The 288,358-nt window shown below is 40.6% G+C and overlaps 1 protein-coding gene and 3 long non-coding RNA genes across 17 annotated transcripts; 1 reads left to right on the top strand and 3 right to left on the bottom strand.

Moving 5' to 3' along the window:
- Positions 1-49,231: 49,231 nt before the first annotated feature.
- On the bottom strand, positions 49,232-93,879 carry LOC140704917 (uncharacterized). The gene is made up of 2 exons (XR_013542155.1): positions 93,498-93,879; positions 49,232-66,928 (listed from the first exon to the last, which is right to left on the bottom strand). It is a non-coding gene; the product is annotated as an uncharacterized LOC140704917 (long non-coding RNA).
- Positions 93,880-95,904: 2,025 nt separating this feature from the next.
- PJA2 (praja ring finger ubiquitin ligase 2) lies at positions 95,905-159,157 on the bottom strand. Of its 13 annotated transcripts, XM_020779990.3 has the most exons (12): positions 158,903-158,961; positions 144,784-144,900; positions 144,406-144,477; positions 139,534-139,734; positions 136,407-137,454; positions 130,869-131,054; positions 118,607-118,792; positions 117,529-117,640; positions 107,993-108,034; positions 99,949-100,069; positions 99,643-99,764; positions 95,905-96,576 (listed from the first exon to the last, which is right to left on the bottom strand). In XM_020779990.3, the coding sequence occupies exons 4-12, from the start codon at positions 139,730-139,732 to the stop codon at positions 96,454-96,456; spliced, it is 2,139 nt and encodes a 712-aa protein (XP_020635649.3). In that variant the 5' UTR covers positions 139,733-139,734; positions 144,406-144,477; positions 144,784-144,900; positions 158,903-158,961; the 3' UTR covers positions 95,905-96,453. The 13 variants fall into 13 exon arrangements, 12 of the variants coding, with proteins under 12 accessions (XP_020635649.3, XP_072848578.2, XP_078242379.1 ...); XM_072992477.2 differs by lacking the exon at positions 144,406-144,477 and having other exon boundaries at positions 158,903-159,042; XM_078386253.1 differs by lacking the exon at positions 107,993-108,034.
- Positions 159,158-163,896: 4,739 nt separating this feature from the next.
- LOC110072060 (uncharacterized) lies at positions 163,897-168,257 on the bottom strand. The gene is made up of 2 exons (XR_002299335.3): positions 168,188-168,257; positions 163,897-165,673 (listed from the first exon to the last, which is right to left on the bottom strand). It is a non-coding gene; the product is annotated as an uncharacterized LOC110072060 (long non-coding RNA).
- Positions 168,258-172,922: 4,665 nt separating this feature from the next.
- On the top strand, positions 172,923-250,888 carry LOC140704916 (uncharacterized). 2 transcript variants are annotated; one of them, XR_012084409.2, is made up of 5 exons: positions 172,923-181,308; positions 186,603-186,694; positions 236,283-236,346; positions 245,267-245,429; positions 250,505-250,888. It is a non-coding gene; the product is annotated as an uncharacterized LOC140704916 (long non-coding RNA). The 2 variants fall into 2 exon arrangements; XR_013542153.1 differs by lacking the exon at positions 250,505-250,888 and having other exon boundaries at positions 245,267-246,996.
- Positions 250,889-288,358: the final 37,470 nt, after the last annotated feature.

The following is a 288,358-nucleotide window of genomic DNA, read 5'->3' as shown; positions in this document are numbered from 1 at the left end:
AGCAAGCATTGTATATACGGTTTTCAGTATCCATGTGGATATATATCATGGTAAAGGGAAAAAAACATAAAAAGTATTTATTTATTTATTTATTTATTTATTTATTTATTTATTTATTTATTTATTTATTTATTTATTTATTTACAAACTTTTTTAGCCGCACCATTGCCAGTGACTTCTTTTCACATTATTTACCAGAACTGGCCACTAGGGGGCACCAGAGGCCGTGCTATGTATTCTTCACTAACAAGTATTCATAGCACAGTCTCTGATTTCCTCTAGTGGCTGGTTCTGGTAATGTGAAAATAGTTTTTCTGGGTTTTTTGTTTGTTTGTTTTAATATTTTCAGGCCATAGATAAGTGAAACCATGAATACTGATCCTGCAGATACGGGGGTCCTACAGTATTTCCAAATGTACATGGGGAGGGGAGCTGCTTATCTACTGTCACTACCACCATGCCACACAATTATATCGGAAAGAGGGCACTGTGGAGAAAGCAAAATGGTGGACTTGCTGCCAAATACAGTTGGTGTACCTAGTGTCACACACACACAGAGAGAGACAAACTGTTGAGGGAGAAAAAAGCCAATCACCTGGACAAATTTTCTGAGATTCTCTACTCAGTTTCTTTAGTCACAAAGACATGGAGATTTTCAAGAAGCCATTTGTAATGCAAAGAGAAATTTTTTGTTTTGTTTTTTGGTAGAAACATGAAAGGAAAAATCATGGAAACCTAAAACGTTATTTCGCAGCTATATTCCCAACAGTTTCATCCAAATACTCTGCAAACACCATTCTTCTCCAAAGCGTGTCCATGCAAGGAGGTCAAGTTTGGAGTTTCCCGTATCAAATAGATCCCCCCAAAATATATGCATATTCAAAATATAGAAAGATCTCATGTTTGACCAGCTCACTAGCTCTTGCTTTGTGAAGTTTATAGCCCAATTAAAAGCTCTGCTTGTAAGAAATTTTCTTGTCAGAGTACTATAGTTTCTGGGATTATACATTCCATTCCTAGCTCTTTTAAATCTTTGAGACTTTTAGTTTACAATGGTTTCTTTCAGCTTGAAGTCTTACTCTGACTCTAATGCTTGCTGTCAGTTTTACCAATTATATAAAATCCGAGGGATTTTCAGGTATAGAAGTTGTTGCTTATGTATATATTTGATGAACTATATATATAGTTTTTAGAAAATAAAAGCAGAGATAGATAAAACAATGGAGAAGAATATTAGGAGACAAATTTCAACTCCTGCTTCTGTAATCAATTGGAGTGGTGATTGTGAAACTCAGGAGTGTGTTTACCCATCACAATGGATGAAATGTAAAGTATGCAAACCATAATGTTTTCATTTGTTAATAATGCTGTTTGAAGATTTTGTTCATGTAAAAGAGAAGGATGCAGGACAAAACAAAAAAGAGAGCTTTCTTACCTTCCTTTGCTGATATGCACAGTACAGTATATCTAATCAGTAGATTAGAGACAGGAAGCTTTTTTCTTTCAAACTTCAGTTCCCAGGATTTGTTAGCATTCATCATACTGCAAGAACTACTAGCAGTTCTCCTAAAATGTAGAGGGCCAAAGACTCTTCACCCTCACTGTTTCTAAAATTCACCAACCTATATGAAACACTGAGTAATAGAAATGTAGATGTGGAAGAAACCACTAGGACCATTGAGGCAAAACCCTTGCCAAGGTGGGAAATCCACAACTAAAGCATCACTGAGAGATGGACCTCTGTTTTAAAAACGTCCATAAAAGGGAGTTTACCACCGTCCAAGGCAGTCCATTCTACTGTTGAACAATTCTTCATATTGCTTAAGTGAAATCTGCATACTTTGAATCAATAACTTCATAGCCTTCCCTCTCAAGCAACAGAAAAAAAAGGCTTACTCCATCTTCCATGGGACAGCTCTCAAGCATTTGAAGATGGCTATCATGTTGGCTCTCAGTCTTCTCTTCTCTTTAGGCCAAACATACCCCGCTCCCACAGCTTTGTTTCTCCTTCTACCATCCTAGTTGCCGCCTTTTGGACACGTTTCCAACTTGTCAATATTATTCTTAAATTATGGTGCCCAGAACTGGACATAGTATTCCAGGTGAGGTTCGAGCAAAGGAGATTAGAGTGATACTATTACTTCCGTTGATCTTTCCGAAGGCATGGCCGTATTAGTCTCTGCAAGTATGTCAGACAAGAAACAAAACAAAACTTGGTGGACTTGAGGCTCAAAAACTCACATTAAAATATAGCAGTCTACAAAGTGTCACATGTTTTTGTCTCTGTTTTGTTTTGATTTTTAACTAATATTCCCTTGATCTTGACACTGTGCTTCTGTTGATGCAATCAAGTATTGCAATTCATTCATTCATTCATTCATTCATTCATTCATTCATTTTGCTACATCACACTGTGGACTCAAATGGGAAGAGCTGTGAATTCCTGCTGCTTAATTTGATCCACATCTCACATGAAATGCTGCCAGAGAAGTGAGCATTACTGAATATGTGTGAGATATATTTATCTTATTGAAAAATTAACGTGTGAGCAGGCCAAAAGTTTCATCCTTTCTGATTTTCACATCAGTTGTTCCACATCTTGTGAACATCCTAATTTATTTATTTATTTATTTATTTATTTATTTATTTATTTATTTATTTATTTATTTATTTATTTATTTATTTATTTATTTATTTATCCTGCCCATCTAGACCAAGGGTCTACTCTGGCAGTGTATCTCAGGCAGTATATTAGTAAGATTTTATGTACAGCAATGAGGTTACAAAAAAGAGAATTATAACTGGGGGAAAAATCAACCTCAAACTTACTGGAGCAGTCTGAAGCAGAAACAATAGCAAAACCAACAGTATCATTGGCAAGTCTGTACAGATGGCTGATGACATCTTAAACAAAACTGCTCTCTGTTTCCTCAGTAACAATTACAGCACATAGAATCCAGGAAATGGAAGAAGTGTTGTAAAGAAATCACTGTCTCAAAAATCATTGTCTGAATTATGACTAAGAGTCAGTTCATCCATTGCCAATCCTATGTCATTGATAGTTTCTTACCTATAGAACTCTCTTCCCTCAGATATTTGCGAGATTTCAGTTTAAGAAACAAAGAACGACATAATAATTTTCCCAAGCTTTCTTTAACTTAAAAAGATTTCAGTGTCTTTCTTCCCCCATTATTTTTCTTCTTCCTATTTCTTCCTCTCTCTCTTTTAGAATGTAAGACTGGAAGCAGGATTTTACCACTCTTAGTTATTTGTTAAATGTTGTACTGTACCTTCTTTTTTTTAGCAACTGAAGAAGCAATACATATTTATATGTTAGCACAACACCAGTCTGTCCCCAACTGTCTCAAGTGAAGGGCTGATACAACACGTTAAAACTGACATTTGTAAACTGGCAATATGGCCTGAGCTCATCAGTGTGAGCCAGTGTGGTGTAACCATTTCTGACCTGGGACTTGGGAGACCTGGATATAAATTCAAATTGGTCATCCATTTTATTAGGACCTATTTGGACTGTCACACTCTTTCTCCCAGACCACATCACAGGATTGTTGTCAGAATAAGGAGATGAGTGGGATATAAATGTAATTCATGAGAACAAAAAGAATTTCTTATGTCAGTACCACATTTTCTAGGTTCCTTTTCCTGACACTTAATATGGAGTTAAATTTGGATTGGTAGACATTTTGTTGGCACCAGTGTACTGTATCATTGTCTACCAACAGAATCCATTTCTGATTTACCAACTGGGTAAGTTTCTGATAAGAAAGATTTTTAAAAAAACAGGCTGGATCCAGACATTTTGACAGAGCTCCTGGGTTATAATGGATAAGGTTGCAGAGCACAGGGGGCAACGTTCTATTTCAACCCTGCTTTCTCTAAAAGTCAGGAGCATAACAGTCAAATCTATCAGGAGGTTATTGCTAATTAGCCCTCAAGACAGTAGGAAGGAAATGATAATAAAATATAGAAATGTCAGTAGTTGGTAACGGTGCAAACGTAAAAGCCTCTTACAACATGTGTTGTGATGCTTGGTATAAATCTAGTGTTTTGAAACTTACCTACATGTGCATGATCGTGAGCAACACCAAAACCTTCATAAGCTCCAAAGAGTTTCCTCCCCCTGTTGACTTCACCTGCCCACCTTTTGGAGCTATGAAAAATAAATTTCTTCATCGCCAACAGTGCATTTATATAATTCCTCTGTGGTCATTACATATAGCTTCTTAGTGATCAACTGCAATCCTCTTTCACCCTCATTTCAAATAACCACTGCTTTTTGCCTGTAATATGATGTCATTTTTTAAAAACAACTTGCTGTTCTTCTATGACATCCAAAATCTGCTGCTTGAGGGCTGCCACCTTGTCTTGCCACTAACAATGAGGCTCTGGTTCTCTTCACTGAAGCTAGTTACCCTGCTAAAGGTAAAGGTAAAGGTTCCCCTTGACAATTTTTGTCCAGTCGTGTTCGACTCTAGGGGGCAGTGCTCATCCCCGTTTCCAAGCCATAGAGCCAGCGTTTGTCCGAAGACAATCTTCTGTGGTCACATGGCCAGTGCGACTTAGACACGGAACGCTGTTACCTTCCCACCGAAATGCTCCCTATTTATCTACTTGCATTTACATGCCTTTGAACCGCTAGGTTGGCGGGAGCTGGGACAAGCGATGGGTGCTCACTCCATCGTGTGGATTCGATCTTAGGACTGCTTAGTCTTCTGACCCTGTAGCACAGGCTTCTGCAGTTTAACCTGCAGCACCACCACGTCCCAGTTACCCTGCTAGGCAGAAGAATACTGACCAAATACAGGGCATTTTTAGAAAGAGCAACCCAAGGCATTTCTCAACCCAAGGAATGTCATAGTTGCCACTTGTCAGAAGTTAGCTAGACTGATGGTTGACTTTTATTTCAATATTGGTAATAGAAAAGTACAGTGGTGCCTCGCAAGACAAATTTAATTCATTCCGTGGTTAATGTCTTGCGAAAAATTTGTCTTGTGAAATGTTTTTTTCCCTTAGGAATGCATTGAAATCTAATTAATGTGTTCCTATGGGCAAAAAAAGTGAGAACAAAGTCAAATTTGATTTACAAAGGGTTCATTAAGTGCCCTTTAAAGCCATACATATTGTGCAGATGATTTAAAAAATTTCAATCAAAAAACTTTTAACTTGTTAAACATCATAGAAAAACATTTAAAAATCAGCAAACATGAGGCCGGAACAAAAAACGGAACACATTCATCTTGCGAAGCACGGCCATAGGAACATTCGTCTTGAGAGTCATCAACCCCATCGCCAAAACCATTCATCTTGCGAGTTTTTTGTCCCGCAAGGCATTCGTTTTGCGAGGCACCACTGTATCAACAATAATTGAAGGCAATATTTTAGCTTGGGGGGAGCAGGAAAATGCTGTGTGGTACAGACATCTCTGTCCTCCATTGCCTTACCAGCATTCCTTACCCACCTCCACTATCTGGCATGAGAGGCCACTTCCTCAATCTGCCCGAGAGGAGGATTGGCCTTGTCAACTTCCTGCAGCTGAAAGCATTTTATTAAAACATTAATTACAAGTAGCATCTTTGATTAGCACCCTGGTTTGTCATCTTTCAGTATTGACCTTCTTGGATGAGCAGCAATTAGAAAAGGCATTTGTGATGCAGCCAAGGCGGGACCTTCATGCAGCTGACAACAAAACGAGGTATTTAAATAGAATGAAGAAGGAAAGCCCCTCTATCAACTGATTGGAGGATTTAATCTGTGAGCTCTGCTGAAAAAAATGGTAAGAAACCAAGTTACAAATCACTTGCCATGTTGTAGGTCACCTTACTAACACCAGAAGAATTATATCACTGTTTGTGGATTGTCTGCTAAGAAAAATTGGAGTGATTGTGATAAACCTTCTCAGTAAAAAATAGCCCTGTGTATTCTCTAGCTAATTAGCTGAAAATGTTCTTTTGGAACTAGGTCATTGTGAAGAACCTTAGCTAGAAAATCAGTCTAGGAGAGGCTCAGGAATTATTTGAAGTAATTTATTATTAAAACTTGACTGGGCAAATGACTTGTCCTTTACAGCCTTCTATTTGTATTATCAAAGTCAGGGCATCTATACAGGGCCTGTATTGAGGACCACACATTCCTTGTTCCCAGTTCCAAAGTCTAGAGGAATTGTTACTTTTAGAATTTACGCTCAAAAATAATGCACTGAATAGTACTATAGTAAATAAGACAAGACAGTATGGAAGACATAAATACAGTATTCCTTATGAAGTAGATGACTCAAGAGGAAAGAACAATAGAAAATACATTTGTGGAAGAAATTGTTTTGGCATGATGGCAGTTCATCCATGCCTAATTCATTTAGTTTCAAAATAATTTGCACAGTCTTCAGAACCCCCACAGGCCTAAATTTTCATTATTTTCCTTAGGAAAATAATGAAAATTTCCTTAGGGGCTGAGTTCTCTAGCTAGGTAGGAAGTAGATGCTTGTAGAAGAGGAAACTGCCTCAGCTTAAAGCCCAGACTAGATGTGACATTAGGTAAGAAATGTGAAGAATATTTGTGAATGTCTTCTCTCTTGTTGAGGTGGTCTGTGTGAACACAGAGAGCTCAGTGGGCAATTTCCAAGGTCCTCAAAAATTCATATGTGTGGAATAAGAGAGGGACAATAAACACTATTTGTTGTAGTAGTCTAGGTACGCTTCCCTTTGTGAAGATAAGCAGACTACAAAACAAGCAGAAAATGTCAGGCTGGTGCTCACAAAGATCTAAACCACACATACGATGCTTCTATTTTTAAGCATACATACAACAGGGCACAAGTTGTCACAAGCTTATTTTTTTTCCGCATTTCCAAAACTGTTCAAAAAAAGAATTTTGCAGTTTTTCTTTGAGACCACCACCAAAAACGAATCCTCAGTGTCTCATGCTGACAAGAAGATATTTCACATTTTTTGTATTTAGCACATTAAATACATATTTGCACTGGTCCCAATAAAGGTTTTCTTTCAATAAAAATAGCAGGTTCAAGAACTTAATTTGGTTGAACTATAAGCATTAAAAAAAGAAGAAGAATGGATGTATTTTAGGTAGCAGCACCATCTGTTCTTCTGAACTCCATAAAAATGCCAACCCTTTTTTTAATGCTTGGTTAAGTTATAAAACTGACCTTTCGCACTTTAGATTTGCACCACTCTGTATGTTTACAAGGGTGAAAGGAAAAGCCAATACACATATTTAACCCTTCTGAATTTTTCCTTTGTCTGATTCCCACTCACTGCTAAAAGCTGAATTACTGAACAGTCACAGCATGAAAGATATGGTTTCCTTGTCCTCAGATTTAGCTGTCAGGAATTAAACTACACATCAAAATCAGACTAAAGATCAGGTTTGTTGAGTCCTCGAGAGAAAGGTAATGTTATGTTCCTTTATTGAATCCAGAATTGGAAAAGTGCATTTAAAATAAATAAGCTTTCATTTTGATTGGTAACATTAGCACTCCTTGTGTGATAACATTATTGGATCAGTTCATGAAAGCCTTAGAAAAAATTATGCATGCACGCACACACCCTTTAAATAAATGACCAGTGAAAAAGGCTGCCAGAAGCTATGAAGTCGTGGAAGGCCAGAGGAATAGCTTGTGTTTTGGAATGTCTGCGTTCGTTTAGTCGTTTAGTCGTGTCCGACTCTTCGTGACCCCATGGACCAGAGCACGCCAGGCCCTCCTATCTTCCACTGCCTCCCGGAATGTCTGCAGATGGCACTAAAATGACAATTACTCAATCTAAAGAAACACAACAGGTGCCATAGTTCTGAAATTACATTTGTATTTATTGCAGCCTATTAAAAAGATGGATACATTGTTTCGTTTCATTTTTCCCTAAGGCACAAGTCTTTAGAAATGGAGGATTTACATATAATTGTTTCAGCTCAGATCCAAGATCATTGAGAGGATCCAGTTCAGAGCATGGCGTTTGCAATATCTTTCCATGAGATAAGGAAGGGAAACTGATGAGGGAGAATGTTCCTAGTGTCTTTTCCATTCACCCAATTAAAGCAAGGGAGAAAATGGGAAGTTTCAGGAATAGGGTGTCTCTCAAATATCAAACCAGAACATGAACTGCATTGTGGAAAATGTTTCACTTGGGCAAAGCATGCTGTCCTTTAACCACCCCTCAAGAAGATGTGGGCATGCTACAAGAGGAAAACATGTTGCTGTTGCTGAGGCAACCAGGCATTATTATGTTCACTCTTGGGAGCTGAAAACACAACGTAAGTAATTCAGTGTGATAAGACAATCTTCAGAGTCAGAAGTACATCTATGCTGCCTCTTCTATGCTGGAACATGTTATCTGGATGCGCATGTGGGTAAACATGCATTGAAATAGATGTCCATCCGCCCTATTTTGTCATGTATGAGTACAGGCAACCACACTTGACTCAAATTGACAGTTACAGTCATGGTCCCTTGGTGGGACAGTTAAACATTCAGAGAGTATCGGTCTATCTGCCAGCAAATATTCCCTCTTCCTCTTTCTCCAGCTCAGATTGGGAAATATTAGTGGGTCCTCAATGATGTAACCACATGATCAAATGTGATTAGTCACATGGCTCTTGACTGACATTGTGAGCATTGCCGCATGAAGAAAGTCTTTTAAAGTAAAACAAATTGTATCCAAGCAAAATGTGGGGAAACAATGACTTTAAACAGAAGCAGAAGAAAATAGGGTGGTTCTCTTCATGCCCACGTCAGCTTCACAACAAAATTGTGAGGTCAATCAAACAGTGTGTGACTGGCCCAAGGTCACCCCATGTGAACTTCATGAATGAGTGGGGATTTGCACTCAGATCTCTCAAGTGCTGGCTGAATACTCTGCAACCACTACACCAATCACTAGCTATGCTGCCTGAGGAATTCTGGAACTTGTGGTCAAAAAGAGTAACTTTCCTAAGCTCTGATACTACTTTTGAGATCAAAGGCCTTTGAATACCAATGACTGGCATGAGCTTCCAGTTTTAACTTTCCAATAGATATCTGATTCTCCATCAATGAGAAACTGAATGTCGGACTGGATGGATGCTCACCTGATCCTTCAGGGATTCCCCTGTGTTCTTATCATTTCTTTGCCACTGTTCTGCATGAGACAGAGGAGGCATACCACCTCTATTCTCCTTAAACCAAGTCTGTGTACCATCTCTTTCTCAGTGATCATGCCTGAAAAAGTAAAATTCTGTGAGAAAATAATGCTATTAGAAACACTTGGGCTTCTCTGAAGTGGCTGTCACTCAGAGTTTCCTTTCCTCTGAGTGCTGCAAAAGCTGGAATTTGAGATAGAAGAACCTTTTGATAGTCTTGAACAATCAGTTTGAATTGTAATTTGTACAAGTCAAGGTGTTTCATTTCCACTTTTACCTTAAAAGAAATAGATTTGGCAGCCTTGCCAGGATAGAAAATAAGTTCCATTGAACTTATGTCTATGCCCCTGTCCCTTGGATCCAGTTGGATTCACTCTTCATAAAGCTATTTAGATGAGATTCCTGGAACAACAAATGCCTTCTGACAAGCATCCCATATAAGACGCGAGCCAATTACTGGGTTTCCTGAACTGCCATTGCTGTGTGGAATGATACCGAGAACTCAACCACATCCGTCAGCTTATTATTCCGACAGTCATAAGGATATTACGTGAAATCCCTGAAGGTAAGTAGATCTCATAAAACCCAGGCTGACAGAGACTCTGAAGTGCTAATTTGTTCTCTCCCACTCGCTCCCTGCCTGAATTAAGCCAAAGGTCCAAATACAGAGACTCCAGGTTATTGTTAAGCTGGCCAGAAAGCCGCTGCTTTGTCCTGGTTTAGAAAGATAGAAAAACTTGAAAGCAATGTCCCAGATGCTTTTCTAGCTCGCAGGCTGCGGATGACAGGCGAAGAAGTGCCGGGAAATGCACATACGTTGTTTACATGTGACATTCACTCAAGTAGAGATTACAAGAGCTGGTATTGGAGCTCCTCTAATTGCAAGATCAGTTAATCCTTGTACCTCAATGCTTTGGATGAAGTGAGAGGGAAATCTAGCTACTGCCCTATATTAAAAGCAGTGGGATTTTTTTTATTTTATTTCATTTTAAAGAAGTCCCGTGGAACCAGCAACATCAATGCTAGCCAAGACATTTTTGCCCTCGTGTAACTAAATAGTGTTTTGCCTCGAGATGACGTCCACATGAATACAAGATAACATTGGCGTATATTTTACTTGTGTTCAATGTTACAGAGAACTCTGTAATAATACAGCTATTGGTAATCACGACCAACCCAATTTTAGAAATGCCTTTATAAAACATATTCATGGGATTACAGAATCACAGAACAGTGGAGCTGGAAAAGTCATTGAGCCCAACGCCCTGTTCAGTGCAGGAATCCAAATCAAAGTATATCTGATAGATAGTTGTCTTTCTCTTGAGTGCCTCCTGTGTCAGTTCCATTGCTGAACTACCCTAACAATTGGGAAGTTTTTTCTGATATTTCCTGATATTAAATGCTCACTCATTTAAGCTGTGCATGTTTTGCTTTGTAACCCCATTTTTATCCATCCCCCGTAGGAAGAGAGAGAAGGCTAGCCTTTTCTCTCTTCCTATGGCCTTCCCATTTTGCCTATGGGCCCGCCAATCAGCTGGCTGGCTAGTAGGCAGCCAGCCAGCCCCACAGCCACCCACTCCCACAGCCTATCCCCACCCCCTTTCTCTCCCTACCTTAGCCATTGCCACCATCTGGCCCTGCCGTTATCCATCGCTGCCCACTGCTGTAGCCTCCGCAGCCACGACCTGCAGTAAGTGACACTGGCTGCCCTTTGTAAAGATGGTGGCTGCAGCTTCATTTAGGGTCGGGAAGCTGCATCTGCCATCTTTGCAAAGGGCAGCCAGTGTCCCTTACTGCAGGCCATAGTGGCAGAGGCCAGCTATTCTTTTTGGGGGACGGCAGCAGTGTGGTGTGGGTGAGGTGGGGTGGCAGCTTTTTTTAGGGTTTATTTTAGACAGCCTATGGCTGACTAACTCCCCCCCACACACACGAATCAACAAATAAATTTATGCTTTGTTAGTTCATGGGGGGGAGCTTTGTCAACTTTGATGGGGACGAATCGCCAAAATGGCGATTCGTCCCCATCTCTAGTGTTCTGTCATAGGCTCCATGAAACCTGTCTTGTCGCTATACAATTCCTCGATCATTTAAAAAAAAAAACTCCCAAGATGTTATGTGTTATCATGCTACTTTGATTGCTTGGAGCCACAAAGCAATCAAAATGCCTAAAATAAATGGCAGTGAACACAAGCGGGTACCTTATAAACCATCTTGACTGTCAATATGGTGTTGTCAACATTCAAGCTGCCCTTTGCTGTGTAAAGTTTGGTATCCTTTTCCCTGCTGGCAGCACAAACACTATATTGTGCAGCAATATCAGGCTATTTTCTGGTACTTTGGATTTTAGATACAGAAGAACAATATCCCACACTCATAAACTGCAGTTTTTTTTGGAGAACTGAATATATTCTAGGCACATTGTATTGTACTTAATTTTTAAGGCTGCAATACCACCATGTGATTAGTGGGAAGAAACTTTGTTGAGGTTTGATTTTGGGCAAACATACGATAAGGATGTGTAACAAACAAGATTATCTCAATGCACGTTTGAATTAGTGTGTCTGAAGTGCTTAAACATTACCATTTATATTACTGTCTGTCCAAGCTGAAAGAAAACAATGGATTAAATAAACTTGCTCCCACTAGTTGGCTTTTTCCACCATGTTAAATCCAGGTTCTTATGGACAGGATCTAGTGATGGACTTCTGCTAGTGGAATGGCACAATCTAACAGCACTTGAAGGGGATGAACTCCCCGCCCCCAATTCTCCGAAATGAACTCTATGGAGAGTAAAATTCTCTAGGTTCTTTCCCCCTTTTTTCAGTGGTACCAAGGGCTGCCAGGTGGGGGGGGGAGAGAAATTGCCAGCACAACACAGGATTTAGCCTGATGTCATTACCACCTTTATGGCAGGGGCAGACATTTGGCAGCATAAAGTTTCCCCCTATCACAATCCCTCAGTGCTCCTCTTGTTCTTTGTTTGTTTCATACATCTGTCGAACTCACAAAAGGCTTGCCAAAAATACAAAGCCATATCTTTGCACTTTGTTACTGAAAAGAAATTCCCTTTCCCTTCTGCATGTCGCTCTTTAATAGAGCTCTGTTTTCCTCTGTTTTTGCTACCTAGAAGCCAGATGTACACAAAAGAAAACACTCCCATGTAACATCTGGCTCATCCACTGCAATTCCCTGCAAGATGCAGTCAGTACACAGAGGATTATATTGAGACTTGTCAGAATGCTAGAAAGTATAATGAGGCACTCCTAATGAAGTTGTGCTGTTGTGCTGGATATACTTATTCTGAATTTCCCTTCTCATGAAATCTATACATACCTTGATCTTTTTTTTTCTCCTGTCATGCTCATTTCATGTCTCTTTCCAAAATATTGCCATCCACAAAAAAGCTCCAAGACACAGTATCCAGTGAAGCTGATCTAAGATGTTTATAGTACAATATCTCTTAGCTGTGCACAAAATTATTTCAATCATTCACCTAGTGAGCTATGAGAAGACAATGCAGAACTTGAATGAATCTGCACTGCATAGTTATAGTGGTTTGGTGCCATTTTAATGGCCATGATTCCATCCTGCAGAATTTGGTGGTTTGTATTTTGAACAATTTTTTGTAGAAGTTTAAGGAAGTGCATTAAATTTCTATAGCCAGGAATCCTCAGTACCTCAGCATGCTACAGATCCCAGTATAGGGTGGAGTCACAGCATTTAAAAAGATACCAAACTGCTATACATTTGCTATTGATTTGGGATGTCAGCTGTCTTCATAATCTGTAACCCTGCTTAGGTGTTTATCCTGAAACATGTAGGTCTCAAAAGAGGCAGGATCAGGGGCATATACAGAAGCCCTGCCCCCCCCCCCAACTGAACATGCATATACAGAAGTTTCCCTGATTGGCAGGCCTTCCCCCTGAGGTTATCATCACAGAATTTCTGTCAAGTTCAGAAAGACTTCTCGAGGGGTGGGAAGACTGCCTGCATCCTTACGTCTCTACCTGCCCTTTGAGTGCTAGATGCTTTCCGGCTGAACAAATGGAATAGTGGTTATGAATCAGCTATGATCCCTTATAATATTTACTGCTGTCCTTTGAGCCTTATTCTGTTAGTCTGTATGATTCTGATAGACCACTGCGAGGGTACTACGTATGTTAAAGCAAGTGCTGCATGCTGTAGAACTTGTCTTTTCTTTTTTGCTCATTTAAAAATCTGGTACTGTGCTAGTTTCGTGGTCTGGTAGTTTAGATTCATTCCCACTGCTGTTGCTATTTTATGACAACATCAAACTCCTGTTGGCAGGCCTCTTCTCCACTCCAGGCATTTAAGCATCAGCTGGACTCCTGCATCTTCCATGATTTTTAATGACTTGCATGCCCCATGTACAGGAAAACCAAGGAGGATTATCAGAGCCAAAGACAAATGGTTTAAAGCAAGGCAGGAGACCAGCCATATCTCTCCAAATGGCAAAGAGAATAAAAAAATATACCTGACTGTGATTGCTCCTCAGTGGGGCATCACGACAATAACAAGAGCAGAGCAGTATCTCATAGATAAGGAGCCAAGAGGGAAAGAGTGCATGCTGACAGCATTTGCCTCAAGGCACCAAGTCTTTGCCTGCCACAGGTCAGGAAGCCACACTACAGCACACACAGCTTTCTGGCCTAAAGGATAATGGCTCAACAGTAGGCTTCCTGTGGCTCAGGGACTTAAACTGATGCTAGTGCTGGTCTCCCCACCTCGTTCCTAAATTGTAAAAGGTATTATGTTTCCAAACAGCACGAAGCAGCTGAGCTCTGTTGCCTGCAGGCGGAGGCAAAGAAAGACAGATGTCATCATGTTACATCCCAAGGAACGTATTAAGACAACTTCAGATGCTATCCCTTTTATTTGTCTTTTTTTAAAGCTGAGCAGCTGAAGATGGGCTTGAGGAAAACCTGAGCCGCTGCATTTTCATCCCTCTGCCTGAAGAGGCAGGTGGATAATACTCCAGGTGTGTACAGTATGAGATTTCTGTTCACTCATACGAATGACAGACACACACAGTGTGTTTTCTTTTCCTCAGTGTGAAAAGGGGATGATGTATATATATAAAAGATGCTGGCATGTAGGGTTTTGAGAAAGCCAGATATCAGACTGTGCAATCTTTTAAAGCCTTGTTCAACTGCTAGTCCAAGTATTTCTTTCTCCCCCTACACACACACATCAAAGTGAGTTACTGACTTTAGCAATACCAATTTTGGGGAAGGGGGGAGTTGTTGTACACAGAATCCCAATTTTCTTCCCTACCAGATTTTTTTTTTAAAAAAAAAACTGTCCTGCACACCAGCAGGATTCCACAGTCTGGCACCCTTCTGCGCCCTAGGCAGTCACTACAGTTGCCACTAAGTCTTAGCAGCATCCTTGGTGCTAAATGGAAAGGGTTCAAAGATCACATAACCCCTCCCCCCCATTACAGCTTCACTGGCTATCACTCCATTTCCAGGCACAATTCAAAGTGCTGGTTTGAAACTACAAAGCCCTGAACAGCTTGGCTCCAGCCTATCTCAAGGACTATATCTCCCTTTATGAGCCTACTCAGGTAAAGATCACCAGGGGAGGCCTTTCTTTCAGTCTCATCATCCTCACGGGGGCATTGGGTGGGGATACAGAAGAGGGCCTTCTCTGTCGCTGCTCCCAGACTCTGTAACTCTCTCCCACAAGAGGCCAGGCTGGCCCCATCTTTGCTGACCTTCTGCAAGCAGGTGAAGATATTTCTCTTCACGCAGGCTTTCCCTGAGTGACTGGCTGTCTGAGAGGGATTTTAAAACGGTTGTTTGCATTTTGGGGGGGATTTGGCCTGGGTCCTTTTTAAAAAGAAAACAACAACAATCGGGTGCCGTCATGTGAGTTCTGACTTATGGCGACCCTTTTCAGGGTTTTCCAGATAGAGGATACAGTGGGGTCTTGACTTAAGAACGGCTTGAGTTAAGAACATTTTGACTTAAGAACCGCTCTCATAGGAAAATATTGACTTGACTTAAGTACTTAGATTTGAGTTAAGAACTGAAAAAAAAACACATGGGAGGCAGGGAAAGTGCAAAATTTGATCTTTCAGTTAACTGTTGGCCAGTGAAAAGGGTGCCTGTCTGCTTCCTCACTCCTCCCAGTGTTTAGAGAGTGGATTGGGAGACAGTCTTCGGACTGCCTGGTACTGCCTGGACTGTATTTTCCCTGCCTTCCCTGAACCTTTCTTGACCTAAGAAAAAAAGAAACAAAATATCCCCCTCTAGTGGTCGAAGGCGGAATAGCAGCTTCCCATTAGTTTCTATGGACGGAAAAGAGCAGATACGGATCAAATGGTTTTCAATGCATTCCTATGGGAAATGCAGATTTGACTTCAGAACATTTTGACTTGAGAACCACCTTCCAATACGGATTAAGTTCTCAAGTCAAGACCCCACTGTACTCAGAAGTGGTTTCCTGTTCCCTTCTTCTGGGGCCGCTCAGGGACTTGGCCTGCTTGCCCCAAGGCCATACAGGCTGGCTCTTCTTCCAGGAGGCACAGCGGAGAACTGGACTTCTGACCACTGGCTCTGCAACTGGACACCTAAGCCAGTGAGCTATCTAGCATTTTTAGGAGAAAAGCAGGGTTAAAATGTTTCAAATAAAGGGCAGTACAGCTGCCGAATTGCAGCAATAAGTACAGGAAAAGGAGGGAGCATTCTGGCCTCCCAATCTGGATTTGCGTGTCTCTTGTCCTATGGAATGTCCAGTTAAAGTGAGAGGATTCCTTTCTGTACAACAGTGCTCAGCAACATCCCCTTAAAACTTAATCAGTGTGGCATACAAGGGGGAAAACACTAAGCAAAGCAAAAACCTAAGGTGTGTTTTACCAATGCAGAAACTCAACGGCAAAATTCCTGTTGCTTAATGTAGTACATCACACCAGAGTAGGCCCACTAAATGCAATGAGGATTTAGTGAGTTAACTTCTCCGTACATTCTATTGATTCAAATTGGCCTGCTCTAAATGTGACTTATTTTAGCGTAAAACAAAAAAAGACAGCAGTGTGGATATGCAGGAGAGGCCTATCAGGCCACTTGCAGACTGACTTTAAATAAAAGTCAGTCTGCAAGCTTTTGTGGGTCAAGTCCACTTGTTCAGGCCATGTGCTGATATTGCAGAAGAAATTATAAATGAGAGTCCCAAAAAATTCAGGGCAGACGTCTGCTAGGTATACTTTTTAAGATGAGTCCAGACTTTGGCGGCAAACCATATTTGAGGGGCAGGGTTAGGGTTTCAAATGTTGTACCTGGTGACGTTGCCTTGGAATTTTTCACCAACTTCTTCAATGAACTACCAAAACATTATGCATACATCCTGTCCTCCCCCACCACATACCCCTGTTGCTTTCCATTGTGAAATCAAGGTTCCCATTTGGCTGGGATGGGTGGGGGAAAGGCAATACAGAAATGTAGCAGCTTTCATAGAAATACTGAGATCAGACTTTTGCATTTATATTATTTTAGCATGGTAAGTCACAGTTAGAGCAAGCCCATTTGAATGGAATCTGTAGGCTCATTGAATCAATCCCCATTGATTCAATGAGCCTACAGAAACAATATCACAGTTTTCATCAACTCATCTGAAGACCCACATGAAATAAGTTAGTTTTTAATACTGAAATTATATTTTAATCTTTTGTATTTTGTTTTTAACCCAGCATTTTGGAGAATGTACATATTTGTTTTTGTACTTTTTAATCTGCTAGCATTGTATCTGTTCAGCTGGCACCATGTTTGTGTATATATTATTATTTGTATTTATGTTTTAAATTGGTGGAAGTTGGATGACCAAAGTGGTAAAAACAAAAAATAAAAGCAAGCACAGTATGATGATTCAATGAGCCTACTCTAGTGCGATTTACTACAATAAGCTACAGGCCTTTGGCCATCAACAGGTAGAGAGGAAGAGAGGCCCAGGTAATTCTGTTTTTGTCATCATCTTCCTCCCTAATAACAGTAACCACACTTGAGCGCTGCAGTGCCAAAATGAATTTTTTTACCTTGGCCCGGCAGCATCCTCACTCCTTTGCCGTATTGCCATTTTTGCAAACCCTGAAGCTAGGAATACTGCTGTTACATCTGACCAGGTGGCAAACTTTGGGCTGGCCTTGATGTAGCATGGTGCCTTACCCTTAGGCCATGGCATCTGATAACGTGAAGCCTGCTCCCATGTCCTCTGACGTACAAGAATGGAGATGGCAGAACATGGCAGGTGGGGAAGATGAAACTGAATCAATACAGCAGGAGAGGTATGGAAGGCAGCCATTGACATCAGAAATCCCTGTAGCTAAATTGCCTATCCAGAGAGGATGCCTGGAACACATGAGCTGGCTATTCGTTCCTGCTTTTCTTTTTCTGTGTGTTTGTAATTGGCCACCTGAAGAACACATCTCCTGCTAATTTTACAAATAGAAAACTTTAACAACAACAAAAACACATGACCAGGGAAGACAAGACAGGAAAAAAAGAAAAGAAAAACAAAGAGTTCTGCCACCAATTCTTTTTGTTCCATTGTGCATTTATGGAGATAATGTTTCACGTCATTAGTACTGAAAATGGGACAGACTACACAGAACAGACACAGAATAAATATATGTACATATATAGTTTAGGATGAACTCATAAACATGTTAACTTGGGAGTAAGCCCCACCAAATGTAACAAGACTTGCTGTCAAATATGTACAGGATCACTCAAATATATTATATATTAATATATATTAAAAAGGAATGGGGGTTGTAACATTCATGATAGATTCACCAACATGAAAGTACTAATGGTTGTTGTGGGTTTTTCGGGTTCTTTGACCGTGTTCTGAAGGAACTCTGTCCATGCTCTGTTCCTACTCCAGTCCTCTGAAGATGCCGGCCACAGAGACTGGCGAAATGTCAGGAAGAACAACCTTCAGAACATGGCCAAAGAACCCGAAAAACCCACAACAACCATCAGATCCCGGCTGTGAAAGCCTTCAAGAATACAATGAAAGTACTAAACTCCACTCCAAAAAGTACATTACGTTCCAGGCATCAAATGAAGAATCTTACAAAATCAAATATGAATTTTTCAGAACTTAAGCTGTCCAGCCAAATCATTTTGTTATGCCATAATGAGAATTTAACACACACTGTTTTTATGTGTGATCGATGGCTCAATAGTCCACAGTGGTTCTCAAATCAATAATTATTTTAAACAATTTGAGAAGTTCTCATAACTGATTTAGTGAGCCATTTTACCAACTTAAATGCAGGCATACAAATCAAAGTATATCTGACAGAGAGTCTTAATTTTTTCTTGAATGCCTCAAGCATTGCAGCACTCACCACCTCCTGATGTAATTAGTCACATTGCTGTACTGTTCTAAGAGTTAAGAAGTTTTTCTGATATTGAACTGAACCCCACTTCCTGTAACTTGAGCCCATTGTTGTGTGTCTTCTGGAATGATTGAGAACATATCCTGCCCTTCTTCTGTATTATCTTCCCTCAGTCTTCTTTTCTCAAGGCTAAGCATGCCCAGTTCTTTCATTATTTCCACACAGGGCTTGATTTTCAGTATTCTGATCATCCTTGTTGCTCTCCTCTAAACTTGCTCCAGTTTGTCAGCATCCTTAAGTGTGGTAGACACAATATTGAAGATGAGGCCTAATCAGTAACAGATAGAGAGGAACTAGTACTTCACAGGATTTGGAGACTATACTTCTATTAATGCAACTTAAAATAGCATTTGCCTTTTCTTGAAGCTGTATTACACTTTCCCCCCAGTGCAAAGAGGACTGAGCCAAGCCTACTGGAGTCAACTAGCCCTGGTGTTGGACTGTTCACAAAATACAGTAGTCGGTTTTTCATTCCACCACTCAAGTTTCAATAAACCCTATTGTTTTTGTACAAGCTGGTGTGGGCTCTATAGATCTGGGGACAGAGAAGTGTCCACCTGCTGACCAGGGAAGAGTCAGTGAGATTCACAATTATGTACTAGGACAATCAAATGTTGTAGCAATTTTTTCCGGTATGATCCAAAGCTGGTCACCATCCACACAGTCAAAGGCTTTGCTGTAATCTATAAAGTGCAGGTGGATTTCCCTCTGAAATGATCTGGCACATTCCTAAAGCCAACATATATGTGCAATATGATCTGTTGTGCCTTTTTGTTTTCTGTATCTCAGCCTGAACATTTGATATTTCTAACTCCACATATAGGTAAAAAAAACAACAACATCCAAAATGCAGTTGCATAAAGTTGTCCCATGCAAGTCTTATGATGTCATCAGCCAGAGCTTTTTGGGAAGGCAATTCACAGCAGTCCCAAATTAAACGTTTTTAATTCCTCCCTTATCCCCAGGTTCTCAGCCTCCCTGTGGATCCCTTTCATCATGTGGAAGCCTTTGGGGGCCACAGGACAGGGGACCGTCTCTAATGTCTAACAATCTCTAGAGGTGATCCCCACTCAGAGGATGGGTGGGGACAATTTTCAATCATTAAAGACTCCTCCCCTGTCCCAAAGCTCCCTAGGCAGCCTCCAGATCGTGGATGGACATGGGGGATGGAATCAGAAACTTTATGCAACTGGATTTTGGCCACTGTTGTAAATTCTTCGGCATCACTTCCCATGAGTATGTAACCCATGTTTTACTGCTTTTCATTTGCCAGCAGTGCTTGCTGTCTTCTGTTCTCTGATTCTGCAACAATTTATTAACACCTAGCTTTTCAGATTAGAATGTGTGAGAAAATCCCAATGTGCCTTTGAAAGGCAAGTTCTATTTCTACAGAGAAAGCTTGTTCTTAAATAGCTTATACAGGTTTCAACAACTTTTTTTCCTGAGATAATTCTTTCATTCTTTCTTTTCTGTTATAAGCCCTTTAATGTTCCCTTTTCCCCAGGATGTATGATTGCCATATCACTGGGTACAAGACTGATCTTGTCATGCTGATCTTCCAAGGAAATGTTAGGTTTGAAAACAGCATAATGTTGTTTATACAATAGTGACATTCAGTATGCGGTCATCAGACAATTATTTATATTGCTTCTTTTATGACTGTGAGATTATTTTCCAGGGAAGGCCAATTTGTGTTTTATAGTATTACATTTGCAAGTCTTATTCTTTTGCTGTGCTTGAAAACTGATGATTCACTACAAAAAGTCAAATAGAAAAACAACCAGACGTTGATGTGACCTGCTCTTAAAATTAAATCAAGACACAGTAGTTTTGCTGCGGATGTGTAAATGCTGGTGTGTGTGTGTGTGTGTGTGTGTGTGTGTGTGTGTGTGTGTGTGTGTGTGGGAGGGAGGGAGGGAGGGAGGGAGGGGGAGGGAGAGAGAATCACTGTAATTGGGAAGCCAAGAACAATCAGGATTTCTTTGAGGAAGTGTAAATTAATGAGAAGGAAGTTCACTGGCTAAAGATATCTAGAAGTATAACCTACCCTATTTTAGCTTTGTTCTGGAATAAAAATACTTTTCTAAAGTGGAGGGGGGGGAAGTTTCTCAGTCAAGAGGTATTATCCACCTGTCTTGGCAAAGCTGCCTAGTTAAATGCCTTTAGAACCAGGTCTCAATTTAAACAAATAATTAAAAAGGAAAATTGGTATATAAAGCTCACTGGACAATCCCAGGCATATCAGGGAGAGGGATTAACTTAAGCCTGCTTCCTGCTCATTTTCTACATAGATATAACTTTTTCAAATGGCAAAGCATTCACTCATGTGAACTCATTCACAAATCTGCAGTATGAAGTGGTTCCTCCCAGGCAAATTAGAAAATAGGACAGTGTTTGTGAGTGGACTTCATCTAAGACAGGAAAGTGGGAAGGTGTGTCTGCTGTCTCCCCTTTTCGAAATTTCCAGCTAGGAGGTTCTGTCTGTTACCGCAGACAACACTTCTTTATGACTCTTTGGCTCTAGGCTGCCAGCTGAAGGCCTGGCACCAGCTGTTATGTGTCAAGGTTTAGCCCTGGGTCCTTTGGTTGCTCTGCTCCATCTGACAGTGGCATCTGGTGCCCATTAGAAACAATAGAATAGATTCAGAACTTGAGCATATCTAATTATTGGTTAACGTCATAACAATGTAACAGGAGAATAATTGTTTTCCATTTCAAAAGTTACACAAATATTTGCAAATTTGCTTTTTAGCATAATAAGTAATTATTACATTACTTTTGAAATTAGTTTTAAGAGCTACTTTAAGGCACTTTGACATGAGTTTTTCAATTTGTATGCCATCCTCTGTCTTTTGTGAGAAGGGAAGTATTGTTTTGTGTCTTTTGTATTTTAATATTTTAAAGGTGCAATGTGAGAACTGGCCACTAGATGGAACTAGAGATTATTTCCCTGTATTTTTCTGGCCTGCAAGAAGATAGTAATAGAGTGCAACACAATGAGTTACTTTTGCAAAGTGAGCAACAATAGCAGCAAAGTGGATACCTCTAAGTAATGTGTAAGATGATAAGTTCCTTAAGAGCATTCCAAGCACTGGTCAGTAGTTTGAGCTTGAGGAGTTGCAGGAGGCAGAACCATGTATACCTCCCAGATGTCAGACTAGAAGATTCCTTTGAGTCTACATTTCTCTGCCTTACAGGAGGAGCTCATGATATGAAAAAGAAAATCCATAGCCATTTAGGGTTGTCATGTATTGGTTTATGTGGTTTAAATCTTGTATTGAAGATGGGATATGTAGTTGCGAACAATGTAAAATGGATTCCATATTGGTTCTCTGTATAAATGATTTTGCATGCTGTCAGTGTATTTTCCAGAAGGCTGTGGGAATGTTTTCCTTTAGGCCGGGATGAGGCATTCCAAGATAAGAAGACCAGACACTTGTTGTGGCGTGGAAGGAGATAGACTAAGAAAAACAACACCTGTTTCCCAGGAGAAGAGAAGGAGGGATTGTTTTCAGGACATCATGCAGTGATTGGATTACAGCTTGATAGATGGAGGAGAAGGGTGATTCCAGCGAAGCTTGAAAAAGGAACTTTTACTATGTGCAGAGATTCTTTTCCTTGTTCTACAATTTTGGAACTACTTTTCCATCATAGTTTTTCTAGGTCTGTTTGCCGGCTGCTCAGTGCAGGTAAAAGACTGAGGAAGATGTAGGGAGACTAGGAAGGAAGGGGGGCTTTTTGCCTTATGCCTACCCTAAGAGAGCTTTTAGAGATTTTTAGTGCTTTTGTAATTAAAGAGAATTATTGCCTCATTTCTATTTTGTAACAAGCTTTGGAAATGGTAATATGCTTTGCTTTTGCATCAAACTGACTTTATTCTGTAAATCTATATTTTTTTCAATAAAATAATAATTATAAAATCTTTTGGTCTCTGGAACAGTGTAGCTGTCTTAGCAATACCCTGAGGGGGAAGCAAGGCCACATTAAGCTACTGAGTCCTATTTATTGGGCAACGTAGATCTAAGGACTACAAAGCTCATGTATAATTTTTTTCTTGATTTTATCTAAGGTTGAACAAGTATTCTTTTTAGGGCAGACTTGTAAGAGGAAGTTTGTGGCAGGACTTGGCTGAGGTCACCCAGGACTCAACCCAGCTGTATGAGGGTGCACATACTTCTAATTATTCTCTGTCCGATCGGTCAAGCATTCCTTTAGAGGAGGCTGATCGTGACAAGGGTTACTTTGGAAAACACAGGTTTCAGGATGGAGGAAACTACACACTAAAAGACTCTTTTGAGTATACAGTAGCAATCCACACCACACTTTTGAGACTCCATTTTTATGCTCTGGTAGCACTCAGTTATATAGGAAAAAGAAGCTGAAACAAGTGCATGAATTGACAAACCAAAGGATTTGAGGCTGCGGGTTGGCAGAGATTTAAGAGACTGGCAGAAACCTTAGAAGCAAATTGTAAAAGACCAAAAGCCAAGAACCAAACGCAGAAAGATTTTGAAGCAGAGGGAAGTAACAGCAAATACCCCAAAGGGAGATTAAAAGAAGAATTATTTCACCAGGAACATATTGAAAGATTGATGTCCAGACACTGCTGCTTCCCTTCCAGAGCATCTAAGCTAGCTGATACTTCTAGCTTTTGGCTTCAGTGATACCTACACAGAAACACACACAATTCACACAGATTTTATTTGCAAAGCTTGTGACTGTATCGTCAAATGCCATGGGATTTGCTCTGCTTATACAACGGGTGAGCTCAAAGTAATTTTTACTGATCACATGAAGCAAAGGTTGATTTGAATTGTTCCGACCCCTTTTGCTCCCAAAGTGGCTTTTTTTCCCTCTGCCACTGGAGGGCTTCTCATTTCCCAAGCTGGAATGATTTGAAGAGGCCATTTCGCATTTGATTAGTTGTGCTACGTTCTTGTAAAAAGGGGAGGGGATGATGTTTTTGTAACGTAAGCAGTTTGGGCATGAAGTTCAGGACTGGGGAAATAGTCTGAACATCTTCCAATTTTTTTTCCTTCAAAATTTCTTACATTTATGAGATTTGCACTAGATCATTCTATCACTTTATCTCTGTGCCACGTTATTACTATTTCATGTGTTTAAACCTAATAAAAGCTTTGACAGAGGCAAGATCAAAGGAAGGAAGGAAGGAAGGAAGGAAGGAAGGAAGGAAGGAAGGAAGGAAGGAAGGAAGGAAGGAAGGAAGGAAGGAAGGAAGGAAGGAAGGAAGGAAGGAAGGAAGGAACATGGACTGGAATGCAGATTGCATTGCATCCAGTATGAACAGTGAATTCCTGAAGCAATCCCGCAGCCCCTGTGTGGACACTTGCTGTGATTTCAAACAAAATTCAGGGTGCAAATCAGATCACAGTAAAGCCAAATTGCTCCAAATATGGCTTTCCAGTGTAGTTGCACTCTAAGTTACCACAGAGAAGGACCAAGAGAAGCTGGTCTCCACTGAAAAAAGAGAGATCTCTGTTTTTCAAATCCAATGTGTGCCCTGCTAGAGGAAACCAATAGCCATCCAATAATTTGGCAGTCCTCTTTCCTCTTGGCTGTGGAAGTTCTGATCATTTCTTCACTTAAACATTCAGTTTCCTAAAAGGCAGCAGCTGGTGTGTGTGTGTGTGTGTGTGTGTGTGTGTGTGTGTGTGTGTGTGTGTGTGTGTGTGTGTGTGTGTGTGTGTGTGTGTGTGTGTGTGTGTGTGTGTGTGTGTGTATTAATTTTACCTATGGATAGCATCTAGGCAGTTCAGTACTGTATATCCATTGACCTCCCAGCTGCCTGAGGTATGGTGGTGGCTCATACCAATAACCCAAGACAGAGCAAGAAACAAATGAGGGGAATGTGATTAGAATGTATTGGATCAGTATTCCAAATTCTTTTCAATTTATGCCATGTTTTCATCAACAGAAAAATCCCATGCTTCCTCAATTCGAAACTTGAAAGATTACAGATTTGTCCATAAATTCAGAAAAAAGTGGGTGCACCCATCCACCAAAATTAACCACAATTTGCTCCATAACGCTGTTTTTCTATAGTAGAAAACCTCTAGAACATTCTCAAAAGGATTTAAAAAATCCAGACTTCAGTTCTTTTGTTTGGATGAAATTATTGTTTGGATGATGAGCAGTTGATGAGAGGAAGAAAAGATGATTGGGGCAGGACGTAATGAAAAATATATAGGAAGGAGACAAGGAGAAAACGCGCCACAGGAGACAAGAGAAATGAGAAAACCCACCTCCTTAATTCCCCAAGGCAGGATAAATCAACACATAAAATGCAAAGTAGTGTAAACAAATAAACTAAAACTTAAAACAAGAGTATTTTAACATACTTAAGTGAATCAAGATATGTAATTTTAAGTGTGCTTCATGTAGATTGCTAACTACCCTTGGTTCCTTTAAGGCAGGGGTCTCAAACATGCAGCCCGGGGGCCATTTGTGTCCCGCCAGATGATAATTTGTGGCCCCCGCCTTGCCTACCGCGCCCACGTGTCCTCTGTTGTCAAGAGTCAAAAAAGCCTCACCTCCCTCACCAGCTCTCTCCCAAGACAGCGCCTCTTGCACCCTCCATCCGTCAGCCTGCCAGCCAGCCTGGCTGCCTGTCTGCTGGCTGGCAGGCTGCAGTTCTGGATGGAGGGTGCAAGAGGTGCTGTCTTGGGGGGGAGCTGGCGAGCAAGGCACGCTGCCGGCCCTTTTCCACGAGTACCCGAGCCGTCACCAAGCAATGCCTGAGAGCGGAGTTCACTCCCGGCCCGTACTCGAAGAACACCTCCAAGCCACCAACAGCAGCTGCCGCCGCCTCTTCCAGGGAAGCGGCTCTCTGGCTCTCTTTCTCTCTCAGCACCCCCAGTGCCAGCCCGGCCAGAAGCCACCTCAGAGCCCGGCGGTGCTTCCTCCTCCTCCTCCTCCTGCTTCAGCCACCTCGGCTCTGGAGGCTGCCTGGGCTTGCTTCGCAAAGTTTGCACTCCTGTTGTGGTGGGGGTAGCTGCTGCTGCTTAGTGCACCTTTTTTGAGGGGGGCCTTCAGAGTAAGGTTGCTGGACCTCTCTGTGTGTGTGTGTGCGCGCACCTGTGGGGGGGGCACCTCGTTCTGTTTAATTTTGCAGGTACCGGTGGGGGCTTTTCTCCTTTGGCAAGGCGATTCTGTGAGGGTTTTTTTTTTTAAAAAAATTATGTCATGCCCTCCCCCCCCCGCTAGGCAGTCGCCAGCACTCCCTCCCTTCTCCGCTTCTTCCTCCTCCTGCTGCTGCTGGTGGTGGTAGTGAAGAAGGAGCTGGAGGAGGTTGTGGCCCGCGACAAGGGCTCGCGCGCCCCTCCTCCTCCTCATCCTCAGAGCACCAGCCGGGCTAAGGAAACTGCTGGGCGGCTTCCTCAGGTTCTTGCTCCGCTTGGCAGAAAATCTGATGCGGCCCAGCCTCACCCAGATTCTGCCTCAAGCAGCCCCCAGAAAAATTGAGTTTGAGAGCCCTGCTTTAAGGAAAGCTGGGATACAAATGAATCACAACAAACCAAATAAATAAATAAATGCATTTCTATTCCTACATGTAGGAAACTCCTGATTGTCATTTCCTGAAGTAACCCTCCTTGTATCATATTGCTGAGATGTCAGTGAGATCTAATAGACCTCAGCATTTTTGTCAAGGCTCATGGCTTTGTACCAGTTCAAATGTGGGCTTGCCTCTCGTTTGTCATGTAACATCTTCATGAACTGGAACAGCTCACAAATACTGCAAAGATCAATCTCTGCATTCTGACCAGCATCTGACAGCAATTCCTTCTTCTTTCCTAAGGAGTTGAAGCAGCCTGTCTGGTGGACTGGTCTCACCAACAACCAGACAGAAATCAACTAAAAATCTGCAGCTGTTCTTTTTTCCTCAATTCGAACAGTGTCTGTATTTTTCTAATAAAAATGTAAATTTTGACTCATTTGGGGGCAGAAAACATCAAAGCTGTCAAATTAAATCGTTGTGTATTAATTATGCATTATTGAAGATTATTTCACAATTCAATACCATCCCTGTACTCTTCAAAAAAAAAGGATAAGAGCAATGTAATGTAATTTTTCTTAATAATAAGGAAGTCAGAAGCTTTCTTAAACTATAATCAAGACCAAGATACTTGAGAAACTGTGTTCTAAACATTGCTGGGATTATTTTGAGGGGCTGGCAGTCCGGAGTGTGTTCTCAGACAGTTTGTTAGTGTGGTATGTTCTGCGTCTTTTGTCACATGACATTCAAGGGGAGATGGACTTTGTGTGGGGAGAAAGTCTGGGAAAATGAGGAAAATCGGAGAAGCAGAGGTTGAGAAAAGGGTTGTAGAAGGAGAGCAGAGTCTAAGGATATGATCAGCCACTGGTTACTGCACACATCTGATCACATCAGAAAAAGATCACTTTGCAGTGAGTGATCTCTTTAAAGTGACTTCTTTGTCTGTCTGTCTGTCTGTCTGTCTGTCTGTCTGTCTGTCTGTCTGTCTGTCTGTCTGTCTGTCTGTCTGTCTGGGAATCACTTCAGATCAGCCACAAAATATACTAGCCTTATAGCTGGATGAAAAAGGTCCAGCTTGAATGTGTGGCTGATGGGGGACACATTGCACTGGACTGCTCCACAAGTGGTCCAAATTGTGATCTGCTTGCTCCTGTGATCACACCCTGAGAGGCACTATTTGAGAGGGGGTATTGCTGCACCTCGTACTCTCTAGGCAACTGACTTCTGCCCCCCTCCCAGAGGTAGAACGATCCTATGGCTCTGCTTGCATGTGGATGGTTATCTGTCTCCCTGTCTCTATCTGTGTACAAGCAAAAAAAGAGAAAACAAGCTGCTCCCATTTTGTGCTTAACATTGCCCAGCATTGGTTCTCTGCTTTCTGTCCCAGCAACCACAGTAGACATTTGCTGCCACTGCTGTTGAAAGTGGGTGAAGCTCCAATGAAGTGCCACGTTTTAAATTCCCTGATTCCCTTCCAGCTCTAATATTTTTAATATCACCTAGCTTAGTGCAGAATCCTGCATAGCCCAAAAGCCTGAGATGCTGGACAAGTTGCATGATACAATTTTCAGAACTGCCTTCTAGAATGTTGATTTGCTCTTCCAGCACACGGCCAATTTTACTACATTGAAGTGGATCAGTAAGATTTATTGATTTTTAAAAAAGATTATTATTGTGAATCTACAGGACAGCTGAGGTGAAAAGGAGAGGCAATTAAGATTAACATCCTTTCAGGGAAGGGGGGCAATTTGAACTAAAGCTTCCTGAGGTAGCATGTATCTGAAGATTTGCAAGAGGAGGCAATACTGATATCATGCTATGTTATCAGACTCCATTTTCAAATACTCCCCCCCTTTGTGTCTTTTGAGTTATTGTGGAGAAAATGGGAAAGATGATAATATTAGTAGTGTCACAATGAGATGCCGGGCAAACATAATAAAATGGCAAATCTTCTCTAAAGAGCTTTTCCCCAGCTGTTTATCAGACTCCGGTGTGATTATTCTGATATTGCAAAATGAATGGTAGTGGTGGGGTATCACAGTTGCCTTCCATGTGACCCGCCTGTGCTCACAGATGTTCCAGGGGTGATGTGGGAAGAGATCCAGGAGAGTTTACTGGATAGAGTGAGGGACCAGGCCTCAGGAGAACTGGGTTCAAATCCTTGCTTGACCACAAAAACCAGTTGGATGTGGCACAATGGCACTTCACAAAACAGAGGAGTGTGGGAAGAGGTTGTGGGGACACAAGCAGCATCCACATTGTCTCTGAAAATGTAGCTGTTCAGAACCCTGAAGCCAGCAATGCTCTGCCATACCTTCACTGTGAGGGACAACTTAATGTGTTTGTTCAAAGTTTTGCCGAGTAAAATGGAAAAACTGAGGGAGCTGAGCAGCTGAAGCAGACTGGCTGTCTTAGTCATTTAAAGAAGAGGACAAATTCAGTAAATAACATTTCATTTGGGAGCAAACCAGACTTCTTTAGGCCTCAAAAGGATTGCAAACTGTATTGCTGGCTTTCAAGATCATATAGTTTTCCTCAGAGCTTAGAAAAATCTACTTTTGGGAATACAGCTCCCAAAATCTCACAGCAACTCAGATAACTTTTCCACATTCTAGGTTTTACCTGCCATGGCAGTTGTATGTACAGTGGGGTCTCTACTTAAGAACATCCCTACTTAAGAACAATTCTACTTAAGAACAGCTCCGTTTGCTAAATTTTGCTTCTACTTGAGAACAGAAATCCTAGATAAGAACAGGAAAAAAAACCCTTTCCTGCTCTTTTTTTAACCTTAGGTCATCTTAGGTTAAAAAAAGTTCTCCCCCTAGTGGTAGAGTATGTATTAACCAGCTTTGCATTAGTTCCTATGGGAACTAATGCTTCAATGTACAAACACACCTCTACATAACAAAAAAACAGCCAGAACGGATTAATTGGTTTTCAGTCCATTGCTTCAAAATTAGCTTCGTCAGAAGTGCTTTTAACCCTGTTCCCTGACCTAAGAAAAAAAGAAAAATATCCCCCTCTAGTGGCAGAAGGCGGAATAGCAGCTTCCCATTAGTTTCTATGGACGGAAAAGAGCAGATACGGATTAAATGGTTTTCAATGCATTCCTATGGGAAATGCAGATTCTACATAAGAACTTTTCCACTTGAGAACCACCTTCCAATACGGATTAAGTTCTTAAGTAGAGACCCCACTGTAGAGCTCTACAGGAACTGGTCACATAATTTCCCCTTGAGCTTGGAAAAGCTACTTTTTTTTGGACCAGAACTTCCTGAATTCTCCAGTCGGAATAATTGCTAATCAGACTAAACTGGGAGATTTCAGAATCTGTGACCCAAAAAATAACTTTCTGAAACGCTGGTTTTGCCCACTCCACCACAGATTTCTACCAGAACTGGACTCTTCATCATATATGGTTCTAGCTGCCATAGAAGTCAGCACATATGAGTGTTCCCCCACATATGTCCAGATTTAATGTGTGGATGTTACAAAGAACGTGTGTTACTCTTGGAATGGCACTAGTGATGTGGCCCCGCTGCCTTCTTTATATAGGTAGACCTCCCTTATGCAAGATATAGGCAGAGAGTTCTGTTCATTCTAGGTCACACATACACTTCAGACAAACTTCACCAAGAGTTATGCAAACACCAGATGATTTTTACTGTTATGACATTCCATTCAAATATTCTGTAAGCAGGGTAAGCTAGTTCTGCAGAAAGCAGAATTAACCTACTTTGGAGACCTGCTGAAGTCTCCCATTTTAAAAGATACTACAGCAACATTTAGAGAGTTGCTTCTTAACACTCTTCCATTTCAGGATATGATGGTGTTTACGGTTCATTACATATTTCATATCATAAAAAAGGCGGTGTGAAATGTAAGCGAGAAAGGCACTTTATCTATTCTCCCAGGAAATTGTGGTGTTCTGTTAGTCTTCTGGGAGAAAAGTAGCTGAAACCAAACAATTTGCATTTTCTGACATGTAACTTGTATTAGGAAGAGGAAAAAAGATCTTGTTGTAGACTCTGCTGTGTCTCCTGACAGTTTATTTGTTTGACTGAGAAATCACAGTGTTTCCTGTCACTGTTCTATGCACTACATTAAAATAAAGCATTGATCAAATTACCAAATGGGATGCTGTGCAATAGAAGTGATGTAGTATGAAAAGAATTAGGCTTGCATTTTCCAAAAACAGAATTATTCCAATAGCATTAGATTCTAGCTACGTTACAGAGAGAGTGAATCACTTTTGCTTTGAACATTCCTAAAACTTGTTTTGTCAGCAAATGCATTCCAGAAACATCTTCTCTGTGTCCCTTTGAAGGAAGAATCTGTTCATGAACTGGGTCTCCACACTGCTCTCTGGATGTTCTATACCTGTACAATTAACTAATGAATCCACAATTCTGTTAGTCAATTCACAACATGTTGAACTTTCTGCATCAAAAAAGCAAATTGAGAAGCTTGTGGAGCAGCCAGAGGTTTCCAGTCACTGCCTGACCACACTGGCCAGTTACCCACAATTTGCAATGGATTAAGCACATATAAATTTGAATGGAAACCCAGTGACTACACAATGTAATGCTCAATGTGGAGAAGCCGTGAAATTATCTTTTTCAATGGAGAATCATCTTTTTGAGTTTGGCCAGCAGGGGTGGTTTAAATATGTTCTGAGGTGTAAATTGACAATTAGTATCTTGTCAAAGGCAGCTATTGGTTTTGTTACAGGCCAAGCCTGTTACCCAAAATGTTAGCTCCAGCAAAAGGTCAGACAAGACGCAGCCAGCTGAACCAAAGTCCAATTTTATTGAATATACAATACAGAGTTAGCTGGGACTTCTCTTAAAGGCAGAGAACACCTCAAAAATACAGTGTAAAGGAACTTTATACCATAACAAACAAAGAGTCATAACCTTCAGAACATGGCCAAAGAGCCCGAAAAACCCACAACAGTCATAAAGTTCTACAAACTCATTGGCTAAAATCTACTTACAGTTTGGATCCTGCATATAATTGGATATAAACATGTGGCAAACAAACTAATTGGTCCCCTATAGATGTTTGGGGTATCCCTACCTCACCTTGATTACCTTCCTTTAGTATGCACCACACTGTCTGGAAGAAAGTACATCCCAACTTCCTTATCTTATTGATATGTTTGTGTTACCAAGCAGAGCCCAGATATATGGCCTTCAGCCTCTGGTTTCCTGCTGAGTTTTATGTTTGGGCAATCTGTGTTCGGCCTCTGAGCAAAATTCCTAAACCAGGCCATCGGCTAGTTGAAAGATGAGGGGTGGAAGGTATGAAATATAGGCATTTGACTTAATACAAAGGTCAAGAGAGAAGTAATGCTGGAAGGAACATAATATGTAGAACAAGATTTTCTACTCCAAGACCAGGAATACAACTACTTTCGGTCATATCCAGGTATCAATGTGCAAATACAGTGGTGCCTCGCACAACGGTCGCTCCGTAGAGCGACGAATCCGCGCAACAATGCCGTATTTGCGATCTCAAAACGGCACCTAGATAGGGGAAAATTCACAAAGCGAAGGTCGGTAAGCGGTTCACTTACCGACCTTCGCTTTGCGACCCACCGATCAGCTGTTCCGCGGCTTCAAAATGGCAGCCGGAACAGCCGAAATGGCCGGGCACAGCATTTTCGCGCCCTTGGTAAGCAAGGGGAGGGCGCGAAAACGCTGCCGGAACAGCCGAAATGGCTGCGCGCAGTGTTTTCACGCCCTCCCCTCGCTTACCAAGGGCGCGAAAACGCTGCGCCCGGCCATTTCGGCTGTTCCGGCGGCCATTCTGGACCCACCGGACAGCTGATCGCAGCGTTTTCGCGCCCTCGTTCAGCGAGGGGAGGGCGCGAAAATGGCTGCCGGCCATCCCAGAACATCCCACAACGGTGAGTATTCGGCCAAATTGGAACGCATTAAACCATGTTTAATGCATTCCGATGGCTTTTTACTTTCCGTTGAGCGATGTTTCACACAGCGAGGGTTAATCCGGAACGGATTAACCTCGCTGTGCGAGGCACCACTGGTACAGCTCTCTTCCTCTGCCCCTGCTGATTCCTACAAATTGTTTGATGTCTGGATGGCTACAGTGATTTCACCCATGGAAATCTGATTTGAAAAAATGTAGATCACAGTGGATCCAGGTGTACTTTTCCCATTGTGTAGTCACACTCTGATTGTTCAAACCAAAATAGGGTGCTTCCTGGCTTTGGGTGCTAAATCAGATAGCTGGTGCACATACTTGAGTGTCCTTTGAAATGTGGCAGTCAATAACTGCCCTTGAGCTGTGACATCAATGCAGTAGGAACACATCAAGGGATTCCCTTGGCCTCTCACCTGACCTGTACCCTAGATGGTGAAGAGAAGAAGAAATACAGTTATTTCTAAGGTAAGTAATTTCCCTCTGTTTGAATTCTTAAGTCATAAAGGAATTTAAGATTCCTGTCCATCATTCACATCTTATCAAACCTTAATGAAGAAGCAAGTCAGACTCAATTGTCTGGGTGTTTTTATAATTAATTTCTTCAGGCATACAAATTTACATATGTTGCTTAAACTGCTGAGTGAATTATACTGGAAATTTCTTTTCAATTTTTAATCAGTCATTTTTAGCCTGTTTCTTTTTCATCCGATCTGAATCATTCTGAGTGATATCATGTCTTTTTTTTTCTTGAATTTTAATGCTGAGACTGCTCAATTCTGCTTGGTATCTCGATAGACCAGTAAGATATTTTAAAAATTTATTTTTAATGTTCATTTTTGAAGAGGGGTGGCACAGGCTTTCAAAACCCTTTATAAAAATGGGCATAATCAGAAAGAATAATCCTCTTGTGAAGGCAAGAAATGAAATATGTGAAATCATGTAGAAATGGGTGGAATCATAAAAGAATATTTTGTGTATTTGGCCACATGGTATGTTTTGTGAATTGTTTGTATATTTAAAACTGTATTTTGTATGTTTTAGCCATGGATATGTTGCGTGGGCTGGTCACCTGACCGTAATAAATAAATTCATGTCTTTCATAAAAGAATATGCAAAAATGTGTAAGAATATATTAATTCCTATACATTCCTATGAAGCCTCAGAAATTAATACTAGGAAAATATCACCTGCTACTTGGTCATTTCTATAGAACAGTGGTCCCCAACGTTTTTCGGACCGGGGACCGGTTGGGGCATGCAGGCTCTGTGTGTGGACCGGTTGGGGGGGGCGGGGTCACCCCCGCCCTCACAGGTGGGCTGTCATGCTTGGAGGTGGGCATGTTGTGCTTGCAAAGGGGCGTGTCAAGATTGTGTGCAAGCATGACACGCCCCTCGTGCACGTGCATGACACGCCTACCTCTTGGGCGAACCCAGCCTTGAGTGGAGGGGAGGCACCTTTGACATGGTAGCCCGCACGATCCTGGAGGACCTCGAGCTGACAGGCAGTGCGCCTGAGCCAGGCCTTCCAGGACAAGGGCTTCCGAACCCTTTTTGCTGAGTACGCCGCCGAGGTGGCAGCCCTGGAGCGGCAGTGGGATGTCAAGGCCTGCTTCCTCCTCCTGGCTTCTGGCTGGGTGGGTGGCCAGCCCGTCACAGAAGTGTCTGCGGGGGCTTACCAGAAAAGGTGTCATGTCCTTCAGTCACACTGACTCTACTGTGGCAAAGAGATGGGGCAAGGAGAACAAACCATTTTTCCACTCCTGGCTCTATCTCCTTTGTTGCTCTCTTTGACTGAGCTCTTTCTTTCCCTCCTCCTCCCTTGCAGAGATGGCAGCAAAAAAAGTAATCACACAAGACTCAAGGAAAGGAGACAGCTCACTTCCCCTGGCAGCCCCCAGAGCACTCTGACAAGCCTCATCTGGCATGTATGAAAAGGCTATCTGGGAGCAACTGGGAAGGAAAGGAGAACACCTTTTTCCTTCAGTAAAGACCAGGTTCTAGGAAAACAAGATGCAAATGCTTCCCCATGAACCTTGTCATCCTTGAGACCTGGAATCCAGAAGAACCACAACCCCTGCCAGGAACGGTCCATTACTGTGGCAGGCAGATATTTCAACCCTTCCCTTGCAGCCCTGTTCCATGTATGTTTCTGCAGAAGACAGGTCTTTCTTGAACAACACTTGTTCTTAGGCAAGTGTGCCTGAACTCCTTGCCTTCCTTGCAACTGACGGCAGCTCAGCTCCTTGCGGCTGGGGGCCAGGCAGTATGGCAGGGAACAGCGACTGCTGCCAGGCACACTCAGGCCACCCCACCTGCTGGTAGGCACAGAGGTTGAGCCGTCGCTGGTTGCAGGGAAGGTGAGGAATCAAGGCTAGTGACCGCCGCTGCCTCCACCGGATCTCAATTCGCCCTTCTGCAAGCGCGACACGCCCCCTGGGTGGGCGAGTGGGGGGGTGGAGATCCATGCCCGCGGCCCAGTTCTGGCTAGCCCACGGACCGGCAGCGGGCCGCGGACCGGGGGTTGATGACCCCTGCTATAGAAGATTTCATGTACTGAATGAAAATTATTCAAAGTAGATGGTCTTGCAGTCTCTTTGAGCTGTTGTATGACTCTGCTAGTGAAATGATAGCTGTCTCAATATGATATGACTACACAGTAAGAAAGATACACTTGACTCCACTGTGTTCCCCTTTTTTTCATATCAGGTTTTCATGAGTGAAATCACTGTAACTTTCCATACTTCAAACAATTTGCAGGAATCAGCAGGGGCAGGTGCAGAGGGCTCTTTTCCCAGCAGAAACTGCTTTTAACAAAGTGCAAATTAACAATTGCCACCTCTTTTATTTATTTATTTATTTATTTACTTTTCCTGAAGTGACCTAGCAATATGGTAGTCCTGTGCTGCTGTGGAAGCCTTTTTAAAAAACAATGAACACAGTTGTTTGCAGACAACAGGTGCTCATTTGAGGGGAACTGCGTATTTTTAAGCCATCCCTGCTAACTGAACAAAAAGAAAAACAATTCCCACTAAAAAGAGACATTTTTACAATGGGTTTCCGTACACAGAACTTTACATTGTATAGTCTCCAGGTTTTAATTCAAATTCAGCTGTGCCTGATCTATTACAAAGTGCAGGGTAAATGTCCAAGTAGTTGCCCCCTGAGTCTGTTTATGACAACTGCGTCTTGACTTGTGTTTTCTCAAAGTAGGTCTTTTAGCAACTAAGAGGGCTACTTAATTGGTGACGCTCACTCTTTTGACACACCTAGGATAAGATTGCTCTGACATTGCCAAAAAAACCTCATTTAACCCTGGTTTTGAATGGTTCTATGTCATGGTGAAAAATACCCTAAGGCCCTACCTTTGGTTTGAATACTTGCTGACACATTTCAGGAAAATGTTTTTATTTCCAGACTCATTTTGAGTATGCCTCAGAAAGCTGTAGAATGAAAAGCTATTGTCTGCTGGAGAAAGAGCTGTCCTCGGAAGCCAGGCCCACTTCTTCTGTGGATTGTTTGTCGATTGCCAACCTCAACTTCCCATTGCTAAAGGAAAAGTATTGGAAGGCTTATCAGATACAATGTCAATTGGAAGGGGTGAGAGAAAGCTCTGTGCTTTGCCTTGTTTTGGTTTATTACCAAAGTGTTTTGTATCTCATTTGTGTATAGTGCAACTAAAATGTTACTGCCATGTCAAGCTCTGCACACTGCTTTTATATTGTGTGTGTTTTAGCACAACAGACTGCAATCTCACCTGCTAAGGCTCACAGTCCCTAGGGATGATTTTCAAAGCTTCTAAAAGACAAATCACAGAACAGTTAACTCTGATTGTTTTATATATATAAATAAAACACTCAGAGTTAACTGTTCTGTGATTTGTCTTTTAGAAGCTTTGAAGATCATCATATATCAGACACAGATCAGTTCCTATATATGGCTCAGCTTTCTCTAGCAAAATGCATACAAAACAAGAGGAATTTGCTTGTTAGATTGACTGGAAATATTTCTGGGAAGCTCACAAGTGGGACACAATGTTAAAACCATCTAAAACCGTCTGGTGGTGGTTTTGGTTGTTGATACTTGGTAATCATCAGTGGCATCGTGGAGAGCCATCCGTTTTAATTACCAAGCAGCAATCTTGTTTCTTTCTCCCCCTCCCCGTCCCGTAAAAATAGTGATCAGAATGTTGCCACACTGTACTTGCATACATGCTGATGGATCAGGCACCCTAGTATTTTGCTTCCTTCGTAAAAGGTTACATTATGGAAAAATGGACACGACTTGTTTGTAAACTCAGCTTGTTCTTGATCAGGAATTACTGCTATTGCTACTGAAATGTATTTATTCATTTATTCAAGTCACTCTGAAACATTCTTGTACCTGCTGGAAAGGCTTGAACACTTGCTTGAAAACTTGTAAATGAATATCCATTAGTACAGCTCCTGGTTGCCCGCAAGTGTTCCCCCCTCCCCTTCCCCCACCTCCTATTAGCAAGCATTAGAATTGCGACCACCTCTAGCTGTTACTGTTATACTGCCTTCGCTCCAATGAAGAGCGCTTGGTTTCTCTGCTTCACAATGAATGTCCTCAGCTCTTGGTTGACATTGATCCTAGACAATGGTAGAATAGTAAAAGAGCCTACCTTCCTGCATTTCCATCACACACACTGACATATGTCTCAAGTGTTAAATGGAAACTTCTTTTAGCCCAAACCATTTGCTACAGCAGTTCAGGAACTTGCTTCGTCCCACAACTCAATCACTTGTTTCCTCACTACTCTTTTAAAATTGCCTTTGTCAGCTTATCCTACGATGTGGATGATCTTGCCATTAATCAGAACCAATGATCTGTTGAAATGAAAGATTGGCTTGCTAGCCTGCTAAACAGAACATATTCAGCTGCAAAGATACCCTCAATCATCCCACGGCAATCTGGAATGACTAACAGCGCCTCGGTTTCAGGCGCCGTTTATCTTCAGACATAGAACCAATGAACTGATCACAGGGACCATGCTGATTGGGACACCAAAAAAATGTTAAATTGCCTCTCATGCTATTTTAAGTTTGCTTCCAGGAACAGCTTGAAAGCAGCCAGTGCAATCCTACCGGTTCAAAGCAGGTCATAAAAACTCACCTTACCCACAGATGTTCCCATCACTTGGCCATTCTGTTTTTCCACAGGGCATCTGTCCCAGGTATGTGTATAACCAAAAGAGGAAAAGTTGTGTTCTGTTTTGTTTTGTTTTGGCTACTGGCTATGGTGTCCAGAAGCTGTAATCCAAAAAGTATTTCTCCCAGCTCTATGCTACAAACAGAATTAGTGGTTGCAGAACCAGTGTTTCCAGGATTGGTGCACCAATCAGTCCTTCTTATTTTGTTGGGGTGTGCTGTTAGAATATTAGTTAACCCTCACGTATCCACATACAATTAAATAAAAAAATCTTCTGTTGAGTGAGATGTGGGATTTTTTTTGCCCCAGGAGAATTCTAATATACTGAGGGTTAGCAGCAGGATTTATGCTGAGGTTACGGATGCAATAAGTGGAAGAACACAATATGTTTCCTGACTTTACTAAGAATTTCTGTGGCTCTTCCACTTCTGCATAGAACCAGCCTAGTGATTTCAGCTTCTCTGCATTATGATTTATCCCTAAACAAGTTAAGATAATTTGTCCTAATACATTACATTGGCCTGGGCCAGAAATTTACCTCAGTCAGCAAAAAGCAACAGATTTCCAGGGCATTCTTCATCCCAGATTTTTTCCCTCCCTGTTATTAAAAAAATTAATCCCCCTCCAGCGCAAATTGATGAAACTCTGGGACATAGCTAAAGTGACAATGCCATAGAAACTGCTGTCTGTAGGTATAGTTCCAAATGGATTTTGCAATAAAACATGGTGGATTAAATTGTACCATGTTGTTTTGTGATCATTAGAGGTGTATAAAATGCCAACTCATACTAATCAAGACATTGTTTTATTTTTCCACATAGCATTTGCTGAAGATGTTATTTCCCTTCCACTTACCTTAACAACACATATACACGAACAAGATCTTCTACCTTTGCCACAAGTTGGATGTTTAAACGCTTCCCAAAACCTTTCCCCATGAACCTCACCCTGAACAATCTCCTCCAGAAGAGGAGATTGTTCTACCTCTAGCAGATGTTATTGAAGATGGGGTTGTTATTCATTTCTCCCTGTTTGTCATACTCTAAAGGAGCACTTCTCTACCCGCTGCCCTCCAGATGTATTAGACTACAGCACCAATCATATCCAAACAGGTAGGAGCTATAATCCAGCAAACATGGAGGGCTCCAGATGGGATGGAAGGCTATTAGATATCATGCATTTGAGAACATCCAATGTGAAAATTACTATTCAGATATAGTTCTTGGATGATCAGTGCATTGACTCCATCTTTCTGTCAATCACTCCCAAGGCTGGCTCACTATCTTTAAGAAATGTGAAACCAATTAACCACCCTTTAATCACATGCTTTTTCCCTTGCAATGTGCTGAAATGTCTTTGATCAAACTCTGCATCAACTGCATAAGTTTTCTTCCCCCCCCCCCAAAGCATACAATCATTTTAATTCACGTTTTACTGTATTTGATCAAAAGTCCTGCCAGCTGTAGTTATATTGTTTCCTTTTAAACAACTGGAGGAATAAATTTTAACAAGATGTGTCATCTTTGTGAAATTAAGTTCAGGCTGACAAACGTTTACAGGATGTGAAAAACTGTACATGAGTTGCAAACATTCAGTTCATCACTTCCGGTAAGTGTGGTGAATCCCCAAACAATTTGCTTAAGGATTTCAGGGAGTTATTAGTTATATAGCTTTAGGGTTAGAAATTCATTGCATGCTCATCATAGCTGAGAAGAACAAGGAAGGTTAGGAAAGATAGGGAGTGATTTATAGATGAAACACAAAGCCAAGCAGTATTCATTGCAATCATCTTGTGGTAACCTTCTCTCAGCCCTCCCCGCCTCCACAAGCCATCAAGAGAAATACTGACTAGGAATGTGTGAGCTGGGAAGCAGCACCTGAATGGAGCACTTGAATCAGTTTTACTCTCTTGCGAAAATAACATGAAATGACTGAGGTAAAAGAATGTAGCTTTATTTGAAGAGAAGACGGGAAAGTTTTCCAGAGAAGCAACAATAGTATGAGATATTCCTTACTTCATGTCTGCTGTCAAGTAAAGAGCTAATAGTGAAGTGTAAACTAGTAAAATGGACTATGACATGGCAAACCCTTACAAGTAACATTTATCTGTGAAGAAAAGCAACCACTGCTCAATAAGATTGCACTGTATAGAAAGGCAGGTGACGCTGAGATTAGGACCTTAACCTGGCATTCCATTGTGACACTTTCCAATTGAGCCAGGCGAAGTCTGTTGTATAAGGGCAAGATAACAACATGAATTACAGTGGAAACTTTTCTAGCTCAGCGCGTGTAGGCCAGGCGGTTCTGTCGAATTAGGTCTTAAACTATACCATCTATTATTTGAAAATTCCTTTAAAATCAATGTTATGTCCATTTGGAAGAGATGGCGCTGAAAGCGGATGCTTCTTCCCCTCTCCATCCAGTGCTAACCCATCCTTCTTTTATCCCAAACTAGCTGAGTTTTGGGCATGAGTGGAGAATTGAGTTTATGCAATCTAAGGCCTAAACTGGGCCTGCATCTGAGAAGGGTGCAATGTTAACGGAGCAGCTTCAGAGGATTAAAATGTCTTGGTTTTCCACACAGCAAACACTATGTATCATTTTCTCTTTAGCAATTTAAAACCAAATGTTTAAACTCCTTTCTTACTTTAACCGTACTTTGAAGCAAGAGAAGGAACAAGTGGTATCTCCTGAAAACTATGCAAGCATTTAATAGGAATCCAGCATTGCAATCTGGAGTGTCTAAGGTAGTTGTAGGACAATGGCCTAGGAATTACCATAACAACCAGGCAAAGGCTTGGAGTTTGGAGGTCTCCTTAACTCTGAATTAATTTTTGCTAAATGGATGAAAATAGATTGAAGCTGATTCATAGATAGTAGTGCCTTTCTGCATTCAAACTGCGGTCCTTTCATGTGTTACTGGAGAGATTGCAATTTAGCTGGTTCATGTTAGCACATGTGGTGAGAGTGTGGTGTGAAACATGTTAGGATTGGATCTTTGATACCTGCAGAAGACAACTGAACGAAACAACCTGTGCTTAGTCTGTTATTATCCTTCTTCACTGCTTGAAACACAGAATGGTTGCACAAAAGATCACTTACATTTTCACTACTAGCTATGAGAATGGAAATTGCAGAGGGATGTGAGGTGAGGGGAGAAAAGAGACAGGGATGAGCAGCTGCTGGGCCAAGTCTGCCATTTTACATTCATGGATGAGCTTACTAGCCAGGTCTGTCACCTGGAAAGTACAGCAGCAAGACATTTTCACAAGAACTGGTACGAATATCTTTTTCCTATTTTAATGAGTAATCTTATACCCCTGACATCACTGCATACAGCACTATGGAGAGGCATGCTGCATATGGTTGAACTGTCTTCTGCTACTGCTTTTCAAATTTGTGTTTTAAAAATAATAAATTAATCAATCCTTTGAAGAAAGATGAGGAAGGATATATATATATTTGGGAAGACGAATATATATATTGGAACCATATACATACAGTGGTTCCAATGGGCCCTAAATTTACCGTTCAGCGAAGTTTCCTCCATAGCGGCAGCCATTTTTGCGCACTCGCATTTGTGCGCCGCCATTTTGGGCGTCCAGCGGCCATTTTAGAACCGCCGAACAGCTGATCCGCGGGCATCGCAAAGCGAAGATCGGTAAGAAAAATGCTTACCGATTGTCGCTATGCGAGTTTTGCCCATTGGAACGATCGGTATGCCTCCGCATTAGCGATCCTGAAAAGGGGATCGCTATGCGGATTCGTCGTTGTATGGTGCACTCGTTAAGCGAGGCACCACTCTCTCTCTCTCTCTCTGTGTGTGTGTGTGTGTATTTATTTATTTATTTATTTATAAAGCTAATTAGTCTCTTTTTTCATAGTTTTTCATTGGTTCAAGTTCAACTTTGTGATCAGGAAGACCACGTAAGCAACTATATAAAATTAAGACTAATTAGCTTTTCCTTGCCAAAGTAAATACTGAGACAATGGGAAAATGCCCATGAAAACGTAGGACTATTGTTCATAACTTGTACAGCATGAGTTAAGTCCCTTTATCTCATTCAGCATCACAACTGTGAAGTGTTATTGTTGATTCCATTTTTGCTCACCCAAGACCGTTCAATAATGACCAATTGTCATCAGCACAAACGTGCAAAACCAACAATGTTCTTGAGAAGCACATGTATCCTGACTACTTGTATGTAAGCTTTTCTGTGTCTCATACTAGGACATGGGGTTATCCACTGGAGCAGAATGGTGTTAAGATTCAGGAGAAATAAACAAGTAAACTGCAACATGATGTAGTGACAGCCACCAACTTGGATGGATGTACAAGAGGATGACATGAATTCACAGAGCTACACATGATGGCTGTGTATCACTTCAAGTCTTGATAAACGGCTGGCTCTATGTAGCCAGTTCCTTAGGTATGTGAGCTGGATGGTACACTTACACTTTTGCTCTATTGGTGGGCTTCCCACAGACAAATTTGTTAACCCTCAGTGTGAACAGAATGCTGGACTAGAGAAGCCTTGTTTCTTATCTAGCATGACTCTTTGGTATTAGGTTCAAGTAACAGCATGTACATAATACTGGAGTATGATTACTGCTTATTGCCAGGAATTTCTCCGAAGTGGACCACTCGTAACTCCTAGAGGTTCTCAGTCATTTAGAAACTAAAAAATCTGGATGTTTACATAAAGATCTTTTTAATCCTGAAACACCATGATGAGTCAGTCATTTTAGTTATGCACAACCCTAGGGGACCCACCGAGAAAACCTATAATATAGGCATTGTGCAGCATTGTTTTTGTTGCCATGTGCTGTCAAGTTAGAATGGATTTATGACAACCCTAATAGGGTTTTCAAGATAATTGAGATATTTAAGGAGTGTTAAAAAGGTTATACTTTAGATCCATCTTTGGCTCGTTCTCGTGTTAATGCAAATGTGATTGCAATGTTAATGCATTTAATCTAATGTGTTATTTCCAAGCTCATCTCTAATCACTAACACAATCCTAACTCTGGTTCTCAGTACATTAGAATTCTCATTGAGGTCAGAAAAAGCATACCCTATGACTCACTCAAGGCAAGTCTCTCCTTCCCCATTTTATCATAGAGCATAATGGTTAGGCAACCCATTGCAATGCAGTCTTGTGCAGAACATAAGCGCATGTCTCCAAAGCCTTAGAGAGCAGTGGGCTAAAATACTGAGAAAGCCATGGTGATGTACAAATTTATTCAGCAAGTCAAGCAAACAAGGAATTCTGATTTTTAAAAATAAGATATCATGGCATTGTGTCCCCCACCCCCAAGTCCCAATGTGGAAGCCCTTCAAACCTTCTGATCAACGTCTGGTCAAGTATAGCTGCCTAGAGTTTATTCTCATTTATTACACTATTTATATCCTGTCTTATACCCAAAGATCATAGGGTGGGCTACAGGCAGTAAAATTGTTAAAGTTTTGCATAAATAATTTCCTGTCGGAAGTTGAGCAGTGAATAGATTTTCTGAAAAATATTTATATCAGGAAGTTGAGCAGATTTTGCTCATTTCTTATGCAGCATATTGTGAGTTGAGAGTGTTCATAACAGTATGAATTGTGTTCTGAAGAGCTGATCAAGAAGCCGACAGGAAGGTACTCCCAACAGGAAGGAAGGGCGGCAGCAGCCAGGCTAGTGGTGCTTTTTTATTATTTTTATTCTGCTTTTTTGCCTTAGATACTTTGGTAGGGATGTGAAGAATGATCACCACATTGCTTATCTCAAGAAGGAGAGGAAGGCATAGATTTTTTTAAAAATTATTGTCAAGATATTTGTAACTTAAGTGCAATGTCTTTGCAGCAGTTAGTAAATCTATTATTTGTTCCCTTTGAGAAGCAAAGCACACATAGAGGGTAAACACAGAAGAACTGATGTATTTTTAAAAGATGCAAACAACCTATTTGATGCTTCTGCAAAATCCAAAAAAGTAGCAGCAACTGAATATTTGACTAACATACACAAATTGCATAGACTATTCAATCTGCATAATATGTTCAATGTATGGGAGAATGGTTCCATTAATATATCTATAAATCTTGTTTTCTTTCTCTTTGACAAGCAAAGCACAGTATAAGCAAATAAGGACTAAAAATTAAAATTCAAGTAAACAACCCAGGTAATGCTGCTGATACTTAAGAATCTTCACAAGGCTGCAGCAATGCATTACCAATAATTTGTACAAATGACACAATTTGCAATAAAATTGCCAGTTTTATATCACGAGAAAATATCTCCCCTCTTGCAGGGCGAGGAGAAAAAACAACGCTATTGTTTGCTGGATGAGAGGAACAAGGGCTTACACCTTTAAGCATATACATCCCCAAATTTTGCTTGATGTTTTACAAGGCACTTGAAAAAATTTAGTACATTACTTTTTTAGGCAGAAAATCAGAATTGATTGGAACAAAAAGGCAGGTCATCTCTCTTTCGTACTCTAGCTGGAAAATCTTCCAGGAGTGAGGATGATGCAATTGTAATGTTTAATGCATTACATCTAATATGTTATTTCCAAGCTGAAATGGATGGCTCCTGACCCTGCAAGAAGGCAAAATGGAATAGGAATAAGAAGTTTACTGATTGTTCATTACATTCGAGGATAGAGAATAGACTGGCAGTCATTGCGGAACAGCCCTGCGTGTAGCTCTTCCCAATAACAAAAGGAAGCAAAAGCACTGCCTTTCCATTAGAAAGTGGGAAAAATTAAAGCTTGATAATAAGTAGTTTACACATGAAATAAACAGCTACTTAGAAAAAGGGGGAAGAAGATGCTGACTCTTTCCCCAAAACACACACACACACACACACACACACACACACACACACACACACACACACACACACACACACACACACACACACACACACACACACACACACACACACACACACACACACACCTGGTTCAGGTTAGTTATATGAGTGCTATAACTTCTAGCACCAATAGTCCAGAGGCAGGTTTATTTTTACTGAAAAAAATGTAATGGGAGAAAAGAATTAATTTCTCCTTCTAGATTGCTCTTCTCATCCATTTGACAAAGTCTGAGGACAGCTTGTGTTAGTTATAGTTTGTCCATTCAAAACTCGCATCTGGTAGCCAACCCTAATTGTTAGGTTAGTTGGCACAGCAGCATATCTAGGTCAGGCATTTTAGTGTGTGGAAGCAATACGTGGTGCCAGTTGCTCCTCCTTCTGCCCTAGACACACAACTCGAGTCCCCATCCCTGGTGTCAGTTTACAAAAACAGCTGTGTAAAGGTCAAGTTAAGAGAAAATTTAGTATGAACACTGGGAATCATATGTCTGGCATATTTGTATTCGCGAAGGCTTTCATGGCCAGGATCTAATGGTTGTTGTGGGTTTTTCGGGCTCTTTGGCCGTGTTCTGAAGGTTGTTCTTCCTAACATATTGCCAGTCTCTGTGGCTGGCATCTTCAGAGGACAGCACTCTGTGCTCTGGTGTAGTTTGCTTGGGAGTGGAGTATTTATGGCTGCGAGATAGGCTTTTGTCCTTTTCAGGAGATGTATGATTAGTGTGTTTTGTTGTGGGTGTATTGTTGTGAAAAGGACCAGAGATTATCTGTCACTGTGATTGATGGGTGTAAGACAATAAAAGGAACACTATATTATATGTGGTGGGGTTGTAAAGGAAATTTTGGAAAGAAATAGAAAAAAGAATCACCATAGATTTAAAAATATAAATGGAGATGAAACCTGAAAGTTATTTGTTCAATATGGTAAAGTTAAACTCAAGACAAGAGAAATTTTTTTATATACATATTAGGTGCAGACAGAATTCAAGTGGCAAAACAATGGAAAGACAAGGAGGAACCTTCGGTGTAAGATTGTTTAATTAAATTGCAGGAACTAATATTAATGGACAAACTAGCAGACTCATTGAAAGGGAAGAGTAGAATGGAGCACGAATCACAATGGGGGAAAGTAAAGAATTATCTTAAAGAGAAATGGAAGAAAGATTCCAAACCTGTACCAGGTGCCTTAGGCTTAAATTAGAAACAGACCTGTTCTCAACAGAAGTAAAAATAAAATAAAGCAGATTGTTAATATGAATATAAAATAGGAATTAAGAAAGGCATTATTAAGATTGCGAAGAAAATAAATGTCTAGTGGAAAATAAGGAAGTAAAAATGTTAAAGACTTACTGTTTTGTGGAAGAGATAATAGAAAGTTATTTTGGTTATGTGCTAATATTGTGATAATTATTTACTTATTTTTATATTTTCTTTTTAAAATGCAATAAAGATTAAACGTTTTTAAAAAAACACTTTCCTTGTTGCATTACCTCCTACCACAAGTCAAGCAACTCCTTTGTGATTCCTGTTGGTAAGGCTGTAAAGGTCTGGGAGGGAGGTCTGGCCATCTCTAATACATGTTGTTATTGGGCAACTTGGAGGATTTGTGTGTGTGTGTGTGTGTGTGTGTGTGTGTGTGTGTGTGTGTGTGTGTGTGTACGCACACCATCAAATCAATTTTGACTTGCAGTGACCCTCTCCAGGGTTTTCTAGGTAGAGAGTACCCATAAATGGTTTACCACTCCTTTCTTCTAGAGGCACTTCTGGAATTGTGCAGCTTGTCCAAGGCCACACAGTCTGGCTTTTCTCCCAGGATGCCCAGTGGGGAACGAAATTCCCTACCTCTGGCTTCGCCTCCAGATACCTAAACCACTGAGCTATCCAGCCAGCTGGATAGTTGTGTGCAATTATAAAAATCCAGAAGAAGATTGGCCATAGCTACAACTGAGAGCACAAGAAAAATATTTATAGATTTTATTGTTTTGGAATAGAGTTGTTGTTTTTAACTGCACAGACAAACCTTTATCACAAAAACACATTTAAACCTTGGAGCCAGTGGAGAGGGACCTTACAGCAATCCCCATCCCCATGAATCCCATTTTTAAATCATCCCCTTTTCTGAGATAAGAACAGGCACGAGTTAGGAAATGGAGAGACAAAAGCCGATTCCAACTCATAGACCTATTTGTAGGCGGAGCCCTAAAGCACTAGTGCAATTTTAAACACCATTTTAATCCCTCGTGGTTTCAATTTTTAGATAATCATCTTTTTGCACTTCTGCTTCAGGTTATAAAACACATCACAGCTCTTTAATGCCAGTGCAACAACTAATGGACACAATCAAATGGGAAGGACTTGAAAAATCTATGAATTTGTGATTAACTCCATGTACAGAAAGAGGCTTAGGCCCTGGAGAGTTTTGAAACGATGGTTTGAGAAATCATGTTAGCAAAGAAATGTGGAAAGGGATTTATTTATTTAATACATGGATATTTAAATCAGGCTTAACACAAGGAAGCACTGTTTTAAAGCAATATACCAGTGATTCTGGGGACGTGGTGGCGCTGCGGGCTAAACCGCAGAAGCCTGTGCTTGCAGGGTCAGAAGACCAAGCAGTCATAAGATCGAATCCATGTGACGGAGTGAGCTCCTGTCGCTTGTCCCAGCTCCCGCCAACCTAGCGGTTCGAAAGCATGCAAATGCAAGTAGATAAATAGGGACCACTTCGGTGGGAAGGTAACAGCGTTCCGTGTCTAAGTCGCACTGGCCATGTGACCACGGAAGATTGTCTTCGGACAAACGCTGGCTCTGTGGCTTGGAAACAGGGATGAGCACCGCCCCCTAGAGTTGAACACGACTGGACAAAAATTGTCAAGGGGAACCTTTACCTTTACCTTTACCAGTGATTCTAATAATTAACAATTATGTACCATCAAGTTGATTTTAACTGATGGTGACCCTTTTCAGGTTTTTTTTGGGGGGTGCAAATAGTGGTAGAGCATTCCCTTCTTTCGGGGGGGGGGTACTCTGGGACTTGGGAGCTTGCCCAGGCTACACTGGCTGGCTCTTTTCCCAGTGGGGAATCAAACATTTAGCTCCATAGCCAGGTATTCAACTTACTCAGCTATCCAGCCAACACTCATATAAGTCTCTAAAATTAAACTATATAAATGAAAACTTGGGACCCAAATATTGGAGGCAACACTGTGTTGCTAGCTTGTACCTTTAGATGCAATGGTAGTGTCCCAAAGATCTAGGTCAGTGGTTCTCAACTTCCACTGCCAGCTGTGCTGCCCAGGATTTCTGGGAGTTACAGTCCAAGAACAGTTGGGTTACCGAAGGGTGGGAACCCCTGTTCTAGGTTTTTGGAAACGGGTGTTTTGGGGGAAATAGAATTGATAGCTGGTCTAATTGTTGAGTTACCTCTTACACTGGGTTTGTCTCTTTATAGAAAACATATTGACTGAAATCCTGTTGATAGATGTAAGAAAACGTGGAACTTTCAGTTTGTTGCTAGCCAGAAAATGAAGAATACCCACCCCGATTCTTGGGCGAATGCAGACATTCTGGCTCGGTGTGTTTGTGTGTACCCTGAGAATCACAAAGGAGAATCACAAATGTTCTTACACTAAGCAACAGGATTTTAGCCAATGAATTCCTTTGTCACAAAGATTGTATGTGTTTTCTGTGCTGGCAACATAGTTAACAACTTTGTTAGCCATAGCAAATAAACCGAAAGAGGCTGGGGAACTGTTGTTAAATTTATGGGTAAAAAAGTTTTGGTCTCTAGCATTAATAGAGGAGCTAACAGCTGCTACTCACAAAATTAGTACAAATGGCTACTATGGAAGACTGGTGTTGGTTTATACACACACACACACACACACACACACACACACACACACACACACACATCCAGCTCGAGGAGACTTAGCTGGTTGTTCAGCTATAGGATCACAGTGAAGCATTTTTCCATAGGATGACACATGAGCAAATAACAATGTATACCATGTTTTATATTTATCCAGTACTGTATTGCAATTGATGTACAGTACATTGTTATTTGCTCTCGTGTCAACCTATGGAAAAATGCTTCACTGTGGTCCTATAGCTGAACAACCAGTTAAGTCTCCTCAAGTTGGATGTATTCCTTTGGTATGTTTGTTCTTTTAATTTTTGTTAAGAATAAAATATCAATTAAAAAGATAAGCATGTGAGTAAACTTTCTAAATAGATTCACACTACAGTACACCTTTTTTTTAGAGACACAGAGAGAAAGCATGGCATCTAAAATCATATTTTAAACCAGTTACAGCTTTTGTTTTTCTCTTCAATTAAAGTAGTGTAAGCATTTATCAAAATTAGGATTAGCTGCCCTTTCTTTTTCAAGTGCAAGACAAACCAAATTTGCTAAGCCACAAGAAGTCTGTATGACTGATTGATGAGCATTAGAACCAAAAATGCTAGCCTGCCAATTTACAGGGTTGCCGTTAAGTCAGAAGTCACTCAATGGCACATATATTGGGTATGACCACATCAATCACATACATAAATCACATACTGTAATTTAATTATGGCAAATCAAAATTAATTTATTCATGCTGCAGTTTGTCAGAAAAGCAGACAAGTAAGCTGTAATTGTATAATATACTTAATCTGCATATCCAGATCAGGTAAAGTGTCATACACAGTGAATAGTACAAAAATGAGGAAAAATTAACATTTTTCTGATATATGGGTTGTGCTATGAAATGGTAATAGACACGTTCATTAATACCATTAGGTATTTGTAGGAAAATTTATGAGTTTTCTAATGGTAGTTTTAAAATTTAAAGTCAGATACTTGATTCACATGCCATAGCTTAATTTAGAAATGTTAGAAAAATGTGGCTTCAGCCATCATAAAAAGCTTATGCGACCAATTATCTTGTCTCTCTTAGACATCTCTTCCAGCAAGGATGACCCAGAACCTCCAAACCTGGGTGTGGTGTGGTGAGGAAATGCTGGATCCTGTTGATCCTTGTTTCCAAGGGGTCAGGTAAAGGTAAAGGTTCTCCTTGATGTTTAGTCCAGCCATGTCTGACTCTAGGGTGCAGTGCTCATCCTTGTTTCCAAGCCATAGAGCCAGCATTCGTCTGAAGACAGTTTCCGTGGTCACGTGGCCAGCGCGACTAGACACGGAATGCCGTTACCTTCCCACCGAGGTGGTACCTATTTATCTATCTACATTTACATGCTTTCGAACTGCTAGGTTGGCAGGGACTGGAACAAGCGACGGGAGCTCACTCCATTGCATGGATTCGATCTTACGACTGCTGGTCTTCTGACTCTGCAGCATAGAGGCTTCTGTGGTTTAACCCGCAGCGCCACCACATGAGGCTAAATCCCTGGAATAAGATGGCTCTGTGCCTGAATCAGAGAGGGAAGTTGGACCACTGCACAGTCTAAGAGAACAGTGTAGGATGAGAACAAAGCATGAATCCAACTTGAAGCTCCCAGACAAGATGCTTGGCTGCAGGAAGAAATTCTGAAGATGTCCTCTTACTAGTAATAAGTGTCCTCCCCAAGAAAGTTCCTCCCAAAAACGACCTGGGACCAAATTATGCAGCTGCTTCTTTCCATGGTGATCAAATGCCTGCTCCAAGCTCAGTTGTCTGGAATTTGGATATTTGTTGGAAACAGCATCTCTTCTTCTTCCAATCTCAGCCTGCTGGGCAGCCTGCCTCCGGCTGCTGACGCCTTGTTATTTAAGACTTTTTAACCTCCTTGGCTATACAGTGGTATCTCGCTAGACAGTTACCCCGCATGACAGTTTTTTCGCTAGACATTGACTTTTTGCTATCGCTATCGCAAATTCCTATGGGGGAATTTTGCTGGACAATGTTTGGTCCCTGCTTCGCAAACCAATTTTCGCTAGGCAATGATTTTGACAGCTCCCTCCGTGCTCGCAAAATGGGTGTTTTCAGGACCTAAGCTTCGCAAGACAGCGATTTAAACAGCTGATCGCCGGTTCGCAAAGCGGCTTTCCTATGGCCAATCTTCGCTAGACAATGATGATTCTTCCCCATTGGAACGCATTAAACAGGTTTCAATGCATTCCAATGGGGAAATGCTTTTCGCTAGACAATGATTTCGCTAAACAGCGATTTCAGTGGAACGGATTATCATCGTCTAGTGAAGCACCACTGTACTTCTGGGTCTCTCTCTCTGTCTTCTAATACAGCTGGTTTAGCTTGGCCCTTGGGCTTTGCCTTTAGGTCTCTGGTAGGATACTCTTTGGTAGACCTCTGCATTACCTTTGCCCTGATTCTGGACTTTCCGGGGTGTGTTTTTTTGTGTTTCAGTCTGCCAAGGCCTTGCCCTGGGAGCCAGCTTACTTGGGAACAAGACACCAATCAAAATTCACTATCAAATGAAAACATTGTCCACAGACATACATATTTCAAAGATTCGGATTAAGTTTTGCCATCTTGCTTGCTACCTATTTTTAGGGGTGACCCAAGGACAATCCTTGGGCTGTAGTCTTCCCCTGGTCCAGGTTGCATTATTTTAGGACCACTTAAGTTATTAGAGTGATTGTGATGAATCTATCTTCAGTTATTAGAACTCTTGTATGAGCAGACTTCAGTGACATTTCAGGATGAAGTTTTTGTTGCACACACTCCTTACTTTATTTGCTGAATTTTTCAGAGGGCTGCAGTCTGAAACTGTTCCTGTTAAAGCTGTCAGTCCTTATGTGGATGCCAACTATATCTGTCATTGTCACAAATTGAAAAGACAATACTGTAATTGGAATCTAATTGAAAAAGTATATTGTTATAACTGTATTGACATAAATGGGCATAAATTTCAGCTGTGAATTACTAAGAAGCAAGAGAATTAACACACCAGTAATAAAGACAATGGCAGTGACAATCGAGCTAGCCTTTTTTTAGTACTTTGAAGAAAATGGCAAGGATAAACCACCACTGAACTTTTCTTACCTTGAAAACTCTATGATGAGACCGTCCAAAATGAAACAAGAGATAGTGCTGAAAAATGAGACTTCAAAGTCAGAAAGCACTCGATCAGCTACTGGGGAAGAGTGAAGAATGAATAGTGCCGTTTCTAATTATGCAACCAGATTCAATTTTTTTAAAAAACTTATGGTTTATAAATTTGAGATATTGATCTTCTGTATTCATGATTCAGAATACCAGGAAATGGGCAGATATTGCTGCATAATATCGTGCCCGAGTTGCCAGCAGGATAAAGGATTCAAAGCTTTACATAGCAAAGGCAGACTGAATGTTGACAACACCAAGGGCAGCTGTCCAGATGGTCTACAGGATACTCTCTTGTACCCTTTTTTCATCAACTAACCACTTCTCTCCCAAACAAAAGCAATTGTCAGGGCTGTTTTTCAACAAATTCACTAGATATCTATTGCTTCTGGCAATGCAGACACAATATCGTGCCATGATATCAGGCCATTTTCTGGCATTTTGAATCATGGATACAGAAGCATACTATGTCACATACATAAACCAGAGGTATTTTGAAGAATTGAATTTCCTTACCTTTTAACACAGATGTTTAAATATACATACACTACACACAAATTCCAACAGCAACTTCCTTCATGTAGAATTACCTGGCGCTAGAGGATCCCTGAAGATGACCACATGGTTGCTGGAGGAGGGCAGAAGCAAGACTATAGACATCTAACTATATGCTTAATGACAAGCATAGGGAAAGGAATCATGAGATGCTCAACAGAAAGTACAGGGTGTTCAAGCAATGAAAGGCAGTGTACTTGTTTTAAATCTATGTTACGTTCTTTTGCTAATGTTATTCAGTTTTAAGCCGTATGTCTCACCAGCAGAAATATAGCATTTAAGCTATATTTTCTGTCTGTCTGTCTGTCTGTCTGTCTGTCTGTCTGTCTGTCTGTCTGTCTGTCTGTCTGTCTGTCTGTCTGTCTGATAATAAAAAAGATGTTTTTATTATTGAGAACTAATTGTATCTCACTCAATTTGCTAAGTTCTCATACTTTGGGCAGGATGAATACATTATTTATGCTTCTTATATCTCCCACAGCAAGAGAACATGTGGGCTGTAGTTGTACCAAATCATCTTTTCTCAAATGCCATAAAAGTGCCTCCAAATTCCCTCAGCTCAGGAAGAAACTGTGATGTGCTTATAGAAGAAGCCACCCTCTTCACCTTGACATTTTCCTGCTAGGAAACATCTTCAATTTTTTTTTTACTCCTTTCTAGTGTTCAGATAGTGGGAAAGGTAGGAGATAAGTGCATCACTACTAGGCCAACACATACACACCATCACCTAATCTCACAGTTTGAACTTTCTCTCAAACTTTATCTACTGATCATCAAGGAAATACCTATAAGATCTCTACATATGATCCTTTAAAGTATGCTGTCCTTCCTGTATCTCAGAAAATATTATTTTCGTAGATGACATCTTCTCAAATCCCTGAGTGGCCACGGTGGCTGGGAGATTCTGGAAACAGTAATGCAAAAAGGTACTGTTCCAAGCTCTGTTCTGTATGAGAATCATATGGTCCTTTTAGTTGTTGATTTTGCTCATGGCTCAAGCTGACAGTAAACTTTATTTTTAAAATTATTTTAGTGATGTGTGTGTGCAAAAAAACCCTCAATTTATTTCTTCAATTTAATTTATTCACAGGTGCCTCTTTTGTAAACATATGTAATGCACATACCTAACACACATACATAATTCTATTTTTGTAGTGACACAGCACATATTCTCTAGTCTAATCATGCTTTTAAAGAATTTTCCACTTCCTCGGCCCCTCCATGGAGCTGAGGAAGTATTTAATTCATCAGTAGAGTGGCCTGCTTCCTAAGCCACTTCACAATATTGGTAAATTGACAGCAGGCTGCTGTGGGCCAGATAGGGGAACCTGAAGTCGATCTCCCATTGAACCCTATTTAGCCCAAACTGGCCCAGCCCTCATGTAGACAAGCCCTCATTCTTCTACTAATTTATTGGTAGGAGCCTCCAGTTGGACAGATAATGAAATCAAGGAATAATTTTTTTTCAATGTTGGTTTCTTCATTGTCAACATCAAAGTTACACAATTGTTCTGTAGACATGATTTTTGTCTTCTTTGGTAGTCTCCTCTTTAATTACCTTTTTCTTTTTAAGTTGTTGCTACTTTCTATCAGTAATATGGCATCATTTGTATATATTAGATTGTTGATGTTTCTTCCAACAAGTTTGAGTCCATTTTCATCTGAACTTAACCCAACTTTATGATGTGTTCTACATACACCTTCACTTAAAAGAAACCATTCTGTTCCTCCATATTCCATTCTAACATTAGTTTCTTGCCTAGAGTATAGATTATGATCAACTCAATCAACTCTTGAGATACATCATAAGAACCCATAGCTTTTCATGTTTCACACAAAGGTTTTGCAGTAATCAATAAAGCACAGAGAGTTTTTCTGAAAAATCTTTGGTCAGGCTTTCCATTATAACCCCAGTTGCTTGTACATGTTGTGTCACTATTGTAGCCATGCTATTTATTTGAGTTCACTGTTTCCAGATTTATGAAACTAACACTGGCCAATGTCAGACAAAAGACCAAGGAACACCTTTCAAACTAAAGGCAAAATTGTCCTCTAGAAAGGCAATAATGCCCTCTTAATGTGACTATAACGTGTCACTAATAAGAGGCTTTTATTGTGTTCCAAGAAGGGAATTTCTCCTGTAGATCACAAGATTTTCCTTGGTCTTGTCTCCAACAGTAGTCTCAGAAATCTTGGACCTTTATTAAGGCATAGCATGCCATGATGTTAGTAATTGATTATAATTTTTGTTTCTACTAGTCACTTTTAATTAAGCAAGAAAGGTAAAAGCAATGCCCAGTGCTTGTATTTTTTAGTTGTAGGTTTCATTGCCAAATACTTTAATCTGATGCAGAAAACAAGAGCAAATAAAATAATGGTTATGCACAGGGTGACAAAGCTTTATCTTGTCATAATGCCACTGTCCTTCCACACTGGGGCCACTGTACTCTGCTATATGTGGAAGAATGTGTATCTGCTACAGGATATGTCCATCTTGAAGGGCAACACTTTCTCTTCAGAGGTTTATTGTAGCTGTTCTTGGCATTATCACAGAGAGACTCACAGACATAATGGAAATCAATTGCAACAATGTTAAGCATTCTTCTAAGCCACTACTGAGTTAAAAGTAGTTTGTCATAATGTCCCACAGATTATGGATGTTGCTGAAGCAAATGTCCAAGACAGAACATTTCCTCCTTTCTCCTTCTGTTATGTGGTTTGGGAATTTCAGAATATACTCTCTGGTGTGCAAGTATATACGGAGGAATGTTTTCTTAATGCCATCTGCTACAGGGAGTTTCTTTCCCAACAATAATATCAGACAAGTTACTTGCTATTTTGTTTCATTTTTGGCCTACTTAGAAAAACTTTGAGAGCCTGAGGCAAGGCAGATGTACTTAGAAGTAAGTATTACCAAGATGACCGGAAGTTACTCTGAAAGAAGTACAGCCAAATCCTTAGAAGTAAGTTTTGCTGAACTGAATAAGATGGCCTAGCGTTAAGCATATTAGTCAAGGATATTTAATTTTGTCATTCAACCTTAAACAGGTTAGAACTCCAGGCTCATAATACGATCCAATGTAGGTTTACTCAAGTAAGTCCTACTCTGTTCAGTGGGACCTACCTTTCCTGGAAGTCTACAAGCATTCCTGGAGGGAAAAGTGTGCAGGATTGGCTCCTATCATTGGAGTTTTTTGCAACCTCACATGCTGCCTTTAGTAGGTTTGGCCGGGAGGCACTTTCCTGGGCTGCAGTGACTGTCAATCTATCCAGCACTAACCAATCCCTGCCTCTGGATTCACAGAGAGCCCTGCTTCTCTGCTCAGTGCTTTATCCCTCTCTAGAGCCTGTTGAACTCTGTTGTTGTCTGTCTGCTGTTTGGTCTATTCACAACTGTAAGTAAAGAAAAACATTTTTATCCTTTCTTCTACTAATAACTCAGAGTTAATTATTGAGACAGAAAATGCCAGTTGAAGAGAGAAAGGGGTGGACTATTCTGGGGAACTTGAAACTATTCTGCTCTGTGAATCTCTGCACTTTTGCTGCACAGTTAGAGGAATTTAATTACAATTGAAAACTCTGCAACACCAGTATGCACACTCATAGTGAGCTGGGCAAGGATGGTGAGTGTGCCTTGTAAGAGAACAACCAGCCTGTACAATCTTGGGCAAGGTACATAGTCTCAGAGTACCTAGAAAACACTGGGGAGGATTGCCATTAGAATCAGCTTGACAGCACACAATCTATTGCTCTCATGAGCCCCACCAAAACTGTAATTAAACAGGACTGCAGCCATGTTGTAGAGTCTTTTGTATATACCATTTACTAAGGGCTAGATCACACTCAGCATAGTGATTCCTGTTTCTGGTCTAGGGTAGGGTTGTAACATTTCAACACTGAGAAACTACAGACCTGTCAAAAATATACCCTTCCCAAGTCCTGTGGATCATGGTTTAGCCTGGGATGAACAGAGTTTGGAAAGTCACCTTTTTGGACTACAGATCCCAGAACCTCACAGCCAACTGCCTGGGGGATCCTGGGAGTTGCAGTCCAAAAAAGTGACATTTCTAAGATCTAGAAGCAAGTCCAGGAATCAAATACTCATCTCTCTGAAAATACATGGCAAGTGAAGAAATTATACCTGTGCCAAACTCAAAAGAAGGTGTGATGGAGAATGTTCCCTATCAAAGGCGTTACTCCTGAAATGTGTTGGCAAAGACATGCAAAGAAACGAGTATTGTAGGCCTGACAGAGGCATTGCTTGAAAATGCCGACCCCCTACTTGGTATCATTTAGGTGACAGATGGGCTTCTTGTATAACCAGCAAGAATTTGGCCTCCATATTCCCCTTCTCGTATCAAATTACTTTTGCTTATTCCCCCCCAGTTTCAAGAAGCAGCTGCTCAGTGGTTGGGGCTGAAAAGCTTACTGGGTGGAACAAGCAAGCCAACATTTCTCTGGGACACAGTCCTGGCAACTGAATGTTTAAAGTGCAAGCAAGCAAGGCCACTTCCAGTATATCCCCGAGCATTTGGTTTGACGGATGTGCACGGATTACAGTGATGTGGCCTGTAGCCATTGTACACTATCCAATGCAGGCCTTCGAATGCCGATGCCTGCTGCTTGCCTGCTGCTTAGCTCCATTTGGCTGGAGGCTGGGGTTGGTTTCACAGTGCACTTGGCATTGGCCTCCAACGACAGCATCAGTGTGTGGAAGATTGCAGGAAAGATTTGCTCATCCAAGAGCTGTAATATGCAGTACATAAACCTGATGCTTGGCACCTTCTTTGCATTTTTTGTTGCTTTGTACAAAAACACCCAGTTGTGTTTTGCTACCTCCTGACAGGTTTGTTGCAGAGAAAGTGTGGATTGGCTCTAGCTCATATGCAGGCCCAGAAAATTTATTCAGGATTCAGTTTCACAGAGTTGTCAGACATGTCACCTGAATCACAAAACACCACTGCCTGCCAAAAGTTGACAAATTCCAATTCCACTTGGAAGCTTTGTCTGAGGTTGGTTTTGCATTACACCGAAGACACTGAGCCCACTTATCAGAATGATTTAGGAGCATGCAGGAGGAGAAGCAGCCGCTGCCACCGCTGCCAAATATGTAGGAAGTGCCAAACCTTGTTTTGGGGAGTTGAGAATGCCTTCTTTGCATGCACATGATCCCTGGTTGAACCTCCAGTTAAAAGGATAATCTGTTCTGGCAGGATCCGTGTTTGACGCTGTGGTCAGACACAGCCAGGAGAAGGAGCCAATGCTTGGTCAGGTGGTACAGCGATTCTCAGCATTTTGTATCTTGTGGTTTTCTGCCATCATATCATTTTCAGCAAATGGCAACCTTATGAATTATTACCTCCAAGAGGTCATTCTGTTAATCAATCCATCTCATGTTCAATCTCCCTTTTCTGTCATCCACTTTTTCTAGCACTGTTATCTTTTGCACAAAGTCTTGTCTTCTCATGTTGGCATAATGTGAAAGACACCAGTTTCTTAAAATAACTGCCAGATGAACAAACCTTATCTGTGTCAAATTCTAGGGAATATGCATATAATATCTAAAGTACAACATTCTCAGTTGAGTCATTTTTGCTTCTAATGAGAGTTCAAGGTTAATTTGATCTAAATCCCATTTCTTTGTCTTTCTGGCAGTGCACAGTCATCTGTAAAGCTCTCCTCCAACACTATATTTTAAATGCATCATTTTCTTCTTTGCTCAGCTTTCATACCTGTACATAGTGACTGCAAATACCATAGCATGATCTTGGCCTTCATGCACAGGAACACATCCTTACCCAGGAAGAGATTTTCTAACTGTTTCATAACTGCCCTCTGTCCTCTTCTTGGCTGCAATCCTCATTTTGATTCATAATGGAATCAAAGGAACAGGAAATCTTTAACCATCTCAATTGCTTCATTAACTTTAAAATGACACAACTTTAGTCCATAATCATTATTTTTGTCTCATTGTTCAGTAGCAATTCTGGTTTTGTCCTTTCTTCCTGTGCTCCAGCAATAACTCTATCAAAGAGCTGACAGGATTTTCTCCACCTTGAAAGAATCAAAGAAAGCTCACATTTTCGAAGAGATGCTTATGGTTTATAGTTATTCAGTTATTAGATTTTTCATTTATGGTAAACTGGTAGACAAGGAAAACTGGAGATCAGGAGAAACAAGGAGTTTCTGAAGTTGTTACTACGGTAGCATGTCAAATGGTCACATAGATTGATAACTCCAGGTTACTTTCTCTCCCCCCCCCTTTTTTTTCTTTTTCTTTTTTACATCCTGGGTTATTAATGTTTCTATTGGTTCTCTTTATTTATGTCCTTGTGGACTGGATTGGGTAATTGTATTTTAACTTTTATTAGTGTAGTGCTTAGGCACTAGATGGGTGGGATATAAATGTAACAAGCAAATCAATCAATCAATCAATCAATCAATCAATCAATCAATCAATCAATCAATCAATCAATCATTGTGTGTAGAATTGGAAGGAAATGGCATAAGACAATTGTAGAGTGTTTAGAAGGACATAGGAATTGAAGAATAGTAGAAGCTGTTATGAGAACATAGCATCCCAACCAAGACTACTTCTGTGCCCCTCCAGTGGTATATACAGCACTATACAAGAACCATTAAGCTAAAGCAATGGGCTGAGTCAGGGTAATATAGATAGAATAGTACAATAACAGTTCTAAAAGATTTTTGAATTAGAGTAATAAAGGGGGACCGGTGGCCCTCCAAATGTTATTGGATTATATTGCAATTGACTAACCATGCTGGATGGGGCTGATGGGAGTTCAACTCCAAAAAACACACAACACAAACACCACACACCCAAGACAGTGCCCACCGATTATTTCAGTAATGTTCACTGTTACTATGCAAGGTAGGTCACTATAAATCTCCATCACCAACAGAGACTAGATCTTGCGTAAGGCAATCCAGTGATTTAACAGCCGAACTGAGATGTAGACTGAAGACGTCTGGTTCATTGCTTATGCTCTTAACCTGTGTCCTGTATCGGTTCATTATTCCTCGCCCAGAGCCAGGAATGATAATTGAACGGTGTGCAAGGCTTTCTCTGCAAATTGAGGGAAACATGCTGCATACTGCAGAGATTAAAGGAGACCTACAAGCTACAGGGCAGGTAATTTTAACAGGCCACAGAGCCATTTTTCTGATCCTGGTGGCCTCTGCAGGCCCCCTCAGACCATGAACGTGCAAAACGAAAGAAAAGAGAAGAAATTAGGAGGCTTCCAGGAAGAAGGGGGGGGGCACAGAAACAGTTCCATGGCTGCACTTCTCCCAAAGGAAAGGAAAGTTGCAGTAAAAGGAAGAGTGGAAAGAGAGATATGGGGAGCTGAGTAAGATGAAATGGGAATGAAAGCTCTGTGAACAGTCTCATAGGTTTGTTCTTGTTTGTTCTTTCTTGTCTGAGCACAGCAGATGCTAGGTCATAGACAGGTGTATGTTATACATAAAGTGATACTGGAACTGTTTAAATGTGAAAGAGCTCTTTGATTCTGACCCAAATCATTGCTGAAAGGGACGTCAAAAGCTGTGAAGATCAAATCGTTTAGGTCTGTCTTGCAACAACTGTAATTTGTTGATACAAATTTGTTTGGTGAATTTCTTGGGTGATGTTGAACCAGTCCCACCACTGTGATTTCTGTGCCCCCTTTCTCCATTTTTTGATGTTTCCCTTACAATTGCATCAAACTAGTTTAACAAATTAGCACGTATCAACAGCACTTATTCTACCAAGCTTGACAAGAGAACATGTTTTAAGTGTGCATACCATCTGTTTCTACTGCTTTCCCGTCTTAATGTTGTCATTCCACTGTTCCTTCATACTCTGTTTCCATGCATGACTGGCTGCACATTGTACATTAACTGACAACAATATGAGCAGATGCTTCAGCTTCACTTGCACGTATAAAATTCCAGCAGATCTTATTCACTTATTTCAAAATAGAGAATTTTGTTGAACTATCATTATAGGATTACAGATAGCTTAAACAGTCATGTTTTGACTTAAAAGCTCTTGTGTCATCTGGCATGAACGTTGCTAAAAAATTAAGGGATTCTTTCGCACTGATCATAACACAGAGATAAAAACAACTCTGTGAGCAATGTAATAACAATAGCTGTGAGGAAAAAATGTGTCAAAAAAGTAATCTGAATTGGACTGTTATCACAACTCCTCTAAGCAAAGGTGTTGAATGTGCAACTATTTAAGAAGGGAAAAGAGAGAGGAAAAACAGCATATAATAATCAGATAAAAGACACAAATTAATGTCCAAGGGCAGGGGTGGACAATTAATTTCTATAGGGGGAGCCACATGAAAAATCTGAACTGTGTTCGGGGGCCGAACCAACTTTACTTAAAAATAAAATGAAACAGTGATATTATGATTGCTTTTATTTTAAACTTGTTAATCTTCACAAATACTAAAAAGTTTTTTGTGAGATATCTTAAAGATAAGCAACTGATCAACTATAGACAAAAAGCTATAAATGGTTTTGATGTTCAAAACTGTCCACGGGCCGGACAGGAGCAACTCATGGGCTGTATGTGGCCCTCAGGCTGCACTTTGCCCAGGTCTGTCCTGGGGGAAAGATGGAAAATACGTGACTCTCCAGATGTTCTTGGATTCCAGTTCTCATCAGTCCCAACCAGTACAGCCAGTAGTCAGGGATGATGGCAATGCTAGTCCAGCATAATCTTGGAGGAGACAATTTGCTTGTCCTTGTCCTAGAAAATCATTCATACATGCAATGGATACCAATCCAGTCATGCTTAGATAAGCCCTATTGAAATCAATGGGACTTAAGTTAGTAATTGATTTTCATGGTGGATATATCACTAAGGCTGGATCCAACCAAATAAGATTTGAAGTGGAATAGGAAAATCTGGGCATGTGGTTTTCCTTTCAAGCTATAAACTGGAAAGTTCAGAGTATCTCTGGCCAGAATCCAGCTGGAGAGTTATGCCACTGTATATTGCAATTTGCTTTGAAATTGGCACAGATGAATTTTAAGTATTTTCCAATGTATTAGCAAACTAACTAGCAGCAAATTGCTACTGCGATTATGCCACTGCATTTACACTGGCATAATTCTCCAGTTGGATTCTAGCCATACACAATATAAAGTCAACATGAAACAGTCCATCCTTTTTTCCCTTCCTATACGGACTCCTCCCCACCTAAATTAAATTGTATGGCAACATAAATTGCAGCCACAAAAGAGACTGCAAATCAAGCCAATGCAATGTAGTTGCACCCTTAGCTTCTGCTTATATCCTTCATCACTCACCAACTCAGGCAATTGGAGCATAAGACATACAAGCAAGAACTTGCTAACCTGCTAGAATTGGCACTTACAGTGATGTAACTAACCACTAAGATTCTGGCCAGAACATTTTTAATGGAAAAGTAGTGTATACCTCCAAATATTATTACTGTTGCTATCAGACTTTGGAAACATTGTCGTTTCGGACGTTTTTGGACTAAGCTCCCAGAATCTCCCGGCCAGGTGCATAAAGGCTGTTCCCATGCAGGCTGGAGGATCCTGGGAGTTGCAGTCCAAAATGTAAAGTTTGCTGATAATGGCTGCAATTATATTAGTACTACCAATTATCTGAATAAATAAGATGGCAGGAGGAAATGGTGAGTTGCATTTAATGAAGAGAAATCAAACAAAAGCTACCAGAGTCAATGGCATTCCAGTAATTAATGCCCAGTATATATTCAGGTTACAGAGAGCTGCCCTCCTCAAATGTTACTGAATTGGTTAAATTAATGCTTCTGTCCTCTTGCTCTCAACAGACAAGCTTGCATAATCAGTACAGGCTTAAGGTTTGGGTTTCCTGACATGGAGAAAAATCAAATAACTAACATATCCTGACACTATCATAACGTTAGAGAGCTGTTCCTGCTTTGCTCAGAAAACTTATCCAGTGAGTTGCATATATGCCCGAATGGACCTTATCTAGATTGCTGAACCATCAGCATTTGATTACAGACTAAGGCTAAGGCAGGATGATGGATGGACTCCTACCCATTATATACCTAACTGTGTTTCTCAAGATTTATGGTAAACACACCTACTTAGCATAATAGTTGTGTACCTTAAATGTGTGCCTATTTATCTTTGTCACATCCCTCCAAGACGGGTATGTGCTGCTGCTGCATTTTATCAATAATGGGGCTAAATCACAGAAACCCTTGGGACAAGGAAAGTTTTAAATATCTTGTGTAAGACTTGTGCAATTCAAGGAGGTTATACCGGTCATCAGAGATGACAGCAGTCACAAGGTAATTTTAGCTAGATACACATGCTTACTCTTAGACAAGCGCCATTGGTTTTAAATATGGGGCAATATGTGCAGTAGCTTCACTGTCATTATTATTACAGTGCCAAAAGGCTGTCACTTCCAAAGCTTGGAAGATGTTCCTTTTCTAAAACTGTCAGAAACCTCTAACCAGTATGGCTGGCAGCCATGTTGGCTTGAGGACTCTGGGAGATGTCCAAAAAAAAGACACGTCCAAGCTCTGGTCACTTCAGTGATCGTTTATTTGCACATTGCTATGTTTATCTCAGTTTCCTGAGCAGTGTCAAGTTCAAGGGGTGAAGCATTTTAAAAGGAAAATCACAGCAAGCTTATTTCTATTTTGGAGTCCTTGAGTGTAATAGAAATATACAGGCTGAGCAAAGATGAAGCACCCCAACAGAAAGCCAAATCCTCCTAGACCTACCCAAACTTATCCCTTTTCATTTTTGTACCTTAATGGGCTTCATAATGAGACTTGTGTTGTCCCACTGCCTGCATCATTCATCTATGTTTAAGCGGGTCTAGATGATTATCTTCTTTCAGTCATAATTCTCACATTTTTTTCCTTTAAAAAAGCTTGATAAAGGAAAATACAGCAGCAAAAATGATCAAGAAATGGCAACATTTCCCCTAAAAGAAAAAGTTACAAAACTGAGGGTTGTAAAGGAAGACATGAAAGCACTGTGTAAAATTACAGCGTGTTGTGTGGAAAAACCAGATGGGGAGCTTCCTGTTTCATAAAACTAGGACGTGGGGTCATCCTCTGAAGCTGAACTGTGGCAGATTCAAAACAGATGAAAGGAACCATTTCTTCATATTTAAACCATAGAATTCACTGTCACAGGATGTAGGAGTGGCTGCTAATAGGGGAAACTTTAAAGGAGGTCTGAATAAATCCATGGAGGATAAGGCCATCCATGGCTTCTGGTTAGGATGGCCAAATATCATCTCCTTTGTCAGATGTGGTATGTCTCTGTATATCAATTGCTGGAGAATATGAGAAAGAAGGTAAAGTTGCAATCATGTTCTTCTGTGAGGCTCCTCATACATAACTGGTTGGCTATGTGAAAACTGAACATTGAATAAAATAAGCCTTTGATCTAATTTGGTTTGGCTCCTCTTATCTTCCTATATTAGCTGCACAACATTTTTGACATGTAATATTAGGAGACTGCATCCGAGAAATGAGAAGATTGAGATTAGGAAGGACAGCGATAAAGAAACTAGAAAAGATCCTCAAATGCAAGGATGTACGCTGGAGACAAAGACCAAGATCATTCATGCTATGGCATTCCTACCATGTACGGATGTGAAAGCTGGACAGCGAGGAAAGCTAAGAGGAAAAGCCAAGTACAGTAATTTGGAAATCGGAAATTGGTGTTGGGAGCATGATATCTCAAAGACTGCAAGAAAGACAGCAAAGTGAGGGCTAGATCAAACAAAGCCTGAACATTCTCTAAAAACTAAAATGACTAGGCTGAGCCTTTTGTATTTTGGACAAGAGGAAAGCCAATATGGCTTTGAGTTTGCAAGATCAGAACAATGGCATAACCTTTTTGGAAGGCACGAATTCATAGTGTTGCCAAGAACCGTAAGTGACTTAACTGCATAGTAGGAGTATTCTTACTGGAAGCACCTCAGTTTCTTTCACCTTCTAATTGTAGTATTTACTGATCTTTTTATACAGACACAGATTGTCCTTCTACCCATCAGATTCACAGACATGGGCAGACATACTGCTGTATCTGGATCTACTAGAACAGGGAAGGTGTGACCAAGGGGAACACACAGTTTAGTTCCAAGATTCAGCTCCTGGACTCCCAACTCATACAAATACTGAAAAAGAATATAAACAAACAAAATGGAGTCCTGAGATACAGCAAAGAGAAGGTTCTGTAGGGTTTACAGGAAATCACCCACTGTTATCTTCTGGAACGTTTTCAGCAGGTACATTTCGGACCACCCAGAAACAATTTCTTAAACACTTGTCGAATCTTATACCAGGTGGTGGTCATCAGGAAGGGAGATGATCTGAAAAATTCATAGCCGGTGGCATTTCTTGTTGGTTTTGTAGAATTGAGTGTTTTCTATGGCTGTTCATGAGGTAAGTATCCTAGTTAGATATGCCTAAAGACAACAGGCTTGAAGTCTTACCACGATCTAATAAGGAGTTATGAAAAATGTAAGGAGAAACAGCCGTTGAATCAACATGAAGAGTTAGGTTATTGAGCAGGGGCCTGACAACAACAGTTTTTCGTCAGTTTTTTTGCATAAGAATAATTGCTGCTTGAAGGAACATAATAAATAGGTTAATGCCAAATGTAATTGTATAACATTTATTAAATGGTGGAGTTTTAAAAATTAAATTATGCTAATATGAGGAACACTGAACAATACCCTTTTAGAAAATGATTTCTTATAATCATTTAGTTCATTGCATTCAGTGGATGTTTTGCTTGAATGAACTCCCAACTCATTCTATTTTAGTTTTTCAAATATTGGCTAGTTGCCACTGCACCATTTTTAGTAGGCTTGCCAGCATTTTCTACTATATTAGAGTTTCTGTAATGGTGACAGTATTTGGAGAGAAATATCTTTAACAGAATGTGCTAGAGGATATACAGTATAAATTACTAATTATGGAAAATGCTAAAATCTGAATGCACTTGTATGAGACACAGTGTGTAAATATTCACACTCTTTCATGCCCAAACTCAGACCTGTTTTCTCAGTTAGCAAATTTATGAAATGATTTTTAAGACTTAAAATCTTCAACATTATGGCACACAGAAAGAACTTGTGATTTAAAAAAAGAGTTTGCAGTCTCATTTACATCCTAAGTTGGGGAATTTTGGCTTCTGTGGAGATATTTTTAGACATATTTATTTGAGTCTTTTTGAAAACTGGACTACTGCTTTCTTTCTTTCTCAAATGTTTTGAATTAACACTAGTATGTTCTCTACATTAATTTATTTTTATAGAACCAAAACTAAGGTTACTCCTACCTGCATTAGAACTATTGAAATGATGAGTTAACTATGAATAAAAACAGGGTTCAGAATCACCTGAAGTTCCTGATGTTGTATATAAGAAAATTCTTATAACTATATAGATGATTTAAACGTATTGAGTAAAATGTTATATGAAGGTATCATTGTTGCAACCAGTGTATTGTCACCCTTTTATTGGTTTCAACAATCCCTGGAGAAGATCACAGAACAGCTTGCCCAAAAGGTGTTGATCTTTTTTTAAAAAGTGATTTAAAACATTCTTCCCCTGCATCCTGAGGCAAGGGGTCTGTTCTTCTGATTGGGTCACCATGCCCCCTGCGTTTTACTTCAGAAGTGCAAAACCAAGAAGTGCATGCTATTCTTCCCAGGGCTTCCTGTTGACATATAAAAAGGTCTGTGGAGCAGGATTTTCCATTATGGATCACTGAAATGGAAAGACATGTACCTGTGTCTATGTTTATGTGTGCATGCATCCACCAACTGGCCCTGTGTGACTGAAAAAGCAGCTGGAGCTGTTATATGCCTCAGGATGTGGGGCATGCTTATATAAATGGAAAATTCAGGTGTTCCAATGGAGCATTCTTATAAATATGCAGTTCCATACAACTGCGCAGTAGGATGGATAATAAACAAAAATAGTTCTGAAGGAACTTCTTTTAAGAAGGGCTGTTCTCTTTGTGAGTCTACCTATCCACATTTCCTCTGCTGGATTTTAAACGGGGCTATGTTCACATTGGTTCTTCAAGCAGAGAGAAGTACCAAGGGCTATGACTTACTTCGGTTTAACTGGAAGTTGAGTCATGGGTACTGGGCTTCTTTCTTATTACCATATTTTTCCATGTATATGACCCGCCAATGTATAAGATGATGCCCAATTTTGACCCTTGCTGGAGATAGAGGAGCGGTCAATGGGCAGCCCCAAGAGGTGGCTGGGCATGGCTGCTCCTTCGCCTTTGCCTCTACCTCTCCCGGCTGCCCATTGACTGCTGCTGCACCTCCAGATCGCTTCCTCCAGTGCCACTCACGGGCTCCCTTCAGGCAGGGGACAAGGCGGCGACATGAGCTGCAGGTGAGCCCCAGCAGTGGCACTGGAGAAGGCGATTGTACAGTGATGGAAGCAGGAGGAGGAGGAGGAGGAGGAGGCGGAAGAGCAGTTAGTAGGAGACCCCTGATATCTGTCCCCAGAAAAATCAGGACCACACAAACCAGGAAGACCACTGTTAACAGCTGTCAATGGGCGGAGAAGGACTACAGAGGTACGATTTTCACTCCCTCCCTTGTCCTTTGTCCATCTAATGTGCCTATTCAGACCAGGGGGAAGTGAAACCAACATGGAGGATCTATCAGGGGTCTCCTACCAACTCTCCTCAGATGGAAGAAGCTACTTCACGAGTAGCAAAACATTTCAACCTAATAAGAAAGAAGTCCAGTTGCCATGACTCACCTTCCAGATAACCTCACCTGGATGACTGACAATCTTTAGAGATATACCTGGGTTTAATTTTCTTGGGAAGAAGGTCACTGGAGGCACATTACAGTTCTGTAGCATTTGTGTTTATTTACAGACATGCATGCAGGCTGAGCATAAGGAGAGGAACATCTTAAATGACTCATTGGCCACATCAGACAAAGTCCTGTGTTTTCACAAGAGATCTCTGGAGAGGTGTGTGTATATTATGTGCCATCAAGTTTCATCCGAGGGTCTCCCTAACAGGTTTGGAAGATACTTCGGGTGTGAATTTACCATTGTTGGCCCCCAGCAAGTTTCCATGACTAAGCGGAGATTCAAACCCATGAGTCTGAATCCATGTCCATGGGTCTCCCAGGGAAAGGCCACTTCCTCAATAGTTGATAGCGTACACTGTTAACAGCAATATCTGTTACTTTCTCTTTCTCCAATTCAAACTGCAGTCTTGTTAGCAGTCCTGTCCGTGAGAAAAATAACAAATCTCTGTTAGGGCAATACTTTATAAAACCAAAACAGAGGTCACCAAACAGTCTTTGAGTGTTTATGTTCTGGAGAGTTCAAAAGCCTGGACATAATTTTGTGATCTCCGACTTGACCTAATGAAGGTATTGCCTTAGTATGGATTTTGAAAGGGCAGTTTTTCCTTTGTCTCATTCACAGTCATCTAGAGCAGGGGTCATCAACCCCCGGTCCGCGGCCCGGTGCCGGTCCGTGGGCTAGCCAGAACTGGGCCGCGGGCATGGATCTCCACCCCCCCACTCGCCCACCCAGGGGGCGTGTCGCGCTTGCAGAAGGGCGAATTGAGATCTGGTGGAGGCAGCGGCGGTCACTAGCCTTGATTCCTCACCTTCCCTGCAACCAGCGATGGCTCAACCTCTGCGCCTACCAGCAGGTGGGGTGGCCTGAGTGTGCCTGGCAGCAGTCGCTGTTCCCTGCCATACTGCCTGGCCCCCAGCCGCAAGGAGCTGAGCTGCCGTCAGTTGCAGGGAAGGCAAGGAGTTCAGGCACACTTGCCTAAGAACAAGTGTTGTTCAAGAAAGACCTGTCTTCTGCAGAAACATACATGGAACAGGGCTGCAAGGGAAGGGTTGAAATATCTGCCTGCCACAGTAATGGACTGTGCCTGGCAGGGGTTGTGGTTCTTCTGGATTCCAGGTCTCAAGGATGACAAGGTTCATGGGGAAGCATTTGCATCTTGTTTTCCTAGAACCTGGTCTTTACTGAAGGAAAAAGGTGTTCTCCTTTCCTTCCCAGTTGCTCCCAGATAGCCTTTTCATACATGCCAGATGAGGCTTGTCAGAGTGCTCTGGGGGCTGCCAGGGGAAGTGAGCTGTCTCCTTTCCTTGAGTCTTGTGTGATTACTTTTTTTGCTGCCATTTCTGCAAGGGAGGAGGAGGGAAAGAAAGAGCTCAGTCAAAGAGAGCAACAAAGGAGATAGAGCCAGGAATGGAGAAATGGTTTGTTCTCCTTGCCCCATCTCTTTGCCACAGTAGAGTCAGTGTGACTGAAGGACATGACACCTTTTCTGGTAAGCCCCCGCAGACACTTCTGTGATGGGCTGGCCACCCACCCAGCCAGAAGCCAGGAGGAGAAAGCAGGCCTTGACATCCCACTGCCGCTCCAGGGCTGCCACCTCGGCGGAGTACTCAGCAAAAAGGGTTCGGAAGCCCTTGTCCTGGAAGGCCTGGCTCAGGTGCACTGCCTGTCAGCTCGAGGTCCTCCAGGATCGTGCGGGCTACCATGTCAAAGGTGCCTCCCCTCCACTCAAGGCTGGGTTCGCCCAAGAGGTAGGCGTGTCATGCACGTGCACGAGGGGCGTGTCATGCTTGCACACAATCTTGACACGCCCCTCTGCAAGCACAACATGCCCACCTCCAAGCATGACAGCCCACCTGTGAGGGCGGGGGTGACCCCGCCCCCCCAACCGGTCCACACACAGAGCCTGCATGCCCCAACCGGTCCCCGGTCCGAAAAACGTTGGGGACCACTGATCTAGAGTGCACATTTCCCCAGCATATGAACTGAGGGTGGGAAAAAAGAGCCATGCTTTTTGCCAGAAATTTCTCTCACCTTCCAGAGGAGTCTCTAGCCGCTTTTTAGTTACTGGATCCTTTCTCTTTTGCTTCCCTAATGAATATAATCACTAATGTAGTTGCAATGGTGTACAAGGAGAAAAAAACAAATTTCAAATTCCACTGCTGGGCAATACCTTTATTGGGACCAGCCACAGTTCCACAACAGCATATGCACTGTACAGTTCGACAGAACACTGCATCAATCTGTGTGGCAACAATCACCACATTAAATAAATAACTAGACAATTCCAGGAATGAGAGTGGAGCAGGGAAGTAACAATTTGCCTAGATATTTCAGTCACTACATTGGCAGTAATACCCAGTTCCATCAGATGCTGAATGCAAGTCTGATGAGTCTTCGGTAGGTGACAACATCTCCTATAATGAAAAGGAAATTATGGTTCTCTCTCTCTGAAAATACAAGGCTGGTTGCTGTATGGAGGCAGATTTCTGAGCTGTAACGATCTTTATATTCTCAGAGATATACTGTATTTATTGTTTCCTTGTCAACAAATACTGGTCAACTTTGCCTGAAGGGGGAAAAATATTCAACAATGCTTCTAGATCCTCACCCATCTACCCCCACCCTTAATTCTCTTCCTTCTACATTTCTAACCTTAGAACAATAGCATCTAGACAGTGCAATGGAGCCACTGAGTTGTAGGAACCATGACTCCAACAGCCATACCCCTTCCTTGTTCCTCCAGAGCTTAGTGGCAATCTTGACAGTAGCTGGGTGAGAAAACAATTAGCCTAGGAATAGTATACAGTATTTTTGCAAGCTCCCCTATCAAAATGTAAAGTATTTGAGAGTGGCTTTCTCTTGAATGAGTAATTAAAAGCCATTAACTGTAAGACCTCCTCTTGTTCTCCTTCCAGATTGCTTCTCTGCCTACATCTTTGGACTGTCCTTATTGGGGTGTTGCCCATCTGGTGATTTCAACACCAGATGGGCAACATCGAAATCAAATTGACTATATTCTCTGCAGCCAAAGATGGAGAAGCTCTATACAGTCAGCAAAAACAAGACCTGGAGCTGATTGTGGCTCTGATCATCAGCTTCTCATAGCAAAATTCAAGCTTAAACTGAAGAGAGTAGGAAAAACCACTGGGCCACTCAGGTATAATCTAAACCAAATCCCTTACAAATACACAGTAGAAGTGAAGAACAGATTTAAGGAACTAGATTTGGTGGACAGAGTGCCTGAAGAACTTTGGATAGAGGCTCGTAACATTGTACAGGAGGCAGCAACAAAAACCATCCCAAAGAAAAGGAAATGCAAGAAAGCAAAGTGGCTGTCCAACGAGGCCTTACAAATAGCAGAAAAGAGAAGGGAAACAAAATGCAGGGGAGATAGGGAAAGTTACAGAAAATTGAATGCAGACTTCCAAAGAACAGCAAGGAGAGACAAGAGGGCCTTCTTAAATGAACAATGTAAAGAAATAGAGGAAAATAACAGAAAAGGAAAGACCAGAGATCTGTTCAGGAAAATTGGAGATATTAGAGGAAAATTTTGTGCAAAGATGGACATGATAAAAGACAAAAATGGAAGGGACCTCACAGAAGCAGAAGACATCAAGAAGAGGTGGCAAGAATACACAGAGGAATTATATTAGAAAGTTTTGGATATCCCGGACAACCTAGACAATATAGTTGCTGACCTAGAGCCAGACATCCTGGAGAGTGAGGTCAAGTGGGCCTTAGAAAGCCTGGCTAACAACAAGGCCAGTGGAGGTGATGGCATTCCAGTTGAACTATTTAAAATCTTAAAGGATGATGCTGTTAAGGTGCTACATTCAATATGCCAACAAGTTTGGAAAACTCAACAGTGGCCAGAGGACTGGAAAAGATCAGTCTACATCCCAATCCCAAAGAAGGGCAGTGCCAAAGAATGCTCCAACTACCGGACAATTGCACTCATCTCACACGCCAGCAAGGTTATGCTCAAAATCATACAAGGTAGGCTTCAGCAGTATGTGGACCGAGAACTTCCAGAAGTACAAGTGGGATTCCGAAGGGGCAGAGGAACTCGAGACCAAATTGCCAACATGCGCTGGATTATGGAGAAAGCCAGAGAGTTCCAGAAAAACATCTACTTCTGCTTCATTGACTATGCAAAAGCCTTTGACTGTGTGGACCACAGCAAACTATGGCAAGTCCTAAAGAAATGGGCGTGCCTGACCACCTTATCTGTCTTTTGAGAAACCTATATGTGGGACAGGAAGCAACAGTTAGAACTGGATATGGAACAACTGACTGGTTCAAAATTGGGAAAGGAGTACGACAAGGCTGTATACTGTCACCCTGCTTATTTAACTTATATGCAGAATACATCATGCGGAAGGCTGGACTGGAGGAATCCCAAGCTGGAATTAAGATTGCAGGAAGAAATATCAACAACCTCCGATATGCAGATGATACCACTCTGATGGCGGAAAGTGAGGAGGAACTAAAGAACCTTGTAATGAGGGTGAAAGACGAGAGTGCAAAAAATGGTCTGAAACTCAACATCAAAAAAACTAAGATCATGGCCACTGGTCCCATCACCTCCTGGGAAATAGAAGGGGAAGATATGGAGGCAGTGACAGATTTTTCTTTCTTGGGCTCCATGATCACTGCAGATGGAGACAGCAGCCCCGAAATTAAAAGACGCCTGCTTCTTGGGAGGAAAGCAATGACAAACCTTGACAGCATCTTAAAAAGCAGAGACATCACCTTGCCAACAAAAGTCCGAATAGTCAAAGCTATGGTTTTTCCTGTAGTGTTGTATGGAAGTGAGAGCTGGACCATAAAGAAAGCTGACCGCCGAAGAATTGATGTTTTTGAATTGTGGAGTCTCTTGAGAGTTCCCTGGACTGCAAAGAGAACAAACCTATCAATTCTAAAGGAAATCAACCCCGAGTGCTCATTGGAAGGACAGATCCTGAAGCTGAGGCTCCAGTACTTTGGCCATCTCATGAGAAGAGAAGACTCCTTGGAAAAGACTTTGATGTTGGGAAAGTGTGAAGGCAAGAGGAGAAGGGGACGACCGAGGATGAGATGGTTGGACAGTGTCATCGAAGCAACCAACATGAATTTGACACAACTCCGGGAGGCGGTGGAGGATAGGAGGGCCTGGCGTGCTCTGGTCCATGGGGTCATGAAGAGTCGGACACGACTAAATGACTGAACAAATATTGGGGTGTTGAAGTTACTCCTTATTGGGTGAAAATAATCTCATATATTTATTAATTGTACTGTGGTGCTTCTGGCATGAACCACGAAAGATTGGGGGATTGGCTATGAGGACAGTCACAATCTGCACCTACAATTCCACATTTATCATTGTGTCACTGTCTTTGAAGGGAATGTATTGAATCAGGTGCCTAGGGACTATTTGGTTCAGCCCAATGGGTGGTTGAAATCTTAGGAAGGGACTGTGATTCAGGTTTGAGTTAGAAAGAGTGGAATTGCTGGAGGGGCAGAAGCCACTGTTCCCACCTTGGTCGATGTAGCAGAATTTCAAGATGTCTGTGCAGGAAGGGCACTGGAAAGGTGAAGCCATGTAATGATATTATGAATTTGTATTTGCATTTTATTTTAGGATTTCAGAGACTGTATATTTGGAGCCAGTTCTTTTATGTTGTGGATGTCCCATCTGAATTCATAAATATCTGGGATTTTCTTTTCATTTCACTTCAGTGACACATGAATTCTTCTTTAGTTCTTCAAACAACTCCTGCTCTGTTACTGGTGAAAAGAACTTGAGGTGTTCAAGTTGTAGTAGCCAGTTTTGTTATACCACTATTGTTGTTTTGTTATAAAAGTATATACAAACATTTTTGTAAAGCTTGTGTTTTCAATAATTGTTTATGACGGTCCGTCCAATGGCTTTCAATGGAGAAAACAAGAAATCACCAAAAATTAAGGACGCCTCAGAACAACACCAAATTAAATTTGCATAGGTTTCAGGAGGTGGGCTAACGATAGCAAGCATTTAAAACACTTTTCAAACAGTTTAAGGCACTTTTACAGGAGCGAAAAGGGACATCGTTGTGCGAAAATTCCCCATAGGAAACATCGTTGTGTGAGGCGGCAAACTTTTCATGAAAAGCCATCGTTGTGTGAATTCATCGTTGTGTGAGGCACTCGTTGTGCGAGGCACCACTGTAGATAGATAGATAGATAGATAGATAGATAGATAGATAGATAGATAGATAGATAGATAGATAGATAGATAGATAGATAGATAGATAGATAGATAGATAGATAGATAGATAGATAGATAGATAGATAGATAGATAGATAGATAGATAGCACGAACCAGAGAGTGTTACATCTCCATCAGCCAATATTTCTGTACAACTTCATGATAAATATGAGCACAGAAAATAAAATTGTGCAAATATGATCTAATTCCACCATGGAAGAGAGGTCAGAAAAAATATTGTTTCAAAATTCTGAATGTTAACTGAGTTTTCTGATAATGAGCATTTGTCAATGGTGAGGCTGGAACATCTTCAGGCTTTCTTTCAGAATCAAGGTCAGGAAGAGGCGCTTTTCCTTAATGAGAGCCGCCACCAGCCTCTAATAAAGATGACAAAAATGAAAGAACTATCTTCAGGCAGAATGACAGTTTGATAGAAATATGTACTGCATATTCTCATATTAAAACTGTACTATTTGCCACTTTCCTATATGTCTCTGGGCATTGCTGTGGGAGTGTATCCATGTACTGTCAAGAGTTCTTGGCATATTTTCGAAATTCTAATTGGTTGAATATTGATGCTGAATTGGAAGGTAGGAGCAAAATGTCACACAACATTCTCTTGGTGTGCCGGGGTGTCCTGAAATGGTAGAACGCATTGTGTGTGTGTGTATGTGTGTGTGTGTGTGTGTGTGTGTGTCTGTGTCTGTGTCTGTGTCTGTCTGTCTGTGTGTGTGTGATTTTCTCCCCCTTCCTCTGATATTCCCTTACTCACTTATCAAGTTTGCCATAGCAGCTGACTATTTTTGCTTTTTTTATTCCTGTGCTCATCTTCTCTCATCTCTTCCATCTTCTAGCAAAGCCTCTGATGCCAGCAAAGTGGGGAGGGAGAGATGTTGTTAACACCCAAACTCTTCCTTGATCCTAGAATCTCCTTTTCTTCTTCTGAAACTTCTCAGCCACCACTAAATCCAATGAACCAATTCTCACCTCCCTTCCACCCAGAATGAGTTATAAAGAATGCTGAATCTGCTTTCTGGAGTGAAAGTGAAGTAGTACCACCCGAAAGTGCTTAGACCAAAAGGGCCATGAATATTGCTCCCATTTTATTTTCCAATATGTTTAATCCAGAGACTAACTAGTAGTTGTTTCTCCTATATACAAAAAACAGAAACAGAGGATAGGTACGTTTGTAAGGGGGAAAATATCCAAACTCTATAGTTTAGTAGTACAGTGGTGCCTCGCAAGACGAATGCCTCGCAGGACAAAAAACTCGCAAGACGAATGGAGTAGCCCTCATAGTCAACAAAAGAGTGGGAAAAGCTGTACTGGGATACAATCTGAAAAATGATAGAATGATTTCAGTATGAATTACATCACAGTAATCCAAGTTTATGTACCAAACGCTCATGCTGGGACTGGAATGCTAAAGTAAGGAATCAAGAGATAAAAGAAACAACAGGAAGGTTTGGCCTTGGAGTTCAAAAGGAAGCAGGACAAAGTTTAATAGAGTTTTGTCAAGAGAACAAGCTGGTCATCACAAATACTCTTTTCCAACAACACAAGAGGCGACTCTACACATGGACATCACCAGATGGGCAATATCGAAATCAGATTGATTATGTTCTCTGCAGCTAAAGATGGAGGAGCTCTATACAGTCAGAAAAAACAAGACCTGGAGCTGATTGTGGCTCTGATTATCAGCTTCTTATAGCAAAGCTCAAGCTTAAACTGAGGAAAATAGGAAAAACCACTGGGCTACTCAGGTATAATCTAAACCAAATCTCTTCTGAATACAGAGTGGAAGTGAAGAACAGATTTATGGAATTAGATTTGGTGGACAGAGTGCCTGAAGAACTATGGATGGAGGCTTGCAACATTGTACAGGAGGAGTAACAAAAACTATCCCAAAGAAAAGGAAGTGCAAGAAAGCAAAGTGGCTGTCCAACGAGGTCTTACAAATAGCACAGAAGAGAAGGGAAACAAAATGCAAGGGAGATAGGGAAAGTTATAGAAAATTGAATGCAGACTTCCAAAGAATAGTAAGGAGAGACAAGAGAGCCTTCTTAAATGAACAGTGCAAAGAAATAGAGAAAAATAATAGAAAGGGAAAAACCAGAGATCTGGTCAAGAAAATTGGATATATTAAAGGAGCATTTTGTGCAAAGATGGACATGAGAAAGGACAAAAATGGAAGGGACCTAACAGAAGAAGAAGACATCAAGAAGAGGTGGCAAGAATACACAGAGGAATTATATCAGAAAGATTTGGATGTCCCAGAGAACCCAGATAGTGTGGTTGCTGACCTGGAGCCAGACATCCTGGAGAGTGAAGTCAAGTGGGCCTTAGAAAGCATGACTAACAACAAGGCCAGTGGAGGTGATGGCATTCCAGTGGAACTATTTAAAATCTTAAGAGATGAAGCTGTTAAGGTGCTACTCTCATTATGCCAGCAAGTTTGGAAAACTCAGCAGTGGTCAGAGGATTGGAAAAGATCAGTCTACATCCCAATCCCAAAGAAGGGCAGTGCCAAAGAATGCTCCAGCTACCATACAATTGCACTAATCTCACACGCTAGCCAGGTTATGCTCAAAATCCTCCAAGGTAGGCTTCAGCAGTATGCGAACCGAGAACTCCCAGAAGTCCAAGGTGGATTTCGAAGGGGGAGAAGAACTAGAGACCAAATTGCTAACATGCACTGGATTGTGGAGAAAGCCAGAGAGTTCCAGAAAAACATCTCCTTCTGCTTCATTGACTACGGAAAAGCCTTTGACTGTGTGAACCACAGCAAACTATGGCAAGTTCTTAAAGAAATGGGAGTGCCTGACCACCTTATCTATCTCCTGAGAAATCTATATGTGGGACAGGAAGCAACAGTTATAACTGGATATGGAACAGCTGACTGGTTCAAAATTGGGAGAGGAGTACGACAAGGTTGTATATTGTCTCCCTGCTTATTTAACTTATATGTAGAATACATCATGCGAAAGGCTGGACTGGATGAATCCCAAGCTGGAATTAAGATTGCTGAAAGAAATATCAGCAACCTCAAATATGCAGATGATACCACTCTGAGAAGGAAAACTCCAATTTCAAACCTCCACTGCCTTGTGGCTATATCCACTCATGGAAAAGGCTTCAGGAGTTAACCTCGAGGCAAAATCCGGAGCTGGAGTCCCGAAGGCAGCATGTGTCATGCTGCCAACTTCTGCGACGTTGCTGCAACCAGTTGTATTGGCTCTTGCCTTTCCATTGGACCATTTCAGCAATGTGGAGAGGGGGGATCTGCTGCTTGGGTAACAGCTTATCCTCCATATTACTTTACCTGGGCTTCATGCTCTGGAGAGGACACTCCTCGATTCAGAGCATGTTACCATAGTCTCTCGAGACTGAAGGATGCCTATGACCACTCTGATGGCAGAAAGTAAGGAGGAATTAAAGAACCTCTTAATGAGGGTGAAAGGGGAAAGCACAAAAAATGGTCTGAAGCTCAACATCAAAAAAGCTAAGATCATTGCCACTGGTCCTGACATCTCCTGGCAAATGGAAGGGGAAGATCTGGAGAGAGTGACAGATTTTTCTTTCTTGGTCTCCAGGATCACTGCAGATGGTGACAGCAGTCACAAAGTTAAAAGACACCTGCTTCTTGGGAGGAAAGTGATGACAAACCTTGACAGCATCTTAAAAAGCAGAGACATCACCTTGCCGACAAAGTTCCGCATCGACAAAGCTATGGTTTTTCCAGTAGCGATGCATGGAAGTGAGAGCTGGACCATAAAGAATGCTGACCACTGAAGAATTGATGTTTTTGAATTGTGGTGCTGGAGGAGACTCTTGTGAGTCCCCTGGACTGCAAGGAGAACAAGCCTATCCATTCTTAAGGAAATCAACCCTGAGTGCTCACTGGAAGGACAGATCCTGAAGCTGAGGTTCCAGGCTTGGTATAAACTCATACCAATAGGCCTGTCTCCATTCATGATCTGAGTCTGACAAGAAGATGGCATCCCTCGAGCCTTTCTTGTTATTTTCACTAGAAGAGAACAGATTGAAGGGCCTTTTGTCTGTATCTCAGTTTGGAGAAAAAGGGCTGACAGGCATACAGTGGGCCCTCTACTTACGGAATTAATCCATATTGGCACGGGGGCTGCAAGTCGAAAAGTCTGTAGGTCGAATCTCCATTGACCTACAATGCATTGAAAACCGATTAATCCCATAACTGGCAGTTTTTATTCTATTTTTGTTCCATTTTGGTTTTTTTCTGGTCTGTAAGTCGATTCTCCGGCTGCAAGTCGAATCTAAATTTTGCGGCCAGTGAAGTCTGTAACTCGAAAAGTCTGTAAGTCGAGCCGTCTGTAAGTCGAGGGTCCACTGTACATCTCATGAGAAAACTCACTGGAAAGGACCCTAATATTGGGAAAGTGTGACGGCAAGAGGAGAAGGGGACGACAGAGGACGAGATGGTTGGACACTATCATTGAAGCTACCAACATGAATTTGACCCAACTCCGGGAGGCAGTGGAAGACAGGCAGGCCTGGTGTGCTCTGGTCCATGGGGTCATGAAGAGTCGGACACAACTTAATGCCTAAACAACAACAACAGTTACTGGCAGTCAAAGACCAAAATATATGCTACTGGTAGCTCACCATTAGAAGAGGGAATTTCTTGCAGACAGAAAAGCACTGTTGTCTGAATATCAGGAAGAGTGCTGAAGAGACTAAGAAGCCTGTCATCTTTTGTGATGCTACCTTAATTACTGTTCTTTAGAAACCAAGTGATTAGGGGCACGATTTTGGCTGAGACTGGAACAGTTAAGTCAGGATTGATAAAAATCATTACATTTCACCCTACTTTCTCTGTAGAATTCAACTACAGTGGTGCCTCACCTGACAAATATAATCCGTTCCAGCAAAATTGCTGTAGAATGAAATCCTCGTCAAGCAAAATGAAAAAGCCCATTGCAATGCATTGAAATACCTCAGCATCCAGCGAAGAGCCTCCATAGGACAGCCATTTTCCGGTGCCTGTCTTGCGAAGAAGCCTTCCTAAACACAGCAGGAAGCCATTTTAAACAGCGGGTGGCCGTCCTGAAACCCAACGACCAGCTGTTTTCTGATTGTCGTAAAGCGAAAAATCAGTTCCTGAAGCAGGGAACCGATCATCGTAAAGCGCATTTTCTCTATCTAAACATTGTTTTGAGATTGCAAAAGCGATTGCAAAAAACACATTGTTAAGCTATTTCCTCATCTAACAAGGTACTTGTCAAGCGGGGTACCACTGTACTGTTTAGGGTGCCATCCACTAAAGGGGTAAAGTGAGTAGTCTTGCATTTTCATGACTGTCCTAATTTCTGCCTCACCTGGGTACATAAGAGACATTAAAAACAACCTGAAACAGTATTGGCTTTCTGTCCTACAGCATCACAGGACTGATGTCTGTTGAGTTTCTTATCACCAGAGCAACTCTTCCCCCCCCCCCCCTCTTGGAACCATCCCTTCTCATTTGTGGCATTTACAGTCCTACAAATGACATCCAACTAATGCTGAACAGCCTTGGCTACAATGACTGTTTAATTGTAGGTTTAGAAACCACCATGTTTTGAAATGAATTGATGTTTCCAATCAGGATGTTAATCAATTTAAGTTGTTGAGTTAATTAACTGTCTCGCTTTTAACTGATTAACAGATACACAACAGAAGTGGCAAAGGCAGGTGAAAGAACAAAGTCAGCTTGACATTAGAATTCTACAGGAAATATTTGCTGCTTGTTCTGTATTTCACAGGACAACCTCTATTTTTTCACCCATTTCTCCTGAATCTGAAGAATCTCAGTCCAATTTGTCCGCAGTGCCACAAGAGTAAAGTTCAGGCCTGTCAGTGAAGAAACAAACTTTGCCTCTAGTTTTTGCTGGGAGGCTAGCAGGTTTGGGAAGGTAGAGTTGGACCTAGCTGTGAAGCCCATATACTGTACTCTTTACAAGGATGATCACATTGTCTCCACTACTACCACCACCACAATCACTGGCCTGTTTCAACCAGCAGCTAGTGGTCCAAGGAGCAAACCTCCTGACTTCATCATTTCAGGGTGAGTCCCCATCCCGTCTGTGGGATGCCCCCGCCTTTTATCTACCTCTCAGAGAGAAAGAGGAAGAATGTGTGGTGTTAATACATGGGCCAGCAGCCTAGCCCACATGGTTTCTCCCTGTTTATGCTAAGGCTTGGTATAAACTCATACCAATAGGCCTGTCTCCATTCATGATCTGAGTCTGACAAGAAGATGGCATCCCTCGAGCCTTTCTTGTTATTTTCACTAGAAAAGAACAGATTGAAGGGTCTTTTGTCTGTATCTCAGTTTGGAGAAAAAGGGCTGACAGGCATACAAAGTTTATGTAGACTGCAAGTATATTTTGAGATCAGGAGCTGTGCATGTGTGTGATGAGAGGACAAATGAGAAAAAGGGGGGAGGGGTGGCCCTTGACTTCCTCTAAGGAGAAGTTGGGTTGGGATCAATACAGATTGCCTGTTATGACTGCCTTGGCCAAAATGACCATTAGTTTTCTCAGATGGTAGGTGCTGGGGAAGGGAGAGCAGTAACAACAAGCTGTTAGACGGCAGGATACGTCAGGTATTGCACTGGCCCTTCAGCTCCTCAACTAGCCTGTTGCCATCATGGAGGGTGCTGCCTGGTTACCATTCCTGAAAGGAGATTAAATAGCCAGTCTCTTTGGCTTCTTTCTGTGGAAGGGTGGGGGCAGGCCAGCACTTTATTTCTTGATATAATTTCATGTTTTCTATTTGAGCAGGTACAGTGGTGCCTCGCATAACGAGCGCACCGTTTAATGACGAATCCGCATAGCGATCTATTTTTTAGATCGCTAATGCGATCGCATTGCAATGTTTTAATGGGCAAAACATCGCATTGTGATGATCGGTAAGCGTTTCGCTTACCGATCTTCGCATTGTGATGTTTTCTAAACAGCTGATCAGCGGTTCCAAAATGGCCGCCGGGTGCCCAAAATGGCCACCACAACCATTTTCACGTGGTTTCCTCACTTACAGAGGGCGCGAAAATGGCGGCGCTATGGAGGATCTTCGCTGAACGGTGAGTTTGGGCCCCATAGGAACGCATTAAATGAAGTTTAATGCATTCCTATGGGTTTTTCCGTTCCGTTTAGCGATGTTTCCACATAGCGACGATTAATCCGGAATGGATTAACGTCGCTATGCGGGGCACCACTGTAATAAATGAAATAGGTGCCGAATGAATTACTCTAACCATAAAGCTCTCTGTTGCATACTGCTCAAAGTGGTTAATATAAGCGTGTGGGGGGGGGGGGAAACGCTTCTTTCCAAAGTTGCTAAGCTGTTGGCTGATTCTTCAGTGCAGAGAAAACTCTGCTGGATGATTTTATAGCTGTTTCTGAGAGGAGGAGCTACTAGCCATTCTTCCTCTTTCTCACAGTTATAGAGAGCTAACTTCAAAGCCTTTCTTTGGCCAATCTGATTGTCATCATGTAAGCATTGTCCTATCTGAACTCTGTCAACTATCTGTGAGCGTGTAAGGTTAATAAAGGAGAGTCCTCATAGGGGTGTGGAAGGACTTCTAGTCGCCCACCAGGAGCACTGCTGGCAAACATCCTTGCATGTGTGTCGCTGGCTTCTCTAACTTCTCTCTCTAACACTATTTGCTATCATCCGGTGATCACCTAGCCTATCAACCTTCTTATTTCGTGACCCTACATAAGTGTCTAGGTCTGTTGAAGGCCAGAACACGGAAAACTGCTTGAAGTTCCTGAGTTGTTGTTTTTTTTATCTTGAACATGCTCACCACCTCAGTTCAACAGATAGCATAAAGTGAGACAGCAGTTATAAGAAGCTCAGCTCTTCCAGAACCAGAACTACCTCTGTAGGGCAGAAACCCTAAATAGCTCTGCAGCCAAGCAAGAAGTCAAAATTGAATTATCTCTCCAACCCACAGTCCCAATAAAAACAGATATTTTGGGGGAAGATTTTGTTTTTATTGGAGGACTAGGAGGAAAGCTAGCTTTAAAAAAGAAAGTGAAACGTTAAAGCAAAGGTCTAAACCAGATTACCACCAGAAGGAAAAATAATGACAACCTAGTCCAAGCTAATACTTAAAATGCAGCAATATTAAAATAGCAATAAGCGCAATTCTTGAGATGTCTAGACCACACAGACTCTACACTTAACAGCTTAGATACTTTAACTTTTAGTAAGAGTATGAGGCCGTCTGAATAGCTCAGTAAATTAGGTATTTGGCTATGGAGTCAGACGGCGGGGCCCCTTTGTGCCACCGGTGAGTACAGGCAATCTGTGTGGCCTTGGGCAAGCTGCAAAGTCCCAGGATGCCCCCAGCAGAAGGGAATATTAAACCACTTCTGGGTACTTTCCTCATGGAAAACCCTGAAAAGAGTTGTCATAAGACAGAATTGACTTGATAACATGCATTGTTTAATACTGATGGTGCTCCTCAGTCACTCCAAACCCCGTTCACAAAGAACCTTCTGGAACACAGGTGAACACAGGTGAAATTGCACTTCTCCAGTAGAAAGGCAGATAGAATTAATTAGCAATTAAGTTGTCAGTAGAATGACCTTGTACAGCACACCACAGGATAACACAGGTACTCGTCTCATGGGAACAGTATCCCACCAGATTGCATAGCCACCCTCTAGAAACAGCTGGGCCTCAGACAGGTAGATACTGGCAAATTTAGCCACCTCTGTTACCATGCTGGTTAGAATCTTGGCTTTCTCCTTCTTGCTATTTGTGGTTTTTCCAGAGGCATCTGGTTTCTTCCTATTGGAGACAACACTGCTAAACCATGTTGGACTTTTAATCTGATCTGGCATGTGAACAGTTCTTAAATCAATGTTTTACAAACAGACAATGTGATCAAATCAGCAGTACAGAGAATAAGTTCATAGAAGGGATTAATAACTTTGCAACTTTGAGGAACTTGGAACAGCCCCTGGCTCCCCAGTAGTGACACAGACTAAGGATAGAGTTAAACCCCCTCTGGAGCCTATGATAACAATAAACAAAAGGACACTCAGTTCAAACTGACAGTGCCTGTGAACCATCCTCAGTTGTGCTTGATAGCTGAGGCCCCCCTAGATGAAACCCAGAGAAACTTTCCTGATATTACTAAGATAAATTGACAAACCCTACAGCATAATGATACCATAGCTAGAATCTGTCCCACACAGCCCGATAGCTATCCATGGGATAAATGGTAGATCTTGAATGCAACACATGATCAGCTTAAAGTTATCTCATGGAACATAGCAGGGTGGATCTTGAAGCAAAATGATCCCAAATTTCTGGAACATCTGAAGGCTCATGATATAATTTTTATTCAAGAAACATGGTTCACCAAGCTAATCAAACTAAATGGATATGCTGTACATGATATGCCTACTGAGACCACCAAAAGGAAACGCAAACCTAAAGCAGGTTTAGCAATATTGATACCTACTACTCTCCAGGCATCTGTCAACTGCCTCCCCACTTGTGGGAAAATAGCAATGGCCGGGCATGTAGTCTTTGGGCCTAAGACCTTTTTGTTGGTCAGTGTTTATATCCTACCCTTCTCATCTCAGAAAAGCATAAAACAAGCTTGGGAATACCTGGAAAATAATGTAATAGGACTGGAATGCAAACTCCCTAGAGCCCAGCTACTCATAATGGGGGAATTTAATCCAAGATTAGGCTCAACTAACAGCGCACTCTTTTCTTCTAGATTATGGGGGGCAGTTGAAAATGAAATCTTTGCCCCTAGCTTCCATAGAATGTCCAAAAATACTAAGGTGAATTATGTTGGCATCTGTATGATCCAAATGGTGACTCGCCTTAGTCTTATAATATTAAATGGGAACCCCCGCTATGACAAACGCCCTGAATTTACCTATGTATTGGGACATGGAAGCAGTGCTGTGGATTTTGTGCTAATCTCCCACACTTTATCTAGAGAGGTACTGGATTAATAAAATTCACCTTGCACTTTAAGTTGCAGATTTTGCTCACATGTCCTGATTTTTTTTTATTAATAGAAATAGTCTGCTCTTGCAATGAAACTTACCTTTACTTTTATAGAGATCATCTCCACATTAACAGGTCACACTTGACTACTGTTCTTCATTTTATAAGACAAAATGCTCATGCATGGATTTTCTCTCTTTTACTCAGCAGCTCTTCCAATTTCAGAATTGTCAGGCACCTGCCAGCTATTAGATATCATTAATGAGTGTAGTCACTGAAAGACACTATGAACCCTATTGATTCTCTTTGAACAAAGTGCTTGTAACCTTACACATAAACATGTAACCTTAAACAAATCGAAACAAGAAACCTACGCTAGGCATAATTTTCACATAGGGACAGGCATTCCAATTCAGAAATATTTGGAATTCAGCAAATAATGCTTAAGTTGGATACTTTCACTGGTGGTTCCTGCTGACGTCTCCACTGTTCGGGGTTTAATCAGTATGTCTGTTACAGACCTATTGGTATGAGTCATTTCCTCATACCGAGGCACGGCTGGCTGTTGGTGTGCACTCTTTTCGTTTGGCTCAATCTCTGGGCAGGTGTCAGAGGACACAAGGAAATCCTTTAAAAATGCTTTGCCTGTTTGAGGGTTTTTTTTAAAGGGGAAACAATGACGGTATAGTATTCATACTGACTGTACTGGGGTCCCAGATATCTAAAGCAAAAAAGCAAAGCGGGCTGCTTATATACCGCCCCATAGCGCTTAAAGCACTACACATTGTGTCGTCCCCCCCCCCCGAACTGGGTACTCATTTTACCGACCTCGGAAGAACAGAAGGCTGAGTCAACCTTGAGCCGGCTGCCTGGGATTGAACCCCGCGCCATGAGCACAGTTTTGGCTGCAGTATAATAGTTTAACCACTGCGCCACGAGGCTCCTATCTGGAAATATCTGGCAATTCCAAGTTTAAAAAATTTTGAAATTGTAATCTGAGCAGCTGTAATTTCAAGTTCTGAATCTGAATTCTGAATCGGCATTTGGCACTAGTCCCTAATTTTCAGTTATGGACTCAAACAGTATTTCAGAGATCTCAAGAAGGATTTTGCTGAAAGTTTTTAAAAAAGGCAAAGTCTGGACTTCAGTAGGTTGCTGAAGATTTGCAGCAAAAACACTTGCTCCTTTCTTCAAGCATGCAGAGATCCATAGATAAACCACGCGAGGTCTATATGCCTGTTCCAGCTACTGAAAGCGAGCAGTATGATTCACTTCTCTGATTGTGATCCAGATGACGTACATTCCTCATCAGACCCATCATTATCATCAATTTGGCTGTCATTTTTCTTGGTACACTTAAAGCAGCAAGGAAAACTAACTGTGCATCATATCACTGCAGAAAACCTCACTTGGAGCCCCTTTATCTCATCATGTTCCATCTGCCCCTTGTTTGTCATGACGTGAGTCTGTGGGTGTTCCCCCAATATCCTAGCCATCTGCTTCTGCCTGGGTTGTTCTCATAGCCACTTCCAGTCCATATGTGTGCCTCATCTCCTGGCTGCTGTTGGTGTGCTGTTACACTGGCTTCATATTACAATATCCAAATATAGGACAACAAGACAGGACTACCACCACCTGCCCTACAGCCATCCCATGCTGGATTCCAAATTTGGAAGTAGTGACAGTAGCAGGGAACAAAGGGATAAGTGGAGCTCACTGTGAATGTAGCACCACTGATGACGATGGCACAATGTTGTAAGTTTACCATATTAAATGCCTCCTTCATGTAACTTATCCTGCTTTCCCCTCTCCCTTTAAAGAATTCAATCTGTCTGGATGAATGCAAGGCATCTCCCTTCCCCTCTATGGAAAGGGAACACACTGCAAAGGATAGAATGCCCCTGCCCACCTGATCAAGCCATCCCCAATTTATTCGTGAAGGCTTTCACGGCCAGGGTCTAATGGTTGTTGTGGGTTTATCGGGCTCTTTGGCCGTGTTCTGAAGGTTGTTCTTGCCGACGTGTCGCCAGTCTCTGTGGCCGGCATCTTCAGAGGACAGCAACCTGTACTCTGGTGTAGTTGGCTTGGGAGTGCCATCCCCAATTCCCCTCTCCTATCCTCAATATTCTTTACATGGGAAAACCAAAGAGTGAGCCAAGAAGATAAGAGGGGTTGCATGGGCAACAAACTCTGGTATATGATTCCTGGCTTATTCTGTAATATCCAGCTATTGATTCCTCAGGCTTATGACTTCTAGCTCTTCATTTCTGGCTCCCACCGGACAGCCACCAGTGGCTTAGCGCTGGCAAGGAGGAATCTCTACACATGTACCGTATGTGCTGGCATAAAAGACTGGGCATATAAGACCCCAACATTTCCACTCAAAATATAGAGTTTGTTAGATAATCGCCGTATAAGACTACCCTCCCTCTGCCTTTTACCCCCTCCCCCCATAGTGAGGCGTGCCGTGGATTGGGGCCCATGCGACAGTAGGGCTTACCTGAGGTGGGGGGAGAAAAGGTCTTAAAGGATGTGGATAGGTGGCGGCAGGGCGGACCGACAGGGTGAGCCCACTTTTCATAAGATCCTTCACCCTTAGTCACAGCGTTCGCGGGCCGGCCTACCCACTTCCGGCCTTCTTCTCTCGGCGGGTGCAGGGGGGATTCCCAAAGATGGTAGCCAGAGGCCCCGGCAGCCTTGCCTTTCCCATCTGCACTGGGGAGTCCCTGGCCGAGAGCAGGGGGAGTTCCATGCCTGTGCGGGCTGCCTGTAGGGGGCGCGTGGATATACCTGCTCTGGGCTGTTAGGGTTTTCATCAGTTTGGGTGGGGGAAGCCCCTGGATACCCAGCATATAAAATGACCCCCCCCAGTTGGAGGCATGTTTTTCAGGGCAAAAAAGTCATCTTATATGCCGGCAAATACGGGTAAATAAATTTCTGTTGCAAATATATATAAAATATGCCATGAAATAATGTTACTTTCCAAGGGACATGAAGGAGAGGAACCTCAGCTGTACACATATTTTAATATAAGCTTCATTGGGGTGCTTCTGATGCCACTGGAAATTGGATTGAAAACAAAGCAATTTTTTTTTTTAAAATAATGATTTCAAGTTGATATTGTCATGTACAGTGGGGTCTTGACTTGAGAACTTAATCCGTATTGGAAGGTGGTTCTCAAGTCAAAAAGTCTGTAAGTCAAGTCTCCATTGACCTACAGTGCATTGAAAACCGATTAATCCCGTAACAGGCCGTTTTTGTTCCATTTTGGTTTTTTTCTGCTCTGTAAGTCAAATCTCAGTCTGCAAGTCAAACCTAAATTTTGCGGCCAGAGAAGTCTGTAACTCAAAAAGTCTGTAAGTCAAGCCGTCTGTAAGTCAAGGGTCCACTGTACAGTACTTAGATTCGTGCGATCTGCTGATTTAAAATGTTTACCTAATGATGTACTGCAGAAGGCAGAACATACCAAAGACAAGTTTCATAACTGAAAGGGCTTGTATAGTATTAAGGGTCCCATTTACTTATTAGAAGATATTAAAAAAGTAATCCCTCATCCCAAATAAAAATTTAAATACACATCTGTTGGGCAGTTTATTCTTGAATATATCCAACTTGAGGGTTTTGAACATAAACTTCGCCCCTACTTAAATGCTGTTCCCATTTCCCCCCCCCCTTAACCAGAAAAAATATTATTTTCTGGTAAGGTGGCTGAAATATATATCTTAAATAGTCAATTTGACTCTTCTAAATTAATTTTAACTGAATTTGATATTTGCTCATCAGTGAGGAGAAAGAAATAGAGAAATCTAATTCATGATTTTATTTACATTCCTCTTTCTCCCTAAAGGCAGCATAAGAGGCTCCCTTGCTTCTTATTTTATCCTCACAACAACAAACTTGTAAGGTAGACCAGGCTGAGAGAAAGAAGGACTGGCCACTCAATGAGTTTCATAGCTCAGTGGGCATGTGAACCTGCATCTCTGAAGCCTCTGTTCAACTCCATGCCAATCCATTCATCACACTGGCTCTTCTGCTCACCACCCAGTGGGTTGATACCTGTCACTGAAGCAGAGCCATAAGTTGTAATATTGGCACTTGGGGCAAACAGCTCAAAATGCCCCCTCCATCATCTTTGTAATTCCTTATGTGAAAATAATTCAAGATAGTACAATAACAATACAAAATGCGATAGTACACCTGGATACCTCCACTTCCACTTAACCTGTTTTCCCAAAAATAAGACCTAACCTCAAAATAAGCTCTAGTATGATTTTTCAGGATGCTCGTAATATAAGCCCTACCCCAAAAATAAGCCCGTTAAGTGAAATCTCGCCCTCCACCATTGTGCAGCAACCAGAAGATGACATGACTGTAGATTATTGTACATGAAAAAAATCCCCTGAAAATAACCTCTAATGTGCTTTTTGGAGCAAAAATTAATATAAGGCCCTATCTTATTTTTGGAGAAACATGGTACTCTGGAGGTCTGGGGGAAAAAAAAATCAGAAATTGGGGAGGGTCACAATGGGGGTACCTCACCGATGCATAGTGCTTTGCTTCCTCCTATAGTTGATGGGCATCAGGCAACTTGTGCTACGCTGTTGCCCACCCTTCCTTAAGCTTTACCAGCTGTATGCAGGGCAAGGCAGCTACCATGGTCTCTTGAATTTGGCACCCTGGGGCAAAGCTTCGGTTGCCCTGCAGAAGACTCCAATCATATCTTTCAACAGCTCCCAATACTGGAATATTTGAGAAGCCATGAATTGACAGCTGGAACTATCTCGAACATTTCTTATAAATTCATTAATAGAGGAATAAAGAGCTTATCCCACAAAAATCTGAGGCATAAGTCCTTGAACACAATGTAAGAATGGTTACAATTCCACACAGGATTCCTTATTGACAGTTCTTCTCAATTTTAGGCTCTTACACTAACACACCCATTTGAAACTGAGTGGTGTAAGATCCTGAAATTGGCAAGAGGTCCCTTGCACAGCTGATTAACTCAACCTTTTGAAAGGGATGATCAGTCTACCAGCCTGCAATTGAGAAGAGCAGTAAAAAGACAGTGATTCCGCCCAGGAAATATTTCTGGCACAAACAGCAAACTTTTACAGGAAACTGGCTGGGGCCAGAGGGAGCAATTGTTCAGCATTTCTCCCAGCTTGTTGCTCCAGGAAATCTCTGATTTCCATGGGGGTCCCAGAGAGAATCCCCACTGATGTGAAATGCCTAAAATAGCAGGAATTAAAATGAAATTGCTAGGTATTCATTACAGTCCTCTTTCAAAGACTCAACTACTGACACACATCGTAAGAGCTATACATACACTTCTCTCTGCTTTCTGTTCTTTTATTATCTTAGAACTAGCAGAGCTGGAAGGGACCCTATGGATCATAGAGTTCAGCCCCTGTCAGGGAGGCCCAGTGAGGAATCGAACTCCCAACCTCTGGCTCTGCAGTCAAGTACCCGAACCACTGCGAGCTATCCAGCAGTGCTTTTTTCTAAAACCTGTTTGTAGTGTTCCCCTTTATTATGTCAATGGTTCATGTTTGTTATGTTAATTGTTCATGCATATTCATGTGATAAGAGGCAGAGCCTGAAATGGAGGGAGGAAGTTAGTCAGAGAGTCAAGAGTGAGAGAGTGGAGATATAGTGTGTGGTATTTGGGAGATCTGAGGGGTTATTAGAGTGAAAAGTGAATAAGATCTGTAATGACAAATAGAAGGTTGAGATTGATGATAATAGAAGTTACCTATGATTAATATTCAGAGATCTGTAATCAATAAAACCGTTTTATTTAAAAGACAGTGAAATTTGAACCTGAATCTTCATCTTCCTGAAGTAATGGTGATTTAGTGATCACCTGGTGGCAGCAGTGTGAAAGAGGGGATTGTTTGCCTTCGAGTGCTCTGAGTCTTGACGGTCAAGCAAGAGGCACGAGGGTGAACACCACACTGCTTTTTAAACTATAACAGGACCTTCTTCTTATCCCATGACAGTTATTACATCTGCTCAGGAGGTTTTACTCTAGAATTTTTATCAAAAGGTCTCTGACATTGCAAGTGATCAAAGTCTACTGGATCACCTCATCCATATGCTTACTAGTATTTGCAAAGAAATGAAAACAACAACAACAGTAAGACATGACTTATGCTTATATTTGTTCAGCAGGACTTGTCTTTCTGTATGCTCAACAATGTTACCTTTAGTATAATCTCCCACCAATTTACATGGAACTGACATGGAGTTAACTGATCTGTAAGGTGCAAGGCGCCGGTGAGTGCTTCCTCTTCTCAGTGCTCTATACCAGTGGTTCTTAACCTTGGGTTATTCAGGTGTTTTTGAACTACAATTCCCAGAAACCCCAGCCAGCACAGCTGGTGGTGAAGGCTTCTGGGAGTTGCAGTCCAAAAACACCTGAGTAACCCAAGGTTAAGAACCACTGCTCTATACCACTGGTTCTTAACCTTGGGTTACTCAGGAGTTTTGGACTGCAACTCCCAGAAGCCTTCACCACCAACTGTGCTGGCTGGGGTTTCTGGGATTTGCAGTTCAAAAACATCCGAGTAACAAAGGTTAAGAACCACTGCTCTATACAACATGTGCTGAAGTTAGTTTTTTTAATGCTGTTTTCCAGCCCATATCAACAATGAGCCTGTGTGCTGGTTGGCACAGCTGCTGCCTAAGATAGCACTGTTCAGATTCTAACAATGATAAGGGTGTTGGTTGGTTGGTTGGTTGGTTTTTAAAGGAAATAATTATGCTTCCTACATGGTGTATCAAAAAGATGCAGTGCTTTTAAAAATGAGTTCATTTTATCTGGTTGGATGTTCACAAGGAAGAGGTCAGAAGAATTACAAATGTCATATGTTGGCATTCACCTACATGCTTGGCCAGGTATCTCAAATGACTCATTTGTTGTATCATTTGGGGCAGCTGGAAACACTCCAAGGGCAGGTTTTCTAATCCAAAAACATTTAAGAATTTGACTGAAGACATTCTAATAGGCAAACTGTTAATAAGAATACATGAGTCTGAAACTATTACCAAGCAAGAGATCTATTTTAAGAAGCCAGCTCCTTCTAAAAACATTTCTTTTGTGCCAGCTGCTAAGAGAGGGAGACAGAGGGGAAGAGGCAGCAAAGCTCAGAGCTGAGGGTAGAAACAGACGGCAGGGAAACAAGAAACCCAGAACAACTGTTTAAGAGCTCTACTCTTGACATTCTTATTTGATAATTAGCAAAGTTTTTAAAAAACTACTCATTACAGAGAAAGAAATCAAGGCGCAATTTCTACACATACTTGCCTGTGACTGGATCATTTTGAACTCAATGGGACTTGATTTTGCCCAGACTTCAGATTGCACTGGTACACAAATGTGTAACTCAGATCAGCTTGAAAAAATGCATACTGCAAATCCCATACAGACGGAGTAAGACCAAATATAGTAAGGCCTTTTCATTGGCAGCCTAATGCTATTAACAGACTTTTTTGTTTAGTCGTTTAGTCATGTCCGACTCTTCGTGACCCCATGGACCAGAGCACGCCAGGCCCTCCTGTCTTCCGCTGCCTCCTGGAGTTGGGTCAAATTCATGTTGGTAGCTTCGGTGACACTGTCCAACCATCTCATCCCAATTCCCAGATGGAGGACATGGGTTTTCAGCTTCACCCCTGCTTTCCTGTCCTAGCAAAAACATGTCTGTTTGGAAGAAGAGCCAAATGGATAGGACAGGTGTGTATGCGTGCATGCATAGCCTGTCCCTCTTTGTTTGAAGACCTGTATTGCGAAATCCAGTCCACAGCTGCCTCAGCGGTGACTTTAAAACAACTTCCTGCCTCATCTAAGATGAACGTGCCTTGTGAAACTCATCTTACCAAGAACTTTATTACATTTAAGAGGAACCTCCTAGCAAATCCCATCTTGCCACAAACGTTTGGACTTTTGGTACTTGCTTTGAAGAAGTGTGATTTACTCACAAAAGCACACAGTCTATGATTTTTTATTTTTTTATTAGTGGCCTATAAAGGCATCTCCTATTCTTGCATTCGTGTTTTGTGGCCACACGGCACCTCCCTTTTATTTCAATGAGACTAGATAAGGGCAAACATGGATTAAAATGGAGTAGGTTATGGATTTTTTTAAACTGGTATGGGTTCCTGAGTTTTATTAAGCCATTATAATAATTCTGGAATCTTCATAATGATGGAATCATTTTAAATAGTGACAGTATCTTGACAAAGCATACAGCAAATACAGATTTCCTCATACTTTGACACTCTACTTATCAACTATGTGCAGTACTAGATGACATTTTACTTGGACCCAAATAAGGTAACCTACTGTGGATTTAGATTTTTAACCACACCATGATTTTTACATACAGTGGTAACTCACTAAACAATGACCCTGCTAAACGACAAATCCACATAATGATGACTTTTTGCAATCGCTATAGCGATTTGCAAAAGTCATTCCTATGGGGGATTTTCGCTGGATGTCGATTAGGTCCATGCTTCGCGAACCTCTTGTTTGCAAGATGATTTTTCGGTTCCGCAAAATGGCTGCCCTGTTTTCCGGACCCATGCTTTGCAGGGCAGCCATTTTTACAGCTGATCGGCGCTCGCAAAATGGCTTCCCTATGGGCGATCTTCGCTGGACGACGAGGTATTTTCCCCATTGGAACGCATTAAACCGGGTTTCAATGCATTCCAATGGGGAAAGGGTTTTCGCATGACGATGATTTTGCTAAACAGCGATTTTCACAGGATGGATTATCGTCATCATGCGGGGCACCACTGTACCTTCAGTGGTACAGAAGCACTGTCACATTTTCCTTTTCAAAAAGTTGGTGAGACATTTGTGTTTGTTCCTGTTACATGGTATGTTTAATTTAGCTCCTCTTATCCCTTCCCCAGAAATATACCAAATTCTTTATGTACACAAAAAGTACTTCATGCATCTAAGGGGTCAACCATTTTTTGCTTCTAAGATGTAGCTTCTTCATTGATGGGTGCTCATGAGGACATCATAAGGGAGCATATATCCAAACAGTTTAAGAAGAAGATATTGAGCTTGATCCTGTATTTTAGTCCATAGTTGTTTTTGTTGTTTCTACATTCACATAGTGGTGGCAGTTGTGATAGAGAACATAAATACCTTCAGGATCACAAGTGATTAACAGATCGGCTCCATATGTCCTGAGGTAGTGGTTTCAGTCACCAAGGCCATCAGGGGGAGTGCCTTCTCAGAGACAGACCTTCAGTTTGGTGCTATGGTTCCTCCCTCTTTCGGCAGAAAAAGTTACAATAGGAGGATTTATGGGCCTCCCCTAAACCCCTGTCGTGGAAGTCAGTAAGGGGAAATCTTCCTCTTACATTCCAAGCATGGTTTGACAAATGACCCAGGTCATAAACCCTCAGGAACAAGTCATGTTCACAAAAATCTGTGTTTAATAGAAAAAGAAAATAACTCGTAAATATGTAAGAAAACACTGGCCTAAAAGGAATTTTGAAACCCTAACAGAATTTTTTTCCTAATAAGCTCAATCAGGTTCTATTAGAGAAGAAGGTTGCTTCGTGTAACATTTGAATGGCCATCTATTCATTCACACAACCCACCTTCCTTCGCCCTTTGGCACCTGCCCCTTTGTCTTCTGATGCTGGTAAATGAAACAGATCTGAGAGAAACACTCAATGGAGCATGTGCTGGGGGAGAGGGGGGAGGTTCTTGAAGGTTCCCAAAGAGGTGACTCTGTAGAGGTGAATGCCCATTAATGAATGCAAGGTGGAGAACTTTCCTCCCTTGGATTTCTATTCACTTAACCTACAAGTTCCAACACCAGGAGAAAGGTGGCACAGAATTGCAATAAATAAAACTTAGATCTGAGACCGTATTTATACCTGCCATGGATGAAAACATATGCACATCTTTCATTTCATATTGCTTGTTTTTTTTTCCACAGAACTATTGTCCATTGTGAGCTTGCTAACTTTTCCATTCTTTATTTTCAATACGGCCCCTCCATTCCTGTTCAAAAGAATTTGCTCTCATATACAGTATACATGTACGGTAATGTAACTCTAGGTGTTGAACCCTTGCTTCTCCAAGAAGCCCTATGAATTATGTATTTTATGAACAAGCAATTAAATTGATTGTAGGAAATTATTTTTCCCCATGTGCAGTCATTACTTTTTTTCTGGCAAATTTAAATATCTTTGTAGCCCAAAGTAGTGGTTCCTAATCTTGAGTACCCAGATATTTTTGAAGTTGTGCTGGCCTGGGTTTCTGGGAGTTGTAGTCCAATAGCATTTGGGGACCTAAGATTGGGAAACACTAGCCTGAGAGACCCCTGATGTTTGTGGCCACCAATACCATCAACTCTCTTCTTAACATGTTGTGGGGGGGGAGGTATTCTGCCTATGCTTGATGGGGTCACACTCCCCACAAAAACTATGTCCATTGTTTGGGGGTGCTTCTAGACCAGATCTGACTTTTTTCATCTTTGGCAGATTGCACAGTCGCAGCCCTTTCTGGTCAGGAACTCCCTAATCACACTGATCCATGCATTGGTAATTTCTAGGATCAATTATTGCAGTGTTTTCTACATGGAGTCGTCTTTGAAGGCAACTCAGAAGCTTCAACATGTACAAAACACAGTGGCTAGGTTAGTATTGGGTGCAAGAAAGGATGATCACCTCTCTTCGATCCTGGCTAGCCTACATTGGCTGCCTGTTTGCTTCTGGGTGAAATTCAAAACGTTACCTGTTGGAGCATCTCTCCTTAAGATTGTCTACCCAGGCAACTTGGTCTATCCAGGCTCCGTGTTTCTGGGTGGTCAACCCTAGAGAGGCCCAGAAAACTACCATCAGGAACTGAGATTTCTCCGTGGTGGCCACAATGCTATGGAATGCATTGCCTGTTGATCTTCGCCAGGTTCCTCCCTTCTGACTTTCAAGAAATAGGTGAAAGCTGAGCTTTTCAAAGAGACCTTTGGTAACATCAATCAATCAATCAGTCAATCAATCAATTAATCATGGTGGGTTTTTTTTAGCAAGCTGCTTGTTTGTGTGTTTTCTCTAAAGAAAATTAACCAAATAGTATAATGCAATAAGAGAATTAATTATTACTATAAACAATATTATCTTAGAACTGCAGAGCTGGGAGGGGTCCTTTGGATCATCGAGTCCAACCCCAGTCAAGGAGGCACACTGAGAATTGAACTCCCAACCTACCTAAACCACTGAGCTATCCAGAAAGTTATTAACATGTGTTAATTGGTGACTTCTTGGCATAGTTTATAGAAGCCATCATTACCGTTATACTAGATTTTGTTGTAACAGATATTAGGGTTGCCTTGGTTGCTTTGTGTATTATCCACAGGCAAAAAAACAAGGTGTAAGAAGCCTTCCTGTGGGATTCATGGACTGTGTGTTCACCACAGGAAATAGGATCCACCTTCTCTCTCACCAGGTTCTCGTGTTGAACCCAGTCTTGTGTTTTACTTCCTTTCAACTATGACCACAGCTATTACATCTCATCCCTAAATTACAAATAATTATACAGCAAAAATTTATTTTGCGTCACACTGGGAGTTGCTTCCAACAGATGTGTACAGAAGCACAGTAAAGCCTTCAAGTGACTAATCTCAGTCAGCATCCTTCCATGTGAAGAGAAGAGAATTAAACAGAACTGTCTCTTATACATGCATATTCTTCAGTGCAGAAGGAACACTACCCGCACAGCTAAAGGTTTTGACTACATTGATAGGATACAAAGTTGTACAATGGAAATTGACTGCAAAAATGTTTCAATAGTATGCACATTTCTCCCCAAAACTGATGGCAATAATCAAGATGGTATAAGATCAGATGTTTCATCTGAGCTGATGCTTTGGCAAGAAAGGCATGTAATACTGACAACAGATATTAATGACCCATTGCACCATTGTGTGTTTCTGTACATCAGCAAGGAAAAATATTCCACTTGGTCAAATGAAGTTGCCAGCAGAAAAAAAAATGGATGCTTTTCTTTATCACTCTTTATGAAGTCTGAATCTGAATATTTTTACTTGGTCTTGTAGAAAAAAATGCCTTATGAAAATTTGAGAATATAATTTCCTTTAGGTCTACCAAATGGCTAGGTTATGCTTTCAGTGATCTAGGAGGTTACAAGAGTGGGAGGGAAGGAGTAGCAATGCAAAAATGCAATGGGAGTTTTATTAATTAGTCCTTTACTCCTTTCAAACAAAGCCCAGCTGTTCTTTTCCTTCTATTCTGGAAATTGTGAGCTGATTGATTGCTCTATGAGTAAACCCCGCTTTTCCCACTCCCACCCCTACAATTCTTGATGATGCTAAAGCCTTGCTGAAAAAAAATCTGATCTCCCTGGACAACTGAAGAATAAGCTCTGATATCTTTTTTTTAAAAAAAGCGGGGGGGGGGGGAAGGAAGTAGCCATTAACAGATTCTTCCTTGTAAGGCCTCACCCTAGCATGTGTTACAGTACACTGAATACACACTAGGTAAAACCTCCAAAACACATATTTCTTGCAGCTTTATGATAAAATTGGAAGCCTACACATAATACTTTTTATTTCATTGTTAGACACCCAGATATTTTTTAACCTGGAGTACTGTGTTTTCTTACTTACCTTTGCACAGTGTATATGAGAAAAGAGTTAATGAGCAGGTAGGTTTAGATTAAGCAGAAAACTCTAATGCATATGCAGTTATCATAAAAAAAATTAAAAGGCAGATTAAATCTTTGATGATACTTCACTGTTGAGATACTTCACTGTGATCAAACTTTGTGTCTTACTGACACAGCAGCTGATTTCCCCCATAATATTCCAGAACCTTTGCATACAGCACAACCCCTTTTGTAACCTTCCACCCTGTTGCAATTTTCACCCAAAGCGTCCCCTTTTAAATTCCCATACTTGACACTCTGCTAAAAGTCCCCTTACTGCTTTTATTTTTGGATAAAAATACTTGGCTCCAGCAGGGCTTCTACAGTTGTTCCTCCTTCAACTCTTACAATAGGTATCAGATTACAGTAACAGCCTGGAGTATGCTTGTGAACTACTGTATATAAAGTAATCCAGTAAAATTGTACAATATAGCAATTATGAATCCATACACACAGAAGTTATTATGAAATCACAGGGGGATTGTTTGATTATGCTGTTTATTTCCAGTGAAACCAAAGTATACTTAGTGCTGTGATCACAGAACATCTTCACATTTGATGCAAATATGAAAGAGTTATGTACAAAGTAATTAAGTGGCACTATTTTTAAACAAAAGGAAACAACCCAAGCCTGAAATATTATAGAATGTAAAACAGGTTATATGCATATCTTTTGTAAGCTCCAACTGCACTGCAGTTGCATTAAACGGAACACAAGTGCCACATTAATAATCATTCCCCAGACAGAATTAATAGAAGAATTAGATACTAGTTAACATCAGCATATTTTACTGCAGAAAACTAGTGCACTCTTTTACACCTTTCAGCTTGATAACTGGAAACCTAAACCATTTAGAAAGCTGATACATTCTCTCTCTAAACTAATATATAGCTTAAAGTGTTTTTTTAATATATATATATATATTTATATTTATATATACTTACATATGAACCAATTTCACATTGTAATTGAACAGGAGAAATTTACAGTAAAATTAGATAGGTGAGATTCTCTTTCCAGGTGTTCATTTTATTGCGTCCCCGAAGTACTGTGGACTGAAGGAGTAGAATCTTGATCAGGCAAGACTGTGGGATTGCCAGCCTCTGGAAGCCCAGATGCAAGCACGTGACGGCATACGGGACACGTTCCTGACTAAATGAGAGGAAAAGGACACCGATTAATTACAATGTAGGTGAGTAGCTTAAGAATTCCAAAAGGTAGTCCTCAAACAAATTGAGATGGAAGGCTGGCGTGTAGGGGAACAAGTCAGCTAAAAAGCCAATTATGTTAACACAGATCACAATCCTCATGTTGCCAACTTCAAAGTGGTCAACTTCAGAGGGATTTCTCTAGTATAAGCAAATTGGAGATTATCTTGTGGAAAGTATTAGAACATCAACCTTAATCACACGCAATGGCAAAACATGCTATTGAAGATTTTAAGGTCTCTGTCAAGTAGAGTTTAAGTTTCACAGAAAACACATACTGTGTGAAGTGGCAAGCATTTCAGAAAGCTACTTCCAAGTAGTTCTTCAGAAAAAAATTAATCTGCATGCAGCATGTCACTCATTCTCCCTCTCCCTATTATCTCCCTCCTTGTTGCCCAAAAAGTGTTTTCTGGAATTCTCAAGTATAAAAAAGGTCATTGGCCACAGATACATTATAAAATCCAAATGCAAAAATGGGCAATATCTTTACAGACCACTAAAGAATCATCACACAATAAATGAGTTTTCGTGGATTAAACACTTCATAATCCACAAAAGCTTGTTTATTGTGTGATGATTTTTTTAGTGGTCTATAAAGGTAGCACCTATTTTTGCATTTGGATTTTATTTTTTTTAGGACCACACGACTGTCCTTTACTTCAATTGAAATATATTCTAATAATTTTTTCTAGCGTGAAGGACCTAACACATTACAAAAACAGTCTGTCAATCCTATGCTTCATTGAAATAACACTGTGTAGCACAGTCTTCAAATACAGTAGGACCCCCAAATTTGCAGGATCAGTATCCATGGTTTCAGTTATCCACAGTTTACTACAGCCCTATATACAACATACAAGGAAGCGGGTCTTGTGGCTTCTGTCCTCCCTCCTTGTGGCCTTTGTCCCATCACCTTCTATGTCATATACAGGGGTATTATGCATAGTTTCAGGCATTCACATCAGATCATGGAAATTGATTCCCTATGGATATCAGAGTCCTACTGTAATCCTAAATCCTTTATACTATGCATAACCAGGGTTGTCCTATATGCTTCCTATAAGGGCATTCACATACTTGAGCCACACAGACTGTTTTATGAAAGCAACAACTCAGTGGTGGGGGTTTGTTAATTATTCATAATCATCTGACTCATGTCTGACAAATGAGAGCTCCATATATACATTTGAGAAAATGTAGAGTAACATTAAGGCTGTACCTCTGACACAGCACACTTAGTTTGTGTCTGTTCTTTGCTGATGCCATGTCAATTTAGGTGGTTGAGAGCTCATCTTTAACAAGTTAATTCAAGGAATGAGCTTGGCTCAAACAGGTGTGGAATGCAGTCTAGGGGAAGTAGGGCTTCATGACTTTCAGACATTGAGTTCTACTGTTTCTCTCTAAGTATGTTTTCCAAAGATTATGGAACACATAGGTTCACTTTATTACTTCTTTCCAAAATAAATTTGTTTAGCTTTAATGGTTGGCATCTCATAGGTCTTCAAACATGTAATCCTGCTTCTTAGCCACAACTTTTAACTCTTCCCTTAAAACAAGAAATGGACCAAAATGTTGTAGAAGATTTAATGGAACTGCAATTTAAAAATATGTTTTCCATCTTTTAATAAAAACATTCTTTCAGAAGCACAGATTGCCTTCTTCACAGAACAGTCTTATTGCTCCTTGACTTTTCTGATTCAATGTTGTAATTACAGAAATCACAACAATGCTAATCAGGATATTTAAATACATGGCACTGCATGCTTTTGGTCATGTGGATTTCTGCCAACCACAAATGTGTCCAGCTGATCGGCAGCCAGAGGTTGGGCGTTTGATTCCCCACCGTGTCACCTATGAATAGAGCCAACCAGTGTGGCCTTGGACAAATTACACAATCCCAAGGTACCCCCATAAGAAAGGAATGGTAAATCACTTCTAAGTATTCCCTACCTGGAAAATCCTGAAAAGGGTGGCCATAAGTCAGAATTGACTTGATAGCACATGATGATGATGATCGATGCATCAGATGAGACACTAGTCTTAAACAGTATATTAGTGTTGTACTCATTAAATGCCTTCAATGAGCTCAGTGTGCTGCTCATGTATTCTTTACTTCTGTTGCTCTGAAAGCGTTATTGTCCTTACTGAAATTCTTTGATTAGACTGTCACCACTAACTCCTATTTATTTGTTGTTAAAATGTGGATGTGTGGATTGGAAGTGTTAAGTGATAAGTGTTAAGTTTGGATTTTCGACGGATTTTATTATGTTTGTTTTACTGTTGTGTTTTTATTATGTATGTAAGCCACCCCGAGTAGACTTTATTTAGCGGGGCAGGGTAAAAGTTTAATAAAAGTAAAGTTAAGCAAAGTTGTAAAGTTGTAGTTAGTACCACTGCTCCCAGTAACATAAAAATTAACAAAGATTTTATTTTGTTCATCAAAGAATTGTTAAATGAGATACTACTGAATTAAGTTCTAGTGGTGATTCCAATGACTGATGCAGAAGAATGGGATGCTACAATTACTACTGTAATTAAATAAATAAGAAAATTGGATGGGAGACCACACAGAGCCCTATGCAGAAGGGGAGGTGGAGGAGAATAAAATACTTCTAAAGAGTACATTAAATATATTTGAACAAAGAATCAAACAATACTAGAATCACAGATCAGTTGCCAAAATTCAGTCAATGAATCTGTGCCAAATACTTGAACACCACACTGGATACAAAACTAGAAAAGTAGCAAATCAACAATAGGGTTTGAGGGACCATGTTTCACTCTTCCTGGTCATTGACTGTAATAAATAAATATACAGATAGATATGTTTCACATGGTTTAAAAAAGTGAATCCATCTGCAGCTGAATAGAAGTACAACTGAGGGCACCTGGAACCATGCCGACTTTCAACATTGATTGTGTCAATGTTACACAGAAACAAGCAAACAAGGAGTAATAATCTTGAGTTTTAAAGGAATACTGTATACTAAATTCCAAAAATAGTGCATACCTTTTGTAACCATAGTGTTATACAAGGCTTATGAAAATAATGGTGACATGGAAGCTCTGTTACAATTTCTTCCTTGATGTACTCACTGCAACAGATAGCACAGCACTGTTCCTGACCTACAGCTTAGGAAAAAAAAGAGAAATAACAGTATGTAATTCTAAAAGGAAGAAAATCCTAAGATATTGAGATGTAATTAGTAATACTAACCTTTCAAAAATAACACTTTTGGAATGGACACTAAATGTTAACTGCAGATCTATCTTCATAGTATATTAATGTTAAATTTGAACAGAATGTATTATTTACCCTTATCATTGTGATCTTCTGTTATAATTATCTGTGGCAGACAGTCTATGCTTTCTTTACTAGCTGGTGGATGAGCCTGCTCAACATCAATTGCAAGAGATTCCAGATGTGCCAGAGCAGTCTAAAAGATGCAAAATAGAGAGCTTCTATTACTTACAAGACAGTTATTGTTTATTTAGATTTCATTCAAAACAGTTGTCTGAAGTTCAGTCACTGCAGAAAAATACGGATACACAGACTGATTGTTTCTATCTTTTTGCTGAAATAAACAAAGGCTAGATTAATATGAATAATATTTATGGAGAACTGGCTGTAAATATTAATTCAAATCTGAAGTTCAATTACTGTATACATATGACCATCACAGACCCATGTTAATTAAGGAATAAAGTGTCTAGAACGCCTGCAATTATTTTTTGTAACAGGGAAGACAGCAGCCCAGTTTTGAATATGAAGCACTGACATGGATTAACACCTTCTTTGAATAACTCACTGCCGTTAACTGAAGCTGAACAGTAGAACAATGGTCTGAACAAGCTAGCACAGCCAAAGTACTGTCCATAAGCAATGGAACACTTCTAAAAGCTTTTTGCACCAACACATATACCCCTTCATGTTTCCCCCCATTTTAAGAATCAACCAAAGCTTCCTTTGTCACAACTTTATCTTCCTACTCTTCGAATGCATGACCTTCCTGCTCAGGAGATAAGCAGATCAGAGTTCACGATAACCTCAAAGATAAGGGTAAACTGGATGTGATAGTTCATTAGGCTTTACTACTGAGCAGGAGTGGGCAAAGTGTGGCCTATGGGCTACTTGGGGTCCAACCACCATTTTTGAGGTCTCCAAGTCCCAATCTGTTGCTCCTATTAGGAAAAATTAATCTTCTACTCCTGGAAGCCTCCAGAAACAACATTAGTGTGGTAAAAGGAGTCATAGCCCCCATCTCTGATCCCCAAACAAAATCAGAAATCAATCTCCATCTGCTTCTGTTTTGCCATTTTAGCACGTTTTGGGCTGGGTGTTGCAGCCTATGTGCATAATGGCTGCTTGTAAAAGTCCTACGGATGCTTCAAGATTATTACACCTGATATGGAACCTACACCTGGTGCCAAATTTCCCATTACACATTGTATGAACACTTCCATGTCTATTACTGGCATGACTGCAAGGCCAACTAACACAGAGATGCTGTTTATGGGAGACAACTTAGTTTCACATGATAGTTTCATCTGGGGCAACTGGAATTTAAATGAGTCATAAATGGCTGTTGTGGTTTGAAACAGGAATATTGTACTATATGGTGCTGCTGCTTCAAGCACACAGAGTACAGTTGAGACTAAAAGATAATTTAGAATTTATTATGCAAGTCCTTTGACCAAACTGGACATTGTGTAGGAACCATTTCCATTCAGCTAGTGAAAAAGAAAACCCTTCTTCCTTTGTAGCAATAAGGTCCATTCATTCCTAAAGCATTCAAGAGACAGAATAGCTGAATAGCAGTTTCTAAAAATGCAAAAAGAGCAAGCAAATTCTTTGTCCTTCCTCAGAAATAAAACTAAAGCATAGGGCTGATCAGGTGACTGATCTGTGTGGCCCACTCAAAAGCTAGCCGCTGGCCCTGCTTGCTCCAAAGGTATGGGAAGCTGTCCTTTGCTATCAGAGTACAATGCGCCACCAAAGACTTCACTTGCAGATCCTACTGAATTTGGTGTAAAGATAACTTTCCATAAAGCATAAGGACATAGGACAAATTTGCCCTGTTTCAACTGCTCAGGTTATTACATGTGCTCAGACTAGATACATATTTTCCATTAAGTTTTGATTAGACATGGGGACGACTCACCATTTTGGCAAGTCATCCTGCTTTGTGAGTCGTCAGAAGTTGACAACTCACAAAGCACAAAGTTGCCACCATGAACTGACGAATAACGAATTTACTGTTGATTTGTGGGGGGTTACTTAAAAAAACCCCACACACCTGCCCCCGAGGCCACCATCACCCTCCACTGCCTTAAGGGAATCCAGGCTCCCCTTTGCAAAGATGACAGCTGCAGCTTCCCTACCCCTAAATGAAGCCGCAGCCGCAATCTTTGCAAAGGGCAGCCAGTCTCCCTTTCTACAGGCCGTGGCTGGGAAAGCATGATGGAGACCTCAGCAGCAGCAGCAACAACGATTATGGTAAGGGGGTGTTGGTAGGGGTGGGGGTGCTAAGGTAGGGAGAGGAAGGGGTGGGGGAGTAGACTGTGGGGGTGGCTGCCTGCCTATCAGCCCACTGATCAGCTGATTGGTGGGCTGGTGGTCAGAGGATGGAAAAGTCATAGGATGGCTTTTTTTTCTTTGTATGGGGGACGAATAAAAATGGGGAAATATTCATCCCTTCGTATTTGTGGGGGTCTCTGGGACCCACGAATATGAAGGGACAAATATTTTAATGAATCAGCGATTTTAGACGAATATTGCGATTTGATTTTTTATTTGTCCCCATGTCTAAGTTTTGATTTATCAGATGTAATCTTATTCAGTGGGAACAGATTGCCAAGATTGTTAAGCAGATGCCAGATTTCACCTTCAGAGATGATTAGAATATGATGTGAAAGGGTTCATAGATTTGTTTCACTTTCCTGGGAAGATTCTGAGATGACATACCATACATCATTTGCAAAGTGTTATCATTAAAAAACACACAGCTCACAATGGGATTATCTATGTATTATGTTAATGAAGTGAAAATTTAGTTTATTAAACTTGTTTCTTCTATTGCATATCTTTGTAAATGTGAAGCTTTGGAAATAATCTGGAAGGAAGTATATATATTCATTTAGCAAATAATATCAAGCCACACACTATATTATACAGCAGCTCCACGGGCTGCTGATCCATTTCTGAGTTGTTGTTGGTTCTAACCTATAAAGCCCTAAATTGGCTTCAGCCAAGCTGTCTCAAGGACTGCATCTTCCTTTATGATCCTGCTTGAGTACTGAGATCATCAGGAGAGGCCTTTCAGTCCTACCACCTTCACAAGTGCAAGGCAAAGCAAAGCAACCTTTATTGGCATAAAACAGTTAAAACATACAATCCGATAATAAATTAAAGTAGTAGGAGAAGTTAGGTTAGTTTTTTTGAGGTTTGAAGAGTGAGCACCTTAGCGAGGAGACAGCCTTCTCTGTCACTGCTCCCCAGACTTTGGAACCTCCTCCCACAGCAGGCTAGGCTGGCCCCATCTGAAAACAGGCAAAGACTTTTCTCTTTAGGCAGGCTTTTCCTGAGTGCTGCCCGAGTGGGGTTTCCAAATGGATTGTTGTACCTTACACATTTAAAGGTACAACAAAGCTTTGAATGTGTTTCAGTGTTGCTTTTGTTTTTAGTGTGGTATTTGTTTAGTCCTTCTTAGCATTTGTATACTCACTGTTGTTTAATTGGATATTGTCTTTTAATGATGTAAGCCGCCTTGGGCCCTTTAAGGCGGGGTAAAAATATATATTTGAGAGAGAGGGAAAGAAAGAGAGAGAGAGAGAGAGATAGGATTTCAAATGCTAAAAATGCACATTAATCCTCACAACAACTGGGCAAGGCAGGCCAGTATCTTCTAAATATAGACAAAGTACTGAGGCTGACAGAATACTGAGTTGCTAAATCTATAAGCTGAGCTGGGATTTTAAGAAGGAACGTCCCAGCTCCAGCTTATTGCTTATACCCTTAGCTACTAAACTACAGCAGCACCCTGCAGCATAAAAGTCTCAGATATAAACCTCCAATATTTAATCTGTGCCACACAGGAATTCTGATGATCTGTTCCTGGGAGGGCTGAAAACAACTGTGGCAACAGAATTTTCTTTCTGCTTCGACAAACAGCTCTGTTTGCTTAAGTGAGGTGTAGCAGAAATCTTATCCTAAGAAGCTTCTTTTATGAAGCACTAAACACTCTTCTTGACAAAAGTGTTTCCTTTTAATATATTGGGAATCACACAGATTTCTGAAGCTGCCGTGTTTCCCCCCCCCCCATTTTCTCTGCTCTTACTTCACCTTCTCTAATCATGTTAGTGAAAGAGAAGTATCACCATGCTTGGCACAGCAGTATGTAGAATGATGACTGTGTGCGTGCTGCTCAAGTGTAGAGCAAATGCAAAATCCAATGATGAGACACTTGTGTTCTAGAGTGTGCAAAAAAACAACACAACAACAAGCAATAATAATCCTTCTGTAACCAAACTCACTGGACAATATGAATGCTGCATAGAGGGATTTATTCTCAACAGCAAACCCATATTCTGCTTGAAAGTGCAAACCTGTGAAAAAATTCACTTAACGCACCGCAAATAATCAAAGTCATTCCCCAGATAAGGCAAAGCCTTTTAAGGAGAAAGGCGAGGTAAAAATATTTTAAATAATTACATAAAATAGTTTACGGACTAGGATGAGGAGCACTTCATTCTGCCTGTTTTGGATTGAGGAGGCATCCCCTCACAACCCCACTACCCCATTAGAAGCTGCCTCAACCTAAAAAAAAAATCTCTTTATATTCACACCATCTATGCAATAACATTTTAGCTAGAAGAACCAGGCTCAAACATTGTTTTACTTGATTCCATTATTTAGTGGCTTCATTGCACAAAATCCCTAGCCAGTAGCTTCCATTTATTTCAAAGAAGGTACATACATCTAGTGAGATACTAAGACCTACAGTCTCTAATCCTCCCCCCCCCCGGACTCGCAAGAGAAATTCCCCTTCCTTTTCACTAGTGAACTGAGAAAAAGACTACAAGAATTTGGATGTTTGCAATGTCAACATTACAGCAAACAGTAAGAACTACACAGCCAGCTGTTTGAGATGTCACATTTGTTAACAAACCTGGGATGCTGGGAAAACACAGACAAATAAATCTAACAGAGTTAAGCCTGACAACTTGACCAAGATTAATTTTCTAAACATATTTGGAATAAAGTTATACCATCCTGAACTAACAGAAGAAATGAAACCAGCATGCTAAGAATTCAACTGACTTGTACTACAAATTGCCTCCTGTCTGTTTTGCAGTTGCAAAGTGAGATAATTCCATCATTTAAAGCATGCCACAGGAACACTTAGCACAGACATGTATATACTTTCTCTCAAATCTGAAATTTCAGCATTGCGATTCAATAGTATAAAAATATCACTGCTCTTAAAATTACAAGAGAAGCAAACTTTCAACAGTGTCATTCTCAATCAAAATGGAGTCACGTTTATTTTGTTTCCTCAAAATGTTTATTTCATATTAATAAACAATGAAATATATTTCCCCTCGAGATGAGGGTATTCGTATACGAATACGAATATCCCCGCACAGCTGGACTTAATGAGGGTCTGGCCCCTGGGGCGGGACGATCCACTCATGGGTCCGGTGGGGGCCTCGCTCATTCTTCCAATCACTCCCAGAGCACTATTCTCTTCCCGCTCATCTAACCAGTCCTGGCAAGGGAAGGGAGGATGAGTCTCCCTGCACAGCTGCTCAGTGGCCAGCTGGATGGGAACAGAGCAGTGCTCTGGGAGTGATTGGGAGGATGACCGAGGCCGCCATCAGCAGATGTGTGAGTGGACGGTCCGGCCCCCTCATTAAGTCCAGCTATGTGGGGATATTCATATACAAATACCCCCACCTCTAATTTCCCCACATGAACACTCTGCAATAAAAACAGACTTAAAATGGTGAGTCACAACTGAAGTTTCTACAAGTTGAAACTGAACACTGCAGATGAGCGGGATAGTCACTAAACCAAGCCTGATACAACCATTGTCTAACAAAGGGCTTAAAATACCATACTCAGAAATTACTATCAGGTTTCTGCTATGCTATTCAGCTGCAAATGTTATCAAAGCCAGTGCCATCCATTTCCCCATGTATTCTTTCAATTTATAAAATTCAAAAAACTCCTTAGCTAAGCTTCCATGTAACAACAGTGAACATACAAAGGAACTACACCCTCCCCTCATCCTGCAAGAAGACATGCCAAGAAGCAGTGGGGAAGATCCAGAAATGTTTAAGGGAAAACATCGTTTCAACATGATCTTAAAACATTATGTCTGATTAGATTAAGAAGATCATTTACAAAATAATTTTCTCTTTCAGAATGATGAGTGAAATATTTTTTAAAGCAATGTTTTTAAACTATGGCCTGAGTTGAGCATCATGTTTGATAACATGCAAACACTAGGCTTCCTTCCCACTGCAATGCTTCACAGTCCCTCAACTAGTGCTCTGGACAGTTTCCTAGCCTTCCAAGGCAGGTGCACGGAAGGCTGCAGTGGGAAGGGAAGATTATAGGTATGTCACTATATGTTGGAACTAGAAACAAAAATCTGTTATGCTGAAACAATGTTTACATAACATATCTTGTCTGCACTTAGAACACTTCACACTGCTGAAAAGTCTCATAAGATTATATGTCTGAGATACCCATATTTGTTTCCACTCCTAAATTATATAGGGTTGATTTTTTTAAAAAAAAACACACAACTTTGGTGTTTTCCTCAGCTAACAGGCCTCTTCTGCAACTATGCCTTAAAATATTTAATATTCTTACAACAGGAAACCAGAACAAGATTTGCCCACATATAGGTGTGATATAGTCTTCTCCTTTTTTCCCCAGGTCATTGAAAAATCCTTCCCTACTCCATGCTTTCAGATATTTTAGCTTTCTAACTGAAATTTAAATTTAAAGCAATCATGTGAAATGGAATAGAAATAATGGTAAATTTTACCTATCTGTCTGTCTGTCTGTCTGTCTGTCTGTCTGTCTGTCTGTCTGTCTGTCTGTCTATTTATCTATCTAATATGCCGCCCACACTACCCAAAGGTCTCTGGACAGCTTACAGCCATCTATAAACAGTAAAAAGATAAAATAATTAAAATATAATTAAAAATAAATTGCTCTAAAAATTGCCATCAGGACCCACAGTTGATATTATTTCAATTAAAAACCTTCTGGAACAGCAAGGTTTTGACCTGGTGCTGAAACGTCATCAACGTTGGCACCAGACGAATCTCTCTCAGGATGGCAATCCATAGTCTGGGTGCAGCTGCCGAAAAGACCCTTTGTCTACAAGCCATCCCTCTTACCTCCTTGTTGTAACTCTCCAGTTACAACAGCTTCACTGGCTACCAATTTCTGGGCCCAATTCAAAATGCTGGTATGACCTATGAAGCTTGCTTGGGTCCAGGCTATCTGAAGGGCCATATATCTCCATATGAGCCTTCTCTGTTTTAATGATCTTTACAGGCTACCCCTCTCTTAGTCCCAATAGCTTTTTCAGCATATTACACTTAACTGTTAGAGCAGTACGACAATGGAACCAATTACCTCGGGAGGTGGTGAGTGCTCCAAAGCTAAAGTCATTCAAGAGAAAATAGGACAACCATCTCTCAGATCTGCTTTGATTTGGATTCCTGCATTGAGAAGGGCCTGCCCCCGCCACCCCACCCCACCCCTGCGGCAAAACACCACTTTCAGAAGATTCCGCGGGTGCTTTTGCACTGCCTTTTTACCTGCTGAGCAAGCCCGGGGGAGTGTCTGAGACCCAGCGCCAATCAGCTGAGAGGCGGGGAGGGAGCAGAGAAGAGCATAAAATGGCTGCTACCAAGGCACTGTGAGGAGCCGGGGTCACTTATCAGTACCTGGTAAGTGACTTTGTTTGAATTTTTTCCCCATAGGAACACTTTAATTAAATTTCAATGCATTCCTATGGGAAATTTGGTTTCAACTTACGAACAGACTTCCAGAATGGATTAAGTTCATAAGTTGAGGGTTGACTGTATATGCATTGCTGATAAGCACCAAGTACATCAACACTTTAAACTGTGATATAGTCTGAAAATTTGAAAACTTAAATTTACATATAAAGCTCCCTTATATTTTAATACTCCTGAAGATGTCACAACATTTGCACAAAAACACTCATTTAATAATAATGATGATAATAAATTAAATTAAAATGCTGTCAACCTTCCATATTAACTATATTATCTACATAACTGGAATGTAGACAATCAGAAATTGCAGGTACCTGGAGACGCTGATAAGTCATTTCCATGAACATGCTTGTTACCTGAATTTGAAAAGATTCAGGTTAATGAAAGGAAGAGTACAGTTTTTTAAAATATTTGTACCCCATTGTAAATTACCTTAATTCTCCTTTGTGAAATTTTAGAGCATTTTAAATATGACTAAAAACATCTGAGCCAATAACTCATCTCCCCTCCCCCCCCAAAAAAAATTAAATAAAAACTTTCATTTAGATGAAGACAGGTTTTTTTGTCTGTTTATAATTTATTAGAAAATAATTTTTTAAATGTGAAACATATTGAGGGCATACAATATCCACCAATAACATTATTATAACCAGGAGATTAATGTAACAGACTGAAAACATGGAGAAAGAGAATGGGAAATCTGTTTGGTTTGTAACCTGAAATACAATTTTTCAGACTTCACTTATTGTGGCTTAATAATATTCCTGAATATCATTTTCTAAAAGTGTTCTGTTTGCAAGTATATGGTTGTACTGAGGGCTATGTTTAGTTTTGGTCTGGTTTAGTTTAGTTTTGAAAAACTAAAGATAACTAAGGTAAGTACTGTATGTTGAATAACAGACAGACATACTGTGTAGACTCAGAGGTTTTCTTTGCTGTTTTCCAATCTACAGACAAATTACTGTTTTCTCCATGCACCAATGGCATTGAGCATACAGTCCTCATTTTCTTACAACTATGCAAGGAGGTATTCACTATTCCATTGTGTGTACATAACCCTTGTTTTCATCAGAGTGACCTCTGATTTGTGTAAGAGTGAGTTGAAAATAGCTGAAACAGTTGCAACATAGCTGTTGGACTCTGCAACTGCTAAAAGATTCTGCCCAGTAAAAACTAGAAAAACGCTTCAAAATCAGCTTTTTTCAATATCATTAAAGTGAGGCATGATGCCAAGCTTTTCCTTGGTAACCGATACCAAAAGCCAGCCACTTTTCTTCTGACGACTTGTGTATGTATTCATTCTTCCACTTCTCGAGTTTTGCTGATCAAATTTCAACACTAGGATGACCACACACTTCTAATTCCTGATTTATGACATAAAACACTTGTTTATATTTAACATGCTCTAAAGTTCACAGTTGTTTTTGCTGCAATAACAAACATGGTTATTCCTTTGGAGACTAGGTCATTTAATAATTTCATAGAGGCAATGAGCACTAATTCTAATTCATACATTGACTGATGTATGATAATATATAAAAGTTACTTTGTTGATAAAGTATGTTGACATAAAAGATGTTTTAGCTATAATGTTGAACACTTTCATTAATCCTCTCATTTTGACACCAAATGACTAAGCATGTATGCATGTTATTTAAAATGTTTACCTTAAAAAGCATTTAGTTCATAGGGATCACAATAACTATGTTCACAAAAAAAAATTAACTGAAGCAGTGTAACTACTGACTACTGCATTTTGCCCCTTGACAACAATCTCTTGTAACTACGGATTTCAAGAATACTCAGTATTTTCAAAGTCACAGTATGTTGACAGTGCTGAATCTCCTTCTCTCGTAGTAAAGAACTCAGGAAACACAACACTCTTCTAAGAAAAGAACTATCAGAATTATCTTGGCTCTCTTTAAATACAAGATTTGAAATATGGTGGAAAATGTAAGGCCACTTTAATCTGAGTAAATATTCAAGAGTCCTTGACAAAAGGACACAATAGCTTCTTTTAAATGTAACTCAGACAGAGATTTCATTTACTAACAAGCAACCAGCTGATGTAGTTTGGAAAACACTGAAATATTACACTAAGAGCAAACGAATTTTCCCTCTCCCCACCCAGCATTTCTAGAATATTAGCAAACAATTAAGCTTTTGTTTTACATCAGGCAATGAAATGTATTCAATATATTGTTGAAGACTGTATTATCTAAATTTTTGTTTTTGAGCAAAGACGTCTGGCATTGTTTGACAAATGACAAAATCTTTTTTTTAAATGAAGCCCAAAGAAGCAGACGTTTGAACAAGCTGATAAAAATTGTTCAGTGGCCTCACACTTGTAGCCAAGTGTCAGGAGCTATCACCATAGCTGACTGGCTGCTACCACTCCTGCAGATAGCCTTATTGCCACAGTTGCTAGCAGAGCTGACCAGGGCACCAGACTCAAGTACCTGAAGCTGCAGTGCCACTTAACTATGCTGGCCTTGCACCGATGCATGTGGGGGGGGGGACATAAAGATGTGAGACATGAGGTAATTCCAGCCGTGTAGGGGACTTCACTCCAGCCTGTGTTATGTCTGCAGAGATACGGACCGTGGGGTTGCTTGTAACTGCTCCCTGCTTAAAAAATAAAAGGGGTGCTGATCCTGTGCAAAACCAGTATTCAATTGTAGCCAAGCATTAAAGTATTCCCCCCCCCCCAGATGCAATGCATCACCAATAAATATTTTGATTTGATGCAGGCCAAGTTAGCATTGAAACATTTTTGTAATCTGTTGAAGTCAAGCTGTCCCCTTGAAGTATACTTCAAGAAGTATTTGCAGTTCTCTATTATTTTTTAAAGTTCTTTGTTACGCGTAGAACAATGTAGTTTCTCCTTATCTTGCACTATGTTTGAACAAAGACAGCTCACACAACTTTATAAACAACATGGACTTATTTTCTAGCCATCATAAGACATCCTAGGAAAAATTCCAGTTTTTTGTTGAGAGTTCAAAGTCCTTTTCTCTCTCTGACTTTAGCCACACCAAAGTTCACTGTATCTGTGGTCTTTCAGTGCGAGCACAGAAATCTAACTCTTTACCTGAATATTCACCACTGCTCACTCCAAAAGCCAAGGATAGGTTGAAAAACAAATTATTAGAATCCCCTAAAATTCAATAAAATTGAATGAAATCATTTTTTTAAAGTCTAGAAATCTGAATCTCTGTTAGCTAAACCACAGTTCACAAAACCAACCCAAATACAAAGTGCTCATTCTTCCAAATAATGTTCACACACTGGCCAGTTTCAGTGGCCTAAAATGTTCTTTGGCCCTCCATAATATCATCCTACATACAACCTTATGCTCCTTGCTTTTACTTCTGCAGCTGGCAAAATTATCCAAATTTAAAAAACAAAATTTTTCAGACACAAAAATTAGAACCTAGTATGAACTGAAACCTAACATGCAGCATGTGTTTAGACCACAAAATGTTGACTTTGTCATACAGTTCGTAAAGCTCATGCAGTTTTGCTAATGATTGGCTCAAGTTATGAAAACAGAGTGCAAAAGCAACTATGACTGGTGTTAAGTATCACATATAATCCCAGAGCACGTAGGCCAGGAAACAGAAAAAATATATATAAAAGTTAGTGTTATATAAATTATTGCTTGCTTCCCATACCACTCAAGGGGTTCTGGCTTGCATATATCTGAGATATTTCCCTACTGATAATGGAAGGAATCTACGAAACTATAATGTTCACAAGTGTTACATTTTACAGGTGTCTAGAAAAAAATTTTTTTTTACTTAAATAGAACTGAGCTGGTTTTAAATATAACAGAAATTTTAGGTATCCTTGTTCATCAAAATAGTAGGATTAATTAATAGCACTATGTACAATGACTATTTTATGTACACCACACCTCGATAAACTACTGATGATCAAATGCTCTGTTCATTTTTACACTTTCAAAATGGATCTTTAATAAACCACATCACACCTCAAAACATAGCCACTGAGCTAAACGTATCCATATTCAGAAAATTAGACTCTCTTTAAAATAGTGAAATACGACATTAAATTAAGAAGAGGAAGAACTGTTATATTCACATAGGAACAGTAAATTTCAAATGTTGATGCCAAGCACTGTGTCTATATGCTTTGATGTCAAATGCATGGAAGGATGAGCCACATTGCCAATACCCGTCTCAAAGTCTATCAACCCTGTCCCTCCCCCTTAAAGTAGGGAAGATGGGGATTTATGTATGACATGATACTAAAATCCAAAGGTTCTCTGAATGAATTAAAAGTATGGTGAAACTGAGAGAGAAATCTCTCTGGTTACCACGCTGCAATGTTCAGCATAAGATGACAGAAAACCTTTGTCATTCTACATGTTCCAAAGAAGGGTTGTAACATTATTTTCCACATATATATTGTTGCAGTAATATATCCACAGCTACCTGCAGTCATACTAAACCAAACAAACAATCCAAGAAAACAACAAAAATTATTCACAACCAGTACCAGCTCTAGACTCTTCTCTGCAAAAATTAACAGAAATACAGTGGTGCCTTGAGTTATGACCATAATCTGTTCCAGAAGACGGACGTAACTCAAAATGGTCGTAAGTCAAAGCACCATTTCCCATTGAAATGCATTGGAACGTCATTAATCCATTCCAGAAGAGGAAAAAAAAAACCCTCCCAAATAAAATAAAAATAAAAAACTGCAAGCCCCAAAGGAAAATGCTAAGGCTGCAATAACAAACAAACAAACAAACAAATGAAGGTGCAAGCCTCAAAGGCATGGGGGCTTAAAAAAACACCACCAAAAATATACAACAGAGCAAGCCCCGAAAGTGCTGGGGCTTTTTAAAAAAACAAACCGACCAAAAATAAACAATGGAGCAAGTCCATTTGGAAGGCACTGGGGCTGCACAAATAAATAAATAAATAAATAAATAAATAAATAAATAAATAAATAAATAAATAAATAAATAAATAAAAAACAGAGCAAGCCCTAAAGGCGCTGGGGCTTAAAAACAAAACAAAACCAAAAATAAACAATGGAGCAAGCTCCATTGGAAGACACTGGGGCTGCAACCCCCCCCACCAAAAACACCAAAAACAAAACAACAACACAGCACAGAAACATAACCCCCCCAACCCAAACCCACCCAGAACAGGCACTTTTTAAAAAGCAGGAAGCAGCATCTTACCTTACCAGGCAGTCCCAAGTCTCCCTGCAAACAAACACACTCTCACTCAGAAGCAGAAGCCAAGCAGTCCCAAGCCTTCTCCGATCGCACACTCTCGAACTGCAGGGGTGAAAGAGCTACAAAGAAGCAGCCTCTTTGCCACCAACAGTTAGCTATTTGAATTTCCCACCTTTCCTCCCTGCCTTTTAGTGTTCATAACTGGAAGCTCCGGCCACAAGTTGAAGCAAAATGTTGCCGACAGAGCTGCTCGTAACTTGAAATGTTCATAAGTCAGGACATTTGTAAGTCGAGGCACCATTGTAACAATGTTTTCACCATCCATATGAAACAAACAGTGATGTGGAAAAGCCCTGTCTCAGAAATTCAGCCACTGCATTTCCAATGGCAGAAGTATCTGAAACAAAGTCTCAGAAGAGGAACCGATTTGTCATGCTGGTTTACATGGAAAAAAGCATTTTTTGAGATATTCCAGACTCAAGACTGTTTTAGGCTTCAACGGTCACAAACCAGCACCTTATAACAATCATGAAAACAATCTGGCAGGAAGTGAGTAACAGTAGTGTGAGAAAATACAACTCAGTGATAGCTGCATTCTGAAACAATTGAAGCTTTCGCACTGATTTCACCTGAAGCCCCAGGTAAAGTATGAGTCTGGTTTCTCCATAAAGGAAACTCAGGTGATTAACTTTGCTGCATCTCCATGTCCCATCTAAAATGTATTGGCATAATGTCTGAGAGGCAGGTACAATAAAAGAGTTGCTTCTCTCAGTACCAGTGGGAACCAACACTACCTATATTCCATTGCACTCTTCTCTCCTATTGAGTTACAAGATCATGTGTTGACTGTTTTAAACTGTTTTAATAACCATGTGACTTCACCTCCCTCTCCACAAAGAAACCCTTGGTCCCCTCACACTTGCATTCATACAGATGTTGAGTTCAGTATCATCAATGCCATGTTTGAACAGAATCCTTGCTGGCTCTCCTTTTCTCATACTTTAATTATTTAATTATTTGATTTATTTATTTATTTGACTTGTATCCCACCCATCTGGTCTATACGACCACTCTACATGGCTTCCAATATAACATAGAAACAATAAAATAACACAAGAATATTACATAAGTCATCCAATAGCAAATTACAATACAAAAATAGAGTAAGAAATATATAAAGAATAAAAAGAAAACTCAAGTATTGACTGGAGGGAAGGCCTGAATATATATCCATGTTTTCAATTGGCTTTTAAAGGTACCCAGCGTGGCGGCCGTGCGAAATTCCGGAGGGAGGTTGTTCCAGAGGCAAGAAGCCACTGCCGAGAAGGCCCGATTTAGTGTCTTTTCCTTCCGGGCCTCTCTCGGCATCAGGCTCCTCAGCCTCACCTCCTGACTCGCACGGGTGATCCGGGTAGACCTTGGTGGGAGCAGGCGTCCTAAACCATTTAGGGCAGGCTTGTCCAACCTGTGGCCCGAGGGCCGCATGCGGCCCAGGTCAGCTCATAATGCGGCCCAGTGCAATTTTTTATTTTAAAAAAATTCCAAAGTTTCAAGTTACACTGCTGGCGCTTGCAGTCGGAATGCAGCCGGGGCACATCACAACTGTAGTGGGCGGAGAGGGAAGGAAGGAAGGAGCAGGAGGGAAGGGGAGAGGGTGGCTGCGTGACTGTATTGCGCCATTCCCGTCAATAGGTGGACCCCCTCCCGGCCCCATAAAGCCACCAGAGTCAAAGCTGGCAGCCTCTGCTGTCTGAGATTGCAGCTGCCGGTAAGCGCGCTTGGAGCGGGGCTGTGGAGGACGGCTAGGGCTGCCCCCCCATGCAGCCCAAACCAAATGTATGTGCGGCCCAAACCAAATTTTAATCTTCTAATATGGCCCAGGGAAGATGAAAGGTTGGACACCCCTGATTTAGGGCCTTATAAGTAAGCATTAAAACTTTGAAGATGCGGAAACGAATGGGCAGCCAGTGCAGCACGGCCAAAATAGAAGAAATATGCTGGTATTTTCTCACTCCACTAAGGAGTCTGGTCACCGCATTCTGTACCACCTGAAGTTTCCACATCAGCCTCAAAGGCAACCCCACGTAGAGCACGTTACAGTGGTCTAATCTTGAAATTACGAGCACATGCACCAAGGCAGTGAGCGCCCCCGTTTCAAGATAGGGTTGCAGACGCTCGATCCACCAAAGATGGAAAAAGGCAGTACGGACTACCGATGCCACCTGCATTTTCCATGGTGAGTGTTGGGTCCAGATGTACCCCCAAGCTGTGGACCACACTCTTCGTGGCCAGGGTCACCTCCCCAAACGTGAGAGAGTCACCCAAGCTGCCAACCACTGGGCCACCCACCCTCAGAACTTCTGTCTTTTCCGGATTCAGCCTCAGCCCATTTTCCTGCATCCATTGCAGTACGGTCCCCAGGCAGTGCTGAAGGGACAGGACAGCATCACCTGCAGTTGGTGAAAAGGAGGTCTAGAGCTGGGTGTCATCAGCATATTGATGACACAATGCCCCACACCCCGATGACCCCACCCAACGGCCTCATATAGATGTTAAACAGCATTGGGGAGATAATCGACCCTTGTAGAACCCCGCAGTCTCCCCAAGCGGCACTCTCTGGGGGCGGTCCTCCAAGAAGGAATGGAGCCAGGCGAGCGCCAAGCCACCAATTCCCACCTCAGAGAGCCTCACCAGGAGGATACCGTGTTCGACGGTATTGAAGGCCGCCGAGATGTCGAGGAGGACCAACAGAGATATTTTACCCCTGTCAACCTCCCTCAACAGGTCATCGTACAGGGCGACCAATGCCGTCTCTGTACCGTGGTGCAGCCTGAAGCCCGACTGAAACGGATCCAGGGCATCTGTTTCATCCAAGTGGGCCTGAAACTGGTCAGCCACCACCCTCTAAACCACTTTGTTCATGAAAGAAACATTGGTGATGGGCCTATAATTGCCAATTTTGTCCACAGCCATATTAAGTTTCTTTCTTATGGGCCTAATGAGTGTCTCCTTGAGGGCAGAAGGAAACCTGCCCTCAAGGAAAGACCAATTTATCATAGCAGTGGCCCATTCTGTTGTTATCGGCCTGGCTGCTTTGATTAGCCAGGCTGGGCAAGGGTGAAGGGAGGAGGTGGTGGCCCGACAGCGATCAAGCACCTTGTCCACAGTATCAGGCGTCAAAGGCTGAAAGGAATCGAAAGTTACCGGGCAAGAGCTCCCGGCGGACGGCCTCCACTTCAGATGTTAAAAAAGCTGCAAATTAGTCCGGTGAAAAACTAGAGGGAGGCCTGTCACCCGGACCAATTCCGGATAGGTCATGCACTATACGGAATAACTCCACCTGCTGATTTGAAGCTTCGCTTATCCGGTTAGCGAAGTATGTTCGACAAGCAGCCTTTACCTTAGTCAGGTAAAGGTTAGTTGCGACCCTGACAGCTATCCAATTACAGTGGTGCCTTGCATAGCGAGGTTAATCCATTCTGGATTAACCGTCGCTATGGCGAAACATCGCTGTACGGAATAGAAAAACCCATTTGAATGCATTAAACTTCGTTTAATGCGTTCCAATAGGCCCCAAACTCACCGTTCAGCGAAGTAGCTCCATAGTGCAGGCATGTTCGCGCCTCGGTAAGCGAGGGCAGGGTGCGAAAATGGTTGCGCCGGCCATTTTGGAGCTGCCAATCAGCTGGCCAAAAATGGGGCTGGCGCTCAGGCAGGAGGGCGGGCGAAGGCTCCCCCACCCTCCTCCTGAGCGCGCACCAGCTTTTTCGGCCGGCTGACCGGCTGGCGCTTGGCCAGGAGGGTGGGGGAAGCGATCGCAAAATCTGCATCGGTATGCGGATTCATCGTTAAACGGGGCACTCGTTATACGAGTTACCACTGTATAATCCGTTGGGTTCTTCCTCCACCTACACTCTAGCCTTCTCCTAAATCGCTTCATTGCTTTTAGTATGACAGTATGACACCAAGTCCTCTCGATGCACACCTACATCTTATGGGTCAGATGGATAGATCACTTTCAAATCACTCATTACGAAAAGGAGCAACTCTATTCTTTCCCATGGTGTGTGGTCCAGGATTTTTTTCCTGACAATAGGGCAACTGGCTGGATATGAACTCTTTCAAGAGGGGTTGTGGAAGGGGATATATATGTCAGCTGCCACCCTCCTAACTACAAGGCTATATGTGGCTTGACAGGATGACTTCTACTGGTTCTAGCTGGAAGCCTATCTGTTAGAATACAGGACATACAGCATTTTTATGAAGGTACCTCCTAGTGCTTGGGGGGCAGGTAAGTGGGAAGTCATCAGTTTACAATTTGTTGATTGAGGATGGCGGCTTGGTTTCCAAGGAGTTGTAGGAGTATCATCACCATAACTGAACTAGCTTTTCCATAGTGGCTGTGCTTCTGATCCCAACAACAGCTTTGATATAATAGTTATCCAGCAAACCAAGATCACAGGAAAGCCTTTCCATAATACACACTAAACTCCATTTTTTTGGATGCAGAAAAATGAAAAATGCTAACACGACTAATTCACAGGTAGTTAATGATGACCTAATATAAATATGTTTTTATCATGTTTTACTTCAGTTCACTTAATCTTAAAACAGAAACTTACTGAAGTACTGCATTACCTCCATTGCCTGTGCCAATCGTTCTTCCAGTGCCACATATGTAAGGAACTGTGGATCCACATAAGAAATGGCTTGAGCCACACCTAGGCCATCACCAAATTCATCAAGAAGCCTAAAAGGGAAAACATTATTAATGTTCCTATCTCAACTGAATCCATGTTGGTTTACTATACAGTATTGCATACAATTACCTCCCCCAGTTCTTAGAATTTCGAAATACATATTTTATACATATTGGAAGACATATGCAATCAAATAACCTGAGAAGTTATATTCTCAATATGTTATCACAAACAGACAACATTTGACTCCATAGGTCTATAAGTGTTAACACTTGCACTGGGATTAGTAAGTTAAAGGATAGTTTTTCTGCCAGCCTCCAATATCAATTTTTAAGAGGGGTTTTAGACTGTTCCATATTAATAGTAGTGATATATGGCAATAGAAACTGAAGATACGCAATCATGTAGAAAGCAAACAAAAAAGTTAGAAATACCTGCTACTTCCAAAGCAAGAATTACAATGTTTAAGACTTCTAAACGGGTCAGAAAGTGGTAAACTAAACATTTCCCCTTTCCTCAGCTGGCCTTGTAAGCAAGTTCCATTTTTTCACATTAAATGAAAACAAGAATGGATTAACCCCAAATTTGATTCTATATGTTAACAATTCTTCCTTCTTAGCATATAAATAGCATATAAGTTTGGTAAAATGAGAAAGCTCACTTTGCTGTATATTCTTTCCCCTCCTTACTTATGACACTCTACTGAAAATTCTGATACATTTTAAATGGGGCATCACAAAGAGGGAGGAAACACCCATTCCAGATTGCAGTACAGTGACTGGACAGCAGCATCACTTAATATTAAGCCTACTTTGGGAATTAGAACTGTGGGTCTCTAAACCATTGACCAATGAGATATGACTGCCATACTGATGATTCACCATACCATTCCTTCAACTGTTTATTTAATTTTAAAAATCAGATGAGAGCAAAATACAACTCAAATCAGCACTGGCAGATAGCCAATAACAAGTGACCTGGGGTCAAATGACAAATCCAGAGACAGTCCCACATACCTCCATTCCACATCTAAGTCTTCACTCATACTGGAATCATCTTCTAGGTTGTTGTTTCCATCCAACATGAAAATACTAGGATGCACAAAATGGCTCACTTGATCCGTTTCTTCATCACTGCTACTTCCAATATCTTCATGATATTGCAACCAAGGAATTTCACCATCCTCCAGACAGGTCTGTTCCCTTTATAGAAAAAAAATTGAAAGCTATACAAAATGAAAGTAAAATTGTATATGAACAATCATACACAGAGTGATCTTCATCTGCGCCCAGTATCCGTATTATGTGTAGGAACCAACAGACACAACAATTCAGCATTAACAGCTGAAATGCTGTGTAAGTTACACACTGCTTTCTGTAAGTTCAAGTATGCAGACATTAGAATTGTTATGAGACAACATTGGCATAAACTGCTAAGTGTTCAGAGCCTACTCAGGAGATGGTGGGCCTTCCTTTGCTGGAAACATTTAAGGAGAAGTTGGACAGACATCTCTTAGAAATGCTGTAGCTGCATCCTGCATTGAGATGGGGCTTTAAAAAGATCGCCTCCAAGGTCACTACTAATTCGATGGTTCATTTAGAGTCTCTGCTAATCTAGTATTCAGATTGGGTTTCAGAAGTAGGAGACAGTGATGAATTCACACAAACAGTAATAAATCTGAGGTCATGCACCTCTCTTACTTGCACTGAATGAGTGTGGAAGGATGCAGGTAAAAAATGACCTGCTCTTTACAGAGCACTTTCATTCCTTCTGCAGGGAGAAAGTCACAAATTGTGGGCTTACAAGAATCTGACACTTTGTTTTCCCATCATCTCCTTTAACATAAAAAAAAACTACTCAAGCTGCTTCTGCTAGTTTGGGTACTTCTTTTCTTGATGTAAAGGCTAAATAAAAATAGTCTGTAAACCTTTAAATTAGATTAACTCTAGCTCAATTAGTTGCAATTGGAATTTCTTTCGCTTACTGATCACAGTCTGCTATCATTAAACAGAAGTCAACAACATCAAATGATTTGTAAGTCTTTCACATTTTAGCATCATGGCAGGAATACATAATAATTTAAAGATAGGTGCTGTTTACAAGCAGTTGGTGCTATGCATTCAAAAATAAACAAAACTCTTATCTAAGTCACTTGGTAGGAGTCACAATTTCTTATAAGTATAGCTGTGCAATACAGAAAAAGATCATTTGAATGTAAGTAAAACAATTTCCTCTTCAACTGCTTTCTAGTGTAGGTGGACAAAATTAAGGCTTTAACTACATTTTGCTTTCAATTTAACAAAGATTTAGAATGAATCACACAATAAACGCAACCTCTCTAGGCAATTCCTGCTGCTCCAATATCGATCATGGAACTGACTTGACATAAAATAATAAAGTCATTACAGTCCCCACTGATACAAAGTCTAATACTGTGAAATGGTTTGTGCACAAACATAATACTATCTGAAAAACTGGGTTACAGTTCATCAAAACTTATGTCCAAGAAAACTTCCAAGTCTTCAAGGTACTGCAAAATACTGTTCCTTTGCTACATGTGGTGAACTGATACTACTCTTTCAAAAGTGTGAAGATTTTGTCAGAGTACCAGTGCTTCTGAGGTAAAATCAAACAATCTGATTAGAAAGAAAAAATATACCAAAATTTTAAGATGCTCAATTTGCCATTGTGTATAGCAGCTGTTAACTTATTGGAACACTGAAGAGTGGCAATCCTAAAAAAATCTTTACTGTGGCTATAAAAGCAGTTTGAGGCTTTCAGATACCTTACACAGCAAAGCTGCAGACTTTTCAGATATTTAAATACACACGAGAACACACCTGCAAAAATTACCGTATTTTTCGCTCCATAAGACGCACCTGACCTTAGGACGCCCTAATTTTTAGAGGAGGAAAACAGGGAAAAATATTCTGAACCAAATAGTGTAATAAAATATTTAATAAACTATAACAGAATAACAATTGAACCATGTAAAGTGAACAGCAGTCAACAGTGGCATTAAGAACCATTACCACTGTCATTAATAAATGGAGAGACTTAAAGGTTTGTGTACTCTAGTTTTCTTGAAACCCCAAGAACTCACCATCACCTAGAGTCAGAATTTAGGAAGCTCATTTGCTCACAATCACTGACATCACTTTCTTCGCTGTCTTCATATAAGATATCGTCCTCACTTCCATCTAAGGCATTGCTAATGCCACATTTTTTGAATGACTGTACAACGATCTCCTCCTTCACTGAATCCCATGATGTTTTCACCCATTCACAAACTTGAGTGATGGTGGGCCTCTTCATTCGTCCAGTAGGTGTCAGATCATGATTACCAGCAGTCATCCATTTGTTCCACTCTTCTCTCATTAAGACCTTAAATGGCTTGTTGATGGAAACATCAAGAGGTTGCAACTGGCTGGTAAGACCTCCAGGAATTACAGCTAGATGAGTCTTCACTTCTTTGAAACACTTTTTTATTGGTTCGCTAATATGTGCTCTAAAATGGTCAAGCACTAATAAGGCAGGTTTTTTCAGAAGTCCTCCAGGACGTTTGGATCACACCTTTTCAACCCATATTCTCATTCCATGCCTCGTGGCGCAGTGGTTAAAACGCTGTACTGCAGCTAAAACTGTGCTCACGACCTGGGGTTCAAATCCCAGGTAGCCGGCTCAAGGTTGACTCAGCCTTCCATCCTTCCGAGGTCGGTAAAATGAGTACCCAGCTTGCTGGGGGGGCAATGTGTAGCCTGTATAATTAAAATTGTAAACCGCCCGGAGAGTGCTTGTAGCGCTATGGGGCAGTATATAAGTCCAATAAATAAATAATAAATAAATATTTTCATCCATCCATCCTTTCTCATGTACATGTATAACAACTCCTTGCGGAATCACTTCTTTTGGAAATGTTTTCCTTTTGCAAATCAACATGGGTGGCAATTTGGTGCCATCGGCACAGCAGGATAATACAGTTGTGTAATGGCTCTTCTCATGCCATGAAGTTTTCACAGTGATGGTTTTGGCACCCTTCAGATCTACAGTCCTATTAAATGGCACATCAAAGGTTAGCGGGACTTCGTCCATATTCCCAATCTGGCCAGTTTCAAAGCCATTTTTCTTCCTAGCATCAATAACAAATTTATGAAAGGATAGAATTTTAGATTCATATTATTTTGGCATTTTTTGTGCAATTCTAGTTTTGGTCCGCATAGTAAGACCACATCGCCTCATAAATCTGTAGCACCATGATGGTGATCCTGTAAAATCCTGAATGCCTTTCTCTATAGAAATGTGTTTTCCTTCAAATATGATAATTTCTGTTGAGAGAGAAACCATTATTCCGCTGATGTATGATCCATTCTTTCATGTCCACCTTCAACTCTGGCCACTTTGCAGCATGTCCACGGAAAGTGTGCTTACTTTTTGCAGCTGATCCTCCTGTTTCCTCCACTCTCTAATCATTTTTTCAGATGGAGGAGGCCCAAAATGTCTCTCTGCTGCTCTGTATCCATGCTCCTTAGCATATTTTACTACCTCTGGTTTAAAAGGAATTTTATATGCTAACCTTTTCTGCTTTATCATCCTTGCACTGGTAGAATGAGTTCCCATAATCTGCAAGAAAAAATGTGCCACTTATTCATCACCACTTCTACTGCCTGCTTCCTTTTACAAATATAATCTCAAAGCAGCACAGAATCATAGAATAATGGAATTGGAAGGGGCCTCTAAGGCCATCAATTCCAACCCCTGGCTCAATGCAGGAATCCAAATCAGAGCAGATCTGATAGATGGTTGTCCAATTTTAGAGACTACAATAGGATAAAATACAGTAGCTGGGAATCACAATGAAGAGATAAAATCTATCAGCAATATTGTGGTGGTGCATTGAACCTTCTGACAGCCCAAAAAGGCAGACACTTATTGACAGAATAACCTGATGGTTCTTGTAGTCACCATGACTAGCAGTAATGGGTTTTCATAAAGCTACTGGATTTAAGTAACCATTTGAGACCAATCAGCCTTACCCTCCTACATTTTGGGGAAATAGGTATTTCTTGCCTAGTTGGCAGTGAACTCAAAGGGAACATGGATGCATGAGGGGGTCAGGCAATATCACTGCCCTTGGTAATTGAAATGGTGGGACATTCCAACTCATGATCTCTGTGGCAGGTGATTTTTTTTATTACCACCTCTCCCCAGAATCCCTTGGGCCCCAAAACCTTTGGGACCAGGAGTTATGCACACAACTGGCTAAGAACTGCCAACACGATGGAGATGGCAGTGGCTGGGAGACACAGCTGGATCTTGCTACTGTCTACTTTCTTCCTTGGTCTGAATGTGGCATCACAGCAAAAGTGGGGTGGCGACAAGCAGCAGGGATGGCAGTGGGGCTTCTTGCACCAAGGCTGGCAGAACAACAGTGATTAAGAAAAACCAATAAAAACAGGGAGAGCGACACCATGCAGCTTTTGTTAACACAAAAAGACTACTAAAATTTCTGTTTGCAGTTGTGTGTGTGTGTAAGTGTGAAATGAGTAACATCTCCTTGCTATTTATGAAATGTTGGGTTCTTAAACCAATTTTCAAGATTTCAAAGCTTTACTTGGACATACTCAGATCTGTGATTCAGATCTGCCCTCTGCAATTCAAATTGGCATAGGAAAGACAAGATTTATTAAATTTGTATTACTGAAAGGAAAGGGGAAAGCCTCTAAGCAACAATCAATACAATTTTGGAGAAGAGGTTGGTAATACATAAAATAATTACTTTAAAAGTTCCCATGGGTATGGGGGTGCACTGGGTTTTAGATTGTTAGTCAGTATTTTGTATTGTTTTGTATTGATGTATTTGTTTTGGAAAATAATTTAAAAATTTTAAAAAGGAAAGAACATGAAGGTTTTAACTGTTCTAACTTTTATTTATTTTTTTATAAGAAGAAAACTACTTAGTGTTTTGTTGTTTTCAAGTATTTATGTGCCTTTATTCTATGTTTCCATAATAGGTAGGGTAAAATTCCAGAGAGCGAGAGGGTACTTTTACATCCACTTATACAATTATACTAGAATAGAAAGATAAAAAAAAGAACAACGTAACATTAATATCATGAATTAGAATTACTATTCTCCCCATTCACTGATTGGACCTTCACATTCTTCTTTTATTCATACTTTCCAGTCCATATTTTTGAGTCCAGCTACAGTATTCCAAATTTTTGCATTCTTTTTAAGATGAATGTGTTTCTGCTTTCTTCCAATATTTCCCATATTATATTTTAGCTACAGTAATTATATGTATTATCAAATGTTTCATTTCTTTATCTACAATCTCAGGCATAATACTCAATAAGCACAATTCCAGTTTAAATGATATCTCCCAAAATACATTTTTTCCACATCTCCTATTCTAATCTCCAATAATTTTCTACTTCCCTACCTGTCCACCCAATATGGTTCAAAGTACCCTCCTGTATTTTACATTTCCAAAACTTATTAAACACATTTCACATATTTTAGACACATTCTCTTGTCGCTATTTCATTCTGGGGTTTTTCATTAAATGGTTCTTGATTTTCATACTATAAGTCCTGAAGGCACATAATGTCCAATTTTAAATTCTGTATTTGTTGGCAAATTCTTTTATGTCTTTGGGTTGAGTTTAAACCATTTACATTAGCTAAAACATTCTGAGTTGTTGCGCTTTTTTATTTCTAATAGATTTTGAAATAGATGCTTATTTGATCCATCTTTATTATTAAAATGTTCTTTCCTCTTCTTAGGTTCTCTTGTTTCCATGGTGGACTTTCCTTTGGCACTTCCCATCTTATCTTCTATCTCAAATTCTGAACTTCCTTCTGAATTTGGTCCTGATGGTCTACTTGATTGCTCCTCTTTCTGTTACTAATTTGTCTTTTTCTCTTCTTTCCAAACCTGCCTGCCATTCCCTCCCCCCCCCCCCCCCGGTTTCATAAAGTCTTCTGCCTTCATTGCTGAGTTAACAGAATATCTCTGCGACTGGAATTGGAAAGAGACACCTTCAGGTATCAACCGCTTATACGTAATTAAGTTTGTTCTTAGGAGATATGTCAACTCCGCGTATTGTCTCCTTTTCTGTCTTATTTGCCATGGGATATGTTTCAAAATCTTAATATCTTTCTCTTTTATAGTGGATTCTTTATCTTGCACATTTCTTAGAACTTTTTCTTGAAATACCATTCTCGTGAATTTTACATTTATTTATTAGATTTCTACCCTGCCAACCTAGACAGTGTCTACTCGGGGCGGCTTACAAATTATCATAAATATAATGAAATATCATAAAAACATCATGAATATTAAACAATTGAATAAATAATATAGTGTATTCAAGATGGGGAATGATAGAAAACAAGAAGATAGAATTCAAGAATTGACAGAAAGGAAGGCTTGCCTAAAGAGCCAAGTCTTTAAATGGCTCTTAAAAAGACCCAGCGAGGGTGTCAGGCAAATCTCTGTTGGAAGGCTGTTCCATAGTTGAGGGGCCACTGCCGAGAAGGCCCGGTTTCTTGTTCTTTCTTTCCAGACCTCTCTCGGCGTTAGGCCCCTCAACCATCCCTCCTGGCTGTGCTGAGTAATTCGGGTAGATCTAGGTGGGAGAAGGCAATCTGCCAAATATCAAGGTCCCAAACCGTTTAGGGCTTTATACGTCATCATTAGCACTTTTTAAAAATTAATATTTTATTTTATTTATCTAAGAATAGGGTAGGGAATACAAAAGGTAAAAGGGAGTGGAAGGAAAAGGAAAGGGTTAGGGGATAGGAGAACACAAAATATACAATAATCTAATCTAGTCATAGTACAATAACAAATCCACTTTCAGCTTTTTTGTAATTTGCTTGCCCTCCAGCTATCCATTTACAGGTTTATTTTAGTATAAATCTATGTTACTTCAACACTATCTGAGAACCATGGCCATTTGTATAATAAATCCTGTCCTTCCTTTTGAATTGGGCAATTATTCATCACATCTAAAAAAATCATAATATCCATTTATTCATTTATTCATTTATTCATTTATTTATTTATTCATTCATTCATTCATTCATTCATTCATTCATTCATTCCATTTATACCCCGCCTATCCCATACTTTCTCAATAGGCTCCTCTTCTTTCAGTGACCCTGCCTTCTTCCAATTTTTGAAAGAGGAGAATGAATCCAAAACAACAATCCAATTTTCAGTATCACATTTTCTGACTAATAACTGAATAAATCACTGGATAACTCTTTACCCCATGTTACTTGGCATCTTACTCAATAAGGGCTGTTCCGAAGTTAATACAGTTTCACTTAACTGTTGACCTCTCTTTCATCTGGTTTTCTATCTGATTAAAATATTCATTTATTTGCTGAAATCCTGCTATTATTATCTTCTGCATGTTAATCTGCGATGCCTTGTCTGTTTTCGTGCTATTTTCCCCAAATTTTGAGCCATTTCAATTTTTCCAATGAGTAGGGTTTATATAAATAATACTATATCCTTCACAAACGAAACCCACAATCAAAACTTCTCCTACGTTCTTCCTCCCGTCCATAGTCCATACACAGATGTTATCATATATAAATCAACTTTTAGCCCAGAAATTTAAAATACAACCGTGGCGAAATTATCCTTTTTTCTTCAAAAAGCCAACAAAGTTCTATTGTCAGAGTCCCACACAGTCAAGCCAAAAAAGTCCAAACTACACCATGATCACAAGATTTCAGTCTCTCCAATAGATCTCCTTATAATCCGACTAAGATTCTTTCCATTAGTCCAAAGAATCCATAAAGAAAAATTCCAGTCCTGGTTTTCTTGGCTCCTCAGTCCAGTCGGTCAGGTCTCGATGTTTTGTTTCTTCCTCAGTCTGTTCTCATGCTTCTAAAAAAAGAGAGTCATTCCTTCTTCTCCAAAAACAGGATAAACTTCTATTTTCAGAGTCCCAAGCTGGACCACAAAGTTTCAGTCTCATAAATCCTGTCCATCGGTATTACCCTCTGGGATTTTTTCAGAAACAAACAAGTTTTCCATCACTGTCTCTCTTTTGACCTTGAACCAGCCTGCTGTTTAAGAGTCAGAAGCAGACTGGTAAGCAAAAGCTCGCCACTCCTTTCCCTCTTTCGGCCAAATATTTTCACTCTGGTTTTTTTTTCAGCTCTAGGGAAAAAGATCCAGACTAAACAGCATTCACAAAATTTCAGTCCCTTAATGCCTGTCGAGTAGTATTTTCTCTGGGATTTTTTCCAGAAACGCAAAATGTTTCTGTCTCACTGTCTCTCTGTTTGACCTTGAGCCAGCCTGCTGTTTAAGAGTCCGTTTAGCTTTGAAGAAGCAGGCTGGCAAGCACGACTCGCCGCTCTTTCTCTTCTTTCAGTCAGGTATTTTCACTCTAGTTTCTTTTTCATCTTAAAGAGGTTATTCATAAATCAAAGGCATACTTTGTTATTGTATATTTTCAGCCGTATTTTTGTCCTCTCCTCAAGGAATGGGGGTGGAGTTACTCACAGCTATTCTGCCAAAAAATGGCTCCCGTCTCCAATCTGTGCTCGGGTGAATTTTCAGAGGGAAGAAAAATCTGGTTGCTGCCCAATCTTCTTCCTTCTGGTGCTCACCAACTGCTTCAGAGAGACCTCTCCTGGTCTCCCATTCGATCTCCTCATTTCTAGAGAGACCCCAGACCGGGCGGTTCCAGCTTTTTCTGGGAGCTGTTCCCAGCAGCTGCTGGCTCCACCTCCCACGTTTGGTGGCGATCTCCTATACATCATCATTTATACTTTGAAGTCAATGTTGAAGCGAATGGACAGTCAATGCAAGGCAGCCAGAGTGGTAGAGATATGCTGGTGTTTTCTCATTCCACTAAGTAGTCTGGCTACCGCGTTCTGCACCATTTGAATCTTCTGCATCAATCTCAAAGGTAGCCCCACGTAGTGATCTAATCTTGAGATTACGAGTGTGTGGACGAGAGTGATGAATTTCTCTGGCGAGTTTGTTATTACTGGTATTTGCCGTATTAATTCTTTGTGCTGTATCTATATTTTGCTGTACTTCTATTTGCATCTCCATAAGCGGAGCTAAAATCTTAGTTTCCAATTGCACTCTATCTTCATCTTTTTGTTCTGGAATATTCTGGAATCTAAGTATGAGGTTGGCTCCCCCCATTTGTAATTTTAGCAGGTTGATTTCATCTTGGTTTCTTTCATGTTGTATCACTACCAGCTCTGCATTCATAGTCTTCATTTTTTCTGGGTTTTTAAAAGGCTTTTTCTATTTTAGCTATTTCTTTTTTATTTCTTTTTTATTTTCTATAATTTAGTGTTTAATATCAGTCATTTGAGTCCCTAAATCTTTTGATTGGTTCAGATAGCTGAGCCATTCTTCCTTGTGCCTTCTGTAATCCTGTGGATAACGTACAGTGGTGCCCCGCATAGCGACGATAATCCGTTCCAAAAAAATCATCGCTATACGGATTTGTCGCTATGTGGGGCAAAAAAGCCCACAGGAACACAATGAAACCCCTTCAATGTGTTCCTATGGGCAAAAAACTTACCATTCTGCGGAAATCCTCGATGCGGCTGCCATTTTCGCTGCCCGGTATGCGAGGAAAGGGCGCAAAAACACTGCGGGTGGCCATTTTTTTCTGGCGGCCATTTTGGAACTGCCGATCAGCTGTTTTTAAAACAGCGAAGCGATGTTTTCCCATTTAAAACATTGTTATGCAATCACTTTTGCAATCGCAAAAACTCAATCGCTATGCAGATTCGTCGTTAAACGAATCGCTTGTTATGCAGGGCACCACTGTATTTTGTATGCTTTGTTGTCAATCCTTAAGTGTCTCTTGCCCCAATAATTTCAGACTTTGTTCCTGCGCAGGTGAGCCTCTTGGATTTTTTTCTTTTCCTCCTTTCGCTGCCATATTTCCAAGGTTTTTTTTAAGATGCTGTTTGGGTCTTTTCCCATCAGGTGTCACAGTTGCCTTTCTTTTCTTTCATACAACACTGTTTACATAGCCCATCCAAAATGTAGATTAGTGCTTCTCTCTCCTTTAGATGTTAAGGAGAGAGGCACAGCCTGCCAGTCAAAACAATGAGTGTTTAAAATAACAGACAGTGCCTTGAGGCAAATAACATTAGCAGTTCAATCTTTCTCTCCAGCCTCAGTAATTAGGGGTAGGTAACCAGGGAGTAGAGTTTTGTCTTCTTTAAAACACTTTCTTTCATTTAATGTGCTTCTCCTTCCCTCCCCCTCCAATCAAAGCTACTCCAGACTACAGGAGGGAGGATCACCTTCACCACGGTGCCAAAGGAAACACAAAGGTGCATCTGATCTAGTGATGTTATGCAATCTAAGACTCTTCCTAAATTCCAAAGTTCAAAAGTTCTATTCTCTGATTCTAGTTTCATCCATCAGCATTGTAATCAGACAGTTTATGATTAGACTGTCCCGTGGAAGCGAGTCTTTGCCTTTGATTAAAACAGTTCATTCACTGAATAACTTCCTCCCCTCCTCCCTCTTTCTCCTTCTCTTTCTTCTCCTGATTAAGGCTAAAGGATGGGGGGTAGGCTTGCTTCTACCATGGCTCAAAGAATTATAGGATCTAATCCGTTTTCACTGACTTGTTAAGCCCATCTTTCCTCTGTATCATTGTTTTTAGGTCCATAAAAGTTTCTTTATATAAAACACATATCTTGACTTGCTTAGAGTCCTGGACAGAATATTTTCCAAAATCCTCCTCTCTCTGAAAGGGGTGTTCCCAGCTCTTTGCCCAACATGGTTTCCTGCTTGGTCCATGCACTCAGATAAGACTTTGGGGGGGGGGGGACCAGCTTCTTTCAACTTCTCTCCCCTTTCTGTTGCCTCTGCTGCTTCAGATGCCACTTTTCTTAGTGGACCGTCCTTTTACTCCCTACATTGGGGCCCTCGAAACTGAGGTGTCCTGTTCAGTTTCAGGAGCTCTCCCGAAACCCAACCAGTCTTGCCACAACAAAATCCCGCCTCCCACAGACCTTCCTATTTCCATCATTGTTGGCTTTCTTCATTTTGCAAACAAGTTTTAAAAGATGCCAATCTGATTTAAGTGATAGTTTGCTAAATGTTGAGCAAAATGAGAACACACTGATGTTTAATTCAATCCAATGGCTATACCAAAGGTAGGGAGTAAAAAGTTTGCAGCTTATCCCATAGCACTTAAAACACTCTCTGGGTGGTTTACAGTTATGCAGGCTACATATTCCCCCCCCCCCGGCAATCCGGGTACTCAATTTACCAACCTCGGAAGGATGGAAGGATGAGTCAACCTTGAGCTGGTTACCTAAGAGTACATTTCTGAGTACTCTCAGAAATGCAGACCATTTTCTTCTTCTTGGAAGCGTCTTGGGGCTCAGCAGCATGCCCCAAGAAATACAGCCTGGCACTTCTCCTTAGACACACAGTGGAAAACTGAACTCACAGCCTCCAAGATTATATTATTTCAGAATTTAAACAGAGGAAATGTATATTTGAATGGTACCCTCAGGACCAAAAGAGAGAGTGCTGCTTTCTCCATGATATGCATATTGTCTAAAGACTCACCTGCTTAAGAAAATAAGTTGACTGCTTGCTATCTCAGCATTTACCACAGTATTCAAATTATAAAAGGAGCATAAGGCGGGATGGCACATTATCCTGAAATGTCACCACTTTGATTATAAAGCTCAACTTACATCTACACTTGTGAGCTATTAAGGCACAGAACAAGAACAGGGTCTTTGTGTGTGCAATAGTAAACTTTTGTGCACACACCCAGTACCTTGAGGTGGAGACAGCATTGTGTACTCTCACAAAAGTTACAGCTGTGTTTCAGTAAACTAGACACATGCATATAAGGACAAATGGGATCTCCAAAGCCAGATTCACACACACTAGTTAAACTATTAAAGATACACCAGCAGATTTCAAAACATACAAGGGACCTGTTTGAGTCTGTAGCAATAAGAGGAAGTCCTCATTAAACAGCAATAACATGTAGAAGATTCATAACAGCATTAGATCGGATTCACTTTGCATGACTGTGCAAATAACCTAGAGCAGAGTAAGCTGATGCTGCAGCTTTTCATGGGAAGGGAGAACATAATGCTTTAATGCTCTAAATCCTGTATCAAATATCAATGTTGGAAGACAATGAACTTATTTGTACTTTTCCTGTATCCCAACCAAACAAAAGCTGAATTTACCATTTCTATCAAACAGTAGTTTCTTGTGTGAAACAGGAAAACATACCCTGCTTGGAAATTAAACTCATTAGGTTCTTCTTCCACGCCACTACTGTCACTCTGTACTTCAGGCTCTGGTTCCTCTTTTCCCGGAAGAGTCTCCCAGCTCTCATCGCTGGAGGACTGATCTTTCACGGTCACATCAAAATAGGAGGGAAGATATGCAGACCATTCTCCATCACTGCATTCAGAGCTGTAATTTGAGAGATATTATATTTACAATGTTGATGTATTTTTAACCTAAGTTAACAAGTTAGCTATGATTCGGCCAAATTATATACATTTCAGTTTTCACAACTGTAACAGAAAAGATTTAAGCATGTGCTTAACCTTTCAACTATACCTAATGGTATGTGAACATGCTTACAACTGGATGAATTTTGTAGAAAGTGCCAACTGCTTCTCTTTGCGTAACAGCAGAAAATAATTCCTCACTATGTAACTGAAAACACTGCCACTTCTCTTCCCAAAAATAATCACATTTTCACACTGGAGAGGGGAAGCCAATCTTCTCCTACCTCCAGGCTAGACTATGACAATGTACCCTACATGAGATACCTTTTAACAACAGTCTAGAAATTTCTCTGGGACAAAATAATGGCACTCAGACTTTGCTGGGCATTCACAGGTGCAAAAGGACAGTTTGCTTACCATAACTAGTTTTTCACGTGGTCATCTGTGAATTCGCACACGTCAATACTTCTGTGCATGTGCAGAAACTCTTAGGAATATTTTAGATCTTTACTCTACCCCTCAGCTAATATAGTGCTCCACCCAACAGTTTCTCCTCAGTTCCCTCTATCCAACACCACAGCATAAATGGAAGTAGCGTAACAGACAGAGGAGTGGTTGGGTCGGTTGTGTGAATTTACAGATGACCACTCGAAGCTTTGATATGAGATTTTCATTGTGAATGTAGAGCAAAATCCTGTTGTACAGTAAGAACTTAAGAGTACCATTCTAGAATGGGCACAAGCCCGTTTGTGCCGGTTTGTAAAGGCAGCAGCACAGGTGCTGTTGCTGCTCCCTTTCCCAGCCTCCTCTGGCTCAAACAGCCACTCATCAGGCCCAGTGTGATAGCTTCCTGCACCTCCTCAACTGATCTTCCAGTCTCAGCAACAACTCAGGCTTCTTTGTCCCACCATCTTGGCTGACCTCCCACTCAGAGGGGAGTGGGGCAGAGAAGTCTGTGCTCTTGCTTGTGATGAAGATTAGCAGAGGAGGTGGAAAAAAAACAAGCACACAGGGCCTGGTGAGTGGCTGTTTGAGCCATAGGAGGCTGGGAAGGGGAGCAGCAGTACCTGTGCTGCCGCTTCTACGAACTGAGATGAACTGCGACAAATTGGATTCTGCCCATCTCTACACAATTCTAATTCCAGAGTTAGTTTGCTTGAGATGTTTAGAAGAAGAAAGATATGCTCTGTCCTGCTCAGGAACTAATTTCCTCTTGCTGGTGGAAGATTCTGTTGGTGAACAATTCTGGAACGGCATTTTTTAGAGGCAGGGCATAAGTGGATTAGAATAAAGAGGCCCTGAAGCCCCACCATTTCCAATGGCCTGATCCTTCAGCCCCTATTTTAACCCAGCCTGTCATAATGAAGAAGAGAAGGGGGGAAAATCCATGTCTTCTTTCCAGGCCAGCAGAAATGGGGAAAGCTTGGAATGCAGCAGTTAATCTGGAGTTCTGAATCTCTCTGATCTCACTTTGGATTTCTCTACCCATGGCAGTCATAACTGCAACTGGCCAACTTGATCTGGATCCCAGTGGAAAAACAACAAGCTGTTTTCAAGTTTTATGGGAATGTTCTACTTAACAATAACAAAACAAATTGGAGAGATGAGAATGTATAGAGTAGCAAGCAGCTAAAGCAAGAGTAATTTAATTGTACTTTATTCACTTGAAACTTGGGAATTTATTATATTTGTTGGTATGTAATATGCATCCTTTAAACTTCCAACAGCTGACCTTCCTATGAGGGAGGGTGAGAGTAGGAAAAAAAACAGATACTTGGATGACCAGCATCATGGCTGGTACTAGGCTTGTCAGGTCCCCCAATAGCCATCACCAGTAAAAGCAACTCCCTCATGTGGCAGTGACTCCCATTGGTATACAAATACGGCAATACACATATTGGTTCACTTCCTCCCTTACAAATACCTAATTTTCAGATGTGCAATGATTGACATAGTCTTTATTTTATTTGTTTAGACTTCTTTAAGCCAAGTATGAAAATCTTAAAATAGTCAAGCTACGTCCTTCTGACCAAGTTAAATGTAGATGACTTATCTTTAGCCTTATGTTCATGATGTTTTGTTCCAAAGAATTTAAACCAAGAAATTATACGCTGCATGCCAACAGGTGTTCTGGCATTGTACTGTATTTAGTTGTTCCAACAGCACAGAAGATAAATATGATGAAATACTTCCATCTGTTCCGTATTCCCACTTATAAAGTAGCACATGCTCATGACATTAAAGTAGCTAAATTAAAACAAAAAGAACTCAGAAGAATGAGCAAAGAGGGAGTTAGTGAGTTAGTGGTCTGATGGAGCAGACATGAAAACAAGCTACTGTTGAACATGATTTTTGTTCAGAGACATCAAGGTGATTTGGACATCCAAATCTCCTGCTGTAAGGATCCAGACACAAAAGTGTTTTCTATATATATAGCAGCCTGTCTAAGCACTATAAGGTCTCAAGATTGTTCACAATGATGATCTTCTCCATCATTCTTCTAGTGATGCCATCCCTGTTCCCCTTGTCTCAGGTACTGAACAATTAGTAAACAGGGCACTACAAGTAAAATTCAAGCACAATTCAATTACCTTGTTAGGACACTGCTGGTTTAGTTAAGTCAACCCGAAATGTTTTCAAATTTGAATCTATCATAGAAACTATTTTTTTCTCAAATAGTTGAACAAATTCACTTACAGTACAAAGTAAATTTAGCATGGCAGGAATACATATACATGCCTTTTACAAGAAGAGAGAGACCCCACATGAAAATTTCACATATGCTTTGCATTCAAGGCTAGGCTGTAAATATTTCTAGTATTATAACATTATGAACTTATGAGACAATTCTTTCATTAGACTATTAGAAAAACACAGAGACTATGCAGTATGTGACAAATATCCAGCTGCTCTTCTAAATATAACATAAACTTTTTTGCAGGAGTACAAATCAAGATTTCTAAACTAGTTTCAGACCTTTCTTTATTTGGAGGTGTGAAAATAAGCTAATATTCAGTTTCGTCTTTCATAATGGGAAATAAAAATTCTTACTTATTCACAAATCCTGGTCCCTGTAATTTCAATTGTTTGTCAGTGATGGTAGGAAACTAATTGGAAAAGTAGGGAAAAGGTCTGGGACAACATATCTCAAAGCAAACACTCCCTTCCCTTTCTTGTTGAGGCTAGGTCAAATTGAGGAGAAAATTTAGTAGAAATTTGTGTTTTTGAGCAGGAAACACTAGAGAACAGCTCTTTGTCTATTGCTATGTGGTCATGCATTTGGCAAAGGAGGAAAAGAGGAGGGCTGATGTCTTCCACTTTTCTGAAAACGCACTGTTTACCTGGAAAATGTTATAAACATTTAATATTAAATGTGTATTTTAAAAAGGGTCTTGTCTATATTTTAGCTTTCAGAAGTATCAAATTAGAAGTTGGAAAAATAAAAGCGATTTTCACATCCCAATTCCAATTTTAAATCCAACACTCCCTTGCAATACTGTGCTTATGTACCCAGAAAGGAAAAAAATGTGCCAAAAACGTTAAAGGGCAAAGGCCAATCTGAATGTTGTGGACACTAACATAAACAGTCAAGATAATCTATTGAATCCCTTCTTGAGCTCACTACTATACAGAAAAAGACACTAATTTAATATAACTTTGTGCTATCAAATCAATTCTGTCTTATGGTGACCCTTTTCAGGGTTGTCTAGGTGGAAAGTATTCAGACTTTTTTTTCATTGTGTTCTTCTAAGGGTACCCTAAGAACATGCAGCTTGCCCAAGGCCACACAGACTGATTCTTCTGGGATGCCCAGTGGGGAAATGAATTCCCAACCTCTGCCTCCACAGCCAGAAACTGAAGTCACTGAGATAACCAAGGGAAAATACCAGAACCTGATTTTTTTTTAAACAGTGTTCACCCAAATGCAATGAAAATGTCAGGACTGTTTTTCAACTACTCTAGATATTTATTGTTCAGGACACTTACAGAATGCTATATTGACTCTTCAAACAATATCAGAAGTATATTCCTGTGCACCTCTAAATATGGATCACTATGACTTAATTCCTTTATGCCAAATGGAAATAATACCTTAAGGCAAAGGTTCCCCTTGACATTTAGTCCAGTCATGTCCGACTCTAGGGGGCGGTGCTCATCCCTGTTTCCAAGCTGCAGAGCCAGTGTTTGTCCAAAGACAGTTTCCGTGGTCATGTGGCCAGCACAACTAGACACAGAACACTGTTACCTTCCCACCGTGGTGGTACCTATTTCTCTACTCGCATTTTTACATTCTTTCGAACTGCTAGGTTGGCAGGAGGTGGGACAAGTGACAGGAGCTCACTCCGTCACGTGGATTCGATCTTATGACTGCTGATCTTCCAACCTTGCAGCACAGAGGATTCTGCGGTTTAACCCACAGCACCACCACATCCCTATAATACCTTATCAAGTTGTTAAAGGTTCCTGAGATATTCAGGCAACATTAACAATAAAGAATATATACTGAAGGGGAAAATGCAACTTAATTATGCTGTTGCATTGATTAAAAACAACAGATTATGATATTATGGATGATTAACAACACAACTCATTCTTACTAAGGGACAAGCAGTAAATCTTATTAACACGTAAGTAATAAATGAAGACATATGGCTGAAGTGTGAGTCAACTCAGCAGGACTTTGCTTAGACAAGAGAGTTTTTTAAGCTCCTCCTCTCTTTAAACTCCCCTGCCCACCCACATTCCAAAAAGACACTCCTGAAGGTTGATGGACTGCTGGATAACTAGGAACAGTCACCGGTGACTAGACAAGGATACAAGGAACTCAGTGGACTTGAGCAAGTGGAAGCAATTTGGTGATTTTAAAAGGCATCTCTGGATCCATGCAACATTGCTGTAATAGCTAACATAGTCTGTTCTTCAGCAGCGGAAACAACATTCTGGAAATATATGTATTTTCCCTCCAGGGATGTGAAACTTGGTTTTCCCCATCCTTGCACAGCCAACTAAGAATATTATTTCCCTATACAGAAATAACCACTGGGGTGTGGGTAGGTGTGTGTGCAGACAAATGTATACAGCAGTGTAATTATAATAACGAAGCAAGATGAGTTTTTCTTTCTGTCACTACTAAATGGATCAGGTAGCTATCGTAGGGTTTGCTGTGGCAGTCACTGGGTGTCAAACTGACATCTGGGAGGAGATTAGTATTTTAATAAGACATGGACTTTGATTCTGTTATAGACTTTACTTACACGTGCTAATTGCCAGTGTTATTCAAATATGTAGAAGACTTAAATTTAACTCTCACCTGCCTTCATCTTCATCTTTGATAGAGCTAGGAAGATTTCTGCCACATTCTTCAAATTCATCCCAGAAAGCACTATCATCTACTTTCTTCTTGTCTCGAAGAGTTAGATTCTGTTTCCATATATCATTTTGTATTTTTTTCTGTGTTCCCTCATAGTCTCTTGGGTCAAAAAACATACTAGAATTCTTTTTTTCTTTGCTGTGTTTCAAGACACATTCTGCACCGTTTTGCTGGACATCCACATTCTCACTCCACCTTCTAGCACTGGCTCTTTCTTCCTCTTCATTGGTAAGAGACTGCTTCCTATCCAACTGGCTCATGGGATTTTGCTTTCTAACTTTGGGTCTTACCACCAGTTCAGATGAATTCTCTTGGTCTCCCTTTGTAATGGTAGCACTCAGTGCATTACGAACTTGTGTCCGAACCGTAGGATCAACTCTATTTTTTTCCTGTTCCTTGTCACAACTGGTACTAAAATTATTTTCTAGTAAAGATTCTTCTTCTCCAGATGGTTTCAGAAGAGTTGTATTTTGGTAAGCAATATCTGATTCTATGCTAGAATGTCTCCTGAAAGGCACTCGTCTTACATCTTCAAAACTTCTGCTCAAAACACTATGATTGAAATTGGACAGATGTGACTGCAAATCACTGAGGGAGTCTACGCCTTTCTCCAACTCAGAAAGCATACTATCCAGTGTCTCCTGAAATATCCCCGCTTCTTCTTTAGCTAATGAAATACTATTTTGGTCACCCTCTTCCTCTCCATCACTGCTGTCTGGCTCGTAAGAGTCAATGTTTACAAAAGCAATTCCATTCTGGTCATTAAGGCTGTTGTGCTCTCCAGAATACTCTGCACAGCCATTAGAATTTACGCTATTACCCGCAGTTTGACTATCTCCCAAATAGTAGCATGCTGAAGAAAAAGTAGAAGTATCTGTGTTGATTGCATGGCTCACTTCCGTTGGATTAAAAGGGTCTTCTGATCCCACATTCTTAAACAATGGTACATCCGCCAAAGCAGAACATACTTGGGGAAGAGGACTGGAACCTTCATATAAAAATATAAAGAAAGCATACATGTTGGAATGATCAGATGAATTATAAAGTTATTTATCAACACATACACATGGTAAAACTGGCATTTCCTGATGTTCAACTGATCTGTGGCTATATATCATTAAAATATTTCCAATATTTTCACAGCACACACACACAACATTCTGATGAACATTTTGTGAATGTTCATGAACAGAGATGAAATGAATTATTTAAACAATACTGAAACAGTGTTCCAATAATAAGTGAATTCCAAGAAGCACTTCTTTCTATGGCAGAACAAATGTTTTATGAATGCCCATGACCAGAACTGAAATGAATAAATTAGGCAGGACAGAAATAATATTTAGCAGAACTGTATGTCAGTACTATAGAAATTTTAAACAATTACTTTCTAGGACAGAAGCATCTTGTAGTTTATGAGGGGTCCTACTGTACTTTAGATTTCAAAACACTACGGAGATGTAATTGCTGATGCAGCATGTATGAAACACTCAGGTATTAATACAGAAAACTTGATCAGACTGCAGGATTATTACATAATACCTCTGAATCACCATGCAGTATAAATATCCCTGCACTAGAAATCTTTTTTACCACCTAGATAGTGGTGGGTAGAATGTGGTCCACAAGTCTTATTGAGACCCCGCAAAATCAAAAAAGCAAAGTGTGCTGCTTACACACCACCCCTACAGTGCTTAACACACTCTCTGGGTGGTTTAGAATATAATTGTACAGGCTACACGCTGCCCCCCACAACCGAGCTGGGTACTCAATTTACCAACCTCAGAAGGATGGAAGGCTGAGTCAACCTTGAGCTGGCTGGGATCTAATGCAGGTTGCAAGCAGAGTTTTTGACCACAGTATTGCAGTTTAACCACTGCGCTACTGCAGCTCTCCCAAAGGTCTCTAAAATGGAGAGTTGTCTGCCCAGAAAGCTCAAGGGGGCTGTGATTGTCCGTAGAAAGACTAACCCTTCTTCCTTAGACCTTCTTAATACTTTTTTTTCCTTTCGAAAAACAGAAGCAATTGTCCAGTGACCTTTGATTTTGAAAAAGAGCAAATCCAGCCTTCAGAGGTCTGGGAATGGTGGGCAGTACTTCTGATTTAATTCCTCTTAGCACTCTGAAAAGATGAATTCAATATTTTTCATGAGTAGCATCTATTATTAAACAAAATCAAGTAAAATTAATCATACATATTTTATGATAAAATAGCGTTAATTAACTGATACTTCACTTACTGGTTCCATTCAGCTTTGGAATTCCATTCCTTTGCCTCTATCAAATTCTCTTTTACTTTCAGAAAGAATTATGGGAAGGTGATGGGAGGAAGGGATTCTGCTGCCTTTAATATGCCTTGATGGCACTGTTATACTTTGCTTCTGCTGGCTATTATTTTAGTGTTACAGGTTTTTAAAATGATTTTATTGTGATTTATATTTTACATGTTATGGGCCACCCATAACAAGATCTGTTTAATAGGATGTAACTTTATTACATGAACATTTGGCATTCTTTACTATACTGCCAATACGAAAGTGTTACTGATGGACTTTAGAATAATAAGATTTTTACATTTATTTGGTTATACATTTCTTAAAATATTTTAAATTAACTAAAGTTTAAGGGGGAAATATACAGGAATATTGACACATACTCAACTAGAAAGAACAAACGGCATAATGGTAATGAGTCTGAAAGATGACTGAGCCATGACAACTGGACAGAACAAATACAAAGATGGAAAGAACAATTAGCAATTAACACATGGTTAACACTACAAAACAGGGTAGATAACTGCCTTAAAGACTATGAAAAAAATGAAACCTATTTATTTCCATGCACGTATAACAAAACAAAAATTCCACTACTGACCTGGTTCTATGGACCCCACCACCACCCATGCCCTTATTAAGAGTGTATTATGAAAAGTTTAGGATAAACCTTTGAGCACAGCCAAATAATTTTATTCTCCTATTGAACTAAATCATACTAGTGCATTCTTATTATTTCAAATGCTTTCCCAAATAAAAAAAATTAATTTCAGTTTGCAGTAATAAGTCACGCACACAAAGAATTTTCTTTTTGAACATCATCCAGTTCTAATCCTTCACAGTCTGCATCATGTTGGTTTGAATTTCTCTCTTGATTAGTCAGAGATGGTCTAAAATTGACATAGGCATGCCTTCTTCCATATCTTCTGCCTGTAATAGTTTGATGCCCTCCTGCCGGCTTTGGCCATGTGGGCTTTCCAGCTTCCTGCCCCATTGCTGAAAGAGAAAGAGATCAGTCTAAACACATTAGAAAAGAAAAAAAATATTTTAAATTTTGGTTTTTAAAATGCTAAGGTGCAGGAAGGTATAAATTATGTTTATGTAAATAAATAAAACAATGGTGCTTATAATGCCAACAAAACCAATATAGACATCTACATACAGTATATACTATGCTTTTCAAAGTACTAAATAAACAAAGAAACAAGCATGCCCAGCTACAATTACTTCCATTTATATCCATAAATATGTTTCTAAAATACTTGTAAGTAAATTTTTTTAAAGATAAAAATCTCTATGTAGGATTGTTGCATCTTAATGAGGAATTACTATGACCTGGTTTCTAACTGGATTTCAGTGAAATATTCGTGGATGGGAAGTATTCAGTGCAACTGTTTTTCCAGTGCAGCACTAAATAAAAAGGTAAAAAGGGGAGGAGAACCACCCAGAGTAGACTTTAGGTCTAGATGGGCGGGGTAGAAGTCCCCTCCAAAAAAGATACCACCTAGCATATTTCCCCCTCTAATATTTGTGCCACTACTAAAACACTGAACGTACCCACAGTGCTCTCAAGACATTTCACACTTAATATCAGTCGGGGAATTCATCCATCCCAGCATTATCCCATTCCCCCTGTCCCACTTCCAGTCTTCGTATCTTTTTCCAGAGGGCAGCTTGGGGCAAGCTAAGAAACCAGGCTACAGGACATCCTGACAGGGAATGAGGGAGAGCAGAAGGAATTGTGTGGTTTTTTAAAGGTTGTGTGTATGAATGCATGCACGTGTGAATGTTCCTGAAAGAAGCTGGAGGGAAGTAGTCCTGAAAGGAAAAGAAATCAATGATTAGAGCAAGTGAATCTTAGAAACTAGGAGTGTAAAATGATTGTAAGAGACAGAAAAAGCTCTACTGATTCAAAAAGAATCAGTCTAAGACCCACCATTGCCTTGCACAAGTCACTTCTCTTTCACCACTCTCAATCTATCTTTCTGTAAAAACTGTTTGGCAACTCTTTATATCCACTACAGACAACGTTGTGGAAAAAGATACCCATCAAAATTCCAAATGGTCCCTGAAGTTGAGAGTCCCTGGTTTAAAATCTGATCATTTACAAATTACTGTAGCATTATCTTTGTGGAGCTGGCATGCTATTCAAAATGAATCAATGGTCCTGACTCTAAAACACCATCAATTAACTATACCAGGTAAAACATAGTTGAAGTAAATAGGCAAGAACAAGGTACAGTACATTCAACCAAGAGCAGACACTACAAAGCTTTTGTTTCTATGCTTATGTACGTGAAAAGTCATGTGAAAACGAAAGTACACCCTCTTTGAATCCTATGGTTTTACATATCAGGATATAATAAAAATCATCTGGTCCTTAGCAGATCTCAAATCTACAACCTCAGATGAACAACAATACATGACATATTACACCGTGTCATGATTTATTTTACAAAAACAAAGCCAAAATGGAGAAGTCATGTGTGAAAAACTAAGTACCAGATGATTTTTTGTCCTGATTTGTAAAACAATAGAATCCAAAGCGTGCAATTTCTTTTTCACATGAGATGGATGGATGGATGATTTTATACTCAATGATTCTCCCAAATCTGTGACTATAGACAGATCACAAGAGTGACTAAAATGGATAAACAAAAACAATAAGTTATAATTTTAAGAAAATTTAGGGAAATTATTATTAAAACACAATGGAATTACAAAATAAATTTAAAATTATCAATTTAAAAGAGTGTATCAGCTTCCCATTAAAAACTTCTAAAGCAAGATGTGAGCCAAGGCAAGCTCGTGGGGGAGAGCACTGCCATTTAGACAAGCTTGGCCCAAGTTTTGTACAGCTGTATAAGTCCTAAGCAATACTCTGAATTGTGGCCAGAAACAGATCAGCAGCCAATGAAGTTATCATTACAAAGGAGCTATGTGCTCTCTGTAACTGGCCCTGGCCAACAGTCTGGCCGCCAATCAAGCTCCCCTCTTACCTTATGCTCCCTTATGGGCAACATGATTACAAATTGCTACACTCTCTGCATCTAAGCAACAGAGACAAACAAGGAGGAACAATCCAAAGGAGGACTCCACAGCCAAGTGTTGCAAACTAGGCAAGCAACATTCACAATCATGTTCACATTCATATAACAAAGAGGCAAAGTTGTTGCCTCTTTGTTATATGACAACAGGGGACTGAAGAACTGCAGGACCAAGTTACATAAACTTAATATTGCAAGCGATATTTTATAAAATTCTGTAGTGCCCTATATCCTAGTCCGCATGCATCTTTCCTATGTTCCTTCCACAAGGGAGGGGTGCATCAAAACAGATTATTAACCTTCACTCTCTCTTACCAAGAGGAGGCAGGCAGTCTTATGAATATCTTATCAGCTAAGACTGGACATGATAACTGGGATGCTTATTTGCACGAAAAGCCAATGAATCCAATATTCTGTTTATAAGGGACACTGGCCTGATGTCACCGAAAGCTGACAAACAGGGCTTTCACTATCCTATTTCAGTCCCAGGTATTGAAAGTATAGTAGATTTAAAGACCTCAATGAGCTATCGTTGTTAATAGCTGGTGAAAACATTATCCTTTATGAATTCATTTAAATCAGAGGCAGGTAATCTGGTACCCTCTAGATATTTCAGACCAATCCCCATAATCCCCATGCAGCATGACTAATAATCAGGGATTACAGTGGTTACAAGTCAACCCAAAGCCTCAGGAGTATAGCAGGTTGCACATTTCTAACCTAAAAATTTTAAGCTAGTTACCCTTATCATAAAGCAGTGGATGCCACAAATTAAAGCTGCATAGCAGAAAATAAAAGGTCTGTTTTTGGACTGCAAAATATATATTTGTTGGACTGTGTACAACACATTTGCTTTACATGTTTATATTTTTATTTGTTAAGCCCCCAAAATGCAATTACTATTTTTCAAAAATCTTAAAATTTGATCCTGCCTGCAGCTTTATGGTCTTCTGTGCATTCTTACAGTGTTCTGGTTCTAATGTGGGGCTGTTTTTCCTTTTGCTTTTATCTATATCCACTAGACTATGCTGTGCGAAGAGTTTTCCCTTGTGATCGGTATGCAAGATCTACCATCTGTCACTCTCAGTCTTGGAACAGCTGCTTAAAAAGAAAGGAAGAGGAACAAACATTCAGGAGGAAAGTAGTAGTCATACAAAGTTTACCTCGACTCGGGTCCGTTGCCTGGCCAGTAAAATTTCTGTAAATATTCTGGCAATGTGCATCTTTAATTAAAGCATGAACAGAAAAAAAAAAGTGTTCCACCTCATATGTTAGCCTTTACAGGCAGTATTATCATTTGAACTTTTGCAGCCATGGTATAAGAGAATAAAAAGTCGGACTAAATGTGTGGATAATCAGTGTAGTGTAGTGACGGGCTGGGACTCAGGAGACATGGGTTCAAATCTACAATGAGCCATGGAAACTCACTAGGGGCGTGAAAATTGTTAAAAAAAACACTCCTTAAACATCTCACTTACATTTAAAGCCCTATTATGGTTGCTATTAAGTCAGTTCCAACTTGAGGGCACATAACAAAACTTTAATCTTTTGGCTAGCTTTGCTACTGCATTAATAAAATAGATTGGCAAATAACCCAAAACAGGAATGAATGTAGGCTCACACCTGGAAGAAAAACTGACTAACTGCCAGGCAGCATAAAGGGGAGAATCTTAACAAATTATATACCAAGGCACAGCTGAGAGCTTGTTTGTCAAACAAATGTTCCTTCAAACTATGCACATTTGAAGAGCAAGCTCTCTGCCTTGGTATACTTCCACATTTAGTCTGTGCTTAAACATCCCATGTTTCATTATTATTTGGTTTTGCTACAAAGCATTATTTTTCTTCACTTATTCAATGGCCAAAATCCTGTTGTTTAGTGTAGTAAAAACTGCACTAAAGTAAGCCCATTGAATCAGAGGAGATTTAATGAGTCAACTCCTCTCTAAGTTCCAATGACCCAAATAGACCTACTCTAAATATATGTTGCCTCAACAAATTATAATGAGAGCAGGCCTATTTGAATCAATGCAACTTACGAAGGTGATGACTCAGTAAATCTCCCCCGACTCAATGGGCCTACTTTACTGCAATTTAATAGACCAAGTAACAGGATTTTGGTCAATGTATTGTAATAATTTATCCTATTTCAGATCCAGCGGAATATTTAAGTACATTTGTTTTGCCTTGAATTGAGATGTAGTCCCATACTCTGCATAGGCAATACACATGCACACACACAGATACACACACCAGATGTAGATCTGACTGAATTCAGTTGGCCTTACTCCTTGGAAAGTGTGCGACCTGAAGTCCTACTGACTATATTCAATTCCATGTGTCTTGTTCAGTATGTCTTCTGCACTACCATACAGTAATTTGATTATTCATAAAAAACCATACCATGCTGCTTTACTGGTTAGCACTTGAAACCTTGTATTATACTTTGTCAGGGATGTGTGTTAGATCTAAAACAGAAGTACATCATTGAAAAAAGAAACCTGGATCTACTCCTATGTCTCAAATGAACAATAGGAAATGTTTGGCCTATAAATGGTCCAGGTTTCATAGCAATAAGCACCAAGGATATACTGAAGGCTTACATATCCCATAATCCTACCGTGTTGGTGCTATCCCCAGAATTCTGGTTTGCTTGTCATTATGTTCAGTTTTCATTAATTAAAGTTTGTCTCTGAGTGAGAAAAAGAAACAAGTTTGAAATGATTTCTGGACCGAAGACAAACTTTTGTTAGTGAAAAATGTATCATGTTCAGGGTGATTATTGTGGTAGGTATGATTACAGGTACATCTAGACGTAAGAGAACAAACTGGTTTGATCGGATCAAGGTACATATGTGACAGGAGGGCATTCCCAGTGACTATTGGCTTTGACACATGAACTGGGCTTTATTTAGGGATGCCAATTAGTAAAAGCATTTAAATGTATGAGCAGCTCTTCCCAATCTAAGCAACAGTCTATTTATATCAGAATACCTACTACAGTTCAGCAGGGTCTCGTTAGAAAAGATTTTACTTTGATCCATATTCTCCAAGCAGTTTTCTTCCTGACATCTCCTCAATCCAGCTGATCTATCACTTTATTTGTCCATACAACCTGTGTGATGCCAATCACATAATTTTAATTAGAATCTTCTAATAAACGTTTGTCCGTATTTCAGCTTAGTTAAGAAAACGGCACACATTCAATCACTAGGTTTGCTCATTTCTTTCTTGAGTAGGTAGAGACTTCCTAAGTGATTTAAAGAAGGCATTTCCATGACATTTTGTTATTCACATTTTTTAATCCATTTTGATTTCCTACAAACAACCTTTTCTGCCTGTGATTTTAAAATTATTTGCTTTGCCTGTATCATTTTAGGTGATTCCAGGAAGCAAATCATGAGTTACAAATGGTGAAAAGAGAAATTTTACTTTTAAAGAAACCTATTGTAAGCAATCAAAATAGCATTGCCCCAAATCACTTCCAGTTTCAAAACATTTTACCTGAAGCTTTTTCTGTTCTGCTTTGGATCACATGCACCTCAATACGAAGAGTAATTTAAAACCCATTCAGGCATTCATATTATCATTCAAGCAATATAAAGAAATAAAGGATCACATTCTGGAGAAATTCAAAACTTAACAGCAATGCTAAAGTTCAGGCCAACAAACATTATTTTCTCCTGGGTACAAAAATACACTGTAAAATCTTTATTTTCCTTGATCTATCTTTCCTAGAACACCTAGAATAAAGCAGTTATTATCTGTAAAAATAGCTTTGCCTATCCACTAGACTCAACCAGCTGAAGCTCTGCAGATGTGTTCTGCCATACTTCCTTACCCTGGGGATGACAGGAGTTACAGCCCAACAAAATCTGCAAGACACCAATTTGGAAAATTTTCTACGCACATTTCTTGATAAAGAGGGTCATAGGGGTTTCATTCTGGAGAACTGCACATACACAACAGTTGTTACATCCTGTCAAGTGATCTCCAACATATGGCAGCCTTATGAATGACCAATCCCCAAAACATCATATCCTCAATACCCCTGCTCAGCTTGTATAAAGTAAAGACAATGGCTTCCTTTTGGGATTCAATTCATCTCATATTTGGTCTTCCTCTTTTGTTGCTGCCTTCAAGCATTTCCCAGCATTATTTTCTTTACTAGTAAGTCTTGCTTTCTCATGATGTGCCCAAAATAGGACAGCCTCAGTTTCATCCTTTTTGTCCCCAAAGACAGTTCAGGCTTGATTTGCTCTAGGACTCACTTTGTCGTTGCAGTCCAGGGTATCTGCAAAACTCTCCTCTAGCACCATTATGTCAAACAAATCATTTTTTCCTGTCAGCCTTCTTTACTGTCCAGTTTTCATACCCATACATAATGATGAATCTCCATTTGGATTGATGATAGATAGATAGATAGATAGATAGATAGATAGATAGATAGATAGATAGATAGATAGATAGATAGATAGATAGATAGATAGATAGATAGATAGATAGATAGATAGATAGATAGATAGACAGACAGACAGACAGACAGACAGACAGACAGACAGACAGACAGACAGACAGACAGACAGACATTATCTTTGTCTTCTTAACATTCAGCTACAATCCTGCTTTGTCGTTTTCTTCTTTCACTTTCCCTAAAAGTTGTTCCAAGTCATTGCTGGTTTCTGCCAGCAAAATGGTGTTATCTGTATATATTAAATTATTGATGTTTCTTCCTCCACCAATTTTCACTCTTTCATCTGAATCTAGTTTGACTTTCTATATGATACGATTTGCATACAGATTGAACAGGTAAGGGGATGAAATGCACCCTTGTCAGCTGTTCAGTTGCTTGAAACATGTATTTGCAATAAACTGAATGAATGCAGTCCCAAGTCATCTGTCTTTGATAGTAATTGTATATCCATCAACAATGGTCCGGCTGGTAAATATCACAGGCTACATAGCGCATATAACGCTTTTTGCTGGCTCTAAAATGGATACTTCAGGGAAGTGAAATACTAAGAGGCCATTGCTATTACATCCCAGCTACAAAGATCAGAAATTTTGCCACTTGTACAGCATATGTCAAATTTTCTTGTGTAATGGTCACTTTATTTATCTATATACATATTTCATATAGTGTTCTGGAAAATCTACGTTTGCTTCAAAATGAAGGAACTGTGTTGCTAATGGCACCACAGTCATTTTGTATATAAAATTCTGTAGATTCTAGTTCCTTGAGAGCTAATAGTTTTTCAGTGTTCCGGGCAACCGCTAAGCACATTACACTTACATTCTCCAAGTGAATGATCAGGAATCAACGAACTATACATTCTTTGTTTCTTGGATTTATTTATGTTTCCCTGGAGGGCACAGGATACAGTGGACCATCTACTTAGGGAATTAATCCGTATTGGAACAGTGGCTGCAGGTCGAAAAGTCTGTAGGTCAAGTCTCCATTGACCTACAATGCACTGAAAACCGATTAATCCCGTAACCGGCCGTTTTTGTTCCATTTTTGTTCCATTTTGGTTTTTTTTCTGGTCTGTAGGTCGATTCTCTGGCTGCAACTCGAACCTAAATTTTGCGGCCAGAGAAGTCTGTAACTCGAAAAGTCTGTAAGTCGAGGGTCCACTGTACATAGATATCTGCATTAATTTGGCCTTCCCATCCAGATCCCTTAGACCAACAGTTCTTAGTGTGACGATCGCCCCACGTCACTCATACTATTCATAGTCATGAGCTAATTTGCATGAGCCTATGAGAGGACTGGTGAGGCGGAGTCAGCAGATATATGAAGGCTTGGCAGGAGAAGGAGGAGTCAGAGAGAGATAGAGATACAGCTAGAGATTGGGATGAGATCTAGATAGAGTTAGGGCAGGTTAGTCAGAGAGAGAGAACAGATACTATGAGATAAAGCTGGTTAAGAAAATAGCTAAAGAGGGTGGCAATGATACTGCAAGAGAAAAGTGTGTACTGAGAGAACTGTTAATGATTTGCTTGTGTACAATGTTTATCTGAAGAACTGTTATTAAATCTGATTCACTTCAATAAATAAGTTCAGTTTGTATTCACAAGACAAGTGTTCTGACAAACATCATTTATATTGAGGTAATCCACTGGTGGCAGCGAGAGGAAAATGCGACGGGAGCCTTTGTGAGGGCAAAACACGCAGGTGCTACAAGGGTGAACAGGTGTATATTTTGGACCATCTGGATACAAACAAGCTTTTGGGCCACTAGTATTCAAATAAGACATCACACAAGCAGCAGTTTGGGCCCTGGTTGGCCCATCTTAAAACTGAGAACACAGTTTGACAAGGTAATCCTAGGAGGATCACTTTGGTTAGACATTTCAATGGTCAGTCATAGTGCTGATCATGGCATTTTGGCAAGATTGTTTTAAGAAAAATGCCTTCCTGGCAAGGAGGTTCCGAATGATTGGTAATTGATGAAAAGTTCCCTAGAACCCAGCATTTACTTGGTCAGCTCAGAACATCTTGGATGTTATCATGCACAATGATAGAAAGAGTTTGATGAACTCATGTTTCAGAATGGCATCCTTCAGTCTCAAATTACTACGGCATTTGACTCCTCAGTTTACTAGGGTATTTAAGACAGCATTCATGTAGTGCCAAACAACAATTGTGTGTCATGTACAAAATTTTTGATGAACTTTGTAGTCTACCATTATTCCTCATAACCAGATGAGCCTTGGCTTTCTTGATCTTCTCTGTGTTATTGGGAATGTTATCAACATCACCCCTATGGAGGAGTATACTATAGGTTTTATTGTTGTTACATGCTGTCAATTCAGAACTGACTTATAGTGACCCTAACAGGGCTTTCAAGGTACCGTGAGATATCTAAGGAGTGGTTTTACCAGTTCCACTCCCTCAGTGATTTTCCATGGCTGAGTGGGATTTGAAACTTGGTCTCCAGAGTCCTAGCCCATCACTCTATCCATTACACCACATTGGGTAAGCCAGTGTAGGCTTTGCCAGGTGATAAATAGATTTGAAGCTACCCCTACCACTAGTAATCCTGTTTCTGGACCTTTACCAATTCTGAATGAAAAACAAACCTGACATCTAGCAGGATTTATAATCTATGGTCAGTAGGATGACAGTAACTGACAGGCTTCTGGTTAAGCACACTTATACCCTTGGGATCTCTTGTATCCATTACAGTACTCCCTCAGGAAATCACTGTAGCAGTACATATCAGCAAACTGTGTATTTTGTTATCAAAGGAACTCTTTAATAGCAAAACTGTAAGAGACATTCTAAATGCAGTTTCTCCTATAATGCAATTAATATGAAAGTAAACAACTGCTTGAGTGCTCACTGGAAGGGCAGATCCTGAAGCTGAGGCTCCAATACTTTCGCCATCTCATGAGAAAAGAATACTCCCTGGAAAAGACTCTGATGTTGGGAAAGTGTGAAGGCAAGAGGAGAAGGGGACGACAGAGGATGAGATGGTTGGACGGTGTCACTGAAGCTACCAACATGAATTTGACCAAACTCCAGGAGGCAGTGAAAGACAGGAGGGCCTGGAGTGCTCTGGTCCATGGGGTCACGAAGAGTCGGACACAACTAAACGACTAAACAACAACAAACAACTGCTAGCATCCAAAGAACTACCAGACCTGTTACAGGAGATTCCTGTCCCAGCAAAAGTTTACAGCAGAGATTCTAACAAAATAAGGTTTTATATCATGCACTTCTTGCTGGAAAACATGACGACTTCCCGTAAGGTTCGGCAAAGTGCACTCTGTAGGCTGCATGGACCTCCAGGCTGTTTTTCTATTATTTTAAACATCCAAATCAGAAACAAAGAGATGCACGACTTTTCCATAAATCTCCAGTTCAGTGTCTGTCCTGATGTCCAATAGACACCATCTTATGATAACATTAATTTTTCATAATCTGCCCAACATTTGCTCATTTACTCTCTTTATTTATTGCAACAATAGAAACATATTGTTCAATGAAGAACGCGTATAACCTGCTGGTTACTACTCAAGAGTCTTCTCAACAGACACCACCATCACCACCACCTCGCACACTTTCAAGGGCAGTGAGGGCTCTGGGAGGACAGGACTGGCACATGCAAGCTTACTCCATAAAGATGTGGAAAGGTATGCAGTCAGTGTTTCTACAACATCTGAATAATGACACTGCAGAACACAAAAAGCAATATTCTGGGAGAGTTTCCTGGGCATGCTAGGGAGAGAATATAGATATCTTCACATAAGACAGAACCCTTCCACACACCCCTGGTATGGTCCAGGAATAGGTGAAAAAAACAGCAAACTGTTTAAGTTTTAAAAACATTGGGAAAGGGGGCAAACAAACATGCTGCCTTTCCGTTCTATCTTCTGTTTATCAAAGCAAGGCTAGAAGACTGTTGGGATTTCCCTGCCTCACTCAGTTCTGCCCATATAGCTTAAATGTTACATTCAAAGGTCTACTTGTACATTGTTTTTATAATGATACTTGAAATATTTCGAACATAAGAACTCAACACCTTACATGTCTTATGAAAAAAATGAGGTCACTGAAAATGTCCTGATTTTAGTACACCTAAGAAAAAAAATGTGCTTCCAGGATATTTATCTGAAAAAAATAATTATACCTTTGTTATAGTTGATGGTGTATTGGGCCCCCTATCCCAATTTAACACTGTTGTCATTAACTTTGCTACTAAATTGATACTATCAAAGTTACCGTATTTTTCGCTCCATAAGACGCACCTTTCCATAAGACGCACCTTTTTAGGAGAAGAGAACAGGAAAATATAATCTGTTTTCTTCGCTCCATAAGACGCACAGACTTTCCACTCCCCTGTTTTGTGGGGAAAAAGTGCATCTTATGGTGCCAAAAATACGGTAAGTATTTTCTAAGGGGAAATATAAGTGAAAATTCATCTAGAAAATTTCCATTTCCTGTCAAATGTTTCTACCTAACATTTTTGCTGCTATCTCTTGTGATTTTTGAAAAAAAATGTTTGATAGAATAAGACACTGATATTCTTAAATAACGTACATTTCTTAATGCCTATTAGTTCTGGGTTTTTTTAAAAATTCTTTTGCATCTTTATTTTCTAACATTCATTGGAGGGCAATTCAAAAGCTCAGTAATAAAGTACTTGTTCGGTTTGCTAAGAACAACCCCCCTAGGATCTCCAACTGACATAGAAAAAAACTCTCATTTGACAGTCTGAAAAACTGTAACCAATTAGCACAGAAAACACAGAGGCAAATGCTTGATTTAAAGGCTGAAATCCTATTTAAGTTGGCCTAACTTAACATTACACCTGCAAAAGTGCATCAGGACTTACATGCTCTCAGCCAGTATTACATAATCAACCGCACAGTTCACGTCATGGCTGTGTGGTTCATGTTGTGGCTGTGCAATTGATTACATGGTTCATAACAGAAGTTCATATCCCAATTGCAGTGATGGCGAATCTATGGCAAGCGTGCCACATCTGGCACACGAAGCCCTTTCTTCTGGCACGCGAGTGAGTGGCCCACGCACCCCCCTTGTGATAACAAACCTTTTGAAGTGGCTGCAGCTGGGATTACCCTCTCTCTTCCTGTTCTGGGTCCTTTAACTTCCTGACCGTCCCCATGATTCCCCCTTTAACTTCTTGTCCATCCTCATGATTCCCCCTGAAACTGTCACTTCCTGTTCCGGTTCTGGTTTTCCATGCGGCACGGCAGCAACTGGTTTCTTCCCCACCCCCTCATTTTGGGCACTCAAGCTGAAAAAGGTTTGCCTCCACTGGCATAATACATCATGCAATTTATGTCCAGACTCTTGCATAACATCCCTGTGTAAGTGGTTCATGGATATTACTTCTGCCCTTTGATTTTTTGTCTGCAATTTCCATAGTATTTGCATGAATAGCAGCACAACAGGATTTCAGCCACTGTTATACAACTTATTTTGATGGACAATCCTCCTGATTTCTAAAAAAATAAGCTCCAGGAGACCAAGTATGCCCACTCCTCCTCTGTTGAGCCTGAGAAATTGTAAGATATGCCCCACTGCCACCACCTAACCTGCAAAGCCCTAAATGGCTTGGGTTCAAGCTATCTCAAAGACTCCATCTACTGTACCTTTATGAGCCTGCTTGAGTATTAAGATTATCAGAAGAGACCTTTCTGTCTGTCCCTCCACCTTCACAGATGCATTTGGAAGGCCTTCTCTGTTCTGAATGCAATTATGTTTTCCTTTTTTCAGTTTTTCGGGAGGCGGATGTCACCACAAAGCAACAGGTCACAAAAACAATACAGAACCACCAAAGGCTGTCAAACCAACCACATCACTCTCACATGCCTTCCCCTGCCACACACAACTCACAGCTGCTTGAGTCACACATGAAACAACTAAGTCTGTCTCAAATACCTTGTGATACACAGCAGAAGAAACAGGAAGAAAGTAAAAGGTGAATACATGAAATTAAAAATGGATCCTCATGATTCTATACAATATTTATGTGGGATCCTTGCTAAACCACCATCAAATCATATATACTGTCTACATCCATAAACTAAAATCAAATTGTAGAACCCATCTATGCCCACAAATTACACCACAGAAATCATTGATCCTTTGGCACTTGGCTACATAAAAACATGAATCTGAGAAATGGATCCTCATGGATCCACAGGATTTTTACCTCGGATCAATCTCAAACCATTGTCCAATCATAGACCCCATTTGTACCCACAGGCTACAACAGTGAAACCATGGCTCACGTTAAAATCATGTGGATTCCCAAAGAACCATTTCTTGGATGCATGTTTTTGCACCATTGCAAAGCCAAGCACTGAAGGACTCTTGATATGGGGGTTGAAGTTTGTGGGCAGAGATGGAACCTATGATTTGAGGGTGGTTCCTCAAGGATCCCATATAAAGATCATGTGGATCCATGAGGATCTGTGCCTTGGATTGATGTTTTTGGACCTCAGCACAGTCATGCGCTGATAGACCCACAATCTCTCGGGTGTATTTTGTGGGCATGAGGATTTGTGCCTTGGATCCACATTTTTGCCCCATAGCAAAGCTATGCATGTGTGCCACAGGTGGCACGCAGAGACCTCTCCTTGGGCACACAAGCCATAAGTCGCCAGATCACTACCCCTCCACCCACCCCCCATTGCAGCCAAACCTCAGGATCATAATCCACCTATCCCTGCTACCTTCCTTGGTTGTAAATCAGGCACTTGTAAAACATTTCTTTTGATCATAGAAAAAACTGCTTTATTGTTCTTATTGTTCACTGTTGTAGAAGAGAATAGCCCTGGCAGTTAATCTGGTTTGTTTAATCCGGCTTTGAATTGCTATTTCCACTGGACGTGACTGCAAGCAGAAGGGAAGGCTCTAATTAAGGCAGGTAGGAAGACGCGGGAGAGGGACAGGTGATTTCATCAAGCTTTTTAAAATGTAATGAGAGGAAATGGGATCATAGGGAGCTGAAGCAACTGATTGTAGAAAATTTAGGGTGAGAGGGAGGGAAGGTGGGTGTGTTTAGCTTTATTGAGTTAATCCATCTCACGTACAGTCTTCCTCTTTTCCTACTGCACTGCACTTTTTCCTCCATTGCTGTCTTTTCCAGTGTGCTTGTCTTCTCATGATGCCACTGTAGTACAATACCCTTTGTTTGGTTATTTCAGCTTCTAGTGAGAGTCCACACTTAATTTGCTTTTCTTATCTTTCTGATAAGTCATGATATCTGTAAAACTCTTTTCCAACACTACATTTCAAATAAGTGAAATGTGTGTATAAACTTTATGTAGTGTATAAAATGTAGGTAAACACTTTAAAAGTTTGCACTCCTATATATAGCTGCTTTTCTGAGGGTGGCTTACTTTGGAGGAAACCGGTCCAGGATTTCAATGTACTTAATAAGCTTTATAAATAGGGCACATTTAATTACGGTAGATGTTGAGCTGGATAAACACATTGGCAAATCAGCTACCATGTTCTCTCGACTCACAAAGAGAGTATGGCTTAACAAGAAGCCTATAGAGCCTGTGTACTGAGTACACTTCTGTACTGCAGTGGGTCCTGGAACCTTTGTGCATGCAGGAGAGGAAGTTGAACATGTTCCATATGCGCTGTCTCTGATGCATTTTTGGTATCACCTGGCAGGACAAAGTTCCAAATATTGTAGTCCTGGAACAAGCTGGAATTTTTAGCATGTATTTGTTGTTTAGTCATTAAGTCGTGTCTGACACTTTGTGACACCATGGACCAGAGCACGCCAGGCCCTCCTGTCTTTCACTGGCTGCCGGAGTTTGGTAAAATTCATGTTGGTAGCTTCAATGACACTGTCCAACCATCTTGTTCGCTGTCATCCCCTTCTCCTCTTGCCTTCACACTTTCCCAACATCAAGGTCTTTTCCAGGGAGTCTTCTCTTCTCATGAGATGGCCAAAGTACTGCAGCCTCAGCTTCAGGATATGTCCTTCCAGTGAGCACTCAAAGTTGATTTCCTTCAAAATAGATAGGTTTGTTCGCCTTAAAGTCTCAAGAGTCTCCTCCAGCACCACAATTCAAAAGCATCAATTCTTCATCAATCAGCCTTCACTATGGTCCAGCTCTCACTTCCATACATCACTATTGGAAAAACCATAGCTTTGACTATACGGACCTTTGTCAGCAAGGTGATGTCTCTGCTTCTTAAGATGCTGACTAGGTTTGTCATTGCTTTCTTCCCAAGAAACAGGTGTCTTTTAATTTCATGGCTGCTATCACAATCTGCAGTGATCATGGAGCCCAAGAAAGTAAAATGTGTCATTGCCTCCATATCTTCCCCTTCTATTTACCAGGAGGCATGATCTTAGTTTTTTTTATGTTGAGCTTGAGACCATTTTTGGCACTCTCCTCTTTCACCCTCATTAACAGGTTCTTTAATTCCTTCTCACTTTCTGCCATCAGAGTGGTATCATCTGCATATCTGAGGTTGTTATTTCTTCTGGCAGTCTTAATTCTGACTTGGGAGTCATCCAGTACAGCCTTTTGCATGATGGCAGGCACTCCCATTTCTTTAAGAACTTGCCATAGTTTGCTGTGGTCCACACAGTCAAAGGCTTTTGCATAGTCATTGAAGCAGAAGTAGATGTTTTTCTGGAACTTTAACATATATACATTACTGAAACAGTGACATCTACATTGGCTTGGGCATGTCGTGAGAATAGGTTGTTTATGACTGAAAAGGAGTAAGAATATCCACAGCTCACTGATATGGCCTGCTTACCAACCTCATGTTTTTTACAGCACACGTCAATATACTGAACAAAAAACTGCAAGGTTTAGGGAAAACAGCAGAAAGGATGTTTTGTGACATCAGAACATTTGAGAGAAAACTGCAGGTTTTTGAGAGAGAACGTGAAAATGGGCAGCTGAAATATTTTCCAAATCTAAAAATGCATTTGGAATATTCTACAACATTTACAGAATATCCTACGAGCCATCAGGAAATCTACAAGGAATTGTCTAGCATTGTAGCAGCTGCAAAGGAGAATTTTAGGAACAGATTTTTATAGTTCAGTAAGATGGACACAATCCTGTGTTTTCTTACTTCTCCAGATAAAGCCAAATTTGAAGAACTTGATCTTTCCTGCTTACACTGGTTAGATTTTAGAAATCTGGAAATGGAGCTATTGGAATTTCAAGAAAACTCTGCCTGGAAAAATTAATTCTATGACCTGCATGCAACACTGGAGAAGACAAGAGTGCTAAGGGATGACAAAGGACAGCACAGTTGGAGTTCTGAAAATGAAATCCTTAAAGCATGGAATTCTCTGCCAAATAATTTTAAGTCAATGAAAGCACTTGGGATTGCTCTTCTTGTTTTGTTTGCGTCATCTTATGTTTGTGAGCAGCTGTTTTCAGCTCTGAATTATATTAAATCTGATACCAGAACCAGGTAGGTGGGGCTCGTCAGCCACGGAAGGCAGCCCATCTAGGAGAAGGAAAACTCCGACTGCAAACCTCCACTGCCTTGTGGCTATATCCACTCATGGAAAAGGCTTCAGGAGTTAACCTAGAGGCAAAATCCAGAGCTGGAGTCCTGAAGGCAGTTCGTGTCGTTCTGCCAACTCCTGTGACGTTGCTGGAACCAGTTGTATTGGCTCTTGCCTTTCCACTGGATCATTTCAGCAACGTGGAGAGGGGGGAATCTGCTGCTTGGGTAACAGCCTATCCTCCATATTACTTTACCCAGGCTTCATGCTCTGGAGAGGACACTCCTCGATTCAGAGCATGTTACCATAGTCTCTCGAGACTGAAGGATGCCTATGATGATACCAGAAACAGACTGACAGATGACCTGAGTGCTGCCTCTGTTACTCTCAAACTAATGGCATATGAGCCAAGGTATGACAAATTATCAGCATGCGTACAACATCAAAAATCACATTAATTGCGCAAAAGCATGCCAATGCAAACTTTTACCTAATGCAGTGCTTGCAATCCAGTTTAGCAGTTGTTTAAAGTATGTTAACTAAGTTTAGTTTTCTTATTTATCTTGCTCATACTAATACAGGTTGATTTTACTTTTACTAATCCAACACCTGTAGAAGTAGGTAAAGGACCTGGAGTAAGGCTTGCCCCATACAATTTCAGTCTGGCATATAATATTACAAGTTGAATATCTCTTATCCAAAAATACATGCACATAATTATTTTAAAAGTTTGTATAAATTACCTGGCTTCAGGCCATGTATACAATGTATTACTTTAATAATTTTTCCAATTACTAGAGTTGATGGGTTTTCAACAAAAGTCTGCATCATTCAAAGCTCTGTTACTGTGTACAGTGGGGTCTCTACTTAAGAACTTAATCCGTATTGGAAGGTGGTTCTCAAGTTGAAAAGTTCTTATGTTGAATCTGCATTTCCCATAGGAATGCATTGAAAACCATTTAATCTGTATCTGCTCTTTTCCGTCCATAGAAACTACAGTGGAACCTCTACTTAAGAACTTAATCCGTTTTGGAATTGTGTTCTTAAGTTGAAACGTTCTTAAGTTGAAGCAAGATTTCCCATAGGAATGGACTGAAAACCAATTAATCCGTTCTGGCTGTTCTTTTGTTATGTAGAGGTGCGTTCGTACATTGAAGCATTAGTTCCCATAGGAACTAATGCAACGCTGGTTAATACGTACTCTACCACTAGGGGCAGAATTTTTTTTTAACCTAAGATGACCTAAGGTTAAAAAAAGAGCAGGAAAGGTTTTTTTCCTGTTCTTATCTTGGATTTCTGTTCTCAAGTAGAAGCAAAATTTAGCAAATCGAGCTGTTCTTAAGTTGGATTGTTCTTAAGTAGAGACGTTCTTAAGTAGAGACCCCACTGTATTTATTTGAAGAGAAAATGTATTGATTAGTTCACACAACTATGAGTTGTTTTTTTCTAAACTAAAACCTCAGTATTCAAGTTTAATTGCAGTGTTGGCGTTTTGAAAGAAATAATTTGGAGCCTCGTGGCGCAGTGGTTAAACTGCTGTACTGCAGCTAAAACTGTGCTCACGACCTGGGGTTCAAATCCCAGGTAGCCGGCTCAAGGTTGACTCAGCCTTCTATCCTTCCGAGGTCAGTAAAATGGGTACCCAGCTCGCTGGGGGGGGCAATGTGTAGCCTGCATAATTAAATTGTAAACCGGCCAGAGTGCTTGAAGCTCTATGGGGCGGTATATAAGCAGCACGCTTTGCTTTTGCTTTGCTTTTGTATTGCAGTTTGGACATTCGGGCTCAAAAAGGTTTGCCATCACTGGTCTATGGACAGAGATGGGATTTATGATTTGACTGTGGTTTGTTGAGGATCCCATGTAAAAATGATGTAGACCAGTGAGGATCCATGCCTTGAATTGATGTTTTTGCATCGTAGCACAGCCATGCGCTGATGGACCCATGATTTCTCTGGTGTAATTTGTGGGCACAGATGGGGCCTATAATTTGACAGTGGTTTGTGGAGGATCTCGTGTAAAAGTCATGTAGACCCATGTCTGGGATCCACGTTCTTCCACCACTGCACATACATGCGCCAAAAGACCCATGATTTATGTGTTGTAGTCTGTGGGCACATATGAGGCCTATGATTGGACAGTGGTTTGAGGATAATCCTATGTAAAAATCCTGTGGATCCATGAAGATCCATGTATCAGACCCATGTTTTTGCACCATGGCAAAGTATTGCGTGAAAGGACTCATGATTTCTGTGGTGTGGTCTGTGGGCACACACTGGATCTATCATCTGAGAGTGGTTGGGTGTGTGTGTTTCCATCGAAAAAATAATATGAAATCATGAGGATCCATGCCACTGATCCATGTTTTTGTGCCACTGCCAAGCCATACACAGAGGCATCCCTGAAAGTCTGTGGGCATAGATGGGAGCTATGATTTGAGAGTGATTTGGCAAGGAAGTATGAAATCACCACGATCCGTTTTTGATTTCATGTTTTAGCCTTTTACCCAGACCTGCCAACCCATATCCATTCCTTATGCATGCCCACCCCCCACCCACACCTATCCCTAGGCTTCCAGCCAGCCCTGGGTATTTCCCACCCTGGATCTTTCCCCAGCCCTCCACCCACACCCACCCCCGTCTTCTGCTTTCTTGAAGCAACTGGCAAGGCGCAACCCCCTCCCCCAAAGCCCGCCGCCTTGCTCTCGCCAGCCCCTCTGCTTTCCCATGCCAAGCCCAGCCCAGCCCCATAGCCCCGAGGGGAGCCCCTGTCCCCGCGATCTGAAGACCCCTCCCCAAAGAACAGCAGCGCCCGACCCACAGGCTCACGCCTCCCACTCGCGCTCCCTTTGGCGAAACCAGGGTCTCGACCCCGTCACAGCCTCGTCCCCTCAGGCAGCCGGACTGCAGGCACCGGGGGGGGGCGCGGAGGCGGACTTGGGCGGCGCGGCCTGCTTCCCTTCCCCCACCCCAGGCCTCGGCACCGAGGCGGACAAGGCGGGGCCGGAGCCGCCCCCCCCCCCCCGAAACGCCCGGCGCCACCGCCCGCGGCCTCCCGTTCCGAGCACGTCCGAGCCCACCCGGCGCGCCGCTTTCTGCCGCCCCTCCCGACCACCCCCCCCCCCCCCGACGCCAGACTCACCAGCTTCCTAAGCTGAAGGCCGACAGGGCAGCCGCAGTCCTGACACACAGCCGCAGAATGGAAAGGCAGCCCAGCCAATCCTGTCCCGCAGCGTCGTTGGAACCCGCCTCTCACCTATCAAACGAGAGCCAATCGATGAAGAGAGTGGACCGGCCTATGGAGGTTTGCGGAGGATGGTCGGGAAAGCGCTCTCGATCTGGACCCCCTCGTTCCGCCTCCCTCCGCTTTCCCGGGGCTGTCTGCCTCTTCTCTGCGGAGCCGTAGCATTCTTACCCAAGAATCCAGGGATCCCTCTAGAACTATGGAGATGGGTCTTAAGTCAGTGGGACGTGGCCTTTTCTATCTCAAAGCCAGGAGTGTAACGTGCTTGGTATATTTTTACCCTTATATTTGTCGCCAGGCTCGTAGGAAACTATTTGAGAAAATAACCTTTACGGTTTCCAGAGGGATACCAGTGTTAGTCTGTTACACCAAGAGCAGCAGCAGCAGTAGCAACAAAACCCTTTTAAAATTCAGTTCTTTTTAGACTAACTTTTGAAAAGGTGTTTTAATCTGTTTAATTGCACATTTCTCCGAGAGCCCAGGTGGCCAGAAAAGCAATTAATAAATGCTTTTAATAGGAATATAAATAACAGGCTTTATACACAAAGGATGAAATGAACAAGTCCATGAAAGGGTATGCCATAAGAAATAATATTAATTGGTAAAGTGCTGCATTACTGTTTTTAGGTCTGCTCGGTATATTTTGCTCCCTGTGATGAAAAAATAAGACTATTCTTTTCCAGCTCCTGTTCCATTTATATAAGGTGACCAACAGTGAAACCGCACTTTGGTGCTGCTCGTGGGATTTTGCCCAGCGTAGTTGAAGGCCATGGGGTAGATTAGGGGCTGCCTGAGGCTGATGACTTTGCCAGCTGGAAAGCTGCCTCTGTTTTTGTACAGTCCTGCATCCCCACCACCTATATACAGTATGTGGATCTGTCAGAAGCGTAAATTCCCACATATAATATGACAATTAATGTATAGCGAGGATCACTATACAATACAATTGTGTATTTATTGTTAAGGTATAACGAACAGGCATTATTGATGTACAATGTCTGAATAAATCTCAGTGTAAAATAGTAGATTCCAGAGGGTGAAAGGCAATCCTGCTGTGAGGCAGAGTGAGGTCAGTGCCTGAGGCAGCAGGTTTGAGATGTCAGGAAAGGAAAGCATATTATTTATTTTTTTTTAATTATTATTATCATTACTATATTGTTCGTGCTAGAAACCAGAAGAGATTCTTAGAAGATTTCCTGCCTCATATGTCAAAACAACTCAGATGGCATTAGATGGTAGGATTTTTGATCAAGGAGGGGTTGGGCTCAGGCCAACCTTGTAGAAGACTATATCAGTCTACTCAGTCATACAGCAAACAGTACAATGGTGCCTTGCAAGACAATGTTAATTCAGTCCGTGAAAAATGTTGTCTTGTGAAAACATCGTCTTGTGAAACGCGGTTCCCCATTGGAATGCATTGAAATCTAATTAATGCGTTCCAATGGGAAAAAATCGTCTTGCCAAAATCGTCCATAGAAAACATCGTATTGTGAAATGCAGTTCCGCATTGGAATGCATTGAAATCTATTTAATGTGTTCCAATGGGGAAAAATCGTTGTCTTGCGAAAATCGTCCATAGAAAACATTGTCTTGCAAAGCGCCACAGCAATCGCAAAAACTAATCGTCTTGCGGATTAATCGTCCCACGAGGCAATCATCTTGCGAGGCACCACGGTACATATACACGTTACCCTGAGACTGTATCATTATGCAACCATCTGGAAAATATATATAGCATTGTAGCAGCAGATCATTATTTATTCATTTAACCAGGTTCTATATCTAGGTGCAACTCTATGGCAGAGAGCTTTCTTGTTGCTACCTGCTTTTGTTGTTTAGTTGTTAAGTAATGTCAGACTGATGGCTGTTGTGGGTTTTTCGGGATCTTTGGCCGTGTTCTGAAGGTTGTTCTTCCTGACGTTTTGCCAGTCTCTGTGGCCGGCATCTTCAGAGGACTGGAGTAGGAGCTCTGTCGATGCTCTGTTGCTGTTTGTTGGATAGCTGAGTATTTATAGCTGTGGGAACAGCTTTTGTCCTTTTCAGGAGATAGGGTGATCAGCGTGATTTTGTTGTGGATGTTTTGTTGTGATAAATGGGAGAGATTATCTGTCACTGTGGTTGATGGGTGTCTTTAGTTGGTCTTTTTTGTGCAACGATCCCTGGTCCTTGTGGCTGGGTTCCTTAACCTTCTGCAGGCTGTATTTTCCAGGCCCTCCTATCTTCCACTGCCTGCTAGTGGGCCCTTTATTCATTGAAACTGCCAGGGATTAGATCTTCAGTATGCAAAGCTTGTTCTCTACCAGTGAGTTGTATACTTCTTCCCTGATGCATTGTGTCACCATAATGTTATTGCAATGGTTCATCTCTGAGCCTAGATGCCCAGGTTTCAGCAATGTCCAAGGGTGCATTTGCACAATTAAAACTAACATCCCAGCTGTGCCCGTTCCTGGAGAGGTCTGATCTGGTTATAGTGACACATGCCCTAGCTACAGCCCAGCTGAATTACTGTAACACACTCAACGTGGGGCAGCCTCTGGAAAGTGTCAGGAAACTTCAGCAGGTCTAAAACACGGCAGCTAGATTGTTAACTGGGACTGGTCACAGGGATCACATAACCCCTCTGTTACAGCAGCTCCACTGACTGTGAATCCCTGAGCACAATTCAAAGCACTGGTTCTAACCTATAAAGTCCTAAATGATCCTGTCCCCCATTATGAGCATGTTTGGATGTTAAGATCACCAGGAGAGGACTTCCTCTCAACCCCCCCCCCCCCGTGCATTTGGCAAGGACAAGAGAGGACCTTCTCTGTGGCTGCTCCCAGACTCTGGAACTCCCTCCCCAGAAGGCCAGACTGGCCCCCATCTTTGTTGTCCTTCCACAAGCAGGCAAAGACCTTTCTCTTCAGGTGCTGTAGGCTTTCTTTTAGTGATTGCCTGCCTCAGTGGGATTTTTAAATGGATTGTTGTGCCTTACTGCTTTGGACGTGTTTTTAGTCTTTCTTTTGCTTATCATTTCTCAGAGTGGTATACGTTTAATGCTTTTTAGTATTTATATACTTATTGTTTTTAGCTTTCAACACTGCCTTCAAACAAACGATATAAGCCGCCTTTGCATTCTCATTGTTTTTAGCTTTAAATGATGGCTTTTAATGATGTAAGTCACCTTGGCTCCTTTTAAAGAAAAAAGGCAGGATAATAAATAAACAAATGCCTGACTGTGAAATCTTGTCAGCATGGATCCTCTGATCTAACACCTTCATAACTCGCAGAATGGGAGACTATGGTTTCCCAATACCAACATCTATGTGTGACCAGTAGAGAAATGGCTTTCAGCTGCAATCCAAAGCACACTTACTAAAGAATAAATCCCATTAGACTTACTTCTGAATAAGCATGGTTCCTTGTGCCTATAGATGACATCAGAGTTTTTGCAATTATGACATCACTGCCTGTTGCTTAGATTAGTTGTTATAGTATTCCTGGAGATCTGTGAGCAATACTGTAACTTGTAGAGAAGCTACAGTATGCGGTTGCTAGGGATTCTGGGACAGGTTGCTACAGGTCACTTTTCAGTGTATGGTAATGTAGCTGTTGGCAAAGCATAAGATTTTGAATAAGCAAAAGATCAGTAGCTCTCATTTTTCTCAGATTCGGTGGCTTAGTTTATAGAATTGAAATCCAAGGTTTCTAAATTGGCATTCATAAATACATTTTTATCACACATGTTGAAACTATTAATGTTCAGGAACACCCACATGTGAGGGTTCGACATTAGGGGTTTCTGTCACACTCAATAAAGTATGAGATGGTTTTAACTCTTCAACATTGTCTTCATTTATTAACAACTCAACATTAACTGCAACATCTTTTGGAACTGGGTTTAAAGTCTCTTGCCGTCTGAACTTCGACTGCAAGGGTGTCCAAACGTTACCAACAAAGGGATTGGTTTCATCAAAGTCCCATGGTCCAGATAAAATCTTCTCTGTAACCGGTGGTTCCCCTTCTTCTTTCTCAAGACCTAGTAGTGGTAGGTTCTCCTCATCTCCGCTCCAACCGCAGAATGGGGAGCCCTCTCCCGGACTGGCCAGCCACGGTCCGGGAAGACCCCTATCTTCTGGAGCTCCGTGAGAGGCCATGTTTTCTTCGCCTCGATCTCTCTCGCCACGGCTTCCCGCTCCTCTCTCAGACGACGTCTCCACTCTTTCGCTTCAGTCTCACCCCAATAAGAGGGACGCGGTTGTAACCCTTGTCGTTTGTGCCTCTCTGCTTCCTCATGGGGAACCTTAACCTGCTCCCATTTCCCCGTCCAGGGATCCTGGACCCAAATCATCTCCCAACCGCCCGGAATGTCTTCCCGCCTTCCCCTTATATCTCCTACCCCCGCCTCTATCAAGCCACCTCCCTTTCCCGCCAAATCCCCACCAGGTGAGCCTGACATGCTTAACCCTTGCATTTCCTGTATTAAATCCCGGGTGTCTATCCCTTGATCTTTCAGACCCTTTCCTTTTCCCAACTCTTCGAACTCTTTAGTGTCCACCTCCTTGCTTTCTTTCCTAGGCGGAGAGGGTGGGGGAGAAGTCTGGGTCTCCTTAGATTGAGATCGGAGCGACGGCACTCCTACATAAGCTTCCTGACCCTGGTTGGGGGTCTTACACCACATTTACAGGAAATGGCAATTTTTTGATCCTTCCTTCCATACATACCTCCAAAGCCATACAAAATGCCTTCTTAGAAGTACCCTTTCCAAATTCCTTTTGCAGCTTGCTCTCAATTCTTTATTTCTCATTTGGCACCCCTGGAATTCTCAGCTTCTCAGATCTTTCCTGATAAATGTGTTAGATATCTTTGTATCATATACCTACAACCTGAAAAACCTTCTCAGGAAATTCCACTTTAGGTTCCATCCTTTATTGTGATATCTTATTTATCCATTGTTGAATATATACATTGGCCTTTAGGATATATCCTCCAAACTAGTATATAATACAGTTTAAAATCACAAAATACAATAACGCCATTACAAAAATAGTAATAAATACAAAACGTGAAGGTCTGTGCAAGGGTAGAGGCTCTGCTAGTATTTCTGCCTGTGATGTTATATCAGAAAACAGCTGTAGCTTTCCAGAAAGTAGTGGGGTGTGGGCTACCAGGGTCTGGCAAGGAGATCAAGTCACAGAGAATGCTATATAAAATGTGCCAGAAAGATAGGCTAAAGAGCAAGAGACTGAGGTCCCTTTCATAAAGTGTGTGTGAATGTGGGCAGGGACCATGGTAAACTTTGTTTCAAAGAGATCTGGTGGAGGTGGGATGACTAAGAAGGAGATTCAGTGTGTTGGGGAGAAGCCATAGTGAAAGATGTCAACTTTCTGCAATTATCTCATCCTGTCCAAAGCTGAGACTGGAAAAGATTTAGCTTTCTCAAGAAATTTGCAGACAGATTGATTCTGAGGAATCTTATCAGTGAGGGAGTTTTCCACACAGTAGTAAAAATCTAAATGAGCAGTGAAAAATGAGTACAATTACATACTTTTTTCCCTTTCTTTCCAGGATGGGTATTTAAGACTAATTAGGGTGTGGGTGTGTGCATGGTTTCCACCTCCCCTTTCTATATTTCTAGAATGTTGGTGGTTCAGATTATTTGCAGCATTTATTACCTACCTAATGATGATATGTATATATGCCTATGCCATTGTGTAATTTATCATGTTGAGAGTTTTAAAAACTAAAACCTTCATGGATGGTGCCACAGACAGCTTATTAAGAAATTGATCTTGGGGGTAATGGACCTCTATGCTATTGCTACCGTTGCACATGCTGGAGGGAAGCATCTGCTGTGCTCTAGATTTTATGCCAGAACTACCAGACCCAGTAGCAATGGTCAGAAAGTTTACAGACATGTGCATTTGCATACATGCATACGTACACACACACACACACACACACACACACACACACACACAGACAGACAGACAGACAGACAGACAGACAGACAGACAGACAGACAGACAGACATATTTATATATATATAAAAGAACCCTCTATCTGGGGGCTGGACTTAATGATCCATAGTGTCCCTTCCAGCTCTGTAGTTCTACGGTTGTTGTTGTTACTATCATCATCAATTGACAGGGAGTACAGATAATGAAGTTTCTCCTGTTAGAGAGTACACACTGTGGTTTAGTTGTCAGTATAGCTGGAAGTTCAGCACTGGATTTAATCAAAGGAGATAGCTGCTCAAGTAATGAAACCTCTCATGAGATCTTGGGTAAAATCACTGCCTCTTAGCCAACATACTGTAGCTCTCAAAAGTGTTGTAAAAATAAAATGAGATTAGGATATCTCATGTACATGCCATTAACTGCCAGAATGCATCTTAAAGCCATAGAAAATGGCAAGAAATGCAGTGTTTGCTAGGTTTTCAACAAGATGGCACTCTTGTATCCTGAAGATCTTTGTGCTGACAAATTTGATAAGTCCATAGTAGTCTTGCCATAGTCCTCCTACTATCCTGCTGTTGTTCCGATAGAAGTGCATGCAGTATTGGTGGAACGGTGTGTGCTTGAGAACAGACTGATTTTCAAAAGCATAGAGCTATGACAGAGCTTGGAAATACTTGCAGTTCATTATTATGCACATGGAAGGTGTCATTCTGAGAAGGCTGGGCAGACACTGCATTAGAAAAACAATAGCAAGAGCATAACATAATTCCATTAATTTTTATATACTAAATTGACATAACGAAAGGCATGTTACAGTTTTGAATGTTTGATTAAATTCCTCTAGATGTACAGCAGAAGTGCAAGGATTCACAGCATTTACAGTCTCAGTACCTCACCCTGAAACATTAGTAGAGGAAAGTATAAAAAACATCTTCCTTACTTACAGTTGTGAACAGATCAAACAGCAAACTGACAAACATGACTGCCTTCAACAGTAGACTTCAGCAGACTTTAGAGAGGGAAACAGCTGTCAGCGGAGAGGCAAGGCTCTCTTTAAAATCAGAGGCAGGAGAGAACTATTGTTTAGCGCAGTGGTTCTTAACGTGGGCGATAATGCCCCCCAGGGGGCGATTTCATTTTTCAGGGGGGCAGTAGAACGAAAAGGGGCGGTGTGGGGGCTCTGGAGCAGAAGGGAGGCGGTAGGGGGGCGCTGGAGCAAGCCAAACCTGTGAAGATGGCTACAGCCTTTTTACAGTGTGCATGAATATATATTTCCCTCCAATCTTAATTTAGTTTCAGAGTTTTTGTCTTGAAAGTTTTAGTTCCTGCATTGCAGTTTGTTTTTATGCCCTTTTTAATATTTCTTTTTGCGTCTTAAAATTCGCTTGCAACTAAATCATTAAATGTTACTTTTTTGGGGCATTTCATTTTCTTGGAATTGAATTTTGTTTTCAGGGGTCATTGGATTTCAGTGTCATAAATAAATAAATAAATAAATAAATAAATAAATAAATAAATGAATGAATGAATGAATGAATGAATGAATGAATGAATGAATGAATGAATGAATGATATCATCACCGTGGGGAGGGGGGCGATGATAACTTCCTCAATGGCTCAAGGGGGCGTTTCTTTCAAAAAGGTTAAGAACCACTGGTTTAGCACAAGATGGAGTGACAGTCTCCCCCATAACAGAAAAGGCTCCTTCCAACTAAACCTACTAAAGACAGCATGGGAGGTTGCAAAAAACCCAGCAGGGACTTACAGTAGTTTGTTCCTTTTCAAATCAATTGTCTGAGATGCTTGGGAATTTTATGGTTTTTCAAGGTGTTTGCATTTCATTGTATCAAGGCTGCAGAATCTTTGCTAACAATGACTTCCCATCTCTGGCCAGAATTCTGTTGGCTAGTTATGTCAGCATAAGTACAATGTTGTGAACTGTAGCAGTGAAGTGATGCATGTTTAAAAATTGTACTTGTATCCCTCATCACACAACAGCTAATGCAACTAGTGCATCGTGAGAGATATAAGCAGTGACTTGTTAACTAGTGGCTATTTGCTGCTGCACTTTGTGCAACTGTAGTTTTGTTAGCATAATCAAGCAATAGAATCCTCACACATATCTTGAAAGTTTTCCTTGATTTGAAATGTGGCATGACTCTCTAACTTATCCCTATTACTTCTGATCAACAGAAAAGTAACTTAATTGTAATTAATTACTTTGGGAACCTTGGCACTATAGTTGTAACTAATTTAAAAAGTACTTTAAAGAGTGGTCATACCGACCATATAGGCGGGCTATTTATTAAATAACTAAATAAATAACTAAATAAATAACTAAATAACTAAATAAATAAATAACATTTTCCCAGCTTTTCTTTTCATTTGTAAACTAAGCCATCTCTGATGGTGTTCAGTAAGAATGGACGCCTCACTGCAGTGTCAGTTGTTGTAGCATTTGGGATTTCTTTGTCAAGAGTTAAGACATTTCGACACACTCTTCCCACTGCCAATCTGGTCTGGTCCTTATTTTCACACTTCATTTGGGTTGTTAGCTTCACCCTGGCTACCACCTCAAAAAGGTGTTTCTTCCCTATTTATTAATTATATTTCTTTCCTACCTGTTATTCTAGGATTTCAAGGTGATGTGCATAGTCCTGCTCCTCATAGTTATCCTCACTGCTCCACTGTGAGGCAGAGAAGGCTAAGAAATGAGGACTGGCCCAAGATCATCCTGTGAGCTCCATAGCCAAGTGAAGATTTAAACCCTGGTCTCCCAAGTCTTAGTCTACTTTTACCACTACACCACACTTTTGGAACTTACCTACCATAATATCGTAGAGAGGACCTGCTAAGAGAAAGAGTTGGCTGATCTGGCCCAGTCAGAATTTGCTTTTCTCTTGATAAGTTGGGGCTATTGAGTTATTTACATTATGATAATGCATGCATGTGCAGCTTTTAAGCTCCAGACATTCTATTGAATAGAATTGACTTGTGGAGTCACCAGCAGAAAGCATTTGCTTACTCACATGTTTGAGTTGAACATGTTGTTAGTGTTATCATTAGAATCATCACAGCCAAAGAGTGAACAGAATACTGTAGATTTCATTCTCAGGAAAGTAGCTTATATTGATTTTTCAAGGCTGTTCTACAGCTAAACTATCAAATGAAGAATCTGTAGTACAAAAACACATAAAGAGCCAGGCACAGAAATAAAGACAGATTTTCATTAGAGGATACTTACAGATGGCCAGAAATACATCCAGGTGCATGTTGCCTGATGAAGGAGCTTGTGCCCAAACACATGCATTACCTGGAAAAACAAACAAGAAAAAAAGACAGGGGAAAGAGTTTTTAAAAAGTGATTTATTCTTCTTTTTTTCCTCTTAAAGCTCCCAGATCCCTTTCATGTTAACTCCTATTCTCTCTTTGTTAGAAAGGTTCTACAAGGAGGTAACTTACTGTGAAGTTGCAGATACATGTGTAATTGTCACTGTTATTATTGACTCTGGATTATGCAGTAACATGATCACTTAATGATCAGATGGTCCCAATTTCTATTCTGTTTAGTGGAAAAGAGAGCAGAATGATAGAAGATGTTTTATTGATCCCACCATCTAATGATGTTTTCTAGGCTGCTTAATCTCAAGGCAGCTGCATCCTCCTAAGTCTGAGCTCTTAAAGATGCTTTCACAAAATACAAATTCCTGTGATTCAGACAGCAGTCAAAAGTCAACGGTTTGAACTCAAGACAACTTTTATTAAGGACATAAATCATGTGTTGTAGAACCCATCCTCTGATGAGGCAGATGGGACAATCTGCCAAATCAAAACTGAGTAAAATAGATTATTCCGTAGAGTCCATAGAGCAGTCATTTGGCCATAATTAGCAGACCTGTATGTAATCCATTAAACATGGATGCCTCGATGTGTTTCTATATTTACTGTCATTGTACAAACAAGTTAATGGCACATGATTTTAAAAGGTATGCATCCAGCTAAAATATGCATAATTATAATTCCAATGTTTTATAAGTATCATAATGGTATAATTCGGTTTCAATAGGTAGTTTTCCATCTTAAACTGTCACGTTTTATTTTCCCATTATTCATAATGTCCCTTTCCCTCTGGTTTTCCAGGTGGCTTAGCTTCCTTGAAGTTAGAGCTGAATTCCTAATGCCTTTACAAGCAGAAAGTAAATTGCAGCTTACTTTCATTGTAAGCAGAAACAAACAAACAAACAAAACATGTGTTCCATTAAATTCACCTTTTTAAAAATAATAACCTACTAAATATGATCTTACAATAAAATTCTTAAGAGTGCCTTATAACTAGCTTCATATTTTCAGCTGGAGACACCTTCATTAATATGCTATTCCAGGCTGCATATTAACTAGCAACCCATGGGCGTAGAGTCTAATTATGCCTGCAAACACTCCTCATCTTTATTCTTTGGAGTAGAAACCACTGACTGGCTCTGGTAGCCACCATGTTATTTTTCTTGAAATGCAACTATTTGGAATACCGCTAGAAGAGGATAAAGGAGATTGACAGTTAAGTCCCAGTGAGCCCAAAAATCTAATTCAGGGTGAAACTAGATGGCTGAATTATTCCAGCCTGAGTCAAGTCTAGATCTTGCTAAACAGGGTCAGTTTGAGGTGTTATATCTCATTGAGGCAATATTTATGTCCACATGCAAGGAGGACCCACTGCACCTCAAGCAACTCACACCAAGAAGAAGAAGAAGCCCTCTCAGGGATCACTAAAGGTCCAGGTAGGCATGTATCAAGGTGGGCTAGTTTGAAATTACATGTATATTATATTGTCACTGGAAAAGGAACAAAGCAGCCTGTTTCCAACCTAGACCAAACTGTGGGACAAACACCCCTTTGATTGCACCCTTTTACACTTGGTTTCCACAATGGCCATAAACCTTAAAGTTTTCTAGTTTAAAATGTGCCTTCTTTTCTGCAATCAGCATCATGATCAACTTCATAGATACCCCTGCCCCCATGTGTTACTCATGATCACTCTATAAGAGTTATTGCCTGGTGATGACTGAATTAATTCAGAAGAAAAAAAGGATCATTGTTTCCCCTGCCAAAAAATATCTCATCCTTAATGTGTGTCCAGTTGTTATGTTGCATATGGTCCAGGACGTTTGTGATGATTGTTTTTTATTAATAAAAACAGTAGAATTAAATCCACTATGCATAGCTCAGCTTTGGCATGTGAGTTATTACCATGAGATGAATTATTATCATAAATACAGTAGAGCTAAATCCGGATACAGTACTGAGAATATCCAATCATGCCCTTGTATTCTGTATTAGATGGACACTGTTTTGGGATATGTTTGATGGCAGTTTCAAGGGGAAATTCACTAGCCATTCAGACACATCTGTTGGGGTTGCTTCCTTTCCAACATGGGCTAACACAAAGTAGTAAGTTGCACCTAGAGTAGGTGCTTACTGAGGATTTAACTCACCAAAATCGCCATTGATTTATTGGGCCTACTCTTGTTGCCCCTTACTAATGGATTTCAGCCAAGCAGCCTTTAAGTCCCCCAGCCCTGATCCAGCAACAAAGTTTGATCCACTTGTCTTCCTGAAGCCGAAACTACACTTCCCAGAAAATCCTGATTCAATTCACAGCAACTCTTGGCTGTAGCACATGACGTTAAGTCATACAAAGGTTCAGAATGCCTCCCAATCCAGGTTTTTTCTGTTCCCTTTTTTGGTGGATACACTACAATTCTATGCAGTATATGACTGCCCCCTTTTTCCTGCCAGTTGTCCACCTGCTTCTTCCCCACCTACCCCCATTACCCACCTTCTTTCTCCTCCCTCAACCACCCTATATGGGCAGCTTCACTGATTGTGTCTTCATTTTTTTTGTCTTTTGTGTCTCCATTCACACATGTGGAGGGCTGATTCCACTTTTAAAACCTGTATTTGAAATTGCATGTTCAAAGATTCTGATATGTTATAGTTTTGCAAAATAGCTTTGCTAGAATGTGGCCTAAAAGAGAGAAGATCAGAACAAATTTGGGAAACTTTAAAGAGATTTTTCTGCAAAAACTAATCAAGGAAATATCTACAAGGGAGTTAATACTGAGATGCGCCTCCTTGTCTCTTGTGTCCATATACATGGGTTTCTCCTGCAGTTGGAAGGGGATTGTTGCTGCTCATCCTAGATTAATGTATGTTAATGTGCACAGCCAGATAAATAGGCTTGGAGAAAAAAGTATGCAGTGATCAAACATTCACGTATGCACATACATAAATACCTTTAAAGGGGGGGGGCAGGGGCAGAGCACAATGTTCCCATCATGTTCCATTGCAGATAACTTGTTAACCTTGGTACGCCAATGGCAACAAGTCATCCACACCATAGTGCCTCTCACCATGTATATCAATATGCCAGATTAAAACGAAGAACAAAGTGCTGCACCTTGGGCATGTGTTACAAGTTGAGTCACACCTCTTTGCAGCTAACCTGCAGCATCTACACTTCCCTTGGTGTAGGTGCTGCAGGTCAGCTGCAAACTACAGTGATGTAATTTCAGCTCCACTCAAAGATCTCCTGTGCCTATCAAAGCCAGGCCCAGTGCTCTAGTGTGTGTGAGACTTCCTCCCCCACTTTTGGGAGGCAAACTGTTTAGGAAGCAGAGGAAGGGAACCTTCTTGAAACCTTTGTTTTTAAATGCTCCTGCCTTTGGCAGAAGAATGGAGGTCAGTGGAGTAGAGAGCAGCAAAGGTAATTTTGCAACATGCAGTGCTGCCTCTCCAGTTTTTCTGTTGCAGAGTTCTGAATTTTTGGTTAAATACTTCTAGTATGTACAGAACAGAACAGAGAAGCTTCAGGTTCCCCAGAGTAGAGTACCCCTTTTCTCTCATTAACTGGCACTTACAGTCTCATTAACTGGCACTTAATGTCATTCTAAGACATTAGTAAGAGATCAAACAGCAAACTAACGAACATGGCTGAATGACTTTCAGCAACAGGCCTCAAGAGACTCACTGCTTCCAAGACTAAAAGAGAGGGAAAGAGAAGCAGAGAGGCAAGGCTCTCTTTGAATTCAGAGACAGAGAAAGAACAATTGGTTACTACTGGATAGATTAACAGTCACCCCAACCCAGAAAGGTGTTGGAATAGCAACCTGCGTATTTTGCCTTGAAGACATTTTGATGGGATGGACTTTGGGTGAATGTCAATCACTTGCAGTACCCAATTGTCTCCCTCTCTACCTCAGATCCTTTCCCCCCACCTTTTAGTTTTACCTCAATGAGGGTTCTATGTCAGTTATAGTCTGTTAGTGTTTTAGCAACATTAAGAATTTGGTTAAGGCAGTTTCAGTGTTCTAACCAGGATGTTTATGTAACCAGTCAGTGAAGTTCAATAAATGATTATGCTAGCCAGTTAAGATATTTAACGATGTAACAACTGAATATGTTTTTGTTAGTATTCTGATATGAAGATCTTGTAAATACAGTGGTGCCCCGCATAGCGACGTTAATCTGTTTCAGGATTAACGTCGCTATCCAGATTCGTCGCTATGCGGGGGGGGGGGAACCCCATAGGAATGCATTAAACTCAGTTTAATGCGTTTCTATGGGGGAAAAACTCACAGGTAAGCGAAGATTCCCCCATCCGGCCGCCATTTTCGCTGCCCAGTAAGCTAGGGCAGGGCGCAAAAACGTTGCGGGCGGCCATTTTGCTAATCTGGCGGCCATTTTGGAACCGCCGATGAGCTGTTTTCTAAACATCGCAATGCGAAGATCGGTAAGCGAAACGCTTATCAATCATCGCAATGCGATGTTTAGCTCTAAACATCGCAATGTGATCGAAAAAAATGCGTCGCTATGCGGATTTGTCGTTAAATGGTGCGCTTGTTATGAGAGGCACCACTGTATATAAGCATTTCCATTCTTTCTCAACACCAGAATCTCTCATTGAATATATTGAGACTATGATATGCCAGTGAGGTAAATCTGGCTAAAAATTAACTATACAATAATGGGAGGAGACTTGTAAACTATAATAATCTGCTCTGTAGTTCCTTATCTGGACTTTACTCTGTTTTGTAGCTGGAAGTTTTAAACCAGCATTTTCCTAATACTCTGCCCTATAAAGGGTCCCTCCCAACCAGACCTATTAGAGGCAGCATGCAAGGTTGCAAAAACTCCATCACTTTGGCAGAGGAAGGAAGGTAAGTAGAGTGGAAAGCTAATGGATATTGCAGCAAAAGTAACTTTGCAGCCAACAATGCTCTCTCTCCCGTTTTTCTTCAGTGTGATGATGCAACAAAAATCCAGTTTTAAGTTCCAACTTATTTCTAACAGTTAATGCACACCTTAAGTTCCAATACAATGTAAATGAATTACCCTTCTGTTACCAAAGAAACTAACTTGGCTGGCTAATTTTGTTTATTTGCAACTGTTATTGTTGACCTCTGGCTAAAATAAATGAAAAAGGGAAAGCCTGTAATTTCAAAAGAAGTATTAAAAAGATATTTTAGAACCTGACAGCCAACATTGTGTAGCTGTAGACCTGCATAGCTGAGCACAAAGCACAAAACAGCATGTGCTGTGGCTGACATTACAAAATACTAAATAACGTGGTGTGTGCAAAAGACAAGTCCACACAAACTGGAACCCATTATAAAAGGATGCTGCAAGATATTAGTGCTACACGTTTTATTGACATGATTGTTTCTGTAGCTGAGGCGTCTTAAGAATCCCGCATGGTTAAGCTCAGAGCCTGGAGATAAATAATAAGCAAGGCCAGTGGTTCCCAACCTGGCTCCCCAGATATTCTTGGACTGCAGCTCCCAGAAGCCCTTGCCAGCAAAGCTAGTGGTGAAGGCCTCTGGGAGTTATAGTCCAAGGACATCTATGTGGCCACAATTGGAAACCACTGCCATTGATACTTCCAGGTCAGGGCTGCAACGTTAACAGGTTTGGGAATGTCTGACAGACAAAGCCACAAGTGCAAGATAAAAGTCATTGCAAATGATGATATTATAGGGATGCAGAATATGATCATTACTGTGAAAGCTGGCCCATCTTCTCAGTGCAGATCTGCCCCCATAATCTGATATACAGTACATCATTTCCTGAAGGAAACAACACTAGCAAGATCCTTGCCTTGGGAAGCGGTTAACACTCAATAGGCAGCAATGTTTCTTTACCCCAATTCAGTGTCCATTCATGAAACTGCTGGAAGCTGAGCAAAGGGGGACAGATAGCAGAAGTGGGCAGCATCCCCCTTTCCCTTTGTGCTGGAAACTGTCAGACACTAATTTGGATGCCTGCACAAACTCGCAATGGGCTGCTTACAGAACTATCAGGCAATCTTAAAAATCATGGAAAAGCTGCCCAGTTACAGAGGAACAACAGAACACAATGACTACCTAATGAGAACAGTCAAGGTAAAGAGAATAACAAATCCTAACCTGTAAAAGCAGGGAATATACGCTGGATTAACAGTGACATGAAAGGTAAGGAAATTTACACATTTGTCCAGTTTTCACATTCACTAGCTATTTGGGGGGGGGGGGATGAGGATATAAGTTACATTTCCAAAGTAACCTAAGGAGCATAGTTATTTTTTCCACAACTAATGCTTCCTAATTACCGGTACATCCAAAGGTAAAGGCAAAGGTAAAGGTTCCCCTTGACAAATGTCCAGTCGTGTCCGACTCTAGGGGGCAGTGCTCATCCCTGTTTCATAGCCATGGAGCCAGCGTTTGTCCGATGACAGTTTCTGTGGTCACGTGGCCTGCACGACTAGACACAGAACGCCGTTACCTTCCCACCAAGGTGGTACCTATTTATCTACTCACATTTACATGCTTTCGAACTGCTAGGTTGGCAGGAGCTGGGACAAGCAATGGGAGCCATTCTCTTAGGAATCCTAGGAGACTCAGGAAATATTGTTTTATTTAACCTTTTGTATTTTTATTATCTGTTTTCAACCTGCAGTATCACATTTGGCTGCTAAAGAAACCTAGAAAATATTTCTCTGTATCTTTCTGGCATGCCAGTAATGAAAATGCCATGCATTGATAATGCAAACTGCAAGGGAACTCCTCTTGCTAACAGAGACATGATAATGATAACCTAGCCACACTGAGAAGTTCCTTTTAGAAAGTAGTATTTCAGATTCTGGATGAGCTGTATCTTGTTTTGTCCTGGTCATGCCTTTAATATGTAATATCATGTCTCACACCTTGTAATACTGCACCTGGTGATATTACTAATTGCATATCTGCATTCACAAAACTTTACTGGATACCACTCTACAACTCTCTGATAAAGTACAATGGCTAGAAGAATGGGTTTTGCACTGATACAATGACATAATTGACGAGAAGTCAGTATAGAAGTACAAACCTTGGTTGCCTCAGAGATTCTGAGACTTCAGTTAGTTTATGATGCACCACAATAGTGCAACTTCCGTGTGCAGCAGCTACTTGACCAAACATGCTATCATCCAGCCAAAAAGAAATATATACGTACTATTGGTTTCAATGATAGAGTGAAGTCTGCGGTTAATTTTTCCTCCCCGCCCCAATGAGACTAGCTAGATTATGCTTACTATATTCTACTGGCAGTTGCTTATAAAAATATAAGAAAGAAACTGCAGCCTTTGTGAATGCAATCTTTTCTTTATGCCTGTGTCCTGCAACTAAAATGTATGTCAGCCTGTACAGTAAGGGAGGGTGAAGAGCAGGATTTTGGCACATTCCAATGCTTGTTGCAACAGAAGTCCAATGAAGATTAACTTCCACAGATATGATTCATAGGAAACTACATTACAATGGATGAAACCATTGGTCCATCTGAGTACTATCTACATCTGAGATGGGGAAACATACCCTGAGAGCTCTGTGCACCCCCTGTCCATTTTTGTGCCCCCACTGCTCTTTTCAGTCACTCCTTTCCATGACGCTATGAAGGGCTCAGTGATGTGGGAGAATGCTCTGTCACTCTCCTGCACCACATCATGTCACCATAGGGGTCACGAAATGTCTAGAGCAATTGTAATGGCAAAAGGAAGCTCAGTGGCAAAGGCTGATTTTTCTGCCCTAGTGTAACCGTCAAAGGGTTGAATGTGCTCCTTCAAAGGAAGTTGCCCAGTCCTATATGGACTAAACATATGCAGACTGGACTAACACTCCCAGAAATCCACAATCAGCATTGGTGCCTGGGAAGTTTCATGGAGTTGTTGTCCAAAAACCACAAATCTACACATTTCTAATCATTCCAAAATAGGCCCCACTCAGGATTACTTTTGTTGGGATCACAATGACAGGGTACTGTTGAAAACGTCACTGGATGTGTCTGGGCCTCTTTCATGGCAACAAATGAGCCATGGTCATTTGGTATAAGATTATAGCAGGAAGATCTTGGGCAGCAAGTTTAACCCTTTCCTCTGAGTTTCTTGAAGGAGCTGAGGAAGGTTGTTCTGCAGGAAAAAAACTCCTTATTACTATCTGCCTCTACATCAGCAGCAGTTGCAAGAGTACCCTTTTCAAATTTTATTTATCTATTTATTTATTTGATTTATACCCCGCCTATCTGGACTACCAGACCACTCTGAATGGTAGACCCTCTGCATGGAGGACTAAACATCAATTTGTAAAAGCAAATGCAAAGCCAAGTGAAATACCACCATATACAGATTATTCAGTGACTGCCCTTCCTTTCTAAATCATCATGCCACACTTAATGGGTGGAAGCAGCAGCAACAACTGCAGTAGCCATTGGGCTCTGGTAATGAGCAAGGGAATCTGTCACATTGATTTCACAGAATGCTTCTGACATAGCTGTGCCCTGGGGCATTATGGGAAATTTAAATGGCTTTCTTCACTAGAGAAATTTTATAAGGGCCAATCCAACCATTTAACAGTTGTTGCATTAAAAAAATCATTGGTTGAAAGCCTGTTGCACTGCTCTGTGCGCACAATGCGGATGACGTCATCATTAGAAGGAAATCACTGCTTGCCACTGATTAAAGAGGATTTTGCCACTGATTAAAGGCTTGCTTTTGTCATTTTGACATGCATGTGATTGCATCATATTGATTGTGAGTTGCGTGCGCTGCTTCATTGCCAAAGGAAGCCTTTAATCAGTGGTGATTTGCTGCTGTTTATGACATCATTACACTTGCACATATGGAGCTGTGCAATAGGATTTCAGCCATAGTATCAATTAATTTTTTATTTCCCTGGAAAATCACTTAAATTGCAGTGGTATGTCAGGCTTGTTCCCTCCTGATATTTAGGAAATTAATGAAGATTTTAATTTTCTTTTCTTATGCTTTTAAAATAGATTTTAGATCTAAATCATTGAATCTCTATATTGATGTATCACTATTGGGGTTATGCAGGTTTCTGAGTGTTTAATTTGTAACCTGCCCAAAGTAGTGTGCTCATTAGAAAGGTGGTGTATAAACCAGATAGATAGATAGATAGATAGACAGACAGACAGACAGACAGACAGACAGACAGACAGACAGACAGATAGATAGATAGATAGATAGATAGATAGATAGATAGATAGATAGATAGATAGATAGATAGATAGATAGATAGATAGATAGATAGATAGATAGATAGATAGTGCGCCCAACATTAGTCTTTGGAATAAACCAATAGTAATCTTATTAGGATGTGAGTAGGAAATTAAAATCTTTGCTGTTTGATTTTCAGTAGACAACACCTTACAAAATTATCACTAGCATAAAAATAAGGGATTATCATTATCATTAAGGAAAGGCAAAATTCTATGCTAAATTGGAGGTTACTATAGTTGTATATTAGAATGGATAACATTGCTGTAATAGACCATATAATGTTGTATTGATTAAACATTAGATTATCTGGCATTCTTGCTTAGTCTTTGCAGGTAAAATAAATTAATCTATTCATAATGAAAATGTTTTGCAAACTTAAGAATTTAAAAGGGAACATTTGTTTGGACAATTTCCTTAATTTGTTGACCATGAAATTATTCATGCTGCTCTGTCACACCAGAATTCATAGAATAGTGTTATAGTACAGTGTTGGGTATTAAATATTTCTGAAAGTGTGACAGCAAGAGGAGAAGGGGACGACCGAGGATGAGACGGCTGGACAGTGTCTGCGAAGCAACCAACATGAATTTGACACAACTCCGGGAGGCAGTAGAAGATAGGAGGGCCTGGCGTGCTCTGGTCCATGGGGTCACGAAGAGTTGGACATGACTAAACGACTAAACAACGACAACGCCATGATCAAAGCATTCTGTACTCATTAATCTGAGTTCTGACCTGATTTGCAACTGCATACAAAGCACAAAATAAAGATGGAAAAGCTGAATTCTAATTGTGAAAATAAGATTTCTATACTACAGACCATGAACTGTTAATATAATATAAAAACCTAAAGCTGAAGAAAAACAGTAAGCTATTATAGTACTAAAATATAATTTAAATATCATGTCTTATGGCGTTAAAAACCATGCAAAGAACAATTCTGCGTTACTAAACTCACTTGATCAAAAACCAGTGGAAGTGTGAATTGAATCTCGATTAAATGAAACTTGAAGCCAAAAGGAAAAAAAAAAAAACCTTGATGAAAGACTGATGAAATTCTTAAAATTGTTCAAAATAGACAAGATGCAGAAGTGATAGGGCCAAACTCCTAAACGCAACCTATCAGTGAGAGGCATGTATGGACAAAAAGTACTATTGTGATAATCTTGCAAAGGTAAACGAAAACAACAAATCATTCCCATAAAATCCAAGAAGCAAAACTTAAATATGGACAAAGCTACTGAAAGATCAACAACAGAATATACGTTATCTGATCAGAATAAAATAAAGAGAACATGGAAACAATAAACTTTAAAACTAGAAAGAAGAGATGCAAGGATGACAGATTTCTTCAAACAAGAATTCATTGATGAGGTACCTACAGTTTTAGCAAGAAAAGTGACAGCTGCTGTCAAACTAATTAGAAGAAGTAAATCACTAAGAATAGATGGGATGCCAACAGAGCTATTTTGAACTAAAGGAACTTTTAACAAGACCCTAAAAATCCTAACAATCATATGCTAACAAATATGAATTTAAAAAATGGCCCATAGAATGGAAGCATTCAATATATCATAATATCTAATTCCCCCCAAAAAAGGTGTTAAACAGTGCAGTGGTTGTAGGACCATCTCATCAATTTCCTATATAAACAGTGATACACTAGATTTTAAAACAAAGAATTTTACTATATAGGGAGTGAGAAATGCTAGATGTTCAAGCTGGATTCAAAAGGGAAGAAGCATAAGAGTTTATGTAGCAAATATACATTGGCAACTGGAATGTACCCAAAATGCCATAAGAAAATGAGTTTTTGCTCTGTAGGTTACAATAAAGCCTTTGATAGTGTCATGAAAACCTATGTATAGTTTTTAGAGAAATGGATGTGCCACAGCATTTAACTGTTCTGATGTGTAACTTGTACTCTGAAGAAGATGATACCATTGGAACAGAGAAACAAAATGGTTTTGAATTGGCAAAGGTGTCAGACGAGGGAATATTTTACTTTCCTATCTGTTCATTCTATGTGTAGATCATATTATGTGAAAAACTGGATTAGATTGAAGTGAATGAGAAGTGAAAATTGCTGGAAGAAACATTAGTAATTTAAGATGTGCAGACACCATATTACTGGCAGAAAAAAGCAATGATTCAAATGACTACTGTTCAAGGTTTAGAAAAAAATACAAAAGCAGGAGTACAGTTGTACATTAGGAAGAAAGAAATTATGACAAGAAAATAATTACCGTAGATAATTTTTACATTGAAGAATTTTTAAGACAGACTTGGAAGGGCAACTATGAAAGAAACAGAAAAGATCCCTAGGAGTGAGAATGGGTCATTGGAAGATATTCCCAATAACTATCCATGAGTGTGAAAGCTGGACAGTGAAGAAAATTGGCAGGAATAAATCAATTCATTTGAAACACGGCATTGGAAGAGACCTTTATAGATCCCATTGACTGCCAGAAAGGCAAATAAAAAGCTTCTAGAACAAATCAACCCTGACTTTTCACTAGAAGACAATATGATCAAATTGGGCTGATTAAATTTGGATATGTGATGAGTACACAATTATCTCTAAGAAAAAGAAAATAATGATAGGAAAATGTAGTACATTTTTTTCAGACTGTACTTTTTTGTCCTATTTGCATGCTGAGCAAAGAAGCAACTTCTAAAACAACACAAATCGACCAAGCATAAAACAGCAGCCTGATTTATCACATAGATGAAAGTGACCCATCTAATGTTTCTATTTTTTTAAAGGCTGCATAACACCAAGGTTAAAGTTGTTGTTTGTTTTGTGTAATTGGAAGAAAATGATCTTATAGATGTGCATATTCTCAGACCGAATATAAATATTGTGCCCTGTCATTGTTTCATGTCATTGTGGGACATGAAACAATTGCACCTAAAGACCAATCTTGAGGGTGAGAGAACACATAAAGAGAAATCACCATAAGTCTTGCCAAGTTTACAAGAAAACTGAATCAGAACCTTGATCACGTAGTTTGCACAAACAACATACATAGCCATTGCTTTGGCCTGAGCACCCTGCAGAGCTAAAAAGAGCAAGGTGAGGAGGGCTTTGATTATTTCGCAAGGTTATTTAGTACCAGTGCTCAATTTAACTGCTAAATTCTGAAAACAGAGTGCTTTATTATACAGCACTGCCGAAGTACTGCAGTAACAGTTGTTGTGACTACTATATTTAATACCACTATCAACAGTAGCAGCTACTGTACTGAGAACCCCATGGTTCAGACACAGGGCAGAAAGGAAACAGAAAGGGTTACAGTATATTACAAGAATGCTGATCATAGGTTCATAGTGATCAGCAGCTATTTCACAGTACTGTAGTTATTTTGAGATGGTAATTACTTCTCAAGCTAGCAATTATGAATCAGCTAATTTCCAGCAGGCATTGATTCACTCTCTGTCATACTAAAATGATGAAGGAATGCTGCCCTGTCATCTCATCTCAGTTTAGGAAAATTCACCATTCACAGATAAGCAAATAAGAATATAAAAGACTGCAGAAATAATGGCATCAAGGGCACTCTAAGCTGTGCTTGCATACGAGCATTTAAATGTTGCTCTAGCTGGTCTACTACAATCCTCTCCTGGTGCCATAAGTAACTACAAGGATTGTTGGGCATGTCTAGGGCAGGCTCTGTGCTAGACGTCAGCATAATTAGACATCTCCTGGTGTCCACTGGTGAGCAGAAAAGGGATCACAGGCAGTACTAGTTCACTTCTCCCACTTTCTACCCTGTGCACAGGTACTTCTGATAGTAGATTATTTGTAGGCATCCTTCAGTTTCAAGAGACTATGGTATCGTGCTCTATATGGAGGTCTTGGAACAGCGTCTAGTGTGGCTGAGAAGGCCAATTCAAGAGTGGCAATCTCTTCCACACTGAAGACAAATACAATCTGTCCCCTGTCCAGCTCCCTGATTTTGCTGGTTTCAGGACTGCCTCTTTGCCTCGGCCTGCTGGACAAGTGCTTCTTCAAAATGGGAGAGGCCATGATGCATCGCCTGCCTCCAGGCTGAATGCTCAGAGGTCAAGGTTTCCCATCTGTTGAGGTCCATTCCTAAGGCCTTCAGATCCCGCTTGCAGATGTAGATTACTAGTTATCCAGTCTGCTGGAGATGCACAGAGTGAAAGAAAAGAAAGTGAAATTATGCTTTCTCCTCACTTGGTTCAACCTGTACTGAAATTAGTCTCTATGATTAAAAGATAGATGGGAGTGACTTGGAAAGATAGCTGGGAGGAACAGATGTCACCGCTGCTATCATTGGTGCTGTTGCTCTTTCTTCTCTTATGTTCTTTCTCATGGAGCATGGAGAGAGTCCCAAACCAGCTCTGTGCCCACATAGACAAAGGTGGGTGGATGTGGTTGTAACTCACAGTAGGGATCCAAGTCACTGTATCAAACTGGCCACAAAACCTGTTAGCCACAACAAGAATATAGGAAAAAAATTTTCATTGGGGGAGCAGAGATAAATGTTGAGGAGATTGGGGGGGGCTCAACATAAAGAAGGATTCTTCAACGTGGTTCTCTATGAATCCACACTGGTGGGTTAAACAGCGCCTGCGCTGGTTCCCCTCGGAATTTTCCAGAGCTATGAGGAAAAAGATACAAAGTTTAGGTTGCCCTGCACTGTGCAAGTGCAGCCCGCCAAAAATCCCCAGTTCCATTTATCCACCCGCAGAGTTGGAACCTCTCAGATAGAGCTCTTGAGATTATTCTCTCTTTTTCGCTATTTTTGAAAATTTTCGGCTTGACCTGGCTTGTTTTTCGTCTACCCGTAACTCCGTTGCCCTGAACTCGGACCGGCTGACCTTTCTTTGCCTCTGGCGTTCTGATTGCAAGTACTTTCACTTCCCGCTTGATCCTAATTGTGGCCTGTTACCTCCTGCTGAGGCGCCACACGCCTGCAGGACTTGTTCAATTACCGACTCTCTCTGCTGTTTTTCACCGCCTGGCTTATGTCAGTGAAGAAAGGACCTTTTTGCCGCTGTTCTGCCTGCTCCAGGAAGCTTCCCTTCCAGGATCATCATTCCCTCTGCCTTTTCTGTCTAGGCGAGGCCCATTCGCCCACCAATTGCAGGCATTGCAAAGAATTCATCAAGGCCACCCTAAAATCTCGTCAGCAACGCCTCAAGTATTTCCTTTGGAATCGGACTCTGTCTGCTTCCCAACCGTCGGACATGGAATCTGTCCAGTCAGTCTCCACCGTCCGTTCGGAGGTGACTTTAGTTTCTTCTTCCCCTCCTTCGACGTCCAAGGAAGTTCCTAAGAAGACTTTAAAAGGGAAATCCAAAAAACTCCCTGATGGGAAGAAGCCATCTGCTGATGTTCCTGCTTCTTCGGCCTCGGGACCGACTAAGAAGGCACCATCCACGACTGCGCTGAAGGTTAAATCGAAGACCAAGGAGATTACTTTGGTTGTCCCGCCTGTTTCGATGTCGGTGCCTTCTCCCTTCCTCGAGGACTCTTCTCGGGACCAGGATTCGGTCTCTGATTTAGGCGCCCCCATTCCACCTCGTCAGCCTCCACTGGTGGACTTGGGAAGGTCGCCTATGGTTAACCAGCTCGACAAGCTCGTTGCTGGCACCGAGAGCGTTCCGCTCAGCCCGATACTTACCGGGCGAACAACCCAATCTCCTTCGCTCCTCTCGGAGTCGGGTCGTTCTAGGTCTCCTCCCCCTCCACGGGGTCGACCTACCAAGCCGCTTGAAGAACCAGTCCCTCGGCGCCCAGCTTCTAACTCCGCCGAAGATGAACCATCGGCAAAGAAGCACCATCACCGAAGGAAGCACCGACGAGGCCACCGACGCCGAAGGGACTCCTCACCGTCCAACTCAGATTACAGTCGGGGTCGGAAGAGGTCCCACCGGAGACGGCGAAGAAGGGATTCTTCCACCGAGTCCTCTTCGACCTCAAGGGAAAGGAGACATAGGAGAAAGAGATCTAAGTACTCCTATTCGTCATCCTCTCGGTCACATTCTCCGCGTTGAAGCCCGTCCCCGAAAAGACCATTGGACATGGGCTCCGGCAAACCCACGGCGCCGAAGGATGCCCCTACTGTACCTCCTGTCTTGCCGCCTCGACAGCCTGAAGAGGGGTGTCCTCCGGGCCCGAAAAAGGCGCCTTCGGGGCCGAAGGTACCTCGTCCTCCATCCTCACCATACCAATCGGAGGAGGAGCATCCTAGGGATGAATCTTCGGATGCGGAAGAGGACGAGGAGTCTGAAGTGTCCTTAGAAGTCCCAGTCCCTGGGGAACCTTTGCCCCCAGAGGCAGCTAACTTAAAACCATCCTCTCCTTCGGAAGATTTTTCTTCCTATACTCAAATGGTTGGTCGTATGGCCCTGGCTTTGAAGCTGGCAATTGAACAGTCACCAAGAAGAGAGGAAAATCTCATCTTTGGGGACATTGAAGCTGAAAGGACACATCCAGTCAGCCTGTCCTTCATACCAGAACTGATGGACCTTATAAAAGAATTCTGGGAGCATCCTGCTAATGCTACCTCGATTTCAAAAAGGACGGAAAATCTCTACAGAATCCATGGCGAGAATACCTCCTTCCTCGTCATGCACCCAGCACCCAACTCTTTGATAGTAGAATCTAGTTCTACTAAGACTCCGACAAAGGGTCACCCTACCCCAACCAACAAAGAGGGAAGGAAGCTTGAGATCTTGGCACGCCGCATGTACTCCATGACCACCTTCATTCTACGTGCAGTTAACTATCTGGTGGCCATGGGTGCCTACCAAAAACAACTTTGGTCCAGGGTTCTTCCAGCCCTCATTGCGAGGGTCATCAGATCAACGCTCTGTGGTCCCCTCAGGAGAAACAGTTACACATAAATCATCTGGAACTGTTAGCCATCATAAAGGCCTTGAAGTCCTTCCTACCTCTGGTGAGAGGCAAGGCGGTTCAGCTTGTCACAGACAACACCACAGCAATGTTCTATGTGAACAAGCAAGGAGGAACAAAGTCAAAGTCCCTTCTACTTCTCTCGATACATCTCTGGGAGTGGTGCTACCAGGAGCACATTTACCCGGTAACCATTCACATAGCCACCACAGACAACCTCATTGCAGACGAGCTCAGTCGCCGCTCCACTCAGAACCACGAGTGGGAGCTGGACTCAGAGATTTTTCAGGAACTCTGCCACAAGTGGGGGACACCGACGGTCGACGTGTTCGCCACGGACTCCAACAAGAAATGTCTCCGCTATACATCCAGGGCAGGAAGCGGCCCCGGGTCATTGGGGGATGCTTTCATGATCCCTTGGCACGGGGGCCTTGTGTACCTGTTTCCTCCCATTCCCATGGTGCAGAAGTCGGTGGTCAGAGCTCTCCAACTGAGAGCAGAGGCAATCTTGATTGCACCTTGGTGGCCCAGACAACCTTGGTTCTCTCTACTTCTGCAAACAGCGATCGACAAGGTGAAGCTTCCCCTCGTCCCACACCTAATCACCCAGGACTTGTCGATCTTCCACCCAGATGTGGACTCCCTCCAATTGACAGCGTGGAGGATATCCCATCAATAAGGGAAGTCCTTGACAAGGCAAGGAAGCCTTCTACTTTGCGACTCTACCAACACAAGTGGCAGGGTTTCCTCAAGTTCACTACAGAACGGGGTTTACAAGCATCTCCCGTCTCTTTATCCACCTTACTACTGTATCTCAGACACCTTTTTGACCTAGGTCTAACTAAGTCTACTTTAAAAGTGTATACGTCTGCAATAGTTACTTTTCAGCCTATGGGATCACAGTCCTCCAAATGGTTTTCCCATCCGACTGTAAAAGCCTTTTTCAGGGGTCTATCCAACATGAGACCTCCTGTGAGACGACCATTGCCCCAATGGTCATTACAGACTGTGCTACACTCATTGGTTCGTCCACCTTTTGAGCCTATGGCTACTTGTGATTTAAAGTTTCTTTCCCTAAAGACTTTATTCCTTGTGGCAATCACTTCTGCCCGTAGGGCTAGTGAATTGACTGCTCTCCGGGCCGATTCTCCTTACCTTCAATTCTTCAATTGAAGGTGGTGTTACACCCAGATGTTTCTTTCCTCCCCAAGGTTGTGTCGGATTTTCATGTCAATCAGCCCCTGTTGTTACCTACTCTCTTTTCTGAACCCTCTTCAGATGTTGAACGCACGCTCCACTGTCTGGATGTTCGTCGTGCATTATCCTTTTATGTCTCAAGGACCATCATCATAGGCATCCTTCAGTCTCGAGAGACTATGGTAACATGCTCTGAATCGAGGAGTGTTCTCTCCAGAGCATGAAGCCTGAGTAAAGTTATATGGAGGATAGGCTGTTACCCAAGCAGCAGATCCCCCCTCTCCACGTTGCTGAAATAGTCCAATGGAAAGGCAAAAGCCAATACAACTGGTTTCAGCGACGTCGCAGGAGTTGGCAGAATGACACAAACTGCCTTCGGGACTCCAGCTCCAGATTTTCCAAAGGCTGTTCTTATGCTACTATGGCCAACGCAAAGGGACTGCTGCTTCAACTTCAACTTTGTCCAGATGGCTGGTTTCCACCATCTCTTTGGCCTATGAGTTACAGCATAAACCTCTCCCTGAAAACCTGCGTGCTCATTCTACCAGAGCTGTTGCCACATCCACAGACCTGCTGCGAGGGGTAGACATCCCTGACATATGTAGAGCAGCTACCTGGTCCAGTGTGTCTACCTTCATCAAGCACTACAGACTGGACCTCAGGGCCAAGAATGAGACCAGATTCGGGAGGGCTGTCCTTACATCACTGCTGCAGTGACGGCCCACCATCCTGTAAGTAGCTTGGTAGTCACCCACCAGTGTGGATTCATAGAGAACCATGTTGAAGAAGAACAGGTTACTTACCTGTAAACATGGTTCTTCAAGTGGATTCTCTATGAATACACACGACCCGCCCAACCTCCCCACGTGTCCGTCACTGCTGATTGAGTTCCAACTCTCTCTATGTGTGGGCACATGGAATTGGGGATTTTTGGCGGGCTGCACTTGCGCAGTGCAGGGCAACCTAAACTTTGTATCTTTTTCCTCATAGCTCTGGGAAATTCCGAGGGGAACCAGCGCAGGCGCTGTTTAACCCACCAGTGTGTATTCATGGAGAATCCACTTGAAGAACCATGTTTACAGGTAAGTAACCTGTTCTTCTGGAAAAATTTTGATGGGTGTTGATGACAAAAAATGCCCCTAAATATTTAATTAAGAAGTAAGACTCATGATGTTCACAGGAAAGGATTTCAAAATTTGTATGAAAAATAAAATTAAAGATAAGGCAGCAATTACTGAAATCCTCTTGCTTTGTTGAGCAAAAGGCATACCATTTAGCTGCTCCAGCAATTAATGAGGGCCCCCTCACCAAAATTCCTGAGCACACACCAAGCCAGTGTGGCCTGTCCATCAATCTCAGCGGGGACTCATTAACTGACAGCTCTGAATGGCTGAATGTTATGCCTTTTGCTTCACAAACCAAGAGGATCCCAAGCAATCTTTTGCTGTCTTGAAAACACAATGCAACATTTTTAAGAACTATGAAAAAAACAAGGAAACAAACAAGGTAAAATAAACCACCATGGTTATTGTGGTGCCAAACAAGGTCACTAAACATCGAAACTGCCTTATAATGTTGGATGTAATTAAAAGCAATATTTAGTTTCGTGAAAGCTGGCTTGATTTTCAGGGTCCGATTACACAGAAATGGCAGCTTCCTCATTGAAAATTAAAGTACATGAAAATCTGACACAGCACTAAGTTTGACATCCTTTTCTTTCCATAAGAAGTAATCTGACAAGGATACCCATTTTTGTATCTATATACTGCCATGTACAGAGACAATCAATCTAACATTTTATCATCCCAGTCAAAAAGTACGCATTTGAGGAAGAGGCAATGAATGAAAGATTTGCCATTGAAGCTACTATGGGAGTAAAATCGAGAATGATTACTTTAGAGTAAAAAATGATGCAGCTATGCAACAAATCCTTTAAAGTAGTGTATAGCTCTAGCACATATTTATGGTTAAATGTAACAATCCATCTACTGTATTGTTATGTGTTCTCCACTTCATGAAGTGATTTGAAGTTCAGGATTGTCACTCCAAGGTTTAGGCATTTTCGATGAGAAAGAGTTGGAGGCTTATAACATCCTTGCAATGTCTTTTTATTTATAAATATACAAATAGCTAGGAGTTGCCTAAAGGAGGTAGCAAAACCATTAATCCTGCATCAGGTTCCAAAAAAGCAACTGCACCCTAAGGATATTGTACTGCTATCTAACTGGTACTGAAAAATAATTGTTACCTGCTTCAGTCTGTCAAGCGCCAGCAAATCATTTCTCTGGCCCTCCTACTATTAGAAGGGTGAAACTTTCCATAAGGCTTCAGGGAGAGATTTAAACAAAGCAAAGAACACTCTTCTTTTTTGTTAAATCCCTGACAGTCACTCAACACTATACCTTAGACAAAGCATAGTGAGAGACTCATCAACAATAATCAAGCCAGCTCCGATTAATAAATTAATAGATTACTTGTGGTTGTTTGGAAAATTAAGATTTTGTGCTACTTCTCCATTGAAATATGTATTTCTGAGCCTGGAAAAGCTATTTTTTTCTGGATGGCAGCTCCCAGAATCCTACGGCTAGCATGGCCAGTAAAGTTTCCCAGGAGTGCTCCATGTGGGCAGTGCTGGATAGCTCAGGTTGGGAGTTCAATGCATGCATAGAGTAATCCATACGATTAGTGATCTGGAGCACTTTGATTTGCTGAAAGGAAGAAATATGTGGAAACCAGGTAATACAGACCTTTTCAAAACTTACATACCCCAAAGTGCTGGAGAGTAATTACCCTGGCAAGAATGAATAGCTCCCCTTCTGCAGTAGCATCAGGTTGGTTTGAAGGAATGCAGATGCCCATGGGGGTGTCCAGCAGCGGAAAGCTTGAAATATATTGTCTTTGAATAGTGCTTTGAGCCAGAAATGTATAGGTCAGTGGCTAGAAAGCAAAAGTGGTTGGAGGGGTTGTTGGAGTTTTGTTTGCATGCTATCTGTGATTTGTATGACATTTGCTGGATTTGGGTGATTGTCTGTCTGTCAAGCACTAACCAATCATTCCTTCCAGCTCTTGAATTAAAAAAGAACTCTACTTCTCTGTTAAGAGTTCTTTCCCTCATTTTCATCTTGTGATGGCAGTTGGTTGGTTTTGAAACCAAATCTGCAGTTTCAAGCAATTGCAAGTAAAGAAATGTTTTTTTTTCTCCTACAGATGTCTCAGAGTGAGTTATTGAGACTTTAAGTTCCAATTAATGAAAAAGGGGTGCACTCAGGCAAACTTGTAGCTATTCTCCTCTCTGGACCCCTGTACTTCTACTGAGTACCATAAAGGAATTTTAGCAGACATTTTATGAGAAACTCTGCAACAGGGATCAGGATATATTGGTTTTTCTGCTGACAAATCAAATCCCCTGAATTATTTTTCATTTGACCAGTTTTCCAGTCGCATTTCAGTCTTTGGAGAAGGAATGGGATAAAGTTTCCACAAGTGACTGCCAATAAGTTGCAATACAATGGAGCTGGTGAGCAAAAGGAAGGCAATGTCAAAACATGAGCTCTAAATCCTTTGTTCCCGTATTATGTGGAAATAACACTCCTTGTAGAAATATTTCATTCTTTTTATCTTTCACAGTAATGCTATGGATTTTATGCAAGCCTTTTCTCATAAACACTGAAAGCACAAGCTGTCCAAGGCTCTGGCCAGTGGACACGACCCTACTTCTTATTGTATGTTTAGTAAACATGCATGAAGGGTGTCACATGAATACTTGAATGTGATGTCTGAGGCAGCCTGTTAGTAAAAATGCAGTTCTTTTCCTGTGTCTGTGTCCCCCCCCCCTTTAAATATTATTCTTGCCAAAAAGAGGACATCCTGCCCTGATTCCTGTACAGGCCTCACTTGTTATACAGTGGATTAGCCGAACAATAGCAAAATGTATACGGATTCAAGTATCTAGATGCTTTGTGCATTACGATAGATCAATCACAATCCATACTCAGATACTTCAGTGTATGATTAAACCACAATGGTTCTTTCTGTGATTTTCCATAAACCACAACAATAAATGTAGTGCTTTTCTTATTTTAAAGAGCAGATTTGAAGCCCTACTCAGCATACTGACATTTCAACAATAGCCTTTTAGTACATAACTACTTCATCTTCTTGAAAACCTCAAGAAGACTGGGAAGCAGCAGAGCGCTGCAGTTGGAAGAATGGGAAGAGAACAGTGAAAACAGTTAGCATATCATTAGCAGCAGAGTTCCATGAAGTTCTAAACGATGTCTATTTGCAACATGTATCTGGCTGGATTTTGCAAATTAGCTTTCTTTCCTCCCCCTTTCTTTCCTTTTTTTGTAGGTGTATGCCTGATCGTTAACAGATAAGCATGGGCTTCATTTGCAAGTCTGATAGGGGTTAGAAAAAATTGTATGCCTGGAAGGAAAATACCGTAATAGTGGGAAACATGAATTTCTCTTAAAGTGTAGTTCAGTGGTTCTTAACCTTTTTGAAAGAAACGCCCCCTTGAGCCATTGAGGAAGTTATCATCGCCCCCCTCTTATTTCTTATTATATCTTATTTATTTATTTATTTGTTTATTTATTTAAGACATTTAAATCCAATGACCCCTGAAAACAAAATTCAATTCCAAGAAAATGAAATGACCCCAAAAAGTAACATTTAATTATTTAGTTGCAAGCGAATTTTAAGACTCAAAAAGAAATATAAAAAGGGCGTAAAATGCAGGAACTAAAAATTTCAAGACGAAAACTCTGAAACTAAATTAAGATAGGAGGAAAATATATATACATGCACATTGTAAAAAGGCTGCAGCCATCTTCACAGGTTTGGCTTGCTCCAGCGCCCCCGTACCGCCCCCCTTCTGCTCCAGTGCCCCCACACCGCCCCTTTTCGTTCTACCGCCCCCCTGAAAAATGAAATCGCCCCCTGGGGGGCATTATCGCCCAGGTTAAGAACCACTGGTGTAGTTCATGCTGGTGTATTCTCATAGGAATAACAGATTTTCTCCCCCCCCTTCCCCTGGAGGCCCATGTGCATTCCCAGAATGCCTAAAAATCCTGGAGGTCTAGGAATTCATTTTGATCTGTTTTGTGTGTGGATTTCAAGGGTCCAGGAGAGGGAGGAAAGAGGAAGGAAGTGCTGTTATTTTAACAGGCATCTGCTAGCTTGACCCTGGCTATTCTTAATCCAAAACCTCCAATTTGAGTGCATATGAGTACAGCTTTCCTGGGGCAAGTATCCATTTGAGAAACAAGCTGAGGAGGTGTAAAAATAATAATGAAAAAAAGAAAAAAAAAACAAGAAATGAAAAAGCAATGGAATAGTAAAAACTCCCAGAAGGATGCTGTTTTAGTTATATTTATGCCCTTGATGAGGCAAATGAGAAAACTGATCGATTGTCCTTTAGAAAAGGGACTGCTGGTGCAAAATTGGTGCAAGACCTTGTAGCATGCAGTGCTATTTTGTTTGGAAACACAGACAAATACAGTATATAAAACCGTTTTTAAAGAGGAAGTTTTTTTAAAAAAAACCACACAGAAGGAGCAGCCATCACAGAGAATGTATTCTGCCAGTAGCGTTACAAGAAGAACTGACAGTTGAGACATTGTGGAGACACTGTGAGCTCACAGATCAGGGTGTAACATGCCATCTGTTGTGTGGGTGGGGAAGTGAGGAGGAAGGCTCACAAACTCAGAAGTCCTTTAGCTCTGGGAGTTGCCGGTAAAAATGTTGTGCTCGAAGCTTAAGGCACAGTTCACAGTCTCTTCACATATGGCTGGGCTCGCTTCTCTTTCCAAAAAAAGCGAAGGCACTTGCCATCCTGCGCCTCTAGATTGTGCATGAACAAAGCATTGTAGAATGAATAGCTAAGATTAAACACCACTTGGATGGCAAACCATCGTGCTGAAGAGGCAAATAATGGACAATACAGGATGGAACAAATTTGTAGAGTAACGAGGGCTGTCCTTTAACTTTAGAAAAATGTCTCTAGATGAGGTGAAGCAGGATATATGTATATTAATAATAATTGTGTGTCATCAAATCAATTCTTCTGACTTGCACAGATCCTTTTCAGGGTTTTCTAGGCAGAAAGTACTCAGAAGTGGTTTAACCTTCCCTTCTTCTGGGGGTGGCCTGGGACACTGCAGCTTGTCTAAGATTACCCAGGATGGTTCTTCAGGGATGCACAGTGGGGAATCGAACTCCCAACCACTGACTCTGCAGCCAGATACAGAGCAGATATGGAGTAATTCAAGAAGCCCCAAGGCATGTTTGGGTTGCTTAGGGCACTCCTATAAATCACTGAAGTTTGCTCTGGTGTTTTAGGGTTGAAAGTACTGAACTTTGATTCAATGGGGCTGCTCTAGTGCAATGTGCATCCATTATTTTGAATTGTGCAATGCTCTAAAACAAAGAAAGTGCAATTTACTGTCTAAGCACTCGGATTTTGTCTAGTTTGTATATGAACATGCAATGGCTGACTGATTCTCTTGTCTGGGCTTTGATTAGATAAATTATCCCTAAGAACCAGCTTTTCCCAATCTCACCCCAGCCATTTTCTTTTCTTTTCTTTTTCAAGACTGCTACTGGGTTCTATTTGCAGATTTTTTTTTTGAGCAGTAGGTATAATGGGGAACTTTTTCCTATGTAATTTTAAAGTTTTTTCAGAAAATATTAGAGACATTTTGTGTGGAATTTTACAAGCTTATCTCATTTCCTTATCAAGCAACAATGGATACAAGGGGGAAAAACAGCAAGGGACACAGAATTACTATTTTTTTAAAAAAACATTAGTTTTTAGGAGGTTTTTAAAGAGGTTTGTTGTAATGAATTATTTAAAGAAGTAACTGTCCAGTCTCTGATGCCTGAAAATCCATCTTTCAGTCCCTTGGTAACTTTTCTGGCTGCTCTTACCCCCCGTCTGCTTCATTGTCACCAGCTTCATTACTGAATAGTAATGATGTCATTTTAAATTTTTTTTAAAAAAAGTTCTCAGTTACGGTATGTTTCAGGATTTGGAATGTTGATTAATTGCAAATTATCTGGAAGCCAAAAAAAGAGAGAGAAAAGCATGTCTCTTTGATGGATTACCAAGCTTCCTTGTAGAGTATCATGTTGGTGAAAAGTTCCTTAACATATTGGGCAAACTCTTGTTCATGCCAGTGCCTTGTAAAGTTACACTGGCATAAAGGTGTCCGGTGTTATACGCAACAGTAACCAAGTGCACTGTGCAATTGTGCAATCAGTTGCACATCACACGTATTTATTTAAATTATTTATTTATTTAATATATTTCTATCCCGCCTTTCTCTCCAAAAGGACTTAAGGTATGGTTGATTGCACAAGGTGCTGGTGAAAGTGCTTTGTAGATCAGACTTCTGTTTCAGTGCTAGCACAGCTACCATAGCTGAAACCTGGAGTTGTGAGATTATAGTTGGGCAACAGGATTTTGGCCATTATATTCCAGAATTTGTTGCCAACATTTCCAAGAGGATATTTCTGTGTCTTGGGAAGAAGTCAAACAGGATATGAAACAAACCATGTATTTCATCATGCCATAAAGCAGATTTCACCAGAGATTACCACTGTCAGTATTATACTAGTGATTTACATCTAATGTTAGAATTAAAACAGCTTTTATAGTTCTAAATGTTTGGATAGTGCTATGGCTCATGTAGGTCATTCCTGAAACAGCCATTATGCAGCAGGAAGAGACAGCTCAGGGGACTGTAAGAGTATATTTGTATTGCTGAGCTAGCAAAGGTTGCAGCAACAATAGAAAGCCTTGTCAGCTCTTATCTCTGAGGCCCTTGCTTTAATTCATTATTGGAAGTCATGCTCTGAGTATGGGATCTGGACATATGGTTGAATCCCAGAAAGGGAACAGTGCAGAAGGTCAACAGACATATGGCAGAAAGGCCAAGAAGTCAACATGTTGAGAAGGCAGTAAGCCAGGCAAACTGACAGGAGGGTTTAAGTGTAAACAACTTTCTCAGAGAAGAGAAGATTTAATAGGTTTTTAGAAGACCGACAAAGGAATTTTGTTTTGGTTTCAAATTAATTGAATGTTAGCGATTTTGATGTGTTATTTATTACACATGTAAGCAGCAAAGACCTCACCTGAAGTATTACCAAACAGTTAACATAAGGTCTCTTAAGCAAGGAGGCGAGGCCTAGAAATCCATTGCCTAGCAACCTGCTCCTAACTCTCCCTAAGCCATTGAATACTTATCCTCCTGTCGGTTTTCTAGCTTATTGGCTCTTTAGGGCTTATTGGTAGCTGACGGAATTCAGCTACATTTCTAGTTCTCAGACTTCTAAAATGTCCTTGTTTCTTTTTCAGGGAGATTTGAAAATCCATTTCATCACACTACAAACTGTAAAACATTCACAGGGATAATAATATTTAGCATATCTAGGGCATGCTTCAAATGCTTCTCATACGTTATGTCACTATCAGCAATGTGTTAAACAAACATAGCAGCTGCATGCTTTATAAAGACTGGTGTTGTTTGCTTAAACACAGGCATCTGGAAAATTGGTCAAATGTGCAATTAACAGGTGCCTACTCCAAGCACAAATGGAGTTCCTGTGCCCAAAGGTGCTCACAGGAATTTTTCCTGTGGTGTTTGGAATATGTCTTTCCACTTGTAGCTGATAACCTCAGTTTTTTTTTTCGCCCCATGAAACGTGCCTCTGTCCCTTAATAAATTGCATCGTTTCTGCAATCAATTTTACAGCATTGCTCTACAAAAAGCCAACAAGCCAGGAAATTGAATAACAACATGGGACTCCACTGGAGAGTTATCATAGAGCACTCTAACTTCCTACAACAAAACTGATATTAAAAGACGGCTCCTTTTCATGACTGGGATAAGCCACATTTCTCTGCCAGAATTCTGCCTCCTACAATATGTGATTTTATACTAAACCTTATTTTTGCAAACCTATATCCCCTTGACTTTATATTGTCATCATATTTGTAGGATGCCCAGATGTCATAAAATTCTGCAGAAGCCTCATTGTTACACCAGGACAAGCAGTGTACACCCCATCTGCTTGCTGATTTAAATTCAGAGTCCACACTTAGCAGCTAGACTCTTAAGGAGAAGTAGTCACCCTAGACTGCTTGCTGATTGGCTGGATGTGTTGTCTTGCCCTGTAGGCATCTATGCCGTGGCCTGTCAACACAATGTAGAAAAGGAGAGGTCCAACAGGTGCTGTTTTTCTCACATCTTATCACAGTCTGAAGAAGTTGCATCTGCCCAACTTTCCCCTGGTAGCAAAACATGATATGTCAGAAGATGCTAAGTATGAGTCTCTTGGAAAGTGAAATTGTCGTCTCTTGTGTTTCAAGCCAGATTTTTAAAGCAAAGCTGCTTGGATCACAGGATGTTTATGCCTGTAGTGAAACAGGATGCTGCTAAGATGGCTGCCTCTCCCACACTTGAGCACAGCAAAATGAGCATCTCATTAAGGGCTTGGAAAGCCTAATTGCTGTACAGAGAGATTTTAAGGGTGTGTCTCACAGTAATTTAACCCTTCCCTCTCTGATTTATGAAACCTGCTGCCAAATAATCCAATTCAATGGCAATTTGTCTTGAAAATGTCTCCTATTGCCATTAGAAGGCTTTTTCCAAGCTCCAAGACTTCTCGAACTGTTGCTGATCTGTGAATAAAGGTTCCCTGCTCATGTTCTAATCAGTTGGTAGTTTGATGTAAATCTTTGTTGTCTTTAATTTTCAACAGAAAATTTACGTCCATGTTAACATAAGCATTATCAAATAGTATGATAACATACTACTATTTCCATGACACACATAAGGAAGAACCCATATATTCCAGGAGTCTCACTTGTGTGTAGAACCTTTATGAGAGGAGAAACGTCTTTTCTTCAGACTTGTCACTAGCATCAACCTGTCTTGTCCATACCAGATTTCAGAATAACTGAACAGGTCTATTGTTTTCCACGAATCTGCAATTAAAAGTATTTGTCTAACTGTTTCTGGTTTCCTTCTGCCGTTATAGGTTCTTTGCAATATATATATAAAATTGTCCCAGATCAACATGCTTTAGAGTATAAACTGCAATTTTAAATTTTCCATCTGGAAAGATGTTATCGCATAATAACATAAGTTTCCACTTCCCATAATAAAATTTAAGAGACTTCCCATAAAACTTGTTTAAACATTCAGGTTTCTTCCTGTTATCCAGCAATCATGCAGACTACATGATAGTTTATCCCATCTGCTATAGAGATGCTTGACAAAAATGATACCAATTATGACTAATCATGTCAAAAAACTATACTGGAGGGGAGAAAAAAGAGGGCTATCATTTAAACTCAAATGAATGTAGGAAGTGATTAGGCATTACAGAGAGGCTGTGACAATGGTAAAGACCATACAAATGACTGCAATATGGCAATCCTCTGAGAGATTTGAGATAAAGAGATTACTTGGTGTTCTGCTGCAATGGGTACAATTCCCTGAATTACTAAGAGAGCTGCAAGAGCAATTCATTACCTCTGGGCCAGCCAAGGCGCAGAGGAAATATATTGAACTTTGACAAGACAAACACTGTTTGAGCTACCTCGAAAAAAGTAGGAGGCCTGCAATGAAATCTACAAGTCCTGTCCTCTGCCTCTTCCTTGTACAAGTCATTTGGAAGGCAATCTTACTTTGTCTCTAATGCATCTCAGTCTGCTACTTGGAAGTCAGTCTCTATGATACATGGAATAATAAATACTTACCTAATGGAAAATAGGATTTCATTTCAAGGAACACACATTTTTCAGTGTTCATTTCAACAGCGTATACATGTAGGTAATTGTGTGCCCTAATTAGAATGAACTGAAGGCATAATAGTACTTTTATTAGAAATAATTAAATGTCACACTGCATTGAAGTACCTTCTGAGACAGCAAAAAACTCCAAAGTAACAACATGTCAAAAGCCAGAAACCCAAGTCATCATTGCACGATGGCTGCAGAAAACGTCTGCTCTTTCAACAGGGCACAGTTTCAACAAACTTACGAAGTATAATAATTTACAGTAGTTCTGTTCCCTCATGCTTTTTCTCAAAGGCATTGGACTCAAATGTCTAAGCAAGGGCCTGTACAGATGGGAATTTGGAGCAGTGTGGTTCATGCTTAAGAGGTTCTTACCTTCTGTGTGATCTATTTTATACCACACTTGAGTGATCCTTCCATTCACACTGGAGATACTTATTTTCCCATGAGAATGCTCCACCCAGGCCTTTGGATCACTAGTTTACTCATGAGCAGTAGTTTACTTATGTGTACACTTATCCAGTTTACTTGTGACAAAGTTTACCCAGTAAGGAGGCGGTAGCAACAGCAGCCAAGGACAGCGGTGGCATGGGGAAAAATATGGGGGCGAAGGTTGAGGAACTGGAAGGCAGGCAACTCCCCTATTTCCCCACGTTCCTCTTCAGCCAGAGCTCTGCGGGGGCTGCATTTCCTTGTGGGGGCGGAGCCCATGGAGTCATTGTAGCCCCTTCCCCGCCTTTCCCCACAACAGGCCTCAGTGACTTATCTATATATTTTTTTCTCTCTTTGTTCAATAAAGTAATTGTCAAAAGAGCAATGCATCAGTCTAGTGTGGCATTAGAATGCCATTGTATAAGTTAAGGAAAAATTTTTAAAAATTGTTTTATTGTTTTTAAATTTGTAAACTGCCCAGAGTAGACCTTTGGTCTAGATGGGCAAGATAGAAATCCAATAAACAAACAGACAAACAAACAAGAGACAGAAATAGAGAAAGATGTTTTTCTGTCCTCCCTTGTAACGTCACAACCCACAGGGTTGTTGCCTCTGACAGCACATCCCACAGCTCCATTTGGGTGCAAAATAACCATTGAGACAAGATTATACAATGGGATAATTAGGAGTGTGCTGAATCATACCAAAAGCCTAGACTCCCTTACTGCTGTGCCAGAAAGGAGCAGGACAGCTATTAAAGAAGAAGGATGGATCAATCTAAGTAGAAATATGTGAGAAAGCTGTAATTTCATTCAAACCAAACTGTACAACAGCAGTCTATATATCCGTCTAGACAGGCCCTAAGGCTTACATCAAAGTCTAGTTTCCTCTCCCTGTCTCTCCCTTACATCATTCCATCCGTTGGTTTCAATGTCATCAAAATACTTACGTTGTCAAGAAATGAAAGTGTATTATTTTTTAAAATAAAATTCAGAATATAAAGGAACAGAGTAGAAAACTCCCTGCATCTATGTTTTTGTCATTTGGTAGGGATAATCTGCTCAAAATGGCTGCTAGGTCTGAAAATGCCACCCAGTTAAAACAATAAGGAAAATAGTTATAATTGTTATTTGATTTCCAGGGGCAGGTTAATGGGAAGCTTTAAATAACTGGAATGATTCTAGTTTCAAAATGAACAATGAATCTGTAGAGCATAGTTTTGCTTGGACATTATCCCATGTGTTTAATGAGCCATGAAAACATTGAACTGCTTGCTCAGAATTTCCCCAAATCAAAGCACCCCTTTCTCAAGAAGCCTGAATAGAGCATACCAGTAATCATTTTCATTTAAAAAAAAAAACATGATTATCATGTTGAAAGCTAGGAGAATAGGAAGTCAGTGTCTTACAGTAAATCCTCTTGCATAGTTACACTGATGTACCACAAATAGAGTAATTTGTGGTGGCTTTCAGTTAGGAAATTACTGCAGACATTACCTGTTATGTACCAAGAGGTATGATTCAGCATGCAACTGAAAATGTCTATGGTGATTTCTTAATCTGAGGCAATTTGCCTCCAAAAGTTACACTATTTGCATAGCTATGCAGGAAGATTTTGGCCGAAATGTCAATGTCCACCACTTTTCAACTTGCTCTCGTTCTGGCAGTATTTTTCCAGATCAGTTTGTAACGTGGTACTTTTATACATTTCATCAAGTAGATGCTGAATGCCAGATTTCTCCTTATTATCTGAAGTGGTACCATTTTTATGAGAAGCAGAATTTTTAAGGGTTATAATCGCTACCCTTCTTTTGAGGGTGCGTGCATCAACCCTTAACTAAAAGGGAACAACTTCTTTAGAAACGGCTTGTGCAGAAAAATAGACTGTGGAAAAAAGGAAATATGGCCTTCACAAATGATATGATCAGCGACCTTTAATGCAGTGATTTCTCCAAGAAAAGTAGTGTAATGAGAACAAGTTGAAATTAGGGTAGCACAAGCTTTTCCTCACCCCCTCTTCTTCATTTGCATAAGTGTTGCTCATCAGTCACACCATAGTTGAGCCACTAAAAGAAATGTGAGATCTTAGACCATTGAGAGACTCTATCAGGATTCATTATGGTTTACTCTTCATTACTCTGTGATATCATTAGTAAATGAAATGGCAGATTAATGGAAGGTTATAACTGAGATGTATGTATCTGAATGTGAGAGATCATCATCTGTAAATAGTTTCAAGTGTGTTATGAATATCAGTGGTATTCAGCTTATTGGGATGGTGAAATCCTTGAAAGCAGTATAAACATACACTACAAATAATCAAACACTATGTAAATGAAAAGAAATTACTTGGATATTTCTGAAGAATAGACAATGAATTGTTCTTGTGCACACAGTAAAAACAATGCAATTGTAGTAACATTAAGTGTGTCACATAACTTGATAGTATCTAATCAATGTAGAAATCAGAAGGAATTGTAAGCTTCATTTCTGATTTTACCATAGTTGGTTGTTGTGGTGGACAGCCCACACATCACTCCTGTCAGTCATTTTAGAGCTCTAGTGCAGGATCCTATGACAGGACAGGAGGCGCGGAGTCAACAGAACTGAGAGAGACAGAGAGTCAGTTAGAGAGAAGACTGTGAAGTGTTTAGACAAGAGATTGGAAAGTTGGTGCGTTAGAGAATATAAAAGAGTTAATAGTAATAAGAAATACATGGACAGAATATATTGAGACCCTGATTAAAGCGAATGAATCCAAGCAAGCTTACATGTAATCAAATCCACATTTATTGAATGAATAATAATGAATACTCTGTTCACTCTGGAGTCCATCGTCCACCTGTTGAAACAAGGAGACTGGTTCGTAGTAATAGACCCACAAGATGCCTATTTTCATGTTCCATTTATCCACATCATTGAAAATACCTACGTTTTATCTTCACAAATACCGCTTATCAATTCTTTGCACTTCCCTTCAGCCTATCCACTGCTCCTCACACATTTACAAAGTGCATGGCGCCAGTAGCAGCATATCTATGTCTGAACAACACTACAATCTTCCCCTACATAAACGATTGGTTAATTGTAGTGGCATCTCGACAAAAAGCCATTCAGGACACCAAGTTTGTACTAGACACACTAAAACATCTCAGTCTCAGAGTGAACACAAAAAAGTCTCACTTCACGCCCTCACAGACTGTGGACTACATAGGGATGCAGTTGGACTCCATCAAGGCCTGCATTTTTCTGCCACCAAAACGCATTCAGAAGCTTCACAATGCAATTCACCAATTTCGTCCACACTCCAGAGTGTCAGCAGATCACACTCAGCACCTATTAGGGCTTATGGCTTCAACAACATCTGCTCTGCTGCATGAGCGCCTGAAAATACGTTCACTCCAAGCATGGTACTTAGCCCAGTTCGATCCCATGGCGGACAGTCCAAACAAACGCCTTTGTGTTACTCCAGAGCTGTTGAAGCAACTAGCGTGGTGGACATTTATTCCACACCTGCTTATGGGCCGTCCGTTTTGACTGTTACATCTCTCAATACAGGTGATGATGGATACCAGCCCCACGGGCTGGGGGCACATTCCGGTCTTCACAGGATTCATGTACTTTGGTCCAGGCACAAGGGCAGTCTCCACATAAACCATCTGGAGTTATTAGCAGTAATAAAAGCTTCTGCACCTTTCTGCCCATTCTGACCGGTCGTGGAGTTCAGGTAGTTACTGACAACACCACAACAATGTTTTATATCAACAAATAGGGCGGAACCTGATCCATGTTCCTCCTCTATCTTGCGATCGACCTCTGGGAGTGGTGCTACGCCCATCAGATGTTTCTGGTAGCCATTCATGTATCCAACAACAACAACGAGGTAGCGGACACATCGAGTCGAATGACCGCACAGAATCATGAGTGGGAACTCGACACACCAACCTTCCACACAATTTGCGAGAGGTGGGGTCGTCCACTTGTCGATATGTTTGCAACAAATCAAAACAATAAATGCACCATGTTCTGTTCCTGTGCGGGCAGAGGTCACAATTCTCTAGGGGATGCATTCATGGTTCACTGGAACGCAGACCTGCTATACCTGTTCCCGCCCATACCACTTATTCAAAGGACTATTGTCATGCTTTGACAAGGGAGAGCCAATGTCATCTTGATAGCACCATGCTGGCCACGTCAGCCATGGTTTACTACTCTCAACAGATAGCCATAGATACAATGAGACTGCTACTTCTCCCTCATCTGCTCACTCAGAATGCATGCAGCATTTACCATCTAGGCCTCCAGTCATTACATCTGACAGCATGGAGGATTCACCCTTGATTCAGGAAGTTCTGGATAAAGCTAGGAAACCACCTACAAAACTCCTGTACTCCTATAAGTGGAACAACTTCCTGAAGTTTGCACAGTCTAAGAATCTACAACCATTGCCTATTTCACTTCACACTCTTCTCACCTACTTATGTCACTTATTTGATCTCGGTTTAGCCTTTTCAACCTTAAAAGTGTATATTTCGGTGATTGTTTCCTTCCAACCTCGCATTTCAGAATCAGCACACTTGTTTTCCCACCCTACATTCAAGTCATTTCTAAAGGGCTTGTGTAACCTTCGCCCTCCTGTCAAACCTCCATTACCGCAGTACCAACTTGCACTACGCTCTCTCACACGGCAGCCCTTTGAACCGATGGCCACCTCTGACATTTGACTGCTATCCTTTAAGAGATTATTTTTGGTGGCTATCACATCTGCAAGGAGGGCAAGTGAGCTAGCGACTCTAAAAGCAGATGCTCCCTATCTACAGTTCTTCCATAATAAATTGCTCCTTTACCCTGATGTCTCCTTCCTTCCTAAAGTTGTCTCCGGTCTCCATCTGAACCAACCCTTGATTTTACTGACTTTGTTCCCTGATCCTTCCTCAGTGAAAGAATGTATGCTTCATTCCTTAGATGTACATAGAGCCTTAGCGTACTGCACATCACAGACTGAAGACTTTCGTGCTTCTCCCAGGCTTTTTCTCTGTTTCTATGGCCCACGTAAGGGATCTTCTGCATCTTCTTCCATGATTTCAAGGTTGTTTCGACTATTGCTCTTGCTTATGAGCTGACAGTCAAGGCCCTTCCCGAGGATCTGAAGGCACATTCGACCAGAGCCATGGCAACGTCCACAGCCTTGTTGTGTGGTGTCGATGTTCCAGACATCTGCAGAGCAACTACTTCGTTGATAGCGTCCACATTTGTGACGCACTATAGACTAGACCTCCGAGCCAAGAAGGAGGCGAAATTTGGGAGAGCAGTCCTCACATAGATTCTAGAGTGATGGCCCTCCTTCCGGTAAGTGAGCTTGCTAGTCACTCATTTGTGTGCATTCACAGAGGCCACAATGAAGAAAGAAAGGTTACTTACCTGTAACCATGGTTCTTCAAGTGGACCTCTATGAATTCACACATCCCACCCTGCTTCCCCTCTAGCCATCACTCCTCATGGATTTATATATTCTAGTTTATTGCTGACAGATAAAATGGAACTGAGGGTTGAGGCGGGCAGAGCATGAGCTGTAGGGGCAACTCTCAACTATGTTATTAAAAAAAAAGCTCTAGAATATTCCGAGGCGTCCTGTGCAGGCGCAGACTGAACCCATTTGTGTGAATTCACAAAGGTCCACTTGAAGAACCATGGTTACAGGTAAGTGACCTTTCTATTTTTACTTTATGGGTTTTTACATTTAAGAACATTAATATTTTAAGAGATGTCCTGTCTCTTTTTTTACTTGTGCCATTTAAGGGCTATAAGCTCCTGTATTTTTTGATTAAAATATTAAGTTATTGACTGTAGCTTTTATAATTACAAGCTAATCGATATAGATTTTTATAACTTACATATTTGCATTCAATTTAAGTTTAATCTTCATATATTTTTAAGCATTTGTACCTACAACTTTTTCTTATTACTATAAGAATTATTTTTATTAATTACATGCCTGTGACTTCTCAAAGGTTACATGTTTTCAATACTTCGGGATTTCATTTTATGCATATGGAAGCAATGTAGATGAATAAAACTTGTAAAAGTAGACAAGCTGATTTGGGAATGCTGATGTCTAAAGAAGACTTAATTCACCATGATTGAAACTATGCTTTATTTTCATTCTTTGAAGAGAGATGGAGCATTTAGAAGACTTATACCTTGATACCCAGAATTGTGATATGATTGAAAAGGTTATCTGATCTCACACTGCAATCAACCTTTTCAAGAAGAAATGTCAACTATCACGGGCCACCACAGACTCAAACTGCCAATGACTGTTATGCATTTTATAATTTGAGGATTTTGTTTGTCATAATTTTGACTTTGCACTTGTAATATTTATAGCTGTTCTAACAAGCGAGGCAGACAATTTCTGTAGTTGGCCACAACCAATAGTCTAGTGGCAGAATGCTGAACCAGCTGATGTTCCAAAATGACCACTTTTAAAAGGCAGCTGCATGCAGAACACGTGACAGTGGTCCAAATGAGATGTAACTAAAGAATGTGTAATAGTGGCATAATTCTACCTCTCCATAAATTGATGCAGGAGGTTCTATATCTTTAGGGATATAAACAGATTCTTGGCTATTGCTGAAAGCTGGACACTGAGGTTCAGGATCAGGCCACAATCCAGGAGTACATTCCGAGTGCAGCCATAATTCTTTGAAAGAACTGTAACTCAACCCAGCACAGGTCACAATCCTATTGCCTGACTTGCCTTTCAGGAGCACCTTGATGTTGTGCCTTCTACTCCACAGCTACTATTAAACAATTATTAAGGAGTAGACTAGCTTCATTGGGCAAAGTCAGGTGTTTCTAGACAGCCATGAGGAAAAATTTTCATTATAATCTTTTGTTCAATAAAGTGCTCTGATCTCTTGTTCTGTTTTTCAGTGTCTGTGTCAAACAAATGACCACACAGCACATTAGCTGCAGGCACAAATCAATTCTCAGACAATATATCTTGAAAATAGGATACAGTACTATACTGTATCCATTCAGCATTTGTACTTTACACAAAGAGGTATAATACCTCTACAAGAAGCTTTCGGAATACTGATTACAAAGCTTTCTAATATTATCATGTCCCTCATTGCCATATTCTTTCTTATTGTCATATCCCTTACTTTGTATTTGCAAAATAATTATTGTTAGATGATTCTTATCCATATATTATGCAGTTAAGAGGCTTGCTTATAGTCATTGGCAGTATGAAAGTTGTACCTGTTCCAAAAAGGGGATTTTATTTTTGTTGTTGCAATAAATAGATAAGAAGATCTGTATTTTCAGAAATATAAAACATATAGATAACGAAATATAGAATATTTTACTATGTACAATATATGTTGACTATTGGGAGAAGGATAATCATTTTAAAGAAAAAAAATATAAGGTAAATCTTGGTAGGAAAATAAGTTGATCCAAAATGTGCCATTCCATGCTGCTGGAAAAATATAGAATTTGGGTTATGGTTGGTAACCTCTGGTCTTGTTTTAAGTCTGACATATCAAAGGCCTAGTTAGATTTCTATATTCAACCGCCTGTTCAAAATAGTTGAAGGAACAGAGCATGAGCATGCAGCCTCCTAAATCTGAGGGCAGACAGGAATGTTGGAGTTGCAGAGTTCCATCTGTTGTCAAGCTTCTCAGCACTTTAGCTGTCACCAACATTTATCAGCAACTGAGGGAGTTCTTTTTTTTCTCGGGTATAGGAGATTACCAGAGCACCTTCTCTTACCATAGAGCCCAATATACTGGTGGGACAGAGTGGCCCTTCCAGAAGGGAAAGGAAAGAGGGAAATGTTGTTATCGTGCTACCACATTCTTTTTGGGGAGTGCCATGAGACAGAAGAAAAATGAGGCTCTGCAGGCCATAAAACAACCAAGAGAATGCATGCAACCCAGGTGCCATGCTCACCTCTGAGTTAGAAGAAGAAGAGAGATGAACCTCAGATAAAATGAAAGGGACAGAAATGGTTTCTTTGACTGAAGACTTGTGTGTACAGTTGCAAATTGCTGAATAGGTGTTGCTGTGCTATTTCAGTGCTATGGACTTGTATTTAATGGCATTTAAACTAGAATATCAACTAACTCTCCATCCACCTCTGAATAAGATTCATTATATTGAGAAAACATGCCTTAGAAAGCAGGCAGGCAATGATTTGCTGACTTGGGAGGAATTTTCAAAGAGGTAGCCACAACAACATTTTCTGCATGTATAACTAAAACAGAAAACAACACATTTGAAAAAGGTCCTGTGGTACTTTTATTTCAATGTGAGCTTTATTTCCGTGTGATCATTCATAGATTATTCAGACATAATGGAAAAGCTCACATAGAAATAAATCTGTTAGCCTTAAAGGTGTCACAATACCTTGTCTTGCTGTCATTTTGTTTCTATGTACATACCATGATTTCAGAGGTCTTTCTTAGGTAGGAGAAATATTTGTCTGAAGTGTTGCATCATTTTAAAAGTCCATTGAGTGGCTGAGTGTCCTACTTTTCGTTCTCTATTTGAAGGACTGTTCGGTGCAAGGCTGGTTTGAAGACCAATGAGACAGAATCGCTGGTGATGATGGGACCTGATGTTGTCCTTCAACAGGTTTAAGCTGGACAACAGACTGGTCAGACCCACAAATCACTTAATCATTGTGTGCCCCATTATAGTTATCTCTTCCTCTGTCTCCTACATTTATCTTGGCACCTGCAAACTGTGTACAACCATACCAGTTTGTCCTCCTTTTTGAGAAGGAGTGATATATTTGCTCTTTTTTGGTGATGCATCAATGGCCAGTCTACAGCTCTGCCCAAACAGTAAATATTCTCACTTAGCACAACAAATTAAAATGATAAACAATAGCTGGCTTTCGAAGCTGTTAGGATGAAAGACAGAAAGATTACACAGTGTCAGAGTGATAGTGCTTAATTATCTAGTGAAGTATTCAATGATAAAGAGTTAACAACATTTTATATTTATACACAATGATTTATTACAGAGTAATAAGATTAAAATGGTGTCTTCCCATTGTTTTATTGCTTTTTTCCCTGCAGTAATACTACAGTATTTATATGGGATACATAAAAAGCAGCAAGGTGTGAGAGAGACACTGATTTGCAGCTCAATCTTCAGCATATTTTTTTCATGCTTACTCAGGAGTAGACCCCCTTATTTAATGCTGTTTTAACCCAGCCATGTATAAATAGGATCACAGTAACTGAAGAGTCAGGCTCAGTGCAAGACCGAAGCACTCAGAAGGAAATGCACAACTTGTTTTTATCTATCTTTGATCTAATCAGCAAATGACAGTTCATAAGCTCAATGCTACATTGTGTTATGCAACAGGAAAAAATTGTTGAATATAGATGGTAGACTGAATCCCAACAAAAACTTGAATTAAATGTGCAGAGATATGCCTAATTTACGTATTTCAGTACAAATCCCAGTGGAAGCAAGCATTCCATGCTGTTGTAATGAAGGGAGTTAAAATACAGTACTGTATAAATGTAGTATAAAGCAGATATTAAGGCTGAAAAGCTGTGGATACTTGCCTGGGACTGTCTATACTAGGGCTTACATCAGAATAAAAAATTGTATTCGGGAGGTGAATTGCTGCTAAGGTTGATGGCATCTCCATAAAAACTCAAATTCATTATTTCTTGCTCAGCCTTTTGCAGAGGGATGGGCAACAAATGATAAATGAACAATTGTGAGAGACCGGCTTGACGCCGCGACGAGACAGCAGCAGGAGGACAGAGCTCTGTCCCCTGGGCTGAATTTTGACCTGTTTGGGACACCCCAGGGTGTCAAAACCACCCCAAAGAGGTGATTAACTGGGGGGGAGCCTGTTGATCACGGGGGGGAACAGTGGTAATCCCTGTTTGATCCAGGAAACTCCCTAATCAGCCAACAGGCAGAAACAAGCAGCTAGAGCTTGCTTGCAAGTCGTCGGCAGCCGGCAATAAGAGAAACAACAATCAGCTATTCAACATTAGTGTTACTATCAGGTGAGATATATTTTTACAACTAATTGCTTATGATTACCCCTGGAGAAGACAATTCCTATATACAGAAAAAAGAACCTTCTATCAATCTCATCAATCATAGAGCGGCAGAAAATTTGGAGAGAGGGATAGTTGATGCAAAGAAAATAATTTAAAGATTAATGGGACATTACTCATTTAAATACATTTAAAATATACTTTAAGAATATTATAATTTGGTGTTATAAATCTTAAGAAATTTTCTCTTAAGTTATTACTAGTTAAGTCTGGACTTATCTTATGTTTTGACTACTTGAAGTCTTTTGGCATAATGCCCAGAACAGTGACCTTGAGCACTCTACTGCTGTTTAAAGCTTGGAAACCTGTTTTTTTTCTTTTTGATTTTTTCATGCCTGGCTGGAACATAGACAAATTAACCCTAAAATGGATCTTTTTAAACTGTACTTTGGGAATTAGTATATTGGGCCAAAATGAACTTTTTGGAACCACCTCCAGGGACTTGGAATTTTAGTTTTGGCTGATACAGAATTACAGGAACTAGGGTACCAGGACATGGATGCAAACACTGAATTGGACTGTGATATCCTCTGAAAATGCCCCAGGAGCTGGAAGTGTTTGTTTGACTAGCTGGTGTAAACCTGTGGGAATTAGGCCATCAGGCCACGATACAACCATTGCATTGTACCTTGGTACTTTGGGGGTTTAAATTTGGGTTCAGGCCTATTTAGCCAAAGCGGGCTCTTTGAACTGACTCTGGAGACTTGGAATATCTGTTTAAAAAAAAGGTAAAGCTTCCCCTTGACAATTTTTTTTGTCCAGTCGTGTTCGACTCTAGAGGGCGGTGCTCATCCCCATTTCCAAGCCATAGAGCCAGCGTTTTGTCGGAAGACAATCTTCCGTGGTCACATGGCCAGTGCGACTTAGACACGGAACGCTGTTACCTTCCCACCGAGGTCGTCCCTATTTATCTACTTGCATTTGCATGCTTTCGAACCGCTAGGTTGGCAGGAGCTGGGACAAGCGACGGGCGCTCACTCCGTCACGTGGATTTGATCTTACGACTGCTTGGTCTTCTGACCCTGCAGCACAGGCTTCTGCGGTTTAGCCCGAGCTGGCATCAATTTGCCAGGGATCAATTAGGACACAGATACAATCATTGAGCTGGACTGTGAGACTTGGGGGCTTCGAATCTTGGCTTAAGCTCTTGGGCAGCTGGAACAGAATGGCACAACAAGGACAATTTTGGGATGAAACAAAATCTACCCTTCAAATAATACTAGAAATAGTGAGATCCCACTACCAAGAAGCAAAATTATTCAATGAACATCTGAAGAATCATAGTCAACAAGAAACGGAATAAAGAAGAAGGAAATGAGAGTGTGCCGGATGATGTATGCCAATCAAAATTGTTCTGTAAGGAACAAGCAAGTAAGTTAGGCTGTAATCACACAAGCCATAAGAACCTTAGTTATATCAATTCTGCCATTATTTATATTGTTTTATAAATTTCCGTTCACGTGACACATGGGTAAAATCAAGAAAATATGGGTTTTTAAAAATGTTCCGATCCCTAAATTACTTCTCTCCACATCAGTTTGAACATTGCTGTCGATTTATTTTGCACCCATTTGTATTATTGGCCCATGGGCATTGCATGGACACTGCACTTGTTCCCTTTAATTTTTTTTTCAAATGCTAAGTGATGTATCAGTATTCTCTCCCCCGAGAGTTTAGCGCTGCATCACTTCCTTTATGCAACATTCATTCCCTCTTGTCTCTTCCCTTGTCAATATGGAGAAACACCCCATCTAGTGTCTTCTGAGAAACAGAGTGTCCTAAAACTGAAGAACTGCCAAGGGAAATCTTGTGTTGTGAAACATCTTCCAATATTGCCCTCTAAAGTTTTTCACATGAATTCAGATGCTTGCTTTAGTGGTATTTCATTTGGGGTTTTTTTTTGAAACAAAAGAATTAAGCAATTTGAAAGCAGTGTGGTCCTGAAACAGAACAAAAAGTGAGTCGATTTCATTGAGTAGGCACATGTAGCCTACAGAACCTGCTTAAAGTTCAAGAAATTTATTGAAAGAAAAGACAGCCATATAAATGCACCCAGCTATTTATATACCAGGTGACTATACATAAATATATATTGCTAAAAGTGAAGCAGGAAATTGAAATGATCAAATGGCCTATGTGATTACTCCCTTGGTTAGGTGGAAGATCCCTTCCTCCCGTATTACCTTATGTTACATCTGAATGCAGGATTATAAACATTTCTCAATGTCTATAGCCTATTTGGTTGTTCTCTTCTTCAACTAGAAAGGAATGAATAGGCCTTCCTTTTCCCATGATTTTTTTGGAACATGTGGAAAATGACAAGTTTGCAGGGAGATGTTACTGCTTGTTCTTCCTGTGAGCAAGAACCCTGGGAGGTGTGGAGTACTGTACTTGAATAGGGAATGGACAGAACAAGCCTTAAAGACTCACAATGAAGCAAGCAATGCAAATATAAAATATTCTGTAGTCCCACGTGTTCATGGTTCTGCACTACAGTTTCTCTATTTTCTCTACTGCCTTTGAGAATAGTGGTTGATTAGTCACATCAGAAAAGTTTCAAATAAATATGGTTAGGATTTTTCAAGTCATCATTGCTAAGTAGCTCTTATTAGCATTCCTGTTTGTCTGGTGGTAAATAGACTTTAAAAAGAAAGGCATGCTAATTTTGTTTAACTTTTGAGAAATATGTATTTATTATTTTCAAAGAAGGATGGTAGAGTTGTCAAATGGCACAGAAGTACAGATGTGTGCTTGGAGCAAATGAATGTATTCATCCTTATATTCAAAGTGTCACATTAAAGGAGACATCTGAGAGCATATCTCTAGATTTCTGTAGGTTTGGTGTATGAATCATCTTGTTGGTGAAGAAGAGCTAAAGACATCTAATGAGAGGAATGTGAGAAGTTTTGTACCTTTGAACAAACAGGAAAGTAAGAAATACATAGAAACAAGTATGAAAAGTGATGGAAAAATGTTAGAGGTATTTCAACTAGTGTCTTAAATAGTTATTTGCTTAGGCATTGGCTGATTTTATATGTAGATCTCATTATAAAATAAACATTGACTAGAATCCTGTTACATAAATATACTGGTGTAAATCAATTATTTCAGTGGTGAATTGCCACCAGTTAAAAATCAGTTCTGGTTTTTCTGATCATGAGCCTACTCACACTATTCTTGTGTAACAAGAAAAACCAATGTTGACTTTTAAATGGCAGCAATTTACCACTGAAAGTTACATAACTGAATTGGAATAACTAATGGGATTCTGTTATTATTATCACTGCTTCTTGTTATTTACATATTTATTCTTTTAAAAAAACCAAAATAGCTACAATGAAAGTTGTTACATGCCGCAAAGTTGGAACTAACTTATAGTGACCCTAACAGGACTTTCAAGGTAAGTGAGACATTTAGGGAGCGGTTTTTACCAGTTCCATGCCCTTGGTGAGCTTTCTTGGCTGCAAGGCAATTCGAACCCAGGCTTCCTGAGTCCTAGTCCAACACTTTGTGCACTACACTACATATCTCTAACTATGTGCTCTCAGGTCAATTCTAACTAATGGCAGCTCCCCCAAGCTTATATTCTTGACTCAGGGAGAAAAATAACCAACCATTCTGCTGGAATGGATGGCTCTTCCCCCTTTGGTTTCTTCCATATTTCATTTTTTTAATCTGTTATGTTTCTTCCATCCTAAGCGTTACCCCAAATGGGTTACTGTTCTTTATATCCTGGGGAGAGAGACCATGAGAGGAGAGAGAGAGCCCAGCCAGACTACTGACAAGAAGACCATACACCAATACTTTTGGGTTAAGCACTATTCATGTAACATTTATTGATAAGGCATAGGATATAAGACAAAAGGTACCAAGAGGCCTCTCTTTCATACTTCCCATTCACACAAGATACTCACTCATCCAGAAGGCCCTTTTCTGGGGGTGATCAGTCCTCAGAAAGGGTGATGGGGGTCATTCCAGCGCTGTTCTGAAGCCCACCTGTTTCTTCCTGGGTCATGCTTCTTATAGGTATTTTCCTTGTGGGCTGTGTTGATGGGCTAAACCTGGGCTGGCACAAGCACATGGGGGGCGGGGGGCAGACTCTGGCTTTCTGGGCACATACAATCTGTTGTCATGCAGGAATGCTTCCTTTCATGTGTACAGTTTGGTCCACCTGCCACAGACTTGGCTTCAGCTGGCCTGCTTCCTCTTTCTTAAGTTTGCTTTCTGCAGTTTTAGTTATATTTGGACTTCTTGCTCCAGTTCACTTCCCTCTTGTCTGGGCACAAAAAGTGCGAAAGTCCAAACCTTTGCCCACACAAATTAATGACTAAACTGTCTCTGTCTGCAACTTAAATCTTCTTTTGAAGCTCTGTATTAGGCACACTATCCCATCTTCCCCTTGCGATTTCTCCATCTTCTTCTCAAGTCTGAGGTGCTAGTCTTTCTGGAACCCACACGCACACTCTTCACACTCTCTTACTCATAACATAAGTAAAAGGAAATTCATGCATTTAGAAATTCATAGCAAACCAAACTAAAGTGAAACCTTCACTCCATCCTTACTACAATGATTATTTTACAACATGTGAGCTCCTAGTCCAAATTCCAAAACGATCACAAAGAATGAAATGGTGCTTGGAAACCTCACTTCTTACCTCCTTTTTAATGTGATGATTGTATTTGCATCTGGGCGACCAGCTTCAAAATTCACAGCTTCGTATTTGTTAAAGTCACTCCCCATCCCCATAGTCCACTGCCTCCTCGCTTCTGAACCCCCCCCCAATGCAGCTAGCCTGGCTTGGAGGTGCTGCAGCTTGGTTCTTCCTCCCACTCCTCCCCATCCCAGTCCGCCCGCCTGAGCCAGCCAGTCACAGCCAGTCAATCGCCAGGACTGAGGAGGAGCCACTACCACTGCTGCCAGAGAAAGACAACTCACAGCCAGGGGTACCCTGGCATCCAGGAACCCATAGTGGGAAAAGAGAACTTGGCTTGGGGATGGGGTACAAACAAGGGAGGGGTGGGGTACATGCAGAAGGGCAATGCGGAGGAGGAGTGCGAGTTGAGGGTGATGTGTTCCCTTCCAAAAACTGCAGTGATCCCATGGAAAACACTTTGTGACACCCTCAAGATAAGCAAGATTATATGAGCTATTTAAACCTGGGGACATTCAGGTTCGCTTGTTTCTAAACAGAAAGGGGAAATAGTTTTACCTTTAAAAACTCTTAACTCAAAAACCCTTTACTCAAATTCCTCTTAATTTGGCACAGATCAAGAGCAGACTGTCTGCTATACACCTGTTAAATTTGGTGCTGATCCAAAGTCCAGTGTCAAAGTTATAAATTTTTTTGTTTGGGGTTCCCCCATTTTTAGAACTGCATTGTAGAATGTTGATTTGCTCTCCTGCACAATAACATAAAAACAGATTGAATTGTGTTTGGTAGTTTCCTGTGCTGTGCAGCAGTTCATGTGCCAGACAGACATTCTGTAAGCAACTCAATTTGAATTTTTCTACAGCTTGTGTTTAGACACTTGGGAATGTATGTGTGGTCAGTAAGAATATTTAGACAGTACACTTCAAGGAGTTTCTAGTAGATCAACATGCTCTTGAATATTCATGTTATTTACTTTGTGCCAAATTGATTCCCGTGGCTACTGTCCTCAGTAAATAGTTGAGGATATAAATTTATTGTTCAGCTGAAGCAAATATCTTAACGCCCTTTGAGAAAATGGCAGCTTTATTGCAGGAGGATTTTATCTTGTTTTGTCATTGTCGTATGCTGAACATTATTAAGAAATATTCAGAAGGTCAGAGTGTTTATTCATATGGATAGCCAGCTGGTTCTGGATGAGTCTTCTCATAATTTCCATGCATGGGTTTTTGTTAATTTAGTAGTTTAAGTGCAATCATTAGGAAGGCTCCAGCAATCTAAAACCTGAAATGATAATCAGCCTTAAGGAAACAATATGTCTCAGTATAACCTGAATATGGGGCTCAAGGCTTTCTTCAACTGTCCAGTTTTACTAGAGATTTGAAAGTATGCACTGCAAGTATATCCCTGTTACACTGTACAAATTACTGGTTGATAGAAAAGAAAATATTACTATATATTATTTTCCTATGGATCATTTTATACAACAACTGAGTTACTAAAGATAGGGTGCTGGCTGGAGGCAAATCTAGAATTTGTTTTCAGTGTGCGTATTCAAGGCACATATACCATATTTTTCTGTGTATAAGATGATACTTTTGTCTAAAATATTTAGATTAAAAATTCAGGGTCATCTTATACAAGGAAGTAAGGAGGGAAAAGGCACTTTCCTTGCAAAAAAGTGGAGGCAGAAAGCAGGAATCATCAAAGCACTTTGATTGCTGCTTTCACCCTCCACTTCTTGCAAAGAAAGTGGAGGAGAAATGCATTTTCCTCACAAGAAAGTGGAGGGGGGAAGCAGGAATCATTAAAGCACTCCACTTTCTTACAAGGAAAGTGCCTTTCCCCTCCACTTTCTTCTCAAGAAAGTAGAGGGGGAAGGCAGGAATCAAAGCGCTTTGATGACTCCTGCTTTCCCCCTCCACTTTCTTGTGAAGAAAGTGCTTTCCCCCTCCAGTTTCTTTTCAAGAACGTGAAGGGGGAAAGCACTTTCCTTGCAAAAAGTGCTTTGATTCCTGCTTTCCTCCTCGACTTTATTTTGAGGAAAGTGCTTTTCCCCTCCTCTTTCTTTGCAAAAAGTGGAGGGGGAAAGCAGGAATCAAAATGCTTTGATGACTCCTGCTTTTCCCCTCCACTTTCTTGTGGAAAGTGGAGGGGGAAAGCACTTTATTTTAAATAAATAAATATAATTTCTCCCTTTTATGTGTGTGCCAGTAGTTGAAAATAAACGATCACTTAGTCTTGGTTAAAAAACATTAAGGATATTTTACTGTATGACATGTAGAACAGAATAAACAGTGGTTTGACATTTGGTATGGCGCTGTGGGCTAAACTGCAAAAGCCTGTGCTGCAGGGTCAGAAGACCAGCAGTCGTAAGATCGAATCCACGTGACGGAGTGAGCTCCTGTTGCTTTGTCCCAGCTCCTCGCCAACCTAGCAGTTCGAAAGCATGTAAATGCGAGTAGATAAATAGGTACCATCTCGGTGGGAAGGTAAAATGGCATTCCCTAGTCATGCTGGCCATGTGACAACGGAAAACTGTCTTTAGACAGGCGCTGGCTGTATGGCTTGAAAGCGGGATGAGCGCCGCCCCTAAAGTTGGACACGACTGGACTGAAAATGTCAAGGGGAACCTTTACCTTTACCTTTTTACATAGATTTGTGCTTGACTTATTTATACAGGTATATTATTTTTTAATTTGACAAACATAGTTACTCCTTCTTATGTACATCTCTAATTAACATAACTTCCAGACTATCTAAAAAGCATGGTCTGTAACAGAAGCTACACTGTGTTGTATAATTACATGTTCAAAGAGCTAACACAATAATGATGTCTTAGTTCCTTGAATAAGTTAAATAAAAACACACACACATACAAACATGCCATGTGACCCCTACCCTACACCCAACTTTGGCCATGGTAGAGACAAGAAATTGCAAGGAGAGATTGGAGGAGGAGACAACACAAGTAGATGAAACAAACAAATTCTGGTGTACTAATAAGGGCTTAAATCAAGACTTCTTGTGTTTGTGTTCTGTGCCGGCAAGTCGGAAATAGACTTATAACAACCCTAATAGGCCTTTCAAGGCTTCTTAGTGCACTGTGTATATAAATAAGCCAGTTTTCTACAACATCTTCTATATTCAAAGTGGTTGTCTCACTTGACACACTCTGGCCTCTGCCCTTAAAAAAAAACTGTTTGCATTTATATGACAGTGAAACATGCCTTGTAGATTGCTAATCACTCTGGCTTGCCTGCAGTTTTAAGTAAGTAACATTGGTGTTAATAATGCTTTGTCACTTTGTATCTTCATCCAGACATAGGCCATAGTACCCAAGAACACTTTCTAGGGTTTTCTAGGCAAAGAGTACGCACAAGTGGTTTGCCATTCTCTTCTTCTGAGGGCACTCTGTGCATGTGTAACTTGTGTAACTTGCCCAGGGCTACGCAGGCTGGCTCTTCTGGGAGACACAGTGGAAATCAAACACCCAACCCTGGCTTTACATCCAGGTATCAAACACATTGAAAATGTTCTGGAAAGCACATAGTAAGCAATTCGGAAAGCAAGACAACTTTTCAGCAACTTCATGCCAATATCATAGTACCTACCACTTTCTTATAAAAAGTGTAGCTTAGACATAGAATGTGGTCCAGGCTGAGGCTATCCAACTGACACTAAGGAGATGGGCAGTCTTGTTTTTCAGTATCTTCCACTGAGATTTGTGGGAAAAGGAAAATAGGTTACAAAAGCAAACAAAACAGTCTCTCCCCAAAAAGCCCTACAAAATATACACTTTTAACAGAAAAATGCATAGTAAATTAACCAAATAACAATACGTTTACTCTTACTTTTAGGTAAATTGGTTAGTGAAAAATGTTTGGTGTGAGATCATAAAGATCACTATGATGATGTTTATGGATCACCTCAAACCAATGTATATGTGTGCCAGAGTATAAAATCAAATTTAACATTGTTAGCACCTAGACACTTTCTTGTTAGCACCTAGACACTTTCTCTAACGTAACACAAACAAGAAAAGAAACCAGAATAACTAGACTCATTTCATGTGTGACTGCCTTTATTTCTCTTGCTCACAGCCCAGATTGCTTATTGCTCAACTTTTCCATTATGCCCACAGTACATAAAGAAGATTTTCAGTTCAAAGCATTTGTTTATAAGAAACATTGAATGTCCTATTCAAGTGACTGTTTAACGAAGGCTGTTAATTATACTTCCAATATTTCTTCACTGAGATGAAACATTTCTCTTTTAGTATCAACCACTCCAAGGTCTTTGTTATATGAAGTAGGTACTATGTATCATTTGGCAGTTTAGTTTATAATGCAGGCTCATTACCATACTCATTATTGTGAATTATAGAAGCTGCCTGGCTTGCCTTCATTACCCATCTGGCAGTTAACACTGATTTGTGTTTATATTTTTCTACAAGAAGTTAATTTTAGGAAAGTACCTGACTATCTATCAAAAATTGTTGATTTCATCTGTTTTCACCATATTGGGTGGCAGGGAGTGAGGGTTAGGAAAAGGCTCTCAAACATCTTATCCCCAATACAGATGGTGTTCTACCTTTGTTCTTGCCTTAAAAAAATCAAAGAAATAATACACTCAAGATGTTACACTAAAAAGCTTAACAGCGGCAAGAGAAAAACAGCTCCTCACTCATTGTTGCTTTTACCTCCATGATAAATTTACATGTCATACAATTTTCAGAGCAGGAACAAGTTTCAAGCGCTTACTTGGATTTGGTTTCTTTTGGAAGTCTCATTGAACATTTTGTATTTTTTAACTAATTATCTATTTTATTATTATTCATGCATACAAAATAGCAAAGTAAAACAAAACAAAAACAAGAAACAACAAAAACAAAACATCCATACTACATATATAGATCTGAGATTTTGCCATCATCTAAGTCATCTAATATAATCAACGGGTTCTTGTAAGTACTGGTTCACCACTATCTTTTCCTCCCCTAATTTCCTACCTCTTTCTGGGCCCAATTATATATCAGCTTCCAGCTTTCATTCATTTTAAATTTTATTAGATTTATTTTAGATTTAATTTTATTAGATTTATACATCTAGACCAAAGCTCTACGTCAAAATGTCTCGGTTGGTCCTGTAATTGCATTTTGTAATATTTGTGTTTATTTGCAAATGTATTGTCGTAGCACAGGAGAGGGTGCTTACCCAGGAGTTCCAAAATTCATTGCTCTCACATTAGACTTCTAGTGGGGTCATAAGCAGCATTAGTAGCTCTCTAAGGCAACTTGGATTTATTTTAAGAAAAGCTAGAGTACTTTGTATCTTATGTCCAGAAAGCTGGAATACTGGAGTACAGGAAGGAATAGAACTGTTGTTGCTTCCAAAGTTGAATAGCCATGAAAACACTGAACATCTAGTTAGAAAAGGGAAAAGAAGAGGGATTGTTCGGATTGGCTATTCAAACCATTGATCCATCTCTTTAACAAATGGAAGGTACTGGAAAATGTTGCCACAACTATTAATAAGTCTGACCAGCTATGCCTCAGGTTCCCAATGTGGATAGAAAGCCCAGTCACAGAAACCCTAAAGGGTCCAGACTCACTGAATTGTAAAGGAGCTCAAGAGGTGAAGTGGCATCTCACCACAGTTTGTGTAATCCTATTATACATTTATTGTAACAACAACATCCATTAGTTTACAATATTAATGACTTGCATCCTAAAGTGACTTGTTCTAGCACAAAGCCAGTCTCAAAGTGTGCTGCTGTTTTTGTCAGTTCCATCTCCTGTGGCAGCCCCCAGGGTCTCTTTCCATGCCATTCTGGAGGATCTTCTGACCCACTTTTAGTGGGCTGTGGGATGAAAAGGAGGGAGGGGTGAGAAAGTTACATTGCTGAAGCACAGTTTTGCCTGTATTTCTTTGGATTGAAAGATGAAAAGATTCCTTTGATTTAATGTCTTATGTAAGTGTTGTTGTTGTTTAGTCGTTAAGTCGTGCCCGACTCTTTGTGACCCCATGGACCAGAGCACGACAGACCCTCCTGTCTTCCACTGCCTCCCAGAGTTTAGTTAAATTCATGTCGGTAGCATTGGTGATACTGTCCAACCATCTCATCCTCTGTCATCCCCTTCTCCTCTTGCCTTCACACTTTCCCAACATCAGGGGCTTTTCCAGGGAGTCCTCATGAGATAGCCAAAGTATTGGAGCCTCAGCTTCAGGATCTGTCCTTCCAGTGAGCACTCAGGGTTGATTTCCTTCAAAATGGATAGGTTTGTTCTCCTTGCAGTCCAGGGGATTCTCAAGAGTCTTCTCTAGCACCACAATTCAAAAGCATCAATTCTTCAGCGGTCAGCGTTCTTTATGGTCCAGCTCTTGCTTCCATACATCGCTACTGGAAAAACCACAGCTTTGACTATGCAGACTTTTGTTGGCAAGGTGATGTCGCTGCTTTTTAAGATACTGTCTAGCTTTGTCATCACTTTTCTCCCCAGAAGCAGGTGTCTTTTAATTTTGTGGCTGCTGTCACTATCTGCAGTGATCATGGAGCCCAAGAAAGTAAAATCTGTCACTGCTTCCATATCTTCCCCTTCTATTTGCCAGGAGGTGATGGGACCAGTGGCCACGACCTTAGTTTTTTTTATGTTGAGCTTCAGACCATTTTTGGTGCTGTCCTCTTTCACCCTCATTATGAGGCTCTTTAATTCCTCCTCACTTTCCGCCATCAGAGTGGTATCATCTGCATATCTGAGGTTGTCGATATTTCTTCTGGCAGTCTTAATTCCAGTTTGGGATTCATCCACTCCTGCCTTTCACATGATGTATTCTGCATATAAGTTAAATAAGCAGGGAGACAATATACAACCTTGTCGTACTCCTTTCCCAATTTTGAACCAATCACTTGTTCCATATCTAGTTCTAATGGTTGCTTCCTGTCCCACATATAGATTTCTCATGAGATAGATAAGGTGGTCAGGCACTCCCATTTCTTTAAGAACTTGCCATAGTTTGCTGTGGTCCACACAGTCAAAGGCTTTTGCATAGTCAATGAAGCAGAAGTAGATGTTTTTCTGGAATTCTCTGGCTTTCTCCATAATCCAGCGCATGTTAGCAATTTGGTCTCTAGTTCCTCTGCCCCTTCAAAATCCAGCTTGTACTTCGGGGAGTTCTCGGTCCACATACTGCTGAAGCCTGCCTTGGAGGATTTTGAGCGTAACCTTGCTAGTGTGTGAAATGAGGGCAAGTTGGAGCATTCTTTGGCACTGCCCTTCTTTGGGATTGGGATTTAGACTGATCTTTTCCAATCTTCTGGCCACTGCTGAGTTTTCCAAACTTGCTGACATATTGAGTTTAGCACCTTAACAGCCTCATCTTTTAAGATTTTAAATAGTTCCGCTGGAATGCCATCACCTCCACTGGCCTTGTTGTTAGTCATGCTTTCTAAGGCCCACTTGTCTTCACTCTCCAGGATGTCTGGCTCCAGGTCAGCAATCACACTATCTGGGTTGTCCAGGATATCCAGATCTTTCTGGTATAATTCCTCTGTGTATTCTTGACACCTCTTCTTGATGTCTTCTGCTGCTGTGAGGTCCCTACCATTTTTGTCCTTTATCATGTCCATCTTTGCACAAAATGTTCCTTTATGTAAGTGTAGCAAATCTCAATTAGTAGCTAATTAAACCCATCTGACATTCTCCCCCCCCCCCCACATTCAGTAGACACAGCAGGAAAAACACAAGGTTCATTTTATTGCCTTGTTTTTGGTGTGAAATATTATCTCATTAATAGAAGTTAAAGAGCTGTTCTGTATTGTGTCTAACAGTCTCTTCAGATTAGAATGTCATGCACACAATATGTGCTGATTCTTAGTTGTTACCCTATTAATCCCTGTATGAACCCTGCCCACCCCTATCAGGTTCGATAGGTTCCCCTCTTCCATTCTCTGCTCCATAAATGAGGATGAAGGAGTATGCAATTGCACAGCTTTTATTCAGCCAGTGTTGGGAGGAATGCATGAATAGCAACAACATTGATCAGTCCCAAACTAGTTCCCATCACTGCTCAGTTACAAAGTTCTGAGTCTTTTGCCTTTGGGTCTGCACTCTCCTAGTTATCTCTGCCTACTGAGTTTGTCAGTATGATTGCCTTGGTTGCACTGCACAAGGAGTGGCAGAACAAGGATGATTTATGAGCCCACATAGGGAACAAGCTTGCTAATCCCTGGCTCCTGATTCCCTGAGGGAACCATGAGGGAACAGTTTTCAATCTGGTCCACTTGCCCAGCAGAAGAGCAGGACCACCAGGCTCCGGTGGAAACCGTCTTCGGCTGGCCAATTCTGCCCTCAGGTGACTAGAGTTATGTAGTGGTGTATGCCTCTTTGGTGTCTGGAGAACTAGCATGACAGGTGGAACCTTCAGCAGCTGTTGAAGCAGATGGCGGTAAGCATTGGGATGCTGGGGGCAGTCGGCCTCACAATGCAATGAATCTGATTCCCCAACACTAAGTTAGGGACTGTTGCTGTAGCCAATCAATTATGGTCTTTGTGTCCAAGCCAACTATGTGTCATGCTCTTGAAACTGAGGGGGTTGGAATAGATGCCCAGTGGGGGCAGGGGGGAGGTACTCAGCAATAGGTCAGCCAACATAGTTCACATCTTGCTTGTTTGCTGCATTTAATGAGGCTGTTGAATCATAACATTTCTGCTTCCCATCGTATTAACAGAAACGACCAAGCAACAACAACAATGAGAAAATAAACAATGGCTGATCAGTTACCTATTTATTAAACATGCACATGGGTTTGATTTCCCCCAAATTTACTATCCTTAGAACAAATGCAGAATATCCAGAAGCTCTATTTCAAGTAGTGTTAAGCAAAATGAATGTAGAACACCAGCCATGATAACCCTTATACTTTGAAAAGGGATGCTTCTTTTACAAGTATAAATATATACTATATACGTGTAAAAGATGGATCCTTTTTCAAACTGCATTTCTATTTCTCACTATTTCTATTGGAGATAGGGCTGTACTGTTAATTAAGCTGTGCACTCCATTATCACCTTTATTTCCTTGTTTGTACTATTAAAAATGCTGTTTTGGTTCTTTTTATCTTATTCAAGACTTATTATTTCTACTGTTCTTTCCTGTGAAGGTATCTACTATGCACTAATGATGTTTAACATTCATTGCTGTTTCCATGTTAGGAACAGATAATTCTCTTGCAGAAACAGATCACTTGACGTCTGACCAGTGCTGCATTCAGCTCATCACAAATTACAATCCTGCTGCATCCACACAAGTAACTGTAGTTTAGGGTTGAATTTGAAATCATTATTGTCAGCCATCTGCCAAGCAGCACATTTTGCCCTATCTAAAATATGTCCTTGGCCGCCTAGAGTGGTCTTTTAGACCAGATGGGCGGGGTATAAATCAAATAAATAAATAAATAAATAAATAAAATAAAATAAAATATTTTATTTATTTATTTATTTATTTATTTATTTATTTATTTATTTATTTATTTATTTATTTAATATCCCGCCTATCCAGCCAAATAAAATAAAAATAAAATAAATAATCATTTAATGGATTTAGAATACTATTCCTCTCCTGGAGGCCAACAAATACCATGTAGGAAAAACATGGTATTCCACTCTTCCACTCACTTGGATCCTTTATTCTTCTTAAAAAACAGCGGTGATACACTATTACTTCTGCCACTGTGTGATTCCTAATTCAATGATTCCTGAAAAGATAGATCTACCCTGCAGCACTAGCCAGTATGTGAAGTCAAATAAGAGCCACAATTGGGCCTATAAGGTTATGTACCCTTACCTATAAGCAAGTCCAACTACATAATACAGATTTACTTCTGCATAAGCATATATAGGCATGCAGTTCACAATGTCATATTAAAAAATGCCTATCATTCACCATTATTATTTTTTCCACCAAAGTGTAAACAGTAACACATTGTCATTATATCCAACAATACATATTGTGGAATCATTATCTCTACATTGTCACAACACTTATTCAGGCAAACTGTTTCTATTTATATTTGGGAGAATAAAAGACTTCAAAGATTTTTTGATACACTCTCACCTCATAGTCCCAGGCTATGGGCATCCATTCCAGGTTAGATGATACTGCATATGGCAGAAACCCACGTGAAAAGTCCTTGAACTTGGTTTTGTAACCAGAACATGGCAGCCAACTGTAAGAAAAAGAGTAATTGTATGTCTCGTTTTGCACCTTAGTTCTCAAATTTGTCAATCAGTAAGGAAAGGAAAAGAAAAGAAAAGAAAAACACATGTCCAAACTACACTTTCTGCATAAATAATTGCTCTTAGATCTTTTCTACCCTCAGCAGAGAAAAACAGTTTAGGAAAGGAAGTGATTTTTAGTGAAGAAGCCATGAGAGCAGAAAATGCAAGAAACATACAGCACCCATTTACTTTAGACTCAGGCGTGATTGTCATGGACAATATAATCATGTCAGCTCACCTGACTTCGAAGCATGCTGGTAAAATATTGCAGCAGTGGTGAGGGAGAAGATTAATACATCTTTTGGGAAATGCTTCTGAACACTACAAAAGCTGAAGCAAAATTGTCCCAGTATATCATTGTTCAGTGACATATGCCTCGTGACACATAACTGATTGGAAGCTGCTGTTTGTTAGGTGTGCCTTTAAAGATGTTGCTCAAAATGGGAAGCCAATGAAACATCTTTTACATGGCTATGGAGCGCCTGAAGAGTATCCTTATTCCAAAATGCTTAGAGATTCATTGGCCCAAATCCTGTTGCTTAGTGTAGTAAGGACGTAGTCTAGTTCCCTGATGATCACATGATATACAGGGATATGAGCTCTGGCCAGACCCCAAACTGTACCCAGGTGAGACCTTTTTGCTCCAGCTGTGGGGCTTCTACTTAGGGAACTGGACTTGAATGAATTACTCAACAGATGAAAGGGTCTTTTTAAGAGAGATCACTCCAGGCCAAGAAACCCTTCCTGGTATCATCAGGTATGCACTTTTGCAGCAGTGGGAGTGCAGCCTTAGTAACAACCAGAATAGGCCCATTGAATAATTGTGGATTTAGTGAGTCAACTCCTTCATATATTCCATTTATTCAAGTGGGCATATTCTGTGACTTATTACACCAACTAAGCAACAGGATTTCAGCCATTGAAACATATCAAAAAGGATGAATCCATATACTCAGGGTGCAAAAAAGAAAGAAAGAAAAGAAAAGAAAAGAAAGAAAGAAAATAAAAGAAAGAAAACTTTTAATATAAGGGACATATGTATTTATACTTACAGAAAATATTTTTTAAAACCATCCTTCATCCTTGTAGATATGAGAGTGCTATACAAACACATTAAAACAAGGCACAATAGAAGAAAAACACTGAAACCAGATCATCATGATAGAAACAGAGAAGGTGTCAAATACAGTAGGGAAGACAAAGCCTACCAGACCCTGGTTAAACAAAAAGGCCTGGGATTGACATTGAAACCATTGTAGTACTGACGCCAGTTGCATCTTGCTGAGGAAGATATTGCATAGACAAGCACTTTCCATTGTTATCACGTCCTGTGTCGGGATCTGCAAGATGAGGGGAAGTAGGGGTCTTGCAGATGAAGCCTGTCTCGGGATCTGCAGATGAAGCTCCCTCCCCTCTTGACCAGCAAGGAGAAAGGAGACGAGCGCTCAGGGGTATGTTTCAGGGCGGGATCCGGATGAACAAGGACAGCTTACCCTCAGGCATCTGTCCAGAGGAACCTTTTTCTCCTTTGCCGCGCCCCCTTTTTTATTGTACTCTACTACCTTTGCACTAGTTAATCAATACAGAGGTAACTAATTTCCTTGAATACACAGCAGAATAACCAGAGTGCTGGTAAACAGAGACAGCTAATTTCCTTGAATACAAAGGCATCAGTAAACAGAGTGGTTGGTAAACAGACAGGCTGGTAAACAGACAGTTAATAGTAAACAGACACAGATAACTTCAAATATAGAGACAATGTAAACATTCCTGAGGAAGACACTTTAACTACATTACCCAGAGACAATAGACAGCAGGTTAATGATCATCCTTACTGGAAACTAGTGACTTGCAGTTTTAGCATGAGGCCTGCCATTGTCATAGATATACATTTGCTACTGCCACAGACATATACATTGTAACAGCATAACAGCATAAATTTTCCCCACAGTCCTGTCCTCCAGGTATTTGGAGAAGAGCTTCCCCAATAACCCTAACATAAGGAGCTGGAAGGGAGAAAGCATTCATAGCTATGAAGGCCCTGATCGGCATCAGGTCTGTAATGAGGCAAAAATGTTGAACCCTTTCCTTGACCATTTGCCGGAATCTTAACCCGGATACGAGGAGCACACACTTGCTATCACCTCTTAGAAGAAAACGCATTCACTTATTTATTTATTTATTTATTTATTTATTTATTTATTTATTTATTTATTTATTTATTTATTTATTTATTTATTTATTTATTTATTTAACTTACATACTGTCCCACCCACTAATTAGGTACACCATTCACCCAACTAGCAATTGTGTGAACAGAGTTCTCTTCTAAGAGAACAAGTGGGCAAAGAGAGACTTTTCACAGTTTGTCTGTGATGACCTCTTTGCCCACTTTGTCCACATTTGTTTGTATTCGAGACCTCTGACTGATGCAACTTCCAGTGCATATACAAGAAAGTAGCACCAACCTTGATTGAGACCAGTATGAGAACTCACCTTATTTACCCGACATCAGTGATTCCAAGCCTTCTATGTACTCTAGAAATGTAATGGCAGGATCTTATTATGTAAATACATCAACATTAACTAATTTTCAGCATCAGATTGCCACCAGTTAAGAAACAAACATTGCTTTTTCTGATCATGTACTAGGTCATGAGATTGCTGTACGAGGAGAAAAACTGCACCATCTTCTTAGCTGGTCACAATTCACTCTGAAAATGATGTTGTTGGAGTTAATGCCAATGGATATAACTACAGGATTCTGGCCATTGATGCAATTACTAATCCTACGGATAGTGTCATATTTGCTGTGGCTCTGTATCACCACAATTTTGTTTTAAATCCCTCTGTAAATAAACACCATGCCCTCTAGAGATGTTACATAGCAACACTACTCAGATGTTTATGTTTGCTACAACCTTATTTTTTCATTTATGCAACATCTCTCTTTTAACAAGCTAAGCTTGCTCTTCCTAAACCAGCATTTTGCTCCTTCTTCGTAGTCCAAATAACTTGGATGAATCCCATGTAAATGAACAGGCCAATTTAACCAGTTCAACAGTGTTACTTTAAATGGCTCCTTCTCTCTGACACCTCCACAATCCTCAATAGCAATGCACCCTTTATTAAAATGTTCCCCCTGGAAATAAGGGTCACAGCTTTGAAAGTCAAAGGAAACTGAGCATGGACTAGTAAATGCATTTAAAAGATTATAGTATCATATAGATTTTACCATTTACAGACACTATAAAATTATGGAAAAAAAAGGAGTCTTTATTTTATAGCAAGAGGTGGTATCTTCTAAGTCTTGTATTAATTCATAGTACACCATTTGGATGTATTAATTAAATTGGAATTCTAATGAAACTAACTATTTTAATCTCTGACATGAGCTGGGTAGTTATAATGCCAAGAGCCTTTCCTCTCTCTTTATTTCCATTAACAGGGTGCTTCTCTTGCCTTGTTCATAAGATCTAAATGCAAAACAGTTTCAGTCACTGTGCCAGAGCACATAGTGAAAAAGGTTGTATGCCGCCCACTACCACGTGTCAATATCTTGAGCTTCAGTTGTGCTGAAGTGGTATGGAAATGAGACACTTCTAATGACCTAAATAGATGACATGGGCAGAGCATCCAGTAAGGCCTTGTGTGAGTTTAAGCCCTGCTGTTTGCAACAGTAACAACAAGCCAAAGATCACTGGGGTGAACATGGAGCACAGCAGGTGCAGAGTCCTTATGTTCTACATCAGTGGTTCTTAACCTTGGGTTACTCAGGTGTTTTTGAACTACAACTCCCAGAAACCCCAGCCAGCACTACTGGTGGTGAAGGCTTCTGGGAGTTGCAGTCCAAAAACACCTGAGTAACCCAAGGTTAAGAACCACTGTTCTACATTTCAAATATGATGTTGATAAATTATAGTATGCAGAGGCTGGAGCCAATACTATGCTGCACTGTTCTGTGCTCTGTTACTCTGTGAAGTAATACACCACACCCCATGCATGTGTGATCCCTGCATACCACCAAAAGAAGCCCTACATTTGTCCCCCTGCTTTACACTGCTCTGTTCAGCTTCAATTACTGTGGCCAGCTTCTTGAGTAACAGGTAGCAGTGAAGGATCCTCACAGATACGGCATAGAACCTGTAATAGGGTGTAATCAGACAGCGGGAAAGAAGTGTCTTTCCTGTTGCACAGGAAAATATCACTTTCCAGGGAGTGATCTCCCTTAAAGGAACCCTTTTGTCTGCTGTTGAATCACTCCAGCCCAGCCTCCAAAAGTACTAGCCAAAAAGGTAGTGGACCAAAAAAGGTACAGCTTGGGCATGGGACAAGGTCAAAATGGAGTGTATTTCTCCTTATGCCCCGCAAGACAATGTTAATTCGTTCAGCGAATTTCGCTGTTTAGTGAAAACATCGTCTTGCGAAATGCGGATCCCCATTGGAATGCATTGAAATCCGTTTAATGTGTTCCAATGGGGAAAATCGTCATCGTTTTGCGAAAATCGGCCATAGAGAAACTGTTGTGCGAAGCACTTATCAGCTGTAAAAATCGCTGTCTTGCGAAAAGCGGTCCCGAAAACACCCGTTTTGCAAGTTGTGGACTCAGCTGTCAAAATCATCATCTTGCAAAAGTTGATCCGGAAAAAAACATCATCTTGCGAAGCACGGTCTGAAACATTGTCCAGCAAAAATCACTCATAAGAAACACCATTTTGCGAAGCGCTATAGTGGTCGCAAAAACTCATCATCTAGCGAATTAACCATTTTGCTAGGTAATCGTCTAGCGGGGCACCACTGTAGATCACATTGGACAGCTGCATAAACAGTCCAAAGTGCAATCTATTTCCCTGTGTGATCATACCCACAGCCAAATGTCATTGAAAAGCTGGCCAGTGTCATTATGAGTGGAGTAGCATGGAATGGAATTGGGCGGGGGGGCTAGGCCAGGGCTTCTTTAGTGGTATGGGATGTGTGTGGAAACTATGCTATGTTTTCTTTGATGTCTCAACCCATACTTCTCATAATCCTCCTATCTCTGTGCAAAACGAATATCTTCTCTTTGAGAAGCTAAACATGTAGATACAGCAAGCACAACATGATGGTACTATTTTTTAATACTGTGTATTTTATAGAAATGCATGAAAAACATTTGTGAATGTTCTGAGATCAAAACAAAAAACAGAGCAAAGCAAAGCAAAACCATACAGTCTTACAGTAGCTTCTGTTTTTTTAAATTTTAATTGCTATATAAGGACAAAAGTTAAGATATGATTACCAAACAGGAATCAGAAAAATACTGGTATAACTATTCTCATTCTCTCTAACTTTGATCTCAAGTGCTAACACAGCTGAAGTCAAGGAGCCACTGAAAAGAAAAGAGAGAGAGAGTGTCATAAACATATTCAGCTAAAACTCAATATATCTAGAAGTGCAATACAGTTTTAAAAAATAAAAACGAAGAGGACTCTTAACTAACGGTTAGTTTAATTTCTTGGCTTCTCAACCAAGAAGAAGAGAGCAGTATATGTTGTCTTGAGCTCAAAAGAGGAAACGGGAAATAAACAAAATTCTTAAATAAGATAAATTCCTCAATTCAGCCATTTTCACTACCACAGAAAGTTCAACTTTGATTGGTTCTTAGTGCTCACATATTTGTCTCACTGGAAGTCTACAGGATCCATAAAGCTCTCCTCCAATGCTGTTTTTCAAACAGAGACTATTGAGATTTTGACATATTGTGAGAAAACAAGACCCCATGGAAAAGGCAATAATGCCGTGAGGAGCAGAAGACGGCAGAAGAAGAGCAAGACTGAATATGAGATGGATTGACCCAATAAAGAAACTCATAGCCTTTAGTTCTCACGATCTGAGCAGGGCTATCAGCAACAGGACCTTCTAATTCACAGCATTGCCCTAAATCGGAAGCAACTTAAAGGCAAACAACAACAACACTCTTGAGTCTTGCTCTGAAGCTGTATGCTAGCTTGGCTGGATAGTTTTCCTAACTGCTAGGCTGTATGGAAAAGATCTCAGCCCACATCAATCTTGGTTCTCCCATGAAAGAATAATAGTAGCCAAGGAAATTAGGGCTCACTCATGGTGGCTCTTGCTGGTTTTTCATTTTAGGGATGAAACCGAACCACAGTATATATGGACAACAGTATGCATATATAAAGCTATATGTACAAAGTACTGTATATGGTACCGACTTTCTTATACTGGAAATGGAACAATCTGAGTCAAAAGCCTTCTCTGCTCTGAAGTGATCAACAGTTGTATTTTTTAAAAATATGTGGCATTGAGTTTTATTTATTGTGATTAAAGAACATAGCTTCAGTAAAGGACAAAAAATTTCTGCTACATAACAGCTCAAGGCAAACTCCTCAACAATGTTATCCCCAATTTGTGACACTGCTAATTTTTCTTCAGACAGAGTATTGTGGTGAAATGATTCATAGCATTATTTCTTCTTGTTTCTCTGATGTTCAGCTATTTTTGCCTCATTTGTCATCATAATCCTCTGACAGCGAGTAGGGCCAAAAAGCAGTAATTTGTTGAAAAGACACTATGTTTTATGGCTGTGTGTGATTAGGATTTGGATCTTCTATGGGAAAGAGAATAGTGCACTTCTGTGCCCAAGACCACATGAGTGGACAGGATTTAAGCCTGGTCTACAAAGATGGTTTGAGAGAGAGACATGGCTAGGCATTTGTCAGTGACTCAAGAACAATAGTGGGTTTCCTAGTATAGCAATACCACAGTTTCCTTTTGCACAGAGTATGCAACAGTTCAACTCTTACACAACAGAGTTCCCTCCTGCAGGATATGGAACTCCCTGACTCGTAGATTGCGGCTAATGTAGTCCAAAAAAGAAACTTTTCCAAGATCCATATGTGACTAGCTCAACCTAGTTAATCACCTTTAAACTGTCTTTTCCTTTCCTTAGGCTTGCCTTAAGCCCAATCATAAGAGCCAAGCTGTTCTGTATTTTAACATACAAGTTCTTTATTTAAATAACATAATGGTTAAAAGGCACATTAAGCTAGAAGTTATGTGTATTATTAGTGTCAGCTTTCCCATGCCAGAGTTAGCTCTCCCAGCAGTCTTGATTCTGGTTCAAATATAAACCTTCTTTGGCACTTTGTTCTTTAACTTTCCTCAGTAGTCATTTCAAGTTTTGCTGTTTTTTGCCGATAATACTGTGTCATCTACCTATCTTAAATTACTGCTTTTTCTTCCACCAATTGTCATTTCTCCCTCACCTAAGTCAAACCTAGCCTTCTGTATTATTTGTTCTGCATATAAATTGAACATATTTGGGAGATACAGGATGAAATAGCCATGCAAATGGGAGAATCAGCATGCTTGCAGGAGGAGAAAACCAGGTAAAATCAGAGCCAAATGTAAAATTGGTTTGGGCTTGGCTTGAAATGGTTTAAGGAATTTCAAACTAGTCCCCCAGTTTGGAATTCATCCTGATCATGAACATGTTAGTAATAAGTCCCATACCCCAGGGCTCCCCAACCTTTTTGGGGACACAGACCGGCTGGGGGGAGCAAGCTCCATGAGTGGGGAGGGCAGTGGGTGTGTCACGCTTGAGCGCAACACCCCCTGGAAGCACGACACATGAATAGTATGCCTGGGTGCATTAAATGGGCTGCATCTTTTCAGCACGTGTACACAGGGCCAGCATCTTACTACCTTAAGTGACTGTGAAAGCGTGATCACATAAGCACCCGCCTACCTTGTGCAGGGTCTCCACTGCATGCCCACTCTGGTCCTGATTGCAAGAGCAGTTGTATGTCCAGTTGCATGCTTGGGCACATGACAGAAAGCAGGGGAAAGCTTACAACATTTCTCTCATGCTCTGAACATTTCTCTCATGCTCTAGCTTAGATTTTTAATGACTGGCTATATACACCTGTACTTCATATGTATGTGTATGTCCTATGGAATATAGTGTCACCAAATCATTATGCCAGCTGCAAACACAATCACCACCTAGCATGGAGCTGTCCTTTTCACATCATTGCCCTGTACCTCAATGTTGTATTTGGCCATTTTCCATTCTGAACGGTCAAAACCGTAGAGTGTAGCAACAGGCTCCAGGAAGAGGGGACGGTATATTGCTCTGGAAACTGTGCTTGCTGCATTAAATGATGAGATTGTGAATTTATGCCTTGCTTTGAATAGTCTTGCTAACATTTACAACATGAGTCTCTCAGTGATTGTTAAGAGATGTTAATGACTCACAGTGGTATTTTAAATTGTTACAATTAATCCCCAGGAGAAAATTCATCTTTTTAGCTGTAAAGGTAATTATGTCTCAAAGTAACTCATTATGATGAAACAAAAGGGCTAACAAGGACACCTGAAATTTGAGTAATAGGAAGGAGATAGCATATTATTTTCGCGCAGGTTTTGGAAGTCATAAAATGGTTTGTTCTGCCATATGGGCACACTACATTATTTAGATGCCTCATCATGTAAATGAACCTTATTTTAAAGCCTTAGTGCATGCTATGGCTATTCTTCTTCCTTTCTACCTAGATATTATGAGAGCATGATTTCTTTTGCCTGTTTCTTTGATCTATAAGTCACAGGGAAGCTCTATTCTCTGTTGACTGAGTTATGAGCTATTTTTCTCACATCATGAAAATTCCTATTTATTCAGACTGAGCAGTAGAATTAGAATTGGTGTTGTATTTAGAAATACCGTTTAATCTGTATATCCCAAATTTTCTTGAACCACTAAGCATTCCTGTGCCCCCCTAAATAAGGCCCACCTACTTTCAATAAGATCCTGCTGGAAAATCACATACTGTAGAAGGGTGGTTTTTTTTTTGTCCTAACAGTTTTACAGTGGTTGAGAAGAAAAGGTACCCCAATAGGGAAATGCAATCATTCTTTTGACTTTTTATGCTCCAACCAGTTTTTTAACCCTTCCCTCCATGTAAACATGGACAATCTTGGATAAACATTTGTTTACAGCTCCTCAAGTGACATTGCCACAGAATGTCGACAATGCAAATCTAATTCTGTGTTGGTTCTGCAACCAAATATGGTGGTGAAGGAGTTAACATGTCCTGTCCTTATGTGTGAAGGCAAATGACACATTCTAGCCTTGGCCACTTCATCCTGGAAGACTCTGACTCTATTCAGGCATTACCTATGTGTTTACAGTCACCATTGATCAGGAAGAGCTTGGAAGCCTCAGCCTCTCTGTTGCCAGTATTGTTGCTGTCATCAGCTGAAGATCCGGAATCTGAGGGGTTAACTACAGCTGAGGAGAATGCTGAGTGATTTAGAAGCACAGACAGCTGAATTGCCACCAGATTCTCCTCCCCCAGTAGCCAGGGTAAGGGCTAGACTTCAGCAAAGACTTATGACGCAAAGGTCAGAAGATCGCCTGAATGCTGCCCACAGAAACATCAGATCAGCTAGCCTTGAGTATTGACAGAATGAAAGGCTTCCAGCAGTTCAATGACTGTTTTACTATATAAGCAGCTCCCAGATGGCTGGGAAGCTTGTGGAAGCAACATGTCAATTCTTCTGGCTTACATGCACGCACCTGCTTATCTTGGACCTTGTCTTCTAGAACCTTGGCTTTGGAATCTGATTTCTGACTACGGTTTGTGTTTTGGCTCTGGCATTTTGGTATCTTTTTTGCATCTAGTGGACTTCTGACATTGGACTGGTTTATTGGACTTTTGCCTGTTAAAACCTCTGGAAACATGACAGTTGCCCTCCTACATGTGCAAGACAATGAGTCCGAAGAGGGAGAGTTTCTGTTATCTGTGGGGGCTCTCCGCACATTAAGAACTTGATAATTTGTACAACAAGTACAATGGCTGAAGTCCTGTTACTTTGTTAAGCATTTGGAAGGCAAACAGTGTGACTTTCAATGCCTTCTATATGGCAATGAATATGGCTCCACTAGGCGTGTGGCTGCAACTCATTAACTGCCAGCTAGAAATGTCCAAATGTTATGTCATTTGCCTTCCATGTGTGTAATGAAACAACAGGATTTTAGCAAGTAAAATCCAAGAACACTAAAAGTGGAACCAGCCCATTAAAAATCAAACTACACTGACCAAACAAGGACATTGAAACTGAGAACATGGTGAAAAAAAAAAATCCAGACACTATGTCTAAACTAACCAACTGAACCTTGTTGAGGAAATTGAGTTAGTCTGTGCAAGCAGGTCAGGCCAAAACAAAAATAAAGAAAAAGCATGGCACCTTAAAGAAAAACTGCTATTTTTTTAATGTGATGTTTTGTGGACAAGTCCTGTACTTCAGGCCTACTTCTTCAGAGCTTTTCTTGCTGGGGAAGAGATCCATAACTAGCAAAACATCTCATCAAAGTTGTCATTCACACACAAACACATACACATCTATCTTATTTAGGATGTGACTACATAGTGAGGGAAATGTGAATTATCTTGCAATTTCTCACTGTGAAGTCATGCTGGGTTATTTGGTTCCCTTCAGTTTAAGTGGCCAGAGGAGTAACAGCTTTCTAATTGCAGTTCTATTTGAGCATGTGTAGTTGGTTCAAAGGAATAGCCTTAAGATGGCTTTCTTTCCTGAATTTACTTATTCCTTTATCTCACCTTGCCAGTCATAGAGCTCATTAAACTGTAAAATAATTAAACAAGCAAACAGGAACTCTGCTTAAACAGAAGCTGTTAAAAAGTAAAAATGAAGTGTCTTGGGAGAGAGGCTTTGCAGAGAGAGGTGAGTGCTGCCACTGCTTGTGTGTATGTCATGTGCTCTCCTAGTCCTCCCTTGTGAGACAGAAGGTGAGGTGGAGGTGCTTTGCCAAAGCACTGCTTTGTGCATGTGTGTGTATGTGTGCTCAATTCCTTTTGCCTCAGTTCAAAGCAATAACATGCTTTGAACGAAAGCAAAGGGAGTTGGTTTTTTTAAATTAGAAGGGTCTTTGGTTGCAGGGAAGAAAAACTATGAACCGGAACTATGCTACTCTGGGCTGATCCACATTTCCTGTTGTGTCGTGTGATTAATGGGAAAAATGCAAATCAGATTGCTCCAAAACCCATAGTGTTTCCCACTTTCCATGTAGTCAGGCAATTAGTAATTATTTTTGACTTTGTTTTCACATGTTGCTATGAATGTTTTATTACAAAAAGGTGTTTCTTAAGAATTATAAATAAATTATCCCAATTCTGATACCCATCCAACTAGTTCTCAAAGATAGGAAATCACTAAAAATTGCTAAAATTTTGGGTCCTAGCTCTTACTATTTTTGAGACCTTTGCGGACAAACCAATCAAATAACAACAACAATAAAAGAGAGAGGAAAGCATAATCCCTATAAAATATTGGTTCAGCCTAAAGAGGTGGAACTAAGAAAAAGAAGAGTAAGAGGTTTGAATCTGAGAAAAAGTGGGAGAATTGAAGAGGCCAGAGCAGCTGTTGCCAGTTGAACTACTAAAAACCTTTCCAACCTCGTTAAGGGTTTTGAAGGTTCGCCTGTGTTAAGAACACCCAACGCAGTTGAGGAAGATATCTTGTCTTGACTTTGAAATCAAGGGGACACTTGAACTTTGCAAATTCTACAATTGCTGTGTTGGTGCTGTTGCCAAGGTCTTGGGTGCACAAATTGTAGCATGTTGTTGTTATAATTGTTCATGCTGTCTGTTATATGAATAGAAAATACAAAGAGACTTTGTGAAATTGTGTATGCAAGATTAATCAATAGAAAGCAAAATAGCCCCCCAAAATGTAAAAGCATTACAGAAGCTCTGGGGAAATAAACTTCCAGCTGTAACTCTTTACATTGGGAAGGATGAAAATCCATGCAAAATGTCATGTTTTAGCTCTTGCTGATCTTGGTCTTGCTCTCCAGTGACAAATTCTTAAACTTGATGATCTTTTCTAAATCCTTCACTGCTGTTCTTCTGAGTCTCAGCCTTCTTTTGATTTCTTGGCTACAGTCCCTGTTTGGACTGATGATTGAACCAAGGTATAAAAGTCTTTAACAATTTCAGTTTCTTCATTATCAGTGTTATGAAACAGTCAACACTCCCCCTTTTTTTCCAATTCATTAGCCATTTTTATCAAATCCAAGGTCAGGGTAAATGTTTTCATTAGGATTTAATGTACACATCTTGAATTTTTGAAGCATCCTAGGGAATTCCAGGGCCCCAGCCTCCATCCTGAACCAGTGGATGTCACTCTTGCTTCTTCAGCCTCATGCTCTGCTGGGCAAAAAACAAAAACCCAGTTTTCATTTTGTTTATTTGGCCCTGCTGTTTTTTTGTCTCCTTGTTTCTTATGGTGCCCAACCAGATGACTCTAGAAAGTAGATGGGCGTGGACAACAGGCAAAGGAGGCTAATTTGTATTCTCGAAGGCTTTCACGGCTGGGATCTGATGGTTGTTGTGGATTTTTTGGGTTCTTTGGCCGTGTTCTGAAGGTTGTTCTTCCTGACATTTCGCCAGTCACAAAAGCTGTTCCCACAGCTATAAATACTCAACTATCCAACAAACAGCAACAGAGCATGGACAGAGTTCCTACTCCAGGCCTCTGAAGATGCCGGCCATAGAGACTGGCAAAACGTCAGGAAGAACAACCTTCAGAACACGGCCAAAGAACCCGAAAACCCCACAACAACCAAGAGGCTAATTTGTTTTAAAACGCTATCCTATGTCTTTCCCCCACCCCACCCCAGTGTACAGTTTTGCATCAGGCCCCAGCTGGTGGAAGATGAGGTCTAGCAAAGATGAAAGTAGATTTTCAAAGACCTAATTTTTGCCCATCCATTATGTAGTCCTCTGCTACCTAAAATTGGAAAATAGAGGGGTGCAGACTTCGATTTTTGATTTTCAGTCCTCAAAATTCCTCAGGCAGCTATGCAGACAAAAGCCACAAATCTGCATGCCCCGACGTGACAACAAATTTAGAGATTTATTTCATAGCTGTGTGCACGGCTGCCATGAAGTCCCACAGAGTAGTAGACTTCTCAGCTGGTATCTTCACAGATGTATTTTCAGTCCCTTTCTCACACGTTTAATTGCTCTTTCAGACATACTTTCAGCAAATGGTGTCCAGGGGTCTACTGTCTCAGAACCTGATAATATCCTCTAAAGGTTTGTTCTGCAGTGCATTGCACTTAGCAGCAATATGCTTACTTTTAAAAAGCTGACACAGGAGTGGAGTTATAAATAGCTCCTAGTCACATCATTATCAATTTATGAAAGAGGGTGTGCTTAGAGAGATCAACAACCCTGTTATTTCTCTGAAACTATGAGAGCCAGATTGTTTAGCACATATGTCTGTAAGATGTGACGGCAGTTTGTGGAGGATTAGGGCAAGAGACCAACTGGATTTAAAAGGAAGGAACCAAGGTACTCAAAAGGAATGCAGATTCCATGGAGGATTATCAAAGTGTAATTTCACCTAAGTGGAAATATTTTATGCATGCAGATGGCCCTTGCTACTGGGATCGCAAGCAGAGAAAAGCATACTGAAACACATAAATCCATTTTTAATCCTTTATACATGCTTCCAGTGCTGTCACTTAAGATTTAAGGGCAAGAGACAAGAATTCAACAACTTCAGGTATGCGAAAGAGGCAAAGTTATCTGAAACCTGATTGAATGTGGAAATATGATGAAAAGATCCCAGGCTGCCTTCTTTTTATCCGACAGGTGGCATATTTAATATATCTCTAAGGTGCCTATAATGGAAGAGTATGGTTTACCTCTTTGACACTGGCTTGGTGCCAATACTTTAATTACACTAAGTGTGGCTCCCCTTTGTTCATGCTTTGGGGGCATATGTTGAAGTGTTTTGAATTCGAAATAAATTGCTTTGCTTTGACACCACAAGATTATTTGTTTATTACATTTTTATGGTACCTTTCAACACACTCTCTCACATACAAATACAGTAGTGCTTAACAAATATCTCTAAAAACCAGTGCAACGCATGAAAGCATTGCTAATGATTAGAAAGCATGACAGCAGTGTAAGGTTCCAATTGATAAAAGGTGACATCATACCATTCTTAGAAACCGTGATTGCAGGAAGTGTTTGCAGCTCCACCGTCTGAGAGCAAAATGAGGGAAAGCCATCTTGCACGTATCCATCACTGAATACCACCAGTAAGGGTACTCTCTAGAGCAGTGGTCCCCATCCTTGGGCCTCCAGATATTATTGGATTTCAACTCCCAGAAATTCTGTACAGCAGAGGTGGTGGTGAAGGCTTCTGGGAGTTGTAGTCCAAGAACATCTGGAAGCCCAAGGTTGGGGACCACTGCTCTAGGGGTCCTCTTCTGAAGACTTTGACATCCAATTAGATTTTTAACAAGACTAGGTTCTGTTTCCATGTATTTTACTTTAAATAAAAAGAATGTTTTTTATCATCCTACCAGTGACTGTTGTGCAGAGAAACTGTTTGGCCAGGAAACTTAAGTACTCCATTCTTGGAACCAGCAGGTAAAAAAGAATTTTTATGTTGTCATCATGTCACCCATTTTACTTTTACTTGCTACTTATAACATTGAGAAAAAGTTGTTATTGCAAGTCCATTAATTAAGCAGAAAGCACACAAGTGTTGGAAAGATGAGATTCAGGCAAAAGTCTGTTTGACTTTTTTTTTTTAAAGTGTAACAATTTAAGAACAAGAACATGATAAAAGGTAAAATTGGATAGCAGCTGTGTTGGACTTCAACAGAATCATCTGCTTAAGTCCTGAAGACCAATCACAAGCTAATTTGCCAGTGATATGAGGTGAAAACAGCTCGTCCTGGTAAAAAAGCAGGTAAAAAATTCATGTTTCTACTCACAAGCTATCTATAATGTCTGTTACCACCCTGGTGTATCAGCAGTAAAACAATGTTGAATCAGTGCCTGTTTAGAGATAAAAGTGAAATTCTGTATTCAAGCAATGTAGTTAGTATCTTGTATTTTAGGATTGGGTACTGCTTTTTTTTTTAAAAAAAAAATGCTTCTGTGTAAGCCACTTAGTGTGTGCTTTTAGCCTAAATACAATAAAACAGTGTGAGGAGGAGAATAGAGAGACCACTAAGAGTGAGCCGTCCCCTCAGGCAATTGAGGTAGAAACAGAAAAACCAAAGGAACCCGAGACAAAAAGACAAGCAGAAGGGGTAGAGGAAAGTCGCGAGACGAAAGTAGAAAGAGCTCGAGAGGAAGGAGCGCGCGCGAAAGAAGGGCAGTTAAGTCCGTTAGAGAGACCAGAGGGAGGAGACAGGAGACCGGTCCATGGTGAAAGGGAGAAGAAGCCAGTAGAAAGACCTGAGGTGTTAAAAGAAAGAGAGAAGATAGATGTATTCTTAACAACCGAAGAAGGAAGCGTTTCTAAAGAGACGGAGAAAGTGTCTGTAAGACCCATCGCCCCTGGTTTGAGTCCGGAGGAATGGAAGGTGCTGGTGTACCCGAGGAAACAAGGTCCAGCACGTCTGGTACATCATATCCCACCAGAAGTAGAGGAAAGAGTCCAGAGAGAGGGAGATTGGGCCCGCCACTCTTGTTGCAGGACCCTGCGTGCAGTACGAAACAACTTTATGAGGCAACTGACGGAGGAGGAGGAAAAAGCAAGAATTTACTATTGAAAGATTTGAATGAAGAAAAATCCATGTTATGGTTTTGGGGAAGTTCCCCTCCCCAGTTATCAGTTCAAAGTTCTGTTGTTTGTAACCAAGAAGAAGAAATGAACCCAATTGTGAATCCAATTGTTAATAAAAATACTTTAGTTTTCAATTCTGACTCCTCTTTTGTCTCCCCGGGAAGAATTACTCCGCAAGGCAATAGAGAACCCACTCACATTGGCGCCCAACCCGGGGCTGTTGATAACAATAAAACCGACGAAGATTGGGGAGTCAAACAAACCATCGCAAAACAAGAAAGAATGATAAACTTATTGGTAGAACAACAGAACTTAATATTATCTCAGTTGGCTAAAAGTAATGAGAAAAAAGACACCAAAGAAGATCCCGCAAGTAAAAATTCATGGGTGGCTGGACCCGCTCCAATAAGGCTACAAAAAATGACCAGCGAAGATGACCCTGAAGAAAAGAGTAAAGAACAGATATTGGAGGAAATGGTCATGGAACAGTTAATCACAACATTGCATGCAAATATGAGGGCTTGGGTCCAAAGAAATCACCCACGTGACCTGGAAACAGCTATCCGATTGGTGGAAGACTTTTGCAATGCCGAGGAGAGCTCGCGCGAGAATAATTGGGCTTACAATGAGAAGACGAAGGGGAGAGAAAAGATGGCGTCGGAAAGCAACGTGGGATCTTCTCTGCGCTCGGCCAAAGACGGAAAGCCGGAAACAAGCAAACCCGGAGGCTCTAAGCATAGAGTAATGGAGGCTTATCCAAGCTGGAAAGAGCCTAGAGAGTTCAAAGGAGCTTGTTTCCGTTGCGGGGCCGAGGGCCATCAGAAAAAAAATTGCCCAGGAGTGGACTGTTCCTGGATACAGGGTTGGAGTCAGGTGACTGAGGAAAAGAGGGAGCAAAAGGCTGGATGGGAAGTAGTGGCTCGTGTAAATGGGGAAACTAAATTGGCTCTAATTGACTCTGGGAGTAGGAGAACTTTGGTTCGGAACATACAAGAATTCAATGGGAAGGGGGAGGTGGTAATTAGATGCATACATGGTGATGTTAAAACTTACGATACTACTATGGCGACTGTTGAAGTTAATAATGTAAAAAAGACTATAGAAGTTGGTATTGTACCTGGGTTAACTAGAGAAATGTTGTTGGGCAGAGATTGGGTGGAAATGAAAGAATTGTTAACTGCTAAAGAGGTACTGCAAGGGGAATGTGATGATTTAAATATGAATGAAATGTTGGAGAATGCCTCGAGGGAGACTACAAGGTTATGGCAACAAGATGATGAAACATTATATAAATGTATGGAGAAAGCTAAACCAGAAGGAACGATATCTAAGGGTGAAGGGGGATTTGAATTGTGTGATGGTTTATTGTATAGAATTCCTATTGATGGGGCAAAACAACTGGTGGTTCCTAAGAAATGGAGAGAGAATGTTTTAAAGCTATCTCATGATGTGCCTATGGCAGGACATTTATCTGTTCAAAAAAATGGGGGCTAGAATTTTGCAGAGGTTTTGGTGGCCTAATATATGGGCAGAAATTGAAAAATTTTGCAAGACATGTAAACAATGCCAAATGACTCAACCAAAGCCTAAGCCTGGGGCTGGTTTAATTCCTATGCCTTTAGTTGATACACCCTTCGAACGCATCGGATTGGATATTGTTGGACCGTTAACTAAGTCAAATGGGGGTTATAATTATATATTAGTATTGGTAGATTATGCCACCAGATATCCTGAGGCAATTCCCTTGAGATCTACATCTGCTAAAATTTTAGCTAAGGAATTGATGCAAATTTTTTCTCGGCTAGGATTTCCAAAAGAAGTGATTACGGACCAAGGCACTAATTTTATGAGCTTGACTTTTAGAGAAATGTGGAGGTTATTGGGAGTAAAACCTTTAAGAACCACTGTACATCATCCGCAAACTAATGGACTCGTGGAGAGGTTTAATAAAACTTTGAAAGGGATGTTAAGAAAATTAGTTATGGATAAACCTAGGAATTGGCATTTATTAGTTGCCCCTTTGATGTTTGCTATTAGGGAGGTGCCCCAAGCTTCTACAGGGTTTTCTCCATTTGAGTTATTATATGGTAGAAACCCTCGTGGAATTCTAGATTTAGTAAAAGAAAGTTGGGAGTTTGGGAGAGATAATTCTCGATTACAAATTAAACAAATTATTGAGATGAGAGAACATTTAAATCACGTTGCTAAGGAAGCAAAGGAGCAGTTAAAAAGAGTGCAAAAGGAACAGAAGTACAGATATGACAAGGAAGTGAAAGAAAGGAATTTCCAGGTAGGAGATAAGGTGCTATTGTTATTACCAACTGAACAATCTAAATTGTTTGCAAAATGGCAAGGACCACATGAGGTTATAAGAAAGGTAAATGAAACTAATTATGAAATAGCTACCCCAGATAAACAGAAAAAATATGGAATATACCATGTAAATCTTTTAAAGGAATGGAAAGAAAGGGAGATTCTTTTAGGAGATGTAGAGGAAGATAAATTTGGACCAGATGTTGAAACTTGTAAGTCCCCTGAAGAAGAGTTAATATTAGAAGATAACTTAAATGAGTTACAGAAGGGAGAGATTAGGAGATTAGAACAAAATTTTAAAGATGTATTTTGTAATAAACCAGGGTCTACTAGTGTAGGAGAACATTGCATTAATACTGAGCCGGGAAAGATAGTAAGAACTGGAGGAAGGAATTGGCCATATCATCTCAAAGGGAAAATTAATAAAGAAGTGGATGAAATGTTACACTTAGGAGTAATCGAACCCTCGTACAGTCCTTGGAGAAGTTATCCAGTCATGGTACCTAAAGCTGATGGTAGTGTAAGATTATGTATTGACTTTAGGAAATTGAATGAAATTTCTAAATTCGATGCTTACCCCATGCCAAAAATAGATGACCTATTAGAAAAGATAGGGGGCGCTACTATATTAAGTTCTCTAGATCTGGTAAAAGGTTACTGGCAAATTCCGTTAAGGACCGAAGATAAAGAAAAAACAGCTTTTGTTACACCAAAAGGCCTTTATCAATTTTTAAAAATGCCATTCGGTTTACATGGAGCAGCGGCAACTTTCCAAAGAGTTATGGATAGAGTACTAGAACCAGTAAAAGAATTCGCCGCTGCTTACATAGATGACATATTAATATATAGTAGGAATTTTAAGGAACATTTAATACATTTAGAAAAGGTGTTAAAAGAATTAAGGAAGGCAAATTTAAGAGTTAGTCCGTCAAAATGTAAGATAGCACGAACAGGTATAAAATATTTAGGATTTTTGATTGAAGATGGGAAAATTAGACCTGTTCCAGAGAAAGTTGACAAAATAACGAAGTGGACAATTCCCAAGAATAAAAAGGAAGTACAACAATTCCTCGGTTTAGCTGGATATTATAGACAATTTATACCGAATTATTCAGAGATAACTGCCCCTTTGACTGATTTGACTAAGAAAAGGAAAAATAAAAATATAGTTTGGGGAAGTATGGAACAAAAAGCTTTTGAAAGGGTAAAAGAGATATTGAGTGGATTGCCTCATAGATATGCCCCAGATTTTCAGAAACCGTTTATAGTACAAACAGACGCTTCGAATAGAGGTATAGGAGCTGTTTTGTCTCAGAATGAAGGTGGAAAGGAATACCCTGTTATGTATATTAGTAGGAAGTTAAATGTTAGAGAAAGAAAATATGCCACAATTGAAAAAGAAGCGCTAGCTGTAAAATGGGCTATTCAATCGTTTCGGTATTATTTACTAGGAGCTCCTTTCATTCTGATGACAGACCATGCTCCATTGCAATGGTTAAATAAGATGAAGGATTCTAATGCTAGATTAACGCGATGGTACTTGTCATTACAGCCGTTTTCTTTCCAAGTTCAGTATAGGAAAGGGAAGAATCATATTAATGCAGATTATTTTTCTCGGCAGGAAGCGGAAGAAAATGTAGAGGCCGAGAGGACGGCACACTCAAGGGAGGGGGCGTGTGAGGAGGAGAATAGAGAGACCACTAAGAGTGAGCCGTCCCCTCAGGCAATTGAGGTAGAAACAGAAAAACCAAAGGAACCCGAGACAAAAAGACAAGCAGAAGGGGTAGAGGAAAGTCGCGAGACGAAAGTAGAAAGAGCTCGAGAGGAAGGAGCGCGCGCGAAAGAAGGGCAGTTAAGTCCGTTAGAGAGACCAGAGGGAGGAGACAGGAGACCGGTCCATGGTGAAAGGGAGAAGAAGCCAGTAGAAAGACCTGAGGTGTTAAAAGAAAGAGAGAAGATAGATGTATTCTTAACAACCGAAGAAGGAAGCGTTTCTAAAGAGACGGAGAAAGTGTCTGTAAGACCCATCGCCCCTGGTTTGAGTCCGGAGGAATGGAAGGTGCTGGTGTACCCGAGGAAACAAGGTCCAGCACGTCTGGTACATCATATCCCACCAGAAGTAGAGGAAAGAGTCCAGAGAGAGGGAGATTGGGCCCGCCACTCTTGTTGCAGGACCCTGCGTGCAGTACGAAACAACTTTATGAGGCAACTGACGGAGGAGGAGGAAAAAGCAAGAATTTACTATTGAAAGATTTGAATGAAGAAAAATCCATGTTATGGCTTTGGGGAAGTTCCCCTCCCCAGTTATCAGTTCAAAGTTCTGTTGTTTGTAACCAAGAAGAAGAAATGAACCCAATTGTGAATCCAATTGTTAATAAAAATACTTTAGTTTTCAATTCTGACTCCTCTTTTGTCTCCCCGGGAAGAATTACTCCGCAAGGCAATAGAGAACCCACTCACAAACAGAAACATTGAAAACTCATAAATCAAGTACCATGCCTCAGTGTACCTAAGGAGTACAAGACAAAATCTCCCTACCGTTGTTAAGAGAGTTGAAGGTAGGGCAAAGAAATTCTGAAGTATTCGTTCCGTCTCCCTGTATACACAGGACTTGATCTGAAAAACCAAAGAACTTGCCAAGGAACTAATTTTTGTATCTTCCACTCTCAAATGATAATATCCATGAACTTACAATACAGGAGGAAGGGACCTCAGTCCAGCCTACGATGCCAGTGGTTTCCAAAAATGATTGATCTTTATGAAGGTCTGCCTTCAATTACTGAGAGAAAGGGCCTTTAAACAATGTTTTTGATGCAGAAATGGTCTACTGCTCCTGATAAATTTGGGTCAGGTAACCACTATGGAAGGAGGGGTGAGTGATTCTCGTCCAACTTTTGAAAAGCTCTCTGGTAGTAATCTGTTAGGGCACTGCAAGAGCCACCAAAACGCAGCTTCCCGCTAAGTGGGGAGGAAGATGAGAGAGAGTAAAATCATTAGTGATTTTTAGAAACTAGACTTCCTCTGCCCATTCCATGGCCCCTAAAACTTCCCAACACTGAAAAGAATCACCTAGGCACCTTTATGGCCTTCAGAAAAGATGCTGGAAATTGCTAATTTGCAAATAGATAGATAGATAGATAGATAGACAGACAGACAGACAGACAGACAGACAGACAGACAGACAGACAGACAGACAGACAGATAGACAGATAGACAGATAGATAAATGCTGGTGATGACATCATTAGTCTCACATGATCTAAGTTAACAGCAACAGCATTTCAGCCACTGTATGTTCAGTTTGTTACTTTAAAGAAGCTTCTGAGGGCATGTGTCTTGTATAACATTAGATTTTGGGCTCTGGAAAACCTCCCGGAAGTGCAGACCTACCAAAATACATGATGCACGCTCCCTACGCACCTTGTTTTTAAAGGAAACATTGGGATTTTTATAGGCCATGGAGTTGAGGGGAAATGTGCCCTTTTACCACCACTGTATTGCTGAAAGGAGATGGTGGGACACTGGCTTGGCGCAGCTAGCTTTGTGGTTAAGAATATCTCCAGCTTCTCCCTCCCGCTTCTCATTCCTCCCTTAGGCTACAGTTCTCAGTGCCAATTATGTTTTTTTCTCCTGGCCCTTGGGTCATATTTGTGTTAGAAAAGCACAGGTTAAAGATGTCTAAATATATAAATACATATCTGAATCTTTAGCTGGAGTATTCAGTCCTTGCCTGCAATAAATCTCTGGCTGTATGGCACCCGCCTGCCTTCCTTCCTTCCTTATTTTTTGTTGAACTGGTGTTATGAGCACATTCATTCATTTTTATTGTTCCAGGACTCTTCAGCTTAGTGATATCTACAGCAACATGTTGCAAAGAAGGAGATGAGGATCTCTGTGCTTTCCTTTCATCATCCTTCCCTATATGGCAAGATGAATAGCAGTTGTTATACTTGTATTACCACTATCTTAAATTGTATTATTCCAACAGAACTGCTCCACAATATTTTTATATGTGTGTATAGAAACACAATAGATTTCCTCTAGTTTCATTTCTGGCCAACTTATCTTTTCTGAGCAATTTTGAAAACTGTGTTTTTATGAAAGCACGTAGTCGTCTGAGATCATATTTATAAAATCCAGATCTATTTTCCCATACAATATGTTCGCTGAGTGATAAAAATGTAAGAATTTGATTTATTTTGCTATAATGTCCTTCAGGGGATGTACCAATGAATATTTTGCAGAGACCACAATAATAGAGAGATAAAAGTCTCGCCTAGCTGGCTTTGGTGACTTTGGTACAAACAGAAAGCGACAGTGATATGCACAGATGGAGGAACGCACAAGAAAAGTCAATTATCCGAATTGGAAAAGTGGATCTATTCCTTTCTTCTGCATCAGTGCCAAAGGAAAATGAGAATTAGGATGAAATAGCCCAAACTATGTTATTGAGGGCTAAACTATATACAGCAGATGGCCAGTAACAGAAAATGGAAATCCTTAAGTGCTGAGGATGTATTACAGCCTCAGTAGGAGCTTTTTGCACCTCCCGTCTTCTTCAAAGCTAGCTGGATAGTTTGGTGAGTTGGAGTACTTGCTTGCAGAGCCAGGATCCATCATTCAAATTCTTGCTGTACCCTCTGGGAGATAAGCCAGCTTGTGTAGCCTTGGGCAAGCCACACAATCCCAGAGCACCTCCAGAAAAAGAGAATGGTAAACCACTTCTGAGTATTTTATACCTAGGCAACTCTGGAAAGAATCACTGCAAGTTGGAATCAATTTTTATTTAAGCACATCATTTTTATTTTTATTCTTCTCACAGATTTCAAATTGCTTTGTTTTGTGATTGGTCAACAGGCGGTAAGCATAAGTTCATTTGCAAGTCTGGTTGCTCCGCTCTAAAGGGCTTTCTGTTGCATACCATTTGTCCTCAAAAAGCGTTGATGGCAGTTACTTTGTGTTTTCTCCTCCTGGTAAGAGATTTGATCTGGAGCTGAACTATATATTGACTAAAATTCTGTTCATGCAGCTATCATCAGAAGATATGTCATGCAGACATCATCAATTTTTTTCCAGAAATTAAACTCTTCCTACTTTTGTCCCACAGCTCCCTGTATAAATCCCCTTCATTGTTTGGACGCTGTAGGAGCGACAGGATGGTAGGGAGGAAGTCTTTAATTACTGAAAATTGCTGCTGCCACAATAGCATTACTGCTGATGGCAATTTTTTGGGCAATTGAACACTTCCTCCTCCTAGCCCATGGCTCCAAAGGCTAGCAAAGAATTAAAGGGATTACACGGGACACACGGGAGCCATAGGACAGAAGTAAGCAATGTTTAATGTTTGAAAAATTGCCCTTGCTGCTGATGTCAATAGTTACACCAACAAGATTTCAGCTATTACATTAATCAGGAATTTTCAGAAGTGCTCTTGAATATTGTTGGGTTTTTTTTTTAGTTTCCACAAATTACCATTAGATATGAGAAGCTGTTCAGTCCAAATCATCCCCTGCCTAATGATGCTATTTATAGTAAATAACACATTTGGGAAGAAAGAGCAGCTGAAGGAAGACTGGTAGTTAAAAAAAAGAAGAAGAAAAATCAACAGCAGCAAGTTTTGGGTGAGTAGGATGGATTAAGCTCTGTCCTTTCCCTATGTCACAGTCCCATACCAGCTCTACCCCCACCACTACATCACTACTCTGACATTAATCAGGCTTAGCATAATGTATATTTTAGCCCTTTGTCTAATTGTGAGAGGAAGTCCAGGATCCTCTTCATCTGAACAGCAGGATGAAAATGCTTTCATTAGTTACATCAATAATTAGACTCGTATGCCATGGATGTGATGGCAGTAGGGCGTAAGGCCAACATTATGCTACTGAGCATCCACCAATGCAAGAAGAATTTATTTGCCTCCCATGTCTCTTGCAGCCTTTTATGACAACTGGAAAACTGGTACAGAAGGTTTTCTGTTCCTATGCTTTCAAACTACGTTTTGAGGACATGTGTTGTGGGGCAGGGTGAGGCTATAGGGAAAAGAGGGAAACGATCCCATTAACAGAATGTCAGTATTGGTTCATATTCTAAAATGAGACTGTCCGAAGGAAGCAGTTCTCCACAGAACTCCAATTGATGGAGTTCATTAATATGGTGGAATGTTGTGAAGTGGGCAGCTAAGCTAACTGGGTAGTTTTCGATCTCTGGAATTATAAGCCAATGTGGAAGCACTAGCTTAAGTAGAACCATTGCAATTCCTATAGTTCAGTTCTCTTTATGGCTGTTAGAGCTCCCATAGCTCCACATTACAAGCAAAGTAGTTCTGAATATCAGATGCTGAGAATAAGAAACCTCCATATCGGCAGCTTGATAGATTTCAAAAATATCTTGAGCCCCCACATTATGCAGAGTGAAGAGGCTACCCCAGATGGTGGATCATAAGACTGTGGAACTGGAAGCAGCCCAAAGGTTATTTGAAGTAACCTCCTGCCAGAGCAGGAAACCCACAATTGACTTCCAGCAGGATGGGTCAAAGTCCCTCATTTTTCCCTGGAGTTCCCCAGCTGTCAGGGATGGTGCTTTTCCAGCCTAGTCAGATTCTTTTTTTTAATTTTTTTTATTTTATACAAAAAAAATACACAAAAGAACTCATACATAACAACAAAAATACAAAAAAAAATACAAGTAATAGTGCTTATTATAAACTAAATTCTAATGTCCACCCCATACCCATGGGACTCTATTTACTATAATAATTTTTTTTTCTTACAGATTACCTCTCCAAAATTGTATTGAGTATTCTTTAGAGGTTTTCCCCCTTCCTTTCACTAACACAAATTCCACAAATTTACCCCAAATATCATAGAAATTGTTACAACTTATTTCCCCTCTTTTTATTTTAAGTTCCATAGTCAATTTATCATTTAATGCAATGTCCCATACTTCACAATACCAGTCTTCAATTTTAATATCATTCTTGTCTTTCCAAAATCTAGCTATTAATATTCTAGCACCTGTCATAAAATTAGTGATTAATTCTTTCGAGTGATGGTCCAGATCTGTATTATCAAAAATTGACAATAAAGCAATTTTGGCATTAAAATCAATATCTTTACCAAATATATCACACATTTCCTTAAAAATCAATTCCCAAAATTTCTTAACCACTTTACATTCCCACCACATATGAAAATACATACCAATTTCCTCATCACATTTCCAACATGCTTTGGGGTATGTTGGATTTATTATATTCAATTTTACAGGAGTCAAATACCACCTTAGACAGATTTTAAATTTGTTTTCCTTTATTCTTGTTGACATTAATCTTAACACTCTCATCCTCCACATTTTTGTCCAATCCTCTATTTTAATTTCTGTTTTTAAATCATTTTCCCAAATTAATTTTATACCTTCTAGTCCCCATTCTTTTTCCTCTTGTTCCAAAATTATATTATATATTTTACTTACTATTCCTTTCAAAATTGTATCTTGCATATCTTCATGTGATGACAGAAATTGTTCGTACTTAGTAAGTTCTCTACATTTACCATTAGTTTTCAACCAATCCTTTGTCCAGGTGTCTAACTGAATAAGATTATACCATGATAGTTTATTAGATTGCAGTTTAGACATAATTAACTCCTTCAATCTCATGTTACCCATCCAGTCCTTCAGTCTTGCAACCCTTTTATTCTTAAATAGTTCTACTAAATCCTTTAAATTTGTAGGAAAGTTTTCTGTCTCAGTCACTAGTTTTAATGGTGAAGTTAAGGGACAAAACTTCTCTTTATATTTATTCCAAATATTTAACAGGTTTCTTAAAAAGGGGTTTTTAATCTGATTTATTGAACTTCTCTTTAGTATATTAAACAAGTATCCTTCAGCATTTCCATTTATTTCTGAAGATTCCATCTCCCACCAAATTAATTTTTCTTTATTGAATATAATATATCCAATAACTCTTAATTGATTTGCTATATAATAATTTTTAACATTGGGCATACCTAAACCTCCTTTTTTTTGAGCCTTATACCAATATCTTTTATTTATTCTAGATTTTTTGCCTTGATTACAAAATCCATTAATTAATCCCTGCCAATATTTAAAATCCTCTTCTTCTAATCGTATTGAGAGCATCCTAAATAAAAAAGTGATCTTCGGTAATATTTTCATCTTAATTAAAGCGATTCTCCCAAACCATGATAGTTTCAGATTCTAGTCAGATTCTATACATGGAATAGAATCTATGTATAGAATGGGGCCGCCATCCTACCGTCTGCCTCAGACAAGCAAAATACCTTGGGCTGGCTCATAACGTCTAGCAACCACTGGACCAGCCAGCCAGTTCCTGTGTTCTAATCAATTTGATGCATATTACAGTGCACACTACAAAGAACAAGTTTGGATCATTGACTTATCATGTGTTTTTTGCACAAGCTACAAGACCGCTGTCAAATATTCTTGTGAATGGATCAGTTTTCTATTTAGCTGTCACCTCTTTGCATTTTTTTCCTTTGTCTCTTTTCATTTAAATTATGGTTCACATATTATTTGTTGATGGATGCATCTCTCTGTTGATATATTACTTGCAGTGAATGTTTACTCTCTGTTGAAACTGGATTACTCTCTGAAGGATGCTGAGCAAACACAATGCAGTGTTGGCCTTTGACTATATCTTGCTACGTGCTGCTTACTCTCACTGGTCTCTCCTAAGGGGATGTGGTTCAACTTCTTCCCAAGTATTTTTCATATAGACCCTTGTTACAGATGCTTTACTCCTTGTTCCCAATCCAAAGCAACCAAACAGATATTCACTGAAAACAGAATCACAGTGCAGTGAAGAATAAAATCATGAAATCTACACTTTTTAAAAGTACAAGCTCAGCACGGTAGGACAGAAATAACAGTGCCCTCTCTCAAATATTTTAATGGATTGCAGGAATAGCTTACATTAATAGGCTTACTGAGAAGCCTGTTAATGGGTTTTATCAATTTTATCCACTCAAGGGAGAAGGAATTTGTGCTCCAATGGAGCATTTCATGAAACGAAAGAGAGTTAATGTAAGAAACTAGCAGAAAACATTATGTAAAAAATAAAAGAGTATATGGTAGAGAATTAACTGAGCTTTGTGATTATTTTATTTAAAAATTAAAATTATTAGTAAATGGAGGAAAAAAATAAGCCACTTCCTTAAATTGATATTTTAAATGTGCTGGACCAATTTTTAATAATATATTTGAGGACAAAGTGCAAGACTAAACAATGCAAAAACAAGTGGATTAACTTTGTACCATTTTGATTGCTCAACAAAGTCTTTGTTGAGTGAATGGAATAATTTGTCCCATTTTGTGGTCCTTATTACCGTATTTGTCATTGCAATGAGGTGTCAAGTGGCATTTAGAGTGCATCCCATATTTCATGAATTAAAATACTGTGTCACACAGCCATGACCTTTTTAATATTCTGTTTCTTTCCTCCACTGTTGAACATTTCTCTTCCTGTCTATTCTGAAACCATAGAGTATATTCTTGAGAACAGAAGAGTTTGAGAAAGAATTCTCAGTAATGCAGTTATATAATTAAGTGATACATCTAAACATGAATTTCAAAGTACATGTGTACCTACAAGAAAAACTGCATCAGAAATAGTAATCCTTTTTTCAGTTTGATCAAATATTTCTGGACAAAATTTAACACATGCCAAACTTAGGATGCGATCAGATGAGAAAAAATCACGTCTGATCACACTGGAAAGGATCACTTTGCTGGAAGCAATCTCCCTTAAAGTAATTCGGCATCTGTGCAGGAATTGTTCCATTCTTGCCCCCCAAAATAGTAGTCCTATCGCTGGACCAAAAAAAGTCCAGCTTGATGTCACAGATCAAGGCTGAACAAGTTTGCAATCTCTTATATGTTGTGTGATTATCACTGAAAAAGAGCTCACACCATGGCAAAAATTCCAATTACAAACTTACAAGAAAATTCTAATATGGGTAGCTCCTATAGAGGCATTTACGCTGAAAGTGTTGAAGCAGAAGGAAGTGTTACTCACATGTAAAGTATTATTAAATAAAGAACAGAATATAAAATATAAACAAGAGCTAGAGGAACTAGGGCTGGCTACAGACTGGTGGTCAATGCTGAAATTAGAATCAAGATACAAAAAAAGATAAAATTGTGGGGTTTTTTGAGGGGAAAGTTCAGGTGGATGAATGGTAGATACATACTAATGAGAAAACTATTTTTAAAATCTACACATACTTATTGGAGTATGACTTAGAGGATGAGAGGGTGAAGGAGATGATGGTAAAATGGGCAAGTAATTTTGGATATAATATTGATATTGATGAATAGGCAAAGATGTGGAAGGAGTGTCATAAAATGATTTAGCCAGTGAATCTTAGGGGAAATATCCTCAAAATGTTTTACAGATGGCATTGTACCCCTGTGAGATTAGCAAAAATATCAGAGGGTAACAGCAATGTTTTTTGGAAATGTAAAAAACATCCAGGGACCTATTATCATATGTGGTGGACATAAGAAAAATTCAGAAGATTCTGGATACAGGTATGGGAAATGGCAAAAGAAATTATTCAACAAAAATTACATTTTAAACCTGAAATGTTATTATTGAATATTATGCTGGAAATTATTGATAAGAGAATTAAATATTGTCTAATGTATACATTTACAGCAGCTAGGTTACTCTGGGCCCAAAAACGGAAGAATGAAGAGACCCCAACAATGGAGGAACTTCTAAAGAAGCTGTTGGATATAGAAGAATTAGATGTGCTCTCAGAAGCATGACGGGATCAACCAATAGACTATGTAAAGCAAAGCTGGAAGTTGATATATGATTGGGCCCAGAAAAAGACAGGAACTTAGGGCAAAACTTAGTATTTTATGAACTCGGTGCTCACCGAAATCCTCTTGGAGATACCTGAGGTCCAGACGATAATAGAATCTCTGTCCCAAAGGAGGTGGGGGGAGATGTTCAGTTTGGTAGCTTTCCATTTGTTTGTTTGTTTGTTTTGTATGGTGTATTTTTTACTATATGTTTGGAGTCTTTGAATAAAAATCTTATTTAAAAAAAGAAAAGAAATAGCTCACACCAGATTATGCCACAAACAGTCCTAATTGTGACCTGTTTCCCCATCTGACTGAACCCTTAGATATTCTTATATAACTCATTACTGAATGAGCACCCACTTTTCTGCCTTTCTATGTCTGTGATATCTGTAACACCATTACAACACCACATTTCAAATAAGTTGCTTTTTCCTACCAGTCTTTCTTTACTGTGTTTCTTTTACATAGTAGGAATTATTCTGATCTTGGTTTCAAGTGACACTCTTTGCTAACTCTTGAGTCCTCACTTCTTTTATTTCAAAAAGTAAGTGGATATCTTCTGGAAAGCATGCAGGCAACATGTCTGTAGAGCTTAGCTTTTCTTCCTCAGGATGCCTACCCCAAGGAAAGGGCTTGGAAATGGGAAAAAAAAGTTTTCTAGTCTGCATTCCACAGAGTGAACATGGAAACACCAGCTTACCTGAGAGGTTAAAGGATGTGTGTGTTTCTCCATTCAATATGTTGCAGTTACTTACACCTTTTCTTCACCAATTCATTGTCGAAAACAGTCCTTCAAAATATTTGGGCACAGATGGACTACAGCCACATCCTAGTTGTTCTTGGTTCTTTCCTTCCTCAGCAACCATAGATCAGATCAGGTGCTCATCTCCTGGGGTCCTTCAGCACTACATGAGAGATGTTACTGTTGGAATTTGTGTGCAGCATCTATATACCTAGCCTTCTATTTTTAAAAGCCAGAAAATTCAATTCTCAAAAAAAAAAAAAATCTCCAGGTTATGAATATGGGATATTGTGCTCTGTATCCATGATTCAAAATGCCAGGAATTGGCTGAATGTTGCTGCACAATATTATGTCCGAACTGCCACCAAGACAAAGGATGCCAAGCTTTACATAGCAAAAGGCAGCCTGAATATTAATGACACCAATGTCAGCAGTCAAGATGGTGTACAGGATACCCTCTTATGCTCACTATCATTCACACTTGGCAGAAAGCAGCCATTGCAGTTGATTTGTGTTCGTGTGAGAAGTGGTAACTGATGAAAAAAAGAGTCAGTTTCTGGGGGTTTTCCTTGCTTTACAGTATGTCACTTCCTGAACTATAGTGAGTACAAGAGGGTATCTTGTGTTAATGTTAAAGGCTGTCCTTTGGTATGTAGAGTTTGGTATCCTTTTTCCTCCTGGTAGTGCAGGCACAATGTTGTGCAGCAATTTCAGGCCATTTCCTGGTGCTTTGAATTGTGTGTATAGAATATGCCACATTCATAAACTGGAGGTATTTTGAAAAACTGAATTGTTCATAATAAGTCTTTTAATTCAACAATCACAGTTTGTCTTCAGTCCCTCTAATATTAAGAGCATTAAGGTGGGATGGTGCTGAATAGGAACTTAGGTGGAGGAAAATCTGGATTGGTGGTGGTAATTCCAGCCAGGGCCCCATATATACATCAGCATTCTTCTGACATGGCTATGTGATTCAGCTTTGTACATGGAAGTTGTTTCCATGTAGGAAAATCACCTTGTGAAAGTTTTGAAAGCAGATAAAACTCCTGGCCAAAACTGCACAAGTCAATCTCTCGCACTCTTTATTTGCAAGAGGACAACATTTTGAAATCATTGCTGATGTCTTATAAAGACTTCATAAAAGATTTGCCTACGCTATCTCTATACCATGTAGAGCTACAAATGTATTAATTTAGCTCTCTTCAGTTTGCATATTGTTGTCTCCCTTGCTGTGATGCATATATTATTTTTGGGGGGTAACTGGCTATTCTGGACATTTCAGGGGTGTACCACTTTATGATAAGGGAATATGTTACCACCATGTTAAATATTTCAATACCCTAGCACTTTGTATGCAGTAAGAGCACTGGGACTATCAGTCCCAAATAACAGCCATTTAAAAGTAATTTCTTCTAGATGAGTCCAAATGAGATGGTGGCTTAAGAACATTTTTAAATCACATCAACACAAGCCTAGTTCCTCACTACATCACACTTAATCAATGATAAAATGCAGAGGAGGGGACGTAGATAGACAAGTGAATGATCAAAAGCTTGAATTTCATTAAGCTGAGAAATTGCATGAAGATGTATTTACAGACTACCATTTTCAAGGACAAACAAAAAGGGACTTGCAGATTTACTTGTTAGAAGCAGTGAGTCTAGGAGTTCATAGCAGAGATAGGTCACAAATGCACTGATTACATGAGGTAACACAGAATCTGTTAATGACTTGAGGTATCACATTGGAGGATTGATAATGGACCAAGTGATTCATGCATCTAAAGTTCCTGGATCCGATGAAGTGTTTGAAATGGGAAAATCTGCATATACCTTACAAGGGGAAGAAGTCCAGAGTTGGAGGGGTGGTAGATTGAAAGACTTTGGCCCCTTTCTCACTCAAAAGTTGAAGAATGGGCTAGTAGGTCCCTTTCATGCTTTCCCGTAATATCTGAATCCACCATTAGAGTATTAAAGTCCTCCTTGTGACAAACGTTTTTGCCTTCCATAGATTCAGCATAAATATCTTTACAATGACATTCTTCCATACTCTGTTTCCCCCCAAAATAGGACTTAACTTGAAAATAAACCTTAGTAGGATGCTTTTGAACTGTGGTGCTGGAGGAAACTCTTGAGAGTCCCCTGGACTGCAAGGAAATCAACCCGGAGTGCTCACTGGAAGGACAGATCCTGAAGCTGAGGCTCCGATACTTTGGCCATCTCATGAGAGGACTCCCTGGAAAAGACCCTGATGTTGGGAAAGTGTGAAGACAAGAGAAGGGGACAACAGAGGACGAGATGGTTGGACAGTGTCATCGAAGCTACCAACATGAATTTGACACAACTCCGGGAGGCAGTGGAAGACAGGAGGACCTGGCGTGCTCTGGTCCATGGGTTCACGAAGAGTCGGACATGACTTAACAACAAGAATTTTTCAGGATGCTTGTAATATAAGCCCTACCCCAAAAACAAGCTCTAGTTAAGTGAAACCCCACCCTCCGCCATTGTGCAGTAACCAGAAGATGACATGACTGTATTTGAATAAATGTAGATTGTTGGACATGAAAAAAGCATCCCCTGAAAATAAGCCCTAATGCATTTTTGGAGCAATAATTAATATAAGACCCTGTCTTATTTTTGGGGAAACACAGTATTTTCAGGGGAACAGGGTATTTTTAAACTTTGCACTAATGTTTTCAATGTATCTATTTTACTTGACTTTTATTTTAAGAAATCAGAAGGACTGAGATTTGAAATGGCAGTTATGGTGGAACTGGAAGAGAACCTCAGATGTATGGATCTGTCACCAGAAAGCAAGGCTAAACCTGGTAGGTAAAGAAAGCTAACAGCTAAAAACAATTCATTCAGATCAAAGGAAGTAATAGTGCCATTCTATTTTGCTTCGGCTGGACTTCACCTGGAATATTGTGTCCAGTTTTGGACACCACAGTTTAAGAAGGATATGAACAAACTAAAATGTGTTCGAAACAAGGGTGGCCAAGAGGGTGAAGGTTCTGAAAACCAGGTTCTATGAGGAATAATTGAGGGAGCTGAATATGTCCAGGTAATGATGAGAAGAGAAGATTGAGAGATAGATGACAGCCATCATCAAATATCTGAAGTCCTGTCATGTCACAGATGAAACAAGATTGTTTGGTGCAGCTCCAGCGGGCGGGATCCAAAATAAATGGATTCAAATTCCCTAGAAAGAGATTTTAGCTAAAATTAGGAAGAATTTCCTAATAGTAAAAGCTGTTTGGCAATGGAATGGACTACCTCAGAAGCTGGTGAGCTTTCCTTTGCAGCAGTGGTCCCCAACCTTGGGCCTCCAGATGTTCTTGGACTGCAACTCCCAGAAGCCTTCATTGCCACCTCTGCTGGCCAGGATTTCTGGGAGATGAAGTCCAAGAACATGTGGAGGCCCAAGGTTGGGACCACTGCTTTACAGGACATTTTTAAATATATTATTGCATGGCCATCTGGCAAGAATCCTTTAGCTGTGGATATCCTTCAGCAGAGGGTTGGATGATGACCTGTGGGATTGCTTCCAGTTCTACAAATCAGTGATTCTATTATTATTTTTGTGTTTCTGTCAGCAGAAAGTTTAGTAGGATTTGCTCTTTGTAGACAAGCCTCAATTTTAACATCATTCCCAGGCAAAATGGTATGTTTGCAGAAACAAGGAGCCGATGAAGACCTGGAAAAGTGCTAAAATTTTGCTATCTCAGCAACATTTGGGAACCTATGGTTATCTCTGATGACCTAGATCTCCCCTCCCACCCTCTCTCTTTTAGTGGCATTCTAGTTCTCATTAATTTATGTACATCAGACAGAAAGTGACTTGCTTAATGTTTTGTTCATTGCTTAGTAAAGGTCCGTATTTTTTTGCAACCTTTCCTGGTGTACATATTTGTGTACACAATCTTTGAGCCAGAATATATAATACAAAATGTGATAGAGTCTGTACAGTAACTGTGCACTAAATCACATATTAGTCTGAGAATTGCAAATTAGGTTGGCTTGAAAAAAATTCAAATTGTATATCTAAATAAATGCAAATTTGTATGCCTTAAAAAGATACTATTGCAGACTGTGTGGCCCCAAGTTCTCCACAGACAGCAGGGGGTGTTAAAAGATCCCACTGGCCCAAACTTAAAGGAAGGATTCAAGTTTATGTGCCAACAGAACTTCATTTAACAAACTACCGTGTTTTCCTGAAAACAAGACAGGGTCTTATATTAATTATTGCTCCAAAAAACGCATTAGGGCTTATTTTCAGGGGATGTTTTATTTTATAGTCATGCCATCTTCTGGTTGCTGCAGAATGCTGCACAATGGTGGAGGGTGGGGTTTCACTTAACTAGGGCTTATTTGGGGGGGGGGGGTAGGCCTTATATTACAACCATCCTGAAAAATCATACTAGGGCTTCTTTTCAGGTTAGGTCTTATTTTTGGGGAAACAGGGTAGTAACTTAATCAAACTCTCTCTTCTAACAGCTTGATTGCAGTCCCAAAAATGGGGATAAGTTACTTCACTCTCTCCTGGATACACTGCCTACAACCTAAGTTTAGTTTTCATATATTTATGCCTATCGCATTTGTGCGTACAGTTTTTCTGTAGCTATAAGACTTTTGGATGTTTTTCAAGCCCTCAGAGAGAAACAGGAACACCTCAGCTTGGGAGGAGGAATGCTATTGTGATAAAAGGTGAACAAAGTTCAAAGAAAATAACTTTTCATCATAGCAAATATAGAACAAGTTCCATCTTTGTCTATAAGGACTCTTTAATATTATGAAATGACAGCAAGTTCATATCATCAATTCTTTCCAGGAATGTCCATCATTAATATGTGTTTGAAAGTCTCAGTTCCATCTATGGCACTGCTCAATACCCAGTTCTTCATCTTCTCCATTTTTTCTTCCTCTACTCTCTGCCACCATCGTCCCAACCTCTATCTCCCATCCACTGTTCAACTATGGTGTCACCCTGTGCTCTCCTGACATCCTGGCCTCCTCCTCCTTCTCTCCAAGCCTTGCATATTTCTGGTCTTCCTTGGATCCAGCCCCATCCTGAGCCTCAAGGTTTCTGGAAGCTTCTGCAGCCCCAAGGCTTCCAGGGCCAGGTCCTTCTCTATTTTTGAGTTGTCAGCTTCCATCAGCAACCTTGGAGTCTGCATCACTCTTGTTGGAAGTCCCACTGGTATTAAAAGGAGGTCCTGGATTAAACCAGGGGGTTATCTTTCTTGAAGGAACAGGAATAGGCCCATCACTGGGCACCAGTGTGGCCCTTTCACACAGACTACTGTGAAAATAGTAGAGAATGAGTTTCTGAATGGATACCTGTGAAACGGACATGGACAGGAATTACACCATTTATCTGTGTTTAGCTTTTGTGTAGTTCATAGTTGTATCGGCTGGTAGCAATTTAGGGAGCAAGCAGGAGCTTAAGGGAAATTGCTTCCCCCAGAAGTGTACTTCCAGACAACCCCCGATGTAATGGGATTACCAGAGATGGGACTCCTCATGTAGTCCAGAAGGGCTGCAGCTCTGATTTGTCTCTTGTTTGTGGGCAGCTAAGATTTGCTGTGAGAGAATGGCGTTAAAGCTGTTCCCTGGAACAGCCGTGCCCCTATCACTGCTGCTGCTATTTATTTTCTTTTATTTGCTGTCCTTGCAGGATCTGCCTGGAATAAATGGCCACCTTTCATTCAATGAGTCTATTTTAGTTGGAACTGGCAATTGGATTTGGGCCAACATATAACACTTTTTTCTGTTTGCTATTATTGTGCTTTCTCCATTGTTACAATAACTTTGTGACAGTTCACACTTGTTTCCTCCATCCCCTCATCCCTTAGTCTAAAGTACTGATGGGCAACTGTGACCCACCAGAAAACAGTAGCTCCACCACAGGCCAACATAGCCAATGGTGAGGGATCGTGAAAGCTGCAGTCCAAATGCATCTGGAGGAAGGATGAATTTTTCTTTTGACAGTGGCTGCACTTGTCTGCTGTTCCTCTAATGTCTCACAGAGTAAATTAGTGTTTCTCAACCTGGGAGTCACAAAGTGCGTTTTTTGGGGGGGGCAGTTTGCAGGTTGCCTGATATGTGTTGTAGCCCTTTTAAAATAATTTATTCCTCGACCTTTCAGATCAGGATGTTAAAGTTAGCATGTATGTGTATGTATGAGAAACAGGCCCGTGGGGAGAGAAAGAAGCCTCTGCTTTCTGAGACATGATGACTTTACTGCATTAAAAATGTATTTTTCATGCAAATGTGGTGGTGGTGGGGTCACAGGTTACTTAGCTATTATAAAAGGGGTTTGTGACTCAAAAACACGTTGGGAGCTGCTGGTCTAAAGGCACATTTATATTTTATGTCAAAGTGTTTGCATAACAGCACACCTTTCTCACTATAGAGAGTAAACAGTGTAACTCCTAGTATCATACAAACAATATGCTGTTATCTGTTAACATTGTACAATTCATAGTTTGTATAACACATTATAAATAAAGATTTCTTATGTTGGAAATGAGCTTACAAAATAATGCTTCTGACTCTGCTCTGCATGGTTTGGTGTATACATTTGCTTTCCCTATGTTTTGGAAACAAACGTAACCACTATTGCTTCTGAAAGTAACATATTAAAAGTTTCATAGTTACTTTGAGTGCAGTATATAAGAAGCCTCATATTTGTAAACTACCCATAGTGGCCTTATAGTCAGATGGATAGATGGATGGATGAAATGAATAAATATGGTGTGTACGCTTTCGCTTATACATGCTTTTCTTCAAGGGATGGATGAATCCATTGGATTTCCTTTCTCCCACATTTGAAAGATTTAAGTCTCATGTCTTCCACTCCTGGTCTTCCTTCCATGGAAAAACATCATCAAGTGAAAAAACTTATCAGCCATCAGTACAGGCCAAATTAAAGAGGAAACATATGGCCTAACGCCTATCTGCTATGTAGCTTTTACATGTGAGGAGTCAATCAGAAAACTGTTTAACATCTACATGAAACCGCTGGGAGAGGTCATCAGGAGGTTTGGGCTGAGGAGTCAGCAATATGCTGACGACACTCAGCTCTACCTCTCGTTTTCCACCAATCCAGGTGAGGCGGTTTCTGTGCTGAACTCGTGTCTGGACCTGATAATGGACTGGATGAGGGTTAATAAACTGAAACTCAATCCAGACAAGACGGAAGTGCTGTTAGTGGGTGCTTCGCCGGACAGGTTGGAGGGCCACTTCCCTGTCCTGAATGGGGTTACACTCCCCCTAAGGGACAGGGTCCGCAGCCTGGGGGTGCTCCTGGATCCCAGTCTAACTTTGGAAGCTCAGGTGGACTCGGTGGCCAGGGGTGCCTTCCTTCAGCTGCGGAAATTATACCAGCTACGGCCCTACCTGGACGAGAGGAGTCTCATGACAGTTACACATGCACTGGTAACATCTCGTATGGATTATTGCAATGCGCTCTACGTGGGGCTGCCTTTGAAGACGGTCCGGCGACTGCAACTGGTTCAGAATCGAGCTGCGCGGCTGGTGAGTGGTGGGACCGCCAGAGAGCACATCAAGCCGATTCTGTATAATTTACACTGGTTACCAGTTGCTGTCCGGGCCCAATTCAAAGTGCTTGTTTTGACATATAAAGCCCTAAACGGCTTGGGCCCTGGATACTTGAAGGACCGCCTCCTTCCATATGAGCCTACCCGGCTGTTAAGATCTAGCCAGGGGGCCCTTTTGAAAGAGCCATCCCTCAAGGAGGTAAGAGGGATGGCTTGTAGACAAAGGGCCTTCTCGGCAGCTGCCCCCAGACTATGGAACGCCCTCCCAACTGAAATTCGCCTGGCGCCGACACTGATGATATTTCGGCGCCAGGTCAAAACCTTCCTGTTCCAGAAGGCTTTTAATTGAAATAACATTAACTGTGGGTCTTAAATGATGGCAATTTTAATTGTATTTTAATTGTATTTTAATCATTTTATTTTATTGCATTGAATTTTAATTGTTGTAAGCCGCCCAGAGACCTTTGGGTAGAGTGGGCGGCATATAAATTAAATAAATAAAATAAAATAAATAAATAAAATAAAACAAAATGGTGACCCTAATTCAGTCTCACAATTAATGAGAGATTCCAACTTTAGTTTTTAGGAGCTAAGCATTGAAAGCCGCCTGTTTCAGAGGCTCCATCTGTTAATATCAATCTTAACAAGTTTTTTTTCTTTGTCTATGGAGAAAATTATGAATTCGGTAACCTTTTTTGCACAATCAGGCACTGATAATTACCATATGCCTGGTAATGCCATCAATATGGCCAGTCAGTGCACAAAGGCAGAAAGGCCACAATAAGATGCTGCCACAATAAGAGGAAAGGAGGAAGCAAGAGGAGCTTGAGAGCTGGTTGAAAACACAAACTTGCTAGGGACACAGAAAAGTCAGGATGTGGAAAACACCTGGACCTACAGTTCTTTGGATATAGCAAAACTTATCTGCATAGGCACCACCAAGCCAAGAAGCAAAGTTTGAGCTGCTGTCAATCAATTAGAAAAAACAGGGGAAGGAAACATCCACCAAGAAACACACTTGAGTTATCTTCCTTCTACCCTGATCAGCTGACCATTCAGCTCCCAACTGCTTTACCTAGCAAGCATCCTTAAACCTGCACCCTATTTAGAAGTTTTCATCATTGATCCTACAATACATTTACCTCCCGTCTTAATTTATTCAGTCCTACACTTAGCTATCATTGACAACAGCACCTGCTGGCACTCACTTATCCCTGAGGCCTGATCCTACTGCCACTTCCACTTGGGCTTGATTCTATTGCTACTTCAGGCTAGAAAGGCCAAACTTTAATCTTTGATTCCTGAAAGAGACATCTGATGCTGAACTTGACTAGACTACTACATATACAAGTGTTGGTAATCATTTATCCTGGTGGTTCACTTCATTCCAAAACAATACCTTTCTGTATATATAAAACCATAAGAATACAGTGGTGCCTCAACTTGTGACCATAATCAGTTCCAGAAGATGGAACGTAAGTCGAAATGGTCATAAGTCGAAGCATGCATTCCCATAGGAATGCATAGGGACGTGACTAATCTGTTCCGGCCACACACACACAAAAATACACTGCAAGCCCCAAAGGGCTGCAAAATAAATAAAAAATTAAAAAATAAACAGAGCAAGCCCCATGCAGGTACAGCAAAAAAATAAAATAAAAATCACCAAAAACAACACAGAAACATAACACCCCCCCCCAGCCAAAACCTACCCAGAACAGTTTTTTAAAAGGAAAAAGCAGCACCTTACCTTACCAGGCAGTCCGAAGCCTCCTCCAATGGCACTCACTCCCTGGCTGCAGCTCACTTTCCCTAACCATTGGGGCGAAAGAGCTACAAAGAAGCAGCCTCTTCGCCACCAACTGTTAGAAATTTGAATTTCCCGCCTTTTCCCCTGCCTTTTTCTGGTCGTAAGTGAAAGCTCCGGTCACAAGTCAAAGCAAAATTTTGCGACTGGAGCTGTTCGTAAGTCGAAATGGTCGTAAGTAGGGGCGTTTGTAACTCGAGGCACCACTGTATAATGATTGGTAGACGACTAGAGATGGGGACAAATATAAAAACTGATCTTTTTTTTTCGATGAATATAGCTGATTCATCATATATTTGTCAATCCGTATTTGTCAAATTATAAGTCATGACAAATATGGATTGACAAATATTTTCTTGGTTTTATCTGTCAGTATTCGTTACCCTTTTTGAAACCTCTCTGAGCTTGCTGGTGCCAATTTGAAGCTCTGACCAATCAGGACAGAGATTCTGGATTGCCATGTCCGGCAGCCAATAGTGCTGCTGAAAGGTGTAACTAACTTTTACAGTGGCTTCATAAGCTTTTCACCTCCAGCCTTTCCCCACTTCTGTTCATTCTCTCTGGAGTGAGAACAGTTGCCGTCGCTCTTGTGGTTTCACTTTTGTAGCAGCAAAGCAAACACTTATATTTTTCTTTTTCTTTTATTTCATTATTATCATCATCATCATCATCCCATCAACTTTACTGGAAATTTGGGGAGGGATTTCAGGTAGCTTAGGCTACTTCTTTGGAAGAGCTTTAAGTTTTTAAAACTTTATTTTTGGAGGCTTGTGTGTCTCTCAGGCACAGTGTGGGGGAATTTGGTGTGTGACTGGAATCCCTTTTCCTTTCCTTTAAAACGGATTCAGTTGTGTATGTATCTGAGACTTAGCTGACAGGGCTTTAAGTTTTTTAAACTATTTTTGGAGGCTTGTGTGTCTCTCAGGCACAGTGGGTGGGGGAAAATTTGGTGTATGACAAGTTCTGACCAAGTCCTGCCTGCCTGCTGAGTCCCTCCCTATCTGCAGAATCAGTATCTGCTGATTCATTTATTCTGAAAAATCTGACAAATGGATATTTATATGTATTTCCATAGTCTATTTTCAAGAACTGACATGGCGGGGTGCCTCTACCCCAAGCCCTGCTCCTGTTGATTCCAGTCGCCTCCTCGGGCCATGTTCTCAAGTCCAGCAGCCCCTTCCAGCTTCTTTGGGCTAATTCTCAAATGCTGCTTGATGATTCCAGCCTCCTCGGGCCTCATTTCAAAATTCCTGCCTGTTTATTCCAGCCTCCTACCCTTCACTACTCAGTAGGTTGACAGAAGCTAGAACAAGCAACTGAACGTAGCTCACTCTGTCACACTGATTCGAACTGCTGATCTTCTGATCGACAAGCCCAATGGCTCAGCAGTTTAACCCGCAGTGCCAGTCTATGTTGCTGCCATGTGCATCAGTGCCCAATGGGGCCAAAAAGCCTACTTTGCTGCCAAATACCTCATTGCCTCCTGGAGGCAAACTACTTCACTGGCAAATGTGATGTTGCTGAAGAGATAAACTCAATGCCTCATGCCTCCGTGTGCCTGCCAGAGACAAACCAAACTACCTCAGTGCCAAAGATCTCTTATTCTCCTGGGGCCAAATATAACTCCCTCAATGCCATGGGCTTCTGTGCCGCAGGGAAAACTATCCTGGGTAGACACAGTTCTAAATTGTCATTTTTGTATTCATCCCCATCTCTATAGAAGACCATTACTGCTTATTTCTTGCTATCTCCTCAATTGGTAAGATCTGTTCACCTTCATACTTTAAAAAGAATGGTATTAAATCATTCCAGATGAAGCATTAGAGAACTGACAAACATGATTCTTTTCAGCAACAGACTAAGAAGACAATTAGAGAACTGGGCAGAGAAGCAGCTCTCTCTTTTGAGTTCAGAGGCAGGGGAGGAACCATTGTTTAGTACCGTTCGTGACTGACATTCACCCCAGCACAGAAAGGTCCCTCCCAGCCACACCTACTTGAGGCAGCATGTGGGGTTGTAAAAACTCCAACACACAGTTCTGTCTAAGTTAGTAATTCTACCTGGGTTTTGAGATATTAATGCATAGGTCCTGATGGCTACTTCTTTCCTCTTTCATTGATTCAAGCTTTTTAAAAATTTAGAGATGCATTAAATTAAACACTACAGCAATAAGCAACCCTGTAACCTTGTACAGTATCAGTTGGGGAGGTCAGCTCTTTGAGCATAATGGTGTGGGATACTTTGATAAAAAAAAAAATGAATGTCCAATTTCTAATTCCTGTTCCTTTAAATTCTGCTGGCTGAACATTTGCAAAATGGTGGATTACAGTATGTTTAAAATGATGTATCTAGCAAGCCAGAAAAAAATGCACAACAGCAATATTACGGCAGCAAAACACACACACAAGTCCAACAGAAATGTAACAGGAAATTAAGCACAAATTGATTCAACAAATTAATGTACACAAGGACATGCTGAATAATTTAGCAAATTGATATGAATAAACTGAGTGATTGAAGGGTATGGAGGCAAAGAGCTATGTAGGTTAATGTTTAATACAGACCTATTTAGTGACCTGCTTACTAACAATAACGGTTGAATTTTAAATGTGTGAATAATAGAGAGATTGTTGCAGTATATTTGAAGGAGAAAGACAGGAAAGGAACGTGCAGGTCACAGGGTGGATTATAAGAATGTCTGCAGTCATTTCCTCTGGAAGTGTAACTGAACTTCTATCTTGCTGATTACTACAACTGAAAATGGCACCAAAGCATACTGAAGTACTGTGTATGGTTTTAAAAGGACTAAGAATAGGCACCATTAATGTTTTACAATATTTGCCCATATACGAGGAATGTCAGCAAATAGGAACTAAAAGTAATTTACTCTTCTTTGAATTTTAATTCAGTGCAAATATAAGCTTCTATTTACTTTTAAGTGAACTGATTTTAAAAATATGATCCCCATTTTAAAGGGAAAGGAAAATACTAATGCCCTCATCTTGGGGCAGGGATGGGAAATAAGTTGTCCTCTGGGTGTTGTTGAATTCCAGCTCTGGAGATCCCTCACCCGTGTGAGGCTGGCTCTTTGCAGAGGAGAGCTGAAGTCCGACAACAAATAAATATTATAGATGTTCCCTCGCCCCATCCAGAAGGCAGTTTGCCCAGCCAGTTCAATGCATTGCCTCTTAACCGTCCTTATAACTTCACTTGAGGAGCTGCTTTCCTTGCCTTTATTGGGCTCTTCTTGGGATTACGAGGGTTCAGTTATATTTAGTTGAATCAGCACATACTGGTCTAAAAGGTTCTGCATTATCTTTTGCATACTTGTGCAAAAGGAAGAGCAGAAAAGCGGGCGAATCTTGGCATGTCATTGGCTGCTAGTTTCTGTACCCAAACTAGTTTTCCTCCAGCAGTCTGCTTTTCCTCTTCCCAGCATTAAACTGCAAGGTGCTTTTTAAACTGGGCAATGTTGGGTTTTTAAAAAATCACTTAGTGGTATGGGATACTCAGATTCCTATCTATCAAAAAGAAGAAGAAGAAGAAGAAGAAGAAGAAGAAAACACAGTTATTCATTATACATGTGCATTGCTAAATGTATGCCATTGTCTAAAATGTAAATAGGAGGTATGCCTGTAAAATAAAAATGTCTCGGTTTCGAGAAGTGACCCACAAGCCTGTATTCTGCATTGAAGCATGCTCTTTAGCAAGTCTCAGAGCTAGTTTTCTGCCTCTCCGATAATCCTTTTCAGGCAGATGGGTTCTGGATGAGTCTGGGAAATAGAGTTCCCCAAACAGCTTTGAGGCCCCATGTGCCCCCCTCAACTTAGGCTGTATTTTGTCTCCCTTTCTTCTACATGTACAGCTAAAAGAATAATGTAAATATCCAAATTTTTGGCTCATTAAAGTTGGAGAACATATTTGTGTAACTATGAATAGCAGGGAATTCCAGCACTTCAGAGAAGTACAGAGAAAGGTGACCTACACTGGGTCAGAAAAATGTTTATCCATTTAGACTTGTGTATGTTATTCTATGACTGACAGGAACTCTCCAGGGTTGCTGGCAAAGGGTCTTCCCATCATCTGCTGCCTGATAATTTCCGCTAGAGATGCCAGTGACTGAACTGGAGATTTTCCGTATTCAATGCATAATCCACTGGTAAGCTATCAATGTGGATTCCACTGATGACACTTTAGCAAAGAGGTTACTGTCCTCACTGGCACATCTGTTGGCAGTACCAGGCGCTCATTTATTACTTAACAGTCAGAGTTATTCAGCATGAGGGCGGAGGAACCTGACAAGTGTGCTCATATCCCCTGATTTACCTTGCTAATATGAGAAGAAAGGATTTCTATAATTCAGTAAAACATTCGACACTCGTGGTACTCTCAAGAACTCTGGGCAATGAAGCAAAATAGGAGAAGGCTAGAGAGCATTTGGAAGCGGACTCCAATGCTACTCAAATTAAGAGCTGCAAAAATCGTGTCCAATGCCTATTCAGCAGCAGTGAAAGCTGCTTGAAGATCCTTCTGCACTGCCTGGGTAAGGGAGGCAAAAAACCATCAAGCAGAATTATTCCACATTATTAGTGATTTATTTGGGGCTGGTCAAGATGGTGGGCCTCCCACTAGTATCACATGTGACAAGTTTGTGACATTTAAAAAACAAAGTGGAGGCCATCTGCCAGGACCTGGACCACCACATTTTGGCAGTAGATCAGGTTGAGATGTTCACTGCACCAGCTTGTCTGGTTATATTATATCAATTTCAGCCTCATCTGAGGTTGACAAGATGCTAGATCACGGCAGGGCCACCTCAGCCTCCCTAGATCCTTACCCTACCTTATTTTTAAAAGCTGCCAGGCCAATACCCATGGAATGGGCCACTCCTATCATCAGTTCATCCCTCCTTGAGGATCAGGTACCCCAAATCCTTAAGGAGACACTTATCAGGCCCATCTGGAAAAAAATGAACTTGGCGGCAGATGATTGTACCAACTATCGTTCTGTCACCAGTGTTCCTTTTTAAAGCAAGCTAGTGGAGAGAGTGATGGCCAACCAACTTCAGGCATTCTTGGAAGAAACCAATGTCCTCGACCCATGCCAGTCTGGGTTCAAGCCACGTCATGACAGAGACAGCATTGGTCTTTTGAGGGAAAAAATGTTGGCCTCTAATAATCAAAGTGGCCTTTGATACCATCAACCACAGTATCCTTCTGGGGAAGCTTTCTGGATTGGGGATCGGTGGCCTGGCTTTGTCCTGGCTCCAGTCCTTCCTGGAGGACTGCCCTCAGACTCTTTCGACTCTCAGTTGTGGAGTCTCTCAGAGGTTCCTCATCTCCACATTACTGTTTAATATTTATGTGAGGCTGCTGGGGGAGGTCATCTGGAGAGTTAGATCTGTCTCTCCTCCTAATCTACTGTAGTGGATGCCATCCTGTCCCTTGAGTGCTGCCTGGCTGCAGTACTGGAGTGGAGGCCAACAGACTGAGACTGAACCAAAGACAGAGGTCCTTCGAGTGGATGTTCCAGCTATCTGTGGATTGGGTGCCTCCTTTCCTTTGAGGGTGCTACTCTCTCTGCAAAGGATGAAACTCATAGTCTGGGTGTCCTACTGGACCCAATGCTTTCTATGGATGATCAAGTAGTGTCTGTGGTCTGGTCTGCCTATTTTCATTTCAGGAGGATTGCCCAGCTGTGTCCCTACCGTGGCACCAGATCCTTCACCATGTTGCTCCATGCACTGATAGTCTCAAGATTAGACTACTGCAACATTCTCTACATGGGGCTGCCCTTGAGGTTGTCATGGAAACTTCAACAGATCTAGAGCATGGTGGCCAGGTTATTGAGCACAGTGAATAAATATTAACATATTACCTCAATTCTGGCCAACTTACATTGGTTACTGGTCTGTTTCTTCAAGGTGATTGTTCAAACCTATACTAAACGGGTTCGGACCTCAGTATCTGGCAAAATGCCTACTTCCAACAGGATTTGCCCATCTTACAAGAACATCTCAATCAGACAGGTTGAGAATGCCAGCCTGGATGGAGAAGGCAAGAAACCAAACCTTCTTGGTGGTTGCTCCTTGGCTCTGGAATGAAATTATTCCTGCAGTTCATCTGATCCCTTCACTGGGAATTTTTAAAAAGTCATTGAAAACCTTGTTATTTAAGCAGGCATTCCAATACCTGTGGATTCAACTGAGCCTAGCTAGCCTACTTCATCAAGTCCAACATTTTAAATGTTTTTATGCAGATATATTTTAATAATTTTGATTGTTTTGTTTATTTGTATTTTACTATTTTTATTTTCTGTTCTGTGAAATTGTATTTTAATTATTTTGTTTATTGTAAACCACCCAGAGTGGTCTTTGGTGAGATGGGAGGTATAAAAAAATGAATGAATGAATGAATGAATGAATGAATGAATGAATGAATGAATGAATGAATGAATGAATGAATGAATGAAGCACAGAATAAATTTGCTCATAGTAAAATCACAAGGCTTAGTAGGAAAACGGAACAAGCAAAATAAACATAATCCTACCAAACCAGTGCACAGAGACTAGGATGTGAGGAAGCCACTCAACCCTTATCTAGCTCAAATCTGATCTGCCCAATACCCTTTAGGTACATTCCAACTCACTTTTTCCCCAAATCCCCAAGTACACTGATCCACTATGGAGGGCAATCTGCTCCCTGAGGCACAGGTCAAGATGGTGCTCCTTTCTATTCTACATACAAAGGCTGGCTAGAATGTCAGTTGAACATTAGAATTGTCTACCACAGTGCCAAGGATTGCAAGCTAGTTTGATGGGTATAGGCCTCCAAGAACAGACAATGGTCAGGGTTATAGAAATAACAGTCTGGGTGGTTAGCACTTCTGTCCCTGAGGTTTTTGCCCCACTCTGCCTAAGGGAAGGACTGGCCCCACTTGGTGTGGGATCACTCCTATCTTATAATCTTCAGTTACAGTGGTACGTCTACTTGAGGACATCCCTACATAAGAAAAATTCGAGTTAAGAATGGCTCCATTCACAAAAAGTTGCTTCGACTTGAGAACGGACCCTCGATTTAAGAACAACCCAAAAAAACCCACAAAACAAAAAACAAACAAAAAAAAACCCCACCACATTTCCTGCCCTTTTTTTGACCTCAGTTCACCTTAGGTCAAAGAAGAAGAAATATTCGCCCCTAGTGGTAGATACAGATTAACCGGCCTATGGGAACTAATGCTTCGACTTAAGAACAGCACCTCGACTTAAGAACAAAAAAAGCAGATACGGATTAAATGGTTTTCAATGCATTCCTATGGGAAATGGTGCTTCGACTTAAAAATGTTTTGACTTAAGAACGCAGTCTCAATACAGATAAAATTCTTAAATCAAGGTACCACTGTACTTGTAGATTTTGTTACTTTTCTAAAGTTTAATTGGTTTTTAATGTAGTAAATCATAGTTTAATTGTTTTTGATGCATAATTTATTATGTTTTTAATTTTACTTAACATTGTAAGCTGCCTTGAGTCCTTTTATTGTGAGAAAACAGACTATAAGATAAGATAAGATAAGATAAGATAAGATAAGATAAGATAAGATAAGATAAGATAAGATAAGATAAGATAAGATAAGGAGTCACGACTTTCAGGGTTTGGAGAAAGGTGAATACACTAGTGCAGACAGCTGGAAATTGTGGAGGGAGACAATTTCATTGAGGTGCTTATCAAGGAGAACTGAAGTGGGGCTGCTTTACTTGAGTGAGTATCTTGTGAGGGAGGGCTCCATTCTGAATACTTGCCCCTTCTCTAGTTTATGCTGCTGCCTCTTAGTGCCATAATGCAAACATAATCTTAAAGCAAGAGAAATCACTGGAAATGAAAGATCAGAGGATAAGGATACACAAGGAACAGAAAAAGATTGTGTTCATTCTCTCAATTCTGCACAAATACAGACTGTAAATAATTTAAAAGGTTTCACAAAAAGTAAATGAATGCACAGTCAATGACTGCTAATCAATAAACCATTAGTTCACTGATTTCTCATTAGGATGTGTCTATAACAGCCCGCCTTTCAGCCATCCCTTCAGCAGGTATGTTCTTGCTTTCCTGGAGCTGTTCTCTGGTGTAAATCATATTTTCCATTTCATTCCTCCTTGGGAGACCAACATTTTGTTATTAAAATCTTGTCACTTGAGCTGTCATTTTTCAGGGTTCAGCTCCCACCACGAAGACTCTACAAATTGCATTTCTTTCTCTTCTCTCTCTCACTCCACCTTCCTCTAAATCTTATCTTTCATGCACATGTATGTCAGAGCATGTAGCTAACTACTTAGATACTAAACCATGTCACTGCAGTTGCTGAAATACACTTTAATTCAGGCACACTATATTCAAGGGTAGTCTTGGGTTTTTCTCTTCCCTTTAAGCAAAGAAAAAATAAATTATTTCCTCTTAAATCACTGTAAGGTTGGTTGTGGGTTTTTCGGGCTTCTTGGCCGTGTTCTGAAAGTGGTTCTTCCTAACGTTTCGCCAGTCTCTGTGGCTGACATCTTCAGAGGACAGTTTGCTGTCCTCTGAAGATGCCAGCCACAGAGACTGGTGAAACGTTAGGAAGAACCACTTTCAGAACACGGCCAAGAAGCCCGAAAAACCCACAACAACCATTAGATCCCGGCCGTGAAAGCCTTCGCAAATACACTGTAAGGTTCTCACAAGAAATTGCCTGATACTGGTTTAGTCCATTGATCTTCGAACCCAATACAGTCAGTATGGACTGGCAGTATCTCTTGAGGGTTTTAGGGAATAGCTTAGCTCAATTCAAGTGTTACTGTGTTGCCCCCCCAAAATCTGAAGGTTGTGCCAGGGTATTATTGTATCAATTAATGTCACATGCTTTTTGTTGTTGTTGCTCCTATTCACATAGGGCACTCTCAATTGAACTGGTTGATTTGGTGCAGGTGACTATACTGCTCTTTAAATGGTCTTAAATAGACCTGGGATTGGCACTTTGATCTGCCCGTGGGTCTGTCGTGACTCTGCCTGCATTCTTTCCTTGTCCATAACTATCTTGTCTGGAGTTATTTTTTCTTTTTTTTTTCTAAGTAGCATAGCGCCACATCAATGTTGCAGACAGGAAGACTCCAGCACCTGTTTAATATAGTGCTAACAGTGAACAGTTTACTAAATAAAATAAGATAAAATAAAAGAGAAACAGATCAGACACAGGAGGCATGATTTTCCTATGGGCAGCATCCCACATCACCTCAAACACATCACCAAGAGTCAAGAGAGGAACACCCTCAATGACAAGGCCACTCTTACAAACAAAAATAAACAGCCTCCTCACAGGTATTCAAAAAGAAACAATTCCTTGGAGAAAAGTGGGAATTTTTCTTGTGCTTACAGTGACATCATATAGTTGGGAACTTTTGGATCAATTTGCGTCAAAACCCAAAGCAATTTGAAGAGTATATTGCAATATTGTTGACTTTGAGATCTGAAGAGGTGAAAGCCTAGTCCCACCCACTCCATTGTCATTTTCCTCTCTCAGAAAGCAGTACAGCCAAAGGAGAGATATTTTCCAGAATTTTTGTTCATGTGAGGAGCCTTCATGAGAACAAGGAACTCTACTCTTCATAGCTGTCACTTTTTGCCTGAGGAATCCAATGGTGGAGACAGCAGGGTTAGGTCCTCCTCATGTTGAATTGGATCAGGCAGGAAACATTGGAACGGAGGTGTTCTTCTTGCTTTACCCTGAATACACTAGGAATTGAAATCGGTACCTTTTGCATTTTGTCTACCACTGAGTAACAACTACCCCCCTGACATGTGCAACAACATGAAACAGCTGGAGTAGAACCTTTGTGAACTCTCACAGTAGAAGGGTAATGGGAATGGATCTGCTTTAGCAATGACCCATGCTATTAGAGTCAGAATGCTACATGCTTCTGTTTCTAATCTCTCCAGTGTTGGAGGGTGCATAACTACAGGTCTGCACATGGGTGAACAAGCTTTAGATCTATATACTTTGCAAGGTAAACCATGTGGTGTGAATGGTTCGACTAATGTGAAGGAGACGTAGCTTTGAGCCCTCCTTCAGTCATAAAGCCAGTCATCATCTCTCAACTAAACATTCCTTGTTAGGAGCACAGAGGAGAACCATGTATGCTACCCTGCTGAGCTTCTTGAAGGATATAAATATAATAAACTATGATCTCAACACAGCTTTTTCCTGCACAAATAGTTCTGCAAAGTAAAGTAGTCGCAAATGGCACAGGTGTGGAAAAAAAATCTCCCATTAATCCTTAGCAGCTGTCACGTGCTATGCGACTTTTCTTATCAATGGAAGCAGTAATCTGGAGGGCTAAAGATAAATGTTTTAAATAAATAAATACCTTTGTGGGTTGAGGAGCATGGTCTGCACAGCTTTTAATGCAATTGCTGTAATGCTTGAATGCTTTAAATTGATGCATTTTAAATTGTTTTAAACATCTTACGTTTAAAATCATTTTATACAGCTCTGTTAACCCACCCTTAAATCCAGTGGATTTATAGAGCAGGCTATAAATGTTTTATGCCGGGAGGCAGTGGAAGACAGGAGGGCCTGGCATGCTCTGGTCCATGGGGTCATGAAGAGTCAGACATGACTAAACAACTAAACAACAACAAAATGAATGTTTTAAATGAATACATACAACAAAGATTCTGTTCTTATACAGATTGCACTACCTCACAATTGCTGGGTGTTCTTTTGTGCTACTTTTGATTCTTTTCTTTTCAGTCCTGCACGATTACTATCTGCTAGCAGGTATCTTGGTCAATTCCCTGAACCTGATCCCTGGTTCAGATTCTGGATTGGATTTCTGGATTTGAGACATCATCGGTTGATCAGCTGCTTCTGGCTATAGGTATGACTGTCGCTAGATCTGCCTTCTGATTTTATAAGGCACATAGGGAGCTGCCTTATAGAACATAGTAGTGTTGCATACCCCTTCATGGATTGCTGCCTTGTCGTGGCAAAGGGGCTTGAGTAATTTAGAGAAGCTATGGGCTATGCCATGCAAACCACTTCAGTATCCGTGCCAAGAAAACCCCATGGACAGAAACAAAAGGCTAAAAGATATGACATTGGAAAATGAGCCCCTCAGGTTGGAAGGCGTCCATCATGCTACTGAGGAAGAGCGGAGGACAAGTCCAAGTAGCTCCAGAGCTAATGAAGTGGTTGGGCCAAAGCCGAAAGTATGCTCAGCTGCAGATGCGCCTGGAAGTGAAAGGAAAGTCCAATGCTGCAAAATACAATACTGCATAGGAACCTGAAATGTAAGGTCTATGAACCTTGGTAAGCTGGATATGGTCAAACAAGAGATGGCAAGAATAAACATTGACATCCTGGGCATCAGTGAACTAAAATGGATGGGAATGGGCAAATTCAATTCAGACGATTATCATATTTACTATTGTGGGCAAGAATCCCACAGAAGAAATGGAGTAACCCTCATAGTCAGCAAAAGTATGGGAAAAGCTGGGGATACAATTTGAAAAATGATAAATGATTTCAATATGAATCCAAGGCAGACCTTTCAACATCACAGTAATCCAAGTTTATGCATCAACCACCAATGCTGAAGAGGCTGAAATTGACCAGTTCTATGAAGAATTCTCATAGCAAAAAGCTTCTCATAGCAAAATTCAAGCTTAGACTGAAGAGAGTAGGAAAAACCACTGGGCCACTCAGGTATAATCTAAACCAAATCCCTTATGAATAAACAGTGGAAGTGAAGAACAGATTTAAGGAACTAGATTTGGTGGACAGAGTGCCTAATCAACTTTGGATAGAGGCTCATAACATTGTACAGGAGCCAGCAACAAAAAACATGAAATAAAAGGAAACGTAAGAAAGCAAAGTGGCTGTCCTGCGAGGCCTTACAAATAGCAGAGAAGAGAAGGGAAACAAAATGCAAGGGAGATAGGGAAAGTTACAGAAAATTGAATGCAGATTTCCAAAGAATAGTAAGGAGAGACAAGAGGGCCTTCTTAAGTGAACAATGCAAAGAAATAGAGGAAAATAATAGAAAAGGAAAAACCAGAGATCTGTTCAGGAAAATTGGAGATATTAAAGGAACATTTTGTGCAAAGATGAACATGATAAAGAACAAAAATGGGAGGGACCTAACAGAAGCAGAAGACATCAAGAAGAGGTGGCAAGAATACACAGAGGAATTATATCAGAAAGATTTGGATATCCCGGACAACCCAGACAATATAGTTCCTGACCTTGAGCCAGACATCCTGGAGAGTGAGGTCAAGTGTGCCTTAGAAAGCATGGCTAACAACAAGGCCAGTGGAGATGATGGCATTCCAGTTGAACTATTTACAATCTTAAAAGATGATGCTGTTAAGGTGCTTCACTCAATATGTCAGCAAGTTTGGAAAACTCAACAGTGGCCAGAGGACTGGAAAAGATCAGTCTACATCCTAATCCCAAAGAAGGGCAGTGCCAAAGAATGCTCCAACTACCTACAATTCCACTAATTTCACACGCTAGCAAGGTTATGCTCAAAATCCTACAATGTATGCTTCAGCAGTATGTGGACCGAGAACTCCAGGAAGTACAAGCTAGATTTCAAAGGAGCAGAACTGGAGACCAAATTGCTAACATGTGCTGGATTATGGAGAAAGCCATAGAGTTCCAGAAAAACATCTACTTCTGCTTCATTGACTACGCGAAAGCCTTTGTGTGGACCACAGCAAACTATGGCAAGTTCTTAAAGAAATGGGAGTGCCTGACCACCTTATCTATCTCCTGAGAAATCTATATGTGGGACAGGAAGCAACAGTTAGAACTGGATATGAAACAACGGATTGGTTCAAAATTGGGAAACGAGTACAACAAGGCTGTTTATTGTCCCCCGGCTTACTTAACTTATATGCAGAATACATCATGCAAAAGGCTGGACTGAGTGAATCCCAAACCAGAATTAAGAGTGCCGGAAGAAATATCAACAACCTCAGATAGGCAGATGATACCACTCTGATGGCAGTAAGTGAGGAGGAATTAAAGAACCTTGTAATGAGGGTGAAAGAGGAGAGTGCAAAAAACGGCCTGAAACTCAACATCAAAAAAACTAAGATCATGGCCACTGGTCTGATCACCTCCTGGGAAATAGAAGGGGAAGATATGGAGGCAGTGACAGATTTAACTTTCTTGCGCTCCATGATCACTGCAGATGGTGACAGCAGCCCCCAAATTAAAAGACGTCTGCTTTTTGGGAGGAAAGTGATGACAAACCTTGACAGCATCTTTAAAAGCAGAGACATCACCTTGCTAACAAATGTCCACATAGTCAAAGTTATGGTTTTTCCTGTAGTGATGTATGGAAGTGAGAGCTGGACCATAAAGAAAGCTGAACTTTGAAGAATTGATGCTTTTGAATTGTGGTGCTGGAGGAGGCTCTTGAGAGTCCCCTGGACTGCATGGGGAACAAACCTATCCATTCTTAGGGAAATCAACCCTGAGTGCTCACTGGAAGGACAGATCATGAAGCTGAGGCATCAATACTTTGGCCATCTCACGAGAAGAGAAGCCGCCCTGGAAAAGACCCTGATTTTGGGAAAGTGTGAAGGCAGAAGAAGAAGAGTCCAACAGAGGACGAGATGGTTAGACAGTGTCACCGAAGCTACAAACATGATTTTGACCAAACTCCTGGAGGCAGTGAAAGACAGGGCCTGGTGTGCTCTGGCCCATGGGGTCACGAAGTGTCGGACATGACTTAATGACTAAACAACAACAACAAAGTGTTGCATGATTTGTAAGTAATGGCCAAAATCCTACTGCTTATTTATACCAGTATAATTACAACCTTTTAACTGTCAGCAGTGAATTGTCACATATTAAGATATGACCATAGGCATTTAGGAAATATATACCCCAGTTTCTTAACATGGACCACATCTCCCATTATAAACCTGCCCCGTATTATGAACATCCAGGAGAGGCCTTTACCTCGGTCCCACCACCCTCACAGGTGCATTGGGTGGGGACACAAGAGAGGGTCTTCTCTGTTGCTGCTCCTAGACTTTGGAACTCCCTCCAATGGGAAGTCAGTCTTCGTCAAACAAATACCTTCCTCTCCAGGCAGTCTTTCTCTTAAAGAGTGGCTGTCCAAGAGGGTTTTTTTTTTAAAATGGATGGTTGTGCCTTGTTGCTTTTAAATGTCTTTTTAGTACTTATTTTATTTACCATTTTGATATAACATTTGTTTAATCCTTTAAAATATTTGTATACTTACGGTTTTGGGGTTTTAAATATTCTCTTTTTAATGATGGAAGCTGCTTTGGCTCCTTTTAAGGAGAAAGGCAGAGTAAAAATATTTTAAATAGAGAAACAAACAAGTAACTTGCAACAGCTTGCCACAGAGAATTATGTCAATTATATTATGATGGCAGGTGTAGCTAATAGGATTATGGCTAATATGTGAAAAATTGATTTGCCTTCTCTAATTCATTAAACTGGTGAACAAAGATTTTGACATTTATTATCTGAATTATTACATCTAAACAAATTCATTTTTTAAAAGAAATGAACATTTCTCTTTAATTCATTCTTGGTCATTTCTAGTAATTTGAAATTATTTTCAGAAGTAAGTTTGTTAGAGACCTTTGGGTAGAGTGGGCGGCATATAAATTAAATAAATTAAATAAATAAATTTACCAAATCAATTAACAAATTAACCTTAAAATGTCTTTGTGTTTAAATATTAATAATTTATTTTTGTTCATATTCCATTAGCACTAACATTGTTATTCACAAAGCTCAAGACCATCAAGGCCTATGCTATCCCCTCTGATCCATAGGGCTCTTTCCCTGCCAGCAAATCATATACGTACTCTACCAGTAATTTAGGCCTTCCCATACTGATCTGGCACAATCTGCTCATACCCAAAACTACTCTCGCATACAGTACTCTGATGGTACGGAAGAATGTTGACTTTAGAGGCAAGAGCTTTTTCTTCTACCAACAGGTGGTCAATCATTTTAAAATACTGGAAAGCTGTTATAAATTAAGTGATTTATATCTACATGACATTAAATCTTTGTGTTGAGAAGTAAGGTTTTCTTTAAAATTTTCATCGCCCTGTTTTGTCATCTGGGAACTGGTAAGGGAGCACAGATTGGCAGGAATCAATCCATCAAGGTTTCATTTCTCATACCTCACTGTGTTGGAACATGCACCATTGAAATAAATGGGATTTAATGGCAATGGGCTTACTAAGGATGTACTTTGAGGATCCGGTTGTATATCAATTTGTATAAAAGCCTGAGAGTAGAGCATTAATAAATGTTCTGAGGATTGTAGTCATTATGCTGGAAATGATTTTAAATATATTGCATTTTCAAATATGTATATTATTTTGATGGCCATACACAAATTCAGGTGAAACCCAAGTAGGTTTGAACTAATACGGTTCCCACACAATAACTGGTGTGGTGCACCACATTTCTCAGGCAGTGACATGCTATCTGTAGCTTCCTGTTTTTCATTGCTAGTGTGACATGCTGTCTATAACTTTCAGTTTCACTATAACAGTGATTCTCTATATCTTGGATTACTTATCACTGCCATGGCACTTTTCATGTGCAAAGAACTTTATATAGTTTTTCTCATATTTCTCATACTGTATTCCTCTAGTTCTGTACAGTGTCTTTCTACAAATCGTATGTTTATTCATAGATTGGTTTCTTAAGAAGACGGAAAAAGGCTTGTTGATGATACAGTAAAAGTTATCTACAGCAATTTTTTCCAGCGGTACAAAGAGTTGTTTCTTCATGTTGATGTTTTGAGATCTGACAATCTTCATTGTCAAGAAAACATCTAGCAGGGTATTTTTTTCAAATTCTGTAAACATATTATGTATCTTAAACCAATAGTTGCAGCCCAGAACTAAGCAGAGAAGATAGAAGTTTATTGTTATTTAAAATAGTATTGGATAACACTGATTGGTTTGACAAGTTTAAAAAATGAATAAGTAGTGGATTAGTTTTCTCTTAGCATTGCTCTATTCAAAGCTTTACAGATTTATAATTTAAAGGATGACTGATCTTTAAATGCTTTGAAAAACCTATTGAGCATTTATTTTAATCTTGAGTCAGAATGACCTTTATTAGCTGTTATCCTTATGAAAGTTAACATTCAATATTTTACACATACCTAACATTCCCTCTAATTTTCTGCCGGCTCTGTATAGGGGCCCTGCCCTGCATCTACAAAGTTCTGGCTGTGACTGGAACCAAATGAACAGCAGTGCTGCATGGCCATGCACCCATGCAGCTTAGAGGGAACGTTGCACACATCTATTTCAAAAGTTACTCGAGCATCTGTGTTTGTACATGTGATATTGTCTACAGTGCAAACATAAGACTCCTGTAGTCCCTATGCTTTAAAACAGTTGTGTTTGTGTTCATTGGGGGTGGAGTGCAGAAACAGCAAAGGGAAAGAAATGGCTTTTGCAATGAAGAAATAAAGTCAGTGGAAATATCTTTTTGAATTACAGGGCTACGGTGATTGCTAAAAGAACTTGAGTGCTACTTGGATAACATATGATACTGCCTTCAGAATATCTTGTAGAAACTACTGAAAGAGTTTCTGTTTATTAAAGCTGCTTAGTTACAGGGTCTTTTTAGTCACAGGATAAAGACAAAACAGTTGGCCAAGAAAAACATTAAGTCATTAGGCAAGGCAAGGAAAACACATGCAGAAGTATCACAGGTCAGTGCACTATGGTAATATTTGGGTAACATCCCAAACTGACTTATAAGATAGCTGTGTTCCTGGTGACCTTTAGCACAGTGGTTCTTAACCTTTTTGAAAGAAACGCCCCCTTGAGCCATTGAGGAAGTTATCATCGCCCCCCTCCCCGCGGTGATGATATCTTATTTATTTATTTATTTATTTATTTATTTATATATATATTTATTTATTTATTTAAGACACTTAAATCCAATGACCCCTGAAAACAAAATTAAATTCCAAGAAAATGAAATGCCCCCCAAAAAGTAACATTTAATGGTTTAGTTGCAAGTGAATTTTAAGATGCAAAAAGAAATATAAAAAGGGCATAAAAACAAATTCAGGAACTAAAAATTTCAAGACAAAAAGTCTGAAACTAAATTAAAATTGGAGGAAAATATATATTCATGCACAATGTAAAAACGCTGCAGCCATCTTCACAGGTTTGGCTCACTCCAGAGCCCCCCTACCGCCCCCTTCTGCTCCAGCGCCCCCTCGCCGCCCCTTTTCGTTCTACCGCCCCCCTGAAAAATCAAATCGCCCCCTGGGGGGCATTACCGCCCACGTTAAGAACCACTGCTTTAGCAGAACGGCAAGTATCCAAATGTTTTGCAGCATGCAGTTTGGTATACAGTCCTTCTCCATGCATAAAGCCAGTACTTTCTAATGGTATTTCCCACAGAGCCTGACATTTCACAGATGGAAGTGTGGGGTGCTGCTCACACCAAAGTTTATTTTGTGAACCCGGTGTCCTTCACTCTCAAGGTCAAATTAGACATAATAACTAGCATGTCATTGGAGGAGGAGGGAATTCCTTAAAATATGTGATTGCCATAGCAGGAGCTTTCCATACTTCCCACAGTTTGCAAATGAGATTGCTTTGTTTTGTGATTGGTCACTCAGAAGAAAGCACAACCTTCATTTATAAGCACAGCTGTTCAGTCATGACATTCTTCCAGAATTATCCCTGAAACTCTAACAAATTTCAGTAGCGGTGAGGCTTACAGATATTTTGGACTTCCAGTTCCAAAACTCACCCATAAACCTCCCAGAGAAAATTGTGGGAATGGAAGCCCCAAAACAGGCTTCAGGGCAGCTCTCTGCATCTCCATGGTGTTCCTGTCCACATGCATTTGATGTCCTTTGAAAACAAGGGGACTGCCCTGGAGAACCCTGGGAGTTGTCATACTATTTGGGATTCACAAGGGTTCACGGGAGGGGCAGTTCTGTGGGAGGCACTCTATATGGAGCCTAATGGGCATCAAAAAGGAAGATGGATGCTAAAGAATCTCACAGTAGCAGCTCTCCACTGTTCCTTCCTTGAAAGGAACAACAACAAAGAAAGAATCAGTGATGTACCAGGGACAGTCACATGCTCCATGTTCCCACCACCACTGAAGTGAGCCATGTTGTTACTGAGGCTTTCCTACTAATGGCATTCTAGACATGAAACAGGACATTTCTTTATGGGTTTTTCTCTTTTATAACAAATTTACAATGTAAATAAAGGTAAGCATTTTAAGTTTTACTCACCGTGTGAGCATGTGTACTTATCTGCTTCTTTAAATCTGAACTGTTAACTGTTTTGTTCTGACCTTTCTGTCACCACATGTGCCTTCACCTATATAAGAGGTACCCTGAGCCCTTACCTCATTCCACATCTCACCCCAGTGAGTCATAGAGCAGCATTCTCTGGGGGATAGAAGGGCTTCTGTGGGAAACATGGCCAGGATCGGCTGCTTCTGCCAGCCCAGTTGGATATGCTAAATGTGAATCCAGCCCAGGCCTAGCTGAGACATTGTACTCTTGGAGACAAAGGCCAAAATACCAGTTCCTTTCCCCCAATATAGAAGCTGACCAGCCTGATGGTTGAATCTACTTGAACAATGATGATGGAAGAACCTCCTCCACTCGACACTAGACCAGCTTATGAGGGATAGGGCAACCCACATAATTCTACCCTCCAACAGAGCTAAATGGCCAGGGGATTACTGCCATTTCCCCTTCCACACTTTCCTTCCTTCCTTCCTTTGTCCAACCACCTCAATCTGGATGATGGCAGGGCCAGACATGATCCATTCTAGTATTTTTAAAATGCATATTTGCTTTCTTTTGTTTGCTCTGTAAGTTGTACAGCGATTATTTCTTGGTGCGTGGCCACATAATTTTTTTTTTAAAAAATTAGACAACAAAGATTGACCCTGGCAAGTAGAAAGACTTTGAACAGTCATGTTTGTACTAGCTAGGCGGGTGTACTGTTAAATCAGCCTGCCTCAAAAAAGCCCACTTTCGCATATTATTGATTTCATGACTTCATTCTGTGATCTCTGTTTTCATAGTTTGCTTTGGGTAAATTGCAAAGGTTACATCTCCTGTTAATATCAGTCTTGGTAAAAATTATGTTGTCTCAGAGTCCAGTTCTGCAGGAAAATGTATACACATAAATATTTCTGCCGAGTGGCTTCAGGCGTGTAGAAACTGGTTTGGTTTGCTTTTACAGAAGAATGTCAGGAAGGTAATTTAATCTTCATGACTAGCTCAGATCTGCTGGGCATCACAGGACACAAGACATATTTATGCTCAGCAGTATTGCATGTGCAAAGTAATACAGGAAATACCACAAATATATTGTGTTCCAGTTTTGCCTCCTTATTCCAATGCTTCAAAAGAGGTCAGAACCACAGTTCTGTTAATCCTCCTAATTAATTGTCCTTTAGCACTATGGGAAAGGTATCCTAGCATCCTTCACCATGCTTATCATCATCGTTATATGTTATTACACCAATTCTAAAAGCCATAGGGTGTTATAGAATTCAGTATTGTCAATTTGCATAGAACTTCCTAGACTTGACTCCCTCCGTCATCACTTTCTTATCATTTGCACTAAGGAGGGGATCTTCATTTCATGTAAGCTCTCCACACAAGCAAGAACCCAGATTTTCCACTGGCTCAGTTTGCATGGAGAGTATACACACAAACAGAAGCATCTCCTCTTCACACGCATTGATCGTCATATGAAGAAAGCAATGAAGGAAGGGGTACAGCTAGACCCTCCCCTCTTAAGCATGTTGACTGCACTGAATTCTAGAATATCTGAATAAGATTTAAGGCTGAATTATGTGAGCACACTTATTCTGGATTTGGACCTCTAACATAATGAAGGAGAGAGAGAGAAAAATCCACTCATTGCCATACAGAGATTGCTGTCAGCAGGCAAACAATAAAGTATCTGGGGTTGCTTTGCAACCCAGGAGGTTTTGTGGAGATGGAATAGGTTAGTGGGTATGACAGAAATATAGTCATTGCTACTGGCACATTGAGGTTTTCACTAACAGGGCAGCTGTAAGATGTATTGGTGGTTGCCTTGAAACTTGCAATACCTTCTGGGGATAAAACAGGTTGGGCAGTAACATACTGCAGTTGTAAAGAAGTGATAAGTGCATCCAGCACAACACTTTTTTACTTCAGATTATATCCTCCCAACACCACTTTTCAGCAGAAAAGATGTCTAGTGGTAAGGCTTGTCAGCTCAGTTTTCTAACTTGATATTCTGTGTACATCCCTGAGAGAGTGCATTTTGGAGTGGAAGAAGCACTGGCTGGCACTATAGAAATCTGTTTCTGCTCAAAATCAAAACTGTGTGTGCATGTGTGTGCCTGCACTGTCAAGATCAGAGTTTGGAAAAATAACTTTTCCAAGCTATGGACAAGATGTACTTTCTGTTAGTGCTTCTTGAAAAATCTAAGAGGGAGGTATGTGTGGAAAAAAATGCTTCACTTTGCCCTTCTTCTATGGTAAAGCCTAATTTGAATGTTTTCAGCTGCTTCTTTTCAATTTTACTTTAAGATACTTACCACACAGTCTTCTGACTTCAACCCATTCGGCCCCCTCCAATTTATAAATTTTTTTCCCAGTGAAGGCATCCAGAGTTCATAAAATCATATCATATGTGGCAACATTTGATAAAGAGTTTTAGAATGTTTCACATGACCAATATGGCTACTTCTGTTATTCTCAGAACCAAGAGAAAACTGCAACAGTTTATGATTATTGGCCAGTACTCTGTAATTGTTGCTTTTTTTTCTGTATAAGCAGCTATTCCTTGAAACCTTGACACTTTTTCTTCTATGGAGGGGGGCCAAGTTGTTGTTCATCCTGCCTCATCCCCAGCTGGCTTTTGGCTTATTGCAAATGGCTCATATTATCTAAGCAGAGAAGTTTTGGAAAAATAATTCTAGGTAACTCCTCAAGGCCTGGACTGTCGCCAAGACCTGGAAAGTAGCCCTTCTCTGCTGGGAAATAGTTTTTCCCCCCCCTGTCATTGGATAAAGATGCTTTTGCTTCAAATCTGTTCCCCTGAATTTTCCGTTTCATGACCTTTCTGGTATCCTTTCTGTCTCAGATTAGGCCATCTTGAGCTATACAAGTTTGCAGGCTATTTGAGTTTTGGGAAGAGGGAGAAAAACAAAAAGTGAGTTGCAAATTAAAGATACGCAAATCATTACAAAATATCAGAGCTCCACAAGTTGCTATAGATGACTAAGCTATTTTGTCTCATACATTTTGGAAACATTTTTTTTATTATCTTGCCTTGCCTTGCAGCAGATGCATACAGTTAGGAGAATTTTATATATAGCACTTGGGTGTGTTTCAAATCATAGTCAAGGCTTTAAGGCAGCAGTGCCAGGATCACTGCATGTATTTCCCATCTGGAAAAGTTGCCAATAGAGAATATGAAGAAATATTTTTGGGGTTGTAAGTCAATTGTTTTTTGCAACATAGCAATTTTTTCCAAGTCGTTTCTGAATTAATGTCCTCCAAAAAGTTCTAGCCTTTAGCAAACTTGTTCAGATTGTACAAACTTACAGCCATAGTCTCCTTTATTTAGTCAATCCATCTCATGTTTGGCCTTTCTCTTTTCTTCATGCATTTAAATTTTCTCAATATTGTTGTGGTTTCCAGTTAATCTTCTCATTATGTCCAAAGTATGATAAGTTCAATTTAGTCATTTTAGGTTCTAGTGAGAATTCAGACTTGATTTGATCTAGAAGCCATTTATTTGTCTTTTTGGTGGTCCACAGCATCTGTAAAGCTCTGCTTTAGTGCCATATTTCAAATGAGCTATTGTTTTCCTGTGTTTTTTCCTGTGTTTCTTTCACATCTGTACATAGTAATCAAAAATCCCATGGTATAGATTGTCACGGTCTTGGTCTCCAGTGACACATGCTTAGACTTAATCTTTTCCAGTTCCATCATAGCTACCCTTCTGTGACTCAATCCCTGGTCACATGAGGGAAATGTTTTCTAATTCTTCTTCTACTTTCCATACCTCTCTTGTACTGAACCATGGTCACGTGGCTTATATCCCAGGACTAACATCCCAAGAAATTTTTAGCAGTACTGATTTATACCAGAAACAAGTCTCCTTCTAAGGTGTGCAACTGAACGAGCACACTTCTCTCTTCCCCCACACAGCTTTCCTCCTCCCTGATTCATCCACAGCTATCTTTCCCAGCCCCTTTCGTTCTGGTTGGAAGGGAACTCCATGCAAGGGAGTTACACTGCATTCCAATGGCCAAATCCCATTTAAAGGCTTAACTTTTAGTGGCAATTATTGTATGTTAAGACATCTCTGTAGGCATTATCTGTTATACTGTGTACTAAATGGTGCAAGGTGGCATGCAACAGATAATGCCTACTGAGATGTCTGAACTTGCAGCAATTTGCCATTAAAAGTTATGCCTTTTCCAACTGCACAAGATTTTAGCCACCATGTCAACATTTGAAGAAAACATTAAACTATGTTATCTGCTAGTCAAAGTCTTTCAAGACAGTAGTTTTATGGTTTATTTGATTCATGATGAGTGAGGTCAAGTTGCAAAGCTAAGTGATTTAAGAGGAATAGTTTACTAACTTTTCTTTGGTACCTATTTACATGCCCATGGCTTTTCCTTCCTTCTCTGGCTACAAACACACAAACACAGAGACATTCTCATTATCTTTAATTTCCCTTCATGCTAGCCTGCTCCTCCTGTTCAACTTGACTGTGAGGTCTTGGCTGCCCTGCAGCATCACTCCTTGCAGATTTATGCTCCCACTACGGCCTTCCCTTTCCAGACTCTATTGCCAGTCTACTTTCTGTTCCAGAAAGTCCATTCTGACTGAGAAAGGATGGAGCCAGTTTTAAATACTTAATTAGCTCCAGGATGCATATGAATAATTTGGGAGCCACAGTGACACATAATATAAAGCAGTTTCAAAAGAAGCAACCATGTTTATCTGTCTCAGCACATTGGCAACAAGAAAAAGTAAAGAAAAAAAACACTGTATTCTTAAAATCAACAGTTTTGTTTCAGTGTGAGCTTTGAAGGATCAAACCCCATTTCCTCAGATACAAAGAGTGCAGATACTAGCAAATAACAATAACAAATACAAACAAGTAATAACAAAATACTTGTACTCTTTCTGAGGATATAAATTTTGATTCACAAAAGCTCGCACTGAGATAAAACAAGTTATCTTTAAAGTCCTACAAAAGTTTGCCCTTTTCTTACAAAGAGGGCTCAAAAGAGTAATTTTCATTTAGTGTGAAACTAATGAGGCCTGCTCTTCTAACACACTATTGTGGGGCTTTTACTCTCTTCCTCCTTAGATAACCCACCAGAGTTTTCTTCTAAGTGCTGATACAGCTATTCAACACATTGTAACTCCCAAGGAAACTGAATCTCTTTTAAATATTCCAGACCTGCCTGCTTGCATGTTTATTCTCTTTCTGTTGTTCTGCTTCACTCCCCCAAGCACAGGTGTCACTAGAAAGCTTAGAAGGAAAGGGCTAAGAGTCTCTGTTTGATCCAGTTTTGATTCATAGAATCACAGGATTGTAGAGCTGGAAGGGATCTCAAGGATCATTGAGTCCAGCCCCCTGCAAATGCAGGAAATCTACATGTTAATGTTGCAGACACATTGACAGCTGCTAGACAGACTGACAGGAGAGAACTATTGGTTAATGCTGGGCAGATTGACAGTTACTCCCAGCCTATAAAAGTCCCTCCCAGACAAACAAGCTAGAAAGCAACATGTGAGGTTATAAGCTTCAACATTTAACACATCCCTGACAGGTAGCCATCCAGCCTCTGCTTAAAAATCTCTATTGCAGGAGAGTCCACATAGTGAATGCCACTGTTGAATGCCTCTCACTGCTAGGAAGGTCTGTAGTGTTCAGCCCTGCCCTCACCTGTCCGTCACAGCTGAGCAGTGGAAAAGGAGCCAATGAGGGAACGGAAGGTGATGCTAAAGGGGGAGGGGCTGGGATATAAAGGGATGTGTATGGAGTATGTGGAGGAGAGATTTAGTGAGTCTGTGGGAGAGTGAGCCAGAAAGTCAGTGAGAGTAGGGTTCTGTGTGTCAGTGAGTTCAGTCGGTGAGAGAGATTGATAAGCAACTTGTGATTTACCTAATTTATTTTACAGATCAAATAAACAAGTTTAAGTTTCAAAGTAACACTGGTCTCACTGAGTATTGGTATTGAAATTGATATTGGTGGCAGCAACTTGAGAAGAAGAGTGAGTACCTCCTGAAGGCCTGAGATAATAGAGGCTTTAGCGCGCTCGCTACAAGGTCTTCTTTATGTTTACAGTAGTTAAAATCTCCTTTCTCCTAACTTGAATCTATTACTTTTGCTCCTATTTTCTTGACCTGAAAAAAGGCACATTCCATGTGGCAGCCCTTCAGATACTTGTTACATTGCCTCCCACCCTTCTCCTCTCTAGGCTAAACATGCCAAATTCTCTCAACCTTTCCTAGTTTGACTAGTTCCTCTTCCTTCCTCCCCTTTCTGGAAAGGGGGAGAACATTTGCTCACCTCCAGTCCTCAGAGACCTCAATTATTCTCCAAGAATTCGCAAAGATTAAAGCCAGAGGCTCTGAGGTTATGTCTGCAAACTCTTATAGTACTTTTGGTTCATCTGGTCTTAATGCTAATTGCTTCTAATGTAGCTGAAAAATCCTCTTTTATACTTTTTTTAAACCTCTCTTGCAAGGCTCAGCTCATTCTGAGCTTTAGCTTTCCTAGCCATCTCTCTACAAATATGGAGTACCTCTTTGGCCCTCCATCCACTTCCTATACACATCCCTTTTAAATTGCAGCTAATCTGACAACTCTTTGAGCAGCCACTCCAATTTCTTTAGAAGTCTCTTATGTTTCCTCCTCATAGAAATTGTTATTGATTGTATGTTCAGTATCTCACTCTTAAGAAATTCTCATCCATTATGGACTCTCTTCTCATTCAGTATTTCTGTCCATGGAATCTTACCTAGTGCATCTTTGAGCTTACTGAAATCAGTCTTCTGAATGACTGGAGTGTATGTTATCCTATTCTTGGCTTTCCTTGGTCTCCATGTAATCAATCCCGAGAGTGTGTGGTTACGTCCACCAGAATTCCCACTGTTTCCACCTCATAAAGCAATTCTTCTCCAGTTATTAGAACCAGCTCTAGAATAGATGGTCCCCTTCTTGCTTCCTCTACCTTCTGGAAGAGGAAATTGGCAGCAAGGCAAGTAAGGGCTTTGTTAGACCTTACATTCTCGGTGGAGTTGGACTTTCAACAGATACTGGGATAGTTTCCCTTTATTTATTTATTTATTTATTTATTTATTTATTTATTTATTTATTTATTTATTTATTTATTTATTTATTTATTTATTTATTTATCCATCCATCCATCCATCCATCCATCCATCCATCCATCCATCCATCCATCCATCCATCCATCCCACCTTTCTCCTTAAAAAGAACCCAAGGCAGCTACTATGTCTGTTTTCTGTGAAATTTTAGCAGTCTGAAATAGGGGGGCAATTCCCAAATCTGTAGTCTGGCTAGGATGTCTGCAGAATACACCCCCCCCCCCAGATCTTGTGGGGATCAAATGGCCTCTCACTTCTCACAGCTATTTGTATGATTGCAACTCTCAATTCTGGCAACAACAACAAACAAACAACAACAACAACAACAACAACAAAACAGAGAGAGAGAAATACTTTTAAGCCTGCTAATTCATAAGGTTACCTAGCAACTGAATGGATTCTTTTACCTCGGTTTAATCTGTTTTCATATGCCTTGGCCTTGGCCCAGTTTTGTGGCACTAAGAGAACCCTGAGCCTTATATCGCTGACATTCAGAGAAGCAATTTAACACTGGACTAAAAAAGAAGAAACAAACAAATGAATTTAGTATGTCAACGTGTACCTAAAAATTATACAGGTATATTATTGTTAGAGCAAGCAGTTGTCAAGTGTAAGATCTGTGCTAATGATAGTGAACAAGAGATAAAACACTCTGTGCAGCTATTGCAATACAAGTCAAGTCGAAAGACTGCAAATGAAAATAAGCAGGAGGGAGCTGAGAGGCTTGTGAAGCCTTCTGTGGAATATGAAAAGGGGAGAACATAAAAGCAAGTACCAAAGAACAAGACGTTCCCTCTATATAAGTTACGTTTTCATCCACGTTCCCATCACCTGGCAATCATCTTATTATGGACAAACTACAGTGTGGGTCAGGCTGAGAGACAGTAACTGCTAAGAAGTCAGTCTCAGTGAGTTCTATGGCTCAGTGGGGACTAGAATCTGGGTCCTGATCCAGTGCCTTAACTGCTATATTACACTAAGTCTCACTTCACTCCAATTTGGTGGGGAAAATATATGTCAACACATTTTTAATTCATTCATTCTCTTGGCTTTTTGAAATAAAGATAGTAGTAGATTTCAAACTGCTAATAAAACTGACTCATGAAGAGCCTTGCTAGAGAGCTTATTAAGACATGCTTAGAAGAAGAAGAAACTTATTTATTTATTTATTTAATTTATACCCCGCCTATCTGGCCCACCGGACCACTCTAGGTGGCTTCCAAATATAAAATCAAATAATAAAACATAGACAAATACATAATAATCAAACAAGAACAGCAGTAAAAATAAAAAGGGAAAGTAAGAAAAAAATCAAGAATTGGCTGGAGGGAAGGCCTGAAAAGCCATGTTTTTAATTGGGTTTTAAAGGTGCCCAGCGTGGGGGCCGCGCAAATGGCCGGAGGGAGATTGTTCCAGAGGCGAGGAGCCACCGCCGAGAAGGCCCAGTTTTGTGTCTTCTCCTTCTGGGCCTCTCTCGGCGTCAGGCTCCTCAGCCTCACCTCCTGACTCGCACGGGTGATCCGGGTAGACCTTGGTGGGAGGAGGTGTTCCGCCAAATATTGAGGTCCTAAACCGTTTAGGGCCTTATAAGTAAGCATTAAAACTTTGAAGTTGACGCGGAAACAGATGGGCAGCCAATGCAATGTGGCCGGCGTTGGAGAGATGTGTTGATATTTTCTCACTCCTGTAAGGAGCCTGGCTGCCGCATTCTGTACCACCTGAAGTTTCCGTGTCAGCCTCAAAGGTAGCCCCACGTAGAGCGCGTTACAGTGATCTAATCTTGAGATTACGAGCGCATGCACCAAGGTAGTGAGCACCCCCATGTCGAGATAGGGTCGCAGCCGGGCAATCTGCCAAAGATGGAAAAATGCGGTGTGGACTACCGACGCCACCTGAGTTTCCATGGTGAGCGTCGGGTCCAAATATATGCCGAGGCTGCGGACCCCATTCTTCGCGGCCAAGGTGGCCCCCCCAAATGTGAAAGTGCCACCCAAGCCACCTACCACGAGGGCACCCACCCTCAGAACTTCCGTCTTATCCGGGTTCAGCCTCAGCCCGTTCTCCTTAGACCGGGGGAGACTCAGGTGCCCCCAGCCAACCCACTCCTGCCTGCTTCCCTAC

This window comes from Pogona vitticeps, chromosome 2 (genome assembly GCF_051106095.1).
Source record: "Pogona vitticeps strain Pit_001003342236 chromosome 2, PviZW2.1, whole genome shotgun sequence".
NCBI classification, from domain to species: domain Eukaryota; kingdom Metazoa; phylum Chordata; class Lepidosauria; order Squamata; family Agamidae; genus Pogona; species Pogona vitticeps.
Note: the sequence above shows the minus strand (reverse complement) of the source record. Positions and strands in the feature narration are given on the sequence as shown.

Bases quoted from the DNA above. Each gene is read 5' to 3' on its own strand.
- PJA2 (XM_072992477.2), bottom strand. From the start codon at position 144,829: ATGGATCAAAGTAAAATCTTTTCTAACGAGACCCTGCTGAACTGTA. The intron at 137,455-139,533 runs GTGCGTGACTTA...TTTTATATGAAG, and splicing joins TCAAAAAGAAAATTCTTTGT to GTTCCAGTCCTCTTCCCCAA. The intron at 96,577-99,642 runs GTATGCACTATT...CCTCTCATTTAG, and splicing joins TAACACTATGGTTACAAAAG to TCAGGAACGTGTCCCGTATG.